This window comes from Aythya marila (genome assembly GCF_965140915.1).
Source record: "Aythya marila genome assembly, chromosome: 2".
In the NCBI taxonomy this organism is placed as follows: Eukaryota; Metazoa; Chordata; class Aves; order Anseriformes; family Anatidae; genus Aythya; species Aythya marila.
In genome coordinates this window covers 123,095,675-123,384,032 of record NC_139043.1, presented here as the reverse complement: position 1 = coordinate 123,384,032, position 288,358 = coordinate 123,095,675, and the positions used below count along the sequence as shown (strand labels likewise).

The 288,358-nt window shown below is 37.3% G+C and overlaps 1 protein-coding gene across 1 annotated transcript; it reads left to right on the top strand.

Annotated features, from left to right (window-relative positions):
- Positions 1-79,442: 79,442 nt before the first annotated feature.
- EYA1 (EYA transcriptional coactivator and phosphatase 1) lies at positions 79,443-243,041 on the top strand. The gene is made up of 19 exons (XM_082753848.1): positions 79,443-79,552; positions 91,905-92,008; positions 158,458-158,507; positions 159,959-160,086; positions 172,501-172,581; positions 174,513-174,582; positions 174,976-175,121; positions 179,275-179,412; positions 185,946-186,028; positions 186,446-186,632; positions 198,207-198,349; positions 199,538-199,621; positions 205,720-205,809; positions 229,466-229,524; positions 229,707-229,867; positions 230,077-230,191; positions 230,510-230,631; positions 232,645-232,745; positions 240,818-243,041. Exons 2-19 carry the CDS (start codon positions 91,976-91,978, stop codon positions 240,896-240,898), a joined length of 1,872 nt encoding a protein of 623 aa, XP_082609974.1. The 5' UTR covers positions 79,443-79,552; positions 91,905-91,975; the 3' UTR covers positions 240,899-243,041.
- Positions 243,042-288,358: the final 45,317 nt, after the last annotated feature.

Below are 288,358 nucleotides of genomic sequence, written 5' to 3'. Positions count from 1 at the left end.
ACTCTGTACCTTTCAGTCTTTCCTTCTTACAGATTCAGAGAGTACTCAAATCTTACCAACCAATGGATAATTATGAAAGTAAATTTGAGGTAATGGTTTTAACAGTTTGGTTTCTAAATATTAAACCCCTCAGCTTCTTTAAGATACTATATTTGTTGAGCACACATCAGATTATTAGCATCAAGGGTAATGACATCTACTGAGAGGTCAAAGTAACCTGGGGGGGTGGGGGGTGGGAATACAAAAACATAATATCCTGGATAATCCTAAAGGAAAATATTATTATTATTAATAATAATAATAATAATAATAATAATAATAATAATAATAATAATAATAATAATAATAATAATAATAATAATAATAATGTGCCAGACTTTGGTAGCTTCTGGAATAGCAACTTTTTTAAAACTTTCTTCCTTCTGAAAACTGTAATAGAGACTTTCCTCATAGTGTCCTTCTGCCCAATATCTGAATTAAGGCTTTGACAGGATTTATTCATGTATATGTCACATGAATCTGTGCATCTCTGACCATAACCATTGCCAATACATTTACATATCTTCTCACAAGATTATTGTGAGAATACTGTACACAAGAAATTGGAGTATTGTCATTTCTATAAAAAGTGGCTTGGGAATATTTTTTAAGAGACATTGGGAAGAAATGGCTCTAAAAAGACATCTGTTATAACATCCCACAAGGTCTATGAATCTGTACGATAGTAAACTGTATCAAGTTATCTCCTTTCGATAGACAATCAGTATACCTGAGAGCCAGCCTTTTCTGACAGAGCCATTTCATCTGATAGAGTATCAAATGGCTTGTTGATTATTCTGACTTCAAAGGCCAACAGTGCTGATATCTTCAAGGTGGTCTGTAATGCCTGAGTGATGAGGCCACCTGTCAATGTGACTGCAAAATTAAAGAGAATCTGTTGGGAAATGGAGGGTGAACTTCCTCTCCCTCAGATTAGCCTGATTAGCCTTGAACAATTTAACTTCTACAAATCAGTTTTGTAGAAGTATGGGAAAATTATTTATCAGTGGCTACTTGTTTTCTGTTGGTCTGGTGAATCGGTCTGTAAAATGTGCTCAGCTACTTCAGAACCAGCTTTCCATGTACTGGGTAACAAAATAAGCAGAATTTCCCCTCAGACAACATTTGAAATGATTAATTTGTTTTGAGTGGTAAAAATAACTGTTCCTTAGCTGCCTTGTTCTTTTTACTTGTTTTAATGACAATGCTCTGCAATGTCAGGGAATAAGTAAGGCAAAAAGGGTTGGTTTCTTGAATAATTATCTTGTGATGAGCAAGAATTTCTCAACTAACAGTAACTACTTTAATCGTTCTGACAGAAAGGGGTACTACGTCTTGTGTTTGAGGAAGAGAAAGAGGGAACAGTAGGCTAACCTTCACTTTTGTCATTGAAATAGTGAAGAAGAAGCTATTAAGAATATCCAAGATATATATAAAAGTGTGGATTATGTGTTGTTGCATGTTTTTTGTTTGTTTGTTTGTTTTCATGTTATCATAAGTAAAGCAGGAGAAGATTGCGAGGTGAACCTTACTGTTAACAGATTAATGGAACTTGATATTTAGGCTGTTCCATAGCCAGCTCACAGCAACCCCTCTCACAAGAAGCCTGTGACCAGGAGTGCACCCACCCCATGCCAAAAAGGAAGTATCTTTGTCACCTTACAAGTACGTCTCCAGGAACTTTTTTTTTTTTGGAGTGAGGCTGCACATCAGGGCATGTGATGAGATTGCCTAAATGTTGTTTTAATAACAGTCACATGTTAGGAAAAGGGACTACAGTGTTTGGATTTCCAGTGTCCCCTCTGCAGTCTACCATTTGGGGGAGTTTAGGCAGATCTGCTGTTAAGTCTTAAGACAGCAAGAAAAACACCATGCAACCACTCAGCAAAATGCCGTATAAACTTGTGCTCTCTTGCACAAATTTATTTGTACAGTGTGGCTTCAGGAGCTTGGGGAAGAGTCCTAGGAGTGGTAACTAATCTGCAGACCAGCTAGTTATACACCATTGGCTGTTCTATTTGACCTCTTTGAATTTAAAGTACATCCTAGGTCAGCTAAGTTAAAGACCAACCCAATACACACACACAGAGCTATACAGCTATAAACTGACATAGTAAACATGTGAGCTTGGGGTCCTTGGTGGATTAGAAACACCACCGTAGAATTATTTGATGCAATTTTTGTCATAAATATAGGTTCATCTGTTCATAGCTGTTAACTGCAGCTGAAATATAGAGAAAACAACTGTAGAGAAGACTAAGGAGTGCAAAGCCTGCCATAATAAATGAAGAATTCAGTAGCCTAATTTGGTTCCCACCAGGCTAACACTGCAAACTGAGGGAAGAAGATGATGCTGGACCCAGGCATGGTGAAGGAAGGTGAAAGAAAGGTAAAGAAAGGTGAAGAAAGCTAATACAACCATGATCAGAAGATGCTATACCAATCTATCAAGTCCTGCTGAGATGCACAGAGTGGTATGTCTGTGCTGTGTGGTGTACCATGGATGTCCTGATTCATGCCTTTTCTAGCTCTGTATCTCTGAATCCTAATCCCTCACAAGTGTGTAGATAATCATAAAGGACCCTGTCTTGTCTAGCTTTAGAAGGGCTGAGAGGAGGCAAAACAGAGAAAAAATTTTGGCACAAAAATAATTTGCACAAACTGGTCTTTAGTATATTTTAGCTGAAAATGTGTAGGGTTATTTTAGAATGTTGCCCACGTAGTTTCTGAAGGCGATTACATCGGTAGGTTGCCTCCAGCAGTGGCATGGCCCTGCGCTGTTCAGCCAGCCTTGGAGACAGAGCGTGCACCCAAGCATGCAGCAGTGGTGGAGTCATGCTGAGTACTGATCTCCCTTCTGCACTGGCAGAGTCAGTCCAATGTGTAAGCCTGGCTGCTTGTGTGCAGATCAAGTGTATCCTGGCAGCTGTCTATCAATGACCTTTGAGCTGAGCTTCTTCCTTGAGATGGTACCAAGGCCATGCAGTACTTGTGGATTTGATGATCTAAGAGGTTCCTGCCAGCCCTATGTTCCAGTAACACCATGAGGTTTTCTGTATTGCAGAACTAAAAATGTCCAGGTTCAGAAGAGGATTTTCTGTAATTCTTCATGATTGAGCTGAGATTTATGCACCTTGATAAAGATGTGTTAGTGACTTTATATAGTGGCTGTTTATTTCATGAATGACCTTTATTATGTTATGTGTTTGGGCCTGCCCCACCTTTGACTTTTATCATCAAAACAATCAATATATCAACTCATACAGTCCTCTTCACTCCTCAGTAGTGAGTTTTGTCTGAGCTGAGAGACTTTCTGTACTGTCAACTTATTCTCATGCCTAGCTTTGAAATACGTAAAGAAAGTGGATATGAAGAACAGCAGCACACCATTAACAGTGTGCACTTGTGGCCTAAAGAGGGAGATTTATGCTTCTTCATTTAGACCTGATAGGGAAATAGATCCAAAATTGCAGCAGACATATCGTGCTGTTAGAACAAGTAGTTTCCTTGTACCAGGGCTAATGAGGCTTATTTTCTTCTAGATTTTGATTGACTTGGTGACTAAGAAATCTGATAGACATGTTTATGAGATCTCTGTCTTATGTTTATTCTCTTGTGACTGATGAGCTATGCTTCAAACTCTCCCTCACTTCAGGCAATTGTCACGTCTTTCTTCTCTACCTGCATGTAATATCTGCAGTAACTTAATTTTCAGAAGACTTCACTTGCCAGTCTTGACTGAAATCAGACAGCAGGTGCAGAAGCTGCTGTGTGAGAAGGAGACAGAAATACAGCTATAAACACACATTCACATAGACATGTGGTGGTTGCGTAAGACTGACTCCCATAGGAAATCAGCCTAAAATTATGATTTTTTTTTTTTTAATCACTAGAAAATGCTACAAGAAAGAGAAAGATGAAACTAAACTAGCAGTAGTCTGGCATAGCTACTGACATAGTAGGTCAGGAACAAAAATAAGAGACATGCTCCTTTTTTTGACCTTTGATATTCCCTTTCTTATGAGCAGGGCTCCAATGCCCATCATATTTGGCTCATAGTAATAACCGTCTTGTCATAGGACAGTGTGCCCTGCTCACTCTGAAAACTTACCTGACTGAGGTTCTCCTGAAAAGTTAATTAATTAAGTCTATCAATTGTCTCTCTGGAAATGGAACTGTTAGCAAGGATTTCATAATGTGCTACCTAGCAGACTCTCTAGCTGTCATCTGTAAGAGACAAGACTTCTACTGGTCTGGAACACAAATAAATACATGCAGGACCACAAACATGAAAACGTGCAAAAAATAAGGTATAAGATACTGATAGTTCAGTAAGGGCACCAAGACAGCTGATTTTCTGCTTCCAGCAGTGGGCAGAGGAAGGCATAGAGTTTCTTTTTAATCCTCTATAACAGGACTCCCAGAGGAGGTGACCTTCCCACATAAATTAAAGCTACTGGAAATAACTCTGTACAGACCACCTCAAACTGTCCTCAAGCTGGTCCTGCAGCACATTGTGTGTTTCATATTGAACATACTTGATTTAATTTTATTCTTTAGTTTTGCCCTTCTAGCATGTGATATCAAATTCTTTTGCCTTTTTTTAATTAGTCTTGGAAACATTATTTTCACTTTTGTCATTGAACAAAATTTCCGTAAGACATCAGAAAGCTGTGAAGGGTTTACAGATAGCATTTTGATTCCTGCTGTCAACTGTCACTCTCTGTTGAAAATGTCTGCAGACATTTGATGTCAAAATAGCATCTGGATTAACTGAATAAAAGTACAAACTAGTTTAATCTATAATGTTGAATGACCCATAACATGAAAGGATACATTTCCTTGTATGTGAGAATGTTAATTGGTAATGTCTGAATGTTGGCCTTACTTCCTGAAGACCTTCTGTCTTCAAAAATGTCATCTCATGCTCAAAACTACCAAAACTGCCACTTTTCCTGATGGAGAAGAATTGCTATTTTTCTTTTCCTTTCTACTGGTTCCAGGAAAAGAAAATTTCTGTTTTCTTCATGTGTCTATTTTTCTTCTCGATTTTACTAAACAACTTTTAAAAATAGCTTTATAAAATTGGGAGGTGATGTCACTATTTGCATGAATAGTATATTAAGCTCACTATTTTTCATCTGCTGGCCTTTAATTATTTTTCATTCTTCAAATTTTAGAAGGACTACATTACTTTCTAGTTATTGTTAGTTTTAATTCTGATGTCCTACTTCCTTTCACTTTCCAAACAAAATAGCCGTAGCATGTTTAATCTTTCCTCATATTGAGGTCTCTCTAGTTCCCATGACTTTAATTATTTTTGTTATTTTTCCTTTGGATATAATCTGCATATTAGGCTTAACTTTTAAAAAAATCAGTTACTGCCTCACTAACCTCTACTGAGTTTCCAATCCTACTGTAGATGTTTTCTCACACTTCATTAGCCCAAATCTGGAAGAAAAAAATTCAGAGCAAGATTTTCCAAGCACAGCTTTTCTCTTTATTGTATTAGCCTTTTTCTTTTTTTTCTTTTTTAACGCAGATGAGCAAAGTACTCCAACCTTATGTATCTGTTCTTCCAACCCACTCAGTTCCCTTTACCTTTACAGTCCACTTTTTGCTCAGCAATGTACAGGCAGCATTACTATTTTTAGCTTCTGAACACATCACTTAACATTTGCTCACACTGAAACCCATCAACAATTTCTTCAGTCATTCCCTTAATGTGTTTAAATGTCACAGAGAACAATCTATACCACTTAAAGTATTAATGTTATTTAAGATTTTGCTTTCATCAGCAAAGTTTTTCAGTGTATAGAAAGATCATTAGGACCAGCTGCTGACACCTCTTCCCTGACTTAATCCAGAAGTGGTGGTCTCAGATTTATATTGACTAACAGTTAATAAGAGATATATGATGTAAATAAAGAAAGAACAATTAGCTTAATTGGGAAAAACAAATACATCTGAAAATTATTATAACCACAGAAGAAAGCTGTAGATACTTCCAGTTTTGTCTAGTTTAACATAATTACACCCAGTAGAGTTTCCTGGCAGGTTATTAAGATAGAAGCAGAAGCGACTCTTGTTTGTTGGTTGGCCAAGAGGAGTAAAGCTGTATCCAGCTATGTGTGAAGCAGGAAGCTTAAGTAACAAATGTTCTGTAGGAGAAATTTGAAGTTAAAGGATGGAATGCATATACATATCTACACGCACTCTTTTTTTTTTTTTCTATCTTAGTATTTCATTATATATGGCTAACTGGAGAGACTATTCTCTCATTTGTTTGATGTAGTGCAGATGCTTGCAAAGAGCACACACAAATACAGCTATCTCCTTGCAGCATTACATGTATGTGTCCTTCTTAGAAGTAGATGCACAATGTCACATAGGCAATACAGTACTGAATGCATTGTGCTTGCTCCCAGGCACCTGCTCCCAGATGTGTTCCAACTGTTGTGTTTCTTAATTTTCAGAGGAGACAAAAAATCTTGAAGACAAAAATTAAGATAGACCTGATTCTGAGAAAGCACCAAATTAGAGAAAGTGTTGGTAGAAAGGGTCATCTTAAATCACGTCCTCTTCCAACATTTTTTGCTCTCTACTTGGGAGGCTGATGTAAAATCTTTTCCTGAAGGTGAAAATTTGATATTTTTAAACTCAAACAGAATAGAAAAAATATTTTGAAAATGAGTAGATGGGAAAATTGAGTTGTCTACCACTTTCAATTTATACTGTAGGTACTGAAGCCATTGTGCTTGACAAGAGTGATCCAGACATCCAGATTCACTCTCACCTCCCTGAAGAGTGTCCAGGACCAGCAGACTTTCTGGAGCTCACATTCTCTTCTTCTTCTGTTCACTGCATAAGAAACATGTTTCTGATGGTACCAAAACAAACTTGTGTAAGAGAAAAAGTGCATAATTACCTAAGAGAAGAAGGTGACACTGAATTTCAGACTTTTTGTGAGGTTAGCTTTTTTCCAATGGAGATTTAACATAAAACACAGAAATAATCCCCAAAGAATTGTAAGGGAAGGTGGACCCAGAAGAAGGTCTTCTTCATGCTCTGACTGCCCAGACCACTAAGCTGTGAGGTCATGCAGATCAGAAAGTTTTAATGGAAGAGGAACAGCTGTGCTTGATTTCCTACAGTACATGCAATGACTTCATATTTAGGGTTTCTTCTGAGGAAGTTTGGATTCTTTCATCATTGAAGATTACAGAGGTTGGGTGACTGATCTGGCCTTTAAGAATTTAACCAAAAACAAACAAACAAACAAACAAACAAACAAAATCACATCTCTCACAGTTAACCTGTTAAAACAAACAAACAGTAACTGCTACTCCACAATAATACATTATGTGAAACTTTCATTCATTAAATGTACTCAGAAAATCCATACTGGCTTGACTTCCTGAAGGGAGTTAAGAAGATAAGCCCCTTGTTTATGAATATCTATGAATTGTCAGTAAGTAATTGAGTCGTGATAACTGAGGAGGTTTTGAGCAAGAGTGAGAACATGGAGAACATGAGGTGCCTGCAGAGCTGGAGGGTCAATAGTGAGAGCCTTTTATGGTAGAGCCACAGCTGAGCAGTTATTTTCAAGCCTACAGTTTTGATCTCATGTGACTACATATTGCACAAATCTTTCTTTAGGTACCTATACATTTTTCTCAGCCAACCCTTAGTAAAAATAAAAGTGGTTGTAACTGAATAATTTCTGATGTTTTCAGGTGAAATTTATATATATATATTTTTTTTTTTTTTTTTCCTTTTGCAAATGCCATTAAATTGTTTGCCACCTTCAACCTGCCAACCAGATTTAACTTCATCACAGTTCAAAAGATTACTGAAAGTACTTCTACTGCATTAACTTTACATTAATAAATACAAATCAGTTTTCCAAAACCCAAAACAAATTACCAAACTTTCCCATGCAATTCAGAGTTGGATTCAGTACAGGGTATTGTGAATTGATTAGCAGACTCTTAATGACTGTTTAGTTATGAACATGGCACATATTAATTTTTTTTAAAGTTTGAATTTTTAAGTCTGTATGCATGAAAACAAATACAGTATACCATGATGCAGAAATGCATGGCAATTAATAATGTGACCTAAGAGAGAAAAATCTACCTTGAAATAGCCAAACACATAAACGCTACTAAATCAAGGCCTTTATTTTCCTGCCTTTGTCCTTCCAATGTTTAGTTTCACAGTAAATGAAAGGGGCTATTTGAAGTGAGGGAGAGAAGAAGACAGGTCTGTGACCTCTGGATAGACTGTGGAGATCAAAGGCAGTCTCCATATGTGTTAGATATTATCTTTTTGAGGCAAGTGGGCATGATGTTTTGTGATGCAGCAGTGTGGAAACACACAAATAATCTGGTTAGTGACCGCTGAGAGAAGAATGATTGACATTGTGCTGGAGAAGTAGTAGTAAAAGCATGAAGAAGAAATTTAGTTTAAGTTTACAGAAGAGTCCTTCAAAGTTCTATGGTGCTCAACTACTGGTTTTGTAGAAAAATTCTGAGTTCACATAAATATTGTGACTTACATACGCAAAAGAATAGGCTGTTGAAACTGACAACATATGAAAGTCAATATTTGTTAGTTTAAGATTTCTATGGAACTACTGTTTCAACACATATATCCTTTTGTGGGTTCATTTATTTTCCCCTGTAAACACATGTAAGATTTAGGATGTCTGTTCCTTTTGGTGCCGTTTACTCATCCCATTACAGAAAGAACATTTTTAGTAGGAGATGATGTAACCACTGTGAAAAAAAATACCATTTTGTGGTCAGAACAGTGGTCTGATGCAGCAAAGCGTCTTCTCTGTTACTGTAAACACAGCTAAGCATTTTATCGGGAGTGTCATGTTAGGCATGTGTGCCCCATTGCATATACACGTGTGTACGATACTTTACTTGAATGAGGCTCTAGCTCAAGTAAACAGCCAACATGTTTAACTTGTCTCTCTCAACTTTTTCTCTCTATGTAGGGATGTATAGTAGTATTATTCTCTCAGAAAGACCATGAAATTTCCTTTGTGTAAACTTCCAAGTCAGGAATGAAAGGAGTGAAGTAAAAGTGAAGAGGATTACTGTTCAAGCCAACACATGCAACCTGTCTGCAACTTGTGGATGGTTATGGCAGATTCTATTAAAATAAGAATGCCAACATTTTCCCAGGAAGCTGTGCTGAGAGAAAAATAAAAATAAAAATAAAATGCTGTGGGGGTGGTGGGAGGGTGTGAGAGGGGGTGGGGAGGAGGGCAAAAAAAGCTCCACAACCTTCTTTGTTTTTGTTATGATTGCAAAGTATGTTAATAGGAGAATGTTGTCAAATAGCTGAATATCATCAAAATCAACTCAAGGAAGCTTTAATGCCTCTCTGTCTGCACAACGTCAGTCACCAGTCTGCTCTTTTGAAGTTTCCCCATTCAAGAGCAAACATAACCAAGGGTGAATATGGTTACAGATCTAATGTTGAACTTGACCTTTAAGTAACTCTTTTGCTTTCCCCACTTTCCTTTCCAATTTATTATTCACTTGGCAAAGCTGGAAAATACATTTGGTCCTTTTATTATTGTACCTTTTTTTTTCTTTTACGGTACTTTTTGCTGGTATTCTATTCTCAACTTGCATTTTTATCTTCATGTTTTTATTTAAAATTACATATATATTTAACCTCATTCTGGACACCAGACATATTTAGTTTATTATCCAGTTTATTATATTCTTGGGTACAGTCAGGCTGCCCAAGCACCTGCAAATTCCTTCATTGTAGTCACAGAGAATCCTGAGGTACTTTTTATAATATATTGTAATAGCTGGAATGTATATTTCTTTTTAGTATTTCTGAAAATGAACACTGAGGTCCTCTTAATAACTTACAGTGAGATGGAAAATACAGAACTCTGAAACCATGACATATGTGGAATGCAACACACATTCTTTAGGAAACCCAAATATGACTGAGAATCTTTTACACTGAGACGTGACCAGTAATTTGTTATTTTTGATGAGCTTTGAGAAATAGCTGTATCCCTATATTTTGCTGCATTCGGACAGGATTTATGCATAGGACATGCCTACAGAATATGCTTGTCTATATATACACCAAATCTGATTTCCATACCTGTTCTAAGTTTTGGCCCAGGTCAGGACCATCTGCAAGCAAAAGTCATGTGCCTGTACACACCTGCCTAACCAACAGAGAGGATGTGGGTTGCCTCTTTTACGACTGCATGGATGGAAAATAATGGAGTGAGACACACGGAAACTCAGGCTGTAGTTGATGTTCATTTGCAAAAGAGCAGTAGTGTTTTAAGAGGTTACTGCTGCTCATCAGTTCATTATAATTCTTCACCTGAGATGAAGTACATGTCCCTGTGACAGCTCTTCATCTATGTCAACACAGAATAGAAAGATTAGGTTAATTCATTGCTGAAAGAGATTTAAGCTGACTGATGTTATTTGCGCTAAAAAAAAGGCAGGCAACAGTGTGTACTATGTCTTCGCTGTAATAGTGTTAATTAACAACTAAAGGATGCAAAAGTCTTGATCTGACATGCCTTCAGTATAGAAATTCTGACTTCTCATCTTCTTGGGTTCCCTGAGAGGGGACGGTAGCAATGTGCGAAATGAAAGGGCTCAGATAATTCCTTGAGGAACCAAGGGTTTCCTCTGGGAGATTTTCAAATAAAAATATTAACAGACTATGGAAAGTCAGGCATTCGTACCAGTCCAAAGTTTAAACAGCAGTGAAGAAATGACCACAGTTGCATATTCTGTCTTGAAAATATTTGACAGAAAGAATGGATTTGAAAGAAGATTTGCCACATACACCAGCACCAAGCATTGTATCTAATCATAGGAAATTGTCTTTCTGCCAGATGTTTGCTAGAGGCACGGATGTTTCTAGCTTACGTTGTCCAACAGCATTATCTCCAGTTGATTAATGAGATGCAGCAATGAATTCCCACAGGAGTTCAACTAGCTCTTAGCAACTGCAAGGATGATTGTCACAATACACTTAAAAACAGAGATAAACCATCCTCCCCTCAGCGAGATACTTTCTTTCTATAGAATATACCCACTTTGGCATTGCTGTTCATTCTAGGCTTTCATCTTTCTCAAGCATGGATAGAAAACAAAGCAGTTAAATTTAATGTCATAAAAGGACTATTATACCTTCTGTGAAAATATTTACGCTATAACCATTCAAACTCTCTACATGCAGCAATAAATAGCTCACATAGCCACAGCATGTGAATAAACACATCAGTTAGTCTTCAGACTTGGGAAACAGACTCTTTGGAGTTAGTTGTATAGAAAAGAATACATAAATTAAAACCAGTTTCTAGGTGCTGCAAAGTTTCACATTTCATCAGAAAAACAAACAAACAAACAAACAAACAAACAAAAAAGCTACTAATTTTCTAACCAGGAACATAATGTTTGAAATTCAGTCATAGAATTGGTTTTGCACTTAACGACCTATTAATGTGGTATATGGCCTATTAGTGAGGAAATAGACAGTTTGTAAAGAACATCTTGGCATATGCAGAAATAATCTACTCTTTAACCAGTATGTTACAGTCTAACAGAATGACAGCCATGTTCCAAAACTGAATTTAAACACATTTAGGTATCCTGTTTACTCAGGACAAACTCTGTTTCACTGACATAATTCCAGAGTTACTGCACTGAAGTCAGTGTTGGCTTTTTGTTTGTTTGTTTGTTTGTTTTTCATATTTATAATTAGGTAAGAGGGAATACTCATTGGTTCCTAGCATATCTGGACAAGATGTCTTTGACGGTAGACTTTATTAGCAGAAGATGTTTAGATTGAGGCAAACAAAGGAATAGATACTCCCCAACTTAATAAAGCACCCAGGTAAATGTTGATAAAGGCATTGGTAGAAATGGAGAATACGAAAAATCCCAAGCCATGTAAGTAAGCAGTTTAAGAACAAGACAATGATATGAATGAGTTCTACATTCTACAATTTAGCATAAATCTTGAAATAAAACTTGAAGGAAAACGTGGGCAGATAAATTAAAAAAATAGTAAGAGAGTGTCTCAAGTTTCCACACTGCCACCTGAATTAGGCACCACTGCTTAATAATTCAGTGTGGTCATCCCTCCAATTATATTGTCCATATTTTGCTCCTTCCTTCGGCACTTTTGCACTTGTAGTTGTTTCAGGGAGCCTGTGCAGGGCAATTCCAACATCTTATAAACTGTCTCTAAGCCTAACTGCTACCTGGGGTTGTGTCCTTAGCCCTCTACTGACCCAGGTTTAGTGACCCTCTGACCCCTGCCAAGAGCAGGGAGTTGGAAGCTGGCTGCACTCATTGTAGACTAAGGCACTCAAAGTCAACAGTCCTCATATTCCCATCCTACATTTCATAGCAGCACTAACAAGTGTGACTCACCCTTGTTCTGTAGCACTCTGGAAATTAAAATAACCAAATAATTATAATCCTTTCTATGCAAACAATTGAATGTAAACAAAGTATTTAAAAGATGACAACACATTCCTGCAGATAATCCTTATAGCTGTAATACACTTCCCCTCCTCCTTTGCACCTCATTTCCCTTGTGTCTCTATTTTTTAATACTCTGGTCACCCTGGAAAACATGTCTTTTTCTCTTTGCTAGTGAGGCTCATTAAAGGTTTGTTTTTGGTGTTATTATTATTATTATTATTATTATTAGTTTGGTTTTTTTTTGTTTGTTTGTTTGTTTTTAATATAAATGTGGGGAGGAATTTAATCTCTCCAGAAAAAATGTTATTTACCAAAGTAGGTTTGATAGTCCTCTCACACTCCTCCTAAGGTATCTCAGTAGTTTATAAACAATGTAAACATGCCCAGGGCATCAAAATATAGAGTGAGAAATCTGCTCTAACCACAATAAACTATTACTTGTAAATAGCTTCTCTCTCCAAGTCTTCTTTCACAGATGCTCTCCTATGAAAACACTGCAGTTTGGTAAACCTACATTCTTAGACAAGCCCTTAATTAACAGAGAGTTAGGCATGTCCTTTCCCAAAGCCAGGAATGCAGTATTATTGGCCTGCTGCACAAAATAGCCACATAACTTAATGAGCCATTGGCACTTTAATTTTATAACACGCTTCCCCAATTAAGCTCTCTAGACCCCAGACTTAAACAGCTGTCCACAGCTGTTGGAAAGTGATTTATCACTGTCAGGCTTCGCAGCCAAAACATTCAAAGGTGCAAGTTTTCCATATCACTCAACAGATAAACATTTGTCTGTTTTCATCTGTTTTAATAAACATAAGTGTTGCAGGTGTCAATTTTTATAGCTTTTCATAGTTTCTATAACATGTAGATTCATGGAAAATCTGCATTCTCTTGAAGTTTGCTCAGTGGACTGGTCTGGGAGTATGGAAAGATGTACACCAAGAAGTACATCATAGTTTTTCTGTTCCTTTGAAAAATGTAAAAGTGAATACAAGTCCTCCCAACTTTATGTGTGGTTGCTCATACTAAGGAATGCACTATTATACATATGTTAAGAGCAAATATTTAGACTCCAAAAATATGCAAATGAACTTATGCTTTATGGCATGTTCAGCTGACCTTTAAGGTAATCTTCTAGCTGTGTGATACAATCTTATAAAACATACAATAAGAAACTTTTGAAGAACAAACCTAGACCTAAGAATGTCAATATTCAGGATTCACAGCCAAAGCATTAAAAGGGGCAGGTTTTCTGTGTAGCTGATTAGTCAAACACTCTACTCATCTTATTCAATAATGTTTTGATAAACAGAAATATTATATGTTTGTTTTTGTTTTTGTTTTTTCCATACCTATCCTTCTTTTTCAAGTTTAAAAATGATATGCTTTACTTGGCATACTATGCTTCCAACTGAAGTTGGAGTACCTTTGGTTGGAGTAAAAGATAATTAAAAGATGTTATTTTATCTGACTGTCTGAGACTAAGAAAAACAGAAAATAGTCTGCTATGGATTTTAGCAGGGAAAAAAAAATCCATAACTTGACTATACAATACAGACACCAGTTCCTCGATATTATGATAAGTCATATTATCTTAGAATATTCTGTATATGTCTCTTTTTTTTAAATGAATTCAAATTTAGAAACAACAAAATCTTGCAGAGATGGGTGATTCTCACACTCAGCACCACCAATACAGTTGAAAGGCTCCGAGTTGGTGAGTTAAAAAGAGTTGGTGCAGTGATGCAAAATAACACAGAGGAAAATCTAGTGTAGCAATAACATTTTATTTCTCAAAACAAAACAAAACAAAACAAAACCTACAGGACAGCCCAGTCAGAACTTATACCTCCAGATTTCACCAGGCTGAGCTGTCACAAAGACATTATTGCCTTTTGGGAAGAGTGGGCATGAGAAGGTGGGTGGTGATTTTCTTATTCCTATTTTCTTATTCCCCATCAACTTTTCAAAAGAGAAATGCAGTCAGAGGCCTTCCTTTCTTCTCCTCAATAATTCTTTGTCATTATTAGGACGCTTTACATTACAGATGATCTCAAACATACTTATTGCTATAAGAAGTTTCAGTCAAGGCTTGTTACTTCAAGGATGGATAATTTAATCCATCTATGAACACAAAAAAATTGAGATTTTGTTTAAAATAGCTGTCAGTGCTACTCTTTAGATTGAGAACTGAGCAACACGAACATCTCCCTTCATTTGCTTTTGCTTACAGACACTTCTCTGCTAACTTATAGGTGCATGCCAGGTCTAGGGGAATAATTCATTAATTACATGTACAACTAAATACAGAACTTTAGAATGCAACTTTCAACCAAAATTAACTGTTATAAGCACTTCAGGCTCATTTTTTAATATTCAGAGTGCCTTTCTAATGAAACAAAACAAAACAAAACAAAACAAAAAACAAACAAACAAAAAAAAAAAAAAAAAAAAAAAAACAAGACACATCAAGAAAAATGACCAATCAGAAGTTTTAAAACCTCAAAAATAAATTTTTTAAAAAAAAGGTGGTTTTTTTTTGTTTTGTTTTTGTTGTTTTTTGTTTGTTTGTTTGTTTGTCTGTTTTTTTTGTATTTAATTCAATTACCTCAGGATATAGTATCAAAAGTATGAATTGTTCAGTAAGTAAATGGAACAAATATATGTAACAAAAGTCTGCCAACAGCTATGGACTACAGTATAGATCCATCTTCCAACTCAACAGCATCGCAAGCAGTAAATTGCCAGAAGCCGTAGAAGAGAGAGAAATATGATGTGAAATAACACGTTATACCCATACCTTCCTAAGCATTCATCAGTGGACATTCCCCAGGAAGCTAAATGACGCAGTAGCTATAGCCACTAGCAAATTTATCATATCTTTGGTCTGACCCAATACAGACATTAAGTTCCCAGAGAGCATCCAGGAAAATGCAGATTCTTATGACTTTAAATGCCCAGCAACACATCTTTAAGATTTTGAGTGGGCTTATTTCCCCACTTCTCAGTACAGCTGTACCTCATAACTATATAACTTCTTTCATAACTGTAAAACTCATCTACAAGGAAAGAATTCCTTCCAAGACTACAAAATAACGTCCTGTACTTATCGTACCCCCTTACCTCCATTGGAAGTTCTTTCTACCTTGCCACCACTAACATCAGACAGACACAGTCTTGTGCATATTGAAATAAATAAAACCATAAAAAATAAAAAAATAATAAATAAATAAAAAAAACACTGAGCTTACAGTTCTCTTCCTGGGATAAAGTTGAAAAAGCAAAGTAAGCATAACAGACATTGGTCAAGAGAAACAACACACTGCTGGGAACCAATTTACTTGCTGCTGTAATGACCTGAACAGAGTGAAATTTGTTATGATCATGGTTGTGTTCCAAGTAGAAAAAAAAAAAAAAGGGTTTGAGCAAGGTGTGCTGTCCTGCCTCCAAGAAAGTTATTACCCAGAGTACAGCAACTGGCCTGAGGAAGCATTGTTCTCAATTATTTATTCTGGGAGAAGGTTTCAAAAGACAACACAGACAGCATTTAATAACATAAGGATCATGATCTTGTGTAATAGTGAGAATCCTAGCAATAGGAGCAGATGCAGTGCAGTGTTCTTCTAAAATGGGTATGGCTTTAAATACACATTGGAATAAAACAAAAACTGTTAGCATGAGGGTTAGACTTAGGTGCCTTATCAGTATGCTTCATGGCAAAGTTATAATGAAATATATGGATCTTGGTAGACAAAACTAAAATCAATCTGCTATGTTTATCACAGTTTTAAAAACAGTCTTTTCAACAAAATTTTGCTCCACTGTAGAGTGAAAAGGAATCATAGAAACTTTTCATCATACATATTTCTTTGCACATAAAATTTCAGAATCCACTGAGAGTAGCAGAATAATATCAAAATTTAATTTTCAGTTCTAGTCTGTGTTTTATGAGATGTTATCCTTTCTCTTCTTTAGTCAACTGGCACCTCTGAATGACATTTTCCCACTGAGATATTTTTAGCTGAAGCAAAATCAATATTAGTTTGAAAGACTGGGAAAGGAAAAAAAGAGTTCAGCATTTTCAGTTAGCAGATGTTGGAGAGATAGGGGGGAAAGTTTCTTGCTAACAAAGTGTTTCTCAAGGATAAACAATGATTTAATAACATCTTGATCTAAAGCATATTTTGCAGAAGAATTTACAGTATCTTTAACACACCTATTTAAGTTACACATGGCTGAGGTGAGGCACTCTGAGGCCAAGAAGTACTTGCGAATATCTGAACAGGAGGAAGCCCACTGTAATCCTGTATTCAAAGTTATCTACAGCTTTTCTATGGAGAGAAAAATTCAAAGATCTCAGTGGTGACCAAGTGGATAAAAGAATGAAGTAACAGAGTAGCTGATAATCTTGCCTTGAGCCTGAGACGATCACCCAGGTAGATATTAGCAAAATATCCAAGCCCTTACGTAGTCTTTAATCTAACAAAATGCCTTCCCCTGAAGAGGCTACTCCAGATTTAATGTCTTGTGCATTTATTTTCACATGGAGGGAAGAATGTGATAGAAGGATCTAATGATTTCTGTTCAGTTACAAAGAGTATACAAAATCATTTATCTTTTTATACAAGAATCAAAGACCAATCAGCACATAACTAAAAAATTAATACTTCAAATTTCTCAGTAAGTCACTTTGAGGGAATATTCTAGATATCTGTCCTGGGATAGTTTCTTTATAGTTATTAGTTTCTGACACACACAAAAATGCCAACAAACTTATAGTCATACCCTATATCCTCTCTGTTTTACTCAGAATTCAGTGAAACTATTGGCTTGGAACCCTGGCTGGACTTTCTGACAGGAGGAAAGAAAGAGGCAGCAAAGAAAGCTATTTTCTGCCCCAGTCTCCTGGAAGTTCTTTCTGGATCTGGAGTCAGGTCTCCTGGGCTGGTGCCCCAATTCCTGTACATCCCACTTTACATCATGTTCTTTACAGCCCCTCTGCTAAATGAGAACTGCATCTTTCCCTCCCAAGAACAAGCCAAATACAGTGGCAAGACACAGGGCAACATGCGGCTGACCTAGTCCCAGGGCTTCCTGATGCTTCTGTGCAGTGCTGCACAACCACAATGCATCATTTAGCTCTGCCTGCAAGCTTTATGTTTGAGCTATACCCTTACCCTCTAGCTGTTCTCTAGAGGATTTCTATTTTAAACCTATGGATGATGTTACAAAAACTTAAACAAATTGGTACTTTAATGAGCTACTTTCATATAATTAATTCCATCTCATTTTCATCAATATAAAAATGTGCTTTAGTTGTTGTTGCAGTTGTTTACACATTTGTAGGGAAGTATGGGAAGGAGTACTGCAGTAGTTAGACTGCTGGTAATATGGTATTCATCTAAATCAGAAATTCATTAACTTGAAATTCTGTATACTGAATTGAGACTGGAACAGCTCAAAATTTCTTACCGTCTGATGTAAAGGGAAAAAATGAAAAAGACATTCTGAACCATTGTGAATTGCCCCAAACTCAGGACTGTCATATCAAATCCATTACAGTTTTAATAAAATTCTTCTGTGTTGACCATAGAATTAATAAACATTAAACTATGCTTGATTAAATTAAATATTTTAGTATATAAAGTATTGCAACATGTGAGACATCCTCCTTTCTTGGTTTGCAGAGTAGTGTGTAGAAGCATGTGAGTAACTTCATGTGTGTGAGTACAACACGGTTATATTTCTCTGCATAAATACTTACTTGTGTGAACATTTGTGGTATTTGAGCTTTTCCTTGTAGATTTTGGCTCTTCATGAAAATCCATAAACTGGGATTCCAATAATGCAAACACTTGCATATCTGAGTTAACACTGTGCATATGAATAGTCTAATTGAACTCACATGCACAAAATTATTCACATATGTTTGTAGGATCATGGCCAAAAGAATATTGATTACTATGACATATATTTATTCATTTCACTTCATTTAAGATGAGGCTGAGCCACAAAGTGCTGGCCTAATGCTGCATGTTCTGAAAGTGTGGGGGTGTTCTCAACAAGATCTTGGTTCCAGTCCATTTCTAGCTCAATTAACATTTTATATATTTCATTTGTTTGTCTATTCTTATTTCATTCAACAGAATAAAATGTATGACTCTAATCACTGAACAATACCTGGATTATTCATCTCATCTCTCTATGGTTAAAGAAAACATGAATGTACATACCCCAGTATAATAGGAAGCTCAATTTAGTAACTTACTACCTTAATGTAATGACCCTTTTCCTCTGAGAACTGATTTTGACTCCAACCCAAACTAAGGCAGAGGAAACTCATTTTGACTGTAATGGCTACAAGTATAATGAGATTAGGCTGACAAAATCCTGTTCTCTCCTTGCAGTCTAGAGGTATTCAGTTCAAAATCTCCTTCTTCACTTATAGGAGGAAGGTGCTAACATCGGACTCACTGGTCACTTACCAACTTACCTATTTTCCTCTTCCAAACTGATTTTTGTGATGAAATATACCGTACAAAACATGATATCTAATGTTAAAACTCCAGACAAAGTTTTTTCATTATGCAATAATCTCTGCTAGGCATTCTAGTATTAAACCACAAACAGCATTGTGTTGTATGGTATATGAAATTAGGTCCATAATCTTTAATTTCCTGGTGTTAATGTATGTTTAACTAATTCATTAATATGGTAGCTTCTATCTACCCCAGCTAACAAGTAAAAAAGAACAAGAAGAAAAGATTTTTACTTTAGGTTCGAGTGAATACCAGCTTTTCAAATAAACCACCAGAAGCAGCATGTAAAATTTTAAGCTTCTGCAAGCTGGAAATGGAGTAGTAGAGATGCTGATATGTACAGCAGCCAGATACTTTGCTGACACACAAGGTAAAACTCTTCTACTCTGTCTCTTTTTGCTGACACAAAAGGTAAAACTCTTCTACTCTGTCTCTTTTTAATCTTTTTTTTTTTTTTTTTTAGTCTAAAAAGCAATCCATTTTCAGTCAAAAAGGCTCATTTAGGTAATTTAACTCTACTTCTTTAACATAATTATTTCTGCACCAAGACCATTATTCTAGTTTCATTTGTAGCTTCACTTTGTGAAAGATATCTTATCTCTTGATTTAAACTCCAGTATTGATGCTTTAGTAAAGGTTGTTACAATTCTTCCACTTTGAAAAATACTTTCCATCTTCCTAACTCAACAATTAGAAATCATTGTGCCTCTTTTGCTTGATTAAATAGCTATCTGCAGGATAAACCTTTTTCATTACAATATTTGCAAGTTGTTGTCAAGTTACTGCCTGTAAAGATCTGTCAACTGGCATGGTATTGCAGTCTGCATGCCATCATTCTGGGGACAACGGCAGACAGTCACACAGTGTCATTGGAAAGGACATTTCAGCATCAACAACATCTAGTTCACCAGATTGCCACTACACCCCTTTTAGCATTTTACCTTTTTTTTTTTTTTTTTTTTTTTTTTATTATTATTATTACATTATTTAAAGAATGATCTGCAGAGAAACAAGTATACCTTCTCCATGAAAAATGCTTTGCTATTTTTGGTGGAGAGCAGAACATTACTATGATCTTAAAACAGCAACTATATATTTTTTGAAGTAAAAAAAAAAAAAAAATCAAAGGACAACAAATTTCCATAATTTCTTTCATGAAGAAAGAAGCACAGTGCTTATTTAATCAGTCAGTTCCTGTTTGAAATAAATAGGAGTGTTGTTCCACATAGAAATTATCCAAGCACTAAATCCATCAGACTTAGAGCTTATTATTCACAGGTTCAGATTTAACATGTCATGAATCTCCTTATACTTCCTAACATTCTTGTTTCTGATCTCCTGTGATCAGCACTGCTTATTAACATGGCCTGTGGTGCACCACAGACACCATTACAAACCTGCTGTTAAATCAATCACTGGGTGGCACCCAAGAGCCAGCTAAGAGATGTATTGAATTGCAGACACTCTCTAATACACATATTTTAACAATTTCCTCCGTCTTCAGTGAAATTATGCTAATATTTTAGTTGAGTTTCCTTAAGTCTGGAACTCAAATTAAGTCTGTCTGTTTCGTTTTTATGATAGTGCTTGAAATCACTTGCAGACAAGGGGTTGTTGGACCATGAGATTTATAGTGGCAATGCCACAAAGGTGAAACACATCCTGAGGAAGAGGAAAGCAATCTGTATAGCCAGTGTTTTCACTGCAGTAAAGTTTATAGCAGTATTAAGGGAATAGTTACAAATCAGTTTGATGGTGTTGATTTCATTGAGAATAAGTATATTTACACTTGCAAGCTTTCTCTTAATAATTTTCAGTATGTTTTACACAATGGGGTTAGTGAAGGTTGAATCCAAGCATATTTTGGGAGTGACAAAATCTGTTTTTCTTTTTCCCACCCATCCTTCTTCTTTGCTCCACAAAATGGTTTTATAACAGCTCCTAAGGGGCTGAGTCAAGGTTCAGCAATTTTACTGAGGCTTGCTGATGTTTCTGAAGATGCTGCACAATCTTTTATGTTCAGATGCTTTTGGTTATGATGTAAATATGCATGGAAAGTGAAATACTTAAAGTACTAGAGTACCAAAAGCCATCCACTTTCTCTACTGGATCCATAGTACCAATTAATTACCTGGAAAGATAGGTTCAAGTATATGATTTCCAAATATAAAGCTTTATAAGGCATGCAGGTTATAATAATTTTTCTCCCCTGCTGGCAATTAAACTGTTCGCACCTCATTCTGCCACTGTAGTATGGAAACTCTTTGTCACCTACAGAATATCTCAAAATTCAGACAGTTTGAAAAAAAAAATCCAGATATGCCAGTGTACTTGGAGACAAGTATATTAGGTAAGGGCAATAAACCATCTGTCTTCTTTGGATAATATTTTAGTTCAGAAATCCTATTTTTTGAAGGGCACTTGGATCTGAAAACACTTCCAGAGGGAACAGATCATTAGCAGTAGCAAAACCAGAACCAGTGAGAAAGAGAAGAAAAGACTGGCACTTGAGCAGTTGTAATAGCTGTTTATGGCAAAGGCAAGAGAAGGGCACATAACAGTGAGTGATTCCAGTGCAAAGGACCAGCTGGTGAGTACCCATTGCACAGGCCAGTATACCAGCCAGCAGGCAGTGGAAAGGCAACAGAGAGGTCTATGGAATACCTGTTTCAAAGGTATGTTACTTAAAAAAGCAACAAAGGGTTTAAACTTGTTCTCCCTGAACCCTGATGAGTATAAGCCCATCCTCTCCCTCATTTCCTCTTCAAATCTATCTATCCAGTGCAAATGAATTAGCCAGCATCCACATGTTTTACACTGTCATCCCTTCAGAAGGTTTGCTAAATATTGTTGTGTTGTCCCAGCACATCATATTCAAAGTCTGCCCTCACCAGAGCCCTGAATAGCAAAGACATTACGCTCAAAAATTACTGGCAATCTGCCTACTCTCACTGGCTTTCCCCTTCGCTTTTCCTTTTGCTTCCTTTGTATATTCACAATTTCTGTGTCTTTCCTTTTCTCACTAAAACAGGCTTCCAATTAATGTTTGCCTTAGGATGGTGTACCCTCCACAGTGTGCAGCAAGGCAGGGTCACAGACCTCACTTCCTTCCTTAAACTAAGTAAGTGCAATTGTGCGGGCCACACAAAGAGGACTGTCCTTGTTCCTCCCTGCTTTTGTTCATCCACTTCTGTGTAAACTCCTACAATCCAGCTCCAAGGTAGTAAGGAGAGTCCTAGCTATACAGCTGAAATTATGACAAACTCATCTTTAACACCAGTGACGGCTCTGCTTTGAGGTATAGACATCAAACGTGTTCCTAACATTTGTTCCCAGATAATGCATAAGAAAATTAGCATGCCTATTCAGACATACTTTTTGAGTATATGAAACAGAGTATCAACAGCTTGAGAAATGAGAGTTCTCTAAAGATAAGTATTTTCACATAACAATATTAAGCTCCTATATAATTCTTAATTTTTTATTTTATTTATTTATTTATTTTATTTCTAGGGGTAGGAAAATTGTCTAATTTTCTCATTTAAAATATTTTAAATGAAATCTTTGCAATGATATCCTCTACAATGGAAAGTTATTTTGCTTTCATAGACAGTAACAAGTAGCTATGATAGTTGTTATTTCCTTCTCATTTTAAAGAACAACAGAACTGTTAAAGAAATGTGTTTTTGTTCTTTTTATTGAGTAATTTAAAATTTCTAGATTACAGTTTCCTCAATATAATGTTTGTTCATTCTTTGGAGCAGGAAATTAATATAAATCACATTCTAGTAGCAAAATTTGGGGTATTTTTTCCTTTTTTTTTTTTTTCTTTTTTTTTTTTTTTTAACAGCAGAGCAATCATAATATAATGTCTTTATATTCAGAAGATTTCTCTTTGTCTCAATTCTTACAAAAATATAATTCATAATGGTGTGAAATAAAACATAACCTTCTATAACTCCAATGCCTTTATGCAATGTATATCTGAGGATGGTTTTGTATTGGCAAAACTGGATGGAAACAGGAAAAATGCAAGATAGTTCATTTCTGGAAAACAGTTTTAAATTGCAAGGACATTAATGTCAAGGTGCATATCCGTCTGAGGAAAAGTAGCCTTGTTCTTAACCCCACAGAACTGTGTATGACTGGGTTTGGGTTTATTTCAGATTTAAACTCTCTTGAGCGAGAACAGAACTGATGTAAGTTAATGACTTTAGAAGGGAATTATTGTAGCAGAGTGCTATCATATTGTACTAGTTCTCTATCACTTCTGTGGTGTGTGTAAAGGTGTAGGTGTACATGTAACCTGTTCCTTCCCATTCAAATCATGAATACATCCACACATATTGTATCCACATATATTTCCCATCTATACACCATTTAATGAACTTCTTACTCTTGTTGAAGTTGTTTCTAAGTAATCCACATAAATATGCAAAAAGTTCTCTTACAGGTTTTTGTTTATTTTTGTTGTTGTTGTTTTGTTGTTGCTTGGCATACTGCAAAAAATTCCTTTTAGAGTAACGGTAATTCTGTGTAGGACCATGGCTTGGGAATAATCTGATGAACTACATGGTTCTGGAAGCCAATTACTTCTAGAGGTTCAGAGACATGAGGAACCATCATAATTCAAATGTTTATCTTGGGCATGCAAATACCATATGCCAAATATATATATTTATATTTATATATATATATATTTAAATTATCAAGAAGTATCATAATGCCTGACTTGCTTACATTTGGTCTTCCCAGATACAAGATAAATACAAATACATTTTTTCTACACCATCAGCTTCAAATTCAAATGTGGACTGAATTTAAAAGTCTTTACTGCCAGATCACAAGAATGTATCACTAATTCAGATACCCTAATATAACATTATCTGCCAAAGAAAAACTGGCCTATTTCCCAAAAATACACACTTGCAACTTGTCAATAAGTGAGTAGTGAATAATTCATAAATTATTTTAAAGGATGGCATTGAATCTTGTATTGTTTTAATTAAGCTTTTGATAGCCATTGGTCAAAAGTTACCTTTTTTTCTAAGTTCTTCACTTGAAACAACTGTTGTGATGACTTAAAGAGATGGAAGTCAAATGGACAAAATGCAAGTATTATTTCCTTGAAAACTTACCAGAACACTCTAACTTGGCTTTAAAGCTGTATAAATATTCCTAAAAGTAGTAGTTTTGATGATTTTGCTTTGGACTAAATACAGGATCTCTCTTTCTTCCTTTGCTAAGCGTAGAGGAACCACATCACGGAAGTGATCTCAGTTTGGAGTCAAAGCATGCTGTGCCTGGACATACAGCAGAACAGGAAATCTGCGTGGAGAGGGCTCTTTACTTTAACACAGCAGCTGCTTCTGTCCAAATTGTTAGTTCAGATCCAGCCAGGACAGGGAATTTGAGAGGTTGTGTCTTACCATGGTAACTGAAGTCTAATGACATATTCAAATTCCTCTCCAAAACTATTTGGTCTTGAATAAAAGCATTAGTTATCTCTTTTTACAACACATTGTCTTTGACCTAATGGCTTTCAATCTCTTCATTTTATTTCTCCACTGCTTCCCCATCTTTTTTCTCCTTGTCCTTTCTTATCTTCTGAAGAATATTTTTACTTGTGACTTCTCTTCATCAATAACTGATTCATTTCTTTCATGAAGAAGTTAAGCTTGACCCATCTATTTAGTTTTCTCATGTTTCACAGATGTCTTGCAGCATGAGCAGATTTCCCAGTGACCAAAACAAATTGAAATCCACATTCATAGTCCCAGTTGCCTTTTCATCATGTTTAGATGAACTGTCTTCTCTTCATATATGCTTTCATTCTGCCTTAAATATAGTATTAGTTTTGATCTTTTCATTAAGTAGGTATACATTCTTCTTATCTCTCTTCCATCTATTAGAAGAGTTTAGCAGAGACACAACAGTCTTTTCTCCCTTAGGAAGCCTAATCCATAAACTCACCACTCATCTCTATGCATATCCTCTGTACATCTTTAGTCTAAATTGAAGCTGTGGAATCTTTTACTGTCTGCTAGCATATACATGTCTACCCCTAGGTCAGTTATGTGGAGAAGTTCCATGCCTACCAAAATGGTTCAAATACTAAATGTCAAATAACAGGCCAATAGTACCCAACTAGTAGTGTCTAAAGAAAATGTTGTACCTCTTCTAAGTGAGCAGTGTAATATACCTATCCTGCTCAGAAAGTCCACTTCCCACCCTGTAGAGTTGTTCTTCCCTCAGTGCTCCTGTGTAGGCTGAAAAAATTTAAACCTCTGCTCCCAGGTATCAGAATGCATTTTTGCTGATTTACATCACCTGCATGTATCTTAGCAAGCTGTTTTGGTTTTGTTTTGTATTTCTTTTTCTGGATTCTTAAAAGGAACCATATGCTTCACTTTATCAGTCAGTCAGGTTCAATAAAGTTAAGGGAAATACTTCACTACCCTTTGATTGCTTTAGAGGCTACTGCTCCTTAACTTAAGATGTTACCATTTCTACTGGAGACTTTCTCTCAAGCTCATAGCTGATCTTACTGCTTTTTGTTTACTTGCTTGCTTTTAAGGTCTTATGACCTTTCTAATTTATCTGGACAACTAAAAATCCTTCAAACTTTCTCTTTGCTTCAATTTTCCCTTCTCTAGCCTGGACTAATAGCCCTTAATACTATAACTTCTGGATATACTTTGTTGTGATAATCTGCTTATTTTATACCCTCAAGTTCATCAGATCCTCTATGACACACCTCACTTCCATTTTATATATCTGAAAATAATAATAATAATAATGACCTTTACTTTCAAAGCCACCATAATCTACTTCCAGCCTACCTATAATTCTTATTCACCAATAAGTTCAGTCACTGAGAAGTATGTACTTACATTATCATCTGATAGTGACATTCTGAAAGAAGTAATTCTGTGATTTCTGAGAGCAACAGAAAAGCTTTTTCCTCCTGCTCCCCATAAAAGTATCTCAGCCTTTCTTCAAAGTCCTCCTTTGCTGGGGAAGCTCCAGGAGTGAGCTGAGTAGCTGGATTTCACTCATTTAATCTTGTCTTGCCATTGAACTATGAGATCTTTGGGACACAAACTGCATTTCAGGAGCAGGGAAGAAGGTGAGGACTCTTCTATAAGTGCAGTCGTGGTCAGTGATTGTTTCTAACTGTTTTGATAACACAAATACTTATTCATAGTAACAGCTGCAACAGCAGTAAAGAGTTACAGCTGTCTAATTTAACTAACAAGTTAAAGACAAGGAGCTTTCAGTAAGGCTTTTCCAGTTGTGGAATTTATCATTACTCACCACATCATGAGCCTCTTGCCTTTCTGGTCACACAACAAAACCATTTGATCTGCTGGGTTTTAGAAAGTCAGATATGTTGATAGGATAGCTTTATACTTGGGTTGCTTGCCAGAGTTTGGAAAATCATTTTCTTTTGCAAATTTTTATCTTAAATGTTTGAAACATTCATAAAGGGCTCAATGATCAGTCATTTTGAATATTAAAGGGAAACAGATTTTTTGAAATGGAAATAAAGACTTATTTTTTTTCACAAAGATACAATGAATGTCATATATGATGCCTCAAACATTTTATAAAAACTCATATGGAAGTGTTTAAAGGTTTAGAAGATTAAAAAATCTACCCTGAAGAATAAATGTATTAGATATGGAGCTGCACTAGTTTTGTATGTTGACCTCAGATCTCTAAAACTGACTCTCCATTGCTAGTGTAGACATTTCCATAATAAATTTTATATAGAAATTTGAAAAGGTTCTACATTGAAATACTAAATTATTATATAGTATAGAAATATGAATTTGACTTTACATCTTTTCTTACAATGTAGATGTAATTTAAGGTTCTTTTCTCACCACTGGAGCTTTCAATTTTACATTAGAATAAAAAAATCTAAGCATTTTTTCCTCAGTATTATTAAAATTATGTGTTTCTGAAAGGTTCTTAAGGTTCATATAACCTGCTGGGGAAAAAAAGAAGGGGGGGAGGGCACAAAGAAATTCAGTGGTGTTGAAGCTACACAATGTCAGTGGGAACTTCTGAGACAAAGTATGGGGTGGCTTTCAGGAGGCTAGCAGTACAGTCTCTCTTCTCAGACCAGTCACTCTTCAACCTTTTTCACTTTGTAAGGTTGCTGAGACCTACCTCTGTAATGTCTTATCCCATGTTGGACATTGCAAATGAAGGTGGTGCTAAAGTCCCACATCTCTCTGAAGGCAGCTCCCTCTTCCTACAGGACTTGCGGTTCCTCACTGACCCCACACATGAGAATTACTGGAAGCAGCGATTCTCCACTATTTGATTTGAGGAGTGAATTAAGAAAAATAAAATCCAACCTGTGAGCTCTGATTTATTTCAATAAAGTTGTAGTAAAAGCCACAGGCTAGGTATGTCTGTAAGCTATCATCCCAAGAGCAACACTGAATTCCACCAAACCTACCACTCCAAATTCAAGGAAAGAGCGTTGCTCCCTAAAAAATGAATTCTTCTTTGCTCAAAGCTAATATATCACCTGCTTCATATGTCCTCTAGGGACTCGCAGTGCAACAAGCTTAGGAAAGCAACTGTGAATGGTGCTCACAAAGGCTAAGCAGACTGAGGCCTCCTTCTCACAGTTGCATCTGTTGTTGTGAAGAATATCTGTCACGGTTCTTTTGGGCATCTCAAATTTACAGGAAATCTGTGGATACAAATACTGAATATGTATGCTGTGAATGAGTAGTTTCTTATTGCTTAGGCAGAAGACTGGTGCCTGACAGTACTTCATGTCAGTAAGTTATATTTTACATTGCATTCCTACTCATTTTGGAAATTAAGGAGCAGTCTGAAAAGTAACAATTAAAGCAACAACATGATGAAAAATATTACCCACTTTAGATCTACTTAAAGTTGTCACATTCAGTAAACATAGTGTAGAAAGAAGAGCTAAGAAATGTAAATAGTTCTGCAGTAAATTTATATTAGTCCAAACAGCTATTTGGAATGAGGTCAGTAGGGCGTATTTTCCATTTAAGAGAATGATCCAGACTTAACAGAAGGTACTATACACACACTGGATCTTTCAAAGAACAAAACATTGTTGGCAGACAATTTAAACAAACACTAGATTGTCAGTTAATCCTTATAACTGCATGTCAGATATTTATTGTAAACTAGGGATCACTCTAGTTCACATTGTTTATACCTTATTTGATATTAATGTTTTTAATACCCAAGTAGCACTGGAACACAGACTGAAGAGTATATGTAGTACTTATCTACATAAGCATCTGTGTCAATTTTTGGACTAGGAAATATACCACTACTTCAATTCTGCCATGAACAGTTGGTGGTATTAATGCATTTAAAATTAAATCGTTAAACTGGCTTTAACTTAAGTGGCTAAAAATCACTAATAAACATGTAAAGTCAAGATATTGGTGTAAATTTGGAATAGCTCCAGTTGGTTTAAGTGTATGGCTCAGGTTTACATAACTAGAAATGGAAGCTGAATGTTGCTCTGGTCTTATCATAAGTGAATGAAGAATCTGTTATTTGCCTTCTCTCTACAATAAAGTATTCCCAAATTATACCTCCCCAGATAAAAAATTAAAGTTTAAACTGTCAAGTCTCCTCTCACATCTGGGTAATATGCTGCCACTGTCTCCTCCTCTGTGACCTCCAGAGGCCTGTAGGCAGTGAGAATAACATTATTAAGCAATGTAAAGTGGAATGAAAAATGGAGAACTAGGTGATCACCTCTGGTGTGGCAGAGTAGGAGAACAGGAGCCAAAGCAGATGTGCAGGAAGAATTGCACTCTTTGTATTTGGGGAAGTGTGTTCTTCTTCTCTGTCTAATCCCCATGCAGCGTGTGTTGTGAGGAGGAAGCGCATGAGGCACAGGGCTGCATGAGAGACTGGGGAACAGCAGGGCCATGTCCTGGGGCTGAGTACTGGAGTTTCCAGACTCTGGACACCCAAAGAATACATGGAAGTGCAGGAAGTTAAAAGTAATGGATTTTAGTGCATACAGCTCATAGGTGCAGAGAGGTACATTCACAAATCTGTCCCCTGGAGCTCTGCAGAGCATTCTTCTGTAGGGGCAGCTGCAAACCAACTGCTGCTTCTTCTCTATCATTCTACAGCATCCACTGAGTGTCTTTATATCTGAATTGTGTTTCTACAGGAGTTCCCACAGTGAAATAATGAACATTGCTGCATAGCTGTCTTTTCGTGCTTTTTAACAGATGTTTTATGTTCTATAAATATCACCTCATACTCTGTCCCTTTTCTATAATGCCACTAGTTTATTGGGAAATCTAAAGCCCCATCAGTCCTTTAACTCCCTTTTTACTCCAAATCCAAAGTAAATAGCATTGCATTGAGAAAGATTGTTTGAAAGATTAGGTTACTCAATTAGAGGGATTTATTCTACCTTACTAACTTCCTTATAAACATTTTCATTTGGATTTTCTCGGACAGAAGTCCATTCTCATAACAGGCATGAGCCAAGCTTCACATACAAAATTGAAAGCTTCTTTTTATCAAGTCAAGAGCTATCATCAACATTAATGTAGACCATCATGGAAAGCCCAGACAACCTAGATCTCTGTCAACACATTTACACATCTACTTGGACTCCAGTAATTATGTGCTCTACATATATGTAAATGTGAAGAGTAGGTGCTGCTGCTGTCTGGAGAGGGAACAGATCAATATTGCTACCCAGATTTAAGATAAACAAATTCAGTCTGAAAAACAGTGACATGGGCATCACAAGGTTGGTTATTAAAATTCTTCTTGTGTGATGGCCATCATGCCCTGGAAACCAGTGTTCAAAGATCAAGACAGCTCTGACCTGAACAATATTGTGCAGAGCTCCCTGAACTAGCTAAGATTCCTAATGATGTCTGTATGTCTTTCTTTATAGTTATCATAGATTTATAGATTTCAAGGTCAAAAGGAAGCACTGTGGTAGAATCATCTGACTTCCTTTGCAACATATGCTACAGTGCTTCCCTGTACTAATTAATTGTAGTAGATGGCAGTAACTTAATCTCTGTTTGCACAGTTAGCAGTCAATAAATAACAAAATGTAATGCCTACAGTAGATGAGGAGAGAAAGAGTCTCCTGCCTGAAGCATGACTGTAGGAGCCAGCAGTCCTGAGCTTTATTCCACTCCCAGCTGCTAAGAACTTCCTACATGTCCTTCGCAGCCTTTGTTTCTCTCTCTGCAACAAGTCCCTGAAAAGCTTCTCCAGACCACAGGGCTCTTGCAGCCTTTCAAAGTACATTTTAGACTTCAGAAAGAAGGTGCCAGGAAAGTGCAGGGCACTCATTTTCAGACAGTGTGCCTTTCAGAATAAACTAACATCATTCAAGAGGCTTCCAGTTAAAAGAAATCTGAAACATTTGATTTAAATGATGACACTTTTTAGACACTTGTATGTAACTGGAACATGAAGTATCTAGAGTATCCAAGAGTATTCTGTAATATAGTATACCAATACTATCCAAGAGTATTCTTCTTATTCAAATAAGTGTTTAGGTTTAGCTTTTTTTTTTTTTTTTTTTTTTTTTTTTTTACCTAATAACACTAATTCACTGCCCTTTATATTTTGACAATGTACATCATATCTAGCTGGCAGGCCATTAAAAAGGTCTGAGAAATATTTTACAGAGTAGTGACAGAGTATTTACTAAGGTGTCAGTGTCAGTTTTCAGTGTGAATTGAGCTGTCCTTTGCTCAGAAGTTTCCATCCTTGTAAGAATTAACGACAGAAGAGGTTCTATGAAATATACCGGTATTCTGTATTGTATGCCAAAGAGGCTGAATAGATCCAAGCAAGGAAATGTCTTGAATAGCCACATTTTCCGGCAGTTTACTACCAAGGGTGGCAAGAATCATTGGGAGTCTTGTTTCCTCTTAGGCTCTTCTGTGATCCAGAGATCTTAAGCTGCATGGATTTGTTATGGTACATGTGGTAAAGAAAAGTCAGAGAAAGAGATAGAAGAGACAGGCAAGGAGAAATGGAAAATAAAAGAAAATCCTTTTGCATTGCCAGCCAGCCTAACAGCTAAACAATACTTGCCTTTGCATCTCCTCAAAACAAGAGGATTTGTTTTACCAATCAAGTAAATTACACAATTTGGGTTAACCCTAGTCTGGTGTTGATACAGTGTCATTGCTCCTGTATTAAATGTCCTGGCATTGCTATTTTTTTTTATTTATTTTTAATTTTGGTTGGAAAGATTTGTGGTAGATTCCTTAACCATCAAAAGAGTGTTGAATAATGACCATCTATGTGTGATGTGTCCACTTTACTGAACTCTGAACCCAGTGGACATCATATCAACAGAAGAGAAAAAAGATACATGGCTCTCAAGGGAGCACTCACATGCTTGAAGGTAAGCATGTGTATAATGTTTGCATAGTCAGGAGCTTACACAGTAAAAACAATTGTTTTAGAGTTAAGATAGGTCATCCATTCAAGGTTTAATTAACCTGTCATGGGGAGAAGCCAAATTTGCATGTAATTTTTGGGATAGCAAGGTTCTCCATAATAGCAAGCCCATTTTGACTTATTTCCAAAATTTTTTCTTAAAAAATTGTAGTTGGCTTTGCATTTTCAGCTTATGAAAAGTAGTTTCTTCTGCTCATTCTTACACTCCCATCACCCACTCAAAAACATAGGACTTTCCATATTGTTTGTAACAAAGATCTGCTAACTCAGCAGTGTCTTTAATAGTGTCAGTTGCAAATACTTGAGGAAGAGTATATAGAGTACAGTCACTGGAAACAATCCACCCATGAGTATATTTTCATAGTTCACAGGAATTAAAAATTTAGAGTTTTCTGATTCTATGTTTCAATATAAACTATTATATTGATTGACTTATCTCCCTAGGAACTTGTCTGGTCCCTTTGTGAGCCAGTTCAGGCCTTTGGCTTTCTCAACATCCTGTACCAATGAGCTCCATAATTTAACTACACTGTAGGTAAAAACATTCCTTCTCTGATTTGTTGCAAACATCAAGCCCAATAATTCCATTAAGTGCATTGGTATGATAGAAAACTATCATCCTTCAATTTTTGATGGGATGCCAGGAAGCAGAGAGTATTCAAAAGATGGGAGCATAGAGGATTTGGCATAACTGGGTTCTCTGCTTCTAATTCTTTCTCCACAATTAGTAGCATTGTATGGCATTAATACCAGTCCTCAACACTAAGTTGTTTTATTCATCCGTCAAATAGTTACTCCCAGACTTTTCTCTTGACTGCTCAAAGCTAGTTTAGAGCTTTTGTATGTACCATTCAGGTTGTCTATTTGAATATGGACAGCCTTTGCAATGTTGATTATATCTGCCATGTTTCCAGGTGTGACTATGATTAAGGTTTGCAGCCTTATCCCTGTAGGAATTGGGGCCACAACTCAGGGACGGAAGAAAGAAGAATCATTTGTCTACACCAGAAGGCATATATGATAGTTGCCTGTCTGACCTGCTATTTCACGGGTCTAGGACAAAACATCGTTTTGAAGATATTTTGAGATATCAGAATGTGTCTAATTTTTATGGCTATCATAGTTAGTGTTCTCTGACATGCTGTACTGTTGGGACTTTTTCCTGTAAAGACCTTAGCTTTGGGTAGCCAAATGCTTTTTGTTGATCTTTGGGGCATGCTACAAGCCTACTTTTTTTCTTGGGCATTTGTGGTTTTCTGAGAAGCTGCAAGCAGTTAGAATGAGAGGAATGAGAACTATTAGTGGGTTGCCTGCTCTATTTTGTAATGTGGATCTTGGTTACTTCAATCTGTATTTTTGTTATTTTTTGCTGTTCATATGGGGTGATATTGAAAATGCCCAAATTACTTGGAACATTACAGTGGCAACTCTTTCAGTCTGAACAAGTAAGGATAAACAAATAAACAGAACCTGGCCTACTACTTTCTGTGCTTCCTTGACATCTGGGGTTGGAGTTAGCAGGCAGCACACCAAGGGCTGGCCACACTGACCACCCCACCTTCACCAGAGCTGGGAAGTTGTCCCAGGGCCAGAGCTAGCAGGGTTGGCATTGGACACCATTCCTCATTTCTGTTCAGCCATGTCCCTGAGGGCCGTGTAATAATCTCCAAGAGCACACTACTTTGGAAATAGATTGGCATGGCAATGGATCTTAAGGCTTTCTTTGCTTGAACACTTACACTATTATTGAAAAGCTCCATGTTAAAAAGAAATATTTGTCTTGAAGGAAAAACATTTTACCGTTCCTCATCTGTTTTTACAAATGTACACTTACTCTGGCAAAGATATCCACTGTCATTTTAAATGAAAACTGACTGAACGTTACATCAGTTTAAAATTAACTCATACTGCAGTTAGAATTTATTGTAAGGCAGCTGGTTTTTATTCTTATTTTTTGAAGAGAACATATGGATTATGACAGAACCTATTAAATATCTCTGGAGTGTATCGAGGAAGCTGTGTCACTTTACTCTCAGCTCTATCGTTGAATTTCTGTCTGAACATCTCAGTCTCCTGTAGGCTCCCATCAAGTCACAAGAAGATAGAAACCAGAAAACCCTCACTTCAGCATGCTTGAGAATATGGGTGGGTGAATGGCAGAGTTTCCTTTTTCATTTTTTGTCTTACTTGCATAGGCAACATTTGAAATTAGTCCAGGCTGTTCTTCTTCTTGCCTCAATTAATCCAGATGACATGTGCACAGTAAGATGTGTGAACTGGGGATCATCAACTTTTCACCTCACCTTTGTGTTATCTCGTGCAGTGGATAACCTACTACACGGGGCTATCTTTTGTAGAGATTAATGGCCTGGTTTACAAATGCTTTTATTAGATTGCTTGCTGTTCCTAAAGTTTATGGCAAATATATTTCTGTCACTTAGTTCATTTTATTGTGTTATGGTAGCAGTGTTTTCATATTCAGCAAAGCAAAGAGCACTAAGACAGAACACAGCTGTCATCCTGCAGTTGGAACACCCTTGAACAGTTTCAGTGAAGGGGGGGAGTGAAAATAGCTCAGTCAGTTGAAGCTGGATGGGAGATTAGGCAGGCTGAGGGCAATTACCTGGTGAGGAATTTGTTGAGGAAGCTGCGGTTAGTGCCCCTCCTCTTCTGAAAAGCACACAGGGTCTTTAGCAACCACAGTGGTCAAGATTTCAGGTTTTGCTTTAATTACCAGGAGTTGTTCTGCACCTTTACAGCATGGGGGGAAGGTGAAGTAGAGCTCAGTTTGTATGTTGTGTGTGTTTTAAATGCCATTCAATAGGCTTTAAAAATCTGTGCTGGAGCAGCTCAGATGCTTCCTTGTTCAGAAAAAGTGGGAAGCAGAAATTGTGTTGAAAGAAAATTTACTGGAATACATTAAAATCTTTCATTTATTAACAGCTGACATTATGAATATTACTAATTTTTACACAGAAGGAAATTCAATCTTTCTTTTTAAATTGCAGAATTAGAGCATTAGTCTTACTTGCTGCACTATTAAAATATACTAAACTCTTTCACTATGTTTTATTTTATGGTATGCTTTCCATTACTCTCTGGTATTGAAGACACTGGGTCTATAAACACAACCTTCACAACCTTTTTTCCTGTGAGTTTCTACTGCATTTTTTAGTGTGCAATTTTAACACAATACTTAGTAATACTAAAGACTAAATACTAAATTCTTTAATTATGAACTATGATTATGAAAATTTTTCATTTTTAACAGTGTATAGAGTCCTCAATGGGGGAGGAGGGAAAGGGGGGGTAAGCACAACTTGATTGCTATGTTCCAAGTTATCCAAGTTATTTGCAAAATAGGCAATAAAAATCACTTTCAGATTTAACAACATGCACACTCTTGTTCTGTGTGTTTCTGAAATTAATAATAATAATAAAAAGATATTTCTGAAAGAGAAAACAATTTTCTAGTGCTGACTTTTAGGACAGTGGTAGTAGAACAAATCATCGGTTCGTGGAAAAAGAGATGATTAGAGAAGTAGGAAGCAGTCAGAAGGAAATTAGTGACAATCTGAATATATGAAGTTTCTCTGAAAATGAAGCATTAGTGAAAGATTTCATCACACTGGCCTGTCAACCACCACTTTTAGCACTGATTACATGTTTGTGATTTGAACTGGAGACATAAATCAGACTACTGCTGACAAATTCAATTAATTTTGTGATCACAGAAAAGCAGCATGCCTTTCTGGCACAATTTGGAAATGCAAACAGAAAGGCAGAGAGAACCAGCATGTCTGGAAACTTACTTTTGCAAATTGAATGTACTTCTGAAGACCTACAAAGAGGAAATAGTTCTTAAATTTGCATGAAGAATAGCAGCAGACGAAGGATTTTTTTTTTTTTTTTCTTAAGGAAAAATATAAAGCCATCTTAGAAATGATAGTCTAGGAAACTGGTGTGTTAAAAAAGAATTAAGGGTCCTATATACTAACCTATATGCGGTTAATGGAAATTTTACTGTGGGATGAAATCTCTGAATAACACTATTCACATTTGAGGTAATACTGTTCAGAATACTGTTCATATTGTATCAGTGTTTAAATGTGGTGAAAATAACTTTTTTGTTTGTTTGTTATGCCTCTGTAAGAAGCTCATTTTCTGCAGAGATTTCAAAAGTCAGTTTTATCCTTAAAATATTTCCTACTGTCTTTTACTGATATCAGTGGTCCAGAGTTTCAATGAAGGCCCAACAGACCAAGGTTTACATGAATGCAACAGTTGGTTATCCCCTCCTCATGATCAGGTGATGGAAAAGCATCAGGGAATTTATAATGATAAATCTTATGCTCTCTTTAGAGAAGCAAGGGTACCACTGCACAAGATACAGAATGATGAAATGAGGTGTTTTGCATTTTGCAGTACTGCAAATACATTCAGTTACCTAGAGTACAACATCTGCTCTCCCACCACCTTCTTCAATACCAGACCACCTTCCTAGTCCACCTGTAAGGGAAAGAGAAAACTTCTTGTATTCCAAAAAGCAACAAAATTTTGGATGTTTTTTATAGATCCAAAAATTGAAAATATTTTAATACAACCCTATCAAGTAATCCAAGCACCAAACACATTCCCAGTCCAAGATCACTCAGTGTTTTTCAGTCACAGCTCTTTGTTCCCTCTTCTATGAGCAAAGCATTCTCTACTAAGTGAGGGTGAAGACAACTTCAGAAACAAAGAAAAAAAGACATCATCGCTCTCTTGAGCTGTCTTTGGACCAGTGAGAAATAGGGGGTTTGAAAACCTCTCTTGCTTCGTCCAAAGTTACATATAAGTATCCATAACCTTCCCCATTCTTTGTAGCTTGCCTTTTGTAAGGCAGTTTATAAGGATGCAGCAATAGAAATAGAACAAAATTGGATGAAGAAAGCAATTGGGGTGTGGATAAAGGAGCATTTTCATTCCTCAGTAAAATTAAATTACTCTTCAAATTGCTTCAGTTCATTACATCATACTTTTTTTTTAATTAATTAATTTATTTTTTTTTTGGCAATTGGTATTGATGTATAGAAATATTTAAATTTTTGTTTGTTTGATAGTGAGATGATTGTGCAAAACAAACAGGCACATATGTGAGATGATAATTTTCTGAAATTGCTTTTAATCTTCTCCCTAATAAAACATTCTCTAAGAGAAATACAGAATGAAATTCAGCTTTGGCACGCCAACTGGAGTTACACCAGTGCCAAAATGAGCAACTTAATCTGTGGGTCTTAATTCCATTCTAGCTGTTCTCCAAGTGGCTTTCCATGCCACAATATGTGAGCGGACAACATAAGTAGAATGGGATAACAAGTCTTAATCTCTCCTCACTTACAGTATGAATTTCTATTGCTTTCCTTGTGGGCTCTTATGTGTCTACTGAATTTGTTAGTCCCTTCCCACTGCAGCTGTAGGGATATAGACAAGACCTAACTGAATTGTGTGTTTATTAGATGCAGTTCGTCTCCCAGGCTGTCTTTCTGACACATACTTCACTGTGGATCTTAGGAAAGGCTCTGTATCGTGGATGGGGAAAACAGACTGTTACACATATTCTTTTTTTTTTCCTCTCTCTCTTTTTCTCTCTCTTAGACACAGTGGACATTTAAAAATTGTATCAATAGGCCTCTTAGGAGTTTTTGTCTCAATCCAAAACTAAGCCTAGCTGTTGTACTTGCTAATTCTCAGGGCAAAATCTCATTTGTTCCACAAGACTCTTTTTCTTGTTTGACATGTGTTTTCCAGTGGGAATTCTATCACCCTTTGATTTAATTCTTCCAGATGTTTCATGCATCCTATTATGAGCCTCTTCAAAGAAGGAATAGTCACTGGTCTAGAAAGCAATTTCATTTTCATTGTTCCAGGGAAGGTAATAATTTTATGTTAGGAAACAGAAGCAAAAAGTGTAGAAGGTAGTTGAACATATATGTGTCTATATGTATATATATAAATCAGTAATAAAGAACTCCCTAAAATCTTGTCAGTTAAACCCAATGGAATTATACTACATTTAAGCAGTAAATACATACATAAAAAATACATTCTAACTGAAGGTAACTCTATCCTTGGGAATGGAAGATTTAAGGCTTTTAACTTCTCCCCTTTCCACATAATGATTTGCTTTGTGTTTATAAAGGGGTGTTGTTACAAAAAGGGGTAGTTTATTGCACCTGAAAGCCGTAATGCCCTCATGAAAGACTGTAACAAAATAGACATTTGTAGAACAGATTTTAAATTTCAGCATTTAAAGTGTTATTACACTTCAAATAAAAAAGTCAAAAGCACAGCTGAATTTTTGTGCTCATTTAGAACTTAAAAAGTAATGAATTTTGAATGTTTCCATAATGGCTATTTGTATCTCCTACTGTCAGCAAATTCAGTATCCATATCATTCCTCTCCTACCACAAAGCTTACCATCTTCACTATGTATCTAATGCTTGGGGATCATTACCTCTTTCTAATTCATTCATGACCTCTAGGTTTGGGAGGAAGGGTTAATTAGCTACTTTTTCAAGGATTTTTTGACAACATGTTATGCCTTGCCTGTTCTTTCAAATAGAAATCACAACCTCGTTTCTTGTCCTAAATGTATTTTGAGTACATTCAGCTCATGACCCCTCATAATTCACTGGACCACACAGGTTCAGATCATTGGTCTATTTATTAATTATTTTGAGGATCATCTTCAACTCAAGTTTCTATTCCTCTAGGGAATCCTGGAAAGACACAAATGTTCTCTGTAAACACCAAAATTTCTGGTAATAATTTATATCATACAAACTGTCTGAAAATAAAATTTTTCTTCTGCTGTTTTCAAATAATAATAATAATAATAATAATAATAATAATAATAATAATAATAATAATAATAAATAGGGTAGATATTCATTACTGTAAGTTATGTTACCCTGTCCTCTCTCTTTCCAAATTCAACAATATTCTTCCAATAACACTGTCTCAAGAGTATAACAGGGCAGATGTTGTTGTCCAGGAGTTTCACCTGCAAAGCAGTTCAAATTGTACTGGATACATGAAATTATGGTTAGATTTTTGTTCAGAATCCCTTATAACCTGATGACTTTACAAGCAGAAAATGTATCCTTCATTTTTATGTTTTGCTGTAAAAGGTGCCAAACTTGTAGTAACTGTGGAAAAGATATGCTGGAACAATTGCATTCAGCCTCCATCTCACTATCTACAGGACACCCTGATCCTGTCCTCTGGGGTACAAGGAGGACCCACCTTTCAATCAGCACTATGAGAAAGGCAAAACTGCTGAAAACCACAAGTCTAAATATAACATAATACACAATTACACAAACTTTGTTATTTTAGTGCTGCAGTTCTACTGAAAATGGAACATGAATGTTTTTGGCTATCTGGCATTTACTGATGTAAGCTTCATGCTATGCATATCGATCTTCCTGAAAGGTGGTATACATGCCAGACATATAATTGTTCCCATAGAAATATATCAGAAAGAAGAAACATTTTTATTTAACTAACCTGAAAAAAATGTCTATAGAACAGCAGCTGGACACAGAATCTCTAGATAGCCATGTCTAAAATAATGTGCCCAGGGTCTCACAGAAGGTTCAGCATCAATTAACTGTTTAAGTATCAGCATTATTCTGTCTGTAAAAATTTGAAAGTAAAAAAAAAAAAAAAAAAAAAAAAGTTCTTTGTCCTCACAAACTATTTTGTAGCAGAATAAATAAATAAATAAATAAATAAACCTTTTAGAAATCCTAAGTGAGTACACACTGTGTCCCAGCAATAAGTCAAGGTTGTGGTTTGACAATTATTGACTTAGATAAGGGAGGAGATGACTGAAACCTTCCATGTGTAACTGGCAGCTAGATTGTTATGGATTATTAGGTTCACAAAAACAACTAGATCACAATCTGTAATTACTTACACGTGGCAATAGGGACCTCTTTGGTCTCTAAAACTAGGACATAATATAAATATAAAATGGCTACAGGTGGGACTAAAATTACTTTTTAAGTGTGTAATTGCTCCCTGAAGCAGAATAAGGAATATGGTCTTTGTCACATGAAGCCTTTCAGCTGAACATCGTTCTTCTTCAGTCACAAGTTACTGAGTTTGATAATGTTCATTTATATGAGTGCTGATCTAATCACTGTCAATAAGGGTGACACAAGGGAGAGCAATTCTTTACCAGAAAAGAATGAAATCCTGTCTTCTGGAAGGAGCTGCCAACTAGACTGCTCAACACATTCGTCCCTTCTGAACCTGAAATTTATGTATGTAACCCATATTCACATTGACTTATCTGAAACCAATTTTACCACCAAAATCTTTAAAAATACATTTTATATTCGCTGTATATGTCTGTTTATATGTATGTATTTACATACCCTAGTTATGGGGGGGGGGGGGGGGATAGGGGAGATACTGCATTAGAGAACTAAACACTCTTTAGTTCAAATTCTTTTATAATGTAATATTAGTTCCAAAATGTGAATGTTGATATATTAGTGATTAGTTGTGGTGTAACTGTGATGATCTAACTTCTCCTCACTAACCTTGCTTCACATTTGCCATTCTCTTCTTGCCACTAACAATACTTTTATTGTTTAACTTATAGAAAATTAATGTGATGTACCTAGTTTTGGTTTGATATTCAATATCATGTATTTCTTCTTTTGGTAATAGTTGCATATTTCCTTTGTCTTGTTTTGCTTTCTTTGCAGAAAGAGACTTTTTTTCCCAGAACGCCAGAATAATTAGAAATGCTATCACTTACAGCTTAGAGTCTAAACATGTTGGGGTTCCATTTTGCAAAAACAGAAATCTTTTTGTAGAGGGCCGATGGACTAAATATTGAGTGGGCATAACATGTGCTGGTAAAGTGAGAAGAAAGAGGCATGTCACATAAGTGGATGGTTGCTTTCTTGAGAAGGACAAGCAGATATGTACCAGCAATCCCTAGTTGTCACTTGTCTCATGTGTATTCAAGCCAGTGACTCTTTTTTGATCCCTCTGTGTTAGAAGAGGTTTACTGGGGCACAGAAAGAGATGGGATGACCTAGTGTGAAGTGAGTAGGGGGTAAAATGAGTGACACAAGGATTCAGCAGTAATTCTGCATTTCCTTGATTTTGTCAGTTTAAAGTTAACCTCTTAACATTAATGTAGATTTTGTCATTTATTTTTTATGCCCAGTGTACCTACCTTAATACAGGGACAACAGTTCATGCTGAGTGTTTTATACATAATTTATATCCAGTACTAAAACACTTTGTACTGTTTTAAGGGGTTATAAATTCACTGCAGCCTAGCGGATACGTTAATGCAAAACTGAAAACTGGCCTGCACATTTTACTTGAAGTGAATTGTCTATGATTTTCCACCCTAGACATTTTGACAGCAATATATATATATAAAAGTTACAGAATATATCCATGAGCAATAATAAAGACCTCCTTCCTGCGAATATTCGCTTCTCTAATAATTATTATCCAGCAACGTTTGGATCAGATATTCGTTGTTCACATTTTTTATTATCCATGAAGAAGCGCTGTTTCCAAGACTTGTACAACATCCAAAGATGAGGTTATAGAGAAGGGTAACAACACTATATCCAATTTTATTATTCCATCATACCAAGCTAACATCATGAGAGTTCTGTTATATTTTGTCTTGTTTGTTTACACTTTGGTTATGATGAGATAAATATGCTATTATGATACACTAAAGGCAGTGTATGAGTATTCTATTGGATTCTGTGAAATTGGAGCTAGAAAATACATCCACTATATCTTCACTGCCCTATTTATTATTGGCCTTCCTATCTTCATTCAAAGACATCAGTGGTTAAGATACTTTCTAGATGTGAGAAGCACAGCCCTTTCCCGCAAGATCTTGTACTTCTAGGGCATGATTCTACAGACTGTGCCCTTGATGTACACTGGTTTTCGGAAGTTTTCAAGACTAAATCTTAAATTATGACAAAGTATTAAAAAGAAAAATAAGAAAAAGCATGTGTAGAGCCAAGGTGAAGCTATGCATACTATCTAAAGGAGTTGCAGTTGTGCACTGAGAGTTCTGGAGAAGATACTGGCACACATCAACATGCATGTATTGAAAGTATCATTTCTGTCACAGAGACACGTAATCACATGTCAGACCTGGTGTGGATGTAGGGAGGTAAAGTGGTTTTAAATGGAGGCTGGAAAAACAACAATGAAAGATGTGGGAAACGAAGCTGTGTTGCATGTAACCATTTTGGTTGTGTTAGGATACTCCTTTTGTAGCAAGACCTCCTGGTGCTCTAGCTCCTGCTGAAGTTAGACAGAAGAGATCAGAGTGCTGTTATCCAATCTCTGTGGCTACCTGTTTCCCTTTCCTCCTTGAGCTGTTTGACACTGCATAGGATCACAGCCTGCCTCTGTCCTTGGGGACAGCTTGGTCCCCCCCAACAACCCAGCTGCTTCTCCTAGAGAGGGAAAATAATGAATCCAAGAAAGTTGCAAGGGAAACTCAGGAAGCCAAAGCAACATTACTGATGTTATAGTTTCTTATGAAAGGCTGCAAGGGATCTTTAAGGTTTAAAACAAGCTGTCAGAGCTTCAGTTTTACATTCAAATAAAATAAAACAAAAATGAAATGAAAAGGGGATTTCCTTATGGACACAGCTTCTCTTGAAACCACACATGAGCTTTGATCAAACGCAGTCTGGAGAAAGTATGCTGTGCTGTGGACATTTCTAATAGGCCCCAAACTTTCCTTGGCAGTCTCTCCTCCAGGTGCTTACCAACGCAAAAACACTTCCGTTGTGTCTCCCAAGCTCCCAGTTGATCATACCAAGGGTACAGACCTTTAAGAAATATATAAATCTGATGGGTAGGTGGTACAGAAACATGTCCAATCTTCCAATGTTCTGTGTTCTGTGAGTTGTAGTAACATGTGTACAGAAAAGCAGTCATTGAGCACAGGGTTAAAATAATATTGCTTTTTATTGCCAGGGAAATTGTTTGTTTTTCTGAAGGGCAGCACAATCGTGAAGGCTGTTGTAAACTGAATCAAAATAGATTTCAACAGAGTTATATTTCATTGAATCATTTGTGACTGCTTTGATTAATCACAGATGTGCTAATCAGATTTTTTCAATTTCTTATTAACTACAGTACCTTTTTTGGGACCTGATTTTTCTTTTTTGCTGGTGATAATGTAAACCTGACCTGAAGGCTGGCTGTGTTCCAGTCTTGGCAGTTTGCAGTAACTGCACACAGGAACAGGTAGCCTCTGGGTCTTTGTTTGTTTTAAAGTTTTTGTGATGATTGCAATCTGGCAATAAGAAGGCAGATCCAGGTCTCATTTTATACAACTGCTATAACACAGGGAAATTTTGTAAAATCCCTTGAAGCCAGTGATGAAACAGGATGAACTTCCTCTGTCATTACACCTCACCAAACACCAGAGAAGATCAGAATCTGTCCTGTGTGTTTAGGAAGAACTCCCCCTGAAAATTAATTAAGACCTAGGGTTTTAAAATGTCACCAAAATATATATATTCAAGAGATAAAAGGAAAAAATGACTTTGAGGTTACAGTCAACACTTAAGTTAATTTAAGTCAATTCTGTTTATTTTACTTACAGGCAGTGAGGTGTATCAGATTTCAACACATCACACACCTGCATCTTCAGGGTTTGTTTGCTTTCTATCCCATGACTGCATTCAGTAGACAATAGTAACAGTCAGTAAGAGTACAGTATTTTCTAAGCTGAAATGAATGAAAATCCACATCTTAGTTTCTAGAGTTTAAATAAACATTAGAGACCATGGGGGAAATTTAGGATATTGCAAACACCTCGTAGTTATGCCCTCAGGTTGCGCTGAAACCACATTAGTTAACACCAAGTCATGATCAGTAAGCACTGATGTTCACCATTGGGCTGATGATGAAAGTCAAGTTGTCACCTTTAGGTTTCTGTAATCCTGCTTTAAAATGGAATTAAAGGAAATTTCATTTTTTTTTTCAGGTCAGAAAAAAAAAAAAAAAAGTCAGCAAGTACTAATAGGTTTTTGTTTCTTTTCCCTCAAATTGCTTTTGTATGAGGCTTGATCTCCTGAAGCCAGTAATAGAACTTTTTTTTTTAATAAAGCTTTGAATCTGCCCACATGAGCTGCTGAACAAGAGGATACAGCACAAAAGTTCACAAGTGCAGGCATTGCCATGACCAGGAGAGCTTGTGTGTGTGCACATGCAGTTGGAAGATGTTCTTGGCCTTCATTTGCATTTTTGTTTTTATTTTTTTTTTCCTTAAATGAGAAGGAGTTCTGCATTTCAGTCTGAATGTTATTCCTCAACGTAGCTTTAAGACAAGTAATATAAACAGTAATGAAACTTAAATAAAAAATTGTAAACTGTTCAAATCATTTCTGACTATTTGTAAAGAACTGAGGTCTGTTAGGAGGAGACTTCCACATATTTATCTATCCTTTTTAACTTTAAGTTAAGCTGCTTTCCAAGCAGTCCCTCTTCATCTCAGAGACATCTTGGATAGTACCACTGAGTTTCTATGGCATGCAACAGCAACTGACCACTACATGTTACAGCTGTTTAATGCAAGTACCTGTACATTCCCTTTTTGTTTCTACTTTTTTTTTTTTTTTTCACCCATAAAGTAGTTGAAAAATGTGGGAAACAGCTAAAAATAGAATGTGGAAGTAATTTCAAAAGTCTGACTTTAAGATTATAAAGGGTTCCCTGGCCATTACAAGAGTTTCCAGAAAGATACATGGGAAGCTTCCCCTGTTGGGAGTTCATTTTTAATGTCTTTAAGCTGAAAATTTTATGAGTGTCTCTTTAGAAGGAAAAGGTTTGTTTTCTTGGCAGGAAGGGCAGGAGAGCAAATCCTCTAACACCCATGAAGCTGAAGGATCAATAGGGCAAAGCAGCTCAAAAAGCAGCCTCCACATGAAGAACTGCTTGACTCTGGACTCCTCTGACTGCTGGCATCAGAGTTTTCCTTGGAGACGTGCTGCCACCAGCAGATAATGGCTTGGAAAAGGAGCTAAAATTCCTGTAAGGGTCTGAGAGATGTTGTCTGAGTCTCCTGCTACTCGTCATATAACATATTTCCTCCTCTATGTGCTTCGTGGAGCTGCCAAAAGCATCGAGGAAGAAGGCACAGCATCTCCTCCTGTGATGGGTGCTCAGAGCTTTCCCTTTCTTCTAGCTATCATGTATTCATCAGTCCAAGACTATAGGGCCCAAAGAGAGAATACAATTACACAGAAATGAACTTCAAAAGCAAAATTGTTTAACCATTTTTTTTCTGTATGAACTTGCCATGACTTGTATGCAAGATATTTTCATTTCCTAAAATGTAGAACAAAGAAGACAAAAGGAACGGTTGTAGTGGAAACATGCAGTTCATTTTCTTAAATTTTAGTTTAAAAACAGACCAGAAAGGAAAGAGTTACATAGGAAACAGTCATTTCTCAATCTTATCACCAAAGCCAAAGAATATTGCATTGCTCTGAAATTTACTGGAGGGTTTGGTTTGTTTGTTTCCAAACAGCAAATAGAGATGTTTACATTTGAAGAATTTAGTCATTAAAAAGATGAACAGAATTGTGAGTACCTGTGTCTGACTTTCTGCAAAACAGAATTTTTTGAGAGACAGATTCTTCTGCCTCTCTTTTCCTCTCTCTCAAATCTCTCTCTGATTCTGTTTGCCTAATTCCCTTTACTTCATTTTATTTTTTTGCAACTACATGGATGGAATTTAGCATTTCTTTTCCAGACAATCTTTGATATTTTCTATAGGAAGCACACCTTTTCTCTTTCTCATTTTGTCATGACAAAACATCTTACATGATCTCAGACCTGTCTCTTTCTTGCTAACACAAGCTATTGTTACCAAGAAAACTGAGTTTCCAGGTGAGAAGTGACAGATTTCAGCAATGTGTTTTAGACAGTGGATCTAGTACACGTTAGACCCAGATAAGGATATTTTGTTGAAGATTATCACAATGGAAGTCTGAAGAGGACTATTATCTAAACAGGAAATATTTACAATATTCATAACCAAGGCTTGATTTCAGCCACTTCTACTTGAAAGATTTGGGTTTTATGTTGGCAATAAAAAGAATATGGTCGTTATTTTAATTCTCTTATTGAACATTGGAAATTTTATTTATGGGAGACAAAAAAATATATCTGAACTTTTCCTCACCTGTACCTGTTCCACAGTTACTTAAATTCCTCACTTTAGAAGTAAGCTGATAGTCTTGTACAAATATGTAAAAAGAATAAGAAGAATATGGATACTGGAGGATGCTAAGATATTCAGATGTATATAGACTTTTGATTATCAATCGATTATCCATCTTTTATTTTTATCCCTAGATTACCTCAAAGTTTTAGTACCATCAATGATGGATGATATTTTTCTGAATCTCTTTTACCTCTGCTATGCAGTAAAGTTCAGCCAATCTGCACAAAGGTTAGACCCAGTTAAAACAGCCGGTTAATTATTTATGAGACAGCAAGAAGACCAATGGGACTTTCACTTGTCCTTCTGGAGAAATAATGACACCATTACAACCTATTTAACACCATGAAAAACAATATCCACAGGTGACCTTCCAGAATCATTGCCAAGTTGGATTTATGGCCATCATGCACTGTCATCAAGTAAGCACATCAAAGATGAGGCTTAAAGTTAAATCGGCACTTCAAATGCCAACAGTACCTAGAGGTTTGATAATATTAAAATTTATTAATTTTCCATTAGTATATATAAGTGAGTAAATGTCTCTCACAGACCAGATCTGATAACCAGCATTGTTTTTTTTTTCAGTTCTGGGAACCTATCATATGCTTTCAGTAAGTGCTCTGATACAACAGAATGATAGTGGCTGAGATATAGCTATGTCTGTTAAAATGGTCAAAACTTCTGTACTTCAAGAAAAACTTCAGCACTCCATTACTTCAAACATACAGTCTCCCTGTTCAGTCCCTGGAAGTAATGCTGGATCTTGAAAAATTGAAAGCTTTTTTACTAGTACTTAGGTCACTGGTGTATAAAAAATAAAATATCATTGTCATCTTCAAGGAATGTTAACTTAAAAATTACTATACTTCAAGCTTTCTGTTTAATGAGTGACTAATTCAAAGGAAAAATATGGTTTGCCTGTGCTTAATGGTAGTAGATTATACCGAGGTAGATATAATCTCAGTCCCTAGGTGGGTTTGAAAAGACATGTACATATATCAGAATGGTGACTATAGGAAGAAATAATAACTTAATCTAAATGTTGTTGCTGAACAAAAGAGCAGCATGTAGGACACATGCAGCTGTGAAACTGCAGATGGTATAACATGGAAACAGGAGCTAACTGTGTATCTTGAAACAGATGTGAAGCAGAGGGGGCATGCTCCAAATAACTGAATAATAATAATAATAATTATTAATAATAATAATAATAATAATAATAATAATAATAATAATAATAATAATAATAATAATAATAATAATAATAATGCATTGAACTAATATAATTGATTACTCACTTTTTAAAACATACAATAATTACTGACACAGAATTTCAAGAGGTAGACATAGTTCTGGTCTAAATGACTGCACAACAGCATAGGTGCAACTTCTTCATACGATAAAAGAGAATGAACTACTCATGCTAGAGTAAGGGAAGCCAGACTGGCATTGAAGGAAAGCTGAGTGCAGGCAGAAGGCCCATGGGTAACTATATGATTATTCACAAGCATCTCAGTCATAGGATTTTCTTGGCCAAAGTAGTACTGTCTTCACCTTCTCCCTTATCTATCCCTTTCTTCTCCACCAAAGTGGTAACAGTAATTTTCTCTTCCCTCACAGCAAGGGAACAGTGAGAGAAGTTTCTTCATTATAAACTTCTGGTTATAAGAATTATTTCTCCTTTGATGTCAGAAGCCACTTCTTTGTGTTGTCTTAGACTTCGGATATCGTCAGCACAAACCCTTGGAGCCTCCTCCTTTGTGTTTTAAATAAGCCATCTGCCTATGCAGTTGGACTGCTTCAGCTGTCACTGTTGATGTTAGCTGTTGTGTTCCGGACTTGTCTTCTTAACCCTACCTGTAACACCACCCACCTAGGCCTTTGGTCAGTCCCATTCAGCCCATCAGAAAGGCTTGTACCCATGATTGGTGTATTATCTATAAATAATGATACAGAATTTCCAAAACTTAAACTGCTACATGTCAATAGGCTCAGAGGAATTTTTTTGTGCCTTTTTTGCTACTGAGCACTTTCAAAACCATCACACCTTCTGGAAGTGAGGTGTTTATTGAATTCCTAGCCAGAAAGTGCTTCACAAAGAATGTTCTGAGAATAGAATTACCAGATTTTGCTTTCAGGCAACAGAACCTGTATTCCTGTTTGCCCTTCAGAGTTCAGAAGCTAGAACAACTGTATATCCTCCCATAACTCATTAGCAGTAAGGAAATTGTAAAATATTTTATGACCTTCTCCTTGCTCTACTTTTAAAATCTTTGAATTCTGCATTCTGGATTATTTTTTTATTTTTTTTATTTTTAATACGACAGTAAATGAACTGGAGACTGCACACAAATCAAATATTAAATACACTAATATCCAAGATCACCTAACTCCTGAGAACAATGTTGGCTGCTTTCCAACTAAAGAGCACACAGTATGTGCATTTTTTCCAGTTCCCTTTCAGAGCTCTGTTAAATTCAGTGTATTCTGGTGGTCTTATACAATTCAATTTTTCAAGTAGTCAGCATATATTTTAGAAAAAAACGTGAAGCAGAGAGATGCTTATTTGTTTCCTGTCACAAGCACTGTATTTGTGAACTGCTCTTGAAGCCCTCCCACATTCATCCTCTCTCTTCCACCCTCCTGAAGAATCTGATACACCATGTCAAAAGCAGAGCCAATGTTTGAGGAATAGTGTATCTGTCTAAATGGTTTCATCTGAGTTATCACTTTTGGTATGTAGAGTACCTGCTGACAGGGAGCAGATTCCTCATTTCCTGCTGTTCAACATACAACTGGATCGTAAATGAAGCTCTTGACATTGCCTCTAAAATCTGGCTGCATCCTCCCATCAAGTGATGTCTTCCTCAAGTCCTCATTTATCACTTTGATATTTCACTTTGAAAGAAACCAAACTTCCAGGGACCAAAGGACCAGAAGGGAACCATTAGGGGAGGATGTTTGGGGAGCAAATTATCCACACAGACCATCAAGTTTCGTCTATTCATTTTTATAGGTTCAAGACAAACCTTGATCAAAGAGACCCTCCCCACCCCCACCACCCCAAACTACAACAGAAGCAATTTATAAGGAGAAACTGATTTTTTGAAGGAATTTTGCTTGTTTATTTTAGAGGGACCACCACAAAATAGAAGTTCTTCAGAGGCCCCTCCAGTTTCTGCTTTGCTTATTCAAACCAGTGTTCTCACCAAAATCAACTACTATGTATTTTTGATCTGCCAGAATTTTCTCCTAAAGAACAGGGAGCTGTTCTGTCTGAGCAGGAGCAGCCACCCTTTCTTTCTAAGTAGTAGATACATGCTTTCAGTAATTGAATGCAGCTGCTTTCCTTTCTGTCTCTTTTTTAGCTTTTGAAGGAAATCCTGTTCAGAGAGATATCAGTGCCTTCAGCAGGGATGAGAGAAGGCCAACTGGAAGACCTGCCTTTGCCTTCCAGGGCCAGATACTGTATGACACATTCTTAAATCACAGCAGAGAATGTAGGTATGATATTACAGGAAAATATGATTTCACTGCCTGTCTTTTAGAGTCTATATAGATAGCTGGGTTTTCTTTAGAAGATGGTCTTCCCCAATCTTCTGTTTTCTCGCATGGAGATATAATAACTTTTGCTAGTAGGATAATGTATCTGAAAAAAAAAAAAAGACTTCTATAGGCGTGGCATTATCCCAATATGTGTTTTTGCTGTTAAACACCTTGTTTTTTGTCTTTATAAAGATTTCCAGGGACTAGAAGTGAGGGAATTTTCAATGGTTGAACCTTGAATCTATGTCCTCTCGGGTGAGCAACCAAATACAGCCAGAAAAGGAAAGAACAAGAATGAACTATAAAACTTACTGTGAATATAATTTCATGTTTATAGTTTTATATTTAGATGACACTTTAATGTGAGCCTTGGGCTTTCATATATATTTCAACATTGTAAATTTTGGGAACATGCTTTTAGAACAAAAGATAGATTTCCCATAAAAACAAATGAATATATTGTAGCAGATAATGGAAAGTGCAAAATTAATACAGAGAATTAAGTCTCAGGGAAGTTAATAACAATAGCAAGGCTTCAATGAATAAATAGCTGTACTCAAATTGTGCGATTCTTCACAGATATGCTAATGCAAGCATGAGTGACAAGGACAGTGGAAGTGCTATAACTTCTTAAAATGGATCTTAAATTAAATACATAGATAGTTTCATTCTCTCAGGCTACAGACACAGGATCCAGTAGATAATGTTCAAAGCATAAACGCAGATCAAATCTCACTGCAGCAGCAGTATACAAAGGAGCAGAGAATAAGCAATGAAAAGCATGCTGACCATGCATTGAAGAGACGGCACTTGAAAGCCCCTGTTTACCTTTGTTTCAGACAGGGGTACAGTTCTCAGTGTATGGGTGATGCAGAAATAACTCTGTAGGATTGCATCAAGCCTCCATCCACAGAATTTTAAATAAAGATGAGCTGACGTGCAGAAGTTTGTAAGATTGTAAGCACTGTAACCATGTGTGCAGTGCTCAGTGGAGTGAAGAACAGGGGAGAAAAAAAAAAAAAAAAAGAAGAAAAAGGCAGGGAAAAAAAGTTATAACTTTAACAAAAAGACACATCACCAGTCCAGTGAATCTGGATACCCAGAATTTCACATTGCTGAGGTAGGTCTGGCTTAGGCATCACACTACACAGGCTATAGCTGCTCAGTGTGTGCAGCATGTGTCTTTAGTCCTAAAGGAAAATTCTTCCACAGGTAGTCACTGATAGTTTTACTGGGTCAAAATGAGCCAGGGTGCCTGCACATCACTGCTGAAAGAATTTTGCCCCTGAATCTAAAAGCCAAATCTTCTGTAATTAGAAATCCAGGAAGAATTAGGGCAGTCTCTGAAGAATGAGGAACTTTCATGGCAGCTGCCCTCAAGGTTTTACGGACATCAGGGAGACTGCACAGCCCTAGGTGAGGAAAGATCACAGCTCTTGAAAACTTATTTATGGGAATAGAGGGAGAATCTGTGAATATAACAGCAGTACTTGGCCTCCGCTAGCACAAATGTTCTAAATGGCTGAGAACGATGCCAAATCACAGAAGCCAGAAGTTCTTGAAGGGAAATAAACATTTTTCCACTGTCTTTTTTTTTTTTTTTTTTTTTAACAACCTTTGAGAATCTTTTGGCTGTGGCAGCAAAACTGCAGGGGAAAAAATTTACTAATTCCTTCTGTTTAAACTTTGGCATAAACTTTTTAAACCTTGACTGTCTTTATTACATTCTGAATTAAAGTATTTCTGCTGAATGTAGTGATTTATTTATATTTTTGTTGTTTCTGTTGGCATTTTATGTTCAGACATTTTTTGAAGTACTTAATATAAAATAAACTCACATGCAGATAACTTTGGAGCAGTGCAGTATTTTAAAAACCACATGTTTACAATAAAACAGTGAGAGCTTTGAAATCAAAGTTAAGCTCAGGATGAAACTCTGGGGAAAAAAAAAAAAAAATGTTTCTGTATTCATGAGTTTGATTCTGCTCAAGTTGAGCCAAAATTCTTCTCTCATCAAAAATGACTTAAATCTGGACTTTCCCCAGTAAGTCAATGGAGATACTTCATGTACGCTCGTCTCAAGAAAAGCAGAATCAGGGCCTCTGTTTCCACTTCTGCTTTATGCAATGAAAAATGCCAAAATCTGAAGAAATTGGGCCCGCATGGATCAAAGATAGCCATCTGAGACTGAAGGTTTTAATCTATTCACTCAAAATGTTTTCACTGCCTCTATTCTTGATTTCTGGATGCTTTGACTTTCTATACTTTTTGTATGTGAGAGGAGACTTTAAATAACATATCATCCTGGCTGCATGCAAAATAGGAAGTAAATGGTATTAGATCAACTCTGAGCTGATAAAGAACATTTTTTCCCCTTACATTTCTGACAAATTTATATTGTGTTTTAAAGCTGAGAAAATTACTGAAAAATGGTAAAGAAAAAAAAAAAAATCTTTTATCAAGCCAGATCTTTCCTGGAAGATACAAACTAAACTAGTGTTCTCTGAAGATTTCATCTTGCTTCAAAATCTTAACTATATTTTAGCTGCTTAGTTTGAGAAAGATGAGAAAAGTTAGGTAGATATCAGCTCAAAGATGCCTCACATTTTTAAAATGAATTGAATAATTAATGAAAGGCATATTGAGCATGCAGTTCTCCTAATTTTCAGTTACCACCACCTCCTTCATACAATTTAAAGCTTGGCCTGTGTTCTCTGTTCTGGCCACTTGAGGGAATCAGTCTGTAGCTGTGGTCCATAATTTTTGCTTCTACATTAAGGGAGTAAGAAAAATTATATTTGTTGCAGAAAGTTTTCCAACTTTACTTCAACATTAAAGACATCACAAAGCACCGGCTCAGAAATAAATTACTCCCTACATACTAAATATCCAGGAAGAGAAAAAAAAATGTTGATAAATGAGAGTCTTGGGAGTTGCTAAGTGAGGTCCCGGCACACAATTTATGATCATGCACTCTTGGACTTCAGAATGATTAATACAGCTAATTCTCAGTAGAATAAGAGCTGTTTTAGCCCAGGAGAGAACTGTACGTTATTGTTTATAGAAGCAGATAACATCAAAGTAGCCCACTGCTTGTGTTAAGCAAATACAGAATTCTGGGTCAGTGCAAATTAATCCTAAAGGAGTAAGAAAAAGTTCTTAATGACTACTAGATCAGTGTGTTATCACTTTTCATACAACTGAAAATGGTGGAACTGTTGATGAGAGTTACAAATGGCCTTGCTCACCACAGCATGCTGGCAGCTGTCTGTTAGCACGGTCACCATTAAACACACTGGTAACCTGTGCACATGAAATTTGCTAATGAAGTATAGAAAACGTACATAATTTTCTGAGATAGAGCTTTTTCAAAATCATCTTTTGCAACAAACATGCAAAGTGTTTTATGCTACAGTTAGCTAGGAAGACTGAGAGCCCTAAAATTGTTATCTGCTATTCATGAAACAGGTAAAAAAAATTTAAAATATGGTTTATAGATACAAATAAATTGAATTTACATGAAATCACTGTGGGAAAAAAATGTTGTTGATTTATTAACAAGTATCTATTAACCTGTCTTTTCTAGCTGAAAAACATAGAAAGCACATGGTTTAGCTTTCTTTAGAATGAATAGGATACATTTCACGGACTGTAGTTAACTTTGCAGTACTGTCACATTGCCTTAGAAACATTACTTGGTTCCCTAAAGGTATAGTTTAATAGCTAGACCACAAGCAGGTCTAGAAAATAAACTTCCTTTATTTCTTTCTGGGAGGTTGTTGGAGTTTTATAGGAAATGATCTGCGCACCTCTGACCATATCCCAGGACACTGTAATTCTGTGCCAGCTGTGACCTACACCCCACACCATAGGCTGGGGCAGAGCTGTTGGCAGGGAAGGAGGGTGAGCAGGCTGTAAGGTGCCACATCCTTGAAGCTGTGGGCTCTCAGCTCTGCTGACCTCATGGAACAGCAAAAGTCTCCTCACTCTCTGTTGGTAGGTCTGAGTCTGCCTACAAGTCATTACTGACTATGAATACACACTCTGTAGGCAATTTAACTATCATAGTCATTGTGCAATTATTTGTCTGTGACGTTTGTTTTCAAATAATTTGTCTTGTTTCATGAAGGACCATCACACTAACAAACATTTTCAGTTAATTATTAGGTCCTCAGCTATATTGTCCTCTGACACAGTTGTCACTTGTCGTGGTTTAATAATAAAGTTCATGCACACATTTCAGTGCTTCTCTGAATAGTTGACTATAAAAACAAATTATTTTCAAATGCTGTGACAGAAAGAAATGTGTTCCCCTTTTGACTTGTGGCTTCCTTTTCTACTACTTCATATCTGGGGTGCATATGGAGACATACACTGATATAAGCCAAAGATGTGAAATTCCCCTGTGCAAAGGGAAAATATTTGTCCTTCACAGGACACCAAATCTTATTTTTGCCCCCATGACAGTGCTACATGGGAGAACTCTTTGCTTGGGTGATGAGACAGAGCTGTAGCAGCCTTGTTTTGTTCTAGTATCAAACTTTCCTGAAGATCCCCAAGATCTCTTTGTACATACCTGGGTGAAGGAGGACCCGGGTCCCTACGTATGCTATGAAGTGAGTCTGCTTGGGTAACCTAGCCAACCCTTTGGCAACACACAGATGGGTTCCAGGCCTTTGTCAAAAACTATGGTTGGTGGGAAAAGCTGCTGACTTCTGAAATTAATAGCCTCCCAAATCAGAGTTTATTAACAAGGAAAGAAAGAAGGAAAAATATATATATATATATCTTTTCTCCTCCTTAGCCTTCTCTCATGGTTTCTTTTAAGGAAAGTAACCAGCTTTCCCCATAGTACTAGGTGTACTGGGTAACATGGTCACTTGGCTGGGAATGCAGGCTGCCTGGAGGTGCATTGCTCAAAATTGCACAGCCTACAGTCTTTGTTCTACCTCATTCTGCAGGAAAGTGTCTGTAGGTGGCTCATTGCCCCATCATTGCTTAACCAAACCACTTGTATTTCATTTTTTAGTCTTCTCAGAGGAGTCTGTCCCTCCTCCCCTTTAATCATCCTTGATGCTTCTGTCTGAACTCCCTCCAGTATGTCTACACTTTTTGCTGGTATGTATCAGGAGCTAAACACAGTGTAATGAGTGCAGAACAGAGCTACAATGTAATGGGTATTCAAAATAAATAAATAAATCTGGATTTTGGTAACTACTGTGTAGCAGAGTTAATTTACAAAGTTTGTCTGAAAAAAGCAAAATATGCTATTTTTCATTTGCAGATAATCTTCTGAAACCTTCCACCTCTAATTCCTAGAAAATAGAAGAACAAAAGGAAACTAGTGTGAGCCACTGTTTCTATTTCAGTTCCACGGGGTCACATCTACCTGTCAGGACTATGCACAGACCTGTTAAAATGCTCTGCGGAGTTTCTTGATGCCTGGCTTATCCAGCTCACCCTTTCTAACATCATGCTACTATTGTGCTGTGCAACTGGCCACTCTGACAGCTTTCATGATGCCGAAGTTTATGGCAACTGTAAATCTATTAAGCCACAATTTGCACTTAATAAAATGAAACAGCAAGCAGTTAAATGAAAGCTCGATCCTAAACTGGAGAACATTTTTCAGGAAAAGTCACTGGGGCTGCTGCTGCTACTGCTGCCTGCCTTTGAGAAATTCAATCGTGCTGATTGAGGAAACCTGGAGGGAGCTGGCTATTCCTTCCTTCAGTTCGTAATTGCCCCGTAGACCATTTAATCATCTGCGGATGAAACAAAGGCTGCGCTGTGGAGTGCCGGATGCCAAGGTATGTGCTTATCAAACCCTTCCTACCCACAGAGCAGGGTGCGGGGCTCATCTCCATGTTTCAGAGCAGTCCTGCTGTCAAAGCAGAAAGCTGAAAGCAGACTGGCTCTTCCTGCTGACACTACAGTGGCCTTCCTGAGCGTCTTTGTTTTAATACAGTAAAGCCTGCACAAGCTCTCAGGAGCTGAGCTCAGAGCAGAGAATGAAGGTCTTCCTGCTGGGGACTGCAGCCAGGCACTGAGGCACCTGCCAGGAGAAACCTCTGGACGCTGCCTTGACAAGAAGAGATAAGCACTGGGAGTTAAAGGAGAGGAACGTGGATTTGCTGGCTTCTGTAAAACAAATTTCTCTGTCAATGTTAAAAATGACATTTTTCATATCCCTGTCCTTGTCTTCATTCCATACTGAGGTATTTCTGGGTGACCATGTGGATGGCCCTGGTTCATAGATGAATGTCTAACATAGATAACATAGATGAAGGTCAGAAACACTATGCCTGGTTTCATTAATTAAACAAAAGCAAAAACCAACAAACAAACAAGCAAACAAAAACCCGGGGAGGCACTGAGAGCTCGAAAACCTGATCCAGCATACTAATTGGTTTGGAATATTAGCCTTTAGTTGAAATTTGAAATTCATTTCCTCCTGAATATAAGCAATTTGCCTGACAGTTCAGGCACTACATGTAAGTTTGACATGACACCCTTCATCCCTAGATCATGTTTTCCGGAATACACATTCAAAATAGTTACAAGAGCTGGTTATTCCTGGGAGGGTGCCTCTGTCCCCTTCTTATAAGTATTCCTCCTGACAAAAGTTTTAGGATTCGTAATTCACAAAAACTGCTCGCTGCTAACTAATGCATGCCAATTAAGTTCGCCCCTTGAATCAACAGTTTCCTGTTACCTGTTCCTTCAGGTAGAACAGCGGCTGATACCCCTGCCCTTTCCCAGGCTTCTGTGCAGGGACCTTTCCTGCCCGAAAACAGTGGGGACACCTGTTTTCTGAGCATGGAAGGCCAGTACCTGAAATCTTAGGAATGGGCCTGCTATTGAAAACAGGGGGCTTGATAAGGCAGCCACTGTGATAGGCAGCGGAAATTTGATGATGAAAGGAGATGCCTAATAGATTAATCTGGTGTGATTTGCCAAAACACAGGGTTTTCTGGAAGATTATCCACACTCGCAATAGGAAGCCCTTTGTTTTGTGAAAGTCCCCACTTATCATGGTATTCTTTATCTCAACAAGAAACATAATGGTTTACTTGTTTACATGCATGGCAGATATATTCAGAGCTGGGCTTAGGAACTGTGAACTCCTTTTCATTTGAAACGTTTCCAGCAGGCAGGTTATTAGCTGAGGGGGAACAAGCAGTTGGACACACATAAAATTTAAATCTGCCTTGCTTAGATTGGCAAAAATGAATGTTATTTCATCCACTGGGAAAATGTTTTACTTCCTGCTCAAATACTTTTGGAAGAAAATCACAAGCTCATTTGTAGCCATCATATATGTATGTATATATTTTCTTAGAGTTAAGTGTTATGTCTACAGAAATGTATTTGTTACTGTATACCGATTATTTTCCACTAATATTAATTATTTTATTAGCTTGTCTTTACTTCTTCAATTTTACTTTGCTTACTATAAAATGTGACTGATGGCTTTACATTATTTATACTGAATGTGTGGCTGGAATCTAGCCCTTGATGTACCTTGGATAGAACTTCTTTGGTTTCTGGAATTGATTTTTAAATACCTTACACATCCGGGACTGCAGAACTACCAAAGCACTGTGTTCTTGAACTCTGAAAATAAACAAAAACTACCATGTTAGAAAACAGTTTTATTAAAGCCCTTTTTAGCAACCTTGTACCAAAAAAATTTTCAGAGTGCAGTATTAAGCTTGCTAGATACACAGTGTGCATGCTATACAAAAGTGTGCACAGCAAGAAGATGCATTGTGTTAACAGAGCTGGGGCGCTCAAAGTACAGGAGTCTGACAAGGTTATTTTTCTGCAGTCCTACGCAGTAGCATATTGTCTGTACCATACAGGATATAAATTTTCTGCAGAGGCAGCCAGTTTCCACACTGGGATAAGTAAGTGGTGGAGGGTCACTTCAAACAAGGCTGAAAGAAAGGGAAGACCAAAAAAAAAAAAAAAAAAAAGCTACTAGCCCTGGTGCCACAGAATTAGTTATGTGGCCCTACCTAGGTATTTTGCTGCAGCCAGCACAAAAGCAAGGTAGGAACTGAAATTAAAAAGAAGGGGGGAATAGGGCTGGAAATCTGATAAATCCATCAAAAAGAATAGATCTCCAAAGATTTGTCTGTCTAGACCAGTGGACGGCTACAAATAAGAGTTAGTGGCTCATGCAAATGGATACAGTGTAATGAAAAATTACTGTGGAGTAATACTTGGCATAGACAAAGGATTTTATTTTACTTGTAGGACATATTTTATGGTTTATGAAGACATTGGAAATCTACTTTCTGTTTTCTTCTTCCATATTCATAGTTTACATTACTTATTTTACAATGTGTTCAGGCACACATCGTACTTTTTGCTGTCTGCTCTATACCTTCCTATAGTTCAAACAGTACTTAAAGCCAAGTCTTGCAATTCAGAGTAGTCAACATACAGCTGAAACTGAGAAGTGTGGAGAAAGCCTTCAGAATTTTGTTGGAATTAGTGTAAATTCATTACAATATTTTCAAAGTTTCTTCTTCACACTCGCAGGAGCTCCAGAACAGTGTCCACAACATCTCTAATGTGAACGCACCAGACAGAATCAAATATGACCCAAAATAATGATAAAGTAATAATAATGCTTTATAACGTAGTTTCCTCTTGTCAAGTTTGACACCAATTTTACACAAGTGTCTGTATGCTGGAAAATAACAGCATCTTCTGGCAACGATCGATGGGACTACTTTCAGAAGGAAGACCTTAGCAAAGCAAGAGTGACAGCTTTACTATTAACCATAGCAGTCCTGACAAAAAGTAATTTCTTAATCTATTTCTTGGTTCATACCCGTGTTTCTAATTCCATTATCTTGAAAATATTACCACAGGCTTCTAAAAGTGTCATTGATTGATTTATTTTTATTTTTTTTTTGGGGGGGGGAAGGGAAGGGAGAAAGATGGGAGAGGGAAGACATAGGATTTTTTAGATTTTTTTACACCCAATTTTTGTTTGTTTGTTTTTTAGAAACTTATGATTCCATCACCAAACCTTAACAATAGGATATTTCATTTTGAATTGTGCTCCAGGACTGTACTCGATGCACTCCAACAGCTAACAGATAGCTAACAGTTTCCGGAACCAGACAGCACGAAGAGATTTGCTCCACCAATCTGCTCCAGGTGATAGACCTGATACTGTGTGCACAGGTTCTGAGACCAGTGCTGGTTTTGCCATACAGGAGGAAGTTTACGTGAGTAGAAACACAGTGGCAGATTTCAGATCAGTTGAAAGTTTCCTGGCTCATGAAGAAGCATTGTATGTTGAGTGGATGGTTTGTTGAGAAGTGAAGTTTCAGTTGAAGGAAAAAAAAAAAAAAAGTGTCATTTTCTTGTGAACTTCCTTCATGGGGAAATACCTATTAAAAATGCATGGAAAGAATTAATGGAAAAAAAAAAATAATAAAGAAAAGATATGTATAATGACAAAGTAGCAAGCAATGTCTCTAGATAGTGACACAGGACCTTCAGCATTTCTGGTTTTCAATCAATGAAGCACCAAGCAGACCTTTGTTCCTGGAAGCTCCTGGGTTGCTTTTGTGTTTTGTTGCTCCAGTTATGTCTAGTGAAAGACACTACCTCTCCTTACAAGCCTTGACTTGGTTGTAAACTTAGATCATCCAAGCTACAACAACAGGACAAACTCTGCATAGTGCAAATGTAATTTGCAGGGTCAGCATGAAACTGATCCTAGATCTTGGATGAAAAGTGAGCTATATAAGTTTTGTCACATCCATGGAGCTGCCGGCACCTGCTAAGAACCTTCAACATGAACTGAAGCCAAAGTGAGCTGAGGTCACGCTTCAGGCACTCCAGCATGCATGAAGTCATTGTGTTCAGCAACCCTGGCTAAATGTAGTGGCAGTGTGTACATGTACATATTGCAAAACCATGGTCCTCTGTCCATCCTTTGTTCCTGTTGCCCTTGGGTCTGCTTCACATAGGATGTGCAGAAAGGTAGACTTTGAGCTATACAAAACAACCACAAAATCAAATTCTATGTTGTTGCGTTAGGTGCAGAATTCCTAAGCCAGAATTTAGCCCATCACATATTTCGAGATTTTGCAGAAGACAATAAATATGCCTAATATTCATCTTTGAAACAAAACTATGAAGCATGTCTTATGTTTTCAGTTTTACTGACCTCCCTAGTGGAAGACAAACATTGCAGAAATCCTTGCTGAAAAGAAAGGAAGACTTTGGCATGTCAACTCTCCACCAGTGGATCTGCGGCAACAGAACATTTATCGTTTTCAATTCTCTGCGATTTTTAATAGAAAATCTTGGATTTTTGGCAATTGAAAATAAGAGCTTTCAATTCAGACAAAAGAAGTGTTGTTTCTGGTATTAGTCCAAAGAATTAATACAACATAAAAAGTAATATACTTCTGTCTGTACCTTAATGACAATAAAGTGGGTACTCTAATTTTTTCCTCTTCCTCCTGTTCATATGTGGCTGGATTTGTCATCATTTGTGTCTTTGGTCTTCTTCCCTGCACCACAAGCAGGCCTGGTGTGTGGCATCCCAGCACTCTCTCATTTGGCTATACACATCCAGAAATTGATACTGTAGCAAAAGGTCAGCAGACCTATAAATTAGTATGATCTTTGTGTAGAAACTCATACTCTTTCACATTAGAAGGACAGCTTCCATTATCTAGTTCGGTGTCCAGCATACCATAGAAATAAATGCAGCTGATTCATTTTGGAGCCAGTAGACAGTTCCCAGCAGCAGCAGCAAAGACAATTTGATCCATGATATCTGCTTGTACCCTCCAAGTGTCTCTCCTTTTTCCTGACACTGACCTATCCATCTTGTCTATGTCCCATCACTATCTATGAAACTAGATGGAATTATTCTCAGTTATTCTCTGGAGAGGAGTCACCTTCCTGATTTCAATCTTGTATATCTCTTCATTTAGAGACAGGTTACCACTGATAAATTGTTGGGGTTTTTTATTTGTTTTGTTTTTGTTTTGTTTTGTTTTTGTTATTATTATTTATTTTTTTTACCTCTCTATTCTATCCTGTGCAATACTGAAGGCAGAAGGATCTTGATTGTCTTCTGCCAGTTCAAACAAAGGCTGTCTGGGTGGAATGAGCATTCCTGTTGCCATCCTTCCCTCCCACACAAATGATGATCATTTATAGCAATTTACAATAATACAGCTTTGGAAAATATATATTGGAAGAGAAAGTGTTGTTTTAAGAACTATGTGGAATTTTCAACATAAAACTAAGAAAAGCACAGGCAATTTTTAGTGGTAAAATATTTAAATCCCTGCATATTTGACAGATTATTCCATGTGAATGATAATGATTTGTTGTAAATGTCACCATAGCAGCTACATATAAATATATTCAGTCTAGTCTGCACTTCAGGATAAAGCCAGGTTTATCTTTATTACCTGTTATGCCACCAGAAATAGAAACATCCCCCTCATATTCTTGAGAAAGGAGAACCAAGGTATGTCTTTTTTTTCTTCTTCTTCTTTCATTTGAATAGTGAGAAAACTGTAAAGAGACCTAGCCAGAAAATGTTGGCAACTGCACACTGGATTAACTTGAGGGGTGAAATCTGAGAATCCCAGAGGCAAAAAAGGACATTGTCAGAAACAGAAACTTAAACTTGGTAGCCACCCTCACAAAGATGGTAAAGAAAAAAAAAAAAAAGAAAAAAAAAAAAAAGCCACAAGAAGGAGCTAGTTGGCCAAGGGATGAGATGGAAAAGCAGAAAGAGAACAATGAAAGAAGAAAGCCTTAAGAAGACTATGAAAGCTCTGAAAGGCAGAGAGAGGAAACACAATAAAAGGAGCAGAAAATGTAGGAAAGAAAGTACAGGGCAGCTCCAGAAGCATTAAGAGGTCAGAGGTGGAACTAATTCAGTTGTCCAAAAAAAACAAGTGAACACAGAAGAGAATTTATGGAGAAGCAGCAAGAGAAATCCTCTTGGAGAAAGTGGTGATTGCCTTCATGAAAGCACTGCAGTAAAGCTGATTCAGGGAAAGACCAGCCAAAGGCTAGTCCCTGAATCAGGCAGCAAAGAGACAGAAAATGACAGAGACCTTGGTGGAATCACTCTGTCTGCTCTGCAAGTGGTCATTCCACCTCTGCCCCTCTGGCATGGGCTCCACAGAGAAGCGATGCTATAGTGCTCAGCTGTTGTGCAGCTGAATGTCCTAACCATGTTCTTTAAGAGAGAAATTAAAATTATTTTGGTCCTCCTTGTGGGGAAAAAAACTCTTCTTACATTGTTGTGGTTGTTGATCGAGTGCTAAGGATGCTCTGAACAAGCTTCTTCATCACTTAAGCTATTTACACCATCCATCTGAAGGCATTTGAATGTAGTGTCTGAGTAGAGCTTTGGTCTCTCCAGTTTCGCACAGTCAGCAAAACAAGACAGATTGCTCTAGACAGCAGTTCAAGGCTCTGAACACAAGATCCTTTCCTTGGCCTTTGGAAGACACTTTTTCTCTCCTTAGTTTACAGAGGGGACCTAAGGTGTCCAACCTCCCAACAGGGTGGTGCTCCACCACCACGTCTCCCAGAACAGTTCTAGATTTCTTATGCTGAAAGCAAAAGCTACAAGTAAAGACATGTTAAAAGCTTAACCCTGTATGTCTATTGGGATACTTTTCCTTTTTTTTCTCTATTTACTTTTTTTTTTTTAATGGGTTATTTTCTAAAAATTTTTCATTCTAATTAAAAAGGTGTACATACCAAGAGGTTCTTAATTTGAACAATGAATAATAACACAGGCAAAATAGTAGAAAGAGTTGTAACAATAACACATGCACTCTGCAGTAAAAGATGTTTTTAAACATAAGTTTAATGTTTTGCCCTTAAAAAGAAGCTGATATATGTATTGGTGTGGAAATACCACAGATTCTGTTTCAATTAAATGCCTTCATTGAAAGAACCATAGCATAAAGATTGACTACTACTATTTATTGAAAGTAATAAATTATCCAAGGATTATAGCTCATAAACATGAGACTCAACATGTAAAAAAATGTAATAACTATATTTAAAAAACACAAGCTGTTCTGTGAGTAACTAACAGAGCCTGATCCCTATGCATGTTTGTCTCATAAGCTCTATACATTACTGCTGCATTAACCCTATCCATCTCTCACATTCCTACCTTATAATCCCTTTTGGCAAGAGGGAACATAGCCTGAGGTCAACCCAAAGCTATGGGCTTACTGATTAGCTGGACAATACGTGTCAAGGAGCATTCATTGTGCATCTGGCCACTGCCAAGCAAAAGCAAATCTGACTGAACAAGGGCCAGGTTACCTGGAGGAACAAATATGTTTCTTCTCCTCCATCCAACTACAGATTTTCATGGCAGTTTTTGGAACTTAACAATGTTTGGGAATTCTCCTCCTCTCAAATGTGGTTGAAATTGGCTCTTTTTTTTTTTTTTTTTTTTTTCTTTGTGGGGCAGAAGAGCTGGGGGAGAGAGTGAGAGAGAAAACAGGGCTAAAAATACCATTTGGATTTTTCCAGACCCCTCATCCTGGAATATTAGAAAATTCAATATGTAAAATAATAACATTTTGTCGTTGTTGTTCAATAAAGACACAGAGTAGCAGACATAAATTGGTTGTTTTTTATTTTGATCCAGTAAACTCTTTCATACATGCTGACAGCTGCATTTTCTTCAATTCAGAATGCACACACTTTCAGCTCTGCATTTTTTGATCTCCCAGAAGGACAGATAACACACTAGGGAGTCATTTGGCCAGTGGGGGGTAAGAAAACTTTCCAGAGTGTAGATTACTATGGAGATAAATCCACAGCTGTGTGAGGAGTACATCAGTAGAATTACATCTGTTTACATCAGCTGAGGATCTATCACTTATCAGCAGTAGTATGTTTCCCAAGACAGCTTAACTGATTTGGACTTAATTCTTGATTACATGGTTATTTTGAGAACTCTGCAATAGCCCATAAGAGAAATCCTACTGTCTTCAGTAGTCTTATCTAATTTATATTCTAGGTCCAACAACTATTACTGATACTATGTGTTAACAAACTAAAGGGAATGTTTTGAATAGTCTGTGCCGTTGGCTTCACACTGTTCATCGGTAAGGATGTTTATAATTTTGAGGAGTTAACAAACTTTATTTGAAGTAACTGGACTCAGAAGACTGGTCCACAGGAATAACTGACAGTACTCAGGGGGTGGAAAGAAATTTGAGTCCTACATGCCAATGCCAAAATCAAGATACAGTAGGTCCAGGACAGCCCCTGGACTGCTTACTGCTTTTGGTAACCTGATGTCATGAATAAATACCAGTTATTATTTTCAAGTTCATATTTTCATACCAGTTTCAATTTGGATGACTGCATCTTAATTACAAATCTCAATTACAAATGGTTTCCATGCCTATCTCCATGGAATCCGATCAAATGCTACTGAGGGTGCAAGACACCAGATCAGTAGTGGCTGAGATGCAGATGCACCTTGCAAAGGCTTTGCTGTTATTTATGTTGCAATGTATAGTTTTCATCAAGTGTCACTCAAAGGAAGTATGTTTATACACAGACACATTTATCTCTGCTTTTCCTCTTGTCCCTCTCCCCTCCTCTCTCCCCCCCCCCCTTTCCCCATTTTCTTTTCTTTGTCTGTTTGGTATATCTCTTCTGTTCTTCTCTTCTTGTTTCCTTAAAGAATGGCACCATTTTATATGTTTAGACGTGTATGGAGAAAGAAAGCAAAAGAAAATTGGTTGGTATAAACATTGCCTTTGTAGAGTACTGTAATGGGTAATGGCCAGGGAAATTCATCTACAAAGTCACTGAAAAAGCCAAAACTCAAAATTCTATGCCTCCAACTCACATCAGCCTAATGTTCACTTCATCAGAGAAAATATGGATAACTTAGAAGTCCAATTATATTGACCTTTGGGGTGATTTTTATTTTCTGTCACTCCAAAGCCAGCAATAAAAAATCTCCAGATATGATCTTAGTGCCTATAGTCCCTTGTTCTTATTTTTAAAAATTAATGATAGTGTTTCTGTCAATAATCCAGATCGCAAGATGCCAAATTTTTCTTCTTTTTTGTTCCCACAGGAATGTGAGTGGATGCATGGATTGGGCTGAGAGTTTTGTTCAGATCAGTTTTTTACATATACAGTTTCACATTCAAAAAACAATTAAGAATCATATGTGTAGAGAATGAACAACTTCATAGTGAAATAACTGTTTTGTCTGTTCTTAATTTATTATATATTCAATTGCTTTCTGAATATATCATATGTGCTGTTGTACTCCAAATACACTTTGTAGACATCTACCAACACAATAATCAGCTTTGCTTACATTACAATCAGACTTAAGTCATGCCTGTAAAGTCATCACATTTTATGTATTTACACACAGACTTTCTCCCCGCTCTTTCCCTCAACAGACCACATAAAATGTAAGGAATGGTGTCACAAGTCCTGAAGTCAAATCTGCAAAAGTTACAAAACAGGGTAAGGCTGCTGCCTGAGCTAGAAGAAATGATAGTCGGCATTAGAAGGTGGTCATCCAGGGACTGGCTCTGGAGGAAGAGCTGGGGTGCTCTGCCATGGCCTTGTCACACTGGTAGTAGACAACAAAGAAAATCAGGTGGTGACCCTCAGGAGCTCTAAGTCTCATCCCAGGCTGTTGACCAGGCTAGGAAAATTGTTTTTTTCAATTGCTATAAATGCCAAAATAAACAAAGTTTCCACTGTTGTTATATTTTACATAGACAATGTGTTAAAATCTCTGCCAATGAACATAAGGCTTGAACATGCAGCATCGGGAGCAGAGGTTCTGCTACCTGTATTCCAAATATCTGTCAGCTGAGTTTCAACACATTTACAACTGCAGCTCCTGCTATATGTGAACATGTTTGCTTTTGCAAGTCTTTTAAAGGTAAAAATTTATGAACAGGAATTTTTCATGAAATTTGGATAAAGTACCATTTGGATAATATAATAATAATAATAATAATAATAATAATAATAATAATAATAATAATAATAATAAAAAAGATCAAAAAGGCAAACTGAATGAAAATAATATAAATAAATAAATAAATAGATTCCCTGAGGTACAGAGAGCAGACAAGACACTTGACATCTGTGTCCCTAGTCCTGCTACAGTACCCTGTGTAGCTGATGTGGAGGAACTGATATTTTTTTTTTACACAGCTCTACAACAGTGTTATTTGGTGACTTAAAAAATGGGGAAAACATGTCACTTCCTCAAACACTTCTCCATCTATCAAGAAGTCTAAGAAATTTGACTCACTGTTCAGCAGCATACTAAAGATCCTGTGCCTTTTTAAACACAAGTGATCCCACTAATTTGTTTCAAAGCAAGAGGGAGAAAAAAATCAAACAGGCAAAGACAGTAAGAGTTCACAGGATTGTGAATTCAGTGGAAGTTATGTAGAGATTGAATTTAATTGGCAAAAACTACATAGTTTTTTCATGTTTAATTGTGCCTCATCATGCTAAAAATATAAATGCAATAGTATAGTAAAAATAAATAAATAAATAAAAATAAAAATATTAAAAACCATCAACAACAATAACTAAACAAACAAATATAATAATAATAATAATAATGATAATAACAACACCAACAAACTGCAGTCGGGAAAAACAACACCAAGACCTCCCAAGGAGATATCTGGCAGGAATGTGCTAAAAGAAACACTTTGCCAAATACTTGTTGGCAAGGACAAATGTTGTTTTCACCCAAGTCTATAAAATGAAAAAAAAAAAATCATTCCAGGACATATTATTTGTAGCTGTGTTTCCTCTGCAAACTTTGTCAGTATGTAAGACATCATCACTTTGTTGATTATCATTTTAAATTGGTGAAGTCTGGATTTTCTTCCATTCTGCTATGAACTGATGCTGGAGAACACTCGATGATTTTTGTCTGTGACAGAAAGACTTTTGATGAAAAGTAAGCATAAAGAGTTTAAGAACACAAACATCACAAAATGATAATTAATCTATGTAAAAAGCCACACTAGAAACACATCATAAAATTTTAGTGCTGTGGTGAACATATTTTTAAAAAATTAACACTTACAGCAGTTATCATTTTTTTTTGTGTTCTCTAAATGTTCTCATTTAAAATTTCAAAATGCTTTCCTATGTCAATGACAATCTTAATAGAGTCCAATTAGTTCCACAAGGCACTTTCTGATGCACAAGCCTCTGGCTTGATTGCGGTGAATGGTGGGTATTTCCTGTGTTTAAGTCCACATATGGATTGAGTAAGGCAGTGGCAGAGAGACTACTGTTTTCCTTCACTACATCTTCATTTCTTTTTCACAGGCTAAGCCTTTTTTGTTTTTCCTGGCTCTGTTGTCAAAACATTGACCAGAGTTTTGGCTCATGGTCTTGGAATACGAGGCCAAAACAATCCTCTGGAAACCAGTGTGGCAAAATGTATTTTAAATCTATACATTCACCATTCAACCATGTGAGTAACCACGCCCACTGCCCCACTCTGTGGTTTAAAAACAACATGGGTTTGCCCCCAGAATGGTTTGATTTATTTGACAAGCTTTTTCAAGCTGGGTATATCAACATTTAAACTGTTCTGAGGCTTGGCTTCTTACGTCACTTGTACAGCAAGTATTAAAACACACTCTAATCATTTTCTGCCTCTATTAAACCAGACAAGGTGAATGCATTGTGCATTCTTCAGGATTGCTTTGAATGTCTCCAAAGACAGACGAGGTACAGTGATTCTTTTATTTTTCCCTCAATGCCATAGAATTAGGACCTTTTAAATATTATCTTTGTTACGACCTCTTTGGAAAATGCATCTTTATATGCAGCTTCCTCTTGTTCCCAACCTACAAAAATCCACTGCAAAACAGTAAGAGATGACAGATTTTAAAGGTTTCTTCCAAAAATGTAGCATAATGCACAACCACGTGGTGATAGTGCAACTTATTTACCTTCATTGTCAGGTTCACGAATGGACAGTCATTTCTCAGGGCTAACTGAGAACACAAACTGAAACTCAGCTGTAAAACTGAAATCAGGACCAAATTTATTCACGGAATCAGGAAAATTAAAGTACAGGGATGGTGTGTGGTAGATTAAATATTCTATCCAAACATAATCTAATAATTTAAGTACTGGGATGTCATTCCCCCAAACCAAGAATTCCTGTATGATTTATTTCCAAATTTTTCATTCCATTTGTTGTGTATTATGTACCGCAGCATTGAGCCGGGCCTCTTTCAGTGTCGGTTGCATGGATGAGACCTACAGAACTATATGCGTAAGCCTAAATTTGGGGGAAAGGATCTGCTTCTACCTTGACCAACCTATAAATTATGTATGTGACACTTGAACCAGATTTAAATATCCCACCTGGATTTCCTCCCAAACTGCACAGCAGGAACCAAACAGCAGGCCAGAAAACGGCTTTCGGCATTCAATAAAACTTAAACTTCTCAGCCAACCCTGCTTCACTGTGCAGAAGGGGAAAGAAAAAAAAAAAAAAAAAAAAATCTGTAGATGTGGGGACCCGTTGCACCGTTGCCCTTTTACCCCTCACAGCACAGGACTTCTCTGCCCCATTTTCACCCCGGTGCGTGCTGGGGGAGCAGGAAAGTGCGCAGGCACTAATTGGGAGAAAAGCCACAGCAATTAGTGAGGGGGCGGGAGACGCTGGATGGGCTGCTGTTGATGGATCGCCCCTGGAGGTCGCGCCCAGCCTCTGCCCCGGCCATACCTCGGGCCCCAGAGCTGGTCGCATCCTCCGCACACGCGGTGCCCGCCCAGGGTACTCACCCTCACCACCTCCAGCATCCTCGCCGCCTTTTTTTTTTAATTCCCGTGCTTTTGAACGTGGTCCCGTCGGCCTGCATCATGAAAAGTGTAAAACCCCATCGCTCTTTTTTTCTGGAAGAAAAAAAAAAAAAAAAAAAAAAAAAAAAAAAAAAAAAAACACGGAGGTTGGGGAGTGTAAGAGTAACATAAGGCAGCGCTTCAGCAAACCCTATAAACTCGAGATGCAAGAGCTAGAGAAAAGGGGGAGGGGGAAAGGAAGAGGAGAAGCTTGAAAGTATCCGCGCAACTAGCAAATAGCTCCCTTTTGAGTCCCAGACACCATAACTTGTTTTACGATTAGCGATCTGTTTAAAGATTTGTCCTGGAAGTACTTGCTATTGGGTTACAAAAGGTGACGTTAATTGCATTAAGCCATAATGACCCGTGAAGAATTGCAAAGATTTAGAGAAAAACACGCTTTTTCTTAAAATAACAGTTAATTAATTAATTATTAATAATTATTATTATTAATAATAATAATAAAGAGAGAGCGCATCACAAGAACGGGTTGGCCGGGGATCCCCGGAGGAGGGAGTGAAGGAGCGGGGGGAAGCAGCCCCCCGGCCCCGACCCCGCTGGATGCTCTCGGCTGCTTCCTGGCCGCACCGCACCGCTCCGCACTGCACCGCACATCACCGCGCCGGCAGGACGCGTGCCAACTCCGGCAGCCGCCGGCGATGCGGTGCGGAATTAAATGTGTCTGCTCATAATCTATAGTCTCCCTCGCCGTGGCAGAGCAGGCAAACAAAATTGTCATTCCAAATGAAAAGAAAACACTATTTCTTAGAAGTGTTTAGGAGGGTGCACAGCGGGGCATATTTTCTTTCTTACTGGCAAGAGTTTGTAACTGGATCCTTTAACATTACTGAGAACATGAAAACATGAAACAAAAGTATTGATCCAAGAATTCGCAGAAGAAAAGTATCCAAATACACACTGGTTTGTTTGATTTTATTTTTTTTTAGGTTACATCAGATGTTTACTGGGTGAAGCTGAAGCTTGCGATATAGCCCTTGCATGAGCCATTCAAGCATACGTGGAGGAAAGTGTTATTTGTGTTGTTAAATTTACATTATGTTCACTTTAATTGCATCAGCTGCTAGATAGACCTAGGAATAATGGCATTTAAGAGGGAAATAGCAATCATCTTCAGAAGACTGCAGCATAATGGAGGAACCTAATTAATTTAACCTTGCAGTCTTCCATAATGGCTGTACTTTATCATTTCCACAGATGGAGCTTGAAGGAATTAACAATATTGTTTATCCCAGCAGACATCTCTGACTGTGGTTAGCCCATGGCAGATTTCCCACTTAAAGATGCATTTCTTCACTTGAGGGAAACCTATTCGAGTACTGGCAATAGCTGTCGAAACTTGCTAGTGTTATATGTGTGTGGCATATTGGAAAACTCTGAGAAAATGCACAATATCGGTCTCTTTATGGTCTCATCAAGTGACGCTGGAAGAAGATAGAGTGTTTCCTTGCCTACCAGAGCCAAGACTTTTCCAACATCATTTCAATTTCTCTTCCTTTACTTTTCCCCTTCACTATATTTTTCTTTAACGGCGTGTTCTTCAATTCTTTTTTATTATTATTATTAAAAAAAAAAAAAAAAAAAAAAAAGCAGTACGTGTCTATTTCTAGATTTTCAGAATTCAACCCAATACTTCATGAAGATGATTTGCAATGTTTACAGACTTGTTATACTTGGGAAACCTGAGTAGACCTGAGGTAAGCACTCCTCCACCCACAAAAGACAGCAAAAGCCGGATTATTTGAACAAGATGATTGTTTACTCTTTCAGGAAATAATGCATTTTCCACATCGTCGTATCCTATGGTGCACACGCATGCACACACTCAAGACTTACGTGGGTGTCACCAGAGTCGGGAAGGGAGAAATCCACCGCTTTGCATATTCTGGCCGTCAGAATCCTTGATACTAAACTGGGCATAAACTATAGGAGTAATATGTTCTGTACTTTTATTTGCATAGCTGAGAGAGTGTCGTTTGGCAATTTTGAGATGGGTATTTGTTACCTCACATGTGAAGAGTTAGCCATAGAAGCGAACAAGCATATCAGACAAGCACAGTCTCAGCACATTTCTCTCTCCCCGCTTTCGTATTTTATTCAGAAAAGTTTGTTGGTGCCTGGAGGATAGTTCAACTTTCTATGTACAATAACAGTGCTTCTGTGTTCTAAGATAGATCTTAAACTATTTTTTTTAAGGTTTATTGGTATCTGCTGTTTATTGTTGCTGTTGCCTTTTTGCTTTGTTTTTGGTTTGGTTTGGTTTGTTGGGGTTTGGGGCTTGTTTGGTTAGGGTATTTTGTTGTTACTTTGATTGTTGCTGGGTTTGAATTTCTTTGCGCGCTTCTGAGTGTCTGGCAAGCAAAACCCCCTTCCCTGAACATGGTCCTTGCCGCAAATGATAACTTGAAACCATTCTAACACCCTAACACAGAAACTGCCTTTTCTATTCTTCCTTTGTACGAAGCATAATGCAATAGAAAACAACGTACGCGCGGAAGAATGGGGTCTGCTCTTAAAATTCTTCCTATTATTTACTATAAAACGATAAAGGTGAATCTCAGCCGAGGAGCCACCCTGTCTGCTTGCGAACCGCCACCTTAGGGCGGCTTTCGATCCAAACCCCTCTTTGCTCATCCTGCATGTCTCTCCGCAACCAGCCATCGGTATGACATTAAATATCTACACCGGATTAAACACTCCGGTGCGGCTTAGGTTCTCTCGCTGGCGGGCTAAGAAAGCCGGCAGCTTCCTTAGGGGAGCAGCGCGGCGAGAGTGAGAACGCAGTGATTTGGACTGATGACGTGAGCTGTGACGCTGCCAGCTAATGGGGAACTAATGATGCCGCTTCGTTAAACAAAGGAGGCTACCCGCTTCGAAACCCTGTTCATTGGCCGCCTGGAAAGAAGCGTGTGCGGCTGTGTGTATAAATTCCCCGTGGAAAATGGGATACGAGAAGGAACCAGCCTGGAGAGCAGCGCAGAGGAATTCAGGCTGCGAGAGGTGCGCTGCTGAAGGCAACACGCGGGGCAAAGTGTAAGGCAATGGACCGCTCTCTGTGGAGCACGGAAATCAGTTAAATCATCCCCAAATGCCCGGAAAAATAAATAAATAAATAAATAAATAACACGGCCGGTGAAGCCCGCGCAGTCACACCGACACAGTAGCTCCTGGGAGCCGGGAACACCTGCTTGCCCCGCCGACCCCCTGCGCGCCCTCTCGGGCGAGCCAGCCCCGCGCAGCCCCGCACAAGCCCGCGAAGCCCGGAGCGCTGCTTGCAGAGGAACCCCTGGGTGCAGCCACGCACTGTCTGTGCCCGCACGGGGCTGGGGGGAGCCCTACACAGGGCAGGGAGTCCCGCCATACCCCTATGACGAGGTCGCTCGGGGATTTTAGGTTTTGCTTCGGGACTTAGGCGGAAGCGCCTTGCGAGAATGTGCTCAGCTGCAAAGCCAGCCCTTGTGAACGCGGCTTTTCAGCCCCCCAAAATTAGTGTATTTACAATTATAGTTTCTTTTTTTTTTTTTTTTTCCAGAAAACAAATATAAAAAGCGCACAGTGTCATTAACAAAAAGACAGAACACAACCCCCAGGGGGAAGCCTCATGTTGCCAGACCCCCCTCCGAGGAGGGGAAGGACCGCTGGGCTCCTCACCGCGGATGTTCCCCACGACCTCCGCGCCCCGCGGTGGCTGCGCGCTCGGCAAGGGCTGGGGTTTGGGGGCAGCCGGAGGGAGCTGTGCTCCAGGGCCCGGGCTGAACGGTGCTGTTGGCAGGGAGGCTGCAAAAAGGTCGCCCCGAGAGCTCCCCGTCGGCTCCGCTGCTCCCTCCGAGGGCGAGCTCCGCCGCAGCGCCCGCTTGTAGCACCGAGATCCCGTAAACCTTCAAATCTCCTATGAAAATTAATAAAAACATACGAAATCCTAGACGGTCCATAGCAACTGATTTTTATCTACCGTTTTACGCGCTTCATTATCAACCTAAATATAAAACTCCCGCGATTTAATGTAGTTTAAGGAGACCACAGGCATTTTTGGCTTTCCTTCGCCTTTTCATTCTAGCGCTGGCAATGGGCTGCCTGCAGACTTCTCTCGGGAGCCGAGTGGGATGAGACCAACGAGGGAGAAAACGACTGCCCCCACTGTACTTAATGCCTCTCCAAATCTACCCGGGGACCCCCAGGCGCATCAAATGCTACTCTACTGCGCATCTCCCCGGGCGCTCGCTCCCTGCCACCGTTGCGCCCCGGCAAGGAGTTTTTCTGGAAGCTGAAGACCTTGGCCGGGCTCGGGGGAAGGCGGGGGTTGGCTTTAATCAGCATCGTCAGAGAAACAGAATCAGGTGTGGATTTGTTTCAGGCCATGTTTACATCAATCAGTATTTTCGTTACAATCTTGTCAACGGTTTTAATTCAAAGCGTATGCTAGAGCAGGAGAAATTAAACGGTACAAGGGAGAGCGTTATTTCTAGAAAAATGCAATTAAGCACACTGGCGTGGCCGAAATATGTTGATTGCACCAGCGGAGAACATACACATATATATATATACATATACATATTTATTTATTTATTTATTTATTTATTTTATTTTATTTTATTTTATTTTCCCTAGTTTTATCAGCAAGGAGACGGCTCCATCCAGTGCCCCAGTTTTGGCGAGCTGCGGCCGTGGCCTGGCGATGCGGCGCAGCAAACGGTCTCCTCCTCGGCGGTTCTCCGCTTGTCTTAAATTACGCGCAAACACAGACCTGGGTTTTCAGCAGGCTCTGACAGAGGCACAGGAGGAGTGCAGGCAGGAGGGATGCTTCCAGCACCCTCTGCCCGCCCGGAGCCGCGCAGCCCCTTGCGCGCCTTGCGCTGGCTGCGCAGCACCCGCGCAGCACCCTGCGGTACGCCAGGGAGCGGCCGAACAAGGCGCGGAGAGATGCGCGGAGATGCGCGGAGCCGGCTCTCCGCCCTGCCACTCCTCCAGGAAGGCTCAATTCACCAGACGAAAGGCTAACCCGCCCCAGATGCGTTCCTACCTGCGCTGTATTTTTGGTTTAGCTACTTGCAAGGGGCGCAGATCGTCCGGCGGTGCGGGCGCCCTGCGTGCGTCCCGGCGGCTCTTTTCGCTCCCGCTCTCCGCCATCCCCGGCTCACTTTTCACATCAAATAGGCCATTAACTTTTGATCCTCGCTGTTACATTCCAGGTTTCCCAGTGATGTTTCCTGCACACCGAGCCCCCCCGCCCCCGCCGTTGTCCCACCTCGCATTTAAACACGGTCCGGTGGATCTTAATTTCTGCCGAAAATGTAATTTTGAACACATGCACTCATTTCGTCTCTCCGCACTTGGCCTCACGTTGAATTGCCTCTCGGAGGACGGACCTAACGTTTTAGATGCCCCAGAAGAGCGCTGAATTTTTGGCTTTTCTAAATCCTGCAGCAAGCGAGCCAGAATGAGAGCTATTAAAATACCGACTAATGCCTGCGAAGACAATTTCCATAACTTCAAAGCCCGAACGCTCCCATTGGCAATCGCTGCAAACAGTGAATCAGGGATCAGGGGCACATTAGATACTCGTGTCTGGGATATTACTGAGCAGGAGCAATGACTCAGTTTCCAGCCGAAAAGGTGGTTTTGTGTTTTTTTATTTTGTTTGCTTTTTTGTTTGTTTTCCCTATTTCATCTCCTAGTTTTCTCTGTGGAGTAAGAAGCCACTGATTGTAGTGCTCCAGTAGCAGCCCCCCCAAGGTGCTACCGGACATTACCTCTGCCAGACCACGGGATCGGCCCGGGTTGTGTGAAAACGGATAATTTCCCGGAGTGCCTGGTTGCCACCCCCAGCTCTGCCGCCCAGTCCGGCTCCGCGGCCGGGGTGAGGTGGAGGAGCCCCTGGGCTAGAGGCAGGGAGGTGGTGGCCGTCCCCAGCACATCCCTCCGGCCTCCCGCCCCGTCCTCGTGTCCGGTGCGCCAAAAAAAAAAAAAAAAAAAAAAAACCACCCCCCAGCCCACCCCCAAACAAATAAAACAAACGAAAAACACAAGAGAACTCTGCCGGAAGCTCTTTTGCCCAGCACAGATTTTTTTTCCCTGTTCCCTAGTTTGTTCCTAGCGCACTTGCAGGCTCCAGTTGGATCATGGGATCATTAACTTGGATCATTGACTTTTAAAAATTCACCGTTTCGTTAAATTTCTTCACTATTAATTCGCTTTCTGGAATAATTCCAGAAGTGCGCCGAGAAGAGACCTGAACAAATTCTGAAAAGGTAATCTTAAATTCAAACATTTTCCCCCAGACACCTGAGGATGTGTGTTGTTTTCCTTTTTTTTCCTATTAATCTGTCAGAAATGTGCTGCAATGACTTCATATCCTTTCATTTATTAAGATTACACTGTTCTTTTATTTTCTGATCATTACTAGAAATACTTCCATTGTAAATTTATGTTTTCAAGGAGTTTGCATGGAAAAATGATAAAACCATTTGAACACACTTTTATAAACACAATTTTCTCGAATATACCATGCAATTTTCTTCCTGAGGGTATATATAATCTTTCTGAGGATACAGTAATGACAGATAAGCAAGACTTAAATCGTAAACAAGATGATTAAATTATACAGCCCAGCCTCTTGGACTGTTAGGAGTTAAATGGAGACATAATGTTCTGAAGAAAATGAGGTACATTAAACACAAAGAAGTTTTCCAAGATTCCAGATAAGGCACCTTTGATTGAAATCCTGTGTTTGGTAAACTGCCGTTCCAAATTTGCCTTAGTCACTGTGCTAGACTGCTTCCATGAGTAGTCTCACACAAAACTGATGTACAAGTCCATGTTTGCAGAATATGACCTTAAACAAGTGGCTTGTCACTCTGAACAGTTCAGCTTTCCATCAGTATCTTTGTTACATACACAGACTTCTAATTTCAGGCCTTTACTGCTGAAGAACTTTGACTGTGATCACATTCTTAAAGGGAGGAAAGCTAAGGGTATTATTCCATTTCACATGCAGTAGTCAGCTTGAAGATCTTAATGAACATCAGGAAGAGCAAAGACACAATAAAAATCAGCAGAAATTTTAAAATATAAAAGGCAATAGAATAGGATTTCATTGATAATCTACTCTATAACATGGTTTTAGACAGTTATTTCATGGAAGGAACTTCTGTAAATCTATGTACTCAGAACTAGGTCCATAAACTGTTTCACTAAAATTACAAACACAAGTGTTTACAATGTTGAGTCTTAGAAAGCAGATGAATTTACAGACACTGAAAAAAAAAAAAAATGTGCTCAAAATTCACCAGAACTCAGAGGAAGTAACAACTGCCTCAGAAAGCCTCAGAAAGGTTCCCATGTTTCATTAGAAACTCTCTCTTTGAATCCTGTATTTCTTCTATTAATAAAAATTCCATGTGTTGGACTTAGCTTTTAGTTGCATCTAGGTGTAGCTGAAGACGACATCTGAATGCAACTGTTTGGTTTTACTAGTCTACTGACTTGCATTGGTCATCATGTTTACACTCATGGCAATACTTTTGTTCATAATGACCATGCTGGGACAACGTCTAGCTCATTCTCATACATTGTGCAGGGGGCTAGGGGCAAAAGAATGAAAATTTCCGTTCTATTTCGGAAAGAAACCAAAAGGACTCTGAGGCAGGCAATAAAACACTTACTAAGGAGGTTCCATTTTTATACTCCCTTTCCAGCATGAAAGTTCACTTAAGTAAAACAATGAGTATTTTAGAAACTGAGTGTATGCTCAAGTTGCTTCTAGAAAGTTAAACCGCATGATGGGCTGAGTGCTGTTGTTTTTACTGTTCAGGGCAAGGCAAGCAGCATGCTACAGAAGATCTGACACAGAAGGAAAAACATACAGATAGGCACAATAATGTCTATGGTAATGAACTCAAATCCTCAAGTCTGTAAAACCACATTGTGTTCCTGAGTGATGAATTTTGTATTTGGATCACTAACTTAGTTGAAAGAAGTGTAAAGACAGCTCCCTACTGGCAAAGTATCTGAGGAGGTTACAGAATGCTGTTTATTCCAGCTAGTGTCTGGAATAAATTATGTTCAAGAAATTGGCTCCTGATACTCCTATTTCAGATGAGAATTTGTACAGTGTGCTAAGTCCTAACACTTCTAGCCAAACCAGATCCCTCATTAGGATTTGCCGTTCATCATACCTGCCAGGAGCTCTCAGATCTGGAGAGGTGCTTGTTTTGAGGAGTGAAAGAATAACAGAAAAGGAACCGTTTACATTGGAGCTCCTGTCAGCTCTCAAAGGCACTGGTATTCTGATCTGCAGGACTCTGAATTGTCAGTCTGAATAAATTTTCTCACTATTCCTACTTAAATTCTTTAGCTGTATAAGAAAGCCCCAAATTGTTTTTAGATAAACTATAGGTTGTAGTAACCACTTAACATTTCAAAGGTATCTACTACAGATAAGGGGGCGAATTGCAGCAGGTTACATGACAGCTCCTGGAAAGGGAAGGAGCATAACTTGTTTTTATTCCAGTGGATACAGCAGATGCTTGACAACTCCTGAGGCTGGACTCTAGGAAGTAGGAGGGCAATATGAGTGCTATTTTAAACAAAATTTAAACATTTTGATCTATAAGACATGTTTATCAATCAACCAGTGTGAATGATATTTATGCTGATTTTTAACTTAATGCTTAAAAATTATATAGGTTTCACTTGATTCTTCTTACAACATGAACGACTGTCAAACCTGTAGAAGGGGAGGGCTAACAGAAATACTGTAAAGTCAAACCTAAGGAGATCCAAAACACTTGCCACCACATTGTCCAGGGCAACAGAAAGGAGGTCTACAATTTCACTTTGATAAGCAGTCTCACACCTCTCAAGAGAGCATAGTCCTCCCTGGGGCTGTGTTTCCAACATCCTCACAGGTCTATGTAACACTTATACTTCACTCTGGAGCTCATGCTCATTTTTTATTCCTAGGTTTCCCACACTAAAGTAAGTGCATCCCATGGGGTCTTAGATGTGCTCTGGCAAAGACTTTCTTATGTATTTTGGACACGTGTAGGGTTGTTGCATATTCTACTACTTCATCAAAATTAGTAAATGGAAGCTGAATCTCTGAGTTTGTAGCAGCTAAGACTTCTAGGTGAAAAAGGAGAGAATTTGGACTGATGTCCTACACCTGACTGTGAGGAAAGGCTGTATCACTGAGTGGATATTCAACCATCTGCTCAGTCAAACGTTGTGAATTTCTGAAGAAATTTCTCCATACAATGTAGAATTTAGGTTGCAGACATCTATACCACGAGTCCAGAAGATAGGATGTTACAGAAGTCCTGTTGTCCTTCTTGCTTCCAGAGCTTTTTATAGGCCCATATGTACTCTTTTCCTTTTCATGTTCCGCTAGAAGGGAGAAGGTAGACATATCATGTCACCTTCTCTTAAGTGTGGCTATAGACCACAATTTTTACAACCTGTAGATCACATTCTCCCCCCAGGTATGTTAGAACAATTTGTTCTGCTTCCCTGCAGTATAAAAATGCTCACCAAAGGTAGGGTGATCTTTTATTTCTTAGCATGATCCCATTGTCATGGATCAATGTGACTGCAACTACCGGATTTAACATGAATTAGAGTAAGCTCAGTTTAATATCTTAAAATTGTGTTGAACTAGATATAGTTTAATGAAAAATAAATATATATACACATAAAAATATCCAGTATCTAATAAGTCAAAAGTATGGCCTAATGTATTCATTTATTAAAAAAAAAAAACCAAAAAAAAACCTGCACTTTGTCTCAGCTTGTCAGTGTGCTTGTACATGGCCCCATACTTGTCATTTTACTTCACCCTCACCCTTTAGTTGACAGGATGGCTATACTAGAGAAGAAACAAGTGGGGGAAATCCCATAAAATCATTAAGAAGGAAGAATAGATTCCAATTGATTGGTATCCTTTAAGAAAAACAGCTAGATATTCTATTGATTTGAAAGATGTTGCTTGTGTACCAGTGGTTAAGGTACACATTATAAATGTTTGTGGGGACAAGATCTCACTTTCTCTATAGTCAGAGAGATGTTTTGTACTTTCTGAAATTGTCATAGAAATGGACTGTGAAGATCTAGAAAAGGAAAATAGCTGAGGAGTATGTACTGAAGACAAGGAAATGCTTCAAATATGTGGAAGAGCTTGAAGCAATGGCAACTTTATTATTATTATTATTATTATTATTATTATTATTATTATTATTATTATTATTATTATTATTATTATTATTATTATTATTATTTTGCTTGTCTAGGGAAGCACACCTTTCACTTCAGGAAAGAAGAAAGGCAGAATGAGGCCTGGACTGCAGTGCTGGTCTTTAATAGTACATGTTAAAAAATCACCAGCTGTGTTCATTCCTCAGGGACCAACCTGCCGAATGGAAGAGGGCACTCATTAACTTTAGACTCAGATGCCAGTGCTTCATGCTGAGCTTAAGTTCATACCCCCTGCAAGGACAAGCAAAAAGAATGTTTCACCACTTCTTTGCACTGACTTTGTACCTGAAGTACAAGACCCAGAGAATCAACCCCATACTTTCTCTCTTCGCAGGTACTGAGCAGAGGATGCTGCACACCAGCTCTGAACTTGGGGATAACCCGAGGGGTCAGGTGCCACGTTCATCACAACACAGCTTCCTACACTCTTCCCATGCTGTCCTTGCTCCCCGGACTCACTCTTCTCCTCCATCAGGGACAATCTTTCCCAAGAGCGGTGCATCCCCACCGGCCGGGGATGCTGCGGGTACCGCGGCGGGGCTGCACCCACGGCACTGCGGGAAGCCGGGATCCTCCGGTGCCCATCCTTCCCTTCCTCCGCACTACCTTCCCTTTCAAAACACCACTCATAACAATAAAAAAAAAAAAAAAAAAAAAAAAGAAAAAAAGCGGCTGACTATTTGCAGCCTCGGGAACGGAAAGCGGCGGCAGCGCGGCGCGGCCGGGCAGGCGCGGTGCTGCCGCCGGGCGAGGCGGCGGCGGCGGCGGGAGGAGGAGGAGGAGGAGGAGGAGGAGGAAGAGAAGGAGGAGGAAGAACAGGAGGCGGGCAGTCGAGCTGCACCGCTCCGCTCGGCTCCGGGGAAGTTTCCTCGGCGAAACCCCTCCCCGCCCAGCACGGCTCCTCGCCACTTACCGCGCCTGGGGAGCCGCCGGGCCCGAGCCTCCACCCGGGAGGCCCCGCGGAGTAAGTGCGTGCCGAGCCATGCCGAGCCGTGCCGAGCCGTGCCGAGCCGTGCCGAGCTGTGCCGGGGGCTGCGGGGGGCTCCGCGGGTGCGCAGCGCTGCAATACTGGAGGCGGGGAGGGGCGCGGCTGCGGGAGCCCCGGTGGGAAGGGGAGGACGAGTTGGGGGTCCGGGGGGACCCGGGGGGCTTGGCTTCTCTGAACGCGGGTTTGCGGGCAAAAAAATCTGCGGGGGCTTCGGTGCGGTTCGCACGGCCGCCTTGCGCGCTGTCCCCCGGCCTGCCGGCTCGGAGCGCGGCGAGTGCCAGGGGAGGTGTCCACGGCTCCTCCTCCTCCTCTTCCTCCTCCTCCTCCTCCGACGGACCGGGAGAGGCGGCCGGTGCCGGGCCACGACGGCCGAGCGCCGCGGCACGGTCCCCGGGGGCTCGGGCGGCCGCTGACGGCGCCCAGGTGGGCCGGGGGAGGAAGGGGGCGAGGAGGGGTGAGGGGGCTCCCCCAGTTCGCTGCCCTCCCCGCTTTGCCCAGAGGCTCGTTCAGGGGCAGAGGAGGTAGGGACGGGGGCTGCACCGCGGGCATCCCCCTCCTCTGCTCCCCTGCGGAAAGGTGCTTGGATGCGGCTGGCTGCGGGGTGCTTTCTGGCTGTTCTTAGTTCCAGGAGTCGAGGATTACTTTTGCTGGAAATACTTTAGAATTTCTTCGATTATTAAAATATAACATTGTTTTGGTTAACATTAGTTTGGTGGGTTTTATTTTTATTTATTTATTTATTAAGGCTCTGAGGAACATAGTGATGCATTTAAATTGCAAAGGGAAGAGTAGTACACATTTGCTTCTCGCAGCAAAATACTTTCATGGCCTCACATGCTCTAACAAAATGCATTAGAATCACATAACCATAGAATTATTCAGGTTAGAAAAGACCTCCAAGATCATCTCGTCCAACCTTTAACCTAGCACTGACATTACAAATGGCAGCATTGCAGTCTCTGCCTTTGAATACTCACACTTTCCATAGTGTTTTTAAATAAATGAAAAAGGCTATAAGGAGAGAAATCAGTCATTCAGTGTTGCGAGGACTATGATTTCCCTCTTTTTTTAAACAGAGAATGTGGTGTGTGGAAAGTCCCTACGAAACAATTTCCAGATTAGAGCTGTTCATTCTCTGCCAAGAGCTGTGTAAGCATGAACCACAATGAGTGCAGTTGTAGGATCACAGAGCAGCCATGGAGCAGGTTGTCTGCACCAGAAAATAGGAGGCAGAAGGACAGTATTTATGGAAATGTCCCTAACTGAGGACTACAACTCATAGACAGAGCTGGCCTATTTAAGATTAGTCAGGACACCCCCCAGACCTTTGTGCTAGTCTGGAAACATCTTATTCTGCTATGGATTTGAGTGTAAAGTAAACTGCAGGTATCTGTGCCCTTGAGCAAACTTTCAAAATGTATAGATTAGTCTTAATGAATGGTTCAGCATCTTCAGCTCCCAGGCAGTACCCTTAAGCAGAATTTGTAATAGAATCACTAAAAATGTTTACAAGCCCTCTAAGCAAAAACTAAGTCACTGGTAACTGACAGCTCTGTTATTTCTTCCAGGCCTGACATTTCATTTCTAATTTCCTTCAGTATCTGCATGTAAACTGTGTCATAAAAAAGTAGAAAGAAAAAGGAGGAAGCAGGCCACTCTTTCTTGTTGATGGGTCTACCCTGCTTGTGCTGCAACTCCTGTTGCTTGGTGCTGGGTGAGGGGTGGGCTCCTGTGGCAGGAGAATTTTTAAATCTTTGAAGGTCATTGGAAAAGTTCTTCAAGTCAGACAGAAATTGGGGCCTCCTGCATCCTGTGCATTTAGAGAATTTGAGGCTATTTTCTCTGTTTCTTTCATTCAATTACCTAATTACAGAATCCATAAATATTAATGCTCAAAATAACCTTTCCTTCTAGATTTAGAGAGGGAAAGTGATATAAAATTAAGGGATTAAATTGGAGTAAGAGGCTAGAGTTTTTCCTTCCTTTCATCTCTATTCTTTTTATCTTTCAGTGTTTAACCTAATATATCAAACATCACTTGATAATGATTTCTCAAATGTCTAGACGCTTTTAATGCCATTTTACATTTTTTAACCTCTTTATGACACAGCATCACTTCTCACTCTGTCTCCAAGTGCTAATCATACCACACAACCATGGAAACAGTAGCAATGAGTTTACCATTAATTTCTATGAATCAGGCCAAGATATCACCATCTCATAAAGAAGGCTTCAGACCAATGTTTGACCAGATCTGGAGATGTGACAGCAAGCTCTTGAGCTGTCCTGTGGCATGTGGGACGATTCCTGTGGCAGCCCAGGGGGTCTATGGGCAGTGGGGCCCTGTCGTGTCAGGCATCCCAGAAAAATCACTGGGGTGAGCTCCCAGCCTGGGAGGTGGGTCTGCATTTTTGCAGCTACCCTTATAATGAAGTGAGCTGTGAGAAAGCTCTTTATTCACATGAACGGAAATTGTGTGAAAAGTCCTTAAAATCAAACAAGCCACAACTGGGTACTTCATATGCTTTTTAAAACTTTTCCAACTCTAAGTTGTTTCTCTGTCCTTCCTATGTTGTTTCCATAGCAAGTCACACCTACTGACACTTAGGGCAATTGGCCTAATTCCTGAAGTTTCTGACTTGCAATTACTCAGGCTTGAGTTCTTTGTCATTTAAATATTGAGGAGGATTGCATGGTATCGTGTAGATAAATTTATTATTTTGAGTTTCTATACAGTTCTCAAAGGAAAAAGAAACATTATGCTCAGGATTTTAATGCAATACATTCTTTACTTTCTCCTTTATTACAAAATACTATTTTATATAATTTATTTCTAACATTATTTGATAAATGAAGCAGTAATATTTTATAACAAATTGTACATCTAATATCATATTGACTAAAGCTATCCATCACCTGCTATGTTTTTCATTTGTAGTGTGTTACTTTAGCCAGTGATATATAACAATAACTGCAGTTTTATCATGAACTGTGATGGTAGAAAAGATTACAAGAGTATTAGGATAAGCAAACTTGTTATAAGTGTGGCTGTTGCTAGAGGAGAGGTTGATTTTAATGGCTTGAAGAACTTCAGTTGTGTTTCTCAATTTGTCATTTTTTCACGTGTGTACGTAAAAGTAATTTGCGTTGACCAAAACAGTTTTGAAATGTGGAGAGTGGGAACTATATACTGCCGTTTGACTAACCTGGTATATTTTGTGCTAACCAAAAACACAAAATACATCATTGTGTAGTTATGTAAGTAGAACCTATTTAGCAAGGTTCCTAACTCTTAAGTTTTCAGTTTTTATTATGTTAAAAATGATGATTTATTGAATTCATTTGCATGAAAACAGAATTTGGCAGAAATCAGAGGAGCAGAACGTCATCTGTCAAGCAAGAAATATGACAAAGTTGTACAAACCATCATTTATAAATATTTTTAAGCATTGTTTCCCAAGGAACTGGGAGTCCTACAAATGCTCTCACAATCACTTCCTTCTCCTCCCCTCTAATATTCACACCAATTGTCCAAATTTGGCAAAGATTTATTAGTGAGGTTTTAGTTTCATAAGAAATGACTGCTGGCCAGGGAAGAGAGCTCCCAGACGGTGCCTCCACCCTGTACCCACTCAGAGCAGGGCAGCCCCACAGGCAGCTCCTTCGTGGCTCTGGACAAGGGACAACGGTCACTGCCACTGCCTGGGCAGCCCAGATGGGACTGCAGAGATGTGATGCGGATGGAGCAGGGCTCTGGGATTGCCTGCTGAGAGGCGAGATCCAAAAGTCTTAGCAGGAGGATCTGAAGGACAGCTTGCATTGCCGTTAGGTAAATATAACATCACCAATGTTTTAAAGATAACTTTTTAGTTAGTGGATTGTTGGTATTTCTGGTCACCATGGGTCAGGCTTCCAAAGGTATTTAGGTAAGTAAAGGCACAGCTGGGTGCTTAATGTTATTCATAAGGGTTCTTGCAGTGCAAATAAATAAATAGGGATAAATGGCCATGGATGTTTAACTTCCCAAGGTGCCTTTAAATATCCCACTGGACTTCATGTTGACAACTTTGACAGTTCAGTGATACAGCCTTCTGGTTTTCACAGGCTTAGGGCTGTTCATTCACTTTCAATTGGACTTTCACAGAGATTGAAAGAGAAAAAATAATAATAATAAAATAGAAAAAATGTCTTCCTTTTTCCATTTTCATAGGTGGGTCCAAATGGAGAAAATAGGCTTCTTCCACCTACTAGTGAAACTCACACCCACTGTAAATAAAGATAGAACTTTACTGCATGATATAAAGTAGAAATATCTGTAGTTGAAAGCATAAATTCTAGCATTTGATCTGTTACATAGATTGCAGATAAGATGCTTTTTGCGGTACATGAAAGTTGTGATTTAGCCATGAACATTTGTCTTGACCTTGAGAGACAGTGAACATTTCTCATCATACAGAGCATGTAGGAAGGTAAACAAAACAGCAGCATCCTCAGCCTTACTCATGAATATGTAAGGAAGGCCACTGGTGCTTATGTTCACCTGAATCTCAGTTGTTGGTTGGTCCAGGGTGGATGCTGGAAGTGGCGTGCATGGGGGGACACCTGTGTTAATCCCATGGGGAGGCAGCTGGGGTTTGGGTAGGCTAGGTAGCCCATGTGCATACATCTATGCTGCTCCCAATGCCTGAGTGAGCCCCGAAGCAATATGGCTCCAGTCCAGTGCTTGGGTCCCATGTGCTGGGACATGCAGTGACTGGGGCACAGCCACCTCGCCTGTGAGTTTTCTGGTTGAGTGTTAGCTTTCCATAACCAGCATGACTCACTAAAACACGTTTTCTCTAACCCATCCTATTTATATTTCTCTCTATATATACATATATATATGTATATTTCTCTACCTATTTGGGTATATTTTTCTGCTTTCTGGGTATATTTCTTCTGCTGTGGCTTTCACTGCTGAAAATAATGCTGATAGTGTTCCTTACTTAAATGCTTTAATTAGAATGGTGGAAGCTTGGGCTTTAATGTAGGTTATTGTGATTTCAAATCCAAATCCATCTGATTTATTTTAAAAAATGAATAGAAGTTAAAAATATATCTATATTATTATTAAAAAAAATAAGGAAAGAGAATTACATTTAATTGCTCTGTGTAAGCCTTACAACTTTTACATGTGACTTGTGTTAATTATAATTAGCAAATCCTTACTTGTTTGTACTGTGATGTGCAGTAGTGGTACAGTTGTTTGTTGTTAGGCCACAAACTTTTATAGACTTGCATATATTTTACAAACTACTTTAAAAGCATGTGTAAAATAAGTAATGCCCTACCTTTAATCTAAATTTTTAATAGGTGTAGAAAGGCTTCCTAAAGTACATATATAATTATTACTTATTAGAAACACTGCACAGAACCACACAAGTTGAAAGTAAACTTTGTATGTGAAGCATCTTGCACTTCTTTCCTTAGCTAAGCAAGTATTCCAGTTGCATATTGTGGTTCGTAGCTCAACATTTAGCATGTGTGTATTTCATATTCTTAATTAGCCATGATACTTAGTCTAATAGTTAGTGATAATCTGTGGATCTACTGGCTTTTTTAGTATATTTGATACATAAAATGCAGAAAAAGATTCAATTGCTCAAAAACCTCACAAGCTAAGTAATTGGCTATTACATTCTCTTTTTGTTCTCTTTATTAGTAATACATTGAAAAATCCAGGAAAAGTAGGGGCTCTTGTCATTTTTGGTAAGATCCCATGGATGCTTAGAGCAAAGTTATTTAATCCTTGTTTGAGGGACAGAATTTGGGTTGTAAATGGCGATTTTAACAATTTTTAAAAGCATAAGTGTCCCTTATGTTTTCATCTAAAAAGAATATTCTTTATTTCTCACTCTAAACTGTTATTGTTTTTCTTTGCTGAACAGTTTCAAACTACATTTCAGATACAAATAAAGTCGATCCAACTGGGTAGTATAAACATCATATTAATTTTGTAAGTCGTTAAAAAGAAATCTGGCAAGCAAGTTGCCAGTATAATTTTAACATTGTTTCACAGTTAGACTTTCATATGTATTCAGTGTTCAATGAAAAATATGATCTTTTGCTATGTTTGGAGAGCTCTACTTTTAGAATAACATTATTGCTTTAAAATTATATATGTATGTGTCTCTCTCACTTTGGCTCTTTGTGGAGCTTCTTAACACAGCCTGCCTGTTTGGTGCCTCTTCCAAGGAGATGCACGAGGCAGTTCTGCCATCGTTGGCACACATTTTGATACCTGATGCACATATTCACTAGGACCTCATTCCTCTTGGCAATTTAAACCATTCCTGGCCATTGTAGATGAAGCAATCAGCACTAAAACTTTATCAAGACATTTGCTGAACCAGTTGTATTTCAGTTGTAGAACTTGTAAAAAGAGTGGTAAAATAATAACCTCACTTTTGGAATTTTGCCCCACATTTTGCCCCTCTCTGATGTTCTGGCAGTTTTTGTCACTATTTTGGGGGTGTTTCTTTCTCTTCCTCAGGAGCAGTTTCTTTGTGTTTGACTAAGTCTTTTCCAACTTTAGGAGACCAGAGAGCTTTCATGAGCTTGCTGAAATTAGCAGTCAGAATTCCATTCTGTGATAAACATGCCATCTTGTCTGCTTATTTCTTCTGAAATAGAAGAAATTTCTTCTAGAAATTTTACACTATTCTAATTCCAGTTTCTTCAAATAGCTTAGTTTGAATAAGTGCGCTAATCAAGCACAATCATTTTTTTTTTTTCTGGGTCTTTTCCACTTGAATGGAAGATATTTCAGGTTATCAATTTAAATCAGCAAATTATTCCTAAGCAACTGAAGTGAATAACAGTGAGAGCAGACTGTGAAGAACTATGCAAGGACATTATGAGACAAGTCACTAGCAAATACAAAGACAAATAAAATTATGTGTAAATTACAGAAATGTAAGCTGCTAGACCTTGAGCCAACAGCTGTAGATGTACATGAAAAATGATGTGTACTGAGTTGACCCTCACCATTCAGGAATGTGATCTAAGCACCAAAGATAGTTACAAGAAAAGAAGATTGGTGCTCAGAAATGCTCCTGTTCCCTGTTCCCCAAGAGTGAATGTTCAGATTTGTTAGGAATCCAAAAAGTTTACATGGGATCAAGAGGAAGACAGACGAGAGAGCTCTGTCAAGGGTGTCAGGACAGATAACTACATCAGGCTCAGTAAGTTCTCTGAGCTGAAATAGCAAGAAGATGGGAAAATATATGGGAAATGACATATGCTTGTTCTGTTCTTGATCTTCTGTGCTCATTGCCAGAGAGGGGACCAGAAGGATTTTTGGTCTGAACCAGTATCTTGGTCCTTGTATTCTCAAAGCAAGCTTGTTAGACATAATGGGAGACATGTAACACTAGGTCTATTGTCAAATGTTTTCAAGATATCCTTAGGGTACTGTATTCTAACAATTTTGTAAATATAACCTAGATTTGAAATGTAGTACAGTTATATTTCCCAGTCTGTCACTAATATAATTTGCCTGGGTTGCATTCCTTGTTTTCATAGTGCTCCTTTCCCATTTTCTTTCTTCCTGGTCCTCTGTCTATTATTTTGACCCAGTAACACAAGCTGTATAGGTTGATGAGACCTCATGTGTCTTCAGAAGTAATGTTTGTTTTTGTTGAGATTAAAAACATTAAGAAAACACCATAATTTTGGGGTTTAATTGAAAATTTCTCTTTATTTTAAAGTTAAAAGGGATTCACCCAGATAGAAAAAAAATATCTAGATGTCTAATTTATAGTACTGACTCACAAAGAATGAGATTGTTTTGCTACAGACCCAGATATTGCAGCAAGTGTTATTGCCATGGGATTAACACATGCCTGACCAGAGCACTGGAAATGTTTATTCTTTGTTTAGAAAGGAAAGCTTACCAATAAACCAATAACATTCTATTTTCTCAGCATTCTTCTGTCGAAGTTTATGCCAGCCATGAATGCATTTCATGCATTTCTGGTCAGGGTTACTGGAACAAAGGTGAATTGAGATGGACGTGGATGTTTATGGGCATGCAAAAGCAGTGACCTACCTCATGTGCTGTTGTAGGGTGTTACCTGCAGGCTGCATGTCCATAGAGAGTTTTGAAGCTGGCCCAGAGTCTGCACTTAGGTCAACATCAGCATTGCAGATGGTGCGGGATGTCTTCCAGCAGATGTGCGTGTTATGTCCTGCACATCTGGGCACCTCTCTGTTTTACTGTAGTCCCTGAGGCTCACTGGAAGGGAGGATGCTGTATTGCATCTGCAGGAGTTCCAGGCTGAATCAAAGGTGGTCTTCAGTCCAAGCACTGGATTTAATTGTTTATAAAGCTGCTGAAATGTCTCTAATTTATTTTTTATTTATTTATTTATTTTTATAATATCTTTCCCTCTTCCTCTTTATTTCCTTTCTCTCTCTCACACACTTTTTTTTTTTTTTTTTTTGGTTTTTAGCTGTTACACTTGGCAAGTTACTTTCCTTGCATTTGGAAATAATTGTTTTCTAAATACTACGCAGTATATCTGCCAAATTTAACACCTTAAAAGGAAGCGGGAGCAAGAGACCTACCTGGGAATGTAGTAAATGTAGTGATCCTTTACCAAGTGCTAAAAAGGAAACTTCCCAAATATAGCACCTAAAATCAAAACCATCAAGTTCCCAACATTAACCATAAAATATCACAGGCTATCACCTAAGTAGTTAAAAATAAAAACTAAAAAAAAAATCACATTTCACTCAGCCTTATAACTTCCTTCTTTCTTTCTACACACAATGATAAAACATGTGTGGCTATTACTTTATTATTCTCTTTTAGCAAATGAGTATGGTTTGGGAACATGCAATTTTTATGTAGTCAGTAGTAGAAAAACCTACCAGTTCATGAGAAAGCATGATTAGTTTGGCAATTTAGAGAGAAAAAAAAAAAAAAAAAAAAAAAAAAAAGGAAGCAAAACGAAAAAAAGAGCACAGCTAATACTAAAAGTGACCTCATCTTGGAGAGTTTTGCGATGGCATGACTAGCCAGGAGGTTCTGCATCAGAGCAGCTCTACCGCTGTCACAGGAAAAGGGAGGAATATTTAATCTCTCCTTCAGGCATTCTTGGAGATGGGAATCGGAAGGTGGCTCAAGGTATCGTTGTGTTCCTGCTGTTTCTGATTGCAGTTAGTTTCCGTAGAGGCTCACTGCAGCTGAATGTGTGTTATGGCAGCCCTGAGACAGCTCTGAGATGCATATGTTAATGGGAGAGTAAGGCTTGCATGGGAAATGCAAAGCTTTTATGGAGAACAGCTCGGCAAGCATAAGAAATCGTGTTAAGTATCCCTAAACATCAGCATTGGTAAGTGCTGGGAGTAAGCCATGGCAAGATACTTTTTGGTAAAACCCTTACTTTTATTGACATCTCTGCAAGACATCATCTCCACCGTCATTGCCCAGTCCTCAGAGATTATTTCAGTGTGTCCGGAGTGTGCTTAATATTTGGTCAGATGTGCTTGGTTTGGTCAGATTTCCAGGTAGGTGATTAGCACACAGCAGAGGAGTGGGGACAGGGACAGCCGTTATGGGACAAGGAGCTCAGTGAAGCTGCTGGCCCACCTTGGCAGCCTGGCCAGGGAGCCTTGGGCAACCTCACTGTGCCTGACTGCAAAGGCAGGCATTATGATCTGTGCATGCAGAGACAATCGTGCGGTGTTGGATAGCGTTTCGGAAAGAAGGGAATAAAACCCACAGTGAGCCGCTTTGTGTGCTTCTTTGCTCTCTGTTTTTATTCCCCTTAAAAATGGTAATAGCTGCTTGGAAAAGGGGGATGCTGGTTATCGCGCCTGGTGCATGAGTGTTCCTTTATCTGGTTGGACTCCAACTGCTATCTTCATGTATTTAATAATAATATTTAACCAAGCAAATGATTTCAAAAGTAGTAGAGAAAAATAAAAGGGGATATATATGTTCATGACTTCCCTTCAATTTAGATCTTGTCTTTCTCAATAATTTGAGGTATTTTCCCTCATATTCAATGGCATATTTTGCATATAACAACTTCTCTGTAATAGATACTCTATGTAATTTAGATGTAATTTTTGATACATTAACAACCCAAGGGAATTTAATTAGTTTTCATAAAGCTTTACTAAGAGTTAAGAATAACCCAAAATGACAATTATAATAGGGATAACAAAGTTGCTCTTGTTTAAGTTTAAAAGTTGATTTTTTTTTTTAATCAAAATTACTTAATTACTTTGTAAATCAGCTGTCCTGCATTAACGTCTAAACCCTCATGTTAATGCTATCTTGATTCTGCTGCCAGAGGTCTCTAGTATCTGCCGAGGAAGACAAGTCTTTGCCCATAAAATGGGGAGGGAATATGTAGGACCATTTCTTAAATCTCCTTTGTAATGACTTGGAGGGGCAAAATATGCCAGAGAAATAGTGGACTCTTTTGATGCTGATATGTTATAGGAACCTCTCCCAGAGAGAGATAATGCTCCCCCAGCAGCTTCTGCAAGTTACGTTGTCTAATTACAATTGAACTACAGTATACACTAAAGAATATATGCTTTTTCCTTATGGGCTTTAATAGTAAATGCATTTTAAATGCAGACGATTACCAGTCTTGGTAAAGTTTTCTTTCCATTAGTAAAGAGAGCATTGCTGATCTGAAAATCTGTCAGGTCATCCACATACCAGCATTACATCAATTGACTTTTGAATATTTTTCCATTAGAAAAGGCTCCATTTTATTCCCTCGCTGAAGTGGCAGACTTTCAGCTAGTGCGGTTTTTCCATTTATTGAATTTTGCAATAAAAGAGTTTTTGAAACAGATGTCAGTCATTGCTTAGGAGTGAGGCATTGTCAGAGATCTGTTTTCTTCTCCTCTTTGCTATTTATTTATTTTTTAAGTTAAAAGAAATTCTTCTCTTCTCCCCCCATAATTTTAATTGTCACTTTTCAAAGCCCTGAATCATTTTCTAACCTATTATCTGTTGTCAGAACAAATATGAGCACCAAATCCTGATCTCACTGAAATATTTCAGATTAGCCATTGTTCTCAGCAGGAGCAGGACTGGATTAGTCTCTCAATTGTAAACCAGAAATAAGGGAGTGGACGTGTTACAGAAACATGTTTCATATTAACATCTTCCTTAGGGTGTGGATTGGACCTGTTAACACTTTCTTAATGTTTAAATTTTATAAAAGTAGCTGAATTTGTGCAAAGAATAGCGTCTGGTATAAATTTATAGTGCACAGAACAACTTGTCCTGAAGGGATTTTTCTTTCTTGCAAAAAATCCCATTCAGGAAGAAAGATGTAGAATAGCATTATGGATCCTGATCCTGAAACATACATGTATCTTTAATATGTAAGGACAAACTGAATATCTGCAGGCTATCAGATCGTCCATTGTCATAGATGAATAAAATGCTATAATCAAATCTCTGAGTACACAAGATTAAAAAAATAATAATAAAATAAAATAAAAAGCTTTACATTTTGATTATCCTTTAGCAGACTTAATTACCCCTATTAAAAAGTGACATTTTGTCTAAAGAATATTTTCGTTAGATTTGATTGATTTATTTGAATGATTAGTTCTAAATTTTAGGAAGGTCACCTTGTATTATTCTAAAGAAAATTGTCTCTGTAAGGAAACTGTATTCTGAGCTGATGTCTGTTGAGGGGAATAAGCATTTATTAATTTACTTTAGTACTTCACTGTTATTTTTAACATCAAAGAACATGGTTTCCAAAGGTGGGAGAACACAAAGCATCCGGTATTTATAATTTACGGGGTTAGGACTATAACCTAATGTAAACTTGAAGAGATTTAGTATAATAATATCCTTTGCTTGAGGGTAACGTTTTGAAAACTTCATGGATTTTTTCTTTTATCCTGGCTCAATCTACAATCATATTTCTTTGATATTATTTCCTCTTAGCATTATAGTACAATTGACATTTATAGATAATATGGAGAAGCTGAACTTCACAGAAAGAGGAAAAAATAAGCCTTCGTGTATCATTGGCACAGAAACAATGGCCATGGAGGAGTTTCTGGCTGACTTTTATTTGTCTGCTGACAGCAAGCGCAACAGAGCTCTTGCTGACTGCTTTTGGCTCCTGTAGATCTGTAATAAACAGCTCAAGCGTATATATTTATTCTATAGATTAATCCAATTCGTTGAAGAATTGGATTGCTCCTAACTTATGAATATGTGCTAGTTAATGGAAATTTTTAGATGGAATTAATGCCAATTAATTAATACAGCTGTGTGGTACTGTCTTTTCCCCAGGTGTGGAAGGTGACAGTTTGAACCTCACTGTAACTAATAGTCCGTATGTAATTTGGAAGAAGAAATCTTCAATGGAAGATCCCCAGGGAATAAATGGGAAGTCTGTAAGTAAACAGCGTGTCAGTCCTAAGAAAAAAGTGATTGCTTTTAAATTAGTAATTATTTTTGTTGCAACCAAGTCACTGAAAGGCTTTAGAAAGCTGCATGCACTTTTAATGATTGGAAGCAGTGGATGACAAAATTATTTCAGTGGTGGAGGCCTATGTGAAAGCTACATTGCTTAAGAAAATATGTATAGATTTAAAAATATTTTTCTTCAATAGTTCACATTACAAGGTGATGATTATTGCTTTCTCTAAGAAATATTCAGGTTGCTGCATTTATATAATTGTTAACATTTCGATCTGTTAGGGTTTTCACTCCCTTATCTGAAGTTATTTCATTTTGCCTATGTGAACTCTTAGCTGCAGTCTTGTGTACCATGGCAATTTTTTTTTATCATTAAAAGAATATATATCTTTAGCATCTTTGTTTTTTTCATGTCAATGCCTGTTTAGAAAGTCGCAATGGTAATAATTTTTGAAAACTATCAGACATGGTTAATACCATTTTAAAATAATACTTCATGCACAGTCAAATGATTAGTGTATGTTATGGATTTGTTAGTTTAGTTTGTGATATCATTCTTGGCACTCGGTGAACATTATAATGCCATATAGATGGTTTTATGCTGGATTGTTTTAACAGAAACAGTACACATTAAAACTGCCCTATTTTTATGAGTTGTAAAATAACTCCAACAACTACTATTTGGTAAATTTGATTAGACTTATTTCTTGCATTTTTTCTGGCTTATTTTCTGCATTTGACAGTATTTTCTGTCATCTCTCACTGTTTCCCTTGTATAACCAGTTTCCCCAATGCTTGTGTTAGTTTTTCACATAGCAACAGAGTAGAAAGAAATCAGCCACCTAATAACAAGCCTGCTGTGTTGTGTTTTTGTTGCACTTCTCGTCTAGTGTCATTTTTACTGTCTGAAGCAATATGGTTTTGATTATTTTCCAATGTTCATTTATTCCACAGTCTGTCTCTATGTGTACATTTGGGTATTTATCCATCGCTGCTACAGCAATGTGTGAAAGGGACCAATTCAGCCCTAGAGAAAGGAGTGGCCATGGTTACTGAGTAGTGCTAAACAGGGATGGTCCTTGCTGAAGTTGCAGGCATGGAGCTTTCAGCACCACCCAAGCCCAGTCCTTGTTGTATCCCAGATCAGGGTTTTCTGTGTGCATGAGAAGCCTTTTCCTGAAGCCAACAGGGTTTACTGCAGCTCCCACTGCAGTTCTGTCCCTCTGGATGGCCAGCAGAGCCTGTGCTCCTGGTGCTGACGTGGGCTTGGGTCTAGTAATCATCTGCTGGAGCCATACGTAATGACAAATGTAACTGTCACTCTGTCACTTAACATAACGGGAGTATTAAGGGAAATATTTGTTCATGGTTTGGCACTACCAGCACTCCTGTTGGGGTTATTCATTCCATTCCTTCTTTTCACCACTTAGTCCAGAGAGCCTGTAAAACACTTCATCTGCTCAGAGTTTCCCCTCACATTACCCAAGTGGGTGGTAGTCATGAATGCTATCAGGATTATCAAAATCTAAAACAGTAACTGCTGAATAGACTTGCTGCATCAAAAAGCACTTAGGCTTTCGTAACTGCAAGAACCAGACAGCCCAAAGGTATATGACCCAGGGCAGGATTACCACTGTGGTATTTTGCCTATGGGCCACTGTGACTTTTCTTACTGCCTAGTCATTAGATAGGCTTAAAATTGGGGTAGTACACTGGTGGATCAAATCCTGCAATCAGGTCTCTCTTTAATTCATTCCTAATTGGACAGGCTGCTACTTTTGCAACAGTCAGTAGGTAAATGTGGAGATTTCTTAAAATTGGTAGTCAGAAGTGAGAATAGTTTCTGTGAAAATGAAGACAATGGTGTGAACATTGTTTTTGTTTATTTTGCTCTTTGTGTGTGTATACACAAAATACAGAAAAAGACTGGGAGAGATAAACACTCTGCAATTACAATACACAAACCAAAAGCTGTTTGTGGCTTTAGATCCCTAACACATATAGCCACTCCTAAAGCTTCTTGGTAGTCTACATGAAAAGAGGAAATCTTTTCTGTGAGTGCCATTTGAAAGATACTTTGATTATGGAACTTGCAAATACAAACTTCCAATGCAAATTTTGCCATGGAAGCAATTTCAGGTACACATAAGTAAGGGAGGAGCTTTATTCAACAACTGAGAACTGAAAGTATGTAATGTTTTAGGAAACCAGAGCTAGATGGACAATGGGGGAAGTAGAAGAAGATGGAAAAAGAAAAGGAAAAGGAAAGAAGTTTATCTGGCAACACTGTGAAAGAATAGATGAGTAGATATTATGACAGTTTCTTTGACCAAGATCTCTCTGTTAGGTACAAGACAGGATGGTGTTTCACCTGGGAATGCAGACTGTTAGTACTAATGAGCACAAGAGGATACCGCACACAGTAAGTCCAGTAGGCTAGATTCTGCTCCCTGTTATATTCATACAGCTGAGAGGGTATTTTAGTATCTAAGCAACGCTCTCATCACCTGAAGAAGTGGTCCTAATGGTACTGTAATGCATTTGGTTCATGTTCTGTAGGAAGTGCCTGGCTAGTGCATCATAATGTGCTTGTAAACTTGAGTGCTGCATCTGCTGCTGCCTTTCTCTTACTAGGTGCCTGAGAAGGAAGCCCAATGCAGATTTGACGTTGCCTAGACAGAGGATATCAGTGTATTATCCTGCCTGAAAAGGTCACCGATGTTCAGTTGCTTTCTTTCCAAGAAAGAAAAGGCTTTGAAACAAAACCTTTAGTTACTCTCATGGAAGGAAAGAGTGTTCTCTTCATGTTTTTGCCCTTGGTCCATGCTGTTACTGTGTAAGGCAAAAGGTAACAGCAAAACAAGAAGTTCTGAAACATTTCTGTCAATATACGTAGTTTATATCCAAATGATTGATTAGTAATAAAAGAGGTACACAAGGAGTATAGTCTTAAGTCTACATCTTATTGACTGGAATTGGATATGAAAGTAGAAGCTCTACAGCTCATGCTTTAGCTGTACCTGTTCTTCCTGAGAGCTCCTCTGGAGAAACACTGCTACTGGAACATGCAAGCGAGATCAGGTTTATTGTTCAGCTAGATGGTCTTGTTGCCTGTGTCTGATATATGAAGGATAGGTTCTCTTAGGGCTTTGTCAATGGAGGGAAGGTTGTTTGCTGATTATATATGCATCTATTAAGGGTGTTCCATTCATGTTTTATCAAGCAAGAACTCTCAAATCTTTATTCAAGAACTCTTGAATCTTTAAAGTTTTCTATGGGTTATTTTTTTATTTGCGTCTCTGTATTAATAAACTGGTCATTAATTTCAACCCATTTTTTCAGCAAAGCAGAGATCTCAGTGACAACTAATGTCTTGAAAATTACTACAGTGGGGCTGCTTCAATGACTGGGCTGTTTGATCTCAAAAAATGTCAAAGTGCTTTGCTGTTCACTTTGCTGATCTTTCTGTGGATCCACCTCTCCAGATGATTGAATCTGTAGCAAACATTAACAAAATAACATAATTTAGCTTGGTACTGAAATCTGCAAGTATTATACATAGTCAACATGGTTAAACCTTGAAGTTCCATGCATAGGGTTGAATCCCATGACAGATTTGCTGTACTAGTGCTTCAGACTCTGAGTTTGCAAACATTGCTCTTCACGGTGGCTCATCCCTGATCCTGCCAGTTACTTGCATTAAGTCCCATTGCTCATACATACCTAAGAAGAAAAAAAATCACACATCCTGTTTAAAAGTTTTTGTGATGAAAATTTCCGTTTTGGTGTTAGACAAATTCTGAATGTAAGGAAACTGAAAATGGGTCATTGCATACTAAATTGATTTCAAAAAATTGATTTAAAATTATTGTGGCTTACAATTGTGGTAGACTAAATCTCTACCAGTCCCAAATTTGGCATTGCTATGAATACTTTGCTCTAGAAACCCTAGAAGCCTAAGACACGTGACAAACACTGACAATCCTAAGATTCTGTTTTGATATGCTTGAGATAGACATATACCTGTATTAGAGGTACCTTGTTAACAGCCTTTTAAAAACTTGCAAAAGGGCGTTGTGGAAGTAAGGAGGCATTTTAAGTCATTTGATTTGTCTAGTGTTTTTTTTTTTGTTTCGTTTTGTTTTGTTTTTTAAATGCTTATTTTTCACGCAGTTGTAAGATTCAACACAAGGAAGTTTTCACAAGTAAATATTAGCATGTTTTCAGAAATTACTAGACCCTGTGGGGATATTTTAGAGCGTACTTCTTCCCTGTCAGTTGTCTTTGGTAGCAATGTTAGGTTATTATATGTAACATACAATACCTTTCATTCCTACCTATCCTGTCCAGGCTCAGAGTTGAAAATACTCATTGCAAAATTGTACTTCAAGAAGTATTTTCAGTGTTGAGTATTTCTGATGATCAACTTTGCCCATCTGGAAAACAAAGCGAAGACTCTGAGGCCCTCAGCAGTCAGGTTAGATCCCAACAGCGTGCACCCAATGAGCCAAGAAAGGAGATGCTCGTAGTCTGCTTCAGCAGTTAGTCTTCTCCAGTTCCCTCTGCAGCCCCCAAACCTCAGCTTTCAGTCGTCACTCTGGGCAGCCTGACTGCATACTTCCAACTTCTGGCTTCTCCTAGACACTGCTCTCCTGGTTGCCCCAGGCTGCGCAGCGGTGCCATGTATCGCGGAACGGCGCTTGCATGGCAAATTCACTTCATTGCTCTGCTAATGGAAAGATGCAGAGCAAGTAGCTGGTTTCAGCAAGAAAAAGGAGAAGAGAAAAACAAAACAAAACCAACATCCAGCACCTGGCTGCAGCAAAATAATGAATTTTGCAGCAAAGTTGCGAGATTCTATGGAATCTTGGAACAACGCCAGACTCCACAACCACAGAAATGCTGAGTCTATGGGGCCCAGAGAGAGATGGCTGGGGCAGTTCACATCTCTCTGTCTTTGTTTCAAGCTCTTTGCAGTCTTTCAGAGGCATCAGATTACACTCCCTTCACATTTTCAAGGTTATCTTTGCTACTAAGAGGGCTAGAAAGTTCATTTTGTTTGGAGGTGAGCTGAGGTTGGGAAGGGAGGCTTTCTAGGGCTCCGCTAGGGAGCAGTTGCAGAGGCCACTGTCGCAGTGGTGGGTGACAGCCAGACACGGCCCAGCTTTGAACAACACCTTTAACAGCACACATACTCCTGTTACCTGTTTGGCACCTTGGGGGACAATGTCTACTAGGAAAACAAGTGAAAATACAAGTATTTTAACTTCAGTTGAAAACTTGTAGCATTGTCTCCAGCAAAGATTATGTACATGTATGTTCATCCTACCTGAGTTTGTCCCCAAGTATGACACAACACTGTGTCCTCTTCTGCCTTTCCTTGCTATTCTGAAGAAATATAACATGCTTCCTTTTTGGAAAGATCTTCAGGGCAGTAACCAACAAGCACCATACAATTGCAATCTGTAACTGAGACTATAAAAATGTAACTGCCTTCACCCTTCCCATTCCCCTTCGCCTTGCTATCTGAAATTGGTCGGATATTGGAGACACAAGCCACAAAACCAACTTCTAACACTCAGTAAGTGTCAAAAATAACGAACAGCCAGAACTAGCTGATGTATACAAGTTTTAGAAATTGAAACGAGCAGCTGTTAGGCAGCCTGTGGTAGCTGTTCAATCAGGAACAATCATCAGAATTTTTTTCTTCAGAAATATTTTAGTGAAAATGTTCATGAAAACTGTAATTCTTTGTGGACAGTTTGTAGACAGAGAAGTATATCTTATTCATTGCAAACTATGCTGGGGTTTGGGATAACACCACAGAGGAATTCTTGTTACTTAAGACATGCTTTCCCTTATCTGTGGCACAAGTCCTGCAGTGCTGTAAGCAGCAATGCTTGTGTCACTGAAAAGTGTAGTTCTACTTACAGTTCGTAGTGTCATGCATACTCGTAAGTCATTGTGGGAGCAGAGCAGAAACACAGCATTCATCATACCTCTTATTCTTGTGTTTTTCTGCTAATAATAATTCTTAATAATAATTCTAGTTAATTCTTAGTGCACGCACATCAGTGCTGACTTTACGGTCACAGCTTTAGGAGGGAGATAGAGGCCTTGCAGGGGTTTGGTTGGGGTCAGTAAACACATATCATCGCTGGTTTTAGATGTACCTACTCAGAGAGATGCATCTTTGTCTTTTTTATGGTGCGAGGCATTTTTAGATTGCTTTATTAAAAATTGATATATATATATGTATGGTATATAATGGTACATATAACTAAAAGTATAGAGCTCATCTGATTCTTTCCAGCTGCTATATATGCACTATATATATGTGTGAAGTCTCCCCTTGAAAATCTTGATGAAGCTGTAGCTTAGCCCTTACCAGTAAAAAGCAAACTGCCAGTGAAGTTTATTTTCTTTTTTACTAAGTTTTCTGGACCATTGTTCCGCTCGAGGAGCCATGTTTGTTAGTTTTGGCTCTCTGACTTTTCTTCCTTAAGGATAAACTCTCCTTAGGCAGTTGTACAACTATGCATTAAAAGACTGCATAACAGTTTATTCACAGCCTAAGTTCCAGCAGAATTCAACTGTGTGACTTCCTGGCTTGAGCAGGGGTGCATCTGTAATGTAAATACCTACTTGATTTTGTGGAAAACCAGGACAATTTTTGTTTGTTCTTGTAAAAGATTCCTGCTGGAAGCTTAACTTTAAAGTTGGCATTCAGCCTTCTGTGCTGTGACTCGGATACTGATCTGATTTTGTGCTTTCATGGACATTTTTATATTTTAAAATTTTTAATTCAACATTAGCTTTGCTTACAAGCTACAGAGCAGAATAAAATCGCATTACAAACATTGTAGTATTAGATTTTATCACCATTTATTTCTTCTCGTCTGCCCAGGGATTTCTACATGTTCAGTAGAACTAATTTGCAGTCAGACACTGAGGTCTTCTAGAAGGCCAGCAGGCTCCACAAACTAATTTATCCAAATAACCAATCCCTCATAGGCCAACCATAGAAGGACACCAAAATGGCCTAAGCAGGCAAAGCCCCCTTTTGAAGTCTGGAATGTTTTGACTGACTTGAAACAGGCGGCAGGAATGAAGGGATAATTTTCAGTGACCCATGGGACTTTTTTGCCATTTTCAAATATTAGGTAAAACAAAGAGAAATTGCTTGTTCTAATTTAGAAAGACTTAGCAACCCGGAAGGTAACCAGACTCAGAATGGAGTACTGAGGTATACAGCTGAAGTTTACTCGGTGCATCAGGAGCTTGTGTCTAGCTGTATAGTATTTACACATGAAAGCACATGCACATGGCTCTACTTATTCATACACACATGTAAACTCATTTTTGAATTTCATTTTTATAACAAAAATTTGTAAGGCGTATGTCTGTAGTAGTGAGAGAACTGCCTATGCCTATGTACTGTTTTTCTTGAAAGGATCGTTTTTAATTAGAAGGACATGTTGCTTCTTATAAGGCTGGGATCTTCATTCAGCAGCAAATACTTCTGTGCCATACCTGTTTTCTCATACACCCTCTCCTAGTGCCATTCAAATAAGCACAAAATTTATGTTAAATTTTAAGTAAGATTCCTAGTCTGAAGTAGTCTCACAGACAGAAAGGGGAAGCATTTTGATGTGTATGTAAGAACATAATTCTTTACGGACAGTTCTAGGGTGAGAAAGATAATATGAATATTCAAAAACAAAGTTAAAACATTACAGATAAGTACTTCATGTCTATCTATTTAAAGGTACATGTTGAAGAAGGTGTGGGGCAATTTCAGCAACTTCACAGATTTCAGCTGCTTTTTTAGAGGCACACTCCTAGAAATTTTTTATTAAATTTGCCATGGAGATTTAAGTGATAGGTCCAATTCTGTATTTAGCAACACTAATGGCTCAGACTGACTACAGCTTTGAGCTTTGTCCCCATGACATTGATTCATAGATGAGATGGGGCTTCCTGGTGAAAAGAGTGTTGTCTATACAGAGGAATCACTAAGCCATTAATCAGGTTTCTCTACCCATGCTTAATAGAAATATGTTTCCTTAAAACAGTATTTTGACAAGAATACTGGTCACCAGTTCACTCTTGTCCTTCAGATATCTTTTGTGGCTCTTGGGAGCCATACGGAATATAACACTCATGGGTAAGGCAGATGCTGAACACCGTTCCCTATGTACTCATACTGATACTGCAGGCTTAGGGGTCTGCAAAACATCACTGTGGGGCACTTGTGTATGTCCTGATAACTTTACAGGTAGCAATTTTAATCTGGCAGTTTACAGTTGGGACTCTATGTTGCTTGATTGAAATATAGCTGATATCTCTCCTACATGCACAACAAGCTCGTAGTTTTAGTTTGTGAGTTATTTTACAAGGCATATTCATATATAAGTCCCCCCTGGTTCCAGATTTCTCTAAAATGTTTGTGCTTAGTGTTGTGCCAGGGTAACAGACAAATGTGGTAGAATGACAGAGAAATCCTGTTTAAATGCAGCTTTCCATCTTATATATACTGTCCTCAGATTAGTGGATTTCAGAAACATGATGTTTAAATTAATGTTATTTGGTGTGAGTGTATATATGTGTGTCTGTGTGCATGGAATGTATTAGATTAAATTAGGTTATGTTCCAGCTTTTACTTGAGGAATATAATTTTGTTAGTAGTTAATAACGTTAATGCCAAGATTTTCTTGTATTATGTTTACATATGTGGCTAAAGTAAAATCAAATTATATTTGCTGGGGGTAAGATTATTCAGTCAAGAACCTGTTTACAACAGGAGAAATTAAAAATACAGGGGTTGTAGGAAAGAGATGCTTCTCTATTTCTTTCTACTTTGCTTTAACTGTGTTGTCTAGACTGTCCTGGAAGTTTTAGACTCACCGGTCTTGTGGTCTGTGCACATAGCACAACAGCAGCGTCTGGCAGGGAGCAGGGAGGCTTCTCAGGGATTTCTCGTTAATCACGTAGAATTTGTCACCATGACATTTTGGTATTCAAAGCCTTATATTTTGCCAACAGCATTCATTCACACAGAGTGAACTTTCCATTATACCAACAATGCACCTATACAACCATGAAGCACAGCAGATGGGAAAAGACTTCTTTCCAGGTTCTGTGATGATCAGCTCATAGCCTGAAGCATGGGATTTGATTATTCTGATTATAATTTACAGAGCTATAAATGTTGTTAATAGTCATGAGTCAATGAATGAAATTGCTTGAAGACAAAAGTTGCTTATTTTTTCTCAATCTGTTTTAAAGGGAGTGAGTAGGAAAGTAAGTCATTTCAGACATGCTTTCATGTTACTTTCATGCTGCAGAATTATTTTTAAATATAATCTGTTATATTTGGGCAAAATGAATGGGGATGAAAAAATAGAGAACTTCCAAATAAGCACTACCTGCGTACTTGTAGATTCAGGCATTTGCTTTTGCTGAAAGTGGGTTTAGTACTTTAGATATTTTTAGGAAAGTAAGCATGATCTATATTTTATTTTATTTTTATTCTTAATATTGGACATATTTTTCATGTTTGACCACCCTTTTAGACCTGTAAATAATTTAAAAGATCTAAAAGTATCTCTGTATTCAGAATCAACTAGTTAAATGCTTATATGCCTTGCTTTCACCTTCTGTTATTTGTACATGGAAAAAGAACCTAAATTTAAGGCCTGTCTCACTTCTATTTTTCTGCTCTAGTCTGAAGCATAATTTTTATTTGAACAAAGAATATTTAGTGGCAGGCTGATAGGTGCATCAGATTTGTGTGATTTGCAACAACATTTTGGAAAGGGAGAAAGTGTAAGATTTATGTTTTATTTTTTCTCTGTTTTTAGCAAGACATTGTAAAAGCTAAGTGGCACATCAGGCCAGTTTATTTAGTGCACACACTGCATAAATCCTCTGTGCAGTCCCTGGAAGGGCTGTGTACTGCCATTATGCTTTCTATAAACAGAAGACAAGCACACTGCCAAATCTTTGCAGCACTGGACACCAGCTCATTCTGTTCTTAGCTTGTCTTGTTTATTGTTGCTCATAGACTATCTTCTATCTGCCAGTATTGTATCCGCTTTTGATCATGAGGAATAATGAGTGTCTTGCAGTTTTGATAGCTGGGCTCTCCATCTTCTCAATCTCTTCTCTATCTGCAATTATGTATAAACTGATTGCATCTGATTAATTTGACAGTATTTTGGTCTAACTAAAGACAGTTAAGTAGCTACTCAGAAGCAAACTCTTCTGGGGCTGGACAAGAAAAGAGAAGCCCTGTAGCTTGAAGAACACTCAGTTTTGGACTGGCAGAGAAGACCAAGAGGTATGTAAGTGCCACTATGTTGAATTAGACAAGATAAATCAGCTTGCTGTTCTGTATCTAACAGGGACCAGCAGCAGAAATTTAATGAGAGTAGGAGAAATAAAAGAAATCCTACTTTTGATATCACATGCTTCCTGGGAATGGGCATTTAGGGGAGTTGGTGGATGGGAGTTACATCCAAACCATTGCATCTAATGCAGTCCTTCATGAAATTGTTTTTATCTGAACATGCTTATACTTCAAGATTCTGTAGCAATGAGTTCCACAAGTTAGTTACACATTTTCTAAGAAAGCATTTTTCACAGTTTTTTGTTGTTTAAAGCTTGCTGCCTAGTAACTGCAGAAAAGATATGGGAGTGTTAAGCGCCTATGAGATGAGAAATATTGAATTTTCAACTTCTGCTCACTTCCTACAGAACCAGTCCTTATTCTATAGACTTCTGTTGTATCAGCAATGCTGAGCTCTCTCTCTCAAGCTGAAGAGCCTAGGATTTTCCTGAGGCTGGTGATGAGCTTTGTATGAGAGACGCTAGATGTGAGCACTCTGACCTTATGTTTTCTGTTTTACTCTGTTTCGTTGCTTCCATAAATATATGCATTATAACCTTGCTGTTTGCCATTTTTTTCCAGGGCATTTATGGATATGTTTAATAGAGCAGGTCATTTTGGAATTCCACTGGTAACTTTGTGAAAACTACACGCTTATTCTATCACATCTTTTAAATAGTAATTCAAGACAGACCTTTTATTTTACCTTTTGACAAATTGTTTAAGAGCTTTTGGCTTGTGGGAGCTTTCCAGAAATCTAAATATACTACATTAACCAAATCATCCTTATCCAAATAATCATTAACTCCTTACAGAAATGTTAGTAATCTTGAAGCTATGACTTCCCTTTACAAAGCAATGCTTTCTCTTCCCCATTACATCATGTTCCCATGTGCCAACCAATTCTCTTGTTTATTATACCAGCTGATTTGATCATGCTTCCATTGTTTTAGACCTCTTGGGTGAACTCTTGCGTCTGGGTGTTTTGTGCCTCTTCATTTTATCAATCTGCATCAAAGCTTCCTCTGCTAATACCTTGGTTTAGAGCTGTTAAGATCTTCTCTTTTTACTTAGTGAGTACTATGCAAATAATTCATTTAGCTTTCTTGCAGTGACTGTGTCTTGACTGAAAATTTCTGTATTACTACATGCAAATGTTGGCTTTTAACACATTTTTGATGATTTTTCTTTTTTTAACATTTATCTGTGCCCATAGTGAGTGGTTATTCAGTGATGGTTTTGTTGTTTTTTACTTTGACCTGTTTGTCCTGGCTTTGCATTTAAATCTACAAAGTTAAAGTCCTTTTCCTGTTTCAGATATTTAGCTGAAATGTATAGCACTCAACCTATATAACCCTCAGAATCTTATCCAGGGAAGCCTAGGTCTCTGTGCAGGTCACCCAACCCTGTGCAGGTGTTTAGGTTGTGTAAAATAGCACTAGAAGCCTTGTTCGGGCATCAAAATTGTTTCCAGTGTATTTTTATTTTATTAGTCTTTTATCCCACAATTCAGTCTTCTTGTAGTCTTGTAATCTTTAGAGCATATAGAGAGAATGTACTGTTGTAATGTTGATCATTCACCTCTTACAAATGTTGTTCACTATTTTGTATATATAAATCCTTGGGTTAGCAAGATCTATGGATCACATGCATTTTGTATAAAAATGCAAAACCAGAAAACGGGTGGATTAATTGCATCTTGACTTCCAGGATATGCAGTTGTGACTTACGGGCCACCCTCCTGAAATTATATATCTAAAGTGTTCCTACCATGTCAATTGCCAGTACTTTGAGTATGTCTCATAGCATAGCCAAATGCATGCTTGCACCTTTGGTGCCTCTTCTTATTTCTTAGGAGATGAAGAAATATTCCGGGCAATGAAATATAATACTTGGTTATTAACTTTTGCTGGTTTATACGCTATGGGAGTCCTGGTATTCAAAGCTCTGCTATTGGAACTATTGGTCTGATTCTTTGTTTGTTGTTTAATTATGTGTTTCAGAAAGTCATCTCCCATACAGTCTAGCCAAACTTTTAACTAGAAATCTACAAGTATCTTTAGATGGTCTAATACACTCTTTGAAATATTTTAGTGATTTGCTTCCTATAGGTGGGCAGCCATAGTTTTGCCCATGTCTAAGGTAGAAGGGGGTGGCAGTTTCTTGCACTCTGCCAAGGTGTTCTCAGGGCTGGCAAGCTCTTCTAAACTAAAAACAGAGAATTGGGTCATGCAGGCAATGACACTTTTCTTTCTCTCAAAGCTAAAACAACAAGAAAAACAACAAGATGTTTTGTATTTTGACATCCATGAAGCATTTTTAAAATCCCAGAGTGAATAGTTTTTGAATTTCATCCTCCTGCCTTTTTTTTTTTTTTTTTAATTCAGGGAGAATTAAATCACAAAACTCTAGTATGTAGACAGCATTTTTGAGACCATTTTCTTACAGCATAAATAACCATTGAAGTGTAGCTGCAAAGCAAGCAAAGTATACTTTTTGTTATTTGAGGCAACTGGCTCTCTTTATGAATCTCCTGTTTATGTGTGAGATTTTCCAAGTTTTTTTTTGTTGTTGTTTCTCAGAAGTGTTCTGCATGAGACAAGAGTGCCCTTTGACGATGTGTAAAGCTTTTGTATTATGTGCCAATGACTTAGAACAGAACTTACTATCCCCCAGCAACTTCTACAGTGGGAGGTTTTATAATCTTTGCAGATGTGATGGTACAGCAGTCCTGTCAGATCTGTGCAAATCCTTTTGTTGTTGTTAGAAAGCATTGTTTGAACATGTAAGCTGAATCACCAAACATTTAACCTGAATCACCACTAAGCTGTCACCAAAAGAGATCCCTTCTGCAGCTGACAACTGAGGTGACTGAGGTTTTCACATGATACAAAACATATTTGATACACGAACTGAACAATAGAGCTCATTATAGTAGATAATATGAGTGTTGTTATAGCTGTGATGAACTAAAGAGGTAATAGAGATTTGCAGGAAAAAGTCATGTAATTTTCTAAAACGATGGAATAAGAGGGAGGAAAAATAAAATTGATTTTAGGTGCAAAACCATTCAGAATCTTTTTCACTGAATGTATTCAGTTTAAAAAACAGCTTTGAAATGGAAGCTTTCTGAATTTGTGTTGAAATGGCATTAGCAGTTTTAACTAAAAGCCAGGATCCTGGGGTGCTGGCATCAGTAGCAAGTTGTGAAGATGTCATTCCCCTGGCTTTTCACTCTGTTCCCTGGTAATGGTGCCGTGGGATGCATGGTCATGACTGATGGCTTGGGTCAGAGCAAGGAGATGAACCTCATGCTTGCTCTAGGCAGGCAGAAGTAGGGTTTAAAATCTGTTTTGCATTCTTTGGATTATAGAATATCTAGGGTGGTAAGAAACACCATCTCTAACCACCTGTCCCTCCTTTCTTCTGTGATACCATCTTTTTGTCAAAGATATGATGAAAGAGTAAATATTACCAATGTGAGCCCATCTACTCAAGAAGCAGCTACTGAGAGCTGAATTACTTAATTTTTTGAAAAAATATTTACTGTTTTTATGAAAAATAAATATAATCAATATTAAGAAGTAAATCAGTGACTATTTTTGTTTTTCTTTTCACTGAACCGATGCAGTAATTGAAGATTGGCTCTAATACAGGGCTTTGTTCCAGTTGTTGAGCATCACTAGTCAGTGACATTTATTGACCCTCAGGCCTCAAGTAGTTCAGCCACCTTGGCTTCAGTGCACTGTGTGTCTTTGGAGATGGAGCGTGCTGCAATGTCACTGGTTAAATCTTAGAGCTCGGGACAGTCTTTCTGGGGCAGAAAATAGAATCTTCATCACCACCCCTATCCTCTGTGGCCAAATACCAAGCAAGTCTCTTGGAGTTCAAGATGTGGGGTTCTACTCTTAACTTAGCAACTGCTTTTCCTTCCTTGCCTTTATTCCTCATCTTTCCTATCTCTGACCTTATTTTCAAGAAGAACCTGTACTAAGTAACCAACATGATTTCTTTAGCAAATCGTTGTAAGTCCTTGAGTGGCAAAGCTGCTAAAAAACAATCATTTCATTGTCTGTTACCAGCACAGTTTGGTCAGTCTGAGAACAGCTGGTAAGGTTATGAGCTCAATGCCCCTCGTTCAACAAACTAGAATTAAAAGTGTGCAGGAGACACAGGAGTTATGTTTTTATCTTAACTGTGCTTCCCTCCCCTTCTGTATTTGCTTTGTTTAAACTTCAAGAATGGAAGATTGGACACCAGCTATGCAGCACTTCTGAATCTTTTTTTTATTTCTACCCCTTCCTTGGTCATCTTCTGGGGAAGAGTTAATCCAACAACATCTGGATGACAATGACACCACATAAAGTTTTTACCCCACTCAGGACATTCCCCCTTAAATAGTAGAATGTACATGTGTACATGTACATGTAAGTAGAAAGAGAATAAGAAGTGTTATCACAAGGAAAGCAGTATGTAATACCTCAATATTTTGAAAACATTAACTCTTCTTCCATTTTTATTTTTATTTTTATTTTTATTTTTATTTTTATTTTTATTTTTATTTTTATTTTTATTTTTATTTTTATTTATTTTATTTTATTTTATTTTATTTTATTTTATTTTATTTTATTTTTATTTTATTTTATTTTATTTTTATTTTATTAAAAATTACAGACTGTCTGCATGGGGATCATTTCCATGGTGGTATGATGGTTTGTCTGTACTTACAGTGCCAAGCTGTATTGACTGCTTGTCACTGTGTAATTGAGAAGGATCAGGCTAATGCCTTTGACTCCCTGGTCCTCTTTGTCCACCTTCATTTTTAATAAATGACGTGATTTCAAGAAACCTCCTATACAGAACACACCCATTCTTCTGTGTTTTACAGCTGTTGTCTGCATGTCCAGAGTCTTGAGCAGGGGGAGGCGGTGCTGAGCACGGTAAAGGTGGGAACTACCCTGTGTACATGAGTAGGTCGTGAAATGCTGTGGAAAATGTAAGGAAGGCAAGTAAGTTTGGAATAAAAGGACAAGTCATTTGATCCCTCCTTTTACTTCCAGATGAAAGTGTTCCTCCATCCAGCTCCCCTTCCTAGCCTTTGCCTTCTCTTCTTTGTTTTCACATTTCACAGCACAGTGCCGTCATTTTATTAGTTGAGGTTAACACATGACCAAGGAACATAAGTCATGCCTGAAAAATGATTTGTGCCTCTGAGCTCTCAGGTCTTATATGACCTGTCATAAAATGAGAAATACTTGTTAAACATTCTCCCAGAAAAAAAAATAAAAATTGAGAGGTATTCATTATATACCTATCTTCTGCTGATAAGCTTTGTGACTATTTGCTTACTTCACACTAATGTCAGATTTAAACTGATGGTTTTTAGGTCACCCTGAGTCCTTTCCTTCAGTGCTGGTACAGCTTTGGCTTTCCTCCCATTCATCATGCTAATAATAATCTGTGGATTTCAGCTGGTTTTGAAAAAAGGCCAATGCTCTTCTTTGGAAGAGCATTGAGATTTGAAAGAGACTTTCTTTCTTTTTTTCCAGCACTCATCATCTTCAGCCACTGATATTTTCTGCCACTCTAGTTTCTTGTTGTCAGTGGCTAAGTAGATAAATGTTATTTCCTCCAATCTCTGCAGGGGGCACATGGCATTAGAGGCAACTGCTAGAAATAGAACTCGTGTCCTTGGTTTTGCTGAGCAGTTGTTGATTGTGTCAAACTGACTCCTAAGTGCAAGACTTTATGTAGTTGTTACTGCTGTTACCTAGAAAAGATTATAAACTCTTGCTGTGGTCTCTATTACAGATGGGATGTACTGTTGCGGAGTTCTTTTCTTAGTATTATTTCTTTTTAATTCTTAATATGGGGTTATTTGGCAAATGTTCCATGCTTAAATACCTTTAAGCACAAATCCTAGAGAGATAACTTGTTTAGTGTGTTTTATTACTTTGTCTGCAAGCATTTTTACCCCAGTGAGGAACTGTGAGTTATCTTTGTAAGGCAAAGAGAATCATCAGAAACAAGTGGCACTGAAAAACCTGCTGTATTTTATAATGTAATGTTTGCTTTCTCTAAGCCATTTGTTGGTATAAAAGTAAGTGAATTAAGTGCTAAGAAGTGTTGCACAGGACATGTGCAGGTCTGCCAACAAAAATAAACATGTGATGAAGTGTGTGATGCTCTTAGGGGTATGCTAAACAAGAACTGTCAGGATCACAAACAAGCTGACTGTGTAGAATACATGTGCTGGGCTTCTGAACCAGGGATTATTTTCTTTCAGCACAGACATTCAGTTTAATGTTCACAAAGGAGTTTTAAAACTTTATTATTTTTAATAGCCCTGAATCTGTCAAAACGGAAGGACTGGGTTAACTGGCTGTTACATCCGATGTGTTTCATACAAAATCTTTCTGTTATCCTACTGTGCCCAAGATTTCACTAGAGATATCATGATTATTCTGGTGATGCTTTTTAAAGATTTGAGACTTCAGTGAAGAAGAAATTAACTTTATTTGCTTTGAGATGTCCTTGTCTGACTGAATGTAATGTTTAGGTACAAGGAGGGTTTTGTGGTTAAGACGCAAACTTATTTGGGAGATTTGGGATATATGAATCCATGTCTGTCCCGCAAACTCTTTCCAATAGTGACACCATGCCACCTGTCTCTGCCTATTCTTTGTCTGAAAAATGGGGTAGTGATGCTTTCTCTCCTGTCAGATTAGTCTAACTCATTTAGGTTAGTTGTGGTGAGGTTGTTATGTATACAAGTTGCGCTAAGCACTGTCTTCCAATCCTGAGTATTGAAATTGTGTTCCCTTTTGAAAGCTGTGTGAGAGAGTGCCAACACCAGTGCTGAACTTCTCTATGCTTTTGCTTTCAGTAATAAAGATGAAGAAACTCAAAATATTATTCTTGTGGACATTTCTGTGTAGATGCTCATAGCAGCTATATTGCAGTGGACAAATCCAAAACACACAAGGAGTAACCCTATGCTTTGCAGTGATAAATATCTGAAGTCTAGATTTGGACACTATAGTCTGTCCCTGTGGGGGGAGTGGGAGTTATGTGTACATGGTTAAAACTGTGAATTTGATCCAGATTTCCTATACTCTCAAAACTCAGTAATTTTCCCTTAAAACATATTCTTGTGTATTATTTCTTCCTCTTTGTAAGTACATACACATTTTACCTTAAGACTGTTTTATAGTCTCCAGACTACTTGTGAACTATTTGATTTTTAGAACAATTACTTTCTATAACAGACTTTGACAATTTTAAAAACTGAGCACATATTTAATACACACTGTTCAATTCTTACACGTCTTTATTCTTATCTGGTCAGAAAGTTGTATGGGAATATTTTCTGATAACCCAACATTGTAGAATGTGTTTGGTAGTTTTTTAGTCTATTGAGTAGTTTGCTTAATACAAAGTGGTGCTGACAGATGAATGAAGGAAATGTCAGGATAAATAAAGCAAAATTTAAGCTTGATCTTCAGCTCTTTCTAAAATAAGACACAGTTTACTTTGTCTTACTTTAGTCATCTGTTGTTGCTTCTATGTGCAATAATACTACCTGACCAAAAGTATATGTGATACAATTTTAATAGTGACAAGAATCTATTATCTTGTAACTTGATGGCTTTTTCAACAATGCAAATTTTAGAACAAATATTTTTAAAATGATAAATATAAAACTGTTTGCCACATGTATTTCTTATATTTATCTTATATTTGTCTTATATATAGCTGTTTTTCCTCTATTAATCTATGTTTCAAACATTAAATGCCTTCCTCGTGGCAGCTGTCTATTCAGTTGTACTATAACTACTGGCATGTTAAATTCAAAGTGGAATGTCATGGAGAACGCAGATAATATATTTAGTTCCTGTCACCAGACAGCATAAGGCACCAGTACGTCTCGTTCTCAGAGGGGCATGCCAGCTACTTTCACTGCAATGTTCCCCTTCAGTTAATATATATATATATATATATGTTTTTTTTTTAGAGGAAGCATTAGTCAAGACTATCAGCATGATTTTTACTGCAATCTTGATAGTTATGAGTACCTGAAATAAATGTTTTAAACAAAATATTTTTAAAGCAATGTCAGAAAGGATATTTAGAAGAATATATGTTTGTTTTTCTAATGCTGTGATATGTGCAGTCTTTATGCATGTTTTAAAAAAAAAATGAGTTGTAGCTGGAGTGGATATAGTAGGACTCGGTCTGAATGATCAGAAGGAAGCCATCTGAAAACAAATTATAGAAGCTTATGGAAGGGAAAACTTTCCCAAGAGCATAGTGTAAAGCTTAATCCATATTTCTAGAAAATTGCAGCTGTCAAGCTTTCTTTTATTACCCTAGCAAAATGCTGTGTCAGGTGTTACGAAGAAGTATGGCCATGCATTTAGAAAATTAATAGCTTCCTTACATCAGATGTGTTAAATAGAAACATGTCTGGCTGCATAGCCAGTTGTCATATTTTGATGTTCCCATTGAAAGTTATTTCTTTTACTATATGATTTATGTTCTGTAATTAAGCTGAGAAGAAAGAGATATTTTGTTGGGACAGTGATCTTCATGCACATAAAAAAAAAACATTTATAGGATGAGACCAACATTTGCTGTGCCAGTCTTTCTATATGTATTGCAGGTATTCCTGAGAGCAGTTGTTATTCCAACACAGTGAATTCTAGTGTGAAACAATAAAGAATTGCCAATTTGCCATAAAGAAATTGGCATTGACATTAATTTGTATCACTGATAAATTGTGTTCAGTTTGTCAAAAGATCAAAGTGTCAGTCCATAGAAATATCTTATACTGATGCTCTGATTTTTGATACGTTTTTCATCTTTTTTCAAAATTTTCAATTCTTTCAACTAACTGTAGATTACTACTGGCATGAACAGCTTAAACATCAGATTTTATGGAGTTGCTTTCTTCGTTCTGTGACACAATTAGTGTACTGAAAATTGGTGCTGCACTGGCTCTTGATAAACAAGGAAGAAAAATTGGACATTCTCTGAGAATGACTGAACTGAAGCAGTCTCTCATGTGGGGGAAGAATGAAAGCAAGTGGATTTACGTTGTTACCTCTCAAAGCAGGGGAAAGAATGATCACTGTTGCATGGATACTTTCACCAGTCAACTGTTGAATCATGGGATAATTTAGGTTTAAAGGGACCGCTGGAGTTAATCTGGTCTGCCCAGAGTGAGTCCAGCTACACCAAGTAGCTCAAGGCCTTTTCTGGTTAAGTTGGAATATCTCTGAAGATTGAATTCATGCAGCTTATCTGGTCAAAATAGAGGGGAAAAATAGTGGGGATCATGTCCTCTGATCTGTTGCCTGCATTTTTGTTAATACAGTCACATATACTTTTGGCCTTCTTTGCTACTGCTGGCTCATGTTCTAGTTCTCTATCAGGTTCTCCTATCCTTTTCTGTAAATCTACTTTCTATCCAGCTGGCCCCTGGCTTTGACTGTCACATTAAACTTGGCTTTTCCTTTTGTTGAACTTCACGAGGTTCCTCTAGGCCTATTTCTCCAGCCTATCAAGGTCCCTGTGGTGAATAGCAATTCTTCCCTACCGATCTGGGAGGGCAGGGTTGCAAACCTGAGAACTTCACAATCTGTGAACTTGTTGATAGTGCACTCCATCCTGTCTTCTTGGTTATTAGTGGACACTAAACAGTACTGGACATAGTATGAATACCCAGGAGATGCCACTGACAGCTAGCTGCCAGCTGCCCTTTGTATTGCTGATCAAAACATCATAAGTTTCAGCCAATTTTCCACCCATCTTATCATCTACTTATTTACCTGAAAATATACTGTGTGAGACTTGTAAATTGTTGTCCCCAGAACCAGTCATTTCATTGTAAAGATGGTCAGGCTGGTTAAGCACAGGTCTCCTTTGGTAAATCCATGATGGCTATTCCCAGTTATGTGTCCATTATGTGCCTGGAAATGTTTCCTGAGAGGATTTGTTCCATAATCTTCCTTGGAGACTGAAGTTAGGCTGACTGGACTTTACTTTCCTGCCATCTCTTATTCTTGAAGATGGTGTGACATTTGCCTTTTTTGAGTCTTTAGGAATCTCTTCTGATCATTATGATCTCTCAAAGATGATCAGTGGTGTTGGTTTTCCAATTCCACCTCTGTGCTCTCAGACCATCTCTCTATACTCCTTATGAATAGCCTGCCACTGCCTCTACCTGTCATGTACTTAATTTTTGTGTTTGAGGTCAACCAAGATTATCCTGTTCAGCCATTCAGGCTTCCTGCCCTGCCTGCTCAGCTTCATGCTCATTGGGAAGGACAATGGTAGGGTTATGACTGAGAGTCAACCAGCTTTTCTGGGCCCCATGGGATCCTGCTAAGTATGTCCCTGAACAAGCCAACAGCTACTCTTCTGAATGATAATATTAAATATATGTGAGACTAGGTCTGAGCCATAATCTGTAGGAAGTAATGTTTGGTTGGCTCTGTGGTTTTACCTCCATGGCTTAGGTCAGATGAGAAGGGGGAGACTGTAGGTGTGGTCTTCAAGCTGGCATCACTGTGAGGGAACATGGAGAGGAAGAAATGAAGGTATGCAACTTCCACTGAGGACTATTACTGTTGACATTGGAGCTGCTGATGGCACTAGCTGATGGCATTAGCAAGTTTGATTTTCAAGCTCTGATTTAGGCAATCCAAAAATGGAGAAGATCGTTGCTACAAAGAGCATATAGGATTTGTTATGTTTTGGAAATAATATCCAAATATTGTTTGGATCGAAGAATCCTCATATTTAAGAAAGGTAGAAATGAAAGATCTGCCAAAAGTGTTTCCCCTTTTTCCTCATAAGAAAGGTGATTTTATAATGCACTGTAAATGTGTTAATGTAAAAGGTTGTTGCTAAACTCTGTACAGCTAAGAGGTAATTGCATATTATATAATAATACCTATTTTTCTATCACTACGTTAATTTCCTTATACATTGATGGCATACCTGCCCCCAACATCAGTTAATATTTCTAGAATACCAATAAATATCAGACATTACAAAGCCCACTGAAAATCAAACCAGAAGAGTAGCTAGATCTTATAATGCTTGTTTTATCAATGTTTCTGGAACAATAGATAGGCAATTTTTGCTCGTTAAATGTGATGCTGAATCCAAATTCATGCACCTCTTTTTTACAGACTTAAGATAGGATGGAAAACTCTAAGCCTTACAAAGAAAAAGGACCTCACATAGTTTTTAATTTATTGCTTGAGTCAGGAGACATTTTAAACCTTAGAAAGTAATTGATTCGTTTCTCTCAGTTTTTCAGAAAAATCAGTTTATTTAATGTAAACTGACTAGAAAAATGTATCACAGAAGAAACTTGATGACAAGAAAACTAAAAACACTGGAGTTTGTGTTTTAATTATTGCTTAAACTAAGCAATAATAAATTAAATTAATTAAATTATATTAATTATTAAATCAAAAAGGAAAAAAGTGTTTACAAACACTATTTATGTTTGATTATAATATTATGAAGTACAAAAAAAAAAGTCCATATTCACTTTTTAATCTGCAGGTTTAGTGCATGCATAAGGCTTGATAGAACTTGTAAATGTGCAGCTTTTCGTTCAGTGGACGATGTCCTTGCTGAGGTCCTTTGTTCCTAGCTGAGGAAAAAAAAAAAAAAAAAAAAAGCAGTCTACAGGCTGTATTTTTAATAAGTGATCACACCTTCTCAGTGTTAGGATAAATGTAGATTTACTGGCACCAGGCAGATTTTATTAGAAAATAGTCATTGAGGTGCTTTTGAAGTGATATAGCAAACTGGAGCAGCTCCAGAGAGCAGCATGCACTGATCTGCCAGGGAGGTATGACTGGAGCAGGTGGGTGGCACTGTGATTTGGAGGGGCTGGGGGACCCTGATGAGCCAATGACAGAACAGTGAGATGCAGAACATCTGAACAATCACAGGAGAAGTGCTGTGGCTTTGCTGTATCTTCCATAACCGTGTTGTACCCATCGATAACTCATCCAAGGCCATGCTGCATTTGAACTGGAAGGATGCTCCCTATGACAGCTTTATCCCTGCCATGCTAATGGATTTGAGACAAACTCTTTTATCTCAAGTTGAAGGAAGAGTTTTTTCATGTCCATTTTTATCCATAAGCTTCAAAGGAAATTGCTTTAAATAAGTGAGCATTTGCCTAGAATTGGCAAAACTTTAAGCTGGCTGAATGCCTGTTTAAATGAAAAAAGAAATAAAATAGTAAAACATGAGTGCAGATTGTAGATGTAAACCATGGTTTATTAGCTTGAAAGAGGAAATTGATTTATGTGGGTTCTTGTTTTTTGTTGTTGTTGTTGTTGTTTTCCTTTACAAAAGAATGCAAAGTAATTATTATATTTTGAATTACTATTTTTTCTGTGTGATGTTTATGGCATAAACAGAGTCCTCAACTTCTGAGAGCCTGATAGAATTTTATAAATTCCTGGGGGAAGTTCTTGCTTTTGAATGACCAGTAATTTCTACATCATTTCATCTATGTGTTAATATTTATGCTCATACAGTGTACAAAAGAGTAAACCACTCTTGTGGCAACCTTTAAAAGCTGAAGCTAGGTTACAAAATTTGATAACCACAAAAGCTATTTAATGCAGCTAAACTCCAGGGCCCAAATATTTTTCCATTATGCAATGCAGAAAACAAATTCAATAGCCACAACATTAAAAAAAATAATAAAAAATAATAAATAAAAAAAAAAAACACTGTTCTTATTTTGAAGATTGTTGTAACTGCTCCATTTATTGTCTTCAGAGAAAGACAATAATCAATAAATGAGTAAATTTACTGACAAGATGACAGAAAATAGTAACTCTTCAGTTACTGTCAGTAGACATTTTTATGCACACATTGTGAGATAAGGTATGATCAGAAATACAGTACTGAATTCATGATGATATGGGAAGAGGCTGAATTGTTGAAGAGATTGAGTCATATAAATATGTATGCTAAAATGTTAGTAATTGCTTTGTGTCTTGCACCTTAGCCAGGCTATGTTACTGAATGCTAGAGGCAACACATTTAATTTAGAAATTGCTGAGGAAACTTCAAGAACAATTACCAAAATCTAGTTTAAATTCTGTAGTCCTTTCCTACTTGCTGTCAGGTTTCCAGCAAGTAAACTGCTGCCCTGCTGACCTTAAACCTGGGGATATCCTTAACACAAAATGCTATTTGTACTAAATTATGAAAACTTAGTTTTATAATGTAGCTTGCATCTAGGAATAAACTAGGACCATCACAGTTGCTTCTTCTAAAGTCCTATATTTGTTGAACCTAGAACTTACCAAAATAACTTTTTTTATTTTCTATTTATTTTCTAAAATTTGCACAAAGTTAGAAAAAAAAATATGAAAAGGACTTGAAGTTTCTTCTCTTTTTGATCCTTTAGCAGTAGGAGGTAGACTTTCCCAGTCTGTGAAATAGTCACAGTAGTTGAAACTCTGTTGAGCAACACAAATACCTTAATAAAAGGGCAGGTTTTTAAGACACAAGTGGGTGTTACTGAGGCTGCTTTTTGAAACAAATATTTCTATGCTAAAAGCATTTTTACATCCCATACAGCTATGATTTTTTTATTAATAAGATTTATACAAGTATTCAAAAAGGGGAAAGGGAGGCATAGGTAAATATTAGTGCAGTTTTGAGCTGTGGGTAATATCTGTGATGATGTGATTGATTTTAAAATTTTCATGCTAGGAAATTTTATTTTTCTGTACAACATACCTGAGTAAAAACATGGGCGTTTTGTAAATATACATATAGATATGTTATACGTGGGTTAAGTGAATTGGGAGGATGTGTCAAACAAATTTCAATTATACTGAAAGTATAACTATCATCTGTTGTGAATGGATCTCAAATTTACATACATGGAAATAGAACTATTAAAGTAATTTTTATTCTAAATGCTATCTAAATTTTAGAACTCTTTATACTGAATCCCTTGTTTTCATTCCTGTTGTATTTATCTTTGCAGGAGCAAAGTACTACAATCACTAAAAATCTCAAAAGTCTTGATTTGGCAGATTGCATATCCCAGAAGAAGGGTACTTGTAAGAGGGAATTTATACTTAACCTTTCTAGGTATCTGATTGAACGAAAATTACTGAGAAAACTCTGTGGGTACCAAGACTCCTTTTTAAGGTGACTGACATGTTTGAAATATGGACAAGGTGATGATGAGGCAGGTCATTCATCATACTGTTTTCCAGAGTTGAATGATTTGTTTTTTGAACTTTAAAGTTTATGGAGAAGATCTTCAGTATAAAGTGAGTGTACGTGGAACATTTCAGTGGTACTATAATTAGTATTACCACCAAATAGTGCTTTTGCAAACCTTCTGTTTCTATATTTATGAAGTATTATTAGTTTGTTGTAATACTAGCAATGTATAAATGGTTCACTGTAATGTCTAGAAGCCTCATCACAAACAATGTAGGTGAATGATGAGATAGGTAGTTATTTTTAATGATTGGACCTAATACAAAGATCATGAGAGAAATTGTGACCACATTGAAGTGTGGATCTTCAGAAGAGGATCACTAGTGAATTCAGAGGGGCCAAGCTCCCATTTTTCCATTTTTTTGCAATCATCATTTTTTCTTAATTGAAATAATTCCATGACCCAAATACTTTTTTAATAAATAATAATAATAAATTAATTTAAAAAAAAAACAAAAAACTGTCAGAGTGTTACTGTACAGCATGCCAGTTTCTACCATTAGTCTAGAGTGGATTAGTTTATTAGTCTACTGTGCATTTCAAAGACTATTATTTTGACTTACATCTGATCAAATGTAGACCTTTGAATGTTAATGTTATCAAGCTCAATCTTCAGTAGCTGTCTCCTGTGAGAATTTTCTAGTATCTAAAATCTGACTGAGGTTATGAGGTAGCCTTTGGCTCTATAAGGAAGAGCTAATCAGAACCACTCTTCTAGTTTGGGTTCTCTTTCCCTTATCACCAGAGAAGCAGCACTCTGTCTGCCAGGTTGAGGTGTTACCAAGCAAAGAATGAGATTCATGGCCTTTGAAATGCTTAGTATTTTTCTTTTCATGTGAGATCAGATTTAAACATATCTTCACCATTATCAAATGTATATAGAAAATATAACTAACAGGTAAGTCATTACTAACAGGTAAATCATTCAACTTCATCCTGTGCTGAAATGTACTTTTTAGTGAAAGAAAGCAGATGTCATGTAGTACTCCATAGGATCCTTTTAAAATTCAGATTTTTTAAAATCTAAAATAAGAGTTCAGATCTTTCACAGAGTTTGGTCATAAAACTGATAACCTGGATACCATGTTTCAAGGAAGCAAAATTAAATACTTTCCAGCATTTATGATGCTGGAAGATGCGAGATGGGAAGCATGGAGGAGCTTAACAGGGAAGTGGAACCTCAACTGTTTGACTTCTGTGTCCTATATGTTTTAGTAAGAATGCATGTAATTGTCTTATGGGTACCATGTCATCCCTCTGAATTGAATTACTTATGTAATATCTAGTCTTAATAGTAGGTGGAATTTCTTGGTGTTTAATGACTGAACAGAGACTAAGAGCAGGATGATTCATAATTAAAAACAACAACAACAACAAAAACAGTTCCTAGCCAACACAAAAATGATACAGGTCCATAAAACTTTGGATATGTCTTTTAATATTTATTTATTTCTATTTTTGTTATATTAAACAGCATTAATAGACCAACAGACTTTTAAAAGTCATCTTCAACTATCTATAACTCTCAGAAAATTAAAAGTGATCACACCTCATCCAGAGACTTGTGGGCCATATTCTTGCTTGTATGTTTCCATGTTTCATCACATACATCTCTGTAAAGGAGCATATATCTTGACTGATTTTATTTATGTTCTTTTAAAAACAGTTGATGTATATGTAAATGGCAATGCAAAGTGCAGAACGTTTGGATGAGTCTTCCAGAAAGATAGTTATAACCATCCTATTTCAAATGAATCAGAGGGGACAGGCTGCCTGTCTTGAGGACCAGAAAAAGTTGCACTAGTCAAGACATGGAAATTTAGAGGGATCAGTGACCTAATTAAAGAACAAGAATTCTTCTAGTGTTGATGCCTAAAGTTCAGATGTTCTTTTTATACAGGAAACTCGCCTGCCTGGCTGCTACACAAATATTAAAACAACTCTGTGTGAGACAAGTTTTTTCAGCATCTGGTCTGCAGCACCATGAGACAGTAGCTAAATCTTAGCTATGCAAGGCCTCCTTGTCAATCTTGAGCCTAAACATAGTAGCCAGTGTAATAAGATGTTTATTAGGGGAAACAAATAATTCATGTCTTGAGATAAACTCCTAACACTGACCGCATTCCTCCTGAAAGTTACAGTAAAATGATTACTGTGTTTTCTTCCTAACTACATTCCTTTCAGGAAGAGACACTGCATGCCTGCTAAAGTCATTTGTAGCCTTGTCCTCCATATAAATGAATGTCAAGGTTGAATAAGATAACTAATGAGTTGGACTACCTCATACTTGAACACCAGAAAAGATGTAGCTCCAAGTTTCCTTCCTTTAATCCTTGGTGGGTTGCTCTGATTCTTATAACTTTTTCTCCCAACAAAATTCTTACTGTGTGTTTCTGGAACAAAATACCTTATCTAGGGCTTATCCAAATCCCATCTACTTCATTACCACATTCACCTTGGGACAAAAGCCGTTAATGCAAGACAGGTAAAATGTGAAAACAATGCTTTCCAACTTTTCTAACTCTACATTTATAAATCTAAATATTTTAGTATCAGAAATGTCACGAATGGATTGAGAGCTTTCAAAATCACAACCAGGAAGTATGTTGTACCCTGTAGCGCATGTTTTAAAAAGGAAATGACTGAATAAATTAAAACATTGGAAGACAATCTGAGTTACATAATAGTTATATGTATTAAATCATTCAGGAGAAGTTGCAGCTGAACTAACACTGTAAAAATGAAATCTCTGTGGTAGACTCTTCACTCACTGAACTTATTTAAAGTGTAACAGTGAGGAGTGAATGGTTTGACAAGATGGAAAATTGCTGCCATGGAAGAGATACATTCAGTTATTCCTTACAGAGGAGAAGATGATGATTCAGTTACATGCTAGAGAGAAGCAATTAACTACATCAGTTTAAAACTGATGCTTATTTGAAATGATGCTTAACCCAGAACCAGCTCTGTCCCTCTTATCTGAATGCTCATCTATAAAAGGAAGAAAGTATGACCTATTCATAGTGAAGACATAGATGCTATTACAAATTGTTTACAGTCTGTGTGAACATCAGGTCTAAATGTTTTCCCCATAAATGCTCACGTAAGCACCTCATTGATCATTTTTCTCTCAATATGTTCTTCCTGTTTTCAGTTCAAGTATATGACATAACTACAGGCCTCTTAAAATTAAATTCTTAATAGCCAAATATGCAATCCTTTATAAGGGAGGCCACGTAGACCAACAGACTATTTGAATCCAGATCTTACTCTGTTATCTAAATTAGGAGCCAATGGCTTGGAAAACTATTTAATTTTATGATGAACTGGAAATATTTCAGTAAGTATTCATACCAGACTGCTACAACACACAATCTTAGAAGGGTCTTTTATAGGTTGTATGTATGTTAAATATTTTAAAGAACAGAAGTTATTTGTTATCAGTAAATCTAGAAATGTTTTTGGTCTTTCAGCAGGGTACCTTTTCCATTTTTAAATAACTGAATTTGAAAAATACTTTGCTATATGTCAGACCAAAGTATTGTACTTGGTGTCCTGAAAAACAGTTATTTCACTTTCTTATACTTGTTTTTCAAAAAGGTGACTTGACAGAGTTGTCTTCTAATGATCTTCCTGTTGTAGCCATTGTGAAAATATCAGGTTTCCTTCTGGTAGATACAGAAGCATAAACATACATTCTCCTATACTCATATGCTAAAAGCATTATAATTTCATTCTTGCACCTAGAACTTACCAGTTCAAGGTATTGTCCACTTGTGCATTCTGAAGAAAGAGTGAACTCCCTCATCAAGATGCATGCCATCATTTTTATCATTTTATCATTATACAATGCATTATCATTGTATAATGATAAAATTTTTGCTACCATAAAAATAATAATAAAAAAAAAATACAGAAAAAAATATTAATTGATAGGATTCCATTATATTTTCTGTTGTGCTTTCTATTCAGTGATCTAAATAAAAGCAAAGGTCTTGTACTGAGATCTCAGGGGAAGAATTTTACTGGTGCATTTCATTCCACAGGACTGCAGATTTTAGACCAGAGGTGGACAAACTTTTTCATTGTTGGAGCCCCATTCAAAAATCCTTCCAAATAAAAAGCTGCATGATGTTCATGGCATACTTAGAAAAATAAAGGCTAGAAGGACTGTGATTTCCAAACAAGTAATGGAGGAGTCCCAGTGCTCAACAGGGCTGACCTATCTTGCTTCTGAGTTGCAAAGCAGTTGAGAAATGTCAGCTTCTGCAAGCTGAACCTTGCTAGCAATACAGATTACCTGGCAGCTCGATTAAAACCTTGCAGCTGGCCTTTCTATTTAGCTTCACAATAGGGAAATCCCTTTGAACTACTCTGAATATCCACTTCTGTCTAGCACCAGATTTTTGCCAGCCTTATCTGATTGCTTTAAGAATCTGAATCAGTTTAAGCATTAACCTCAGGAGTAAATGGTCTCATTATAATCAGTGCAGCTACCAACATGCTAAACTTACTATTCATGATTTAGGGCCCTCCATTAATAGATGAATAGAATGGATTCTAGTGGTTCCATATGTCCACTCTTCTTTCATTTATTGGGAGGTGCTGCACTAGCCACAATTCAGACCAAGCTGCTTTACAAAATATTATTATAATCTGTCGGAGGTAAGAATATGCAGTGAGGTAAGACACAGAGCTTTGTTCTTTTAGAATGATATGCTCCATGTAACACTGAAGTGAAAACATGTTTATTTGAAACTCTTGCATCCTCCCTTCAAGGATTGCAGTTTAATTCCTTCCCTAAATTTCCGAGAGTTTATGCTATTAAAACCAGTGCTTGAAGCTGGGAATTGTTATTTTTAGAGCTATAGAAAAGTGTTTTTCAGAGACTTTTGTCAGGAGTGGGACTTCTTTTTGTAAAAATACAAGGAAGATAAAGTTCATTTTCAGCTGATACTGTAGTCTAAGTGGTAATACTAATAATGATACAGGACAACTCCTAATCTTGTTATTGATAGTTTTACCATTAATCTAAAAAGGACATTTTTAAAATAAATGTAGAGACCCAATTGAGAATAATTTTCAATGATATATGAATAGGAATGAAATCAGCCTTTTAAAACTTTTAATGGACTTTTTCTTTCCTAATGATGTTTTTACTACATTAAATATTGACATAATATTTTAAATATGCTGACTGTAAATTGAACAATATTAATAGAAACAAAAATGTGAGAGAACTTCAGTGGATCATTTTGGTTATCACCATCTCTGAAGAAGGACTGAATACCTTAATTACCTTTGTACCAGTGGATGCTCATCTAACACACCCTTTGAAAACTGTGATTCTGGAGTTTTTTCCATTCCCAGTGCACATGGCAATTCTCTGCCCTGTTTGTGATAGACTTTTAGAAACTCGTAGAGATTTATCATATCTGTCAGTACACATTAAATTTAGAGCAATACCTCAACTAGAGCGGTCAGTCTACATTTTAAATGGTTTTTAAATCCTACATATCTTTTTTGATGTCAGAGTCCTGTAACTAAAATATTATCAATCCTTTTTTATTATATTTTTAGTGGAAATCTTGGAAAGACATTAATTTTTACTAATAAATTCTGTAATTTAATTAGCATTTTTATGTCAGATGCTAAGACATGAACTGCTGGCTTTGGAGATGTCCCATAGCACTGCTTTCCTAGACCATGTTATTGCAGACATACATTTGCAGGTAACTAATATGGTTAAAGTCAAGGTGACTGATTGCAGCACATACATTTAAATGTGTTTATATCTTTTGAGTATTAAGTCTTTATTTTTAGGCCTTCAGGGAAGCAATTTAGTCTACTTTCCTCCCTGGAGAGTGTCTAATGCACAGTAATAATAAATAATAAGTAGAATAGGTGCATTTGCTTATTCCAGCATTCTGCTGTACACAGAGAAAACTAGGGTCTTCCAAATTTTCAGGTGCCCACAGATTTCTTTAGCAAATACTTTTGTTGCCTGATGACCTTTACCTCATTAGTATGAATTTCCCTTCAAGGCAGGCATTTTTCAATCAACGGTAATTTGCATATAATTTATCAAGAGAAAAGGAAAGCAAAATAATTTTATTTAAAGATTTGCCTTTGTTTTAAGTGTCATTAGCAGTTCTGACTAATCAAATTTTTACAATCTCATCAGGCGCTTTTAGAAAATCTCTATGAACTCATCTGGAGGATGCATTTATTCCTAAGTGTCCTGTATTGCATTACAGCACAGTAACGAGTCACCAACTGCTACAGATGTTTATGTGAAATGCAATTAACACTCTGCCAATTTAGTTTTTATAGGGACACAATCAATTTTTATTCATTTTAAAGCTAGAATGCTTTATTTTATTGTGTGCTGCCTCTCTGCTGATTATATAGCTAAACAAATTATTCTTCTGTTTGTAGTAAATGGGAGTGTTGAGCCAGACATATCACATGGATCACTTGTAGGATAGAAAAGAAATATTTGGATTGTGTAGAATTTGTAAGAACTAAATGCTTATTTAAAGTATGTATTTAAGTTTGGTTTATTTTAAAAATATCACATGGAAAAGTGAGTGCTGGGATTTGTGGATATTTGTTTAATCATGAGCTTGGTTCTGTGATGTGCTTACTGTCCACAGATGCCATGGCTTTTGTTAGGGGAAGAGAAAACTCAGCCTGTTCACGGTCTCCTTTGACAATTATGTTTTCTTGGATATTTGACTTAGTTAAGCTAATTGTAAAGAAAAATATTAAATTAATATATGCTATTTTTTGCTATGTAAGGAGATCTTAAATGGTGCATTCAGTAAACATAGGGACATTGTTGTAGGCAAGGGACTACAACAAAGTAATAGTAGTCATTCTCAAGTCAAAGACTTGAGAAGAATGGAGATTTCTGGATTGTCCCTGTTTAGTAATACTTTTTGGATATTAAGGATATGTCAGTTCAAATAAACAGCAGAAAAAAAAAAAAGGAAGACTGTAGGTGGTGTGAATATAAATTCCTATAAACAAATATGCTTAGAATAACCACCTTCTATACTTAGCAAAATTATTGATAACATTTTCTTATGTTGATGCAGAAGCCTTTTATCTTCAAGAAATAGTCCTACCTTAAATAAGTACCTGTTATCCTAACTTTAGTAATCACATGCAGAATCTGTAAATAAGGCTTCTGTTCATTGATCTTCTCTTTAGACGCATGCCTGTATCATTTCCTATCCCATCCTATGTGTCTGTTTGTTTTTCTTCCTTGACTTTTTATCTGCTTTAGTAACAGCTTATCAAAGAGTTGCTCCCTGCCCACACTTAGTGTATATAGCTGTGTCATTGGGCTGGCCAGAACATTTGAATGTGAATGCATATCTGCCATTTGCTTGCACCTGTTGTTGGGGACAGCCATGGTCATCCCCCAAGCTATTCCCATTGGCATCCCCAGTATTTTGTACACCAGTGGTCTCAGCACCTTCCTGAAGACAATATGAAGGCTTCTTGTTTCACTTCTTGAGATTTATTAGTATTCTAGTCCAGTGAAGCCCAGATGAGTAATTGTAGAAAATAAACACCCCTAGGAAGTATGAAAAAGTGAACTATAGAAGCTGCTCTTACACTTAATGCAGAAATGAGATGAGGATCACATTTGGTTCTCTTTCTTGTTTCTCTTGCTCTTTTCAAAGGAAATGGTACAATGACAATGACCATTTTTAGTAACATGCTGAAATTGCCACAATGTTAGGAGACAAACCATTGTGAAGCAGGGAAAAAAAAATGCTGAAAATGACCGGTAAGGACACTTTAATGAACACTTGAATGCACCTCAAATGAAAAGCAGAGGTTCTGTGTTAAATTCAGTAGTAAGTCTTCTGTTCAGGTTGAGGAAACTGTACCTTCATCAAGGACAAGAGAACAAGGATAGCTCTTCCCCAAAACAATGTGTTTGGTTTTTTTTTTTGTATGTTTAATAGATAATACTGTGCAGGTATGTTTTTGTACCTTTCTGAACTGTTATGGCATGTTTAATATCACTGATATAAATAACGCATGGAACCATAATTTTACTGTTTGAATAGTAAAGTTCTTTATTTAAGAAAACTCTGAAACACAATTTGCTTGGTAAATGGAAAATACTTCTGCAAAATAACTACTGAAGAACTACAAAAGAAAAAAAAAAAAAAAGTTATTTCCTTACCTTTCACTACACCAGAAGGAATACTGCAAATAAAGTGATACTGTAAATATAATTTGATTTTCAGCATACTTTTGATTTAATAGAGCATAAATACCTTTTTTAGCTATCCATTCTTCAAGTTCTAATGGGACTACCTAGGTCTGGCAAAACAACCACTGACAGGAAACTAAAAATTCCTAGAAGAATTGGTTGTGGTATTTATATGCATATGTGTATCTGTATAAATACATACGCAGACATACAGAGCATTGGATATAAAATATAGACCTTAAAATCATTATGGCTTGTAGAAGACCTACAGCAGCTAAGTCAGGTACTAGATGATCCAGTTACCCTTGCAGTCCTACTGTAAGTACAACTTCACACACACTGTTGGAGTGTAACAGCGATGAATTGTATATTCAGAACTTAGGGAAAAGTTTTGATCAAAAACATTCAGAAATTATACCGGAGAGCTATAACATTTTGCTTTAGCACTGATTTCTCCAGCTCTTCAGGCAGTTTTGCAGTACATAGTGTATGGCCTGCTAAATCCTTGATAGATAGTGAGAATCCCTGTGCTGCCTTGGAAAGAATACAAATAGTTTTTTTATATCATTCTTGTTAGAAGAAGTGGAACTTAAGGTAAAGACATGGTAGAGCTAACTTTTCTATATTTTATCATTCGATGGACTGTATATACTGTTGGGAGAGTACAAGTGAGCTCCTGTTTTTTTGTTAGCTGGAGGTCAAGAAGTTGGAGGAAAAGCCAACTTGTTGTAGTTGTACCTCTCCACTGTCTGAACAAAAATTTTGGATTACATATATCGTATTATTTCATAAAACGCTAATGTCATATGAATTATTATAACTTGCTCTATCAAGGCCCACTGAAAGAGTATGTAATGTATCGTGCCACAATCTACATAGTGACATTATAATTTATGGATTGTCAACTAAAAAATTGTGATAGTTTTCTTCTGAGCTTTTAATATATGTTGTGTTAGGGTTGATGAAGGCTCTTGTTCTGTTATAAGGGAAGTACCAGATCTGAAAGACTACCATGCAGTGACTAATACCACGCGATATAGTCCATATACAAGTTCTTGCTTGTGTATGAATTCTCTAACTAATATTCAATTATTGAACCATTATCTGTTCAGATTGTTAATAATTTAGGATGTTAAGTTTATAGGAAAATTCAGTTTAGAATGCACCCCAGGAGGTCTCTAGTCTGACCTCCTGCTCAGAGCAGAATCAGACCAGGTTGCTCAGGGCTGTATCTAGCCAGGTCTTTAAAATCTCCAAGGTTTTCATTTCTGGGTGAAAAAGGGTTTCCTGTTATCCACTCTGAGACTCTTCAGTTTCAGCTTATACCTGTTGTCCCTCATCACCCCACCATGCTTCACTCTAAAAAACCTGGATCTTGTCTTCTTGATGATGTCTTTATAAGTATTGGAAAGCTGCTATTAGTGCACCTTAAGCCTGCTAAACTTGGTAGAGTTTACCTGATTTAATGGACTGGCCAAGCCTCATGTTATTTTGAGGATTAAAGACTATTTTTTCCCTCTTTAAACAGCTCCCAACAATTCACTTTTAGCACATGTTCAGGTCCTTCAGACTTTTTGCCCTCATTGTTTGTTAACGCAGTGCCTCTGCTCTGTTTGAGTGTTGGATTGAAATCAGTGAGAGGTTGTGAGCATTGTGCCCAGAGGTTCAATGTGGAGTGAACTAAAATGGTAGGGTTTTCTCTCTCTCTCTCTCTCTCTCTCTTTTTTTTTTTTTTTTTTTTTTTTTTTTTTTTTTAGGTTGTGGACACTCGGTGTCTCTGTTTCCTGCCAGAAGGGTTTTGGTTTCGAGTGCCTCTTCACATAATAGGAGTAATCTGCTATTTACATTAGTCACGCAAGGTTCCTCCAAAGGTCAGTGGATTGCTCCTTTCTTGTGTTGTTTCCACTTAATCTGTTCAGGAGGACATCCTCTCTTTTTTATATCCTTCTTGTTTTCTGCCCTTTTGTGGTGATTTTAAACTCTCAAATAGGCTTTAAGTTTAGAAATTGAGGGTGAAAAACTGAGTCCACAGAGATCCACAAAGGTACTGGGAATAAAGTTCATCTTCAGAGAACTTCTCTTTAGTTCATCTTCACCAGACTTTACCACTTGCTTAGTTAGTAGTTTTTATGGAACACTTAGCTCTGCTCTTCTTCTCTTACATTCTTACCTAGTTTGCTCTGCCATTTAATTTTTACAATTAGGTGTCTGAAAATGTTCATACTATAAAAAGTGATTCATCTGTCGTTGAATCACTTTTTAGTGATAAGAAGAGTTCCTAAGCATGCTTAAAGGTAAAAGTGAAGATCTACTATTTACTGGCCAGCAGTTCAAAAACACGGAACCAATTTGCTCAGCTTTGTTAACAAGTTTGCATAAAGCAGTTACAGTACACCAAAAATGAATGTGTGTAAAATGTTGGAAAAAACAGATTTATAGATATTTTCAGAACCTTGCTCGTCTATCATGACTTTATCCTTCCATGTCAGTGTTTTTATCCATGCAGGGGAACTGTGGACTTGTAGCTGGGTTTCATGAAACTGAAGCTTTCATAAAGCCCTAGTGAAGTATATCCAACAGCTCGTTTGTAGTATCAGCAGTTGGCAAGAAACATGAATTCCTAGAGATTCTCTGGCAGTTTCATTCGTGGTATTTAGAGATTTTTTTTTTTATTATTTTTTTATTTTTTTCACCACAATATGTATTATTCCTCCTGTAAAGACCCATTTTACTTTGGATAGAAGTGGAGGTAGAAAGCTTTTCTCTTTGCTTTCTGCATTTATGGGAATGTATGGCAGTTTAGTGTTTCATACTCACCCTCAGAAAACTCACAGGGCATTCAGTGCTTTGGGAGTCTGAAGAGAGTTGTACTAGGTGGATGGATAGAAAAACATGGGAAGGTAGGAGAGCAAGCAGATCACCAGCTCCTTCTGAATAGCAGAAATCAAAATCATTTAGATTTAGTTACTGATAAACAGTATCTACATAAACATAGATGGACAGTTAGCTCTTTGAACATATTTGCTATCTTCTGTTTGACAGTACCCCAGTAGTACATTGGGAAAGTTTTAGTTAGCAGAATGCACCCAGTCCAAGTTCTATAGGTTCTGACCAATTCCATTCAGAACATCCCTCCCAGGCTGTAAGCAGGAAAAATATTAGTGTTTTGGTTTCTTTCTATTTTAAGTAGACTTTGTCTCCAGTGTAACTGAAGTTCTTTTGTTCATTATGCCAGCTAGTATGTCTCATAGAGAACTGAGGTCATGGAAATCAGCTGAGGAAGGATTTCACATCAGCAGGAAGGAGTCCAGAAATGGACAGTAAAACTATGTTTTTTCATTAGTTATTGAGGTCTGTTAAAGTTATGTTTAGGTGAGAACACTTACAAGATATGAATTGGTACACTGAGAAAAATAAAATTATTTTGGGATCCTTCCTGTATTTCAAGCTTTAGCAATTAAATGTGTAAATTCCTGTGCTGTTGCTTGTTGTTTTATATAAAAGCCAGTCTGGGATACTGATTCATGTAATTTTTGGAAATAATAAAATACCCGCTCATCTGGGAAGTCATTCTCAAGTTTAATTTTTATATTTTGAATAGGTCACCCAAAGTATATCCCAATGTCATCGTAAAATAGACTCAATCCTGCTTTAAGTGATAGTAGTGCAATAATTATGCTTACAAAGGTAGATTCTAAAAGAAATTAAAAGAAAAATTAGATAAACCAAATATGCCCCAAATGCACAATAACTTAGATGCAAATGCAGTTTTCAGATTGTTTTGGAATACATTTAACAGGAAGAATATTTCACATGTTTCTTCTGTTTCCTCCTAGTGCCTGTGTGTTGAGCTTCAGTAGTGCATGTATGTAAAAAGCAGAGTTTTATGAAAGCATTTATTGGCATACTCATTAGTGCCAGACACCAACTCTTTACTAGAAGACAGTGACGTATAGAATCACTAGTTAGAACAAAGTGGACTTGCAAGCTGAAGTTACGATATTTCCATACTGTGCTGTGGTTATTTTATTGTTTTAGAATAGATGGAGCCGCTATTCAGCCACATAGCAATGTTAAATCTTGAATATATAGGAGTGTTGCATGAAACCTCTGACCACCAAAGTTTGGAGTTTAAAGTGGCTGATGGGAATTTTAATAAGGAGCAGAAACCATGAAAAAGGGAATTATACTGCGTAGATATAGTTAGAGTTTTATTTCCCACTAAAATTTCTCCATGTTATTTTCTTATTTCTCATTTTCCCTTTCATGACTCACTGGAATTTTGTTGTACTGTCTGGGAAGCATTGTAGTGGAGTAAAAATCACAGATTATAATTTAAATCTATTTTATGATAGTTGTTGAAACATTGGACATAGCTATCTGCTTAGGTTTCAGTATAAGAGTACCTGGGAGGGGTGGGGTGAGAGAAGGGGGCAAATAATTTTTTACTTAATAGAAAAAATAAAAAGAAGGTGCCACTCTTAAACAGACGAAATACTTGCAGCCCTAACCCTTTAAAGTTTGAACATCATTCACAGCAATTCAGAATTAAGGTTATACTCCAAGAGGTAATTGTGGATTGCAATCTATAAAAGGAAGAAATAAACATCTTTTTTATTGGTACTGCATTTTATATAAAGCAAGGGAAAAAAAAATCTCCATTTTATAATGCTTCATGTATTTTCAACTTGGTTTACTGGAGGTCTTCTTAGAGAAGCAGAGAAGTAGATGGAGAAGTTCATTAATTCTTGGAGGATGAGACAGATTATTGAATAATCAGCTGAGATTTTACCTCCCAGCTCTTCGAATTAAATAAGCTGTAAATGTACACAAATCCTCCCAGAGCCTTACACAGACAGTGCTTGAGGAAGTTGAATTACAGAAAAGAATATCTTAATTTCGATCCACTGCCTCTGAAACTCATTTCATAGTTACTGAGAATATTGAATTTATACAAATCAAGCTACTAGGCTTGATTTGAATCAAGAATTCTGGGCACCCAAGTCAGCAAAAGTAGTCCCCTGATATTGTCCCAAGACACATGTAAATATTTTTTTACATGAAGAGAAACAGATGGATGAGGCTATCTTATAAATAACAAAAAATAATTTGTGATATTTTTTCTTAGGAACCTTTTGCTAATTCCCACTAAAATAAAATAAAATAAAATTAAAAAATCCAATTATTCATTTCATAAAAGCTGAAGTGTTATTCAGTGAGGCTATTAAACTGGAAGAGACTAAATTAGTAGTTGAGAAGAAAAGAGGCATTATACCTCTATAGTGACTCAAGAATGATTCGTATATGTTTGTGTAAAATTGAACACCTACTTTTTCTATAAAGTTGAGGAACCACTGCATTTACAATGGTAAAGGAGGTGCTAAACTAACTAACTAACAAGCAACTGTATTACTTGTATTTGCTCAGCTTAAGAAGGGGTTAGTTAAAAAATGAGAAACAATACTGGAAAGCACTGAGCTATGCTTTTGTTTGAGGTAAGCAGAGACTATAGGAGTGTAAATCCTTGAAGAACATATGAGAGATACAATATGACTTCTGCATTCTTCATGTGTGTCACTGAGAAGGTGAACAAAAAACAGATACAGTATATTTGGATTTGTGAAAAGGCTTTACATTCTCACAGGAAGTAATTCAAGAAGCACATTAATGATGAACTTCTGTGTGGACTGCAAAGTGGCAGAGAGAATAGAGAACAAATAGAAACAGGAGATTGATATTCGTCATGCAGACCCCTCAGCTATAAGTATGCTATAAATATTTTGATAAATATGTTTATTAATCAGTTAAAAATAAGTTGAGAAAAGAGGAGGAAAAAATAAGACAGGCTTAGTTAAGTGAAGAAGATTAGGAAAGACTGAAGAACTCCTATGGGACCTGATACAACTGGCAAATATAATGTAAACTATTTGGATGAAATGTGTGAGCTACAGCAGTCAGAGCTCCTAGAGGGATTCAGGCATATTTTTGTGTAGCTTATTGTCACTCCTACTTAGAGCATATCAGTTGAAAATTAAAATGGTTGCATTGATACTAGCAATTGTGTTCTTTCAAGTAATAAGCCTGTGTTTCCCATAGAAGAAAAATTCAGAAGGATTTAAAAGGATATTGACAAAATAATACCGATCATATGAACAAAATACGATTTTTTTTTTGATGTTACTTAACTCTCATGTTGCAGATGATAAATCTATGATCAATTGTATCCCTGTTGTTGTTCCAGAAGAGTGATTTTCATCTCTCTGGTAAAAGTGGTCAGTACTGTCAGATGAGTGAGACCCTCTAGAATGGACAGACCACAAGACTGAAGGCAATGTGTTCAGAGTTCACTAAGATAAAAGTTTCTAAATGAGAAAATCCTTGTGCATGTGCAGGTCATTAGTAAACGGAAGTTCAGATTGCAAACCCACTCCATTTAGCTTTTGGGTCTTGCACTTTTACTGTGTGCAAGATGACACTTGTCTTATCTGAAAAGATATAACCTTCACCATTCATATTAATTCATAACTGATCACCTGCAAATGAGCTAACTACTTAGACTTGTATGGTTTTAGTATCCTAGCCTAGCTAAGTGCTTCTGGAGACTTAAAGCTCAAAACTCAGCCCACTCAAAAAGCTTGTTAATGGGTCCCACATGACACAGCTATCAATTTTTTAGTATCAGATATACATGCTGTATCCATTATAACTTTCACTTAGGGGCAGACTTGCCCTAACTGTACAGTAGCTTGTAAGGTTTGCTGTTATTTTTGATATAAAGGAAGGAAAAAATTAACAATGTTAGATGAAAGTGAAAATGTGTAGTACAAAAGAAAATGCTCGCTATTTGTCTACCAGAGTGGTGCCAGATGGCAGAAAGTTTCAAAGAGTTGCAAAATTCTGCCTGTGTTTTTAACATTTCCCAGGTTGTTTAAATGTGCATTGTAAGCAATGATAAAATGACAAGTTATCATTGATCTGTCCTTTCCTCCATCTCAGAGGGATTCATTAAATAATGCATGCACCCATGTGAATTACCCTTCTTCACTATACTATCCCTAGACCATTAGCCAAATATAGCAACAGCAGCATCTTTCAACCCCTAGAAACCCTTTGGCTTTCATTTAATTAAATTATCCCATTATGAAAACTCTTATAATGAGATTAAATTTAATTATTTATTAGACACTTATTTGCACTAGGGAACCTATCAATTATGCATGGTTGTGCTAAACATTTTTCAATCCATCACCTTTTCTTTTCATGGAAGGTGCAATTTATTAAGTGCATCTGAAGTCCTGTAACAGAGGAGATCTAGTAGAAATGTGTATGCTATCCTACTTCATTTAATTACAAATGTGATAGGAAAACAGAGATATGAACATTTATTCTATCTCCTTTTGAAATACAGTACACTGACAGAATTGCACATTTTGCAATTATTTGGTGCAACTTGCATTTTACATCCTACCTCGTAAAATTGATGGACTTTTTTTTTTTATTATTTACATTTTCTGATGTATTTTATATGTTAATAGCTTCCAATTACACAAAAATTTGGATGTAATTCCTAATTAGAATAGTTCAAAGAAATATATGTAGCACAATGTAGCTTGTAGCTATGTACATACAAAAAGTTCTTATGAATTTATAGAAGATTCTAATATTCTTTTAATGTACATTAGTAATTTTAATAAGGATTAAAATTTATGAATATTGCTACTGTACATAGCCATAAAAACATTATCAGTTGCATATGTTCTTGCTAAGAATTTGGATATGAATTCAAAAACCTTAAAGATACCAGTAATTGTTTTAAGCAGAATGACATTTTCTGATAAATGTTAAGAAGATGTAAATGTCAATATAGCTCTGAGCTTTTCTTTTATAAGACCTTGTCAATATGTAATTAATTATTCAGCTGGAGTTCTGTGTGGCTCAAGGCAGGATTTCAAAGACCTTTCTCTTGCAAACTGCAAAGTCATCATAAGATTGTTTCTACCTTTTTTCTTTCCCTTTATTTTCATCACATTTTGAAATAGTGCATGTATAAAAGCTCACAGACACCTGCTAGGTGAGATATGCAGTGAAGTAATAAAGTTAGGGGCAGGAGGTTTTTTAGGAGCAGTAGGCTTTAGCAGATGCTTTTAATACATTGCAAAATTCTACCTTGCTTTGAGAGTGCTCATGTTTCATGTTCAGATGTGAATGAGGGTCAAACAGAAAGATTTATGTCCTTTTTTCCCTCTCTTATGTATGTAAGAGGATGTTTGCTTCATTAACTTTGAAATTTGCTGGCCAAATAGACAGCATATTTTAAAGGATTTAAGTAAATGTGCCCTAAAGTTCAGACAAATTTCTATAGAGCATTTCAGTCGTCATCTTGAAGGAATGAGACACGATGTGTCTGTTTAAAAAAAAAAAAAAAAAAAAAAGTGTAGTGCCTGCATTTGGCGAAACAGTTATTTCTTGTAATTGTGAATTTATCAGCATCACTATTTCTTATTATTTGGCACTTTCTGCCTGAGAGTCAAGACTGTTAATTAAATCTCAGTGTACCCCAGCATGCTTGGTAGAATTCCTGCGAATTTTTTCTCGCAGTTTTATTCCTGCGAGAGAGATTACATTCATCATGATAGGTCTCCAGATGATACTCAGAACTGAAGTTTACTTTTTGGTGTGCTGCTTGTGCCTGCTGAGGATCTAGCTCTGACTTGCCAGAATATTTCCCACCTTGCATTTGAATTGATATGCTCATTTGTAAAGCCAGATTTTGCACATATGAACAGATTGGTAAGTACTCACACACAATTATCTTTCTTCTGTCAAAGTCCCAAGATCATACATGTAGTGAGTTGCGGTGACATAAATAGTAATTTTGGTCACTGACAATTTTTCCACAGAACCAAATCTCTGTGTGAAGCTAAAAAATAAAAATAAAATAAAATAAAATAAAAATAGGAACTAGAGCAAAACTTTTGCAACATTACACTGCAATGAGATTACCAGCTGCAAGCACTTGGATGGTGAAAAGATGAGTTACATTTGACATCTTCTCAGATTCAAAGCAGTATTTTAATATATTTTTCAGGAAGTTGATAGTAAGCCAGTCTGAGAATACACAGACAGCTGAGAATGAAAGACTGATTGGAATAAGAGAAAAAGAGTGGTTGTAGGGAATCATTGCCGCAGACATCATTTAAAATATTTATAAGCTAAGGATAGAGTAGAATAAAAATCTAGTTTGCTAAAGAGCCCAGAGCATAGCAAGAAAGTGCAGGTGGTATTAGAGGCCAGTAATGGCTGGTGGCTTTCTTCTGTAGCTTGTGTAGGCAGCATTTATATGGCATGAGTATTTGTATTGTTAACACTTAAATTAAAGCACTGTACTTTGTGAAGATAAGCAAAGCTAACTATTAATTTGGATATAAAGTTTAATGATAATATTGGAGACAAGGAGTTTCCATATTTGTTGCTTGTTGATCACCTTCTCCTTCTATAGCTGCTTAACTAGAAATTTGATTCTGCAGAGGAGTTAACACATGAGTAAAAATAGTATTGTATCATGGAAATTATGTTAAAAAAGAAAAAAAAATAACTTGGAGGGGAACACAGATTTTCAGAAAATTACAGAATACAAAAAAAAGAAATTGTAGGATGGTTTAAATGAAAAGAGCCTTCCTTTTGTTTGTTTGTTTGTTTGTTTTAAAACATTAGAGCATTTAAAATATTTTTAGACAAGTGAGCCTTTGTTTAGCTCAGGTGGAAAAGCTTTGGAAATTTGGAATTCATTTGTTTCAGGAAAAGATTCCTTTTCAGCAGAACATAGATAATTTTCCCAATACAAATAACCATAATGCAAAATCATGAAGACATTGGGTTATTAAGACAGAAAGAAAGACTCTTCCTCCCACTATCCCTGATGCTGAGCTTCTTTGCGCCCATTTTAGGCTCTCAGGTTGACAACAATCTTTCCATTTTCCTTGAAACAATCTGATAATGTACGACTTCCCAGCAGGTTTTGTAATGAAGCCCTTTCAAGACCTATTTGATATAAAATCAGATTCATAATGAGCTCATACATGGTGTCAGTTCTTGTGGCTTTTACTTCCTTTCCAGTGATCTCATGCCTCACTATTACCCCTGTGCTGCCTTTTGTTTTATTTTCTATTATTCTTTGAAGTAGGCTGAAACAATGAGTAAAAAGGGAAGATCTTAACTGATGTCACTCTTACTTAGGACTGACTGCTAGGTGGTGAGGAAGAGAAGGTCAGGCTGGCCAACACATAAGGCAGGACACTCCAGCTGTGTACAGCTTCAAGGCTGAGATGCTGACTTAAAAAGAAAGCCCAAATGATAACACAATGTGAAGAAGTGACTTCTTGATTGCAGCCATAGCTGCAAGAACCCAACCAAACTGAGAAATTATTTTGTTTTCCTTCCTTCAGCAGGTCTACAGAATGAACCTGATTTCTTAAGGTAACACTCTGCTTATATGGGTAGGGTCTGAAAGGATTTCCTGTGACAACTGACAGATCTTACCCTCTGGGGAACTGTCCTTCTAAGTAAAACAAAGTTGCTCTGTCAGCAAACTGAAAAAGTTCATTAAAATAACTGAACAGAACTGTAAATGGAGGTCAGGCAGTTTCTTGTTACAACTTGGTTATCTAAGGAAAAGCTTTTGCAACCACATTCTTTGTATGTGTCTGCCTAGCTGTACGTCCTCCAATGATAACGTCTCAATTCATTGGGAAATCTCAACCCAATCTGATGGAGATCTGACAGTCTCAAAAACATCACACTCTTTCAAGTTTTTTAAACAGGCAGATAGGTTGTAGTTTAAACTGGCAGATGGGTTGTGGAGGATGTGAATAGATGTCCTTGGCTGGTGGTAGGTTAAAGACAAATGTATCTTTCAGTAGGCATCTGTAAATCCATAGGGAAAGGCAACCCCATACTGACCACAGAAAAGCTGGAGGCATGCGGGTCTTCAGTTGAGCTAGGGTTTTGTTAAGAGATGTGTGGCAGAATTCATTTCTGTCAACCCTAAGCCATATGCCCTCAGTGCTTTTCAGCCCAGATATTGCACTTCTAAACAACTTGCATCCCAGAATACTAACCCTCTCCCCTTAGGGGTTACAGCATCCTCATCAACAAACCTTCCCATCTTCTCTCTCCTGATTCCCCTCATTTAAGTCCATCCATAATCTTCTCTCCAATTTTCTCACTATGGTGCCTTCAAACCTATTGCAGCTGCTTCACCACCTCCCTTCAGCCTGTTTCAAGGTTCTCTTTTGAGCCCTCTGTGCTCCTGCTGGCTGTCCATAGTGAACACCACTGTCTCCCTTGCTGCCAAACCTTTCAAGGTTCTCTGTGCATGGAAAAAAGAAATCCTCCCTTCACCTATTCTTGGTTTCCAGGAGATGTATAAAAGTTGCTTAGAAGCAATAACTGTGAAAACTGAAGCCTACAAGCTGTAAAAATGTGGGAATCTCTGGCAAGACACTGTAAGTAACTCTAAGGCTGTAATTCTGTCTACTCACAGCCTTGCTCTAAAATACCCTGGCTGACCTTCCTGGCACATTTTGAGGAAAGCTCAAATATAGTCAAATGACAAAAATCTTTCATTTATAACTCTCTGTCATTAGCTTTTTAGGGAGGAGTGTTAAAGCATGGTTTCTGGGACTGTATGATGGGTTACCAGGTTGATTATATCTTATTCTGGTTTTAGTGATGCTTTTGTTCATACTTTTTTTGGCATTTGTACTTGTAATTACGTCAGAGGTTCCCAGGATATTAATTTTCAATGTATCTAAATAAGCATTTCAGCAAATAAATTAATGGAAATGTCTGTAGAGATGAGGATTAGGAGCAGCAGGAGTTTTGTAACTCTGATTAGGCTGGGGACTTTTCCTCTGGGTATAAAATGGCACCAAGGCATCCTGAAGAATCTGTATGAAAAGACTGCTTGTCCCTTGTGTATTTATAAACAGTAGATAGGGAGATGCAGACAGTACATACTTAGACTTATACCATTATTTTAAATAGTGGAAAGCAGGGGTGAAATTTTCAAATTAGAGTGTGAGAACATAACCATGTGACTGTTATTAAAATTAATAGGAACTGCATAGTTCAGTCTCTCTTCACCACTAAATATCCTTAGGTGTTTCTCTATGAATATTTATGCAATCAGAAATAAAATGCAGACTATGAAGCAAATGCCAGTGTAAATACAAAGTGATCACATAATTTACATGTTTTTAATTATTGATATAAACTCCACTTTTGTCCAGTAATAAAGAATGCATGTGACAAAGTGCTTAAACACAAAAGAAAAAAAGAAAAAAAAAAAAAGCAATTATTGAAAAAAATTAATACTTCTCTGGTTTAGTTTATAAACAAGTCACTGAACCTGCTTGCATTTTTAACAAATGTATTTTTAAGTTAAATAAGTATTTTAACTTACGTTTAAAAAAAAAAAAAAAGATGATGGAGGTGATGATGTCAGTTCAATCACCAGATATCAAACAGCCTTTTGGTAGTGTACTGATCTCAAGGTTGTGTTAAATGAGTTCTTTGTATTCAGAAGACTGTACTGAAGGCCTATATTAGAAAGGTGCAAGAGGTAAAAGGAAAGGGGTATGCACTTGTTTAAGAACCTGCACATTTACAGTGTTCTCTGAACAGCTGCTACTGGCTTACTAAAATAAATAGGCGGGTGATATTTATTTGAGTCATGAATGGTGTTAATTTGATTATGCTTTCATTCAGCATCATAAATCCAAAGGAAGGTAACTATCAAGGTGCCTGGTTCCTGATTACCAGGTCAATTCAGGAAAAGAACAAAAGATGAAGCAGTTATGTTTGAAAAAATAATATATATATATATATATATATATACACACATATATAGTGTGTGCTGTCTGCACTCCAGACAAAACTCAAAATCCCCAGAACAGCTGAATTGTACCACTGCTTTCCCAGGATGGGTATAGCTGGGTAAAAGAATAGTAATGCCTGAATAATGAGAATATTTCTAAATCAATATAATCTTTTTTTTTAAAAAAAAAAGTAAGGAAAATAGATATTCTGCAGCTTTCTTTGTGCTTGCATTTCCAAATGGTTTCTACATTTTGAAGTTCTGTCAAACCAGGTAGCACTTTTCTGCAAAATAATTTCATCACCAATTAGTCTGTCATAGACTTTGTCAGTTTATCTTCACTTCTCTGCCCTATGGACTGAATACTAGGTACCAAACAAAGATCAAGAGAAAAGAAATGTTATGCTTTCTCTCTGGAAAACACAGCCTTAACCCAAACATCCTCCTCCCCTGAAGCTGTGAAGCAGTGAAATTCTTCCCAAAAACCTCAAGTTGAAAAAGGAAACAGTCACATCTCCAATGGGACCAAGCTGCTCAAACCCTAGCAAGATAGCATAGGAGTGATTAAAAGGCAGAGGAGAAACATATAATAAATATAATAATATATATACTCCATATATAATATATTGTTATATTTATATTTTCTATATACAATAAATATCATATTTACTATAGCAGTACAATATGTAATAAGTATAGCAGTACTAAACATAAAAATGATAGAGAGTGATCCCTTATGTATCACAAGCAAAATATTAGCTCCCTCTTTATTCTGTGGAAAATCTAAGAGAACACATTGCCTTGGGAAATATGTTTGGTTCTTCTTTGTAAGAAAGATTAACCAGTTTATATAAAGACAAATTGTGAAAATTAATTAACCAAAGGATAAATTGAAGGAAGGCTGAAAAATCATGACAGATAAGTATGGGTATCATTAGCCTTTCACAGTGGCTCATAAACAGCTGGATAATAGAACTTGGTATGGAAAAACATTCTTGATCAACTATTGTCAAAGGATTGTGTCCACTGTGAATATAATTCAGGATATCTGCAATTCGTACTTTGGTGATCCAGATCAAGACAGCTGAAAGCATAAACACAAAAGAGATCTAATTGTCTTTTCCACTCCCTTCTCTCATCTTCATAATTAAGAGAAGGGAAATAAACTTCCAACACACAATAAGACAGTCACCCCTGCATGTGAAGACTGACACCTCAGAAACTATTTATAATTTGGTTAGGGGCTAGGCACCATCAAGTTGAATGACGCATTGACCTTTCTGATTAACACTTTCTGAAAAGTAATTTCTGGAGCTAACAAGGAATTATGTAAACAGAAAAGTAATCAGAAAAGGTGATCAAGACTGAAGAAATTAAGAACTCTTTCAGGTTGCAATTATGAGAAGATGATGGGGATGCGTTTAGCAGGCTTCAGTAATGAAGTCACAGCTGTGACTGTAGGCAGGTGAGGAAAATGAAGAAATTTAAACAGTAAGTTTTTGTTTATGTTTTCTATTTTTTATAGACTTTAATGAAGACAATGTTTCATATGTTTCAGTCCAAATGGTTTTAAAAATATTACAGTAAAAATTGAAAATGAGCTTTCATGAATAGCTCTTTTGTTTGTGTGTGTGTTTTTAACTAAAATTATACTTTCTCACTTTCACCATCATCTCACCCAATGACTGATATACATGCAAAACATTCTAGTAAACGCATTACTAACATTCATATTGATAAAGTCTTGTAGGCACATTTGTGAAAATGGCAGGTGAGAAAAACATTGATTTGATCAGAATCTTTTTTTTTTTTTTTTTTTTTTTCAGAAAATGCTTCCTCTGTAGCAATAGATTAGCCAAGTTTATTAAAAGCTAGACTAAAGGCAGGTTCTACCAGTCAAAGGAAAGATGCAGAAATTCTTCTTGGGACTGATTCTACACTCCTCCTCTCACCCACCCAATCTCAGAAGTGCACTTGCACTAAGGAGATAATGTGGAGTTGCAGGTTTCTGCTGCCATATGGAAATCTGAGAGCTGCAGCTTCACCTCTCCATGAAGTGAGCTTCAGATTTGAACCCAAATCCTCCCTGTAGGTGCCTGCATGCTGCTGCTGCTGCTTCTCCTACAACTGAGTCATTAAAGTGCCATCTAGGAAGTGAGAGTGTCATCTAGGAAGCGAGGCACATGGGAAACAAGGAGGTGATTCGTGACATCCAACATGGTTTTAGTAAGGGCAGATTGTGCCTGACAAATCTGGTGGTCTTCTGTGATAGGGTTACAACATTGGTGGATAGGGGAAGAGTAATTTACTATCTACCTGGACTTCTGAAAATATTTTGACACTGTCTCACACAATATCCTTGTCTCCAAGTTGTTGGCATAAATTTGATGAATGGACCACTCAGTGGGTAGGGAATTGGCAGGATGGTCACTCTCAAAGAGTTGCGTTCGATGGCTCAATGTCCAGGTAGAGATCAGTAACAAATGGTGTTTTTCAGGGGCCAGTACTGGGTCCGGCATTGTTTAACATCTTTGCTGGTGACATGGACAGTGGGATAAAGTGCATCCTCAGCAAGTTTTCCAGTGACGCCAAGCTCTATGGTGCAGTAGACATGCTAGAGGGAAGGTTTGCCATTCAGAGGGACCTGGACAGGCTTGAGAGGGGGGCCCGTGCAAACTTCATGAGGTTCAACAAGGCCAAGTGTAAGGTCCTGCATCTGGGCTGGAACAATCCAAAGCACAAATACAGGCTGTGTGGAGAATGGATTGAGAGCAGCCTTGAGAAGAAGAACCTGGGTGTTTTGGTTACATGAACCAGCATTGTGTGCTTGCAGACCAAAGTCAACCATATCCTGGGCTGCATCAAAAGTGTGACCAGCAGAGCAAGGGAGATGATTGTCCCCCTCCACTCTGCTCTTGTGTGACCTCACCTATAGTACTGCATTCAGCTCTGGGGTCCCCAGAACAAGGATATGGACCTATTAGAATATTAGAATGAGTCCAGAGGAGGGCCACAAAGATGATCGGGGGCTCTCCTATGAAGGCAGGCTGAAGGAGTTGGGATTTTTTAGCCTGGAGAAGGGAAGGCTCCAGGGACATGCCTTCCAAGGCGGGGCTACAGGAAAACTGGGGGGGGACTCTTTGTCAGGGAGTATAGTGATAAGACAAAGGGGAATGGCTTTAAACTAAAAAATAAAATAAAATAATAATAAAATAAAATAAAATAAAATAAAATAAAATAAAATAAAATAAAATAAAATAAAATAAAATAAAATAAAATAGTAGATTTGTATTAGATATCAGGAAAAAAATCTTCACTCAGGCTGGTGAGGCACTTGCACAGGTTGCCCAGAGAAGCTGTGGATGCCCCATCCCTGGAAGTCATAGAATCACAGAATGGTTGAGGTTGGAGGGGACCTATGAAGATCACCCAGTCCAACCCCCCCACCAATCAGGCTCACCTAGAGCACATTGCATAGGATGCATCCTGGTGGGTTCTGAATATCTCCAGAGAAGGAGACTCAACAACCTCCCTGGACAACCTGTCCCATTGCTCTGTCACCCTCACAGTAAGGGAGTGAAATGTTCAAGGCCAGGTTAGGTGGGGCTTTGGGAAACCTGGTCTACTGGGAGATGTTCTTGCCCGTGGCAGGGAATTGGAACTAGATGGTCTTTAAAGTCTCTTCCACCCCAAACCATTATATGATTCTATGATTCTAAGTGAGATACAGGGGCTAGATAGCAAGAGCTGGGGTTTGAGGGCTGCTCAGCTACCTGCAAGTAGGTCCTGAGACACAGGAGGGACCACTAACCACCACTCTGCCCCACATTCCATTTCAGGGTCTTCTCCACCAGTCCTTGTCCTAGCAGACTGTATTTCTTTGAAGATCTGAATGCCGTGATGTCTTCTGAATCTCATTAGGCTTCATAAAGCAGCAAATGGTAGCCTAAGTGCAGTGCATATCTCTGCAAAGGGAGAAAAGTCACTCAGTATATACAGTAGTACAAGTTAAGCACCAGAAAGAGTTCCTATCTGACATCATTAATTCTTTCATTTTTCTTAGGTTATGTCCAATACCATTATTTGGGTTGTGTTGTAAGTTAGATTGAAACCTTGGACAATTTATGGAGTCGAGAGCAGTTTGGAGGCATTTATTTTTTTCCTGGAAGACAAGAAAAAAATATTCCTTTAACTTTATTGACTCAATTTGTAACTATCCAGTATAATCGCTCAAAATTTTAATAGCATATCATAATTTATTTATTGCAGTTTTTAATCAACAAACATTAATAAGATGTAAACCTTCACTTGGTATTCAGGTATTATAAATGTTTTAGTTCATGTTCAGTTTTAAAGACTGAGCTTCAATTTGAACACTTCAAAACATAGTTGTTTTTTTCTATCAAGCCTTTAGAAAAAGGTGGTTTAAAATTTCTTACATTGTGTTGTTTTTGTTGTTGTTTTAAATTTTGTAAATCCATTGGCACATCTCAGAAAGCAAGCAGTTAAGGGGTAAAGCAGTTCTTTGGATTTTTCAAATCATGGAGCTAATCCACAGTCCATTCAAGAGAACAAATTTTGGGGTTTACTTCTGTTTTCAGTAGACTACACCCTATGGAGATGTTAATTTGGGCATTGTCACATTTGGTGTTATGGAAGGATGCTTTGGCTTATTCTAGGCTGGGAACAAAGAAACATTTTTTCATATGACAGAGGAGATATTAAATGAATTTCCTTAAGCAAATGACACCTACGTGCTTATGTCATGTTGATGTGTAGAAATCTTGCAAAGTCTACATGTTGCCATTTTTATTATTTATTAGGTTATCATGTTCCCATTGATGTCTGCACATGTACTTTCATGTTTGTTTACAGTTAAATGATATCACTGCTTTCTAATTGCTAATAGCTCTCATTACATTTAGTTCTCTGGTATTTGATGGAAGGTTATTGGTATTATACATGGATCTTTCTAGCAAGAGAAAAGCTATTATGTGCTTAAACAGAGCTAAAGTTTGAAATTTGGCATGTATCTTTAAACCATACAGTAAAGTTTTATTAAAACAAAGACACTTATGTCTTACAAAGTTACAAGCAAGCTTAGGTGAGCATAAAGATTTAGCAAATCAGTGTCTTAAACCAATCTCTTAAATCACTGTGATTTATGCTTTTTTTATACATAGTCATGAATTTCTAAACCAAAAGTAAACAGCAGCATTCAAACCTCTTATTCAGTGTCTCTGAAGTCCAGTTATCTTACTAAATTAATGGGAGACATTTTTATTGCATATTAACTTCCAACTATTTTTTCATTGATGTTCATGTCAAGGCATTTTATGGTACCCATTCAAATTTTGAGGAACCAGTGTTTGGTGGACTTCAGTGCATGCAGACATGAAGAGATAGATAGGACCTGAATCCTGCAACCTGAGCTGTGGGGGTAGGCTTTGAAACCCTTTTGAGATCAAAAAGATATTAATGGGTACCAGAGTCCAAATTTTGGATCAGGCTAGGGGTGGTCTAAGCTGAAGGACTGTTAAAGACTCCAACACTAGCTGACAGGAGCTTCCCAATGTAGGGCCTGCTGAAACGTATTTCATCCTGAACATTCAGCAGATGTTAAAAAGAATTTTAGGCATCCCTATCTTAGATTACAGTTAACAATATTTGATCTGCCAGTTGTTACTTTATGATGCATACTGTATAACTATTTTTTTATTTACTTACTGACCAGAGAAAAACAAAAGCCAAGTCCTGGAACTCATCATCTAATAGAGAAAGATTTGTATAAAGCTCCTGCTGTGCTTGGTATACCACATATGCTTGAGGCCAATCCCATAAAAAGACTCAACATAACATCAATCCTATTTTAACTCAGGCTTTAAGATGCACGCATGATATTTTATAGTATTATGGAGGTGAAAATATTGATGGTGTTTTTTATTTAATGAAGGTTTACAACTATAAATAATAATTAGAATTTTATGAGAGGGAAGAAACTTGCAGGAAAATTAATGCATTGTAGGGGTGTCAGTGCTGGTTTGCAGCAGCTCTTTCAGGTCTTAAAGAGGGATGAGAGCTTTATGGTGCCTGAGCTGTACCCAGCTGCAGTGCTGGATCCTTTTGATTTCCCCCTTCCAAACTGCAGGCACCACGTGGTTCCTGAGATGCTTACTGAATTCAAAACCCTTTCTGATGTGGATTAAAGTTCTGGAGGGGGAGCTTTCTTTCTGTACACTTGTTTTTCTTCTCAGTGAGGGGCAGGGAAGCAATTCATCAGTGGCTGCTGGGGATGGTGATGCTCTCCCGTATGGCTGCAGCCCTCTGGGGCTTGGTGGAGCAGGCATCTGTGGCTGACACAAGAACAGCACCAGCGGTGTCCTCACCCAGGGCAATGGAGCCATTGTTTGTGTCCCAGGCACCAGGAAGCATCACTTGAACCATTCAGTCTCTAGCAGGATAATTGTGACATTATTTAAGTAAGTAGTCATCTGAAGTGGAATACATTGGTGGATAACACTTCAGGCTACTGATTTTTAGGCTGCTAAATCTACTACATTTTCCTGGGTGTATCTAACTTAGGTTTTGCTGCTTTGAAGAAGAGCTATTAAAAATCAACCCATATATACAAAGGTGCCCTGCTTACAAATATGAAGAAAACACCATCAGATGCACTAAGATAAATAAGCATTTTTGAGTTGTACTCAACACATTCCATATAGTGTTAATGCTAATTAATATGGTTTAGAATCAAGTTGTGACAGGTAAAAAATATTTATCTCTGCTTATCCAGCTTTGCTTCACATTCATACAGTTTTGTTCTGTTGTGGGTATCATTGTGTCTTCTTGATTTTCTTATTGCATTATTCTGGCATTACTATTGAAAAAGTGTTCTGCATTGTGTCTTTCAACATATAAATTGGCATCCAGAGAAAGGTGTTTTTTCATTTGTCTGTGTCTGTCTGAAATTGCAGTTTATCAATACTATTTAGTGAAGTGCCTTGTGTACAGAAATTCCAGTACTGTAAAAAGCAAGACATCCTTGAAGACAGGCTCTCAGAACTTCATCAGTTGAATCTCCAAGGCAGATAAGACTGCTTTAGCCTTTTGTGCATGCAATTGTGGTACAAGACAGAGGTGCAAGATACATTATTTTTTTTATCTATTTATTTATTTTTTTTTAGATATTGAAATCAAACTGTCTCTTCTTCTTAATTCTTGAGAAACCATCTTGAAATCTTTTTTTTTAGTCTGTTTCCTCTAAATTAATGTTGGGTCTGCAGAGACAAACATACTGACTGCCTTTTGTGTTCTTCTTTTCTGAGCCTAAGTCTGAAAGGGATCTGTCATTTTATGTTCATGGACTTAAAACACAGGTGTAATTATGAATAATTGGTTTAGGAACCAAATACTTCTTTGGAATGGTAGATTTTCAAGCAGGAAATACGTGTAGAAAATCTGTATAATGCATTTAATTTTTAAAAAAAATCAAAAAAAAAAAAAAAAATCTGCATTAGCAGCCTGGAAGTATCCATGCAGTAAAAGGAGTTTAAGCTTTGTTTACATTTTGGCTGCAGGAGGTGCCTCTCTTTAAGTATTTAGATAAACAAACCAAAGCTGCTGTTTTCATTAGCATGTAACACAGAGCCCAATTTCCTTACCTCAGAGAACATTAAACTAAAATTCAGTGGCAAAAAGCAATTTGATCTCTTGCAAATACAAATCTTGATAAACCTTACAGTATGAGGAAAAAAAAAAAAAAAAAAAAAAAAAAAGCACTTTCAGATTTCGTACCTATTGACATTGCTTAATAAAAACATCTCGAGTGCTGGTGCTTCTGGGTGTGTTTCCAATAGCAATGTCATTGCAGGGCTCTGTGGATAAAGTTACCAATCCTTTGAATTCTGACCTTCAGTCTAAAACAGCTTTAGAGGTTACTCTTTTTCCGATTTGTGAGATTGCAGAGAAAAAGTTAATGCTGCTGGAAGGAAGCGGGGGAGGGCAGTGGGCTTGTCGATGAGAACTGGAACTTTGAAGCCATCTGAGAAGTTTTCCCCTGGCCTTGATTTGTAACAACAAATACTGGCAGTCTGACGCTAAGTAATTATATGAAGTTTCAAAACAGAGTATGCAGCAATTGAAATTTCTGTGAACACAATTATTATTGAGACCCAGTTGATTTTAAGAGAAACTGTACAAAGCCTGGAATCTTAGGGAACCCATAGCCATCCAAACCTGAAATCTAGCTTCAGGTGATCATCTATGTCTATAGGGAGAGGAAATTTCAAAATTGGGAGCCTCCCTAGACACATCAACTGGAACTATCTGTCTGTCTGTCTCCACCAAAGATAAGGGTTGGGATGACCATCTTAAGATCTTCATTTTAGGTGGTTACAGTTAGGCAAGAGGAATCTAACCCGTGCTGAACAAATGAGGGTCATGGCATAATTACTGTCAAGTTCAAAACAATTTATTACGGTAAATTTCATATAAACAGTTTAATAGAAAAGCAATTGATGAGAGTGTAAAATAAATTGTCCTTGTAATGATTATTTTAACTTAGACTTCCACTTTTTCCTTTTCATTACAAGGCCTAAAATGTGGAATATTTATGAACTTCACTTTTAGAAGAGACTTCATCATTCCCGATCATCGTAAGAAAAATATTGTGACTGAGTGTTTCAAGGTTAAGGATGTTCATATTTACTGTATTCAGCTAACACAAGGTTTGTAATTTTATGCATGTGTGTTTATGAATCTTGTCTATTAAGCTATAAATGCAGGATTTTCTTAACCATTTACCAGAGTGAGCTTGGATTCTTGTTCTGTTTTCTTCATAGTTCTAAATTATTTAATTAACAATTTCTTTATCTCTTTTTGTATTTGCTTGTCCAGTCTTACATGTCAGCAGCTGAAAAATTATGCAATAATTGACACAGATAAGTAAAATACAGTAACAATCTACTGCTCCATCTACTGTTGAATGGTGACATGCATAATGCTTCAGGAAAAAAATACGGAATGCATTTAGGAAATAACAGCAAAATGGAATTTACAACAAATAAACCTATTGTTTCTGTGGTTAGTGAACAAACATGTTTTTCTTGCAAAATTAAGAATTCTGAATACCACTTTAAATCAGATCTGAAAAACAGAGGAACTTTCCATTTCCCTTTTCACCTTATAAGAGGTGCTGACAAAACTGGTTTTGTTCATGTTAATGGAAAATAGTTGGAGAAAAGACAGTCTAGAATTACTGAGCTGACTCTTGTTATACAGTGAGTTGTATTTATACCACTGGCAAAATATAAGTTATTGCTAAAAAAAAAAAAAAAAAAAAAAAAAAAAAAAAAACTTGCAATGATTTGTGAATTCTAACTTTTTTTTAGAAGCACTAAATGAAAGATGAGGAAGGCTTAAATAGTTGCGGGAATTTGAAGTATGGAAAAATTGCATCTGTGTGAAATGATATGTTTTATAGTCTTTACAGAACAACGGTGCTTGATTATTTTGTCAGCTTATTGGTAACCTCTCCTTTGTACTGCATTCTTCATACAACAGTCTTCTGAGGAACTACAGAGTATGTTTTTTATTGCCCATTAGAGTGATAGCAAGCTACTTCGCATCATCACTGGTGTATTTGATTTTGCTTGTTTATTTTTGTAAGAAAATTATTATTCACATATCACAGTGAAGGATGATTATTTTCAATTTTTAGGCAATTATTTTCCATGCTAAGCTGGCATAAAATGTTTATGTAAATGAGAAAAATTAGCTCTCTCCCTAGGATGCTCACAGGTTGCAATTTACTCCTTTCATTTCATAACCTCTCTTGCAAAACTGCTTATTCTCCATATAAAAATAATTACACAGCCAGCCTTCACCAGGACTACTTTCATAAAGAGTTGCTAACATATTTATGTATCTTTCAAGCTGAGGTTTTTGTGCAAAGAAGTGACATTCTCACTGATTCTTAGGTGCCACAGTGTTAAAAATATCCCTGTAAGGCTACTGAACTTTATTGGAAAACAGAAACTAATTTTCAGTAGTTCAATTTAATAGATAAGACACTGCCTAAATTAAGACTGTTGTAGTTAGAGCTACAACATTACTCTTAAATCAGGAGCAGATCTCAAAACACTGCCTCCAGAGTGTTGTGGACTCTGATTTCCCCCATCTTTGGGGAAAAGCAATGCCATCACTTTTGGGTAGAGTATCTACTTCAGATGTTCTGGGGACCAAAAGTAATCAGTGTCTTTGTGTGGTACCCATACGTATAATTACCTTGATGAGATTTCTAAAAGAAAAGTGGTGTGAGAGATGTATGTATTGGAAACATTTAAATCTTACCTTCACATAGAAAACCTTCCCCTTCACCTGCTAAAATATTTAATTTTCAGTAATTTTTATTGTGTATATTTATAGTTTACACTGGTTGTGTCTATAAACTTGTATATGCTATATATTTTTCCCTGTTACATAATGGTTTTAAGATGCAAACAATTAAACAAAACCAAAAACCAAAACAAAAAACCAAAACAAAAAAAAGAGCAAAACTCAAAAACACCACCACCTACAACAACACCAACAACAAAATGCATGCATACCGAGATCTTGGAAAGTGAAAAATTGAGGAAGATCAGTGTATTTGCTCTCAACATTGAGTCTGACCACTTGTGAGGAAAATCTCCACATTTTTTTATATCACAGTTGTCAAGAATAATTTCAGAATTGTGTTAAGTCATGAATTCATTAAAAAAAAAGCTAAAGCAATAGCTACTCCACATTAATAAAGATTACTGTTTCCTATTTTAAATTATACAAAATGATCTTGCCATTCATATTGACTTTGCTGACTTAAAATAAGTCTAATTCCATGCAAACTAGCAAAGGTGTCATTTTGGCTAGCCGCTCATGCACACTTCAAGTAATCTAAGCAGCAATGAATTACTCTTGGACTTTAATTCATTATTAATTTTATTTTGTGTATCTTGAAATAATCTAATTAAATTGTCCTTAATCACACTGTTGGTTTCTGGACAGAACAGCTAAAATGGTTCAATTCTAACACTCTTTTTGTTTGTTTGTTTCGTTTGCAATTACCAAGGTCTTCCTACTTATTGACCACATGAGTAGCGTGAGACAATAAGGGCTCCTGTCAAATGCTGCAAAATTCTGCTCCAGCCAGGGACGTCTCTAGGCAACAGCTGCTATGTGTAAGATAAAACTTGTATGGAGACATAGGACAGATATTGCCTGTGTCAGAGGCTTCTGACGTTGCATTGCAGTTGTTACAGGAAGAGCTGCACGGAACCTTCCAGGAGCAACAGGATGCACCTTTTGCTTTACAGTGGTCTTTCTGTATGTATTTATAACGTTAAATATTTCAGCAGCATCTCCTACTTAGAGACAAACCTTCAAACACTGTTCCATATCCATCTTATATATATTTTGTTCTTAATTATTAGTACATCTGTAATTCTGGCATCTAAGCAGCAGTCAATATTGCATCAGAATGTACCCATTTCACTGGTGCTAAAGTGAGTGTGTGACACTGCGTATGGAGTTAAAACCATATTGTGTGAGTAATAGTTGTAAAAATATACCCAACAGCTCATTGTACACTTGATGTTATGTAATAGCCCCCGTTCTTCTTATTACTCTTGAGATGCCAGCTAAATCAACAGGAATGCAGAATCAGGGCAAATTCATGCTTGATGTAAACAGATACAAATCCCACTGAAATCTCTATTCCAAACCCAGTGTTAGTGTAATTGTGATTTAAAATTTATGTGGGGTGACGGTGATCAACAACCCAGTCTGCACTGATTTGGTATGCAGTTAGTTGGAAGAAGAAAGCAAAAAGAAGCCAGGTAAACAAACTTTTGCTTTATATGTGACAAGCATATAACCTGGTTTCAAATAGGTGAAGTTGAAATAATAATGATAATGATAATGATAATAATAAGCAATAATAAACACTGACTTAAAACAAATGAGGATCTGTTCCATAGTATCAGCTGTATGGTAAGTTCATAGGTTAGACCATGCCATGGGGTAATGATATACACCAATCTGAAGTCTGATCTTCAGACATCAGATAAAGACCTTTAAGGTACTGTTTGATGGTTGTATAAACACAGAGGACCTCACTTTATCTTATATCTCTTCTCTATAAGTCTCATTTATATGACTTCAGTTCCCATACAATCTATGTGTGATACTACAGAAGAGATTAAAAAATTCAAAGCCAATTCTTTTCTTGCCATTGTCAACACCCTTTTTCAGTTCATCTTAGCCCCTGTGTAATTTATCCCAAGTTTATCATCACATCATCACTGTATGTGTTGGGGGGATGTCTCCTATTTTAATTAAATACAGAGACTGGGCACACTCCTAAAGTTATTACTTAGACAAAATTCCCATTAGGGACTGCAGTTTCCATCAGTAAACCTTTTTCAGTAAGCTTTACTTTCACAATAGTAAAATTTATTCATATATTTGTGATATTTATTTGTCGCTGTTAAGGTAACATGCAAAAATTCTCATGCAACAGTGGAAGGTACATTCGTTTTTTACTTATTTTTTCATCATTTCTGGATTTCTACAGCATCATTTAAATATCGTTATTTTGGAGAGAGGGTGTTAGGTTACATTTTCCAGTGTCAGATAGTACCTCGCAGCAACAATACCATATTTTTTTGTGATTTTTTCAGAAAAAAATAAGCTTCTGCTTCCTGACAACATGTCCCTGACCTTCTTCATTTAATGGTTAGAGGCAGGGAAACAAGACTTTAACTCTATACAGGATGGAGTAGATTTTTATTTTAAATGGTCTTATTTACACTTGTAAATGCTTCAGCAGCAAGTATTTTCCAGAGGATTTGGAACAATAGTTCAGAATGACTGCATTTCCTTGAATTTGATTATTTCAGTGAATTTTACCTGACAAAACTGCCTGTCTCCATAATGAGTAATTTGTAGTTCTTTCACAGTTTAATATAGAACATCGTGGATAGTTTTCTTGGCATGAGATCTGTTTTGTGAATATAAAGAAGTAAATGGATTCTGTTTGTGCTGGCTACCCGGACGGGCCCAATAGAAATCTGCTTATTTTGACATGAGCTCCCATATATGGTATGGGACTATACCGAGATCCCTTTTCTGCACTAAACAAAATGAAATCTTAGGTGCCTTTTCAGCTAGAGGTTGACTTGTAGCCTTGCAAAACGATCTGCTTTCCTGAAGTATTCCCAATGTACTTTCTACAAAATAATGTATCGCTTACTCGGATGTAGTAGCCAGAAGATATTTCTCCTCTAGAAGTATTGCTTTCATTCGCAGATTAGTTAATTGAAGGTAAGGATATACTAGCAGTGAATAACCAAAGATTATTTCTTTTTTTTAAGAAAAAAGATGTTTGAATCTATTTATACAAACTAGCATTGTTGGTTTGTTTCATTATTTATTTATTTATTTTATTTCATTTTATTTAGTACTTTAGACCTGTCATAGCATGAAGACCTTTTTTTTTTTTTTTTTGGTACTGCAAATCATTAGGCTGTTTTCCTCATCATATTTGGACTACGTGTACTGAAAAACTGTAGAAAAATAAGTTACATGAATTGCAAGATACTCTCTACAAAGTGGAAATGCTCCAGAGAGCCCTGGACAAATGTAGTTATTGTGTACGTTATAGTGGTTTTTAACATAACGTATGTATTTTTAAAACAGTTCCTTTTGAATTAGGAGCAACTAAAAGTGCTGTAATAGAAATGTATCATAAAGCCATTTCAGTTTAATGGCTTACTAATTAAGTTATTTAATTACTTATTGATTGGTAAAAGCTAAGCTCTAAAGAGTTACTGTTACTTAATGCTCAAATTTAACTCTATGCAACCATCTCTCTCCTCTATGGAAATATTTCTAAGGTCTACGGAAAAGGCCTTTGCACAGTTCTAAATATTAAAACTTTAGTAGTAACAATTTAAAATACAAATTTGACTGTATTTACGATCGTCTTTAGAAATACAGATATTTCATGTATCTGCATGGCTTAAACTGTTTAAAAAGTTCCAGACACTTTATTTAATAAATACCTTCAAATTGGAGAAGGCTGGCTTAAATAGTTTTAGCAGACCCTTTCTTTACAAGGTTGCAAGAATCTCAGATATTTGAGAACAAATCTGTTACATATCCAATCAAAACGGCATGTCCGGACGTGCATGCTGCTTGTGTGCTTAAGAGCCTCTGTGAGTATCCTTATTTAGCTTCTCTCATTGATATAATGTTGTTTTAATTCCAGTTATTCTATTAGGATGGCTTTTGTTTAAAGCCGGCTTACTAGAGGGGACGAAGCGACACACAATTAAGCTATTTAAATGAGGAGGGAGACGAAGGGGGGGGGGTGAAGGGAGGATGGGGGGGAGTCCCATTACTTGCTCGGGGCGAGGTGCGGGTGGCGGCCAGGGGCGCGCAGCCTCCGCGGAGCGGGAGCCTCCGGTGCACCTCGCCCGGGCGGGGAGGCTGCCTTCAGGGCCGCGTAAGCCTCGCCGCATTTTAAACCAATAAGGCCGGGACAAGAGAATAGCTGCGGTTTGCCTTACAAAAACAAAAACAAAACCCAAAGAGGGGGGATAAAAAAAAAAAAAAAAAAAAAAAAGAGAGAGAAGAAAAAGGGGAGTGAGGAGGCTGAGCGGGAGCGGCAGCGTGCCTCCAGGCACTGCCTGGGCAGACCTACGCGGCTGAGCAAACAGGCGGCGGGGCCGGAGGCAGCCTCCGCCGAGGCTTTGTCTGGCTGTTTTGCGCTGCTTTTTGCGCTGCTTTGCGCGCCCCGCTGCGCCATGGCGGGAGCCGCGCGCTGAGCCCGCCGGCGCGGAAGCAACGCGCCGCCCCGCAGCGGAGACTGCGCGCCCCCCCCGGCAGCACCGTGAGTACCAGGCGGGAGGTGTGGAAGCGGCAGGAGGGGGAGGAAAAGACCGAGGGGAAAAAAAAAAAAAAAAAAAAAAAAAAAAAAAAAAAAAAAAGAGAGAGAGGAAAAAAAAGAAAAAAAAAAAAAAAAAGAGAGAGAGAAAAAAGAAAAAAGGGGAGAAATTGAAAAAAAAAACAAAAAAAAAAAAAAAAAAAGGAGGAGGGGGAAGGAGGGAATAAAAGTAAAATAAAGAGAAAGAAAACAGCCTAATTGCGGATCAGCCCACACTCCTTCAGCGGCGGCGATTAACCTGGCGTGAAGGTGCAGGGGTGCTTTCTTTCTGCCGCTGCCGGTGAGAGCGATCCTCGCTTATAAATCACTAGGTACGGCACTTAATTTTGGCCGTGTTTCAGGCTGGGGTTTGCAGGCTTGCCACAAAGCAGATGTTAACGTGGGTCTATTTATTGTGTTCAGCCAGGTTTGGGGATTCTCCTGTTTGATTTCCTCGAGTGCTAATGGTTCGTTAAATGTAAAGCCCATGATGGCGAGACGTTACATGCCGGGGAAGGCAAGTAACACAGGGAGGGAATCTGCAGATCTTTCTAAAAGAGACACGAGAGCGTGAGAAAAATAATAAAAAAAAAAAAAAATGGAGGGAAGAATGCATGACAGAGATTTTGACAGCACTTTCTGAAGCAGGAAATCCTTTTGCTTAATGTGTTTAAATTTTCCAAACACCAAGGAAAACACACAGATCCCCACAGGAGAACTTTTCAAGATGACAGAATAAACATCTACACAAGTGGAATATTTGACATTTATTGACATTTTAGGTGGCTTTTTTAGAACTACGGGCTCAGAACGAGGAAGTTATGTGGCTTTTGAAGTTTCATGAAACTTACTTCTCAATCCTGAGATTGAGAGACCCAAAACATCCCCAAGTCTGTCTTTCTATAGGTATTTTGGACAAACACCAATAAGAAAGATGACTGTCTTTTGCAGTGAAACATTTATTCTGGAAAAGTAAAGGTGCATTTTCAAGTGTTTCTCAGAAGGTTGGAGGGTTTTTTGGTGTTGTTTTTATTTATTTATTTATTTATTTATTTTAACAAGAATTTAAGAATAATGCACAAGCAGAAGAGTTAATAGCTTTCAGAGTGAAAAAAAAAAAAAAAAATAGTACATTTCCGGTAGTTTGTTTAAATTTAAACTGATCACAGAGAGAAAATTTGGGAAAGAAATGGAAACATTCAGTGCATCCCTGGAAGTTTTGAACATTAGATACCACAGATAAGGAATTTTATTTTCCATCCCATACTGAGACAGTTTGCAAAGCATCTGCCAGGACACAGGCTACTGGTTTGACATGTAAAATAAATAATGCCTATATGTCTGCATACATGTGTGTGTGTACATCGTGTGCAATGTGTGTATATAACACATTATATACTTTTTAAATATACATAGGCACTTATGCATGCCTCATTTTATATGTTGCTCGCAAGTGCATGCAGCGCAGTGGTCAGCCAAGCACCTTTAAGCTGCAGTTTTCCCAAGGCCTGGTAAATGAGCAGCCGTCCCCTCAGAGGAGCCCAGCGCAGTGACAGACTGCTTGAGTCACGGTTTGCCTTTGGAGTGAGCAGGGAAAAAAAAAAAAAAAAAAAAAAAAAGAAAAAGAAAAATGAGTAATCATTTTGTTTGAATTTCAATAAGGATGAAATATTTCTTGGGAGCCAAGAAAATCTTGGAGAAGCAGAGAGGCATTCTTAAATGTCTGGTCATAATGGGAGCATTGTCACACTGAGCACTTCTTTCTTAAAAGGGAGACATTGCTTGTGTTTCCAAACGTTTCATTCATAAGTGTGTGAACTCAGTATGCAGGAAAGCACTCTCAGAAGAATTTAAACTAGTAATTAAAAATTAAATAGCTGTAATTATCTGCTTCTGTTTTAAGAAGTGCAATTTGTCTTTGAAGTATCTAGCAAAAGAGTTTTGCCTCTTCACTTATAGTCTAGCGATACAATTATTTAAAGAGTGAAAGTATGATGAAGTTGCATGTGTTGTCAGCAAGGTGCCTTTTTGTAGCCAATTTGTATTTTGGTTTTGGAACGTTTGGGCTGCTGAAACCATTATGTCTGTAGATACTGATTGTGTAGCACTTGTAAGGAAGAAAAGAAGGCAGCTTGAGGAAAAAGTCTCTTTCCCTTCACTCCCTGTTAAAAATGACAGATTTTTTTTTTCCCCTAAGGAGGAATACTGATTTCAAAATTGCTATTGTCTATAAAATTTGTTTCCTTAAGTAGAAATGCATTTTAAGAGAAAGCTCGTGTTCTGGCTATAGTTTTCTGGGCTAACTTCTTATTTTCACTTAGAAAATTTCTTTTCAGCTGGAAAAATGTTTTAAATTATGGCTATTTAAAAAAATTGCTTCTAGCAAGCAAAAATACTGTGGAAAACCTGTAATTTAGACAAGTACCTACATTTTATTTGCTCTGTGCTGCTGAAATTTAGAATCCCTTCCCATTTACAGTTTACTTTTCACAGAACATTATTAACTTTTTGGCTTCATACATGATCTTCTGTCAGATGCTTTTGATTTGTAATTTAGCAAAGTATAATAAACAGTGCAAAAGTCATGAATTTTCCTCCGCATCCTGAGCTCTGTGGTAGGGAAAATGTGATAAAATGTGTACCTTGAGTCTTGTTTGATGATCTCTCAAAGCAAGTTTGCCTTCTGGAAATAATTTCTGGGGTTGAAGAGCATGGTATTAACAGATTTAATGTGGCTATTCAATGGATTGGTGGAGTACTATGTGAGGTTTAACAAAATGAGAGAGACAAATTGAACATCAACAAAACCTACATCTGTGAAGAATTATAAATTTAATTAGAAAAAAAGGCAAACTTAAAAGACCTCATTAACTAATCAGAATTTGATGTTACTGATTTAAGATTCTTAAATGGATGAATTTTAAGTAGCCTTGCTATCATTCTTTTTTTTTTTTTTTTTTTTCGCATCATGTGCCCATGTAGTGCGATCCACTCTAAACAGAAAGATGTTAATGTTACTCACCACAATCAAATTATATGCGGTAATATTTTTCATGTATTAAGGAGAATGTGCATGTCATTTATCATATATGGCATTTTTACTTTAAGCAGAGTGCAGAGAATAAATGGTGAGTGACAGCTTTTCTGATTTTTTTTTTTTTTTTTTTAATGTGCCCCTTTGACTGGACGGGTTAGGCCATTGCATTTTTTTTTCCAGTTTTTGTTTGATATGTGAGTTATGTTGCAGAACTTCAATTACCCAGAAATCTGTTGGCAAAATGGGAGAATATACAAGAGCAAGCACACGCCACCCAGAAATGTTTTTATTCTATGAACTAGTCATCATAAGTGTGGTTCCTTACTACATTGTAATTTTGTACTACACATAAAAAACTGAAAGCATGTGAAGTGTAGCATTTTGTAAACTGTAACTAATTTCACTCACATCTGTGTCTAATTGTTGTCTGCATTCGCATTCTTGAGAGTAGATTTATTTTTCCTGGACCACTATGTGGATTCAGCTGACCAGCCTAAGTGAGGATTAGTTGTTTTAAAGTTATTTTGATTAAAGAGTCATTTTTAAATATGGTAACGTGCAACACATGGTTTAAATAATTCTTGAGACACAAAGGAATATATCTAAAGTATGTCTAATGAAAATGAAGATTGTGGATATGAACTTTCACAAATCATAGAGTGTAAGAGGACATATAAGGTATATATTTAATTCTCTGTGAATGAGTTGTTTTTTTTTTTAACTTCTCCCATGAAACCTCAAATGAAATGTCTCACTGTAAACACACATGCATATTGATGTGTATATTTATAAGTGTACTGAAGTTAATATTTTTTTTTAATTTAAGAAATAAAATAGTGAGGATTAAATGTATATTAGAGTTCAGTGAAGTATGAATAATACTGTAGGGTACGTCTGAAAATATCAGTTAATTGAAACATCTATTTTTAAGGGGAATTATTTTCTATTATAAAAGATACATTTTAAAGTATTCTGTGCAAGAGGGAGTGAAGATAGCTCTGTAAGCAAACTTAGTTCTCACCTATAATTTTTTCCAGGTGTTTAGAAGTAACAGCAGAAACATATCCTAAGGCACTCTGCTGCAGTTTTGAGGGTAAAGGATTGAAAAAAAAACATTAAAACAAAATGCTCAGTTTTGAATGTAGCTGCTCATCTAGTTTGATTTGGCATGCTCTGATGTATTGAAAAGCACGTTATGCAGTACTTTAAGTGCCCAGTTATAAAAAGATTGATGTTTTTCAGCGTGCATTATTACATGCTTCTTGACATCATTTGTAACGTTATGCATTGCCTGGCTGCCCCTAGCAGTTGTTTACTCTTGCTAGTAGTAATTCTGTCGGTGATTAAAAATAACAAAAAAAAACTACAAACACATAAGTAGGATTTGCTTGGATGATTTTTATGGCACTTAAAATGCCTCATCTCTCTTGCCTTTGCTCTGTGATCACTTAAGAGATGTCAGTTCAGGTTGAATGGAAATGCACATGAAAGATTCTCAATGCAGACATTAGGATGATACATACCTTTCCCGGATAAGCTTTTGTGTACTTTTAGGCTAACAGTATCTAGCAGCATATCTTCACCTGAACTTTATCACCTGCTGACAATCCTTACTGGCCGCAGAGAAGGGTCTGTTAGCAGAGCAGCAATGTTTTCCTAATAGGATATGAAAATCTATTACTCACCTGAGTTATAAAAGGAGTCATTTTATTAAACTGGAAAATTATTGCTGGGCTTCCCAGTGGAACCAGATTCCTTTTTCGATGAGGGAGCTCAAGAGGTAAATGCTGCAGCTTCCTAACATATAGTTAGCCAAAAGTGTTCTTTTAAGTCATTTTATCAGAAATTTCATTAGCAACTGGAATTTTTATGAGTAAGACCTTGTGCAATAACATGTGCTTTATTTTAATTCGCTGCACTTGGTGATGGGCTCATTTTGGAGATGGTTGTGTAACAATGTAGTTCGTATATTGGAGATCTTCACAGTAGGCAGACCTCCCTCTTATTCTCCCTTCCCCCCCTCACACCTCTCCAAAAAAAATAATAATAATAATAATAATAATTGTGTCAGCCTTGCTCTGCCCCTCATTTTTGGAGTGCGGTTACTTGTGGGGTCCCCAGAGGAAGCAGGGCTGGATGGCAAAGAGCAGAGGAAGAGGACGGCCAAGGTGATGAGGGCAAGAAGCTGTCAAGAGCTAAGGGGATGGGAGCAAGACAGAATTCGGGCAGCAGGAACAAAAGGGGAGCTTTAGAGCTGCGGAGGATGCTGGGGGGCTCGGCGCAGAGAGGCTCCCTCCCGCCGCCCTTGGGGGGCTTGCCCTCGCTGGGGTGCGCAGCGTCGGTGCTGGGGGAGGAGTGAGCCCCTCTGCAGCTGTCACGGCCCCTGATGAATCACTGTCCCGGCACTTGGCCGCCGTCCCCAGCGCGGGGAGGAGGGAGAGGGACCTGCCGACGAAACAACAGGCGAGCCTTCAATTTAAAGACAATATGCCTTTCACCGGCGCCGTGCCCTCCTCCTCTCCTTTTTGGTTTAAAGGACAGAATTGTCATCTGCGGTGATGGTCTTTGTTTAAATTAAGGCCTCGTATGAGAGCGGAGTAATAGAGGCTTCTGTTTGTCTCCCTGGTTTACAGGTGCAGAAGTCCCAAACTGGTTCAGATGTTGCTGTTTCCTCCAGTTGCAGGTAAGAATATGATTGAAAATTGCTATTTTTCTGCAACTTTTTTTTTTTTTCTTTACCTTCAGGTGATATGTTAAGGTGATAAGTAAATGTTTATTCTTGTTTTCCACATGGAGCAGATCAATAAGCGCAGGATCTGCTCTTGTATGTGTGTGCAACAAAGTCTGTCAGCTGTGAGCAAGTACTGGTTTTCACTAAATTGTTTTACTTTGTGCTAGGTATTTTCTTTTTTAACTAACTGTGGAACCATTTTCTTTTTTTTTTTTTTTTTTTTTTTTTTTAATCTGCACATTAGTTTAAGCAACAAAATACAAAATGAGGGGTTTGTGTTTAGAACTTGCAATAAACTCTCAGTCAAAATATGAAAACTTCATAGGTGAAATTACACTTATGTTTAAGGATATTTATACCACTACAGTGGAAGGATTTTTTTATATATAATTTTAATAAGTCTCTAAAAGAGCCTAAGCATTTCTTTTAAACAGAAAATGTGTGGGTTCAAATGCCTCGGAGGCACTGTAACCTGTGAAATTTCTACTTGGAGCAATTAAAATAAGTATAGCAAAAACATTATGAAAAGTGTTAGCTATACACAAATGAATATGTGGCACTTCATTTATAAGTTTCTCCAACATAAATGAGGGGATATGTCATAGTGGTGAGGTCTATTGTTTTTTTTTTATACGAGGCTATTCACAACACAAATCAGACGTACTCAGCTGCTTGTGTGCTGTGTAAATGTTTAATTTTTGCATTGAATCTGAATTGCTCTCTTATTATTTTGACTAAACGACAGCTGCTGAGATACTGCAGAGTGCTAAGGCATACTAACGCCTATATGGATTCACTGTATGTTGGTCATATCCCTTTTCAATTGGGCACAGTTTATGTAATCCACAAAGCAAACAAGTGAGCAGACATAATAATGTTTTAATGCTGCGTTCGTTTCAACGGAAACAGAGGAACAATTAAGTAGTTTGCCAGAGTAAACACATACATCAGGAATATCTCATTCCCTGTCAGTAGATGACAGGTTTCAACAATTGCTTCAAGGGTTTTATTTGGTTTAGAGGCCCATTATATTGCCACTGAATGGTAAATCTTGAAAGCACAGTGTTAATTTGTTGTTAAGAGAATATATGGATTCATATAGTGGTGATTCCATCTTTGTGCATATCTTAAAAAAAGAAGGTGTCATGAATGTTTAAAGTACGGTACGTTGTATCTATATTTTATTCTGTTAGAAACTGCAGAAGTAATTGCCCTCGATGATCAGTTGTGTGTGGCACAACAAAGTGAGTTTAACGTTAGAAAAAATCACATTGGGAGAAGCGGATCATTTTTTACTAAATGTGTTGAGGATGCCAATTAAGAGCAGGCTGCATGTCATACTGGTAATTCCTCTGTAATCCAGATTGAACATGCCACTAAAACTAGACGCATCTTGTTTTTAGGTCTATGGAAATGCAGGATCTAGCCAGCCCACATAGCCGACTAAGTGGTAGTAGTGAATCCCCCAGTGGTCCAAAACTTGATAACTCTCATATAAATAATAATTCCATGACACCCAATGGCACAGAAGGTGAGCTACCTTTTTTTTTTTTTTTTTTAGTGTTTTGTAGTTTGTGTGTTCTCCTTGCTGCATCACTGCTCTTGCAGTCAGTAAACTATGTAGAGAAAAATGTTTTACTATTTAAGGTACTACTTGTTTATGTAATGTGGTTTATAAAACTGATGTTCAGTGTTTATCAACAGTTACTATTATCAAGTTTCAACAATAGCTTTCATTCCTGTTATATGTTCCTTTCACATAGTTTGAATGGACTGAGCAGGTAGTATGTGCAGAACTTAAAAAAAAAAAAAAATCCATAAAACCTGAAAGGCTGGTTTAGTGATGAGGAGAAAGGAAGTGTTTACATTTGTTGTACTGCAAAATGCAGTCTTTCAGTCTTTTTCCCTATATCAGTGTTTTTTTTCATGTTCACACTTTTAGCAAGCTCCTAAGGCTATGAAAGTTTTGTCAAATAGGCTAATAAAACTGAGTGTTGAAATTTCCTAGGGCTAGCTTGCTGCTCTGATGGAGTGGCCAAAATTCAAACAGGTGTAGTAATTCAATGGGGTAAACTGATACCTATTTTTCAAGCAGCAGTCAGCCAGTTGATAAGTTATGTTTGTTCTCAGTAGAATACTAACAGCAGAACAACTGAACTGCTTTGTCAGTAATGACATATAATGAAATACAGAAGGATTTATATAATAAGCAGTGAAAATACTCTTTCCTGTAACGTTTCTATGGCTATAGTAGGAATGATCATACATGATGTTTGGCTAGCTTTGTGGACGGTGTTTTTAATGCATTACTTGAAATTTTTAAATAAAACTTTTCAATATAAATTTAGAGTTAAAATATTGTTGTAGCAGAGAAATGCCTTTTTTTCCCCTTTAAAAACTGTGTCATGTTAGTGCTGTCAGACTGTTGAGGATTGTGGACATGCATTACATTCTTCCAGGAAAGGCACATGTCAATCAAACAGATGTCGTCCCCCCTCAATTCCCCAAACATCTCTGTTATTCATTCTAATTGGAGTCCTCTGTAGTGGGGAGGGTTTATGGGTTATCAGATTAACAGACTTTTGTGCCAGGGTTGTGTATAATTTACTTTTTATTATTGCTGTAAAACTACTGCTGCAATAAATATTTTAGTAATTAAAAAACAATATTTTTTTAATTTTGTTTTAAGAATAAAGAATGAAATTGTTAATGTAGTTTAAGAAGAAAAATATTTCATGTCCACAGATGAGTCATCTTTGTTTTTAATGCCAATTTTATTTTTGTATCATATTATGAGGTGTATACCAGTTTTGGTACAGGATAAAATTGGTCAGCACTTTAAAATCTCTCTTACTTGCAAAAGCCTTTGCAGTAAACCTCACTAGCTTTTGTACCTTATATGTAGCTTGAATGTAGCTTTAGCACAAAAATATGACGTGTTCCTTGAAACACAGAAAGACACCCACCATATGGCCAGACTTCTTAATAGCTGTTTTGTGTGGGCTTACATTCTGAAAAATTGGGAGCTTAATATTACTTTGTCAGGAAATTAGTTAGATTATCTATTCATAAACTCATGTAGCAAATAATTCTGGAAATTATATCCCAACTTCTCAGTAGGTATTGGAGTTTATATAAGTTTAAAAAAAAAAAAAAAGTAAATTAAAACAGAGTAACTTATTTTTAGTAACTGTTTTTAGAATTTTAAAGTGTAGGTTTATTGGTTTTGGATGAATTCTACCAAGAAAGATAAAGCGTGAAATACGTGTTTAACTTCTGAGATGAAGCCAAATGGTTTTCTTTTGTTTGCAATTTTCCCTCAGGTGACATGACTCTCCTCAGCACTGCAGACTGGTTACTAAGTGCTAGCACACAGACCGCTGCAGGTTTGTGGAGCTGTGGTGGACACACTAGAAGTGTGCAGTCAGCATGCGTTGTAAGATGTTGTCCAGAAAGTATCTTGAGAAATAGTTTGTGCTCGGTGATTCTGGTCAAAACATTCAAAATTTCCAAAGCTTTTCATTATGTGCCATGTAAGAACAATCAGAGACAGGAATTTGAAAGAAACATAATTGAATAATTTATTTCTGAATTAGATGTGTTCCAAGAGACAAAATTTGTGAGCCTAAGAATCCAGAGATGGGATTTGGCTGATAATCTGTTTTATGTTGACAAAATGTTTCTTTTGGGTTCCTTGAGCTGCTACACAGGCTTAAGAAAAAAGCGAGTGTCATCAGCAAGAGTTTATACTTTTTTTTTTTTTTTAAATGAAGGAGGCTTTTTTCTTTTTCTTTTTTTTTTTTTTTTTTTGAGATTCTTTAAGTAGAACCCTGCAGAAACGCAAATGACAGACTGTAAGGATGCTGCCATATGGCTTGCCAAGCACTTTTCTTACACCGCTGCACCTTGACTTGCTTGTTTGTTGCACGTGGAGTGGAGATGTGGGTTGCTGAACATTCACATGTTAAATATAATATGTGAAACCAATTTCTGATCTACTATGCACTCGTTCTCACTAGCATGAAAGAGCCTTCCTTTTCTGGCATAAAGGACCTCCATGCGAGTGAGAAACAGGGCCTCCAGCTATTTGCATGTTATAAATGTGTTGTAAAGATATGTTAAATTTGATTTGACTATGGGCGTGATTTAGGCAAGTTTCCATACCCCAAAGTGCAGGATATGTTCACTAGATTAGGAAAAAGAAAAAAGAAAAAAAAACTGTCCCAAAGTGAAATGGCCCTGTTTCAAACAAATGTACATTAATTCCTTTAAGGCACATTTTCAGACTTGTCTCTTATTGATGTTGTTCTACAAGAGGATGTGGTTGGAAGATAGCTCGCTATCATTAGCTAATATTTTTAGCTTCACACTTAGTGGTAAGTTTTCAAAGCACTGAATGGGGATCTACGTGTGTGATTGAGTCTGAGTGTGCAGCTTTGAATCTCTGTGTGCAGCTTTGATATAATAACTCTTTGTGTGCTTAATTTCCTCTTGGTAGAACAAAATTGCTGTGGTGTAGAACTGACCAGGTAGTGGTGGCCAAGGAACACAGCTGAAGATTTTTTTATTTTTTTTTTTAGGTAACTGTTATGTAGTTCCTTCTCTCTAAAGATTTTTAAACAAGGTGGATTTGCAACTTTGCTTTTCAGGTAGCAATTCCTCATTGGGTTTCTTTTAGGACATAGTGATTTCTGTAAATCAAACACTGTTCATTTAAGTTTGTTGCAAACCATGAGATGGTCTTCATAGCTCTGGATACATGCATGGTGAGGAGAAAATAAATCTCCTTAATATCTTGAGTAGAAAAGTCATAACCAAGAATAAGTAATTACATTGCTTGGTGGTTAACTCCTTTTCTCTGGGCCAGTTCAGGCGGCATGGTCTTCAAACCAGTAATGGGGAAGCAACAGGGAAATTACAGATCTTGATCAGTCAGAAATTTCTCAGGAACAAATACAGGAGAGTAACACTAAAATGTTTGGCTAACGACGCTCAGCAAAAGCAGTCCTGGCATGCCACCATGGAGTCTGATGATATAAGTAATGTACTGTTTGAGTTTTCCATGATCTCTTTAAGTGTTTTTCCACAAAATACCCTCTGTTGTAGGCAACAGCAGATGCTCAACACTATTAAAATTTTGGTCTTGTATGACTTGCCTAAGAAAATCTGTAATAGAGTAGAGAATTGAAGTAAGGTTCAAAACATTCACAGTTGTGTCTTACCTCTAAATCTCCTTTGTCAGCAAATTGCAGTGGTAGGTTGATACTAAAGGACTCCAAGAAACAATAACAACAGAAGCTAAAACTTGACTTTTTATTTTTTATTTTTTTTAATAAGACAGCTAGTGGCTACTCCAACAATGGAGTTGTGGACACTACCAAGTGTCCACTTGGGTAGAAATGTATTAAGAGGAGAAAGGCTGAGAGTAATGTTTAAAAAAAAAAAAAAAAAAAAAACTATTTTCAGCTGAAAAGCTGTTTTTCACAGTGGACAGTCATATTCACTTTGTACCTACAGTGATCTTTACTTTTATCTTAAGAATGTAAATCAGTTCTGATGGATTACATACAGGAAGAAATATCATGAAGATGTTTTGTTCAACTGGAATGGAAAAGAATAAATGAAGATTGGGAGAAGGAGACTTTATTCCAAGCAACTACCAATCATTTGCATTAAGAGTATGGAGATGCATCTACCCTTGTTTCTTAGTGTTCAGAAGGATGAAGAGAAGGAATTTTCATATCAAGTGGGAAGGGAAAATGGATAACAAATTGAAGATCAGATTTTCAAAGATACATAGGAAGGAAGATTTCAAAGAGAGTTGGACATCAAAATTCTTTTGGAAAAAAAAAAAAGGCTCTTGCTCTTAAGTACCTGCTGCAACATGAGAATCAGATCCCACACAAAGGCATTCAAAGTTCCCCACTGTGTGAAGAGGGCTGGCCATTAGAAAGGTTGTCTTAAGTCTAATGAATAGAAATCCATCTTAAGGGTTTCAGAAGCACTGGGTAGTATTTTTGCTGGCTTGTTTCTGTATTATAGAATTCGGAAGAATTATTTCACCATTTTCTGAAGTTATGGTGTAGTAAAAGATTAAAGAATAGAGTGGGTATGTCCTGGTAGTTGTTATGGAACACACTGACGTAGCTTTCTGAAAGTAAACAATATGTTGAATATTCAATGTAATTTTAATGATACTTTGTAGCACTCAAAATAGTCTTTCAGTATTGCAGTCAAGCTTTCACATTGGCAGTGAATTTCTTCTTTTTAATTTTTAGTAAGTAATAGTTATTTATTGTATGCTGTAGAGTGTAAAGTTTTAGTGATGACAATCAGACAAAATGTTCCTCCTTTGGGAGGTGCTTGGCTTTTGATATCTTTTTGTTGCTCATTTATGGAGTTTTTGCCAATCATATATGCTGACATTTCTATACATGTGTTTGTTATAAAGAGCTTGATGGTATGAAAATTGTAATTGATGCAGTGGTACCTCCACATTTGGACACCATAAAGTAATAGACCTATAAGGGTGAATCTAATATTTGCATTTCTAGAGTGTTAGTATCATGAACAATGGATGATAACTTCTTTACTTTGCACTGGAAGATCACAAGAAGATAGTTCTGTGTCTGGAGGAAAGACTGCAGTAGTCCTAGGCTAACCAGACTGGTAAAAGTAATCTGGATGTCTGTAGGAACTGGTAATATTCTTCAACCTGCTGCCACTTACAGAGGATAAAAATGAGATACACATCACTCTGTTTATGTGAAGGCAATGGGATAACTTGGACTACCTTTTTCTCCCTGCTCTTTACTTTTTTTTTTTTTTTTCCCTGCTGTATTACATTGGCTTCCTTCCAGACTCTTTGTCTTATCTGTGCTTTTGTTCTCCAGCTTCACCAAGAGTCCTTCTGTCTCTTCTGAGCACTTGTAGAATAATGCTCTATTATTCCACTTTCCTAGCATTTTGGCCAGGGAAAAAACCTTTCTACTCACTTGCTGGCTCAGGCCAGCAATTCCCATTGCAAGGTCTTGAGTGAGGAGGAGACTAGCATAAATTCATGCATTTATTGTTTTTTCATCATGTATGTGCGTCTGGTTTTGGAGGTTTCACCATTTTCCCCCATCACATTTCCCTGAAATAAAGGACTTTTTTTAAATGAAAAGTCTGTCACAAGACTGGTTGCCAGATCCCTTTGAGGGGCAAAATATTCTGCCCCACACTCCTCAGTCCTGCCCCACTCTCCCCTCTCCCGAAAAGAAGGAAAAAAAAAAAAAAAAAAAAGAGAGAGAGAGAGAATCTTTAACATAATTTATTTACACAAGCTTCTCATAAAGACATCTGCAACACCTGCCATTCCTAACTGTGGATGGAGCACGGTAGTATGAGAACACCCTCTGAGTGTGCCTGAGGGGTCCCAGAGCCCTGCTGGCACAATGGCCGCACAGGCCACAGGATGTCAAGAGCTGCAGGATGTTAAGAACCCATCAAGTTCACTGCTTCACTAAAAACTGTAACACATCCACAATTGCACAGTGTAAGATAGAAATATCATACATATGAGCAGTAATGCAGAAGAAAAGGAAATCCAGTCCATTCTTTTGGTATGCATTCCAGGGAACAGGACTAAGGCATTTAAGTCTAGACTAAGATCACATCTTAATAAGGTGATATCTGAAAAGCCTTAACAACTTCAGGGACTTGTGACACTTAAGATGATTTAGCACTTACATTTGTATCTTGTAGTCTTCTGAGGAGTTTTGCTTATCATAGGGGAAAAATAAGCATGAAACTTGGTCACACTTCAGCGTTAGCCATCATCTGGCCCCTGGCCAGTGAGTGCAGAAACTTGGAGAGAGGTTCCTGAGCCACCTGCTTTGATTAGACAAGCTAGGAAGTTTCCTGCTACTGCTGAGTAGAGGGGAACACAGACTGGTGCTATCCTTCTTTGTCTGGATGAATTTGGCTTTAAGTCTGATAGTCCTGGAGTTCAGACCCTGGCCAAATGTTATGGATATTATTTCCTACTTATGAAAGGCCCCATGTACTTTGTCATTTGCCTTCTGCTTTTGTGTCTCAGTCATATGTCTTGTACACCTAAATGACACAGCAGCCTTGACTTCTCTTGATGTTCTGTCTCCTATGGAGGCACTCTTTAACCAAAGAAAGATGTAATGACCACACAACTATATTGTTGTGTGGTCATTACATCTTTCTTTGGTTAAAGAGTCCAGATATTTTATGCACACAGCACATAATATTACACACATGTAGGGAAGTTTCAATGGCCAGATTCCCAATGGAGAATTTAGGAAGGAGAAAAATAAAAATAAAAAATAAAACAATCCATAACTCTAAAAGGGTTGTTTCTGGGTATATGTCATCTCTGTTTGGAAAGGATGGGTGATACAATCATTTGGTATAAATTGACATGTGAGTGTCATGGGGTAAGAATATTAGATCTAGTCTTATCTCCTAACTGTAATGAATGGAACCATGTTAACCCATGGGTGTGCTCCTCAGATTAAATCTTGATTAGCAGCTACAAATACTGTCACCATATGAAAGTTAACAAAAGCAAGTGCTGGATTCTGCACCTGGAATGAGGTAATCCTGCATACACATATAGAGTGGGTAATAAGAGGTTGGAGAGCAGCCTCATGGAAAGGGATCTATGAGTTTTGGTTAATGGCAAGTTGAGTATGAGCCAGAAGTGTGCCTAGGCAGCCAAAAGGGCCAACCATTCCCTGGGGTGCATCAAGCATGTCATTGCTAGCCAGTCGAGGGAAGGGATTGTCCTGCTCTGCTCTGCACTGGTGCAGCCTCACCTCAAGCACTGTGTGCTATTTTGGGTGCCACAGTATAAGAAGGACATAAAACTGTTAGAAAACATCAAAAGGAGGGCTACGAAGATGGTGAAGGGTCTAGAGGGCAAGACATATGAGGAGCTGCTGAGGTCCCTGGGTTTGCTCAGCCCAGAGCAGAGGAGGCTGAGGGGAGTTTCCTCACAAGGGGTGGCGAAGGGGCAGGCGCTGAGCTCTGCTCTCTGGTGACAGCAACAGGACCCCAGGGAACAGCATGGAGCTGGGACAGGGGAGGGTCAGGCTGGGTGTCAGGAAAAGGTTCTTCATCAAGAGGGTGATCAGGCACTGGAACAAACTCATCAGGGTAGTGGTCATGGCATTGAGCCTGCTGGAGTTCAGGAAACCTTTGGACAATACTCTCAGACATATGGTCTGGTTTTTGGGTGGTCCTGTGTGGAGCCAGGAGTTGAACTTGATGATCCTTGTGGGTACCTTCTGACTCAGCATATTCCATCCTCCTGTGACGAAGACCTGTTTCCACCCAGATGGTTTTGATTTTGTTTTTTTTTTTTCTAGTACTATGATTGTGCTGCCATTTCTTTACAAATCCAGCATTTTTACTGCTAGATGAGCAGGTACAATGAAACTCAATTTATTTTGGTTGCAAATCACAACCAAAAGAGAGGGAGACAAGGCTCTTGGGGAGCCATTCATGCAGTGAAAGCTGGGTGTTAGCCATAGCCAGAATACCACACAAGACTTCTGACATCAGAAGACAGTAGAGCAGGAAACAGTCTGGGCTTGAAATAGAATGTGCTTCTTTGAGCAGGGACTTTCTTTGAAAACTGAACATAAATTTAGGCTGGAAATTACCTTGTAGTAATTATCTTCTGGTAATTTCCAGACAAATGAGTTTCAGGAAGAGTTTCCCAGTTTGAGAAGCAGCAGCAAAGTGTATTTATTAGGCTTCATGGTCAGGAGCTGATGATTTGATACCCTGTGACAAACAGAGAATAATGTCCTGGATAGGTATAAGTGTAATTTAGTAGACTCTTTATAAGTAACCCGTAGTCTTTAGTAACCTCTTTATAATCACTATATTCTTAAGTACAAACAGTTTAAACTTTGAATAAAGTAACGGAAAATATTATCAGCTTCAAATTCAAGGTAGAATTTTTGTACTGCTGTTAGTGACTAATAATTATCTTTGAGCTTTATGCTTGTATTGGGTACAGAAAGAGGATGGCACCAAACAAAATAATATATGAATATTAATGGCTAAATGAAGTATTTAAGATATAGGAGGGCAGTAACTGTAGTGAAAATGCATATCAACATAGTGTTTAGATACTAACTTTATTTGAAGATGTCACCTTGAGAGAAAACCAAATAGAGCTAGATATTGCATTTTTACATATGTCTGTAAGTAAACTGACAGACTCACTTCGATGAGATTTGTACCTCATGAGCACTGAGAACTGCCAGCCAGGAACTATTTCATTTTGCCCACTTATTCATATAATACAAAGAATATAACATTATAGTATTAATTCAGCTATGTTTACAGTATTTTTATTCTGGTGTAAGATATATAGCATAGCAGTTAACAAACTAAGACTAATTTAGTAAAGCATGATTTATATGTAAAGCCATGATTGCATGTATTTTAGATAATCAATATATTTTTAAGAAATATATTTGTGTTGTTTTCTTAAATGGTTTCTTCTTAAATCTGGATTTTAGAATCTCATAAATGACTAGAAAAGGAAAAGAAGGAGGGAAAATATCTCTCCATTGACATAGCTTCTTGGTGTAAAACCAAGTCTATATCAGTGATTCAAATAACCATTGATTCCTTTTTTAAATCAGATTGGGAATACATTAGATTTATCCTTGAACTTCTTGTTGATCATCTGTTAGATGAGTGATTCTACTTGCATTAAATCTTAGTGATATATTTCTAAATGAAAATCGGTCTCTATAATGCAAGTCTGATTATTCTGCACCACTGGAAAGTTCTGTTTTGATAATGGAGCAGCAGGGAAGGGAACTCTTCTGTTTCTTTCTCAATTCTTTCTCAGTGGTCTCTGCCATTATTGAGCTTATTGTTGGAAACTCCTGGAAAATTTGTTAAGTGTTCCAGGTAAATGAGGCAATGTTCTGGCTGACTGTCCCTCTTCCCCCCCTCCCACCCACAGTGTCATCCTGCAAAAGCATAGGATACGTAGAAATGTTATGGTCATGGAAAACATGGGACAGCTGAAGTCCAGACCTGTCCCTTTCCAGAGCCGTGCTTCCTTGGACAGCTCCATTCGTCCCTCCTGACAGACACATATCACTGCCAGGACAGAGTGGCAGACTTGTAAAATCCTTTTGCATCTCTCTTTCCCTGTGATTTTGGGGAAACTGTATTCTATTGCACATTAAATTTTGTCTTCAGCAAATGAGCAAACTTCTTTTGCAATGAGAATCCATGCAGTAAAAATTTCTAACTGGTAAAACCATGGCTGTTTTTTTCTCCATGTATTTCTTTCTATAGCAAAGCTTTCAACCTCTTGAAAAGGTTTTTTGTTCAGACAGAAAGAAATACACAGATATTTACTGGCATTTTGAAAAAAATGCTTGCAGAATTGTTTTTTTTTTCAAGTTGTTATTCATCTTTATTAAACTCCCAACTCCAGCACAAAGGTCTGTTAAGGTCATGGTTGTTCTTAAAAAAAAAAAAAAGGCATTATAGTGCTTATTTACTATGACCCTACAAATAGGTATCCAGATCAGGAGCAATGTGTACAGTTTTGTTATCTCCTTTTTCATACATTCAGGAGAGGAGACACATGGAACAGTTATGTAAATATTGATAGCACCTCAGTCAGAAGATAGAATATGCCACCATGAAGAAGGCACTGCAGAGAATTTCATTTTTTTTTTTCCTGTATCTTCAAAAGCAATATGTTTAATAAATGGTATTCAGTTTCAATCTTCTTCACACTGAAGTATCTCTTGTGAGTCAGAGATCCCATTTTGATGATTTTTTTTTCCAAAATTGGTATTTCTGAGATCCAGAAAGGTAGAAAACAATGCACATGATGTAGGTTTTTAAACCAATGGCAAAAGAGGCATTTACATCCACTTAGAAATTATCCTAAAAAAAATATCTAGAACAAAGGGTGCTAAATATGTGTCTCAGAATAGTTCTTGGAGTGGTAGTTTGCAGTGAGCCAAACTTACTCTAAATAATTATATTTTGTTTTATAATGAATAGAAGAATTGTTTCTCCAGCAGAGAAGAGGGAGAGAGTTTGGAGAAAGCAGATATTGAAGTCTTCCATCCTGTAGCCCAAGTTAGGTTGATCTCTCTCATAATCCTTTCTTTTCCTCCCCCACAGCTATCAGCAATAGAGAAAAGCATCTTCTATTGTTATTTCCAAATGCATAATTGCATTATGGAAATTAGAGTAAGAACACTTGCAAAGTTTTGGGAAAGCTGAAGTAATCTGTGGGGAAAGTATTAGATGTAAAATGTAGTTGTGATAAACTTAGAGGGAAAAGCAGGAGATAATGCAGATGCAGTTCTTGATATCTAAATAACAAACTGTACAGAACTTGCTGTATATATCTTGACCTATCATGAAGCCTAGACCTAGTACAAAGCAATCCCCCCCCCCAAAAAAAAACAAAAAACAACACACCTAACTTAGGGATACTGGCCCCTCTGCTCCAACTGTTTTAGTCCATGAAACTTTTCTTACTGGGCTGCATTGCTTACTAATGTAGATACAGCAGGGTTTTGTGTGAAGCTCATTTTGATCATTGCATGTAAAGCCCTTGGCTGAGATCAGGTGCATGAAACAGGCATGCAGAAATAAGAATTTGTATTGGCAAGTAAAGGAAAGGTCCTTTGTCAGAGAGGAGAGTTCCACTTCCCTCAGCCTTTGCAAACCTGGCACCAAAAGGGCATCTGCTAATGATGGCTGCAATTTTGAGAGAGAGAGATGTGCACACAGACAGGGCTTTATGTGCCAAACAGGGCACAGTTTACCTCACTTTTCTTGGATTCATTTTCTGCAGTGTTATTGAACTGCCTCTCTGAAAGGTCAGATACACACCAGCTCTGGTGCGTGGGAAGCAGTGACTGTGCGTCAACGGGAGCAAAAGCAGTGAGATGTTGATAGTAAGATCAGCTCTGTTGTTTTGTGAAACACCATCCTCAGTTGCTCTTGGTGTGCTGTAACTCCAAAGGCTAGATATGTAAAAATGGATTTGAGAGATTGTGGTGCTGATCTGATAGCTTCCTGGGAGTGGGGATGGTGCCTGTCTGTGTCTGCACCAGGTCAGCCCTGTCTTTGGTCTGTGGATCAGAATGTTGTTACTGAGATGGCACTGAAGCAGCACAGAGTGAAAATTGCTTATTTACCTGAGGGTTTGTTGAAAGACATTAATCTATAATTAATTATGAAGTAGCATAAGCCAGTAGAGAATCTCTCTTATTTTTTTCTTATTCTCTGACAGATGTGTAGGTTCACGGGTGCAAAGGAAATAAAATGTAAAAGCATTCTTTGAAGTACCTGGCTGAGGACTGTGTGTCCTTTGCATATTCAGGGTTGCTGAGTGTTATGTTAATTTGGAAAAATCCACCCTAAGGAAATTTTTACTTTATTAGAAGTTTTCAATTTTCCTCTGAAAAATTATTTGGATGGAAGGAAAAAAAAAAAAAAAAAAAAACATTTCTCAGAGAACCCCATTTAAAAATTATCTCCCTTTTTGTCTTATTCAAATTGTTGTCTTTCAAGCCTGTAAAATGACTATGTGACCTGATCTAAATGTGGACCCTTATTGTTGGGTCTGCAGGATTTAGAGGAGACAGGACAGGTGCAGAGAGTTGCATGGGGACTTAGTGGCTCTTATTCCTTGGGGACAGAAATAACCCTTGTGATCATTTTATATGTATGTGCAAATCATAGCTACCAGTACTTTGCATTGTTTGTATACACAAATTCACAAAATGCAAAATATTGATAACCATGATTTAAAATATTTTTGGCAGATTTCTGTTTTGTTGAATTTGTGACTGTAATGAGTGTGTGCATGCGTGTGCAAGAATATTAGGTGCATATAGAATATATTTTATTTATATTTCTATAGTTAAAACAGAACCAATGAGCAGCAGTGAGATTGCTACTACTACTACCACAGACGGGTCTTTAGACAATTTCTCAGGATCAGGTAAGGACTAAACAAAGGTTTTAAGCTCAGCAATTTTCCATTTACTATTTTCTTTTCCCATGTGGTCTAAACCTGTGCACAGCTGCTGAAAAGTTTTGTGCATTTTGCAGCTTATGCCTATTTCTGTTCATCTTACTCAGATAGTGTAAGGCAACAGGAGCATTCCCTGAGTAACAAGCATTAGAGCATTGGGATTATTGATGTCCACTGGTGTCTTTACTGGGGAACTGGGGAGTATTCTGGCCCAAAGGATTTACTCTTTTTAGTTTTTTTCTCTGTGTAAATATTACCTGCCTCTGTGCCTTGTGTTGTAATTGAGGAGTAATTGAGGTCTTCCTCATTTTTTAAAATTTGTTATTAGTGAGGTAGTCTTTTGTCAGTCTTTTTGTCTTTCTTGGAGCCAAACACATCTTAGCTGTTAACACACAGGAGACAAATACTGTGAGAAAATCCTAAAATGTTTGCACAGTTTTGCATAGCTGTGGATTAACTGTGGTATTTCTAGCACATCATTTTTATGGTACAAATCAAATGAAAAAGTGTAATATATCATGGAGTTTCATTGCCAAAGTAGCAAAATCTGTAATCTCACAACCAGTTAGGCTCTAAGTAGCCAACCCTTTTCTGATCTCATGACAGACTCCATTTTCTGTGCATGCTGCAGAGTATGAAAGTATCAAAGTTTAAAGGCAAAAAAAAAGTTTTCTAGAGTAAGTTAAATTTATGAAGTTAGGAAAGGTAGCATGTTTAATCATAACTACGTTTATCTGTGGTGATCTGACTAAGGTGGGACTGTAATATTTGACATATCTGCAGTCTCCCTGGCCACAGAAAAGCAAAATATCAGGTGTGGAAGCAACAGAAAGCAATTAACTGCCTTGCTCCACACTTCACAAGCATTCTGAGAGTGTAAAGATGATGGATTTTCCCTGTAGTTGGCCAAGAAAGGGGTAGCTGGCAAAGGGTAATTATCCATGCCTTGTTTATTTCCAAGTACTTAGCAATAGGGTCTGTTGTTTCTCTGGCTGTCTGTTTTTACAGTAGTCTCATAACCTGCAGCTGACCTCTTCCTGGCAAAGGCTTCAAAATTGACCTTGGGACGTAGAGAAGAGATGGCACCCAAATGGTAACCAGAGAGGGAGGCACTATCTGCATGGCGCTCCTGCAAAGAACGCCAAGAGCAGAGCACATGGGTGCATCCAAGACAACCTCGGCAGCACCCAAAAATACTGAAATAAATTCATGTTTGCAAAAATGTCTGTATTAGCAGTGATTGGTCTGGGGAACCCTTAAGTTGCGGGAGGAGAAGCTCAGTTAGGTTTAAGTGTTTCCCTAAGTAAATTTGCACATTGATCATGACATCTTTATGGAATACTGGGTGTTTTAAAGGTGTGAGAGCATTTTAGAAAGCAGGTAACACGGGGCAAAAGAGAAGGAGGTGTAATATGGTAACACATCCTTACGCATTATGGAATTATTTTTAAAAGGCACGTGTTCTGAAGCTGACCATGTGTTTTCAATACAGGAATGTATAAAGCTCCTTCATAAAATGTAGGTCTTAAAAATTCTAAAAGTTAATAAAATGTTGCACTTGAGATAGCAATAATCCTTTAAAAATATGAAGAAAAATGTTTCCAATAGGATATAGAATGTTTGCATTAAAAATGTTGTCTGTGTGCAAGCAAAGAATAAACTATTGCTCAGGAGTTGTACAAAAGGGCAATTTAGTACTTGAAAGCTGTAATCAAGATTTTAATGTTAAGCATTCATGTATAGTTGCTAATAAAATATTATTTTCTACCTAAAGCACCAATGATATTTGAATTTAATTAAAATCTTGTTAATATTCTGAAATTCTATTAGGAAAAATAATATTTATCTTAGGTGTGTATATTTACACTTCTGTGTGCTTTCTTTTCTCCTTGGTGCAGCAATTGGAAGCAGTGGTTTCAGCCCAAGACAAACACACCAGTTCTCCCCACCACAGATTTACCCTTCCAAGTATGATATCTTTTAAAAATAATACTACTAATAGTAATAATAATAACTGAAATAGGCAGATTTTAACCTCATTTAAAATAATAATTGGGTCCATCTGTTAAGTCATAATTTAAACCACAGCAGCTTCAAGGAAAAAAAAAAAAAATTTATATATATATATATATATTTAATGCTAAGAATGTATTTGAAAAATATTTGAAAAGTTATTATTTTACTTATTCTTTTATTATTAATTTATTATTTTTTTTGTCTCTATCTTACAATTTCTGTTGTCTAGCACATCTATGATTATTTGTTAATGAAGTAATAGACTTATAATAAGGCTAAAAATAAATCCACACTTGTCTGTCTAATGCAGTGTCTGTCCTATTTTCTGTCATTTGTAATCAATAGCAGACCATACCCACATATTCTTCCTACCCCGTCTTCACAAACGATGGCTGCATATGGGCAGACACAGTTTACAACAGGGATGCAACAAGCTACAGCTTATGCCACCTACCCGCAGCCTGGACAGCCCTATGGAATCCCTTCGTATGGTAAGAAACCACATCCCTATGTTTTAATTCTCAAGGCAAATGATTCTTTTTTGAACAAGATTACATGACCTTGTGTCAGTGCTTAGTGGGACAGCTCTTGAGCATTTCTCGTGGAAGAGTGGTTATTTCCCTATTGGAATGAGTGCAGTTTAATTTATGTATTAAAGAGCTAAGAAGCTATTCAAGAGGATGTCTTTGTTCTGGGATGAAGGAGTAAGATTCATTAGGCTTTTAGTGGTGATTTAAAAAAAACAAAAAACAAACAAAAAAAAACACTGAAGCACTGAAACAGGGAAAGAGATCTAGGGACTTCCATTAAACAGGCACAGCTCCTGGTAACTTGCCGAGGAGTTGTGCTTTCCAGCAACGTAATAGGGGAAGTTGGCAAATAAAGGCTGATACACATTACTGGAACCTGAGTGTGTCAGTGAAGCTACAGTGATTTCCATCAGGTAAAGGATTAATTCAAAAAGACCCTCACTGGAAAACTCTCTTTTGGTGTTTCAGAACTCCACATAGATGAAAATTTAAAAACAATCTGTTGTGGGTGAGACCATTTTGTTGCCAGACTGTCTGCTGGTAGTGCACACAGCAGTCCAGCAGCAAAGATACATTATTAGAAAATAGGTTTTATGTTTCTCTAGGGCAATATATTGAAAATGTATGTTCTACATGCTTTTAGCATGTTTTTAGTATGTTCTGTAACATATATTCAAGTAATACAGGTTTTCATACCAAGAAAAGAGAACTCATAGTATAAATAGTGTCCCTTAAAATTATTAAAACTTTTAAGTGCAATGCTGGTGAATCTTTCGTCATGAAATCTGCAAGCTGAAACCCACAGGATCTCAAGTAAATCCCCCAGAAGATTGCTGTAGACAATAGGAGTAAATGTATTATTATTTCCCTTAAAAAAAAAAAAAAAAAAAAAAAAGTTAATGATTATGATCCAAGGAAATTTTCTTCCTGTGGCTACAGTCTTGATTACATACTGCCAAAAATGTTTATAAACATGAGCTGGATGTTTCTGTTTCAGTTACACATATTTTAAACTTACACAAACAATATATATATATATATATAAGTGTTTTTAAGTCTTTAAAAGAGTCTTTAAAAGTCTTTAAGGAGATGGGGAATCTTCCTCTTGTAAAGAAGAAAAAAAAAAAAAAAAAAGAAAAAATTATGTTCCTGATGCAAGCTTGCGAGCTTGTCTGCCATTTCCAGCTGGATCACGTGGTGTGATAACAGATGACCCCTTTTCCCACTGCTCTTTTGTTGACATATTTTTCCATTTCTCCTGTGACACTTCATACTGCTTGTCTGTCTGTGGTGGTGTGGGCAGCCCAAACACTGATTTTTTTGTTTTTGCACCATTCCTCTGGAAGAAATCTTGACCCTACTAAAGTCAACTATAAAACTCTTACCAACTTCAGCAAGACCCTGATTTCACGACTTGAGTTGAGCTGTCTCGCTGTTGTCGGAGCTATAATTGAGAGTTGCTTTTCTTGGCAGCTGCTTGCTAGGGGTTAACGTGCCTGCCTGCTCTTTTGTTTTGTTTTCCCACTCCATCCCCTGCACCTAGGACATCAGATATTTATTTTTTGCCTTAACGTTTTACGTTGCAAGAAGAGTGTTTTGTTCTCAATGTTTTATGTTATTCTTTCAGCCAGCGCCCCCTGATTGGGGTAAAGCTGCTTTTTGTTGATGTACTTTATCACCTAGCAGTAATATTTGAAAGCAAATAACTTGCACAAAGTTTTGGGAGCTAAGACCATAGCTTTGCATATTTAAGGTTCATCATATAATCCTAGTTCCCAAAATAAATTACATGGGGACCCCAGGGATGCTGATTTGCAACAGGCTGATTTGCAACTGAAACCTTGTTTAGAACCCAAATTCTCTTGGCTCTGCAGCATAGATCTCATGTATCATATACTTTGCCTTTCTCTCTTTCAGGCAGAGAGTTTGCAACAGGTATAAAGAGAGGAGACTTATGACGTATGAAAAAAAATGGGGGTTGTAGAGGGGAGAATTCTTTGGTTTTGTTACCGGGGAAAAAATAAAAATAAAAAATGTGCATAAATACACATACCAATTCCCCTCAACTTTTCTCTTTAGTGCAGAATTTGTGAAGGTGCTGCCTTGAATGCACCTCTATCTGGGCATTTTTGCACTCCCACACCTCCACTGTGGTGCAGCCCAGACGGCAGGAAGGGGGGTGGAGGGGAATGCCAGTGTCAGCTGCCTCCTGCCGTTCCTGGCTCTGGTTCATCTGCAAAGCCACTGAGGAGGCTGGAGAATTTCCTGAAGTTCCCTCCTTCTGCCTGCCCTGGTACCAGCATCTAGCAAACAATTTGCTTACCCAAAGTTCCTTCTGTTTCCTCACTGTCCCTTCACACTCTCTTGCATATATCAAACTTGGGAGGAGAAAGGAGCACCAGGTTTAGTGAGTGCTCCTTATGGATGAGAGCAGGTGGGAAGAGTAGGTCCCAGAAGATGAAAGGCTCTTCACAGTGTGGAGGTTTGCAAAAGGACACTTCAGTGCCAACTTGTCTTCACTCAAGTGTCATCCTTCAGCCACTGACTTTGATACTGCTTCATCTGAGATTGGGAGTTGAATCAGGCTGCTAGAGTAGGAAGTATAGATATATAATGCTTGAGTTAGTTAAACTTTCTCTACACAATATTTAATCAGCATTCCAGAAGTCCTTAAGCATAGAGATCGTTGATACCAAAGCATCCATAGCAGGAATTTCCCATTGAAACGAGGTGTCAGATTCATCATTGTGATTGTTTATTTGTAATGTGAAACAGAAGAAGCAAGCATCAGGGGAAAACAAGCAAACAGGGTTAGACTGGCAGCTAGTGAGTGTGGCAGATGGAATTAGGGATAATTAATGACACCAGCTAAAAAATAATGATTTCAATGACTAATTAAAGAAAATAAAAATTGAGAAAATATCCCACCATTTGTATGTAGGGAGATACTGAAGTTATACTGAAGTTTTGAAAACACGGTAGCTTCTCAGTCCTCTCATACCTTCAAACATCATTGAATATTATTTAAAAGGAAAAAAAAAAAAAAAAAAAGTTAGTTCCAACCAGGCAATGGGCTTAGATTAACAGACATTTTCAAAGAAATGTTACTAATTCACACTTAGTTAATTCAGTTCAAATAACTGTGGCTTTTGAACAATGAGGTATCAATGAATGCCATAGAGAAATGTAAGAGTATTGTATTACTTTTCCATTGCTTTGGCTATAATTATTTTTAAATGTTAGTTCATGTTGGGACAACCTTATAATTAAAACTAAGAGACAGAAGCTGAATTGTGTGCATTTCCTAAGTATTTCATTTGCTGATATTTCCTTGTTTATTGCCTTACAAATTGGTGTAAGAATCACTAAAGTAGGGAGGTAAGTCATTCATTTAATTGGACTTCTCATTCTTTTATTAATAAATTTGGAAATGAGAAGGTAATGTAATGGACTTCCTTGTCAGTACAGATTAATGACTCTCTGCTGTGTTTTTCCTGGTTTGGGAGATTGGTTCAGCAATATTTCCTGTCTATTAGGTGTTTATTTGTTAAAAGACTAAATGCATTTTGTAGCATTTAATTAGCTTTGAAAATCCACGTTGTACTTTATGCTGCTAGCTCTCTATCCTCTTTTAAAGAGGTGCTTAATTCCTTAGAATGCCATCGCACTTGGAGCCATGTAGTTTTCTTGTAGAAATATTATACAATGTAAATCTCAGTTATGTCATTAAAGGGTGGATGGTAGGAGAGCTTGGCTATGCTATGCTTCATTAAAATCATATAAAGTTGCTAATCTACCTCTGTGAAATGTCATGAATATATGGAAAAGTTAGCCTCTGGCAGGAAAGGAAAAAAGGAATAATGCAACTTCCTGTTCATGTATAAATTTCTTTTGCAGTTATTGGAAACACAGTTTTGAATTTAACCTCTCCCTGGTGAACTTCAGTTTTATGTGTTCTTTTAGACTGCCCTTATCCCATTCATTTGTGCATACTCGGTATTCTTTTTCTCATGCATGCAATAGTATGTGTTAAAAGTGCTACTAATTAAGCAATTTTATTTTCCATCCCTGTTTGAATATGAACAAATAGATTTGCTGTCACTAACTGATTTAGGTGCATTGTGGGCAGGCATCAAGACAGAAGGTGGATTGGCACAGTCACAGTCACCTGGACAGACAGGATTTCTAAGCTACGGTGCCAGCTTTAGCACACCTCAACCTGGACAGGCTCCCTATAGCTACCAGATGCAAGGTCTGTATATATAGATGTTACCATTAATTAGATAGAGTTAATGCTGCATTTTGTTTTTCCTTTTTTTTTTTCTTTTTTCTTTTTCTTTTTTTTTTTTTTTTTCCCTTGTTTCTTTACATTCCTGGGATAAAAATGAAAGTTTGCTTGAGCACTTACCTCTGATGTTATTTCAGTTGGAGCTGAAATGATGATTGCCTTTGCTGAGAGCAGCAATGGGCCAGCTCTCAGCAGTTTGGAAGATCCCTCACTTAGTGACTTCATTAATTCTTACATAGTGAAGTGTTGTAGTGTTACTACAGTAAAAATGTTATCTCCAAATAGCAATAGTTAAAGAAATAGTGAATGTGACGAAGTGAGTCCTGGAAAACGTGTCAGGATTATGAATTTAGGAAGTGCCAAATATAATTTGACACCTGAGTGTATTCAGGGAGGGAAAAGAAGATAAAAATACCTACTGCAGCTGTGGAGGTAGCTAAGTAATGATTGAAGTCTGTTTCTTTGAAGTCTATTTAAAAGCTGTAAGTCTTTGTATGTGTGAGCTATTATTATCAATTATATTTTGTAGCTCTACTTGCCTGTTTAGTCTACTTAATATCTCTCCAACCTGTTCCTCTGATTCATTTTCCCCCTTCTGTACTGGGAAGCCCCTGGGTGTGCCTGGTTCTGAATTTTCACCATGCGTTTTTTAAATACTAGTAGTTATTTTTGGAAGTTTTCTCCCCTAAATTTGATGGTTGAAATTAGCTGCATTGCAGATTTTAGCATTGCTGAAATAAGCAATTTGTAGAGCACTCACAGAGTTGGACCATGTTTTTTAAGTCCAGCAACTCTATTGTTGTGCACCATTCAAACTGCCTGCTGTCATATTAGCACTCTCTGAAATGACTTGACGTAGACGTGCATTCAAAGGCAAAGTGAATGAGGTTTTGCTTTTGTACCATGGTTTTAAGGGTATACTGATCTAGTCCTTTGCTTGGATACAAGAGAGTGTTTTGTTTTGATTTGTTTTGTTTTTGTTTTTAAGTCCTCTTTTGAACTGTGTATCGAGTAGCTCAGTGGGGCAGAAGTGACCATCTGACATCTGAAGTATTTCTTACTTGTAGTGTGCTCTGTCAAGGAAAAGGAAGGTGGAGTAAGACCAGCATGCTAACTTTTCTCTACACATCAATTAGGGGTGAACTTCTACTCATTTGAGTAAATATATCCATAACTAGTTCACTAGTTTTGCTTCCTGCAGATAGCCACAGCATTTTAAAACAAAACAAAACACCAGTCTGTAAGAGACCTCAAGGTACTTGACAGCAGCTATGGGGAACTCCTGGATAGACATTCGAGCTTTTAAGGAACTGATAATTCATGGCAATACAGATATTGAATAATCATGTCTGTGTTCCCTATAATATTTGTTGCAGTAGTGCCTTCCTGCCACAGTTATGTATTGGGATCCTGTTATGCTAACCTTATATAGAAAAATGAAAAAATAGTCCCCATATAAGTCAGAGGCTAATGTAAAACACTCAGGCTAGCAGGGCATAATGTAACAATAAAGCTGACACTGCTTAGGCAAAATAAATAGTCGTCACCACATATTGGTTATCTAACAACTCTAAAGGTTTATTTTGTAAGATACAGAGCAGAGGGATGTCAATAAAAAGGGATTTTAGGGAGGATAATGAAGTGGTTTTGCAGATGTCTATGGGAAGCTCATTTGCTGGAGGAAGGAAAGGGGGAGCAGCATAGAATAATGTGAGGGAGTGCTTGTTGGAAAATCTTAAGAGTAAGCAGTGAATTCTGGCACTAGTAAAGCAAAGCTAGGATTTGGTCAATTGACTAGTTAAGAGATCTGTCATAGGTGTTGCTTTGCTTTATGCAGCATGCAAGATGTGTTTAAGAACATAATTATCAAGGCCATGAAAGGGTGGCAGTTGTCAAGAGACTGAACAGTAAGATCTTGGAAAGCATTTCAGTTATACAGATTGAAACGCCAGGATCTAAAAATATTCTGCAAAAGAAATGTATTAAAGATGACCTTCTTTTTGAAGCTCTAAAGGGAGGAGGGACACAGGCATTGATTTTGTGATAGTATTGTTCCCAGGGTTGAGGGAGGAGGTGGTCTGAGTCTGGGTCCTTCTCCAGCCAGGCTGTTCTTGGGCTGAGAACTGCACGTAGGAGGCAACAGATAGCCAGGTGTTTGATTTGGGCAGAAGATACACAGGTAGCAGTGGGAGAGCCTGGAGTCCTTGTGGTGCATGTATCAGTTCTGTCATGCTCATGAACGGTAACCACAGTGTATGGACAGGAAAAAACTAGTCTCCTGCAGAAACCTTGCAGAGCGTAAGAATGGAAATAAGGAGAATGTTTCCAATGAAATATTGGTAGAGTTATTACAAGCTAAGGAAGAAAACAATCTCATTGCTAACCAGGTTTTTCTTGCTGCTAAATGTTGACAGTATAATATTTATACTATATATTTGAATATATGCTTTTAATGGTTTTATATTTTTAATGGTTTCATTAGTCTGACTTTTGTATTTCAAATGACTTAATTCTTCCTTTTGATTGACCAGACGTTAAAAGTAAACAGGAGCTTTTGTTTCCCTTTCCTGGTTTAATTTTGGAAGAAGAAACCATTCATAGTTTTGACTATTATTTAGGGATACGATTGATTCTCTTGACAGAAGACTGGGGTAGTGCTACTGCTGTTTGGTTGTTTGTGCAGAAACCTCCCGAGAGTGAAATGAGTTTATTCTCCCTTTCCCTCAAGCAGTGTACGGGCAGGCAGCAGCCTCAGCCTTGTCATAGTCTGCCATAGCCGTTCTTCATCTCCTGCGTGTGGCTGCTGAGCTGCTAAATGAAGATAATGGATCCCACAACCTTCTTCATAAACAAGTGCTACATGCCAGTGCACTTGGGGCCCTGTTGGCACCCTTGTCTACAGCAAATGGGATTTCCTAGAGGCCTAGCAATTGCTCTGTTTATATTCCCTGATTCGGGTTACCTTGTATTGAAAAGCCTTGGAGGTATTCTAGCTCTTCTCCCTGAGGTGAATGTCTCTCTGAAACACCACAACACGGCATCGCGGTGCGTGTGCAGTCAATTAAACCCAGTGCGTTTCCTGACCCTGCTAAAATTACAGCATGATTAGTCACTGAACAATAGCAGAGGGAGAGGCTGCCAACTTCTGAAAATGATGAGGAAAATCACTGTGTACAACTCCTTGCTGAAGTTATTCTGGTAATTGGATTTTTGTTTGTTGGGAATTTATTATCCCTGTAATGGGGGGTGAGGAGAGGAGAGGATGGGAAGAGCACCTACACAGTTTTGCTTGCCTCTCTCTGCTCCTGCCCTTGCTTTAATGAGTTTGTTCCCTAAGCTTTTTTTCATATAAGTTGCTTCATAGATGTTGAAAGACCACTTACATGACTAATGACTGTGGGAATGGGCTGCTGTTCCTATATTGGCATGGTTACAAGGATTGCTCAGTAAGGATAAATGAAGTGGGGAAGCACTGGGGGAAAAGGCCAAGGAGAGGGCTCCATTTGCAACTGTCTTCTTGAGTATCCCCTTTGCTGTGATAAAAACGTAACTTTTACTGTGCACTGGGGTAGCCTACTGCTGGAAGGGTGCTAAACCTGTGATGAACACCAAAATTGTTTTAGTTACAATGACTGTGATGTTTCAGAATATACTAACCAACTGGCTTGGGAATTCATCCTTAAAAACTAAATGTTAAGGTAACCAGTTATTATTATACAGTATAAAAATATTGTGCTAAATGGCTAAGCAGTTACTAGGACAACAAGGGGGAGTTTGCCAAAGATTTTTAAACACTGTAAGCAAATGGAAGAAACCTTGAGCTTAAATAGCCCATCTGGCCGTCCTCAGCTTTCCCAAGAGAGCTGCACTAAACTTCTGCCACATATATTGTGCCCTGATGATAGACGTAGCCCATGGCAAGGAGACTGAGCTAGGAAAGCAAATGGGCTTCTGTGGAAAATACACAGGGGAGGACTGCATCCTGCCCATGGTGGCAGCGCGGGGGCGAGGCCTGCTCCGAGAGCTGCTGCGCTGGGCCCAGCAGGGCCCGGCAGCCTTCCGATGCTGGCTGGGCTTCCCAGCTTTCATGTGGGCTCTTGCTCTTTGCCAAATAGACCTTTGACCTGAAGTTGACAGCTTTTATCACATTTTAAAGCTGCATAGTTGGCCAACTTGCCACAGTAAATCTTGTGCGTTTTGTGGTTCTTATTTTTGTGTTTGTTCAGCTAATGCAGAGACAGCAGCTCTATGCCACACTGCATCTGGTTATTCAAAAAACAAATGGCAAAACCTTTTTTTTAAAAAATATTTTAAAAGCAACTTTAGGCCAGTAGTTCTGGGTGGCCCACAGAGCCGTTTCTGAAAAACCTGCTTCGTGTTTGTTACGGTCTAGGAGACCCCCACCCCTCCTCCATAGGAGCCAGAACTGACCATAAGATGAAAGGGAGAGATCTGTGTGTTAGTATGTGTGTGTCTTTGTCTGAGGGCAGAGATGCTGGCTGCCATGTAATTACTTTTCTCATTTGCTCCTGCAAATTATTTGCCAAACGTTCTGTGGAAAGATAATGTATTCATTCAAGAAAAGTTTTGTGGGTTGTAGTTGTGTTTTTTCTTCCTTATGACTGTGAGAGGCATTTCATATCTTTTCAGAATGGTTCAAACCACGCACCTATAAAACTGGTGTTTGAATGTATTACTGCATCACTCAGAAATAACTGCAGAAATAAAAAAGACACAGTAACTTACATTCTTCCATCCAAAGCACTCTTAGAAATAAAATAGCATTTCAAAGTTTTGCAATTTAAAATATTTTTCAGCTGTATTTTGGCTCTGGGTTTTGTTATAATAAAAAATAACATCTGTTTTCCAATTTTAAATTAAATTTAAAACATGTTTTTCTCATTAGTACTGTTTATCTGTACTATCTGCTAAACTTGGATGTCAACTCTTCTGCTGAAGTAATCTGATTTTAGTTCACAGGATTAGTAGCATCTATCAACAACCACAGAGCTTTAGTGCTAATAGCAAATACAAGAAAAATGTTTACAGTCATTATCACACATTAAGTTTAAACTTCATTTTTTCACTCCTACTGCTGTCGGACATACTTCACATCTCTTACTCTGAGGCTTAAGTGGTGTGCTTTTTTAGTAACTTTTGCAATTGAAGCATTTAAATATTTTTCCTTCTGACATGTTATAGCTAGGAATTTTTTTTTTTTTTTTGGTTTGTTTAAAAAACTTATATAGCTCACAAATGCCCTATAAGGGCTGTGCTAAGCATGCAGTCCTGCCTGCATTACTTGCTGTTTGGATTTGCAAGAACTGTCACTTTTCCCAATGAGTTGTGTAAGATGTGGTTGTTGAGTTGTGTTGGGCACACCAGAATATTGGTGAATCTGTATCACCTGGCCCCCTGTTGGCTTTCATCCTTCCTTGCCTCTTTTGCTCATCTGCATCTTTTTCTTCCAAGATCTCAGTGCTAAGCAGGTTTCAGTGGCAAGGGAGGCTGCAAACAGCTCGTGTGCTTTGATGCGAGTTCCTTGCTCACTGGTGCTCTCCTGCTGTATGAGTTCAATAGGTTGCCTCATTACAGACTTTCTGGTGGCTTACAGAGCTTCACCCTGTGTATCCATATGTCTCAGCTGGTGGCTGTGTCAATCCTGGGTTATAACCAGCAAGGGCAAAACAGCTGAAAGGGGGTTGCTGCCCTTTTAGTGGAACGGCTTCTCAGGTTAGATATTAAACAAGAGACCCATCTGTCTATTTTTGGTGGCTCATGAGGGGGATGTGAGAGGAGAGAGAGGTGAAGGCAGTAATTCAGTCTCTGGGCTAAATTCAATCTTCAGTCTCTCTTCTAAGAGAGGTACTTTTTTCCCTTGTGTCATGCCTGATAGACTCTATCAAAAAAGTAGTTTTACGGCCCAAGGCTGTCTATGATCGATTAGTGAATCCTAATGGCTTCACAGGAAGGCTAAGCATTTTTGAAAAGAGTGTTATGGCTTTTTTTTATTATTATTATTGTTTTGTTGAGGCACTGAGGTTCAGGGATAAGAGGTCGAAGATAAGAGGACAATGCTTGAAGGCAGCAGGAGAAACGGAGCCCATGGGTTCAGTGAGGGGAGATATCATCTCTCAGGACAAGGCTCAAAGTTACTGTTTGACAAAAAAATGAAAGGGAAGAAACCCTGATTGCTATCTGATCCTAGGTGTCTGCAGATTCCTGTCTAACTTTTAAGTTTCTGTCAAAGCAGGGTGTTTTTTTTGTTTGTTTGTTTGTTTGTTTTGTTTTGTTTTGTTTTTCAGTAATGAAACATGGGGCATAGGAACGATGAATTATCACTTTCCCTGTATTAACATATTGCAGAGCTGATGACAACCAGATCATTCAGCATATGGGAAATATTACCAATATGCCATATCCTTATGATATAATCGCATGATGGAAGTTATTCTCTGATACTGTGTTTTAGTAATTCACATAATTTTTCATTTCAGGCAGCAGTTTTACAACATCATCAGGAATATATGCGGGAAATAATTCACTCACAAATTCTACTGGATTTAATAGTTCACAGCAGGTAAATTTGTACATATGACTGGAGGAAACTTTGACAAACTTAGAATTCTCATCCACTGAAAAAACATAGCTCTTAAATAGCTTTCTGGAAAGCTATTTTCTCAAGTTAAATTAATGTTTATAAATGTTTTTCTTCAAAATGTCAACTTACAGTATAGAACTAATTATCTGGGTTTGATGTCCTTATTCACACATCTTCAGTAGTTTGTCTAATAAGCTATTTGTATGAGAAGACATACTAAATTATTTGTAATTTAGATATAGTTTTACTGCTTTGCAGTTTTAGGTCCTATAGCATCCAGTCTAGGAAGCATACGTGCTGAAAGCCTGACATGTGTTTGTAGTTATATTTTGGAATTTATACTAAAAAGTAGCAAAACTTTGATAGACTATTCAGTTGCGTATTTTTGTCTTGCAGGAATATCCCTCTTATCCCAGTTTTGGCCAGGGTCAATATGCACAGTATTATAATAGCTCACCGTATCCCTCGCATTACATGACAAACAGCAACACCAGCCCGACAACACCCTCCACAAATGCAACATACCAGCTACAAGAACCACCATCTGGCATCACCAGTCAAGCGGTTACAGATCCTGCAGCAGGTAATTACACGGATTTTATGGTCCCTATGAGGCACATTTTTGTAAGTTGAAAGGGGGTTGAATTGGATTTTTTTTTCTGTATAGTCATAGTCGGCTTTTTTTTGTTGTTGTTGTTATTATTTCTTAATCCTCAGCCTGTGACACATCTTGCACAGATTCTAACAGAACACAGACTAAAGAGAAATGGGGATCAGTAAAAGTTTAAGTCTTTTACAAAATACAAGTTTTTATATCTATTTGTAAAATGTTTGTGTTAAAAAAATTGCAGGATATAGGAAAGACTTTACACTAAACCAGAACCTGCTGCTTTTAAGCTCTGTATTCATTAAGATAAAATCCTTTGATTTTCCCAAAGACTGAAATTGAGAGGCCTTCAGACCACAGCCTGAGTGTCCACTTGAAAGGGAGCTTTTGTATTTTTCACTTTCAGAGGACATAATAATGCTTGTAATAGGTAGTTGAAATTGCACAAGTGTTTCCATTTTAAGTAAAGATTTTCAGTGGCTTGTCCCTTTTCCCAGTTGTTTTACCTTTCTTGACAGAATTTGGCAGTCGTTTACTGGTGGAGGCATTTTTTGAACATGTATGCCAAACTGCTCCAGCTGTTTTTGGAAATGAGAGGTGAAAAATACTTTTCCCATTATTTAAAAAAAAAAAATACATTTTTTAACAGTTCAAGCACGTCAGTAGTTAGTAGATGGCAGTAGTTTCAAATCTGTCACAGAGAAGGTCCAAGTTTGCAGATGTATTTCTCAGTAATGTGGTGTGTTTCTCAGCTGTGGAAAAGCACCTATGATTTGGCAATGCTACCAAGAGCTTTTATTTTGGAGGTTTTGTGGGGAATATTGTTTTCAGTTTTCTTGATCTACTTTATAAGACCAGTCTTGCATGTGCAATGTCAGCTTCAATATAATTTCCTTTAGTTTTTCTGTATGGGTGTGTATGTGAAGAAAATGCATGCAGTGTTGTACCTTTTCTCACATTTTCTGAAAATAAGTAGGGAAGAAAATACAGTCAGGGCACACAAGATCCCACATGTGTGCATCAACATATTTGAGAAGGGAATCTTTTTAAATATATGAAAGCATATTGGTGTCTGTAGCTTTCAAATATACAGATGTATAGTGGAATCTGCATAATGATTCTGGTTTTCACTTTGCTTTTAAGTATTTAGATTTGTTTTCTTGTGGTTTTATTTGTTGTTTTCTTTTTTTTTTTTTTTTTTTTCTTTTTAACTTGGAAGCAATAAATTTTTCTTACCTTGAAAAATAAACATGATTAAGCTTTAGCTTTTATCAAGATACTTCTATTGAATCATTGCATTATCTGGGTTGGGGTTCTTGCAAGATCTTCAACTTTAAAAAACAAGCAAACAAACAAACAAAAAACTATTTGATATTTCCTAAAAGCAGATATGTATGGAGAGAGGAGGTGTATTATTCCCAAGCTCAAATTTAGTGGTTTAGTCAAAGTCTTTCTATTAGTTTTCTGTGCTCCATACTCCTAGACAGGATTTTTCTATCACTTTCCTTTTCGAAAGGCTTTCTTTTCTGCCTCAGGTCTGCTACATTGCTTTTAAGGAGGTTTTGTCTGAAAATTTGGAAGAAGATGATGGGTTTTACCATGGATGTATCAAGCTTATGGTTCCACGTGCATTCATGGGATGTCCTGTCACTGCTCTGCTTAGACATAGCCATTGCTTAGTCATGTGCACATCTACTCTGATATTGCTGGGAATGCCTTCTCTTTCCTTTTATATTACTGATGCAATAATTCCCAAAACGAAGTTCCTTCAAATGGTTTGCAAGTAACAAGTCTTAAAGTAACTGATTTATCCATTGTCTTTATGTATTTTGCTGAGGCATTTAAGTTACTCAGGGGAGAGACATCAGCACCTCTAGAGAAATATTTAAAGATTTGTTTAACTATAATCTTCATCCAGAGGCACCAAAGTCTCTCCAATGGTATGAGAGCAGCTTAGAGTGGCTGACCCTAATATAGCTTAGTGCTGGTTTCCTATATTAAAATTAGGTAGGATCATTTCACTGTCTCACAAACCCTGAACCCTGGTAGAAGCAGCGACCAGTCAGTGTATCTAGTGTTGTGTCTGACATCTTCCCTTGGATAATATTAATTTTTACTTTCTTCTTGCTTAGGCTTATCACACAGCCTCTGCTGAGCTCATACAGAGTATGTCTGGGAGATAAAACGACGAAGTGAAAGTGAAGAGGGAACAGCATGGGAGAAGGGAATTCTAGTTGAGTGGCACAAGTGAAAGGCATATTAGAAAGAAAAAAAAAATCACAGAACAAATGAGCAAAATAACCAAATTTAATATAAATAAATAAATGAAATGGACAAATATATTACAATTAGTCATTTTTCTGTAGAATATTTTACATCTGGTCAAGTTGGACTGCTGCGTTTCTGCTGTGATTGGAGTGCCATATGTAAGGGATAGTAGGGAGCAGTGCAGAGCCATCGTGTTAGGCTGCTATACCCCTTATTAGGATGGGCAGCAGCTGCTGAATTGCAGCTGTTCTTTGTGGATGTTGACAGCCCTAGACATCTTGTGTATTAAATATACATATATATGTAATCTGTGCAGTTCTGAAATATGCCAGGACAAGCACAGAACAGCCTTCAGACTTCACAGAAGCAACAGAATCATTTGACAGACATAGGGGTTTCCCATGAATTTTCACCAGTAAGTGAAACACAGTAGTTTGGTAACAAACAATGTGAAAAGAGAAATTATGAGCTCTAGACATTTTTAATAGAGTTTTGCAGACTCAGAAAGCACCGATATTTTGACTTAAAATGTATTTAATTCTTTTTTCAAATATAAAATAATCATTTTATGGTTTTCCATAGTCCTTAGTTAAATATGCAGTTTTTCTCATTCGATCCAGGACATCCAGGGATGCTTGCAAAAAAATAAGAGATTTGTCATGCTCGGTATTTCTTCTTTCTCTTCCCTTTGTGGATCTGAAAAAATTCTTGTACATCAGTCACTAAACCTCTTGATTACACAAAGGTTGATAGTTCCTGTCTCTGTAAATCATACATATAAATTAATGTTATTTTATTGGGAACTTGGGAAAGCTGTAATTTTGCTAGTGAAATAATCAGAAAATTATTAAACAAAACAATAAAGTTTATTATGCTATTTAACATTTTTAATATATATTTCAGATTTCATTGGAAATTTTATTTTAATTCAAAAGTAAGAATCTTTAAAGGTTTGTGGCTTTCTTCACTTGTAAAATTCTAACTTTCACTTTACAGTAGAAAATGCTTTTCATCAGAGTAACAGTAGAATATTAAGTTCATTCAGGGAGGAGTTTTAAATCCCTATGTGAAGAAATTATCCCAGGTATGAACTGCAAATTGCTAGCACATAAAAGAAGTAATAATAACTGAAATTATAAAAATAGTACAAGTACAATGAGCAATAATTCACTATCCCTTCCAGTACTCAAATTCATTAAAGTAGGTTCAGAGCAAACAAAAGGAAGTATTTCTTTGTCCTGCATATAGGTAAGCTGTGCAGCTCCTTCCTGCAGGATATTCTTGATGTGAAAATTTTATGCTGGCTCAAGCATTGTCAATCTTAGAAAAGCCCGAAGATTAGACACAGATACCAACTTTGTTTCAGGAGATTCTTGACAGAAAAAAATGTCTGTAGACAGTGGATGAGGGCATGTGTCTGGCCTTTTTACATTCTCTTAACTGGATTCTTGATATTGAAATTTATCCTGGACTAGTAGGCATTTTGCACCAATCCATGATGCCTGACCCAATGTTTTCAAATTTGTTTCCTCTCAAAGAGGAATGACCAAAGAGGAATGTGTATTTATAACAGTTAATGTAAAAATTGCCTACTTTTTCTAAAGCTTTAATAATTTTCTCTTGCAGTATTTCAACTCCATCACCGTAGCTGGTAACAGAAATTTCTTGACTTGTGCAAATTTTGGTTTAGAGATGCAGACAACAAATCTGATTTTATCCTTTTGTTTCATAAGAAGCTGTATTTATGATTTATTACATAATATTTCTTATTTCTCACTAAGAGAGGGCTGCACTGTTCTTTAGATCTGATCTCTCAGTTTTCTTGGTTTCTGCAATATCTGCAATAAGTCTGTTTACAATATTACTGGAAGGTGGAAGGTTTTGTGCTGTTTTGTTTTGTTTTGTTTTGTTTTGTTTTGGTGTGTGGTGGTTTTTTTGTTGTTATTGGTTTTGGTTTTGGTTTTGGTTTTGGAGGTGAGGGGGAGGAGGGAGAGAGGGATCCAGATTATTCATGTACTTCGTGTACATGAATTCATGTATTCATGTACAGATTGAAAACCCCACAATTTCTTTGCTAATCAAAAATTGTTCTTAGCCATGGGTCACGATTTTGCTTTAAGGGCCAAACTTCTTTTTCCTTGAACTCTATATCCCAAAAGAATATAGTGCATATAGTATTGTGAAAGGGAAAGTACCTTTACAGTTTCTCCTAAGTTTCATAACAATAAATTAAAGATAAGAAAATGGAACAGAGCAAAGATACTTTACAAGCAACTTTTCACTACTATCTGTGCAGAAATATATAGTACTTATTCACAGTATATTACTGGTGTTCTATTTACACTTTTTCATAAATAAAAGTAAAGAGTAAATCTGGAGTATATATTTACATAGGAAGGAAACAATGAAACTTCTGTAAAAACTGAAATGAGATTGGATACAGTAATAAATAGTAAAGTACAACACTGGTTTTGCTTTTCTGATATTGGTTGTTCTGTTTTTTACATTGACAATTTATAACTTTTAACTCTTGCATTGCATTCAACAGTATATAACCTGACTAATCATCACAATATAAAAACTTAATGCACCTTTCAGTATATATTTCTAATAGATAAATAGGATTATTATTTTTTTTTTTTTGGTAGGATTAAAAGTAATAATTATTTCAAATCATTTAAAACCATACATAATGACTAAGGAAGAAATTGAGAGAGGTACTACCTGCCCATTATAGGCGTCTTTTCTTTCCTTCAGCACTGTAAATTGGAGAGAAAGCTCCAGACCACTGCAGGGGTTGTTAAGACAGTTGTTATTGCACATAGTCATACATAATGCCTACTGCTATTTATACTAAATACTGTTATTATTTTTTTTAATTATTTTGAATAATTTTGAGGCTTGGCTACCCAAGCCTCAGAATAAATAGTCCTTTTTGCCTATAGGTCTAATAGCTTTTTTATCAACAGACTATTTAGGATTTCTGTCAAACTTATAATAGTATGCTAATAGTCTTCAATAGACAAACTAGATTCATTTTTCACATGGAGAAGATTTTGGCTTTTGGTCAAAACAGCATTAGAGATTCTTCGTGTAATATCATTAGCAGGCATTGTTGTATTTATTGCAATACCTTCTTAGTGCTTTTACTTACAACTAATGTAGTAGTCATATTTATATAGAAAGTAAATAAAATAAAATAAAATAAAATAAAATAAAATAAAATAAAATAAAATAAAATAAAATAAATGCATTGTTCAGTTTTTGTTTGGTTTTATGTAAGAGCGTAAAGGAAGAACTTGATATAGTGCTTATGAAATCTTTTTTAGCTTTATAGAAAAGTCAGAAAATCATAGCATGAGACTGACACTGAAACAATCTGTATCTTATATTTTTATTTTAGTATGCAGGAGTTGAAATAATGCTTGCCTGAGAATTTAAGATATTTATTCAAAATTAAATATAAAATTTGAGGGAAATCTGGACGTAATGTAAATGGAAAATATTTACATATACCTACTTGCAGAGACATTTGGCTATACTAGCTATCCTAGACCCATCTTGTTTGTATAATTTACATTGTGACATGAGATAGGATTACTTTGATAATGGGGACTTACTCATTTTTGCATACTCTTGAAGTGTAGTAGGGAAAGTCTGATGAAATTTGCAATGCTTTTGTCAATAAATCTACCTACAGACTCACCAGTGAGAAATACTTAAATAAGTACTTTAGAGTAATTATGAGATTTTGAGATTTCTGGGACAGATAGTTTTCCCCAGATTTGTCATTTGATATTATTCCTGTTTAGTGAAATCAATAGTAAGAAAATACAGCAATTACTTATGGGGAATTTCTGTAACAAATGAAAAGAAGCACAAAATAGTGTGTTGCAAATGTGACTCTGTGACTCTATAGTCTATTAATAAGTAATGGAAGCATTCTAATTTATGGGGTGATGGGAAATATTCTTGTGTGACATAAAACCATCAAAATTGCATACAGTGCTGTGTGGCACGGAAGTATACGCTTGTGACACTGCATGTCAAGTTGCAATAATATGGTTCCTTGTGGCGTAGTTGATATTCTACTGTAGTATGATTCATGTATTTCAGGTAGAGCAGAATGAAAATATATTTTATTTTTCAGAGTTATGTGTTGTTTTTGTCTTGCTTGGGAAAGGAGATAGACACTTACAGAATCTGCGTTTATGACGTTAGTTGTTTTCTTTTTGTTGTGTTTTGTTTGTTCATTTGGTTTTTTACTGTATAGAGAAGTCAAGATTGAGTCTTTTACACTTGGTCAAAGTCAAAGTTTGGGGAGAGAATTCAGAGTGTGGGAAGCAGGAACAAGCTGTAACACTGGTACAGAAAACCTGGAACAGAGTGCAGAGAGATCTAAAATTATATGTGTCAATTAATGGGTGCAGAATAACTGTTGATACCATATCAAAATAATGTTTTGAAGGTGTATGTAGCACACAGAATGTAGTCATTGAGACAGTTGGATCAACCGTCCCTGTACCCTACCTGCCACAGTGGCTGTAAGCAGACAGCCTGAGAGCCATGAGGACAGACAAAGTTTGTATAGGTTTTATCCTCAGCGCTTTTCTAGCTTCCAGATATTTTTCATCTCAGGGGATTTCCAAAACTGCCATTATTTGTATGTTTAGGATGTGACTACATTAGCATTTTAATTTGGAGCAGGAGTCTTTTCTGAAGAGAAGAGCTTTGGCTTAGCAGAGCAGTCCTGGCACTGCACCAGACAAAACTGACCTGAATGTTGTCCTGCATCACTTAAATCCTCCATCCCCTAACGAGGGTCCTCAGGGCACCGGGCTGGGCCTAGCCTGGAATGATGTCCCAGAAACAGACTGTGTGGCCTCAGGGTTGCTGTCACCACCCATTTGGTCCCACAGACCCAACTGCACTACCTGCTAATGCAGGCATGGCTGTAGCACCCCTCCATGTGTCTCTTCCAAGGGTATCTCCAGGCTCCTCCTGAACCCTTGTAGTCTTTTGGGAGCAAGGCATTTTCTGGGAAAAGGTGCCACAAATCTCCTAGCTGTGGTCTGAACTCCTCCTTCTTTTGTTTAACCTGATTTCTAACAGCTCCCTTTGGTGACCTTGTACTCTGAATTTTGGGGCAGGCAGTGAAGAGCAGATCCTCTCCCACTCACGGTTCTATAGGGCTCTGGGTTTTCTCCTGCACCTCCCTGTGTTTGTGGTGCCCAAGAACAGGATAAAATTAAATTAAGTGCTTTAAAAACATAGTAATTTCCCTTAGCTAATATTACAATATGTTACTATGTAGTCAGCTGAGGCTGAACAAATTAAATACTCATATCAGGGAATGTAGAATAATAGGCATAACAGTAATATGTACTGTGGCTATACAGCTTGATTTCAGTAAGGCTTTCACTGCCCTGACAACTAGACCTTTTCACTTAACAATCTTAAAAGCAAACTAGGATAAAGCAATCTAGCCAAAACTACAGCAGAATGATATAAAGCTGTTTAGGAAACCATGTCAAGAGAGAAGCCAGTAAGAGCTCGCTGTTAAAATAGAAGGATGGCTACAGCAGCATTCCTCAGTGTCTGTGTTGGGCCCAGTACCAGACCGCATTTTCATTAATCATTTAGATGACGGAACAGAATGTGTTTGCCTATTAAATATGTAGATGACACCATGCTGAGAGGGGCTGTGAGTTCTTTGGAGACAGGAGGAGAACTCAAAAAATGGAGATGTGATCTGAATAGGAGCAGGTGTGAGGTATACATTTAGGCAGGAATGATGAACTGCACAAATGTGGGATAGGGAATGTTGGCAGCTCCTTCCAGGCCCTACCTTTCCCCACAGACCGCTCTCAGTACTCCAAATACTAGTGGCACACTGAGTACCCTCAGCCGCTGTTGTTTTTCTTGCTCCAGAATTTGTCAGGGCTTGGCCTCGTCAAGGCTCAGAGCTCAGCTGGATACTGAATTCTCTAATTGGCTTTCCTTATGAGGACCTGCAAGTGACCATTGGCCAGTGAGCTGGTAACCCAGCCACGCAAACTGAGGCTGCATAGTCAACTAGCCTTAATCCAAAGAATACATGCTATGGTTTCCCTTTACATACATGAGCAACTTTCTCACACACACTGTCACGTTTTCACCCATTGGTTACTGCCATCTGTCGCGCTGCTGTAGCAGAATGGTTGCAGTGGCTGTCTCATAAGTAGGTGCATAAGTGGGTGATTATTAGCAGTGTTGTGTGTTCAGTTCATGTGTAGTATTTGGCCAAATCTTCGAGAAATAACCAGTTAAGTGTCACAGAAGTTGATCTGAGGATGGTGAAATTAACATTTATTAAAAATATCACAGGAAATGTAAACTGTCCCCTGTTAAGTAGAGTCCAGGAAAGGGTAGCCTGTGAGACACAGAAGCACAACTTTGCTCTACTTTTCTTTGGATTGCTGTGTCCACTCTGGAGAGATAATAGAACAATAATTAGAGACTAGAAAAGAGGACCATCAGGGAACAACAAAGGGGATATGGGAACAATGTTCAAATACACACAGATTCAATAAAGGAAAGAGTTTTTCTCTGTTTTCCCAGAGGTTCAATTGCTGTAAAGGAATGCTAAAGTTATATTATTTGTCATGGCATGGCTATCAAAACAGCAGAGCAGATTGCCTGGAGAGATCTGTAAGAACAAGAGAAGCACATCTCTGTTGGGAACAATGCAGGTACAGTAGGTCCAAAAAAAGGCGGGCTACTGGTTGGTATCCTACCAACCTTAGGATACCCAGGTGGGGTTGGGAGCCTTTCTGTCAGGTTAGGATCTGGCCCTTTCAGACAAATGCCTTGCATCTGTAAAGGGAACATGAAAATGAATCTTCACCCAAAATTGCAGCCAAGTGTTTGAAATCTTGAATGCAGTATACACACATGAATATGTTTCTGTGAAAGTGGAAAGCTGTAAGGCTCCTATAGATAGACTACCTCCCCTGCACTCACTGTGCTCTGCTCTGCACATTTTTTCACTAGTTTTTATTTGTCATGAAGTTTTGTTTATAATTTTTCCATGCTACCCATTCCTTTTTTTTATCTAATATTATTATCACTATCCCAAGTTTAATAATTTGAATTTTTTAGGCATATCATGTATGTGAGAAGAATTTAATAAACTGGGATCTAAAGTTACACTCCTAAAAATATTGTTAGAGGCCAAGAGCATCCCTAATTTTAATTACTCAATAGGAAATGCAATTTCTCATTACATCTGAACTTTAGAGCACATATATAAAGTATTACTGGGCAATATACCTGTTGAACAAATTCTATTCTTTTTGTTTGTTTGTTTGTTTTTAAATTATCAAAAGCCTTAAGGAAAAAGAAAAGCAAAAGAAAGAAAACAATGCAAAAAAAAAAGCTTTGAAATAAGTTATAACCCAGAAAAATAATGTATAGCAGACAAAAAACTCACTTAAGTTTAAAATGTTGGGAAATTTTCTTCTAGTTGAATTATTTTGATTTCTTATTCATGTCTTAGTACAGTAGGTGAGAGCAATCAACACTCAATATATTAATCTAAATAATTTTGAAGTGTTCATTTTCATGGAAAAAAAAATAATTATTGGAATGTACATGGTATTCTAAGATTCAGTTTCTGCTTTTAAATATGTAGACAGCTGTGTCAACTTTTTTGTCATTAAGCACATACATAGAATCACTCTTCAGTATAGGTTGAGTGTCTTTTGAAGACTTTTATCTTGTGTTGAATACTAAGTTGTTACTCAGCTTTGTTTAACATAGTCTGAGAGACTTAATTAAAAATATAATACAAAATAGGTAATATATATGAATTTTAGTTAAGTGTAGTTTTGAAGGTTGAACATGAGAACTTCGAGACCTCTTTCCGTAATTGAGCACAAGCAAACATTATTATTTTGAGTAATTGTGAGTATGTGGTGTTACACAGATGTCCAGAGTCTCCTCCTTAATCTAACCTTTGACCTCAACAGGATGTTTTTTTTAGGAAAAAGGATCACTTGTGTGAGAATTATACCTGTCTGTTCAAAGTAGAATGCCATGGCTTAGGTTGATTGAAAAGTAAATAATATTAACAAACAAATATACACTTCTACTGAACTCTGAATAGTAGTTAATGCTGAGAAATCAAAATTTTAAATATATCATATGTTGAAAATTCTAACTACCTTCACAGAAATATATTTTTATTTTCATTTTGAAAAAAAAAAAAAAGCCATCAAAATAAAATAAAGTTTTTCTGAATTTAAGGATGCAAAACAAAGTTATGAAAAAGAGATTTTAAAATGTGTTGTTGCTTTTCTGAGAGGCATTATATGAGAAAGGAAGGATAATTTAGGTTGTCTGATTTCTTAATGTTCAAGCACTTCACTGTTTCTGTCTCTGTGGATGTTAAGAATAGCAAAACATCTTACAATTGGCATGTTTTCAGGAAAATATTTTTCTTCTAACATAAGTAAATCATTGTTATTTTCTTACCTGTTAAATGACAGTAAACATTTTCTGAAGCATAGTGTACAATAAGGTTCTTGAATATACTCATTGAAAAAGTACAGTATTGATAAGCCTTTGAAGACTACTTGAAATTTTATCTCCATGGTTTATGCATGTTTTCATTGAACATGCCCTAAGAAAATAATAAAATTGCATGCTATATTTAGAAATAATTCTATTCATAAGATTCAAATATAGTCATCTAAAGCTAAAGTGACAAGCAATTTAAAATATTTTTAAACATTTACATTTCACTTTTTACATGTTAATTCTTTTAGACATGCACTTTTTTTTTTCTACCAGTCATCATGATGATCATCTTAAAGCATGTTTGAAAACTTAGAATTGAATTAATATGAAGCTATATGATATATACATATATAATATGAAGCCTTAAAATTATTATTATTTTAGAGCATGATCTTCTGTAAAGAAGAATGGTCTTCTTTTATGATTTGAAGGAATTAAAATTTTTTGGACTTACTCTTTTTATTTGTTTACTGAAATAAATTATTCTCTCTTTATTCTTATATATAACCTGTATTTGATCAAATTAATTTATGTAGTACTGCCATTTGCAGTTGTAATCGTTTTAATGAGTCCTAACTAAAATGATTACAACTGCAAATGGCAGTACTACATAAATTAGTTAGAACTCTTGCGAACATCTTGGTTTTAGTGTCACATCTCTAAAGCAAGTTGAACATTTTGAAGTTTAAACTAAAAGGTAAAAAGTTTGTTTCTTTAATACAGCAGAATACAGTACAATCCATAGTCCATCAACACCTATTAAAGATTCGGATTCAGATAGATTGCGTCGTAGTTCAGATGGAAAATCACGTGGACGTGGCAGAAGAAACAATAATCCTTCACCACCACCAGATTCTGACCTAGAGGTATATTTTATTATATATTTTTGACGTTATATCTTTTTTATCATTATTTTGCAGAGTTTGCAGAGAGAAATACCATTTACAAATGAAAAATAAAGTGGCAGTGGAGCCCTTATTTTCTTTCCTTTTTTTTTTTCCCCCAATACTTTTGTAGTTTTTATTCTAAATAAATTTCTTCATGAAGAGCATCTACTTTCTCTGAAAAATATTGGGCTTTTCTTTTTCCTTTTGATTAAATAATAATAATAATAATTAAGAAGAAGAAGAAGAAATAATAATAAGAAAGCTTCTCCCATGTCAATGCTTCTCTTTGGGCAGGAGACACTTTTAGCACAATAGCGGTTTTTATTCTTTCATGCTATGTTCACATTCCCTTCAGTGGCCATACTTTATGTTGAGAACACATCTCCAATGACACACCACAGCTATGAGTGTCCACACTGCATTACTTATCCCTTCCAAAAGCTTAACCCATTTGTCATCATGGGAAATACAATCTCACTAAGACTTTAAATACTTGTATTTGAACACTTTATTTTTCATTAAAACATCATTTTGTGTGTGGTCAGAGGACAGATTTAAAGCACATATTTTCCACTGGCTGTAAGCAAAATAATTATTTACTGATGCCTCAAATTCTTACGCATGCAACATCTGAATTCACAATTTTTATTCTTCAGGTGCATAAATTCCATTAAAAATGAAAGTAGATTAAGGGGATGTAACTGCTTAGCAACAATTTACTAGTTTACTTTCATGTTAGACAACATTTTCAAGAGTAGTTATATGAACTTTGCTTTGTAAGACTTACAGAAATACAGAATTCAAATGTAAAAGATTTAATTTTCAGAGGCTTCTCTTCACTTATTTCAGTTTCTATCTCACATCTGGCTTTAAAACAATATATTGTACAATCTCATTTTCTGTGTGTATTTGACAATGACTATAATTTTATTCTAATGGAATAATTTGATATAATAGCAATTGTAGTAAAAAGCTAACAGATTGTATTACCCTTCTCTGGAAAAAAGATGCTAGCTCTGAAAATAAATGGCAAGGAAACCATGGTTTTAATATATAACCATTTCAATACAATTTTCTCATTTGTGCGCTTACTGATTCAAATTTTAACTTTCCATTTCAAGTATCAGCTTCACAGAGGAACACATTGATTTGATTCTCTTTTTACAGAGAGTATTCATTTGGGATTTGGATGAGACAATCATCATTTTCCATTCCTTGCTTACAGGGTCCTATGCTAACAGATATGGAAGGGTAAGTGTCAAGAAACTAATGGAAATTTTCAGTAATATTTACTGTTATGGTTGGTATGCAGAAAGCACAAGAACATTCGTTTACTTTTCAGGGACAAACCACTACTGGTGTTTAAAGATGTAAAAATTCAAGGAGTAAATTTATTTCAAGGAGTAATTTTTCTTTCATACTTTGCATTTACTCAGGTTTTATCTTCATCAAAAAAATTAAACAGCATTCTTTTAATTTGTACTTTAATTGTACTTTGACCACTTTAGGTTTTGTTTGTAGGTATGGAGTTTGAGAAACCTGTTGATATCTTCCAAATCTGCAAAGAGTTAATTCCTCCGAGATAGTGAAGAACTTCCACAAGTGAGCTCTAAAATAACATTTTAACCAGAGGAAGAATACTTCTGGATACAGATGGATTAGTCTAAAATATTTTAACTCAGCTTTTTTTTTTTTTTTTTTTTTTTTTTTAATTTTAATCTATGTATTGACTGATGTTTTTGAAAGTCTGCTTATGAGTCAAATCTTTCTATTATGCACAGTCTATAAATCATACCTGAACTTATGAATATGCCTGCAGACTGTGGGTTTCCTAGGTAATTCTCAGAAGAGAAACATGGTCTTAGGTGAATAAGAACAATTTATGACGGAATGCCCTAGTGAGATCAGACTTCGTTTTTCCAGGATTGTATTGAAAGCTAATGTCTCAGCTTGTGCTAGAATCTGTTTTATGCCCTTTCATGCTCACCTCAAGTGAGGTATAACAAGAATGAGTTTTTTTCTTTTTCTTTTTTTTTTTCTTGGTTATTTTTTTTGTTAATCTTCAAAAATTATCATATGAAGAATAACTGGTCTGGCTTTGTGTAATCACATTGTCTTCTTGTAAAACTTGTATTTGTCATTAAAAGGTTTTATTCTATAGATACCTGAGTGAAGGACAAAGCTACTTCTGATTCAGTCCAGTCTCTCTCTGGTTTGGGTTCTTAATTCCTTCTAATAGCTTTTTGCATTATGAAAATCTAAAGCAGTATTTCTTTGTAAGCCTTTTTGCTTGTTCAGGTGGTGTGGTATATTTTCAGAAGTGTTATCTGTAATAGCAGCCTGCCTGCTTGAGGAAAATAATTAATTTTTTTTCATTATGTACATTAAAAGCACTCTTCGTTTCTTGGGTTTCTTAGGTTAGTTAAAAAGACACTAGAACTTAAGATCTTTTGAAAATTATTCTATCAATACATGTAAACAGAAGTATTATAGACTATTAAACATTTACAAAAAGTTGTTTTCCATTCCTCAGCCTTTCTATGAGTGTATGTCAAACTCCTTCTAAAACCAGCTTTTGTATGGCACTGCAAAATCACCAAATCTGTGACAGTTCAAAAAGAGAACAAATCCCAGTGTTCTCAAAATAAATAAATAAATAAATAAATAAATACATGCTGAAAAAGGCTAAATACTCCTTGCTGAGAAGTACTTGTGTGAGCATATTTTTCCTATTTCTTTCATTAATTGGATCATGAACATAAACACCTTTTTTGCTGGATACTTGAGGCTGAGGAAAGCTTTTGGTATTTAGCTGTAAGGACACATAGATATGCATGCTGCAAAGAGAGGGGTGCCTTCTGATGGCAGTTCTGTCACTGTTGACACTGTTTTCTTGAGATGTAGCCATTACGTGGCCACCTCTCGCTGCATGGTGTATGGCAGAATAGTAGTTACACATCTCTAAAAGACAGCTGTCTTTTTGCTGTACTTCTTGCTATACTACAGCACATATATACACATAACAAGGAACTACAGGATATCATCTCTGCTAAAAACAGAAACAAAGTTTGATGTTTAGAAGGTTTATGGCATTAGTGTTTATGCTAAGAATTAATGCATTATGCACTGTGGATAAACATTATAACTTTTTGGTGAAGGGCAGCCATGTGCATGTCCTTGACTTCTAGAGATAGTTATGCAAGCTTCATTTTTATGTTGCTTTATTTTCTTAAAGTTTCATTCATATCATGGCTTCTCTTGGCTTACTGACTGTCATATAAGAGTTAAAGTTAATTTGCAGCAGTGTGAGGTGCACATTTTTAGAGCGTTTCCTACTGATTTCTGGCCCTTAAAATCAAAACTCCAGGGAAAAAATTTAATGTTTTCACAATTTAACCTCACCCCTTAAATGTTTCTGCACTGTGGTGAGGGCTAGAAATGCTCTTTTAAAAATTAAATCTAAGCTTCTCACATAATTATTAAAATACAAAAGCTGGAACTTCAAACAAACAAAAATATCCTAATTAAATAGGGGATTTGGCAGCTTGGCACTCAGCTCTTCTCATAATGCCTGAGTGAGTTTCATGGTGAATGACTATGAATGATGAGCAGCCCAGTTGCTGAAGGGATAGGTTTTCTTTTCCTTATTCTCTTCCTCATTCCTCATAACATCTTGGTTATGCCACCCTTTTCTCTATATAGCCTTTTTCATCTCTATTTATCACCTGCTCTCCTTCTGCTGCTATTGTGCTCTGATTTCTCCCTGCCTTTGTCCTTCAGCATTGGAACAAAATAATACATTTCTTTTTTGGTGTTGCGCAGCAGTATAAACTGCTACGTTTTTATTTAAAGTTGTTTAGAATTTTTTTGGTTTCACAGATATGTATAAAACTAGCAGAGGAAAATGAAGTCCAGAAGAGAAGAAAAAAAAAAATCAGTTTGCTTTTGGATATTTCTTTATGTATATATGCATATATCTGCATACATATATATATATCTGTATACATATCTGTATGTATATTCGATCTGTTGATCGAATGTCATGTTATCAGTTACTTTACTTGACTTTAGGGCTTTCAACACCTACAAACTTAGTTTTGAGCCAGATGTAAACTTATGAAATTTTGGAATTTGGGAAAAAGTTGGAACCATTCTTTAGCATCTTGAAGCAGGTGGAAATTCTGCTATGCATTGGCACTAGAATGTTGTGGTCTTTACATTTCCATTTTCAGTGAAAGCATATATATATTCAGATGCTTTAAAGGAATTCTCCTTTAATTTTTAAGCTATTTTAATGTGGTTTATTATATTTTAGAGATTGAGAAAAACAAAGCCTGGTTTCACTTAACCCTTCATTTGTGACCTGTAGGCTTAAGTGGAAAATAAGCCTTGTACCCAAAGTGAACTTTCCTGTTTTTCAGCTTCTTGTTTCTCCGCAAAACAAAGAAATCAAGTGGGTAGAATTTAGAAATGACATACAGACAATGTTTTGGCTCCAATACCAGTATTCAAAACAAGAGGCCTGCTTAAGCAGTTTGACATTGGTATTTCTTTTCTTTAGCTAAACAGTACCTCCCCCAGAGATTTGTACCTGATTTTGACCATACCTGAAAAGACACTCAGATTGAACCTGCAAATCCCGATAAACAAGAACAGATTGATGGCTTTCCTCCTCATTGTGTGACACCTCACAATAATTAGTTAGCAATTAGTGGCTTAAAACTGCAAAAGAAGGCTTGGTATGGGATTTATTTTATTTTTTTAAATCTTATTCTAGCCTTGTCTTCTTTAGTTTTCAGCCTTCACTGTAATGACTGGCAGCAGAGTATAATCTACTGCAGTGCCTTAAACCAAGGCTCTTGTGCTTTTTACAAGAGCAGTTGCAAGATTGTAACTACACAGATAATTAAAACACAGATAAAGCTTTTGCATCTGTTAAATATGTGGTATCCAGAGCTGCAGCTTAACTATTTTTTTTATGCTAGTTGGAACTTTCTATAGAACAAGATTGAGTTTAACTAAGGAATTAGGACTTCTTTGAAAAGAAACCTGCTTTGTTTCTTCTCTTCATTTTTATGGTATTTAATCTGACATTTTCAGTAGGTGCCGATGATTTTCTTATTTGTTTTTCTTCTAATTAAATTAGCCTAGTAAATGACATTGTTTTAATATTACTTTAGAGAAATCCACATTCTTTTTTGTCAACCATTTAAAAATACCTTTAAGTGACATGGTCTACAATTTAAAAAAAAAAAAAAAAAAAAAACTTTTTCAGACTCAAATATGTGATAAAAAAATTAACAGAAAATTTTACTGTAAGTAAGGCACAAGTTGAAATTAGCATATATATTCACAGCTACTCATTTAAAATTAATTCTATGGGTTCATAGCCAATGTTCTGCTGTGTCTGCTGATTTATCCTGCTTTTCAAAATGATGTTCCTATTTACAAATGTAAACCAAAAATGGGTGTCATTGTACAATGTTGTGTTATCACTTGATGATCAAGATGTAGATCGAGATTGTCATTTGCATGTTAGACACTTAGTCCTGGATCTAACTCCTGTTAACTAGAACAGAGCATTCTGCAGTGTGAATTCTATTAGTGCTTAGGGAAAATAGAAATCCTTATTTGGTTTAATAAAAATGGTTAAGGAGCTATGAAGAATGGCAGAGTTATAGCCAGTCTCAAAGATAGGCAGGAATGTGACAGGGAAGCAACCTCAGGCCTATACAGGGAGAAAACATCACCTGCTTTCCACCTCACATGCCTACAAAAGTAACATAAAGGAAGACAAATAGGGGGATACGAAAATAGAGGGGCAGAATAATTTTGCTCATATTTTAAAGTATTTCTATTTGAATTAGGAAGCCTTTTTTTTTTTTTTTTTTGGTGTGGGGGGGGAGGGGGAAAGGGGGAGACTTAAATAGAAGGCTTATTTTTAAGAACTGTGTCATTATAGTGGCATGGATTTTTTCTGTCCCATTTATGAGGGTTATTTTTTGATACTAGAAAACTTACTCTTAGTGTGTGTGAGTTCAAAAATAGTTGTTTTGTCTGTTCCATACAGCTTTGTTGCTAAATGCTTCTTTCCAAAATTCTTTTCTCTGGTTAATTTTACTTGGGTTTTGGCATTTCTAGAAGGTAAACAGGCTGCCAGATTGCCATTCTTTTTCAGCTGCTTGCTACTGATATAACTTACCTTTTGACCAGCAGTTATAGAAAAATGTTTGAAAGTTCAGAGATCATGTTGAAACACCTATTAATTTGATTGAGAGGTGGAAAAGGAAAGTACAGACTGCATCTTTTGGTTTTAAATCTGAGTTGTCATCAGTTTTAGAATATTAACTTATTTTAAGTAAAGTATGGGTTGTCACTTCTGCAGTTGTATTTAAAATATAACTCCTAACAAACTAACATTGGTAATAGATGGTGTCATGAGATAATACAGCATGTTCTTTCAAACTCATGCTTCTTTGTGGTTGGATATACTTGGTATTATAAATGAGAAACTGTATATCAAATGTATATATTAGGTTTTCTTTTCAATTTTTTCAGATTGAAAATACATAAAACACATACAAAAAATATCAAAACAAGACAAACATCTGCAATACATTTGGTAACCACAATGCTGAACATGCTTTTTGAGTTTATTAGCTCAGTAAGGAATAAGTTGTTATGGTAATTTTTGTAGAGAAGTTAAAGTGTGTTATATATTAATAACAAACAATAGATTTGTTCACTCTGCATGGGTGGGCCCAACTGAAAGCATAATTAAAATATGGTTTTGTGTAGAATCAAGGAGTGGTTTTAAATATAATTGCTATTTGCAAATGAAATATTAATGGTGAATTTCTTTAAAGTCCCTAGGTATTCACAGGGCCAAATCACTTGTGGCCAGTGAGAGTTTATTTTCAGTACTGATAGTATTGTCATGCCTCCAGTTACCATAAAACTTGTAAACAGTTGTAAAATCTGGCTAAGTTTTGGGTGAAATGAATTTGCTGCTGGTAGAATCCTTCCCTTTCTCATTCTGCCCTTTTTCAGAGGGCAGTAATTCTGTACATGGACTCACAAGCATGACCACAGAAGGTTGTATCAACACAAGTGTGACCACAGAGGTCCCTCTGTAGAATCATGGTACTAGTTGGGCTGGTCATATTTTTTAGGTTTATTTTAACATGATTAGAAGACTAAAGAGTAGCTGAAATGGTAACGAACATGTGGATGTTACTTTTCATATATCTGGTAATTTCTCTTGAAAAACAGTTCCTGTCCTTTGTATTCTAGTATGTACATGTATGTTTACATAAAGTATTGATGGTATACTCTCTTAATTTCTTAAGGATCCACCGACCTCAGTGTCTCTTGGACTCCGAATGGAAGAGATGATTTTCAATTTGGCAGACACTCATCTATTCTTTAATGATTTAGAAGTAAGTGTTTGTTATTTCAAAATAGAGTTTAACATTTGTTTCTTTTTATGTATTATTAGAAGGTTTGACAATTATTTTTGGTTTCACAGTTTTAATATGAAAATGTTTAGAAAATATCTGTATAATATTGTCATTTAAATATACAATAACATCTACACTAAATGTGTTGGCATTCAAAGGTTACAATAGTTGAAATGATAGTGTTGTTTTTTTTTTTCTCACGGGTCTTTGTGTTTATGACCACAGTAGACAAGTTTTAGAAGTGGATACACCAAAAGCTATAAAATATCTATTTTATAGAAATAAATACTAGAATGCAACAGTCTGCACAGACCATTAAATATTAAACTTTGGCTTCTATAAACAGTTAATGTCTGGGTACAGATTTCTCACATCCCACTATGGGGAAGTATTACCTTAAACCCAAGGGAAATCATTAATGTCATATATACTGTCCTTCTCCATGGCCTTCTGGGTCTCTGCCTTCCCCAGTGGCAGGTACAATTTGTTATGTAGTAGGGTTTCTCTGCCACTCATGCCTCTCGCTTGTGGCATGCTGTGAGGAGTCGGTGTCGGCATGCCAAAGGCTTTTTCAGCCTATGTAGACTATGGTTTGGCGGTTCTTGCGAGATTGTTCTAAAACTATCCGAACTGCTGAAAGAGACTGTCACCATAATGCCTGGGTGTTTCATCTTAAAAGGGAAAAAGCAATTTCTGATCATATTTTAATAACAAGAAAACATGAAAACGGTCAGTTTTTTTTTCCCATCATAATGAAGACAGCTGTTTATTTAAAATCCAGCTGTTAAGCAAGCTTGTGGTGGTGCTGCCAACACACATTAATCATCAAGTTGTTGTTTTGCTAGATTTTAGAATAGTGTGTTATTCCAGACAGGCAAAAGAATCTAAAAGATTCAAATGCAACTTTTGCTGATCAAAGTTAATTGGCAGCAATTGGCCTTTAAATATTTCCTGATGTTTCCCTTTTCAAAATCAAGCAAAATACACCTTATTTAATAGATGAGCCAAAATCATTTGAAAAATGCCAGTGTGTGATAGACCTCAAATGTGGTTTGTCCAACATCTGTCCTATATTTTGATTTCTTTTCATCTAAAAAGAAACCACTCACAGATGATTTGGCATCTTTCAATGTAATGAAATTATTTAAATGTGCTTTATTTTTTATTCCATTCCATAGCGGAGTATTTTATATATATATATATATATGCTTTCAGTAAAATAGATGATTTCTTTAAATTTTATAGTAATATTTTCTTTATTTTTCATCAAGGTAGCTATATTTAACAATGATACTTTTTGTATATAAGAAATGCCATTAGTGAGTTACATGTATAGGACTGATTTTTCAGGTCTGTTGAAGAATATAATAATGCTAGTTATTTTCCAAATCTGTTTCTGATTCCTGGTAATATTTCATTTTATCCAGCACAGAAAGAGAAAGTGCTAATATACCTTACCAGCATATTTAATAAATTTCAATGTATTTTCATTTGATGTGCATGACCAAATGCATAGTACACTGATAGCTACTTCTTGACACATGAATGTTAATGTCAGTGATTGTAATGGAAGTTAATCAACCACAGCTTGGGGATAGTAGATTATTTATATGTCTTAACAGTAAGTAAGTGAGTAATCTTAGCAGGTTATTCACTGCAGAACTTTGAAGTATGGAAAAAACTACTGATCCAAATTGTTCATAGAAGCAAGAAGCTCAGAGGATAAACTTGGTTCTTTGCATTTGCCCCATAGCAAGCCACTTTATCTCATGTCTCCCAACACATTGTAACTGTCCATACGGTAGTCTATCTTCATACATGAGAGAGCAGTTGTGCTTATAATGGGTGGTACATCAAGGCAAAGTGCTGGAGCCTTCCCTGGGTGTGCTGCAGAGAGGCCCCAGAATAGGATCCTTCCTGTGCTGGTCTGCGGGGCATTGTAGCAACAAGCTTCCCCTGCTCCTCCTACTCTTAGAACCTTTACCACAGGAGTGTTCAGATCTGAACTGGGATCTCCACACAACTAGACAACAGATCATGAGCACTGAGAAGGGGAAAGCTGGTGTTTCTTCCTGGTTTGCCACACAATTCCAGCAATGATTCAGTGCTCCTAAGACACAGAGAACATAGTTCCTGTCCTTATTTCTAAGGAACTTGAGCTCTAAACTGAAAGATTGTGTCATGTCCAAGGGAGGGGAGGGCATGTCAGAGCAGAGTGGCTCTGTGCTTGTGGATCACTATAGCTCTTCAGAGAAGTATGTAGGGAGGGGAAAAAAGAGAAAGAAGAGAGCCTGAATTTCATGTAAGGATGAGACCTGGCCAAAAATTGAGGCTTTCAGTTCAGCGGTTGTTTTTTTTTTTGTTGTTTTTTTTTTTTGGTATGCCACAGACACATGTTGTTTTTGAAAGAACATGGCCTCCTGGACCTGCAGTTTGTCATTCATTTGGGCATCACGATTATTAGCAGGGCCTGCCTGGCTCCCAAGGTCTGTGGCTTCAGAGCAGGTTCCGCCCATCCATCCCAGAAACTCAAAGTTCTGGTTTGGTGGTTTGGAAGTTTAGGCTGCCCAGCATCTTGACGAGCTTCCACCAAAACTGTGGGCAATTTGGCTTGGCTATGCCTCAGGCTCAAAACATCTGCTCTTGCTGACGAAGGACTGAGTCTGGAAGATCTCCTGGTGACCCTGGTCAGGCCTAAGGATTGTCATGTACGTGACAGTCTGGATCAGGCTATTATGGATCAAGAGGTTAGTAGGCAATTGCTCCAGTGAGCTGCAGAGCTTGGACATTCTTGCCCAGAAATAGTATGAAGACAGGCAAATATGAATCTGGAACATCTGACCTGCGTGTAGAAACACGTCTTTGGGTTTAGGCATAATCCAAAGTGGGAACCTGAAAACTGATGCTCTCCTTACCCAGACTCAGAGGGAACCCTTCCTGACATATAGAGAGACTGGGTTTACAGGCAGGCAATCATCTATCATAACTTTGGCCTATGATGCACATTTTTCCAGATACCACAAGTTAATGTTTTTTAATCTTCTTTTTATCCAATGCTTTCCAGAAAGCTCTAATCAGAACAGTTCTCTTGTCATCCAAGTTAGAGGGAAAGTATTTTGTCTTCTTATAAACTGCTGAAGGCTTGATTTACATTTTGAATACAAAAGGCACAGTTACAGTTGTGATCTCCAAATGATCACTTGCTTTGTGTATTACCTAATTGGGTTTTCAAATCTCAACCTAGAGACATACTTATTTTTTTTAGGTTAAACTCTAAACTTAGGCAGACATACTTTTAGTTTGTATAAAGTGAACAAATGCAAACGCATACCAGTAGCTCTTAGAACTTCATTTTACCCATCCTAACTTAATACAGGACATAGACAGGTAAACGAATCAGCTAATTTCCTATATGTTTTTCTTTATGTAATAATAGCAATAATAATGATGATGTTACTGGTATTTTTAAAACTCATTGAAAAAGTTCAGTCTGATTTCATGTCTAGCTCTGAAGTCAATATTCTGCTTATGAATGGGTGAGTTGCACTTAGATTTACAATCAGTTATTGAACCCTGATTTTGTAGTTGTCCATAAACTGAAGAAAAAAAAAAAAAAAAAAAAAGTAAGAGATGATCTGTTTGCTTCACTTTGGACAAATTTATTTGTAGTAATTGATTCCAAATTGATATAATATCAGACAATTTGAAATCTTGAAGGAGCAATTATAAATTCTTACATAGAGTGTTAAAGATATATGACAAGTATTTTAACACACTGAAAAGAAAATATTGTTTACTAGTGTACAATATGATTTAAGTGCCATCATAATCAATGATTTATTGAGTTAATAGTAATTTCACAATGGAATTATAGCACTACACTAGGCCAAGCATTAGAAAATAAGTACAGTATTTCCAAAAATTAGATTCTGAAGTGTGCTTTTGGCTGCAAGATAAGAAGTTTAGGTTTTCTGTATCGAAAATCATGATTTAAATGTCATACTCTGTTCTGTAGTAGAATTTTAATTATGCACAGGAGGGAATAAATACATGTATATTGATGTAGAGTCCTCGAGAGAACCAGAATTATCTCATCAGGGAAGAATGTCTGAGTTTTACATGCTGATTATGTTGTGATAGGGATAATAAGGTATAATATTTTAATGGCATGTATGGAGCAATTACACATATTAGGTATTTTAGAATGTATGCTCAAGTGTTTTAGGGAAATTAGCAAGCCGATGATAGGACTTAAATGTGACATCTACCTATTGCATCTATAAAGATTGTATATATTTATGTATGTATACTGATCCTCTTAAAAGATTAGCTTTTTTATTTCCTTGGCATACCAGGTGCCCATTATAACTAGGTATGCTGAAGGAAGAATTGCTGTTGTGACTGTTTATGAACACCTTTTTTTAAAAAGTGAGTTCAGTGCTTTGTAAACTTCGTTCCAAGATGATACCGTCTTGCTAGATCTGTACCTTTAGAGACTTAGAATTTTACTTACTGCAGCTGGAAATGCCAATTTATTCATTTTCCAGGCACACAAAGCCTTTATTTTTTAACCTTACCTAACACTTCTTATGACTGAGATATATTTTTTAAGTGTTTAATTTTATAAAAGTAATTAAATTCCAATTAGTCTGTAGGTTTTTGTCCGGCTTATTTGTTTTTATTTTTTTAATTTTTTTATTGGATTTTTATTTCTGTATTTTGTTGTTGTTGTTGTTCTTGTTTTTTTCATTTCAGGTTTTGTGGAAGGGCTCAAAGTAAGATTTTATGTATTACAAAACTACTAAAAATTAATTTCACCACCAATGAAATGAAACCATTCATAAGGGCACGGTAACAGTGATTGGCACTCGTTTTCTTCCATCAGTGAAGAATACGTAACACATGCTCACAGCTTCACAATTCACTTTTGTTTGTGAAAGCTTTATATGCAAAACGTTATATGTGTATGGGAGTCATTTGTGATGATTGGCAGTATGGTATGAGATTTAAGCTACTTTAGGTATTTCTCTTAATGGCAAAAGGAAAGAATGATAGCAGGCAGTACTGTAATACAATGATTTTGGTTCTTCAGGAAAATAAAAGAAAAATAATCAATGTTAAAGTTCTAATAAGTGGGATTACTGTTGTTGTTGTTGTTTTGTTTTGTTTTGTTTTTCTTTCTTTCTTTCTTTCTTTTTACACTTGCCACTTTAACAATAAAAAGAAAGAAGAAATAAGGACCAAGGAGCAGGCGTTACAACAGGGATCTATGTTAATTTCTTTTAAGGTTCTTACTTAAAATCCACCTGGATGCTCTTTATAGAATCACAGAGTATCCCATGTTGGAGGGGACCCATGAGGATCATCAAGCTCAACTCCTGGCACCACACAGGTCTACCCAAAAGTTTAGACCACGTGACTAAGTGCACAGTCCAATCACTTCTTAAATTCAGACAGGCTCGGTGAAGTGACTACTTCACTGGGGAGCCTCTTTGTCTACCTGATGGATGTTTAGATCATAGTCCTTTATGTGTGGTGAAAAGAGCTGCATAAACTTTATGGTTAAGTTTTTCACTATTTCAGATTACTGAACCTTTAAGGCATTGCATGAGCATATTACTACGTGGCAACCCCTCTGGAAAGTTGCCTGCCTTAGTTTTGCATGCGATTCCCATGATGTCCATCCTTCTGTTGCATGTGGAGCCAAGGCAGGCTGGACCCTGAGACGGGGCAGGCAGGGGCCAAAGTGCTGGCTTCCCACTCCCGGCTGCTTTGCTGCCCACCAGACTCTCCTCCACTGCACCTTGGGCTCAGAGAGCCCTCCCCACCCCAACCCCCCACCTCCCACCCCAAGAGGCTCTGCCTGGGAGGCTTAATAAAGTTGGATTCATATGGGAACATTTTACAAATCCTACACTTTATATGCAATGTACCCTTATCTCATGAAGCAGTGAGACGCTGACTTACATCAATGCTACTTTTCACAGTTTGAAGCAAAGAATAAACAGTGTTTGCATCTTTGCACTCCCATAGTCATTGTTTGGTCTTAAATCTCCTCTTTCCACTCATGTGGCAATAAATCCTTCCAGGATTCCTGCATATCTCTAACTGCTAGCTTGGATTTACTCAGATCTGGAAATTGATAGGGAGCAAATAATAGTCAGGTATTTTTTATGAAAACTGCACTTCGTGGGTTGTTTCCTGCATAATTTACTATGTGGTTATGTCTGCTGTCTTTGTAGCTCCCTGTCACCGGGCTATCAGTATTATCAGCACTACCACTCCCTCTTATTCCTTTACAAGCTGAAGGCAGTTAGGAGGTCATTTTTTTACTGCTTTAAATGCAACTGAGATGTCTGACACCCAGACACTTGTCTGACACTCCAAGCACTTCTGTTCACTTAAGAAATGTAAAGGACCTCTAAGGCCCACATTGCAGTAGCTGGACCCAAAAGCAGAGTCTTCAGGCACTGAAGCAGGAGGTGATACTGTTTGTGGTGACACCAAGCAGTGCAGGATTGCCCCAAGAAGAGATGCTACAGGGAGATGTGTAGAGAGAGCTCAGGCTTAAGAAAGAGAGCAGCTAAAACTCAGCATGGAAACCATGAAGTCTGATCCCAGAGCAAAACTTCTACAAAATTAATCCCTCTTTGTCCTTTGCCTTCAATTCTTACAGGTGAAACTAGGCTGACTCCCTGCTGTTGAAAGCATATGCACCATATAAATCACTTCTAGGCATCAAGGAGACCTTTTTTTTTCATGACAGGGACATATATTCTTCTTTTCTTCAGTCTGAGAATTTTCTCCTTTGTAGGTCTCTCAGTAACACCACAGGAGACTAAGTGACTTTCCTCCCAGGTCCTTCAGTGACCATGCACACAGATATGTCCCTCGTGTACCATGCAGTGCCCTGCAGGAATGCCTTTGAAGCAATAATGCCATATGTTCTGGTTCTTTAATCTGAAGGAGAAAGGGAAACTACTTCCTCTCAGATCTGATACTTTAATATACCACAGACTCAGGCTGGTAACTTAGCACAGTAGCACTCTGAAGCATGATTTGGGATTGCAGGCATTATGATAATACACATTATTGAATAATAACATTCAGCAGACTTATTGTGTGCAGGTTACTGCACATCTCAAAGAACCATGACCACTGTAGGGTAAAACACTGTGTTTTTTCTCAAGGCATTTTAGCACATCTGGTCCTAGAATCAAGTAATCTAACAATTGAACTGCTTGGATGCAAGCCAGCCCTTAAGTGCAGACTTTAAGCAAGCTCCAGAGCAAGCTGGGAAATCAGGTTGTCTGCTATTAGCAGTTTGGAAGTCCATCATTTTTTCTCTCACACCTTGTGGCAATGTCATAGAGCCAGCTTCAGGCAGGTGTGTCAGGTCTGTTGATGTCTAGATTTAAGCGTAACTAAGTTGGGTGGAGGTGCACAGTCAGTAATGGGAATTGGCAGAGCTGCACAGACATAGCCAGGCAGGCTGAGGAAGTGGAGAAGGAGGAGCACGAAAACATGATCACCAGAGGGAAAAACTTTCTCAGCTTCTCTGCATAGAAAAAAACAAATCAAGACAAAACTGTTTTGTGTCTGAGGCTATGCTCCAGACTCTGCACATATACAGGGTAAGCCTCTGCTGACTTTATTTACTAAACAGTTGTCTAGTGCACATATTTTGCATACATATGTGTGTAGAATGTAGTGACATGAGGTCCTCTTTTTGCTGACCACTTCTTTGTAATGCCTGATCAGTCTTTCCTCCTTTACGCCTTAATCCCCTTATCTGTAGATAAGGACAATGATGTGGAGAATGGTATCTACAGATAAAAGGATGATAATTCCATCAGAAAGTACTCAAGAGGGAAAGGAGACAGGAAAATAGGGCATCAGACTGGTGGATACAGTGGTTGTTACTATATGCAGTTGTAGGCTCTCTAACAATGCTACAACTTGGTAACGTGCGTATGTGCACATTTGTGCACAACTTGGTAATGTGCATATATGAATGATACCAGACAATGTTTTAAAAATTCTTGTATAATATAATTCTTGTATAATATGTATAAAAAAATAAATAATGAAACAAAGTAATTGCAACTTGTTTAAGGCTTGGTGGAAATTTCCATGCTTTTGTTGTCAATCCGTTAGCAGATGGCAAAACACTGACTTGCTAAATTGTTGATCTACATAAACTGCTGCCCATAATGAATTCTTATACTTGAGGGGTTGCAGCATCCCATATAACATGCCACAGAGCTCTTCAGCTGGTGCAGATCATAGCATAAGTACAAATGTGATAGGAGCAAACATTGCTTGATGGTTCAGCACGTTAGTTACAAAACCAGGTAATAATCCTTCAGGGATTCATCTAGAAGGCCTCTTAGTGCCAGAATTGTCATTTCAGATTTGAATAGGAGCTTTTTATTGTTTAACTTATCCCAGAAGTCTGAAGTAATAGAACAGTGATACCAAATGAATGAATAAATAGTTGTTACTAATGGTGAAAGTAGTTAATATTGCTATTAATTAATTTGCTTTTCATGTATTGTTAGATAGAGAGGCTTCTCTTTGGCTTTTAATATTTCAGGGATCTGATTTGAACAAAATGTTTTCTACATATCCCCAAACATTATGAGTATCATTGGAACAAAAGCTTGTCTGCTACTATAGATATAAATGCACTAGTTATGACTAATTCTATATAATGCATTCATAGGTTTCTGAAGTAATCCATTATTGATTTATGATCTAAAAGTCTAAAAATGTTTCACAAGTTAAAGCAACATTCCTGACCAATAGATCTTGTGTTTGGGTTTCTGATTTAGCTGACAGATTTGTAAAATCTCATACAGCCAGTTTTCTCCCTTGTGAAGCTGCAAATACTGAAAAGTGCAAGTTATTCCAGCTTGGATCAATATTAATTTACACTCAGATGTCTTTGCCAACCCCCCTCCCCCTTCTGTTCATGTAACACAGCTAATTTGTGCTTATTCCACCACTTACAAACAAATCTTCCCCCTCGACCCCCCAATAATTAGACTTTTCCAATGCAAGAAGATAAATTGAAGAAAGAACATAATAGCTCCTTTCAAAAAATTCTCTGCTTCTTTGACACCATTTACAAGAGCAAACCTCAAGTTTGCATTATTCAGATTGGTGCTTTAAGTTTCTTAGTCTCTGACAATTTTGTACCTTTTATTTTAGAAAAGCTATCCTTACTTATCATTTTGTAGGCTGAAAGCATATTAGACAATCCTCATATAAGTACAAAGATTTGAAACCACAAAGTTAGCATCTCAGCAGTGTGCATGGTAGGTAGTTTCAATCAACAACAGTGTAGTTTTAGCATGAATTTGCAATGTAACTAGTGCAGTTTTCTAGTATCTCAAGAGCTATCATGCAGTTTGTGCTGCTGTGGCAATTTTATGACTGCTAGAACTGTAATTTAAATTATAAGAAAATATGCACACACTTGTATTTTAAGTAGATTTGTTTATGCCTTTTCAGCAGAGGGAGAAGGGGGGGAAGAGGGTCATATTAAAATATTGCTACAGGAATAAAAATTAATAAATGTCTTTCATTCATTTTCTTTTAAAAACACAAAAGGAGTGCTTGAAGTTGGTTCCCAAAATGTTTGAGTTTCATGGTCTCAGGAGATTTCTACTGTTTCAGTGTGGTTACAATAAGGCCTCTATCTGAATTTCATCCAGTTCAATGGTCTAATGAAACTTTAAAGAAAGGGGGGAGGGGATTATTCCCGTTACTCATTGCAGTATCACTTTTATTTTTCTGTGTTTTAAAGAAAAATTTGATTGTTATAAATTGCGTTTCAAAAGTTTGTCTTTATATGTGGTCAGGAAGCTGGGTGATTCTAACTAGCAAACTAATGCAATCTTAATGCGTGTTGTTCAAGTGTGAGTATTTAAAGAGGAATTTAAAAATGTAAGTGGAAAGCTTGTAAAAGAAACAATGAGTTATTGAAGTAACAAAGTATTTGCTTTATTTTTTTCCAAGATCCTTGTTCAGTCAGACCAGGGCAGTCCAGGCAGAGACACTGCACCCTTTCTGAAAGTTACCTGAAGTCCTATGCAGATATGAGATTATAGTTCCTAAATGTTCAGTGACAGCAGAATACAGACAGATGACATGAATAATAAGCTGAGCTGATACATTGTTGCCACAAGAAAGATCAGATATATCTAAGCAAAAGATCCTTTCTGAACCATAGAAAATCATTGTAATCAGTTGAAGGATCTCCTCTTTTTCTTCTACATATTTTACATATCCACCATATCCACATTGTGAATGTGAAGTATGGATACACAAGGGAATAACTTGCTCTATAACATTGGTAAGAATGGAAGAGAGACAATTGTAACAGCAATTATAACTCAACAGATTTTCTAAGATATTTTTTTTCTGACTGAAAAGTTTAACAATACCAGTCAAATACCAGTCAAATATTCTGATACTCACTTATTTGGGAAAAAAAATAAAATAAAATAAAATATGTATATATTTTATATATATACATATATATATGTGTACATACATATATATATACACACACACATATATATAAATGTATATAAAGTGTATATCAGTGTATATATTTCTTAAAAGTATGTATATAAATCCAAAACTCCCATTATGGACTTCTTCAAATGAATAAAGCATAAATTAAGCCCTAATTAGCTACAAATGAGGGTTGACAAACAGAACAAAAAAGGAAATGAAAACATATACCAACTTTTTTGCTCCATCACTTTAATAAATTCAGACATAAATTTGAATAGAAACAACCTCTGACTCCCAAAGTATCAAGAGGAGTAACAAAAGTAATGTCTCTTTCCTGAGTTTAATCTAGACTAGTTTGGTACAGATTTGCTTTTAACAAAGCAAATATAATGCGTAACAGAATAATCACACACACGCTCACCAGTGATTTTGTTTTAATTGTTCCATTATATTGTAAATAAATGCATCTATTCTCTTACCACACGAAGGTAGAAAAATAGAAAAAATAGAAAAAGGTTTGTATGAACACACACCTTTAGATTATCATCAGAAATGCACCCAGGAGTCTATGCTAATGTATTATTTCAGGTACTGGGAAAGAATCTATAAATGTAAATACAACTTAGTAAATTAAGAGAAAAGTCCTGAATGCTTCTTGGTTGATTCCACATTAGTCTTTTTTTCTTTTCTTTTTTTTTTTTTTTTGTCCTTTTTTAATTTATTTATTTTTTTAAATAAAAGAAAAGGTACCATGAAAGTGTTATTTTAAAAACTTGCCAACAGCAAAAATGCCTGGCCTAAAGCATTAAATCAGTAGTGTGCTAATATAGATTTTATATATAAACTTCATATAGTCATGTGAAGGGTAAAGCTATGTGATTTCAGGATAAAAGGTTTCCTGAGTTGACTATTATTCCTATGGTCTGCCAACAACTTTGCAATAAATGGAATGATTTTTATGGGAATGTGGTTATTCACAGCAAGACTACAGTTGGTGTCAGTATGAAAAATTCTTCTTTAGTAGATTCTCTCAGCAGGGATAACAGATCTGAAAGAAAGGCAAAAAGTAGTTACAGAGAACTCTGGCTGGTGTTGGTGACAAATTATGTTTATAAAATGATGGGGTAACCCATTAAAAAGAAGAAATCAGAACAACAGTAAATCAGAGCCTTGCTCCTCTAAGTACTTCTGTTCCAAAGCAAGTTACTTGTGATAGCATGTGTGTATTGTTTAATAGCTCCTATTTCTCCTGTCCATAAAGCAAGTGAGACTTCTAGCTTTTCAGTTGCAGGGATATAAAATAATTCTTCCAAAATCTGTAAAATTACTGTAAATTTATACCACTGTCTTTGAGATAACATACAATATATTTGTATATATGATTTAAAATAATTAGTAGAAAATGTTTTTTTTTCTTTTCACTAGATGTTTAATATTATTTTGTAGTTATAATATTTCTATATTTTTATTATTTTTTATTATTTTAGTTATAATATTTATATTTTAATTATTTGGGTTATAATATTTATAAATATTGATCATAATTATTATTTCTCATTATCACTTTAACTTGATTTTTGAAATAATATTTTTAGGAGGAAAGTGTAACAGATGATGCATTAATATATTAATTAACTTAGGTGCCATTAACAGTTTAGGTATGTAGGTACTGTTTTTGATAAGCTTGCAGAATGCTCTGAAGATTAAACCAATGATTTGGTCTGCAGCACCTCTATTAGAGCTGGTATTATCACTCATTCAAGATGAGTTGTAAAGTTGTATAGAACTAATGAGTCTCTTAAAACCATGTAGCAACTCTATGAGTTTTAATCATTCAATCATTCATAAAGAAAGCTGTTGAAAGATGGCAGGGGATGTTACTATTTTGGTTAGGATGTTGTTTTTTTCAGCAATGGGTAGCAGCTGCTTAAGGGGTAAACATGACTTGGAGTGCTTCCTGCTCTTTGTTTCTCTTATGCACAATTACCCCAGTTCTATTTAAAACATTTCACTTGCTAACTGGTCTCTGAACATTACAAGAACTCAGTGTAGCATTATGGTATGAATTTTCTTTGTTGTGCTGAGATCACCAATGATGTACCAGCAAAGAAAATCAACCTAGCTGTGTTGATGTCAGTAAAAATATATATATTTTCAGTACAGAGGAACAGAGCTGTTGATGACTAGACATTATCTCCTCTTGAGGTAAACAGGAGACTGACCCAAAAGTAAATATTGACAAAGATGATGCCAAAGTAAATGTATTTCTTAAGGACATTATATGTTCTCATATTCTCTAACACTAGAAAAAAAATAGCATGTGCATTCTTGCATAATGTGAATGTCTTTCTTAAAAATATGTAAATACCAGTCTATGAAAGAAATATATTTTGTATGAAAGTACATTCCATAGAGCCTGAGATGCAGATAAAAACGGAATGAGCTCTTTATGATTGTTGAATGTAATCATTCACGTTGATCATATGAATAATGATTGCTAAAAATACAAAAGTTGAGAATATAATAGTCCAGCCTGTAAGAAAGTGATGGGTTTTGCTGAATGAGCTTCATTTAGCAATGAAGAAAAGGACAGAAGTTAATATTAAGGCCACTAGGTCTGGTTCTACAGCTATGAGGCATCTATCTGATTTTCACAAAGTTAGCCTGATTTGACTGGTATTGGAAGATGGACCTAGCAAGTGTTGGTGGACATTTGGCCTTTTACTTCTTAAGTGGTTACGTGGATGATGAATAAGAAACAGCTTTAGTCAGGTGTTACAAAAACAGGTAGGAAGGTATGTAAAGCATGGTTAAAATAGATTTCTGGGCCATCAAATTCAGAAATAGACAAATACAAGACAGGTTGATGAAAAAGCTTTTTTTTTTGCCAGTGAAATATAGTGGATGGTTGCAGAGAGAGGATAACTTCAGATAGAACTGGCTGAATTATCTCCTTCCAATCCCCAAATACTGTAAGGACAGCAGCTGAACTTTTCTGGTCATCCAGAGTAGTCAGAGTCACTCAGGGCCTCCAAAGGAACATCTGTTTAGAAAGGGGATGAAACTTGGGCTGAAATAAGAGTGCACCTCCTCTTGATGTCTGTGCTGTCTGCAATGGGAACTTCCAACTTCCTGACCAGGCTGTGGCTAGGTATGTTCAATGAGGATCCCATGATTTGCATTCAGTAATAGAGAATTCTAGGAAAATAGAATATGATTATTTCAAAAACTTCAGTAAAGGTTTGTTTGTTTGTTTGTTTGCTTGTTTTACAGCACTATATTTATTTTTAGATGTAAACCTAATTTTTAAGGTACTTTAAGTCCTACAAAAGTTAGGAGATTTTGCTTTCTAATGAACCAATGATTGTGAACTCTATTCCAGCAGGCACTGCAGTAGAGTTATCTTAGCAGAATGCCCATCTATTTGCATTTGGTTTTTCACAGTAGCAATCCAAAAACAGCTCAGTTTCACTGCAGGAAGTAAAGAAAAAAAAGGAAATACAAATCAGGGTAAGGAGTTTTCCCTGATAGGTATACGAAGGAGTGACTAGAAACAGTTTATCATCTATGTGACATTACAACCATGGGTGACTTGCAGAAAGCTCATGAAGTTCCTCTTCATGAATGTGGAACTAAATTAGACTGTATATGTAGCTGTAGGTAAATGAACAGAAAAACAAGACAAAGTATTTATTTGTAGGCAGAACTGTGGCTTTGCTGGTATGTGCAAAACCCAGCTAAAAGTTTTGACCCATCTGAAATGTATGATGCCTGGCTGTTGTGGAACATGTTGCTGTGCTTCATGAGTATGAGTTACAAAGAATAACAAATACCTCCATAGTTCACTTGAGAAAATCATTCCTATAGGCTTATACAATTATTAATCACATAAATTATTTCATATTACCACTGATGAGTACCTTCAAACTAGGTGTCACTGAAGATAAGCCTTGTATGATTTCCTTTCTCAAGAAAATCAGATGGAGTGGTCTTTACACCCATACAACTCAGCTGAATTACCAAGTCTACCAAGCTCATAACATCACTTTATCACTTAATTTACATTCCTGTTCCTTCCCCTTTTTATAAATGTAAGGCTGTAAGGTGACACTAAAGCTGCCAACTAACATTTCCAGAGATTTGGCAAAGCAGATAGTCATCCTCTGCCCCAGATGGACAAGGCAGTTTTGCCTCAGCTGACTCCCTGCTTCTGCCACAGAACATCTCCCCAACAACATCTGGGGAGGGAGAAGAAAGGAAGGGAGAAAAATGCAAAGTTTTGTGCAAAGCTCTTTAGGTTGCCTATAGAGCAAAATGTTTAGCTGCCTGTACTGAAAAAAAAAAAAAAAAAAAAAAAAAAGAAAAAAAAATTGAGAGAATTTTAATCCCAGTCTTTGTCCCACTAGCTTTTTTAAATGAATTGATCACACAGAAATGAGAGAGGTCACATCTTCTTGTGAAAAGTTTCTATGTAAACTAAAAGAGCATTCTCATTTCCTGAGATATGAGACATTGTTTTAAGGCTTCTATGGAAAGTTCAGTCATTGCATAAGTTTAATTTTGAAATTGTTTGAAACTTAAATGTATTTGAAAAACCTTAGTATATAGTTTCAATAAAATGTATGTATTCCTAAAGTATAAAGTATACTTTCAAGTTAATACATTTGGGAATAATTCAGGACATTCTGACCAGGTTCATGACTTTTGTTAGTTCTTTAAACACATTTTTATTTTATTTTCACTAGCTTTCATTAGTCATAGGTGGTTTTAGTCATAGGTTTTGTTTTGTTTTGTTTTGTTTTCAAAACTATATATCTGTAGATAACATGAATCATGTCGTAAAGAAGGTATTTACAATGTGAAGTGCTGAACTTTTAAAATAAAGTGGATTTGACATTTTGAACTTAACACTGCCCTTCCCAGGAGTTACACAGGCTCTTTAAAAAGATAAACTTGAGTAGTATTTAGCCTTTTCTGTCAATTGTGTGGTTTTGTGGTTTTTTTTGTTTGTTTGTTTGTTTGTTTGTTTGTGTTTTTTTCTCTGATACCATCCTCTTGCTTTGTCTTATCCTGCAAAATGTATGGAAATAGAATGGCAAATTTTTCTATTGGAGTTCTAGCAAGAGTCTGTTGTTGGCCTGGAACTCTGCACCCTAGTGCAAGTGAGAAAGCTCTGGTTTTTAGAGGACTACACTTTCTGCAATTGTCCTGAGCTCTGCTGACCCTTTGACCAAGTATGATTTTACATTTTGATCTACCTTTCCAACAGAAAATGGAAAGATCCTAATGTATTGCTGTCAGTTCTTGAAATACATGCTTCATTACACTTGTAAGGCAAAGCAAACTAGCAAAATAGTGTTTTCTTTTGCTGTGGGAACATAACTGGCACATAATAGTTGTTATATAGATATTTCTTAAATCATAGTTTATTTTAAGTTGAATTCTTCTAGTTACAAGGTGCAGCTGAAAAGAAAATGTAAACCTTGATTTTAGTGTAGCTACTGCAATAAACACAAATTGCAGAATGAGATCTGTATTTATTTTGGAACAAACACTGTTTACTTTGGGAGTACTGCATTTAATCCAACTGCACTTGTTCATGTGAGCAAGCAGAATAGGATTTAAATCACTTTTTCTATTAGAAAATAATGGACTCTGTTGTGTATTTTACAGCAGTTAAATGTCCAGTGCATTAGAGAACTTCTGAGTTTCAACAATGAGTTTGTTAAATAATTTGAGTTCTTAGTCCCCCATGCTTATTATTTTTCCATCTTTTTATAGCTAATAACCTAACTTTATCTTTGTTTTGATTTGACATTTTAACCATGAAACATGTTTTTTTTATTGTGTTTTGCTTTGTTTGTTTTTGTTTTCTTTTTTTCTTTTTGCTTGTTTGTTTTTTTTTACACTTTAGGTTTCTTTTTATAGTCTTAAGTTTAATATGGGAGTGTTTTTAAAGTCTTCACTGCCTGATTTAGTTCCTTGACTGTTCATCCACAAATTGTCAGACAGAATGAAGTGGATTTCAAGAACTCTCTTTGTTCTTCATATCCTGTGCCTGACCCACAGGTAATCTGCACCTTTTTTCTTCAGTGACGAATAATTGTGGTGGGAAAGAAGAGAAAATGTTAGGGTCACAAAGTGCAGGCTAGACAGAGATGACAGGTCCTGCCAATTGAGTGCCAGTATTGAGAACCTGCGAACCGTAGTCTCTGCTTTTTCACATGGATTTATGTTGTATGTTAGCAGGCATTCCAGGATGATGGGTTAGGAAGTTCAGCACTTAAGCCTTTATTGCCTCAGCTTGAAAGGAAGTGTGGAGTTCTTTTGTATGCTTAGCAAGTACAGTAGAGGTTCATTTGCTACAGGCTGTGCATATATACAGGTTACAGATGTGGTGTTGTTTTACTTTATATTGATTTTCTAACCTGCACACGTACTAAAGAGTTTGCTGTCCTTCCAGTCAAGAAAAAAATGGAATTTACTTTTTGAATTTAATTACTGTAATTAAATAACATTGGGATCCTTGCGTGCCATTTTTCTAAAATTAGAATAGAGGTTAGTTGGAGTAATCAGCTATAACTAAAAAGATGGAGAAAGCAAATGATTTGTAATAAAATAAAATAAAATAAAATAAAATAAAAGTCATTCACAATTTAGCAAACTGTCTTTGGAATTTGTATGCACCTTTGTCTCCCAAAGACACACACTGTGATGGTTTATAGAAGTTCCAAATATTTGTGGAGCAGGTATAAAAACCTAAGACCTAAAAAGGGATATTTCTGACTTCTAGATGAGACATACACGGAGATATTCCTGTTGTAAAAAAAGTACATAACACATAGCAGCATACATGAGGATTTTATTTTTTTTTTAATTAAGGGTTTTCAGATGCACCGCATTTATAAAGGATTGCAGCTTTAACTTGTTATGCCAGATCTGTTCTCACATGTACATGACCACATTTCTCTACCGTTCAGTAGGGAAAATGCAGCAGTGGATATAATTGCGTAATGACAGATATGAGAGGAACAGAGAATCCCAGCAATCATTTCCTGTGAGTTGGCCAGCTTCCAGGTTGTCTCAATGGACACGCTGATGTAAAGGCAAAATGAAAATAGCTTGTTCTAAAATTTTGGGGTTGTTGGATTTTTTTTTCCTCTTTTTTTTTTTTTTTTTGTTTTGTTTTCTTTTCCTGTCATTTTACTTTGCAGACTAAGGTATTGAAACAGTTAGTTGACAGCATGGTGTTAGTTTTCTCACGGTAAATTAGGAAGATTAAGCAAATGTGGAAATGTATTCTAGCTATAGTCAGCAGATTTGGGATGGTAATACTGTGGCATCCTCTGAGGTTACGTTCATAACATTATTCACATTATTCCTTTTCATAGTGTGCAAAGCTGTCCAGTTATCTTACACTCAATATTTATTCAAAGGCAGAAAACTTAATAGATTTATTTTGTTAGTTTTGTAACACTGAAATGTAGATCAGCATGCTAGCCATTACGTCACTCCACTTGGCATGTGGTATTGGCACAGATAAGAGGAACTCCTGTAGCAGCCTTAATCTCTTTTTTTTATTGTTATTATTATTAATTTTCCTACAGTCAATTGAGTAGTAAGGCATATTTTACATAATTATGGCAAAAGTGCACAACTTGACGGGTGGTAGTGAAGGAACAAAGTAATATAAATATTTGCAGAACATTTCTGCCATAACTTAATGCTTTGCATATGAATCTTTATAAAAATCCGAAGTTAGTTTAAAGGAACAATTCCAGAAGGTTACATAGGTTCAGACATTTTAAGAGCTGTGAATGATGACTGGAGCATCTCTGGGAGTTTTTGGCTCATCATACAAAAACAGAAAAGAGAAGGAAGAAAAGTGAGCAGGAAGGAGTTAGCAAATGCTCTGGGAATGGAGGAGAGAGAAGACAGAAGCTTTCCATGTACAAGGCTTAGGGTAGACTCATCTAGTCATTCATTTTCAGTTGTTTTTCTTTGGCTTAGTGCATTTCACTGGAGACATTTTTTGACTTAGCAAACAACTGCAGCAATTTTAAGGAGCTCCTGCAAGCATATATCTGTCGTTGGTCCCAGCTCCAAAGCAGAGCTGATGGAAGGGAATGCAGTAACAAGCCTTGATTACTATGTGCAACATCTGTTGGTTTAACTTAGCTGCTGCAGGAGATGTGTTTCAAGCTAAGCTACCAGTTGTGGCATTGGAAGGTCTGAGGGATACAAAGTTCATATTCCCCTAGGCTATATGATAAATCCTAGTACCATCACTAATGATATATCTATACGCACGCTTTCAGCATGCTTTAAGCATGTTAATAGAGTCCTCCCTCACCCACACTTGGACTTTAAAAGTATTTGGAAAATACATTCTTTCTCTCCACAATTGCTTATTTGGGGTTCTAAAGGCTTTTAAATCTTCCTGTATTTCACAACTTGCTCTCTTTCATGGTGCCATTTCTGTAATAAAATGCCCTGCTCTCTTTCTTTACAGAAGATGAATTAAATGCAAATGCAATAAAATACAATTTTTCCATGAGTCCTTTTGAACAAACCTCCCCAGCTCCCAGGCAGTGCTTCCTTGAGACAGCTCCGGGCTGCTGCGCTGAGCACAGTCTGGCTGCTATCCTGAGCACCAGTCCTGCTCCTGCCATCCTGCCACACTCCTGCCTGTCCCTATCACAGCCATCAAGTCAGTGTGCTGGCCTCTCAGAAAACTGACCAAGGAAAAGCACCAGCTTGGGTGTGACCCTCTGATTTCTGGCCTTGGCTGTAGGGGAAGGGGGAAATGCATGTGCAGGGCAGCAACTTGCTGTTCCCAGCCTGTGCAGCTTGGCTCTGCTCCCTGCACACCATCTCATGCTTATCTCTCTAAAGGGCAGCATACCTCCTCCTTGTGGAGCATGTTTTCAACACTGAGCAAATGTTATGGCAATAGCCTTCTTGACTGTCTAGGAAGTTATTAACTAATGCCACGTTTTCAGCAAATGTTGCTGGCTCCTCTGGCTTGTACTACCGTAGCTGCAGGGGAGTAAATCTCCCCTGGGTGGGAGATTTGAGATCAGGGTTTCCACTTGAGCTGTCTGAGTCACTCTGAACAATTCTGTCTCCCCTGACTGGAGGGGAGTCAGAACAGAGTCACTTAAGTAGCCTAAATTGCTTTTTGAGAATACCTGTCCTGTCCTGTACCTGCTTCTCACGCAGTGAAGTTGCATATGGCACTATGCATAGTGTCTTTTATAATTTCTGTACATTTTATTCACTCAAATCTTTTTTTCAAAGGTGAGTTAAGTGCTTTGGCAGTGGCTTTATTAAAATCAGTGTAATTTAGGTGGACCTATGCGAGAATAGGATTTAGGTGTCTTAAGATGCTTTGCACTTCTGAACATATTATCCCTGAACTATACCAAGTGCATTTAGCTTTCCAGAGAGATCTCCCAAAGCACAGAGCTGCATCTCAGCCTGCCTGCCTGAAATCTAAACCTTCAGTGCAAACATGTCATCACTTGTAGTCCCTCATGAAGATTTCAAACTGGATACACTGAAGTTGCAAGGTCAATACCTTTAGGAGCAAAACACAGCTTGCTGCATAATCTTTATACATAAACCACAGGATACTTTGCTCCTCACTTGCCAATTCAGGCTATTTTAAAAGAGAATCCAACAATTTTAATGTTCTACTTTGGAGCTGACTACTATACTGATTCTATCATAATAAAATACATCTGCATAAATAACATGTATTTGTAGTGTTTCTACAGGGACTTTCAATATTAATTTCAAATATTACTTCACCAGAGAAATTAGAGGGACAACACTAGTACTGTATTTCCTACAAAAGTGTTACAAAAAGTTTTAAATATATTCTGTAAATGTTTAAAATGATAAACCTACAAACAAGCCATTTTGTTTTGTTTTGTTTTCTGCATTGTTGTTTAGCCCTAAGCTGGTTCCCACCACAAAAGCTATTTTGGGAAGTAATTGAGGAATTTATGAGTCTTTAGATTTTCATTATCTTATATGTAAAATGTTATATCTTTGCAAAAAAGTAGTAATTGGAAATGCATACTTTATCTGTTGATCAATGTAAAACTTCATTTTAGTATAGCCCTGGTTATGATGAATATTGAGTGAACTGCTATTTTAAAGTGTTGAACATGTGGGTACTTGCTTATACCTAGTCAGGGAACTGGACAGTGTCTCAAGTGATTGTCTTTGCTCAAGAGCAAAATGCTCCACAAAAAGAAATCAGATGAAAACAAACACCAGGTGTTCAAAAAGAAAGTTGGACCAAATCAATTAACAGTGGGCAAGTAATTGGCTTATTTGAAGAGCTATTGCTAAATAACTTCACTCGTAAAAGAGCAATTGGTAAATGAGTGTTTTTCCTTCCTATGTTCAGGGTTTGAAAAATGCACCCCATCAGTCATTACCACAAAGTCCAAGTCAGCTAGACAGCATGAAAAAATACCTGGCACTCCGATCTCACATTTAGCCTGAAAGCAGTGCCCTGCCACTCAAGAGGAACAAAACAGTTGTGCACTGTTTGTGACCTTCCTTTACTTGTAATGTAGTGTCAATCACATTTGTCTTCAGTCCTTTCCAAATTATAACATGTATTACTTGTGCTTTAAATTTTGCCAACTTGACTTTTTTCTTCTCACAAATGAGGATGCTCTCCATTATATGCAGTATTTCACCTGAAATTTGTGAGGTTTATGACCTTTTCTTCACTTTACTTGCTTTCTCGACACGGTTTCTCAGCCTTTATATCACCAATTTCAGTCTTTATTTGTTGTTGATGTTGTTTGTTTTGTTTTGGTTTGTTTTGTTTTCGCTCCAAAATCTCTTTCTTTCAATACTGTGATTTATATCATTTGTATAATTTCAGTTCTCACTTTCTGCCTACCAAAGAGCAGAAGAAAAGAAATAAGATCTGACATATCCCAGGGCTTGTGATGGTCCCAAGACCTTGCACTTCAATATAAAGGTCCACATCCTCTCTAACCGTGGGATCTAAGGTGTAATGGTCTCATCCGTCATGCTTCTGATTTACATCTGAGTGAAATTCAGAAGTTTGTAAACTTATTCATTCTTTCAACCTCTCCTTTAAGATGATCTTGTACTCCTTCTTTTAGTTTTATGCTTGCTAAAAAAAAAAAAAAAAAAAAAAAAAAAAAAAAAAAAGTCACTTTCTCCAAAATTTTTGTTTTGAATCTTTTTCTCCAGCAACTTTTTCCAGTTGTCATTCATCATTTCCAAGCTGGCAGAGGAGGCTCTTGACTTGATAATTTTCACTGCTACATTGGCAATTCAAGCTTAAGTTTTTGATCCATGGAGACCCAGATAGAATACACTGAGCGCAATGGAAGAAAAACTAAAATGGGTAACTTTGGAGGGTGTCCTTTCTACAGCTTATACTCAGTGCACATTCAGTTGTTAACTTCACAGGCATTTGGACAGAAAGTTACTTTTGGTTTTAAAAAACAACAGCACAACTTATTTTATTTGAATTTGACACTTTGCTGAAGAAGCTTCTGAATTTTTTTAGTCTAGTTGCGTTTCAAAGCTTTGCAACACATGTTCACACTTGTAGTTTCAGCTGTGTCCGTACATCTAATACATTTGGTCTGCCTTTGGAGGAGATTTACTGTATGGTGGTTAAATATGAGCAACTGTACTGTCGTCTTTCCTGTGCTGGTTATCATTTTGCCTCTATTATGTTACTACTGTATATAAAATATACAAGAGTGTGTATTAGAAGAATTCCATGTTGTAGAAGTGCAAAAGACCACACATTACTCTTCTAAATCATTTGAAAAGTTTCTGGGGTATTTTTTATAGACCCATGTTTCTAAAAATCTAAAATTCACAGCCATCATGTGAGGCCAAATAGATTTCTTCAGCTCTTTTCTTATCTGAGGTTGTTGACCTCAGGAGAGGAGGAGAAGGTTACAGGGTCAAAGTCTTTTCCTCCTTGGAGCTTGCTGCTTGCTGGGAGAGGGTTGGCTGGAAAATAGATGTTTTAGAAAAAGGGTTGAGGGTCATGATTTTAATTCTGTTAGGGAACAGCTGGTTTGAGTTTCTTTCCACTTCTATCTTCCCTCCCTTCCTCAGAAATCCATGGAGAGAGAAAAATTTGTTCAGAGGAAAGCAGTAACACAAAAATAAAGGACTGAAATATTTTCATATTTAAAATAGATCATGTTTGTTATAGGATTTCACATTAAGTGAGAAAAGAGGAAATTATTAAAATAACTCAAATCCATTATGTTCCAGTCACTGAATTGAGATTGATCTACAGTGCCAGAGGTCTATTTGTTTTCCTGCCAAAAGTTAAATTGTTAATAGTAATGTTTTAACGTTTTTAGTGGATAAAAAATATGCATTATGATTTTAAATCTAGTGATGGACAAAGCTAATTATAAATATGCTGTGTTAGTTTGCATGCAAGTTGCTGAAGAAAGATGGTTTCATCTGGCTATTTCTGTTCGGATTTTCTTCATCATTGCATGCTGCTTTCATGCACTAAGACCAAAGAGAGAGAAGGAAACTCACAACTCTCAAATGAATGGCAAACTAGGAACAGATTTTTCGTCTGCAGTCCTCTGAAACACTGGCCTCAGGCTGTGTTGGTGTGTGGCTCAACAGCAATCAGAGGTCATAATTTCATTGGCGGTTAGCATCAGGTTTAATTTTTCTAATATGTTACATTTACCAAAATGTCTGGTTTCAGTTACACTTATGCACTGACTGAATCAGCTTTGAGCAGCCTGATGTTTTAAGGTACCTGAAAGGCTACAAGAACATTTATGGAACACATATGCTAATTGTTTTTAACCACTTTCCTTTCTAAACACAAAAATGTGTTTTTGGAAAGCCATTTAACAGTAGTAGCTAATCATGGTGTGCATTTATTCTAAGAAATGAGTACAAGGAATAGGTAAAATAGTTGTTTTAACAAGACTGCCATCTACTGATTTCCACAATTAAAAATATCCCTGATGAGTAGATTGCTCATGGCTTTTTATAGTTTTATTTTTAAGATTTGCAAGATCAAGAAAATCCTAAAGTCTTTCTTTCACCTTAGGAATGCGACCAGGTTCACATTGATGACGTGTCTTCAGATGACAACGGTCAAGATTTAAGGTACAAGAGAACTGACAGAGATAAAATGTTGCTTTGCAAGTTTATCCCTGGGAAAGTAATGCTTACAGTAGCCCATTGTCTTTTTAGCTGTTTTAGCCTTTGCAAGCCAGCAGTGAGTAGCTGATGGTTGAATATAGCCTTTTGCACTCAGTTAACTTTGGGGTTTTCTTATCTCTAAATAGCACCTATAACTTTGGAACGGATGGCTTTCCTGCAGCCGCCACCAGTGCTAATTTGTGCCTCGCAACGGGGGTGCGTGGAGGAGTCGACTGGATGAGAAAATTGGCTTTCCGTTACAGACGAGTAAAAGAAATATACAATACCTACAAAAACAATGTTGGAGGCAAGTGACTATGAAGTATATAACAAATATAAATGAGAAGCAACAAAAAGGAAAGATTTTTGTTTTATGTTACTTTTTTAACATCGTAATATTTAATTAGCTGTTTAGTTTGCACTGTGTGGAAACTTGTATCTGAACTAATGAAAACAAAGGAAAATGACAGAATGTCACTTAATTTTGGTGCAGACATGCCCTTATCTACTCCGCAGGTCTTCTTGGTCCAGCAAAAAGAGAAGCATGGTTACAACTAAGAGCAGAAATTGAAGCTTTGACGGATTCTTGGTTAACACTTGCACTGAAAGCACTCACCCTTATTCATTCAAGGTGAGTATGAAGAGCATGGAGCAGTTAAAAAACATTAGGATGTCTGCTGGTGATTTAGAAGAGGCTGCCTGGTCTGGTGGACAAAACACTGACCTGGGGGACCTTCTCATTCCTTGTTCTGGTCTGACCCTGATGTTCTATACTTTGCTCTCCCATAAGGTGGAGAAAAATAACTTTCTTCACAAAGTGAGTGACAATAATAATGATGAAGGTTTCTGATGGGAGGGATAAACTTTTATTTGGTTTGGTTTGATTTGATGTTTTGTTTCATTTTGTTAAAAAAAAATAAAAAAAAAAATTGTGTTTTCTGTTCCACAGGACAAATTGTGTGAATATTCTTGTAACAACTACTCAACTAATTCCAGCTCTGGCAAAAGTCTTGTTGTATGGATTAGGGGTCGTATTTCCCATAGAGAATATTTACAGCGCAACTAAAATAGGTGAGCTATTTTTATAACGTTGTGCTATATGTGTAGCTGTGATTCTAAATAAAAAGCTGCTGTAGTCTCTATTTATTTTTTCTTAATACATATTTAGAAGTATACAGATTAATAATTGATCTCATGAAATACGTTTCATGCTAAGGCACTTTAAAAGTGCTTATTTATGTATGTCATGATCCAGCACAGAAAACTTTATTAATCTCTATAAACACTGATACAGTCTCTGTTAGGAGGAAATATAGTAACTTTTTTTGTGTGTTTTCTCAAAATTGTGAATGCATATTGCTGCTTAGGTGGCTTTTTGGTAGGTTGTCGGTAGAGACCACTGCAGTCATCTCAGATTAACAGAAGAAATTCTGTGAAGGTAAGCCTTGGCTGCATTCATTTTCATGTGCTCTGGAGCAAATTTTGGTAAACAATTTACCAGAAGCAAGAATGTTTTGTTGCAGAATGTAATTATTTAAGTTCATTCATACTGACTGTAATAAGCTTCAGCCGGGCAAATGTTTATTTCTGTTTTCTGGTTCAATATAAAAGATGTTATTATGAGCATATAGAGGTACATGGTACCAGATGGCAATAGTGCTTGTAGTTTTTAACATGATTATGACGTATCTGTTCTGTCTCAGATTCCCTCAAAATTGTGGGCTACATGAAAACATTTTTAATGTGTTTTTAAGTATCTATAATACAGGAAGCTCAAATGGCCAAGAAAAAATGGTGGGTTACTTTTGTTTGGTTTTGTTTTTTAAAAAACTTGGTTGAGAATTCTGTATAGAAACTAGATAGCACTGCCGTAAAAGATTTAAAACCAATTCCTGGGTAAAAATGTAACTGTACCTGTCTGTAGAATCTTTAAGGTGAATTAGGACATTGAATCATAATATTTTAAATACACATTTCAATTAAAACTTCATAGTAAATATTCACTTATAACTTTAAGTATACAGGATGGTGGGTACTTTTGGAATACCGTGTCCAGTCTCTGACTGTCACAGAAAATCATGAGATTTTTGTAACATGACACAACTCATAATTTTCAAGAATGTTTTACCTAGTTAGTGTTGCAGGTTTTTTATGCCTAGCGCTACTGTTAAAGGGTGTCAGTGAATGGTTTGGTTTCTATTGTCCTATAGCTGAAATAACTATTTTGAAAATTACAATTCTTCCTGTCAGTTGCTCTAGACACCCAGCAGACACACAAGTAAGCATGCATTATGACCAGACTGAAGGGATCTTTCAGAATGGGAGCATTTAAGAAAATTTGACTGTAAGCATTCACTTACATTCTGGCTTCCCAGTATTGGTACCTTGTATGTACAGAATTGGGATCATTTCCCTAGGTCTATGCAGTGAACTAATGAGCCAAGTTAATGGATCCCATTGCAGGATCAAGGATCTTACCTATATATTGGATTAGAGGCATTTAAATCCAAATCTTTTTGGCGACCTCCTATGTCAGGATACTACTGTTCCAGGAGCTGTGATTAATGCTGTCACAGGTTGCAGAGACAAAGCTAGAATTTCTACTCAGATTCAATCAATTTACTCTGTTGAGGACACTGGCTGTACACAGCTGGTAGAGACTTCTCCTGGTGGGGAAATCCCCACTGAAACTTGTCTCAGGTTAGTGCAGGAGACAAGAAAGGTGATATTGCAGACCTCTGGTATGCTACATCTACCATGTCATACACATTTAAGGACCTTTCAGGGTAGATTTGAATGCCGCCTGTCAGTTGCTCTGGCAGAAGCAAAGCTTCAGTGGGTTTTGGACCACCAGGAGAGGTGCCATCCTGCAGGAGAGGCTCTTCTCCCTTTTCTCGCAGTAATTGTAATTATGTATTCAAAATTTCGGGGGGTCCAAGCTAAAATAATAGCAGGTGATTTCATGATATCCTGTGACCACCTATCCTGAATAGTCTGTTTTGTTTTGTGTTGTGTTTTTGTTTTTTTTTTTTTTTTGTTTTGTTTTTTTTTGTTTTGTTTTGTTTTTTTTTTGTTTTCTTCCAGGAAAGGAAAGTTGTTTTGAGCGAATAATTCAGAGATTTGGAAGGAAAGTAGTGTATGTGGTTATAGGGGATGGTGTTGAAGAAGAACAAGGCGCAAAGAAGGTAATGGCTCTTTTTCAAGATTTCAGTGGTCTGAAAGTAAAATTGTCCTTTTGTTATATGTGAAACAGTGTGCACTGGCATTTGATTTTTGTATCTTTGATTTATGAATTATAATGTTTTGATCATATCTGGTAGAAAGCTGCATAAAACTGTAGATAATGATGTGTCCTGCTGTTCTCCAAAAGACACATTATGCTGGCTATGCATGTTTGGTGTATTTCAAAAAGGATCCAGAAAATGGGTCCTGGCTTCTGTGCCAAGAACTAATAGTTCTGTTTTCATTGGCATCCCAAAATACCACATCGTGTGTTATGAATGTAAGCAAAAAATGGTGAATCTCACTGATCAAAAGCAGTGTGCTATTTGACCATATGAAATACATATATGTCACACCTTGAATAGGTATGTAGGGCTGGAGCACTTATACATAAATTTCAGTTTTCTTGTGGGTCCATAATTTTAATTCAGGTAAATACTCATGGCTTTCTCTGGGAGAAAGGGAAAAAAATCACATTTTCCCCAGTGTGGAGTAAGCTCCATAAAGAGCAATACTTCCTGCTGGCAAATAATAAGCAGTATTACTAGCCTCACTCTGTTATCAAAGAGAAGCAGAAATGGAGTCTTCACTTGAAGGAATGAGGCATAATTTTGACTATTGGAACAATAAGAGAACAAATATGAAAATGGGCATTTTTATTATTCCTTCCTTTTACAGGTAAATTGTTTTTACACAACTTTTACCAAAAAAAAAATCTCTGTGATACTTCTATATCTGTTTCCACTGTAACTTTCTAAATTGGCAGAGTAAAACAAATTAGCCTAGATGGCATTTTACCAGATGCACCAATGACTGGTTTTGCTTCATGAAATCTGGGTTTTGTGCCCCTGGAGCATTTCAGGCAGGTTCCCGGCTTGTCCCGGCACTTTGCAGAGCATCAGTTTCATATATCCCTTTGGCGGACGGACGGGAACAGTTTGCTCCTTTCTCCTTCAGAAATGCCTTTCATCTTTGTAGAGAAATGTTTTCCCGCTGTAAATGATTACATTTTAAAAGCTGCATTTAAAATCAGTAGAAAAAAAATCTTCTTTGTTCCTTTTCTGTTGCTCGGTGAAATAGTGTTGTATATGATAATGGCAGGAGTAGTCCTTTTGGTAACATTATCTAATTCACTGCTTTTTTCAACAGGAAACATGATTCAGAAAAGCATAAGAAAAAGCCTTTCCAGTTGCTAAGAGGTGTAGCAGCATAGAAAGTTCCTTTGTGCCATTGCTTCTGTATATTCTTTCTTGGTGGAAGGAATTTTCAGATTTAAAGCATGTTAGACGCTCTGGATTAAATTATCTCTTACAGCAATGCCAGAGAAGTAAATAAGTGTACCAGCAGCCCAGCCTTTCTGCAGAAACTATTAATTTGATTAAGGGAAATGCTTCTTGGGTTGTTGTCCTGCTCCACCTAAAAACAATTCACCATTGCAAGTTGTGACGGCAGGGTTTGCCCTCCGATGCATCAAGAGAAAGAGCCACGTGGTGCCTTGCTGTACTGGAAGCTGCTCCCAATTCATATGATGCCTTATTGATTATCTGCTCCTCAGATTGTTTTTAGCATTATAAGGAGGAGCAGGCATGGGAATGCACCCTAAAGTATGCTTAAGGTTAAGACATATGCCCTGCCTAATGAATAAATGGTATTGCTGTATTAGAAAAATTGTAAAAGCCTAGATCTTCTCCAGTGAGTGTGGAAACAAACGAGTATCTACCCCCACAGAAAATGCGAAGCCCATCAACCCAAACTGACATGACTGTCTCCATTACCTTTCTTATCCCCCTCACACTGTAGCTGCTTCCTTCCCATCAGCATATTGGATTTTGAGATATTCTAAAGGCAGGGACAGATTTTATGTTATTCCTTTGTACTGTGCTTTGCTGAAGGGCTTTAGCCTGTGGGGAAACCCTTAGTATATGTGCATTTCTTTACATGGGACACAGAGAGTAGGTCCTTCCTACTTTAATGCTAGAATGGCCCTTCACTGATTGCTCTAGTGAGTATTTTTAAGTGAGCATATAAATTCAAATCTATTTAATATGAAAGATTTTTATTCTGTTTCTTTAGTGAAAAGATCTGAACTTCAAGCTTAGGAGGTGATAAAGATAAGGTTTTTTTTTATTAAAAAATAGTTCACCAATAATTTAGTTGATTGCTTAGTCATGAAACGAGGTTTTTCATTTTTGTCCTTTATTTAATCTAAATATTGAGTTAATACAAAAGAAAAAATGCATTTAAAATCTTTTTATTATTGCCTTTGTTGTAAAAATTCAATAGTACATACTTTTTAATACAGGTGAAAAGGTCATTGCTGTTTTGAAAAAAAAGAATTAGGACAGACATTTTTAGTAAATTGCCTCCTTTGATCGATGAAAATAAATACAACACACTGAGGAAACTGCATACCCTTACATTTCATGCAGCATGGGACAAGCCATGGTATCAACACCTTGGCTGAGCTGTCACTTCCTGCAAAATATTTTATAAGACAATTAAAATCCTCAGGACGTTTGCATTACAGGCTGAGGAGAAATCTTACCCTTCTGGATCAGTTCAGCAAGCAGTCAGGGCAGCTGTAACTCCAGGGTTCACGTGGAGGTTGCTACCTTTGGATCTGCTTCCCCAGGAGAAGAGGGAGAGGAGGGAAGAGAGAAGAGGGGGGAAAGGCAAGGGGTGCATGGGGACAAGGGGTACAGTGTGGGGACATGTGCCCATGTGCCCGCAGCAAGCACAGGCGTGGGGCTGCCTTCTTGCCCTGTGTACATCTGCATGCCACTGCAGTGACATAAGTTTCTAGGTTTCCCTGCCAGAGACTCTGATGTCCTGATTTCGTTTTTTTTTTTTTGTTTTTTTTTTTTTTTTTTTTGAGCTCTTCTTTTGCATTTGCATTTAGAGACACAGTTGGGAAGTATCCATAAGGCAGAAAGAAGTCCTGTATTTTCCTACTTAGGAGAATCCTCCAAAGGGTTTCTCATTTGCGAGATGAGACAAAGGAGGAGGATCTCTCCATGGAGGAGCTGGATTTTAAATCAGGTGATTTGGGAGAGCCTAGGCAAATCAGTTTCTCCCTTTGTCTCTGAAATGGTTGCATTGCTTTGGAGGAAAATTGAGAGGAAAAATCATAAATCTTCGTGGAGCAATAAATAGAATATAAATGGGTATCCAATCTGCCACTACTTTAAAGCTTGCAGTCACACTGTGCTGCTCAGGTTTGGGGTAGGAAGTAAAGACGACTGCTTAGCAAAATCTGGCAGAAACACAACAAAAATACTGTTAAAGATGACAGAAACTTATGAGTTTTCTATTAAAATGTGTCACAAATCTCAGGAGTAAGGTTTTTTTAGAAATATGTATTCATTTCAGGGAAGGAGGATAGTCTGCACTTTTCAGTATTGCCATCAAAAAACGTCTTTGTTTTGTGCATGTGTTGAATTGAAACACTTTCATTTATTTTGTTGAATAAAATAGTTGCAGATTGGTTCTTTTAGTAAATATGTGCTGAAAAATAATACTGTTTCTGTTTCAGAAATTAATTACCTTAATATTTTTAGGTTATTGAATGACTCTATAAAAATTAGATTTGCTAAGTTAATTTAATTTTTCATGTTTTTACCAAACTAACACAAAGTCAAACTTTCACCACCACATTTCATTTCAAAATATCATTAAAACAGTCGTAAATATATTTATTATCAAGTATATGTTATTAAATATCTTTGAAATGATTCATGCCTTTTAGTAGAAAAAAGCTTCATATATACTTTGAAGATACTGAAACAGTAAACAAAATCCTTGCTTACTACCAGTCTAGTCATATGTTCCTCCAACAAGCAATAAGAACAGCTTTCTCATAGTTTCATTAGCATCCAGTTACACTGCTTGTTTATTAGTGGTTAGCATTTGTCATCCGTTCTCGCACAGTAGTAAATGAGATATTAGCATTTTTTCATGTGCCCAGAATAGAAGACACGTGTTGTGCATGACATGTGTGGTAAGTGTTGGCAGAGACGCTTTCTAAAGGCAATATGTAGTAAATATATATCCAAAGAAACTCTTGTCTGCTCATTTAGTAAGAAAAAAATGGGTCTCTGCCTCATGGCTGTGTTGCCACTGTTGACAATAGTTGTAGATATGTGGGGCATGGTAATACAGGAATAATGTTCAAGGTTTTGTAAGATCGTTTTGTTACTTCAAGCATTTTTCTTTTGTACAGTCATTTGCTTTCTTAGATAAAGTGAAAATTATTGTATATACCTAGTAAACACACATGCACATATATGGACACGTGTACGAGATTGCATATACACACACAGGCACATGCATGTAGCTATATATAGATCTGTATCAGATTTGTTTCCCCTTCTCTTAGCTAGAAGTCTCAGAAGTCTGTGCTGTAGGGTCAAATTGACAGAGATCTGAATCAGCCACATTCAACCCCTGCACAGAGCGCCCATGCAGATTCCAGTCCCTGTGCAGCCGCTGCGTTCGTTGCATGTTTCATTTCTTGGGAGTATACTGCCAGTCCTTTGACCTATATGCAGAAGAACTGAAAATAATTATAATCCTGAGATTTACACAACTTCTTTGTTTTCACGGGACTCTCCAGGCTCTCATTCCACACCTCACTCATAACTGAATGGTATAAATGGAGGTATACTCCTTTCGCAGACAGATATAAATAAAGCAGAGGACACTTAAGTGAATTTCATTCACAAAGATATAGCCAAAATAATGACCACTTAAAGTTTTGGTTTAAAATCTGACCATAAACAGCTGAGGGTAATCGAAAACTCAATATTGCATATGGGCATCATAGCAAGAATCACTGTGATTTGATTTAGCAGAAACTAAAGCTTCTGTTAAAACAATCAGGATCTTTAACTGCCCTAGACGCCTGGTGTGTGTACACTCTGTGATGCTGAGGTTGTTACTAGGGAAGCAGTATAATGCTGGAACTGCATGAGGTGGGAGCTGGAAGCCAAGAATTTATTACTACAATTCTCCCTATTCATTAGTTTGCTATATGACCTTGGAGGGCTTCCATGTCATTGACTCTTGGCTTCTGCATAGACACTATTCAAAGGCAGATGTCCACCAAACCCCTCACCACACGACAGCTTTGGTATGCAATTTACACCCTTCTGACCCAGCAGCTGAGGCACAAGTGGTGCCAAGCTGACAGCGAGAGCTGGGAGACCAGGTACATGCTGCCTTGCAGCTTGTGAGTGGAGAGGAAAACTGCAGCAATTCAAGAAAAGGAGGTAGCACTGCTGAGTGCCCCCAGTTGGCAAACATGGCTCAGATCAGCTGCAAACACAGACTTGTACCTGTTTGTCATTGATGTAATGCCCCTATCAGATGTTATAAGTTCTACCAGGAAGTTCTTGCAGCCTCAATAAGTGATAGACAGACAGAAGCTTTTGGAGATCCTGGAGAACAGTATGATGAGGAATTTTTATTTCTCTTTGCTATTGTTCATTCATTTCCTGAGCATGATGCAATAAATGAATCTGTAGGAAAGATTTGAGCTGGAAAACAGTGGTGCCTGACCTGACAGTGAAGAAGACAGACTGTCTATGTGGTGTAACAGGAAAGACACTGGGAGCTGTAACTCAATGAGATAATTGCATCTAGTTTCTGTCACTGGTGGAGCATAGAAGCAAATCAATAGAAGACTAGATTAAAGATGCTGAAATAGTAGATGTCTTGTTTAATGCTTCCTTCTTATGGACAAGAGTAATGTGTAAAAGTGTTTTGAAAATAATCTAAGAATTTGTTCCAACAACACTTGTCTCTGAATTATTATTTTTCCCCCCAAAGCAGCTGTGGCTCACTTATTTATCTTCAAGCTGAGACGTAGTTCTTTCTTAAGTCTTTGTGATAATCCAGAGTAAAACAAAGTAAAAGAGGAATTGTTCCAGTGGTGCTTTCTTGTCAGTCATTTTATTTTCTTCCTGTAGAATTTTTGTTATTGTAAAAGGACATATTGTATATGTCCTCTGCATGAGGACACATGTTGACACATCCATATGACATTTTATTCTAGATCATGAGTGTCATACTGAAAAAGATCATCCTCTTCACTGTACTTTTACTAACATTCTGGAGGGTTTTTTTAAGGAACAAAAAAAAAAAAAATATTTTGAGCAGAGCTAAACAAGAGCTAAACAAGAGCTAAACAAGAGCTAAACACCAAATGCTCTCCAGCTGTTAGTGGGCATCTTTTCCATGGTAGAAAACCAGAGTTATTCTGAAATAAAAACCTTGAAACACGGACACTGGGTGCTCAGTCCCACATTTATCACTCTGCAGTCCCTCCTATTTTGCAATTCTACTTGCTAATACCTTTCCTTAACTTGGTGCATGCTTTCCAGATTCCTTAGAGTGCTCCTTTGCTGGTCATGCACCACTCTTTACCAAAGTCTTGCTGATTAATATTAATTAATCCAGCATTATCTCCTCCATCTTTCACAAAAGCAACTGATGATTATTCCTTAGCAATTGCCATTTGATTTCAGAGAGACTTGCCAATACTCACTTAATTAAGTTTCTTTTAAGAATCTCTGCTTTATTCCATAAGTTGAACCCAATTCATCATCACATTGATATCTGGATTGAAGCATTATCCTCCTAAAAATAATTCATGTTTATATCATGACAGATGTTTACCTGAACTCTAAAGACAAATTTATCATAAGCTGTGTGCTAAAGTGTTTGATTGATGGGGGAGGTTTAGAGCAAATATGCAGGGTTCACATTAAACATGCGCCTGGAAACAGTGTGTTTCACATCGCGCTTTTATGCTGTTTTCAAAATTGTTCTCTATTCAAAACTTGAGAATGAAAACCTGAATTAAAGAGGAGGTCAGCATAGAAGTGATGATCAGAAGAGATGGAGTTTTGCTGCTGATTTAAATAGAATTAGGAATTTCCTCAGGAATTGCTGGGGGAGGATGAAGAAACCTTTTCTGAGAAATTGTCAATAAAGTGACTGGGGACCTCAGAAGCTATTGTGATAGCAAACCGCTTGTGGTTTGCCTCCTAAAGATGCTGGACACAAGCTGACCCACTGAAATGGTGAATATGGCCCTGTGCAACCTTAAGAATATTATTGCATGGAAACTATTTTCCCGTGGGATTGATAGAAATTTTCCCAAAGAAAGCTGATGGTTATTATTATTATTATTATTATTTATTTATGCAAAAGTTCTTGCTGACAGTATAATCCTTGTTTTACAGTTTAAAGATAATAAAGATAATAAGTATTCTTTATCAGATTTTTCCCTTCATGGATGAAGTAATGTGTGCTTTTTCCTGGTATTTGTTTTTGGTTTCTTCAGGTTCTTTGTGAACATAGGTGTGCTCCAGAGTGAGATCTTATTACAGTTAATAGGAAAAAAATATGTATTTATTTTTCAATTGTCCCATATGGAAAATGTGTTTTAAGATCAGTGCTAACAATGACCGAAATTGTAAAAAAACACCAAGATAAAATTCCCTTCAAAGTGATGTGAGCAACATATGAACTATTCTGAATCATCTCTGCTATGTTCATAACTCACCTGCCAGGGATAGTTTCCCAAAGAATAAATATGTTTTGATAGTAAATATTACTATCACTTCCTTTCTTTTTTTTTTTTTTTAATTTTATTTTATTGAAGTCCTGTTCCCTTCCTCAAATTACCCACTTGCTTGATGTACAACATAGTTTTCCTATTTTTTTCCTAGAAACAGCATTTTCTTCTGTAATATATCATAATTTGATTTTCTTAAAAAGAAATGAGAAATCCCTCCCTTCCTTTAACATCTCATGACATTGTTATTTGTGTTGGCAAATAGATGCGCTGTTATTGATAATTTATGCTGGGGGTCAGAGAAACCAGAAATAAATGTGAAAGGCTTGGGGGTTTAAGAACTCTGACTCTTGCTTTTTCCTTGCTGTGTTACAATGTTCTTGCAAAAGACAATGGGTGGGTCTAAATACCAGAATGCTTTGGGTTATTTTTACATGTTGTCTGTGCTGTTCACAGCATGCTATGCCATTTTGGAGGATCTCGAGCCACTCTGACCTTATGGCCCTTCACCATGCCTTGGAACTGGAGTACTTGTAGCAGCTCAGCAGCACTTTGAAACCCCAGAGCCTCCTTCTGCCCGTGGATGGTATGCCTGTGTCTTGTGTCAGCATTGGACTACAGAACTTTGTGATTTCAACATGTTGACGTACAGCTGCAATTGGTCTTAACCCTTGCCCTTTCAGTAAATGGAGGAGCATGTCTCTTTCTTCAGAACAGCTGTGGACTCTGGTACTGCAAGTCCAATGAAAATAAGCCATGTGAATGTTTTAACAACTCATCTTTACCGTATTTGCTACCAAAAAGAAATGGAAAAGGAAAAAAAAAAATAAAAGAAATAAAAGGTTCGTACCTGTGAAGAAAAAAAGGACCTGCACGTGCTTTGTTGTTTTTAGACTCTTCAATGTGACACACACCGTTTCTTCAACACAGCGAACTTGATTGCACAATGAAGACTGAGATTTTTCAAAATACCAGTGGAGTAATTTTCTTGTAAAGAAGGTTTACTTTTTGGTTTCTCATACCCAGGGTACTCTGTACATCTTTACTTATTTATGAACAGACTATATTTTGACATCGTATAACTGAGGATATGTATAATAGGAATAAAGGCTATTATAAGCCTTTGCCTTATGGTACAGCAACTACTTTTGATTTTAGCACATTACAGAGTAGTTTAAAATATGTCTAATTTAAGCAAATAGGTACATCACTGAGACAATCATGTACAGGAAGAATTTTTTGTGTAAATTTGTAATAATGAATGATTCTTTTACATATTGTTAAGGTAAATGCTATTGAAAGATAGTAATGCCTTGTTGGTAAAGAATGAGGCCACATGTGCACAAACTGTTGTGCAGTGCCTTATCAATGCGTTGGTTATAAATATGTAGATAATGGATTTTTTTAGATAAATTTGTCAAGACCAAAAGCATGGATGTCAAGTGTCAATAGGAATTGGGTTTTGTTCTTTTCAGCTACTTCTCTACCTTTTTCCTCACTCACCTACTCTGATTATGAAAAGATAAATTTTGTTTCCCCCACTAAGGAAATATACATAATACACAACCAAAGAGGAATGCATTGCTGTCTTCGGTTTCCTCTTTTAATGTCAACATATTAACCCTTTTTTAGAGTATTGAAAAATGAATTAACAGATTCATTCCATAAAGAAATAAGAGAGAGAACACAAATATATTGTAAGACATGACTTAAACTGGCATCTAGGTACCAAATAGTTTTTGTCTTGTCCAAAAATAAAGGAAATTATCATCATTATTTTTAGAAATTAGAAATGGGAATATTTTGGAGAAACTGAACAAGGATACTCATATACATTTAAGTTTTTTAATCCTCTTCCACCAGGAGTCAGATTTTCCTAAGATATAACATCCATTGCCGGCAATGGAAACACTGAAATATCATCAAGAAGCTAAAATTTGCTTTTGTCTATATCCGCTTACAGGACAAACCTAGACTGTGTCTGTCTGTGACTTGTGACTTTTCTAATCTTGAAGGCCATGAGCTACTTGGTCAGATAAACTGTCAGTCTGACTTTTTGGCTTGAATTGTACCAATTCCCTTTGCCTGATTTAAATCTCTTCATTTAAAAAAAAAAAAAAAAAAAAAAAAAAAAAAAAAAAAATCAGCTTTGTTGGTTCATTCTCCAGCTTTTCTTCTTGTTTTCTTTTGCTAAAAACACCAGCCTTGAAACAGCTACCTGCAAAGCTACAAAGCACCAATGTAGCTGCAAAGCAACGCCCTTCTCTATTGGAGGAATCATATTGCTGCTAGAATTCAATGTTTGTGGATTGCTTTATTACCAACAAAGAGGTTTTTACTCTACCAAGACTTGCACATGTGCTTTACTTTACCTGGTATGAGTACTGGAATTCACATGGTACTCACATACATACATAAAGCACGTTGTGGGTAGTTTTTAGAATTGAGACTATAATTAGCCTTTTTTTTTTTTTTCTTCAAGCAAATTAGACAGTGATGGGGAGTTGGTTGTATTTTTTTTTTCTTGGTCTCTTTTCAATTTTTAGTCACTTGCCGACTGAAAAATAAACAGTTTATCTGGGCCTTATTGTACAAAAAGTGTGTTGTGTCCACAATTGTGTACAGAATTTTTCTTCATTAATTTTGTTTTAAATTAATAAATTTGATTTGTGAACATATTAAACAATCCTCTTGTATGCAAGTCTATGATATTTTTGCTCTCTAGGTTTGGAATGGGGAGACATCTTTCTTTTCTGTCCCAAGGCAAAAGTTGTTCACCTGCTTATGCCCTGCTGAGGTGTTAAATAGGATAACAATATTTGCACCTAGTTTACAAAAGGCTCAGTTAGATGGGTTGTTTTGCTTATCTGGGGGACCTAGAGAAGATCAGTGCAGAAATGCACTGATGCACAGTGTCCTGGAAATCTGTGTCTAAGTGACTTACAAAAAGTGCCTAAATGTTAGGTACTGTGGTGCCTCGGCTGGTTACCCCCAGTGCGAACATGTCCTGAATGGATTAACCCCATCGCTCAGACATCTCACTCTGGGCTATGGCAAGTCTGCAAACCTCTGATGATCTACAGGCCCAGGCATCTCTGGGAGTTAAAGATTTGCATTTGTCTTTTACAAGCATGGAGCAGGATCACCCTTTAAATCAGGGAAGAAGTGGTAATGCCATCTTTTTAAAGCAGACCCAGGTTGGTTTACCATAGACCAATGAAGAGTTGACTCAGGAGGTGGGTTTGATTCTCTCTCTTAGTGATGGTGAGGGGTATGCCCAAACCCACATCTAGCCTTCCAGAAGTTCATGTGAATTAATGGCTTTTAGACTAATCTGCCCAAGAAATACTGTATTCCTACTGGTACTGCCATGCCACCTGCACAGAGGTTAGTCAAGCTGAAGACTGTAGAAAAGTAAATGAGGAGAAACTCTGCTATCAACCATGTATGATTTTTTGCACTGGCTGGTGTAGAGCACTCTCTGCTCCTCCAACAACACACCATGACAGGAAGCTTTCTGGACTAGTGAGATCCAAGTTTTGTTGCTGCATCATAGCATGGCTTCAAAGGAGAGAGGGACAGTGCTACAAGGTGGGAAGTGTGAGGCTTAGTTAAAAGTGAGTTTGTGTCTTCTCAGGGTAAAAGGGAATTAAGTCTACAAAACTTCCTTTTTGAACTAATTGCCTGATTACAACAGCAGTGACCAAAAGGAGTGCATTGCAGCCATTCCCAGCATGCTGTAGAATTAACTGATGTCTGACACGTTATCTGGGACATTTGATCCTACTGGTGTCTGAGGTGCTGGAATTGCCTGGCAAGTGAGGGCATTAGAAGATTTATGAGAAGAAATGTCTACTTTCCAGCTCCCTTCTGGCCCTGTGAATAATCTGGGAACCAAGAGTGGATATATCTAAAGAGATCAGACAGCTAAATACAGGGAACTCCAACTCTGAAAACTGTTTTATTTATATCCCATATCTCTGCTGGAAAATGAAAGTAAAGGGCTTTTTATTTTGCAAACCATTTACAGTAAAGTTGTTGGGACAGCAGGCTCAGTCAAATCATCCATCTTTACAACTGTTTATCATCATTTCATTCTGTGTTACTGCAAATAAACTTTCAAGTTCTGATACACTAGGGAAAAATATATTTTTCATTTTATACTAATAATCTACATTGCCATCTCTAGTTTTTAAATGGCTATTAGTTCTTGTTAATGGTGCTAGAATAACAGCAGAAGGAAAATAGAAGTACTGGATTTAACCAAAGGGAAAGTATGTATCTGTCAGCTCCCATGGAAGCCACCTGATGTTGCCAGCTAACACCTTGCAGAAGTCAGCCCAATGCATGAGTGAATATGTTATTTGTGACCTGCCTTTTCCTTTGCTTCATCACTGCTGGCAGTTACTATGCTAGGAAGAGGTATTTGTGGCTTGGTCATTGTTTCTTACCCACACTTTGAAATCTTCTGCATTGGATCCTGACAACTACTCCCTGGTGCACTGGTTTTTTCCAGTCTTATGCATAGATGCAGCATTAATTTTCCAAAGTGGGGATTGAAACATATGCAAAGGAAGCCCCCGACTGCTTCATTTTTTCATTACCAACTCATGTCAGATCTAACATAGAAGTGAAATGAGAGCTAGAGATCGCACTGAGCTGAGTGGGTGAGACTGCAGAGACAGGAGATAAAATGCAGAGGAGGTGGAGAGCAGTTAGAAAGAGAACATGTAATGTGATTTAAAAATGTGAAATAATAAATCTGGGAAAAAAAACAATCCAAAGCAAGGAACAGGAAGAATGAAGAGTTGTCCAACATGGAGTGAATTAGCTTTTGGTTAAGAAAAGCAAGTTTCATTTCCTGGCTCTACCACAGAACAACCCAGGCACATCATTAGGTCTCTGGCCCAAAAAATGCCTCATGCTCAGCAATGCTAAATGTCGCTGTGGGTGGCCACCCAAGGGGCACCCCCCCGTTTCACCTGGGCAGGTGTATTCTCCATGGAGAGGTCTGGAAGCCTCGGCAAGGAACCACTGAGGTCCTTCCCAAGTACTCAGGTACCACATCTCATAGTTCAGGTATCTTGTCTCAATGTCCTGACAGCCCTTTCTCAAAGGAAGCTGCCCACTTGTTTTCTGACTTTCTACTCTTTCTATCCAGCTCTTGGGAGACTGCCAATATTAGAGAATCAGAGAATTTTTATGGAAGTGGTTTAATACCGATAAGTACTACCACACTACCGTCTCTCTCCCACTCCTCAACAGAAGGGGGGGGGGGGGGGGGAAACACTTTGTTGCAGGGGGACAGCCTGCTCCACCAAGGGCCTCTCCACAGGCCACAGGGAAACTGCTGCTGTGTGCCCAGAGCACCTCCTGCCCTCCTGCTGCACTACCCTGGGGGCTGCAGGGCTGCTTCTCCCCCTTCTCTCAGCTGCTGTTGCATAGCAGTTGCTTTTGTTGTTGTTGTTTGTTTGCTTGTTTGTTTCCTCCTTCCTTCAATCTGCCCTCCCAGAGGCACAAGCAGCATCACTCCCTGGCTCAGCTCTGGACAGTGGTAGGTCCCTTTGGAGCCGGTTGGAGCTGGCTTTGGTCTGACATGGGTCAGCTACTGGGCTCTGCTCACAGAGGCCACTCCTGAAGCCCCCCTGCTACCAAAACCTTGCCGTGTAAGCCCAATACAGAGTGGCAGCTGGTACTTGACTCAAGGCTTCTGCCTCTGCAATATGTGCTCATGACACTGAATTATAATTGTGCCCATTGCTCTCCTCAGAAAAATCCACTGAACAAACTTAAACAGATGCAGCAGTAACAATACATATTTTCCTTCCTCTCCAGAGTACATAAATGCAAATTTCTTTACAAAGATGAGCAACTGAATTGAAAAACAAAATAATAAAATAAAATAAAATAAAATCATGTAATTCCCTTTTACCTCAGTAAATGTTGTAATTCTAGAAGGGATTAATAACTTTGCGCTAAATTCATGTTCAAGCTCTTAAATCTAACTATGAAGTCATTACCTATATGTTACTCACTTATCAATCAGTATAGCATCTGTGTCACAGTTTCAGAAATATACTTACATACCACTTTGAACCTACTTCAGGGTCACAAGAAGTTAGTCCAGTCATATCTCTGCTACACAGCAGGTAAATCTTCTAGGACTGCTTCTGCTATCTTCTTATGAAACAGGAGTTTAAAATTCTACTAAAAAGACCTATATTCACCCCCAATAATAGAGAAGAATTTGAATAGCAATTGAAAAAAAGTCCTATTATATTCTTAATTCTCTAGAAGACAATGAAAAATAAAATGAAAAACAAAGCAAATATAAATGAATTTGCAAATTAAAATGGAAACAGATGCACTTAAGGTTGCAATATTTCTTTTAAATATCAATTGTATGGGAAAGAGATAAGCTCTTCTGAATGTTTGCAATGCTTTTTTGTGCTCTTACAATCCAGCTGAAATCCAGCCTTCTATAGCTCCTTGGTCTAGCTCTTTATCCAATTTCATTCTTTTTTATCTGATATATCTAAGATATTTCATCCTCTGCAGCCTGATTTCTATCCCCATTGCACCAGTTGCTCTGTGAAGTAGCAGGTCTGAGGATATTGCTGAGGATCTTTGGATATTTCCTTTCAGTAGACCCAAGTCTACTACCCAAGTGGATGTCCAGGACAGTTGACGGACCCAATGTCAGTATCTTCTTAGGAGCAAAGGTGGTTATTGCCATAGTCTGTTCTTGCTTAACCTAGGAAACGGGCTAATTGCTAAATGACAACTGAGAAGTTTTGACAGCCTTGATAGTTCTTGAACTATTTTTGGTATTATTTTTTTCTTACAGGTAAACAGAACTGGAATTCATTTATGGTGCCTAAAATTTACTTCCATTAAATCCAAAGACTAAATTTCCATCAAAACTTAAACTTAAATTGACTATGACAAATACTACATACTAGGATACTCGTTAGTGTCTGCAAAAGTTAGGGGAATCTGTGCAGATCTGTAACAATATATTGTCATTTGATTGACATTTTCCTAAATAATTGCTCTTTTGTTTTTCGACTACAAATAATAACTATATAAACCTGACCGTTGCTATAGCATCCCTGAACCAGAGCTTTTCTGAAGACTTTTACTTGGTTCTTGAACCTTATTTTGCTTGAGAACATGGTTTGATGTTATTTCCTCCTTCCTGCTGAGCAGTCCAAGTCCTGAGCTGGGCCACTGAGTGATGAGAGAAGATACTGACTTCAGGCTACTTTTTTTTTTTTTTTTATCATTTTTTCTCCTACAATGTTTTTTTGTTTGTTTGTTTGTTTGGTATGAAGAACTGACTTCTCTGATACTGTTCTTGCCATTTGAATGTCTTCCTACTGGGTGCAATGTCTTCCTCCATATTCTTTGATACCCCAATGTTTTAAACATTGACATCTGAGACAGAAGCTATTTAATACTTCCAAAATAGTGTATAATACATTTCCTTCTGCTATGAGATTGAGAATATTGTACCTGAAATGTGCAGAAGAAGTTAAAGCTCAGATACTAATATTTTCCACAGGCTTCTAATTGCTCTTTCATCTGTACCAAATATAGACTGATGTTCAAACCTTGTGTAGGTCTCTGGCAGGACTTTGAACACTTATGTTGTCTCTGGTCAGGTTTCTAAAACCATTCTAGTAATTTTGAAAACATGCTGGCAAAAGGAGTCTGTTCCACAAGACACCGGTTTAATTCTTAGACAGTGGCTTTCTGCTGAATATTTGTGGTATTGTTCTAAAGCATGGAAGTACATGGGATTTCTAAAGCCTCAGCTTCCTGGTGGGAATAGTTCTGGACAGATGGTTTTGCTATTCAGATGACAAACTAATTGCCAATAATTTTATAGAAATAAAAATTTTATTTGAAATTACCTAATTGTTTTGTAAAAGAAGAATAGACTATTGTAAATGCTTCATTATGTAACATAAATCTGAAGGTGAACTATGAATGCTGCTTTCAAATCAGCCTGTTAATTAGGTTTTATTAGACCCAGAGGTGAGATTCAGAGGTTCGTGTTCTAATTCAGTGGCATAAAATGTAGGGAGATTTTGGCTCTCATAGATGGAAAAAAAATATATATTTTAATCCATTCCTTTCTAACTAGAAATGGAAAGTAGAGCCCCTTCAGTCATATTTAGAATCAAAAATGGACAGCTGCAATCTGATATTCAGTCCAACTATTCCCACAGTTGAGCATAAAATTGAGATTTGGATTTTGGCCCTTTGATTTACTAATCGACCTAAATAACCAAATGACATTGCTTTTAATCTACAAGGGGAAAACTAAGTGAGAAAATGGCTGAACTGGTATACAAATATGTCTAAACATATCTAGCAATTATGCTTTAGGTCTCTAAACAATGTTTCTGTTCCTAGTCACTTGGATTTCACTTCCACCATCAGTTGCACAGGGAGTATCAGTGTGGGCATGAGGAGTTCCCAAATGGACCTGTGGCCACAATGTGTCTTTCCCACCCATCCTCAGATAAACTCAGTTGTGAACCTACCAAGATTGTGAAGCCACCAATCACCTTCTTCTGTTTTGTTAGTTGTGTGCCATGATGATTCAGGAAGCAAAGGCAGCAGTGTATAGACCCATGCCCATGTTACTCATTAAAACTCTCAACATCTTATATGCTTATATGAACCTGCCACAGCTAGGTTCAAGCTATTGCATGTACTGCCCTAGTTCATATATCTGCAGGACATATTCCTCAGTTCCTTTGGCTCCAACCTTTTGGTATTACACAATACTAATTGCATATGTTCACACTCACTGTAGCAATGCTGCAAGAATGTGAAAAGAGGAATAACAAATCCACATCTTGTTGTCATGGCACATTGACTCTTCTGTGCAAGTTGGTTCCTGTTTATTAAATTCAAGTCAAGTTACTCACTCACTTGTCAGATCCTCATGTCTCATCCATTTTATATCTTTGCTTGAAGGAGAATTTTCAGTTTCTTCCTCCTACTCAGTGTATGCCAAAGGCGGCCTGGGGTAAAATAAACAAAATATCATGTATTTATATCTATGGCTAGAAGAAAGGCTATGTTTCAAACTCATTATAACACTTGTTAACAACAGTGTACAAAATTTAAACCTGTCTAAACAATGACAGGAGGAAACAATTGCATTAATTATATAAATAAAATTAATCATTGGTTCTCCAAAACATACATTAAACATGCTGTTAGTGATATAGCCCATGAAAAATAAACTATACAGTCCTAGCGGTCAGGCTATAACCAACTCTGACATCCCTATATTTTCCTGCAAACCTGCAGTGGTTTGTAGTTTTCTTTGCTGCTTGGAAGAAGGCAAACAAATATAAATTGAAAGGCACTGCTATGATTTGAAATTACTCAGCCAAAAGTTGAACCCATACAACTGTCATCTTATTTATCCATCAGCACAGATATTTTGTTCTGCCAGAATTCCCCAAATCCTCAGTTCTGTAGTGCAGACAGTAAATCCTAAGGAACCATATTTTAGTAACACTAATTGGCAGAGCTGTTGAAAAAGACCAAAGACCTAAAAAAAAACAAATAGGATAATGGTAAAAGCCTCTGCCCACAAACCTAGCTTGTGGTCTCTGTGACTTTGCCACGGCACTTCAGCTTGCCAGATGCTGACTGCATCAGTCTGCAAATATTCTACTATTCCTTCTTTTAAGAGTTGTCGAGGTTGCTGGGTAGATAAGTATTCTGGACCTTTAAAAATAAAATAAAAGTATAGGAAGGGAAAGGATTAAAAGCAGCAAAATAAATAAATGGTTTTGGTTGAATAACACAACTTTTGAAAAGGCAGCAATCATTACTTATCTCCCAGAAACTAAATGGTGGTCAGCAGCCTGGGAGAAAGGATTGGCCAGGCTAGGAGAAATGACTTGGCTTAAAGAGCATCTTGTTTGCCATGCCAGCACCTGTGGTTAATTTTAAAGTCCACGTTAGCTGAAATATCTTGTAATAATTTGGCTGGGGCTTAACCCATCTATCTCCAGAGTTGGAAGGAGAGCAGGCAGTGCGCCACGGCCAGACCAGCTATCAGGCCGCAGTGTGGCTATGCATGGCCCTCTCCGGAAACCAGGATCTCCACTCCACTTCTGCTGTACTTGCAGGGACACCTGAACACCATCAGAGCTAGAGCTAAATATACTAAACACTGTGCAGATTTGAACAGCTTGCACATGTCCTGGATACTGTCCTAGGGCCCATAGGGAGGCAAAGCATGAACATGGCCAGCAGCCACAAGTCTCTGCCCTTATTGCCTGCTCTTCCTCAAACCAATGCACATCATGAAAAAAACAGTTTCCAGACAGAGCTGATATCTTGTGTGTGAGTGAGCAGTAGTGTATTGGAAGGCAAACGGTTGCTGTTGGAGCTCCGGGATCCAGGATGGCTGGGAAGGCTGGGCTGTGTGCTCTGATCCCATGTCATACTAAATGACCTAACAGCTCCATCTGAAGTCTGTTACTTCTTAGTAACATCATACACAAAATGGCTCTTGTGGCATTGGCATGATTGCAGTTGTGAGGCACTATGAGCTTCTTGAACCTATAATAAAAGGCCGAAAGTTATCAATGGTATCAGTATTTTATTATACATACATTTATATTTTAAATTCAATCTTATTTCTTTTTAAATTGTTTTTCTTTACTCCCCACACTTCCCATTAGGTCAGCCAGATGCTACGTTGGGTTGGTTTTATTATTTATTTTTTTCTTGGGAGAAAAGAAAATTTTCTTCTCCTTCTTCTCCTGCTGAATATCCTTGTCCCTTGAGAGGGTTTCCTTGTGTCCCAGCTCCGTCTCCTTCTCATGCACAGGTTGCGGTACATAGTAGAGAAAATAGTTATCCTTGGTGACTGCATAGCAAAAGCATACAGAGATGGCACTACTCATTTCCCACCCCTCTAAATTCAAGGTTGGTGGTTCTGCAGGTAGGAACATCATCTCCTGTGAAATGTGGTAAGGTATTCAGAGGAGAAATGCTTCTACAAGCAATGCTTGTACCTCCACCTCTGCCCCTGGACATGGCTCCCACATTGGATACCCTCAAGGTGTGTGCCAGATAATTACAGCCCAGCAGCCTTTCATGGGTCATGAAATTTGAACTGGAATTGAATCCTAGAGCTACTGTGCCAGCTGAATGGTAATGGTGTTATGAAAGGTTTTCTTTTGTCTAAACAGTACAATCTGAGTGTGAGAGAGGGAGGAAGAAATCCTTATACAGAAAAGACTGCTTCATTTCCAGTGTTATTAAAACTGCTTTGAGGTCACTTTTGTCACTCCCTTACCAAAAATAATGCTAAACTCTTCATTAATCTCTTGTTCTTCCTCATATTTTCATGTGTGATTCACTACCAAATAATTAGGATGGATAAGGAAGGAGTGGGGGATCTGTTTTTTTTCTCCCTTGGTATTTATTGAAAAAAAAAAACTGTGAGAAAAATGTAAATGAAGCTTTGACAATAAAAGCATGCGATTGAGAAAGTGTTAATGGTAATACGTAAACGGTTTTCAGCAAAATTTGTATTAAAATACATATCTAGCAAGTCAGCTACACTGAAAGATGTAAGTGGATCATAGTGATTTATCTCAGTGACAGCTAGTGCTTTTGCAGGTTCTACTGAAGAATGAAAATTTGTTTCATAGAGATTTATCCATTAAAGAAATGTGGACCTCTAAATGCCTGTCAGGTCCTGGCAGAGGTTGCAAGACCCATGAGCAGTCAGGAAGACGTGACCCATCTCCATGTGTCAAAGTAGATGCCGCTGCACAAGTGGTGTCTAAGGAAAAGATTTAGCTCCGAAATCCTACCTTGTCTCTCTTTGTTTTATTGTCAGCTCCTTTTGTAGACACCACAGGCTGGGTCTTTGAAGGAGGTTGGGATGAGAACACCTGTCTCACTCAGGATGATGTCATTTCTGCCTTAATTCACGATAATACAAAGAAGCCCAAATGCAGTGAGCCAAGAAGAATATTCTTGGGCTGTAATCCAAAAATAGTGATTGTTTTTTTCCCTTGCTGAGAAGCAAATGAGGAGCAGAACTGGAATGTGAAAGAATGTCTCTAGATTTTCTGAGATTTCTGGATTTATCCAATTGTCTAATGATTGTTCATATAGCATAGAATGGTTGGGGTTGGAAGGAATCTTCAGAGTTCATCTAGTCCATACTCCTGCTGCGGGCTATCTGGTTCCTAACCTTTTTGGTTTAAATTCCTCTTTACATTTGATTTGGTTATATATAATGTCCTATCAATATTGCTGTGTATTTTTTGTTTCCTCACTTACTATCAGTCCAGGCTCTTCTGCTTGCAGTAGATATTAATTCTACTGATATCTACACTTCTCAGCTGAGGGACACAAAACGTCTCTTACACCAGGTGCGATTTTGCATTCCCATCTGCCCACCTGCTCTACAGTCACTGCCCACTGCACCATACCCATCCCTCTCCTCTCCACAGAAGCCGTCAGCCAGCTCAGGGGCTGCTCTCATGCCTTCCGCCAGAGCACTCCCAGGGAGCTGCAGGGGTAAGGTTCTTGGTCTGCTCCTTTTGCCTGAGGCAGGATATCAAGAATGCACTTTTGGGCTTGGAAAGCATTGAGTCAAGCAAAGTCATGTCAGTTATTTTCTCTCATACTCAAAAAATTGATGATTTTTAGAAGGAAAGGATATAAATCAGGTGGAAGTTACTGGAAATGTTTTATTCTTATCAGCATGGAGTAGGAAAATTTGTGGCCTGATATTGACAGAACATGGCTTTTCTGGGTTAAAATATACATTTACTTCTGCTACTGGTTTAGAAATGCTTTAGGAATACACAAAGGATTTTTTTAAAAATAAAAGCATGGTGCCTCAGGGAGTACCGCTAGTTTAAATAACACATGAAAAGTATTTATGAGCCTTTTTTTATGAGGTGGTCAAAGCAAAGACCATCCAGCATGTAACATAAGACTGGCTGAAGAAGAAAGGTTTTTCAAAACCACACTGGAGAGTTAAGCATGAATGGAATTTTATTTCAGTCTCTATTGCTTATTTAAATTAATGATGTTTTCAGATGGAGTCTAAATGATAATACAGAGGAAGGTGAGTTTTGCCAGGGAGCTGGACACTAGTCTATTATTCAAAGAATGTTACTGACTAATGTTGAAATAATCCTAAATAGATAATAGGTTTAGTGAAAGAGAATTTTTAAATAGGACTTTCAAACATTTTCTAATGCACCTGAATGGTGTAGACACATTCTTTAGCAATGGAGTTTAATATTCAGGCCCAGGTACCATAGTGACATTTCTCCCAGTATTTATCCAGTGTGTCCAACCACAGCAAAGTGCAGAGTAAAGGTCCTTGCCTCTTGTTTAGTTAGGCAGTACCTGCTCAGTAGTTCCTGCTGTGCTGTTGTAGAGTTAATGAAGTTATCACCACTACAGGAAGAATGTCCAGTCCATCTCCATGTCAGGGAATATATCACCTCTAGGTCTAATTCCTGAGGTCATCAAGTCCTGGCCCCTTTCCTTGGAAGGGTTTCAAGAGCTACCACTCCAAACAGGTATCACCATATAGCTTCCTTCCACTTTATACACACTCGTTCACACTTTAGTTCCAACTCCTCTCTTCCTTCCCCTAAGTCTCTTATCTCCACACAGGTCTCTGAGTTAGAAGACAGATTATGGAGACTTGCAGTCCTATGGACTGCTATCAGTATGACCTCCTCAGACTTGCTACTGCTTCCATTTCCTGCCATCCTGACTTCCACAGCCAACTTTTTCAGTAAAAGTATGTGTGGTTTAGACAGCCTGCCTTTTTGAGGTGCTTCGAGTCCAAATGTACCTACTGGCCTAATACATCATTCTCAGTGAAGTGAGCTTTGTACTTCTTGAACTATGCCTCACTTCCCACAGCGATAGCACAGACTTCGAGTTTTAAGCTTCACTGCAACCGTATAAGTACTTAAAAGGTTTGCAGAAGCACAGGTCGAGGAAGAAAGCTTGTGAATTAACATTGTTTTGTTTATGTCTTAATAATTCATGTGCATATGGCACTAATTAGGACATTCATTAGAAATTATTTTTGCAATTAGTAGGCTAGTAAGTAAGGCAGAATTGAACCTGATTAATTACATGACCACCCTTAACCACTTAAAGTTAAATATAGACATAAAACCTCAATATATTCAGAATAAACATAATTTGGAAAGAGAGAGAGAGAGAGGTTCTAGCATGCTAGCAATTATTTGTGCTGCTTCACTGGGAATAAAATTGGAGGACTGATCTGGCCAAAAAATCACTTTGAAAAAAAAAATAATAATAAAAGCTGTTTTATATTTTGTTCTGTTTGTTGTTGTGTTGTGTTGTTTTGTTTTTAAGTGAGGAAGTTTCTTTCAAGCTGCTATTGCTAGTGACCATTTAGAAACATCAAACCACAGCCTCACACAGGAAATGTAAATAAATCCTGCCAAGGGTGGCATGGAACTTCAATAACTTTAAACCATTTTACACCTAAATGAGAGCATCTGTGAAAGGGATTAGCATGCTGTAATTTATGTGCAGTGACTTCCCTCCTCAAACTGGTTTGCCTGAACTTTCCCACGTGTCCCTAGACAGATAAGCAGACATGGAAAGAGTCTGAGCTGTGCTGGTTTAGTCACTTCATGGACTGATTCCATGGATCTGGGTGTTTGAAATTGATACTGCACAGAGACTCCTTGATTTTGGTGTAGGAGCTTCACTGAATGAACTCACATCACTCACAGCAATGTTCTAACCATGTAGATTGTTCCGCAATTTATTGTTAGTAATGATGGCAGTGTGTCTGTCTTGGTAACCATTGTCATTCAAGAACATGCTGTTGGCTTTGCTTGTGGAGATTAAAAGCATCTTAAAATGAAACAGCTGCAATCTCAGTTGTTATTCATTAACATTTCATTGTTCAATCTGTTTTATTGATTTTCATAGTGCATAAAATATACAAAACATGCAGCAAATCCAATACCAAATGAAAGAGCAATGTGTAGAGGGAATCATGCAGGCCAAGCAAGGGCTACACTGAATGAAGCAAGCAGTCTGAAATAGGCTGGGCATGAGTTCACCAAGGGAAGTGGACTAAGCTGCCCCCCTGCATTTAAAAACACTGGGAAAAAACATTAAGCACCATTGTAGAAGTGTATAGCTCAAATAATAACAGCCTCTCAACCCAGAGCACAAACCAATGGTTCCACTCAAAGGAATGTAAGAATGTAAGATTCTTCTCAGAAACTTAAATACACAATTTGGGCAGTGGGTCTTCAGCCCTATATTGAGTACATTAACTACTATGTATTTGGACATGTGTATATATGTTTGTGAGTGTTTGTGCGTGTTTCTTGTACAAAAGGCTGTGCAAATGTAGTGACAGAAAAGCTCAAAGGAGGGAGGAAGCTGAAGAATGGCCTAATTCAGTAGTGATCATGAGGAAAAAGATCTTTTGTGGGATCCCTCCCTCAGTATTACCTGTATTCAAGAATGCAGGGCTCGTAGCCAGGGAGAACTGCCTACAAGCTACCTGACTCCATCATTAATTTCTCTTCTTAAGGAGAACAGCCTTCAAGCCCCCAGTTTTCTGTCAAGGCTGATCAAGTTGAAAGGGTAACACTATCATCTGCGTGAACTGTGCCTGCATGCATTGTCAGGGAGCCAAACTGGCATCATCCAAATCCCAGGGAGGCCAATGGGATGATTCTGATTTCACCCCAAAGGGTATTCAGTAGCATTTTTATCACCTAAATATATATTGCAGGATAATTGTTTTTTTAATTTTAAATGGTTACAAAACAGCAACACTAATAGGAAAGATGTTAGCCCTGTCACTCTGCTGCTAGTTAAACGTGGAGAAGAGACTTTGCTTCAATGAAGCCCTTCATCCTGCTGAAGACCACTCCTGCTTCACACAGTAAGAGTAGCTCCAGTGCTGCATCTGCCCCTGCCAGGGGTCAAAGCCATGCATGTATGCAGCTGCTACATGTTCTGATGGGGACAAAAACATCTAAGGCCTCTGGGCAAAACTCAAGAAGTTCCATAATGTGATTCCCAGGCCACTTTGGACACTCTCTTCCTGTAGACTTCATGCACAACAAAGCTGAGATGGGATTCACAGTGTGCTTGGGCTCAGTGCCATATGAATAGCAGCTGTATCCTGGCAGAGGAACAGTCCAGCCCTGGGCATTGATTTCCTGTGCTTTGGTAATATCTCAGGTCTGGCACCTCTATGTAATTGGTCAGAGAATGGCATTTGGCTGTGTCACCTGTGCTGAACACATTAATTAACATTCTTCTTGAAGCACTGTAGCCATGCAAAGTTAGTTTGCGCTGTCAGTTCTCTTCCATGGGAGCCAAATTCTGACCTTCTTCTATTTCATTCTCCTAGAACCTCTTTTCCTGTCATTTTCATTTACATTGCTAAGCAGTCTAAGCATACTTAGACTACTATTTATCTGTCTCTAGAATACAACAGGCACTTATCTGGCACAATAAACATAATAATGATAATAACAGAGCTGTCTCTTAGTGTTTATTTGCATGCACCTGGTAAACTCAGGGGAAAGACTGAGTGCAGTGATGTATTTTAGTCATTAAAAGACAACTGATGTTTTATTTAACTAAATAATTAAAAGTTTTACAAAGATCACCAAAGGGGGCTTTTATAATAGCTCAGTTTCAGCTGAATGCCCAAGTCAACAGGTATGGTAATTGTTCAAGAGAATAATTTTAATATAAGCAGCAAAGGTTTTTAAAGATTCAAATATATTTCCCTCAAGAAAATGAAAAGTGTTTCCGTAGAGATTATGATGACTGCATAATTAGTCCACCATTCCTCTGTGCACAAACTACACCAGGATCCCAAAAGATTTGAGTAGATAATTTCTTGCAGCAGGTCATTGATGGTATGGAGCTATAAAATGATGGTACTCAGCTGGTTTAGCTGCCATTCAGAGATGATTTGTGCCTATAGGAAGGACAGTATTTTGCTTAAAGTTGAACATGTGAATAAGAAACATACAGTCCCTGCACAGTGATAAGAATGCTCTTCTTTAAAAAATAAATAAATAAACAAATAAATAAATAAAGTTATTTTCTCTGAACTGAGGATTTTTGGGGGGCACACAAGAAAAGCAGTTGGCAAGGCAATGTCTCAGGAGTAGTTAATTAGTGAGAATATGATATGAAAAGAGGGACTAAACTCTCCCTTTCACTTGACAAAATGGATACTAACTCCTGCATGGTCCATTCCTAGCTTGGTAGAGAAGCTTGACAGTTCTTCTAATATATTCAGTGCTATAAATGTGTTCTTAAGCTGCTACTCCAACTACCAGCATTAACTTTTCCCTTTTCTTCTCCTCCTAGTATTTGCCTTTTTACTCCTCCCTCATATTGTCTTCTAGAGGAAATAGCTTTCTATGCTTTTTGTGAGAAATCACTTCTCACTTTTGTGTCCCTGGGGTAAGAGCCAGTGTCATTGTCATTGGGCTCATTTCTCATATGCATGACACATTTACCTTGCAAACCTTGTGGTGCCAGAAGATGTTACTCAACTTATGCCAACACAGCCTCCACTTTAGGAATGGTTTGTGTTTTCTAGTCTTCTTCAGCACAGGGTTAGAGGATTGTCTCAATCCATTTTGATGAGTTTTGAAGTTTATCTGGCTGTGTTGACCTTAAGCAGCCTGCATAATATGAACCTGAGGGCTGGAGAAGGACCAGAGTAACGGCAGTGTGTAAATGGGGACAGTAGGTCTTCAAGTACTCTAGTGGGATCTTACCAACATACCCTGATCCCTTATGCCTTGCCTCTTAGATGCTTAAATAGGAAAGAGTAATATTTGCAAGGCAAGGACTCCATGAAAGTACATGGGCTCCACCTGGTATCTGTCGGTTATACAAGTATTGAGCAGCTAAGAGTTTGGCCCTTGGTGTTTTAGATGTGTGTATAATGCCATAAGTAACTGCTTGAGCACTGCAGTGCAAAGAACAATTATAATCTTAGTAAAGTATAAGCATAAATTGTTATACAATTACCATAATTATGTTTATATTACTAAATGTACTACATGGTACATTATAAATGGTACCATGAGGCTGATTAAAGCTAAAGAGCTACTTTCCTGCTCACTGATTACAATTAGCTCTTCACTGAATTGCTTGCCAAATGACTCCATTAAACTACAGTCAATTGACCTTACATGTTGTATTTTTGGTATGCATAATAGGAACAGTTAAATTTTTTCACACAGAGAACTCTGCCATGGGTATATTAAGGTGAATGGAAAAATGTACCTTCAACAGAAGGAAAAGCTGGGGCTTTTTACGTACTGCTACATTACACATTTGCAAGCTCTCATAAGCTTTTAAAAGTCCAAATCTATCAGCTCTCTCTCTAACTTGTGGGTAAGTCCCCATCAGTCTTCTCTTTCATTTTGGTATGTCATGAGATTGCATTTCAGGAGCTCAAGGGAAGGGAATAATTTCTGTATCCCTAAGGGCCACCAATTGAAAATGTGATCTGGGTGTTCACTTTCCCAGAGTGCATACACTACTCATGCTAAGTTTTAAGACACTGTTCCTGAATTTGATCGGTCCTTATTTTCAGCATAACAGCAGAGCCTTTCACCTCACAAATCTCACTTTCTCCATTTCTTTCCTCCAAACAAAAACTCCTCCCCCCTTCTGGTAACAACCACAATCCCTGATACTATGGTTGATATACAGCCAGCTCTGTACTTTGCTGGTATCTGCTTTTACTTTTGTAGCTCAGCAGGGTCTTTTGCTTCCTCCAAGCCCCACCTAAATTTAACATAGATTTTCATGCCCTCCTCTTTGTTTTCATGTTTGACACCCTCCCGGTCTTCTTCCTTGTTGATTTCCTTAAAGCTGATTTTGATCTCACTGTGAATCTAACCAAATAAGATTGGTATTAACAAAAAAAAAAAAAAAAAAAAAGACTTTTAGAAACAAAGCTCTGAAGACTAAATGTAATCATGCTCATTCTGAGAGCTGCAGTCATTTGTCCTTGGCTCGTTTTTCCCAGAAATGACTGGCACGGAAATTTTTTTTCATAAGGGTACTTGGCTCTGCTCTCACTTGGCTGGTCTTGGGAGATTATTTCAGTTACAGTTTCATCTGCCAAGTCCCATATTCCCTTGTGACCTAGTTTGGATTTTAGATTTCTAGCTAGACCACCTGCCTGGTGTTAATTAGTTATGGTTTCCTTTTTATATGCAAAATTGCTTTAACTTCATGCGCTGGCACAGATTTTCCTGGGCTTCCCTCTTGGTTCTACTGTACAACCAGCACTGCCTGCCTAGACCTGTCATCTGCAGTACAAAATCAGCCAACCTCAATCAGATATGACAAATTGGTCAAGGGGAAGGGGTGGGAGAAGAGAAGTTGCAATTAACTTTCATGTTTCCCACTTTGAGACTGTTGTGCTCTGTGGACCTGGAAAATCATTTTATCTGACTGAGCTGCTGGACTTCTTTCTAAAAAGTCACTGTATGTTAGTCCTCAGTAAAAGGAGAGGTAAAATGTCTTTAATAAGTACTAGAAGTCCATGTGCCCGTCTATTTATAATCGAGATATACAGCTCTGTCAGGGCTGTTCTTTCACACCCAGACTGTTTGCTGTCTACTTGTTACTATATCAGGCTGGACTGATTATCCTGTTACTCTAATAGGCGCTGTCTGTAACCTCTGTACATCCTGCTTGTTCTGTTCCTCTTGTAACTGGTGCTTTGGGAACCCTTGCAAAAACACCATGGCAGAACACCTCCAGCCAAGCTGAAGGTCATCCTCACCAGGATGTTAGTTCACATCTTCCTGGGCTATCTCTGATCTGAATAAACAGTCAATCTCCTCTTTTATTAGCTGCTATCCTATCTTGGCTACAGTTCACTTTTGGGGGGAGAAGGGGTTGTCATTGTTGATAAATGATGATAAAGGTGGTAAGTAAATGTTTATGTTTTCTAATCCTCCATCAACTTTAGCAGATGCCCTTCTGATCCATTCTAACAGAATATTCTTATTTCTTGGTCAGGATTGTATAGCTTGGTTACTGCAGTGAGTGTTTGGCTACACTCTGTCTGACGGAGTTGTCACCATATCCAGAGTTTCATATAAATAAGTGATCACCAAAGCTCAGTTGTCTCCATAGGAATTCTTTTGTGTTATAACAATGTTTCTGCTGATAATTCTTGCAGAAGACAAGGGCAAACAGGCCCCACATTAAAACTAAAGTTGTTATTTTGACTGCTTGGCACAAAAATTGTACAATATAAAATGATGCCATGTCAAGACTGATGTCAAGTATATGTCTTTGGATTCTGGTAGACACAAGAATGAAAAGCCATCTATGTTTATACTATGCTTGCTTATATGGCTTGCTTGTTTCATTCAATGCATGCCATCTCTGCAAAATTTCATTGACCAGTAGCTTTGAAACCCAGAGGTACCATGAAATTCCTCTAATATGAACACAGCCCACACAATTTAACTGAACAACTCCAGGCCCATTATTTCTATTTGAAACAAAATATATTTTTTAGAAAGATATACAAATACTCATATAAAGATTTAGATTATAATTCACTTCTCACTATGTAAAAGGTGCCAAGTGTTCAACAACCTCTTTCAGAAGCCACCCAGTTTAAGACCACCATTTGAGGTACCAAAATTTCCCTTCGGAGCAGTTTCTCCCTCAAAAGAAACATGTCAGGTTAGATCAGAGATCTAGCTTTCACATGGTTAAAATTAAGCTTTCTCTCTTTCCATCAAAGTGACAAATGCACCAAATTCTCTGTTTGACAATTTAAAACATGAATGACACCTGACAGTTTTGAGTCAGCCATGTTGGTCTCCATCATTTGGCCTTGTCCAAAGCTGTGCAATTATGAAGATGCAAATTTGTATGACAACACAGGTCCTGTGATCAGTCTGCTGATACAAGAGACATGAGGTATCACTGATGCCTTTGCAGTTTCTATACTGTGCAAGTTAGATCTAGAGTAACAGTATCAGTGGCCACAAGCTGAATATGTCAGAACAGATAAAGAGAGTGGATTCACTAAAAAAAAAAATAATAATAATAATAATAATAATTTCTGAATTTGGGCTGAGTTTCTCCTTAGATACTTTTCATGATGTAACAAAAGACTGCCCTTAGAACACCCAAGTTCAGTGAGGCCAGACAGCTCAAAATTACATACTTTAGGTTCCAGCCCAGAGATGTCACAAGGATGGAGCTAACCTCAAGTGTATGATTTACACTGCTGACTGTCACAGGAGTACTTACTTGGTTAAGTATCATGGTACATCAAAGTTCCTGTGAGTCCATTAGCAGGTCCTTTGAAATGAGAGGGATATTTTATAGATCCTTCATGTATCAAAGTCATAGACTAAATTAAATGTCCTTAGAAAACCACTCTCTGGCAACTGGTACTTGCACTCACACTTTCACACTCTTGCCCTTCAAATCAGGGTCCCTGCATTCAGGTTGCCCACTCAGAAGAGTTTCTACCCCTTGCTAGCCCTCAGACCATGCTTGAGTATTGTCTGGGTGAGTGCTGTTTGACATGAGCCAAAGCCATCCCTGGGACCTCTTTAAAAATTTAGCAGCACAGGCAATTGAAGCCCTGTGCCTGGGAACATTCCTTGCCACTTTTTAATTTAGTAGAATAGTTGTAGCCTCGGAGACTGAACATTCATCTCAGGTTACTTACACAAGCACGCACAGAGGCAGGAGAAAATTGAGAGGCAGATAGTCAGGGAATCACTTTGTGCTTTCTACAAAGCCACATATACTTAACTGTGATAATCTGGACAAAAGAAAATGGACTTTCACCAATGTGTTGAAATGCAGGAACATTTCGGACCATGGCATTATTTGTGTACCAAATTAAAATCTATCCAAGTACTTAGAAGTTACATATATCCTAAAAATAATAATTATAAAAATATTTTTTATAAAATTAAAAATTGCACTTAAAATGGTTCATTTAAAAATGACTGGACCATGTTTTGTAAACTAACATGTTTTGTTAAATTAAAAAAAAAATAATTAAAAAAAAAAAGGCAAAACAAAACAGTCCCTTAGATGTCTAATCCAATTTGAAAGGTGACCCTTTAAGGAAAATAATAGTAATACAAAAGGAGAAAATTCTTAGGCAGCCTTAAGAGCTTGCTAGGTATCCCTTCCCCAAAACTGTGGCAGTCTTCTCCACAATGCTTTCATTGCACTTTCAGATAGTGTAAAGTATATGCTGATGTGCAAGCTTCAAATGCAGCCCTGCTACTGTAGGCACTGAAGTCACTGCCTAAATTTGCCTTCTTTCCTATTGATTTATGTACACTTTTGTGAAACTAGATACACTCATCTTCACATACTTTTAAAATATCCGTTCTTTTGAAAACTGTTCAGAAAAGACACCGGAGGTAATGTACCTTACAGTATATGACTCTACTGAGAATAAATGAGGGGGGAGTGAACTGAAAGGAGGGACAGAGGATAGCTGAGAGTCTCAGCAATAGCACAGAACAGGCAGGAAGTGGCTAATGAAACTGAATCCGACAGCAGCTGGGCTGTGTTGCATACGGTGTCTAGCAGAGATTTCACTGGACTGTCCAGAGGATAACAGGAGGATGTGCAGCCTCACAGGTTTTTTTCAGTTTACAACTGAAAAATAATTAGAGTTTTTGCATACTAATATATATATAATGATAATTTATTTGAAGTAGAGAGAATAATATTGCCTGCTTCATAATTTTTCTTCCAAAAGCATGTGGCATTTGTCAGTTCAGCAGCACTAGTAAACTTGCGTACAGTCCTTTACCCAATGCCTCTGGCTTTAGCTCAGGTGGATGCTAAATCAGAAGTCTCCACTGTGTAATGTATACATACCCTGTTTCTATCTGAGTTATGATGGTGCCTTTTCAGAAGGTACAAGTGTCCACTGAAATCTGTGTCTTATCTGAATGGGAAGGCCATTATACTTCAATGAGTGAACACAGGCATAGAAATTTTAAGACAAACAAGCCTGTTTGGAAAAAAATAATAATAATATAAATGTAGATATCTGTATATGCAATTTGTGTAATTTCCTGGGCATTTTCAATAAAAATTTTGTCAGGATGATTTGCCCTTTGCAGAATTCATACTGACATGAATGTTCAGCTTGTCCATCTGAATTATTAGAAAATAAGTTACATTGTTTTACCAGCTAAAATCAAGTAAGTTATCTCTGCAGTTCCAGCAGTGGTGCAAAATGAAAACAACCTGAATGGCCCTGAGATATGCTTCAGGAATTGAAAGTGGGGAACAGTGTCACTTTTTAAATTCACCAGTTCTTGAAGAACTACCAAACTATCACATGAACAGGACAGGCTTTGAAATGCTTTCCAGGTCTGTAGGTTGAAAGGGAGGAATTTCTCACAAAGAAGAGTAAAATGAAACCTGTAGAGTGGGGAGGAACCACACCATTTTCTAATTCATCACAGATAAAAGCCAAGCACCAAGCCACAAATTGAGCTGGGATTACTGTGGGTCTTTTAATAAATGATACCCTTTCTAGGTCAGAATCATTAAAGAGAATCTGGAGCCTCATTTGAGGGCTGACGGGGAGTAGGATCATGCACATTTCATTACTTTCATTTTGTTACTTGTGTATTGCAGTCTTAGTTTTTGTGTAGCTGCTGGATAGTGCCATGGATGCAGCCCTGCTTAGAAGGAGTGCTGGCATCTGCTGGCATTGGTATTTGATACAGTTTTGGTAAGGGCAGGTTTGGCAGCCTGGGCTCAGCTCCCTACTGCTGTAGCTACTTAGTAATGTTCTCTGATCTAACTGGTCGGCAAAAACAAGTATAGGCAAGTTTATAACCAGCGTGGCCATGCCTATGCCATTTTTAACCTTTTAAAATGCAACTGATTTCCCTATATTTTAATCATCTGAGATCAGAAAGATAGTCAATTCTGGCCACTTGGGATAGAGCAACTTTACTCTAAACAGAAATTATTGTAGTAATAACAATGAAAAGTGTGTTCAGTGGCATGGGAGGGACAGAAAGTCTCCCGTCCCAGTGCAGGTCTGAAATGAATAAGGATTTCTAAGACCCATATCAATGAGGAAGACACACCCTAGATGAATCCGTTTCAGGGTATTCACTGGTTTTCACTCTTCACTATTCAGTGTTACTGAAATCTGGACAAGATATTGTCGTGAAAAATTTATTGGGTCCCTGGATGTCCAAGGCAAATCCATATAGCCTGGTTGCTAACCTGTGCTTTCACCAGCATCTAGGGTGATCTGACAGTCAGATGAGTTGTTCTGAAAGCACATAAGACACATACTTAAGATGTGAAATTCCATCTCGTGGTTCCTGCCTCCTTCCTAGACACCAAAGGGGTATTAGCTCATGAGCTAGGACAAGCTCCTAACTTTTAACTAAATCAATGTTAAGTGAAACAACTCCAGTGTAGCTGAAGCCTTCCAGGTCAGTGTTGCCATTAGCTAAAGATAGCTATGGTAGGCAAATGAAATCAACTGCAAGCAATGCCCAGCTGCTTGCTCCTACCCACCTCCCCCAGGCCATTGCCTCCTCAGTTCTGCTGGCTGAATTAGTTGTCAGTGCACTTTGGGTTTGTGAAAGAACCCTTGGGAAAAACATTAATGGATAATGGAGGTTTTCCCAACTAGGGTCTTAGAATGAGCTGCTGGAGTTGGGGTGGAAAACCCCAAACATGAGTCAGCAGCAGCTGGACTGCATCAGTCAAACATGACTGAAGTTTCTGGTTTTTGGGTTTGAGCCTCAGCCCTGCACTACCAAGTATTTTGTATGTTATAAAAGTCTTCTTCTCTAAGAGTGTCTCTCCCCTGTACGTTATGGGTTAGCGCAGGAGAGGAGCAGAGAAAGCACGTGGTGGTTTCAGAGGCAGACACAGTGCAGCAACGACCCAACCAGGGCTCCGCAATGGGAAACCTGAGAAACCAGCAGTGTGACCATGCTGACGACTCAGTGCCATGGGTAATAAAGGGGTGGGTTAAACCATCTCAGCAGTGAGACCCTTCCAGTTAGTTATACTGTGATGGATTTCCACAAATGCCTTCATATCATCCTCAGAGAAAAGTGGTAGGTCAGAAAGAAAATAAATATTTGGGCATATTCATTTCCGGCTGAATGGTTTATTTTTTCAAAAAGTTTCTCTATATACATGATGCTACAAATAGCATTCAGATGACATTATGTAGCCCCTCGTCCCTTGAATCCCTGGTGGCTTGAGAGCTGCAAGCTCTGTGTGTGCTCACATCCCTTGGAAGGACTACAGTAATATGCAAATGGCACATGTCATCACTAATTCCTGGGAATGAGAGAGAAAATATACAAAAAGTTTAATGAACGGAAGAAGAAAGGAAAGTGGTAACTGACATTTCTAGCTAGGGAATATGACAATCAACAGCAGGGCTACCAGCCAAATCCTCTTATAGGCCCAAAAATGCTAAGAGCTTTAGCTGAGTGTAAACAAATGCCATGTTCTGAGGAAAGCAGTCTTTGGGGACAGATCTGTTAACCATCAGCGGGCATGTTTCATCTCACCGCTCATTTTGAGGAAGTTAAAGGGAGCTTTGTGTACCTGCTTACAGACAGAAGCTGTGAGTCCATGATGCAGGAAACCATTGCCTTCCCCTCAGGCCTAAAAGTGGAGACTATAGCTGCTGCCTATATATATAAAATATAATATAGACCATTTATAAACACCAAGTTCTTCAAATGCCTTCCCTTAGGCTACCACTTTGCAATTTATACACAAAGAGAGTAAGGGAAATGTCAAGTTCAGGTGAAAACTGAGGACAGATTTATTTTTTAATTTGGCATAAAAAGTGAACATGTCGTGTTATATCAGCCTGCAATAGTATGAAGTATTGCTTAATGCTTAAGGAAAATTAACCATATCTTTGAAATCATGCCTTAAAAATATATGCAAGGTAAAGCACAAAGCCAGGAGAGCATTTAACTGTTCATTTAACCCTCAGCTCAAGAAAAGTCCCACCAGAGGCAATGGCAATGCTCATGTGCTTGATGTCCTGCCCAAGCTCTGATGTACCTCTGCCTCAGGTCTCAGTAGCCTTCCTCCATGAAAGGAGAAAATCTCCTGTGAACCTTCAAAGAAAATTGACAAGAAGCTAAAGCAATGCTGAAAATTCTTCTGTCTGAGGAATTGCTCTGATTGTGTTTGCTCTGCTAGGATGTCTCCTTCCTGCAGGAATAGCTTGCTGTCATCAGACATGGCACCTCACTGCATCGGTGGGGATCTGTGGACTTGAAGAGGCCACAAGTGCCTGGTATTACTCCATCACAGTGAGGGAGCACCCCAGCTGCAAGCTGGTTTCAGTGACGGCACAGCCCCTCACCCACTGAAATTTGGTGGGTTTGCTTTATTTTCCTATAGCAGCAATAAATCTGTGGTTAACCTAGTGTCAGCTCGTGGCTTTTGATGTTAAAATAATTACAATTTGATAAACAAACTCCTGAAGGAATGTCCTTGGCAAGAAAAAGATATGTTTGAAAAATAACACAAGCCATGGAGTCAGGTCAAACAAATTTAATTTTATGGGTCTGTTTGGCAACGTTAAAATGGTGCAGTCAGTCGCAAAGTCTCTTTGCTTATTTTTTTACATTGTAATTAGAACATAGCCCTCTGGTAGTTGTGATCATTTTCATCCCACAAGTGCTTTTGGGATAGCTCACCTACAAATTAAGAATATTAACAGGTAGCTGTCTTTTTTTTTTTTTTTTTTTTTCCTGTGTCCAGGATCCTTGACCTTGCTGCTGGCTGGAGCTGTGCCATCAGCTGCATCCCGGACTGTGCCCCAGTCTGGGCAGGTGTGGCCTTCCACCTTCCCACCTTCCTCCCCACCTCTCCTGCCCTTCCTTGGGCTTCCCAGGCAGTAGCTGTGCCAGCCATCACTCCTACAGGCACTTGCTTATGTGGATGCCAAGAATTTGCACTCCCTCACTGTCTGTCAGGTCTCTAGAGAAAGGATGAATGTGTTTGCTTTACAAATAAAGTCTACCTGCATAAGCAGTGATTCTGTTTTAAGGTGTTATAAATATAGACTGGTTTTAAAAAGTCATAGACCTACCTCAGGATTAAAGTAAAGTTTGAATCAGTTATTACCTGGGTTATAGCCACTAATCCATCTTTCCTAAAACTCATTCTAAGGGCTGGAACAGCTCTGAGCAGTCTCAAACAAACGTTTTCATGTACAAGAATTATTAGGTGACAGAAAGTATCATAGAATCATTAAGGTCATAAAAGACCTCCAAGATCATCTGGTCCAACCATCCCCTTACTAGCAATATCACCCACTAAACCAGATCCCTAAGCACCATGTCCAACCTTTCCTTAAATACCCCCAAGGATGGTGACTCCACCACCTCCCTGGGCAACACATTCCAATGTTCCCACATAGCAGGACAGGAAAATGCCCTCTTGCCCCACTGAACCTCTGATGTAATGCTTCACACAGGACTTCATGCACTTGTATGTGGCATATTCTGCAATGAGAGGGAGGAAGCAGGATGTAAGGACTTTCCCAAACCAGTGAAATTTTGATTTGTCCATAAAATCACACAAAATACCTTCTGTCTTCTGTTTCTTACTTCAAATGTTTGTGAAGACACAGTCCAGTGACTCACATTCAAGAATAATCATTAAGTCAATTAAAAAAAAAAACAAACAAAAAAAAAACACAGGCTCGGAAATGATACTAGTGTCACATTGCCCATCAATTTTTTTTTCTTGTCACTGGTAATCTTCCTTTAGGAGTCCTACCTGTATCAAAGAGAAAACAAGTCACATCATAGTAAAATATCTTCCTAAATTAATTGTAAACATAATTACGTTACCATAAGCTTTTTTTTTTTAATTCCCTCTGTCTGGGAAGGGGACTTTTTTCAATGGCTTCTGTTGATCTTGTATTCCTGTTACCATTTTTAGGTGTATCAGCTGTATGATTTTTGTTTCAAGTTTTCTTTCCTGTATAAAAGCTTAGGAGCTATAGAACCTTAATATAAATTGAATTTCATTAGAATAATTACTAGAGAGTATAGCACAGTATTGATACAAACACTTCCTACCTGCTCTATGAATAGAAAATCAGCAAGGTACAAGACCAAAAGTGTTTGGAATATGGTCATGAACTCTGATATTTGATTAGGCTTTTTCTTATTGTAGGTGCAGAACTTGAATAGGACAGAAATGATATCTGAAGCTCAGGTTACTGTAGTCCAAATGATGAGGTAACCTTAAAAAGAAATGTTTATTTCAGGAAAGCTCTACTTTAAAAAGCTGCAGAAGTAAGGAATAGGTCAAGGAAAATGTGGGATGTGCTGGCAAATGGTCATGAAATGTGTACAAGTATGTGTTGGCTTTGCTCTGCAGACTTTCCAAGTACCTGAAGCCATAAGTGATTGTTCTTGGAATGCATTATTAAATTGTAAATACATAGTTAACAAACAGAATAAGTATTTGTGGATGTCAGTCATAAGTGTAAGGAAATATCCAGGACAGCATAGCCAGAAGGAAAGTGCCTGCCATTGTAGAGTAATGCATGTGTGTGGTATTCAAAATATATTATTGAGGTAACACAATACCATACAGCATATGACTAGCAAAACCATAGACTTACGCTGCTACTGATCTGGCTGAAAATATATTTATCAGAGATCTAGAACGTTAAATAAATGAAATTTTGGATCTTAAGCCAGTGAATCAATTCAGCATCTTCCATTCCAAGAATGTATCAAATAGGAAAATAAAATCACTGTCTAAACAATAATTAATTTTATTGTAGAATACTCTAACTGAAAAAAAAAAAAAAAAAAAAAAAAAAAAAAAAAAAGGTTTCATTTTCATGTCTAAAAACTGACATCTTTCCATGAATAAGATTTATAGGATTTCAAGGAAAAAAAGTTCATATTAGTAGTACAGAGAATAAGCACAATAAAATACAACTCTCCCTTCCTATACATTAATTCTTAGCTTTGGTGAATTTTGAAAAAGGTAGCAAAAGATTTTGGAACAGAGGGAGGCATGATCTTCCTCTGAATCTGGTCTCCTATGAAGTGCCCAAAGATGTTTCTGAAGTGCATGGAACTACAAGGTAACATTTTAACATTTCATTCAGTTAGAGGAAAAAAATGATGAGGAGTCCCAGAGGGCAGGGTAGGTGATTGTGGCTTTTACAGAGGATAATGGAGAAGCACGAGGACTAAACTTTTGGTGAAATAATTGGGATTTCATATTGCAGAATTTGCAAAATTAGAAAAGAAGTACCATTAACACATCAGAAAAGGCAGTTTTTAAGAAGCTGCCCAAAATAAGTTTGGGGCAGTCCTGCTGTAGGAATTTTTATTGTAGAAACAATCAAGCAAAGACAGCTTCTACTTATCATATTTAGCTTCTACTTATCATATTTGGGATGTCACTACAGCCTTTGAGAAATGTGGTGGGTCTTCTGATTTCAGAGAAACAAGAAAACTGCTGTTTTGACCCATCCCGTTTCCTCACCTCCAACTCTTTTTTCCTAAAGAACGAAACAGGGTTCAACCAACAGGTAGCAGCAGCAAAAAGACTTCCTTGTACAAGGGAGCAGTGGGGAATGTGCACCAGTGCTGCCTGCTCCTGTGCAGGTACTGAAGGCTTACATTTTCTTAGCAATTGGCACGTGCAATTTATTCCCTCTGTATTATAGTGTTTTAGCAACCAGAACAGTAATTGATACAAAAACCTCAGTGCTTTCCATGGAAGCCCTGTGAACTGAGGGCTCCTGGGCCATTGGCAAGTGGGATATTTCGATCAGATTACCTGAAAGGGTACTGGGAGCATGATAAATGAGGGTAATCAGTCACTGTCCGTGCAGCCCTGCCTGCTCTGTAAAGCACGAGGCAATGCTGCTCCTGCATGGGAAATCACAGAGAATCCCAGCTCCTTGTTAACTAGGTGTTTAACACATCATGTCCAAAATAAAATACCTTCAGCACAACATGGAGAAAGGAAGGAATGGGGTAGGTGAAAAGAAGCCTTTTAATGCTTTAGAAGAAGCCTTGAGGCTTTTTCCTTATTTATAAAAGCAGACAAACTTTTGACACAAGTGATTCAGCCTCAGGTCCCTGATTTCATAGTTATGGTTTTCTATTATAATTATTCTGTTGGCATTAAAGGTAGCCTTCAATTTTAAACACTAGATTGTAAGTGCTACTATAGAAGTGGGTGTTTCTGTCTTTTACTAAATTATCATGTCGCGTTTTTTTGTTGTTGTCTTGTTTGTTTTTTTCCTGAGTAACACCTACCCATGCCTTTGATTTTTGTGTACTGCACACACGGATGCAGTTGTGGCTGGAAATGGGCCTGACCTGTTGGTTCAGGTTGAGGATTGGACCCCTCAGCGATTGGTAGCATGCAGACTGTGCCCGCTGCTAATTGCTGTGTGATTAAAAAGGGACTTCTAAAGCCAATGCTGATTTAAGGCACATATCCATGTAGTAATAAATTTACAGATAAAGGAGCACTTCCCATCGATTGTGTTAAAGCAAGAATTGTAGGTACATTTCTCTATATTTAAATTCCAACTAACTAGGAGGTGAGAGTAAGTAGTAATCACTCCAGCTGGCCAGCTGGCCCTTTATGGCTATCGAGCTGTAAAGTTCTCACTGAGAAAAAGTGTCAGCATGCCTAGAGACAGCAAATCACATAGAGGCATTGAAGAAGGTGAAGATTTACTGCAGATGTATGCAGCCAGGAATTAATTTGGCTGGAAGTAGCTGATGCCATTGAAGGAGAAAGGGTTTGCTCATCTCATGGGCTGTGGTATTTTACACATTTTCCAGTGTTCTTCAGAGCAGAAAACCATATGTAAATCTCTTCAAAAACACGGTAAACATAATTGCAGCTAAATCCATTTTAGCTTGTAAAGGGCCGGTCACAGGCAAATCTCTTGCCTGTGATTTTAATTGGGACCAAGTTTGTAGACTCAGGGCAAATCCTGAGTTCTTCCTTCTCTGTCCCTGGGAAAGAAGGTACCCTGGATCCAGAGGACCTGTGTTTGGCCAGGGAGGAAAAAAAAATCTCTTAACTGGCTGGCAACTCTCCCCTGCAAGTTTCTGTGTTTTCGCAGCCTGTTCCTTGCAAGGGCATCCTGCACTGCACTGTGCAGGAAAAATAAATAAATAAAATAAAATAAAATAAAATAAAATAAAATAAAATAAAATAAAATAAAATAAAATAAAATAAAATAAATAAAGCTGTCTCTTATCTGCAGTTAATAATTTACCACTGCAAATGGCTACCAAATGATCAAATTAGGACAGCAAAGTGTTTTATGATCCACACAACTGCCTCTCCATCACTGTGTGCATGTCTCAGAGGTGAAGGAGAGCTGTCAAGGAGGATGCTGGCTGCTTGCACAACCACTGCAATCAGTTGGTGTGGAGCTGAGAGGTGAAGATTTTGTCCAGAAATATACAGGCATTTATTCCTGGAGAGATTCCTATGCCTGATATAATGTGTGCTTTACAGGATCAAGATCACTGGAAGCCCTCTCAGCCTGGCCATAGTACACGCAGATTCAGACATCTCTTAACAGAGAATTTGGTGGGGTCAGCTCTGTTATGCACAGGTCTGATTTTAAGATCCTCTATTTTATCCTCTCATTTTGCTTTTGCTCCCACCTACAAATAGAAAAAAGTCCTTTATTTATGTTATGACTTTGGCCCATAGATGTACCATTTCAGGTGGTGTACCATTAAAGTGGGTCTACAGGCATTGTTGTACTAATGCACAAAAGGATGTTTACAAACTGAGTACGGTAGGAACTGACTGGGACTTGCTTCCTTGATCTCACCACTGAGCTGCATGGGTGCTATAGAAAAAGCAGAATATGAGAACACAATTTATATTATTTATTTTTTAATCAACTGAACACTTACCACTGTAGCTTTGGATTCTCTCTCATAAGAGGTGACACAGTGTACATTTGGCTCAAAGAAATTCACAGTGCCTATTGCTTTTTCCTCTCAATATTTTTAGGCGTTAACATCCTTGACACATTTTTTTGCATTTCTCTAATGTCACTATTTTATTAAACCCCTTATGTAAAACCACATCAGTAGTACTGAGGGAAAATAATACCCCTACCAATTTAGATATAGTCAAATCAAAACCATTTTCACAAATGACTGGCATATTTTTGCATTTGGTTTACATGCTTGAGTACATTTGTTTTTAGTACTTACTTGTTTTTAACGAGTAAATTTGTTTACACTACAGAGAACTTAAATAATTGTAAATAGTATCTGGATGTTTTTTTAAGAGGACTCAAAGACTTTTCAGAATGTTTTGACTTACAATGATCATAGCAGCCTTTATTTTTTCTCTACAGGCTCCAACATGTCATATATACCGTATGTTTTTGTTGTTGTTGTTGTTTGTTTGTTTGTTTTTGTTTTGTAAGTGCCACCCCCCAGGACTTTTCTGCAGAAGTTCCTGCTGAGGATAAGGGATATGGGTGGAATATCTGGGAGAAACCCTGACCCACCATTCCAGCCTCCAGTGCAGCCTGGACACAGACACTCAGAGCTCCTTTCAACATAATCCTGAGACCACTCAGTTTCACAAGGGGTTTCAACCAATTGCAGATATGAAGTTGTCTTGGCCTGGTCCTGTTTTTCCATCTTGCAATGAATGTAGCTTCATAAGACTGAATCTAATTTGTTTGCCACAATAAAATTATCACACACACAAAAACTGTCAGACTTAAGTTTTGAAATCTTTACTCAGATTTAATTAGGCAAAAGTCCTGGCTTTAATTAGAAAAAAAATATCTTATACTCCCAATTCATCTGCAATACTTCACACAAAACACAATTATGTTCTGCAGTGGAAACAAATTTTAGTCTTCTACCACAAATAATAATAATAAAATAAAAATAAAAAGCATGTGAAAAGTGATATGTTGAAATGAAGAGCTCTTCAAATGATTTGAGTTCTAAACTAACAAAAATATTCTTAATATTAGATTTTATGTAAGAAGTAAAACTTCTAAACCATTTAACTAACATCAGATGCCTGAGAATTCTTGTGGTTATACACCATATTTCTGATGCTTGTCCTATACATCAGGTTTCCCCTTAACTTCATTGGAACCAGGATTTCCCTGGCAGTACCCTTTGTGGTACATAGCAGTTTCCCTTGGTTCCTTTCCCAGTTTTGCAGCTATGTCACATTCATTCACAACAAATGTAACAAAAACATAAAGTCTCAATTTTTCCTTATATTTACCCACATGGGCATGAATAATAAGCTCACAAAAATGATCTCATTGAAATTAATTGAACTGCTCATATGAGTAAAAATTTTGCCTTCTGATTTGTATCAGATGTACAGAAGATGGTCTCAACATTTCATCACTCTTGAAATTGAATAAAAAATTCTATATGCTGAAGAGAAAAGGCTGAATACAAGAGATTCCTCTGCCAGACTGGTGAAAGCTTAGAGCAAGTGTACAGATTTAAGATGAAGAAACACACAGGCACTTGTGCCATGCTTCAGTTCATCTGGTATGTGCAAGGAACCATAATTACAAACACAGGAATGTCTGACATGTACTTGCCCACATAGCACTGTTGTGTCTCTGCCAGAGCAGGCAGTAAATATATCACTGTAGAGTTACAGTACAGATAATATGAAAACAATTATCATGGGTAACTTCAGGCACTTCTGCAAGGCAGTCAAGTTTGCTGGCCCCTGTGTAGTCTTCCCCAAATTCCAGCCAACTTGAACACGATGGGTTTGAAAGTTCAGCTTAAACTCAAAAATTATCCCTCTTTTATAACTCTTCAGTTGCCAGGGAGTGATTAAAAGGACAGAGAGAAGAAAAACAGAAGGGATAGTAAAGACAGTTGATCAGAAATTTGCTATAAATTAGGCTGTAAGTCAACTTCAACAAACTGAAAACTATGTTTACAACAGTGCTAAGCTCTACCACAAGAAAAATGATCTAGACAGTCATTGTACAGCCACTATAGATGTAGTTCTTACTGGTTTGTGTGAGCTCACCTGTGGTTTTTTGTTTGTATCATCATGTAAGCTTGACTTGACTTACCTTAATAATCACCATTCATACACACAAAAATTAATGTTAAGAATATTCACCAAAGCAAATCTAAATGAGAAAGCTACTGAATATTTGCAGCTGTCTCTCAAAATATATAAACATTTTCTTATGCATCTATAGAATCATATTCAATCCTCACCGCAATAACCAGTGGGGAAAATGTGGGGAAGGGGAGATATTTTTCTCTTTTTACTAAATTACAAAGTGCTAATTTATAATTTACTATACCCTTAATACAGACACTGGTTCTGCAGCATGTGAGATATTCGGAGAATGATTGAAAAATATGCACATCTGTGATTTGTACAGGTGTTACAGGTATTAAAACTTCCTATATGGAACTTTTTAGGACTATTTACTGCCATAGCCAAACTCTGCTGTCAGTACCCTGGTCTGCCTTTCAGCATGTGACTACAAAAAAAAAAAGAGTTTTATGCAGGAGCCCAAATACTTATGTGCCTTGTACTGAAAAGAAATGTGGTGAAGGCAACTCTGAAATCATGGTGCAGGGAATTCTCTTCTGAATCTAATAAAATGAGCCTTAAGGCTTGTTGGGCTTATCATCAGGTGGGGTGGGTCATGTTGCAGGACCTCCAGCTACACAGCATCACCTGTTCATGGTCAGCCCAAGAGAATACAGCCCCAGCAGGACTCTGCGGCCCTGGGCTGCCCCAACAGCTGTGACAGGCTGGGGGGCATGGGGCAGTCACCTCTCCCAGCAGGGAGGTGCTGGCCTGACAGCCAGGCACTCAGCTGGCCTGAAATTTGGCTTGAAGTCATTCTTCCCAATATTGCTATTTAATTTTCTGTTTGAAGCTTGTTGCTAAACAGGTGGAAGAACACCCACTGAGACCCAAGTTTTCCAGTGTTTCTGTATCTGATGTTGGGGCTAGATTTGGGTTCAGACACCAAGTTCTTACAAATCCTCAAAATATCCTACAGCCCTACCATATTTTGTTTACATCTAATCTGTAACAGGAACTCAGCACACAACACACCATCCTCTACCAGACATTCAAAATGGAAATAGCTTTTTTGAAAAAGTTCCCCCAGTGGATAGGAGGATGGGAGAAGGAGGTAGGCATACTATGTTCAAGAATTTGCCATCAAGAAATATATAAGTATGGACTGTGAAGTGTTATGTAAAGAACCATAGTGTCCTAAATTTGTATCAGATCCTCCACACGTTTACTATACACATAGTCCGTGAACATGTGTAGTAGGTCTAATGTGACACAAGTATTCGATTTACTGTGCACGTGCTGTAAAGCTGACCTGTGTGCATGTAGTGGAAATATTTGGCATCTGAGGAGCAGAACTTGGATAAACAGGAACATACAGTCCTCCTTATGTGTCAAACCCTTGAAAAGTTTTACCACTGTGATCCAAATGGCACAAAATACCCACTGAAAATCTGAATACTGGGTAGAAAATATTGTGCTTGCTTGCAAACAGAAGCTACCTAGCAATGGGGCAGTCATTCCAAGCAAGAAGATTGTTAAAAGCTTTTAGAAAGTAATACAACACCTTAATAGCACCTCCCATACTTAAAGATATATTACTACCAGAATGATTAAACACTCCCAAGGTTGACAGTAACAGTTGACATCTCTGTTGAAACTAACACGGATTGTGTTTATGGCATAGACATGTCTTTTCACACTGGAAATGGCTTTTCCACTTCCTTTGCCTTTATTTAGAAAAAAAAAAAAAAAAATAGCATACTTCAAGATTGGGATATCTGAGCATTGATCCTGAAATCTAAGCCGTCTTGGTATGGATACAGGGTTGCAGTTAGTGCAGAGCCTTGTTGGTTTTCAGGATTTGTACACAAATATCTGATTTGAGCTGTGGGGCCTTTTGTTACAAGTTCACACAGAAATATTCTGCTGGGAAAAATCATAACAAGTGCTAGCAAATAGTTGTATGTGGAGAAAAAGGCTCTCATTTTGAGAGTTTTTATCAGCTGCTGTCCAGATTATAACACTCTGACTGATGTACAGCATGCCAGGGGAAAAAAAAAAAAAAAAAAGTCTGACTTTCAGGGGAATTATCTTACCTTCTGTTGCTGTCTTTTGTACTGGGAATCACTTACAGTCTCCTCCAAGATACTGTAATTCAAGAAAGAGAAATCAGGAGGGTACACACATAAACCATCTAGTTTACAAGCAATTAAGTCTATTTGTTTTCGCTTACAAATCCATATACTGTGCTAAACTGCTCCATGATCTATGAAGAACTGTGCACCACGTGTTCATGTATGGTTACATTTTTTTATTAGACGATGGTCTTTCTACGGGTTATGAACTCTAGAGGAGAAACTGTTTCAGTTCATAAATACTTTGTGACTCTTTGGATTAACTGTATTTAAAAAACTGATATTTGTCAATATAGTTTTATGCAATCTGGTACAGTGAGGGCTAGTGGATTTCTGTGGCTCACATGACTCATCTGGACTAAGATGAAAACATGCAAGAGGTTATGCTGGGTGCAGGTTGAGACCTCCCTCCTCGGAGCTGGAAAGGCCAAGTGAGAAAGGCTACTAATCTGAGTACTATTTTGTGTTTGATCCCTCAGACTCATAAAGAGTTCAGAGATCAAGACAATGAAACCAATTTGTCCCATTGGCTGCTGAGTGAACATGAAGAACATCTGAACACAGAGATGTTCACACAGATCAGATACTTGTTTAGGAATTCAGAACAAAATGGAACTGTAAACTCATAAAAAGTTAACCCACAAACAATTGTGGTTTGGTTTTGAATTAGCGAATCTCATAGGAAAAAAAACAATGCACAAGCTGAAACATCAGACTAATTTTTGCCTTCATGACAGACTTGTTTGCTAGTCAACTGGAAGTTTAGCAAAAGATGTGGGGCTATGTAAAACAAAACCCTCTACAAATCATTTTGCTCAAAGCTATTAAGTTTGTGCCTGGGGCATCACAGTCAAATGGAGATTTTCCATCAATTAAGCAGCCATTGGAGACAACTCTTTCTTTTTAAGACAATGTTTATACAATTTCTATTCATCTGACATCCAACAGCATCATTCCTACACACAATTTTGTCTTGAGTACTATGGCAGTACAAAGTAGAATGAAATTGAGAAATTCAGGATGGGTTTGGGGACGATTATGAAAATGCTAAACGACTAATGTAAGATACATTGTGGTTACAGGGAGAGGGTCTCTATGAAGGTGCCTGTTCAGTGGTCTGTGCTCTGAATTGATAAATAATTTTGAATACTCAAAACATAGTGAAATTATACTTTTCTTTCTAATTGAAAACTTTATTTCTCATAAGGGAAACTTCTTTAGAAGGAAGCTTCTAAAGTAGACTTCATGACTTCTTATTTTCTTTAAGTAGTGGGAGGCACAGAATTGAAAAACACTCAACATGGAAATAAAAGTGGAAGGGAAGAATGGGAAAAAGGAAGTAAAGGTCTCATTGTAAAGCAATTCTATTCGTTATCCAACCATGCCTGAGCTGTGTCTTAAAAAAGGGAGCTGAACCAAAGCCATCTGTTTGGATTATTATTAACCCTCTAGTGCCAAAAGTCACAGCAGAAATTTAACAATCTTGCACAAGGCTTGGCCAAAACCTTCCCTTCCTTACACCTTAGGTCTCACAACACACTGATGGCATGTTTCTGCTCATAGGTGAAGTTTCTGCTCCTACCAGTGCACCTGCTTGAGTAGAACCAGTTTTTTGAATCAGGGCTGAGATTCAGGATATGGCACATGCAGCAGTGCAAATTCCTGCAACCATTGTTCTTCACACTGACACACTTCTAGAGCTGCCTTTGTACCTTTGCAAATCCCTTCTGAAAATGTCTCCTTCACCTCTGAACATGTAAATGCTCTTCTTCCATCATATCTTTTTCTAGGTCTACCCATTGCTAATTTGTTTCTGGCTTGCATTAGATATTTCTAGATTTCTGTGCCCTTCAGCCACTTTCCCTGGCATTTAACTGGAAGTCAGATATAAACAAAATGTAGTGAAGGCATTCAAGGCATTTGCATTATCCTTGGCACCCAATTTCTTTTTGAAATCAACACATGCTCTTTCCTTCTGTTCACAAAGCTGATTCAGAATAGCAGATCAAAAAGGCTGACAGTGAGACAAAGAACTGGCCCACAAAATCCAGCAGCTTAAATGAACTTTCCACCTTTCCATAATAAAGCATTCATAAGCATGGTAGCTAGATACTCACATCATTAATGATTCACTTGCAGCATATTCATTAATAATAAGCACCAGTGTCATGTCAATAGTGCATCTAAATTGAGCTAATTACATTACTCGATGCCTCATATTTTATGAGTATAATTTATTCCCCATGGGAAAAATCCTTGACATCCCTCCAAAGTCAGGCAAACAGGGCTGGCACTTTATTCTCCATCACAGAATGCCCGTCATCATCCATGGCCTGCAGTTTGCAGTAGCTGTTTCCCAGTTTTTCCTGTACACAAGATGGTGCATGGTGGTGCTTCTACTTCACCTTTGCTTTGCATCCTCACTCCTTAGCCTCAGTCCCCTTGGCAGCTGCCAACCATGTCATCTTTATGCTCACAGGAGATGGGCCACCACTGGCCACACCACAGATGCTTCTGGGAAGGAGCTGGTCTTGTTCTTGCTCAGTCTTCTGTGTTGCATTAGGATTGCCCTAACTCCCTGTGAGTTGCTGTGACCTTTTCAGTACATTCAAAATCCATTAAACCTTCTGAGGCATTGTCCTACATTGGGTAAATTCTAAGCACTATTCACGTTATACTTGGATTGTTTTCAAGTTCCTCCACAGACTGATATGTGGCCAGGGACACCACAATATGAACGGATGGAGAAATATTGTAAAGTGCCCAACCTGGTTCACTGAGGGGATGGCTTCCACTGTGGGACACAAGCATTGCATTCACTGAGGGAGCAGGCCACTGTGGAACACAAGCTCTGCTCTTCCATGTCTCAAACCTCTGGATAAAAGCAACTTTTTGTCATGAGTAAATCAAAAGAGGTAAAACTTCAAGAAGAAATATCCTTCTCTATGAGCACAAAGAAATTATTCCCAGGAGGGCAAGTCTTCAAAACAACAGAGTTTTTATTAAAAATAAGGATATGTTCTTTTGTAAATATTTTGGATTTTTTTTCCACTCTGGCTAGATGTGGTTGCTAATGTCTTTGCATCCTCAGCTGATGGTTGCCCACCTTTAGAAGTCTAACCCTAAGATAAAAGAGCTAGGCAAAAGAGACATTTACACTAAGTTCAGGAACCTCGTTTCAGTGAATAATTTATCCCAGACAATTAGCCTGGATTTTTTTCTCTAGTCAGTGGAAAAAGATACTTCCAGGCATATAGTCAAATCACTTCACTTATATTCCTAAGGTGACATATCAGATGCAACCTTCCATTTATTTGCATTTGGGGAGGGTGATTTGCTTTCATAGGAAAATTCAGAAAGCTTATGTACACAAATAGCCTTATGCATAGTTCATCATCTCTCTTTTTAGGGTGCCTTGATAGGTGTAAGTATAAGCAGAGTGTTCTTTGGCCATCATTAGAAAGGGTCCACTGACTGTATTTAAATTAAAATGATGGACTTCTGAAAACATGTCACATTATTTCCCTCAGGCAGACATACACACTCTGTAGAGGGCAATGTGACAACAGCAAGGATTTCAGGATCAGCCATGTAACTGGTACATAATGTAGGGTTTATGTGCCTTCTGCCAACATAGATTTTAAAAAGATCTCGTATGAAACAACATGTCCATGCAGACTTATAGTTGCCTTTGTCTAAGGGCTTCATTCTCTCCACCTATTTCCTCAGATCTCCTCCTAACTACATGACAAAGACATGTATGTTATTAATCATCTGTCCTGGTTTTCCACACCTGTACTGAATCTTTGCTGGTGAAATCCTCCTGGGGCTCTGAGTAGGACTTCCTGCTCTCCTGAACTAGCAAGAACTCTGTGAGGGAAAAAATCCTAATCAAGCCATGGGGATGAGCCTTCCCCTAGATACTTGGATATTCAGCTGCACCAGGAGTGAACCCTGAGGACTATGGTACATATTGTGCACTACAAATATCCAAATATTTTATGAAGGTTCAAGAAGTGGTTAGTAGAATGGTTTGTGGTTAAAAAAAAAAAAAAAAAAAAAAGAATCAGTTTCAGTGGTGGAAAGAAAAGCAAAGGTCAGATTTACACCATAGCTGCCAGCTGCCTGCTATACCTTGCTGAAGATCATGATGTTTGGGACCCCCCAAAAAAAAGGGCTTTTGGCATTGCTGGCATAGGGGCCAAGATTTTTTTTTTATTATTTTTTTTTTTTTGTGAGGCTCCTCTCCTCTCAAGCTCTGTTTCTCAAAGCACTGGAAACAAAGGAACAAAGTGCTTAAAGTCACTCGAAACACAAGAGAGATTCAAGACAGGTTAGAAAGAAAAACCATTCATCAGGGAGTCTACAGAAAAATTTGAAGGAAGCCTCGACATAAAACAAATCCAATACCTATCCCTACCAGAGATTCATATTACAGTTGTACTGACTGACATATTATAGCTGGTGGAGACTAATACTACTGTAAAAAACCTGTGATGCTAGTTTGACTGTTCAAATACTCATGAAAATCATTTTAGAAATATCTTTCCCTGAAAATTTGGCTACAAACACAATATAATTATGTTAGTATTATTATATAAATATATATATATATTTTATTATTATTATTATTTTTTACTTAAAAATGTTAGCACCATTCTGGAAGTGGGTAAATGATTGTTTCCCTTTAATTGAAATAATATGAAAATACCATAAACTGAGGAATAAAAGAATATTGTTCTACAGAAACATCTTTCAACGTAATTTTATTGTGTCTATTTTGCTGTCAGTTTAGCAACATTTGAGACCTCATAATAAAAATATTTTATTTGATTTATCCATTCTACTTGAGACCATGAATCTTGAATTAATGTTGCAAGGTCAGGGAAGTTTAGGAATCCAATAGTCTCAAATGAATGTCAGTTAGCTAAGAGGTGCTCGAGGAGGGCCTATTAATAATGAAAGCCCCAGGCAAATGTATAATGCAAACCCTTCAGATCTCAACACAGAGTTCATGTTCTCTTGAGAGTCATCTGATGAAGAGACATTTTGTTATAATGAAGAGAATATAATATACAGTAACATAAAAATAAGTATATTGTTCATTCTATATGTGTGATTTTGTGTGGCAGTACAGCTATTGCTGCATATGTAATAGTAAAAGAGATCAGTGGCAGAAGAGATAATGAAGACTTCCATAGTAAAACCATTTTCTTACCTAGATATTTTAATATTTTAAAGTAATTAAATTAAATTAAAATACATTTCAAATAATTAATTTTACATTAGTATTTTAAAATAATTAAATTAAGAAATAGAGTGTATTAAAATGTATATAAAGTCTGAGTAGACACTACTGTATGTTTGGTGATAACCTAAATACAGAAAAAAAAAAAAATTGTTAGTGACCAGTCCTTCATCTGAGTTAGCAACAAAACTGACTCCCAAGAGAGGCACAAAAATGTGCTTAATCACTAGTATTTAATATGTTCAAATCAATTTATAAACCTTAAAATATAGTCCCTGTGATTTTACTAACTAGGATTTTTTTTCTGTATTTTATGAGGAGAGTGTGTCACATTTTTCTGTATTTTATGAGGAGAGTGAGTCACATAGCAAATTAATAGGATAGTAGAATTAAAGTACAGAGTTTGCTGGTTCCTTAACCACCAGTCAGAACTCGTGTTAGAATACAATTTTAATTTAGGATGGATAGCGAGAGATGTAGAAGGGCAGAAGTTACGCTCATGTTCTTTTGTAAGGACACATAACACTCTCCTGAAGACATGTACAGGACCCCTGTGTTTTCCAGCGCCATGTGTGGGTCATCTTGCTGCTTGACTGGACTGAGCTACCTACAGGCACAGATACAGAACAAATTCAGCCAGAGTTGTATACAGGCATAGCTCTTTGGTTTGAGGACATGGCACGAGGTGTGTTGATGCTGAAGAAGGACTATGCTCTTCCCTCTTTGCACACAAGTTAGGTGATGCAGGCGTGCAGCGCTGTTGGTGCCCACAGGCTTGTCCATGTGGTCAGGGCTGCCAGACTCAGGTGGGATCAGCACTGATGGAAGCAGATTTAGGCTGCCAAGGTTTGGATGGGCTTACTGAGGGATTTACATAGTGTGGATGAATGGATGTGGGATGCTGGCAGACACATCAGCTTACACATTTTATGCATCCAGCTCGCACATCTGGCCCTTATTTCCATCAGCTACATCTGGTGTGTGGGCTTCAGGCACAGGAGGCTGGCTGCAGCACTCAGCTGCAGCCCAGGACTGTGTATGTCCTTTTGGCCATGGCCCAGCAACCGAGCTGGGGCAGCGTGCCTGTTTCTTGTGACCCAGCACGATGGGGATATCCACACCTGTGCCACGTGAGAAAATTGCAGCAGTCCACTGCCACCTCCTGTCACCTTCCCAGGTCACTTTGGTCTGGGGGTCATGTCAGGGTTTCATCATCTTCACCAGTGACAAACTGAGCCCATGTGAAATATTTTCTGGTGCCAAGGAGAGGTGTAAAGATCAGTTTTGAGAATGACTGCTGAGTTCAGCTGTTTGTGTCTCAACATAATGGGTTGGCTTTTTTTTGTTTCTCTTTACTGACTTTGAAGAAGGCAAAGAGGTACTTCAGGCAAAGAGCTGGTGGTGCTCAAACACTTGAGGACATGTTGGACCCAGCCATTTGGGCATTTTTTCAGGACTGTTTCTTATGAATCTTCACCATTTTCTTTCTCCAAAGATAAGAAAAATTAAGACCATATTTTAAGCATTAAGCAACAAATAAGTTAATAATAATGCTACAGTCACATCAATCTCATAAATACATTTTGCATAAGGTATAGTAGGCATCACCTGTTGTGTAAGTGTAACTCTAGTGGCTGCAAGTCAGCAGCACTATCTTGCTATGTAACTATAGACTAGCATTACATTTTTTTTCTTTTCTATTCCTTGATGGTAGATTATGACATGGGCAGTATTGTACATAATCCTTTGGCAATGGCCAATCTTCCACCTTATTTTATTGCCTTACTGACCAATTTCTTATTGCTCCTTTTTTAATAGCAGTCCACAAGATAAAAGAATGAAAGTTACTAGGGATGCAGTTTATCAAAGTGAGTTATATTCAGTCAGCCTGAATTACTTTAGTCTTGCTGCAATTCTTGCCCTGCACAGCATTTACTTGGGCAACTGCTAAAACTTCCTATGTGTTTCATTCCTTCAACCTCCTGTTTTATCAGTCTGCCCTTGTTAAGACAGAGAAAATCAGAGATATATCATTTAAGATAGTTAATTTTCCTAACAGCTTCTAGTCCTCTACAGGAAAGGATGCTGCGAGGCTGTATTTGCCAAAGTACATAAAAGGTCACCTTCTTGAGTCCCATGTGGTTGTCTTCTGGCTGGTCTTTAAAGAGAGGTTCCTATCATAGTTTGGGGAAACAGAAGGAGTTTCTCTCTTGGGATTTAGTAAGAGGTTTACAATACGTTTATGTCATAGGGATCAGAACAAAGCAAAGAACAAATGTTTTTAGCTGGGATCAAATGCTTGGGAAATGTCCAGAATGGTGAGATATCTGAGAAAGACTGCTTAGAAAGCTATATCTTTCCCTTTACCAGCTTGTGAAAGAAAGCCAAGCACTTGTCATCTATCTTTATGTGATGTTTTAAGATTTTTGTGCTGTTAGTTATTAAAGTTGGTCCTAACATGAACTTGTGAGATAGGACTTCATCGAGGTATGTCAGCTGGAGAATGTGCCTGCCAGCTTACATCTGCAGTCACAGAAACCATGGTTACTATAAAAGTAAAAAAAAAAAAAAAAAAAACCAAAGCAACCATAATCCTATTCAACGGTCTATGTAAATGCACAACATCCAACACAGACTACTTACATAGACAAGAGTTGTATGTAAACATCCAGAATGGTGAGGTTTTCACAGCACGTGGTAACACATGTACTTTATTAAGAGTAGGGACCATGTCAGCCAGACCCCTGCACTAAATCCTGAGAATCAAGTGGGTTACAGCCCTCAAACTACTGAGTACTGATAAACAAATGAACTGGTTTTAGCATTTCATGTTGGTTCTGAGGTAACTTATTAAATTGGCATCTCATGGCATTTTGGAATTTAATTTACAAACTCCATACTTCATTGCGAAATTCTGGAAGCTTTCACCTACTTGTGGAATACCTTGTGTAGACTTTGCATCTGATGTCACACACATAAGAGATGGTGTGTTTTTTGTTTTGTTTTGTTTTGTTAGCTGTTGTTTGTTTGTTTTGTTGTTGTTGTTGTTTAATGTTTCTGTTGCAGTTGATTAACACTTTTAAATGCTGTGCTTCGATTATGATCACCCAAGGGGACACGAAGTGCACTTCCATGGTCTGAAGGTTTTGGACTGCATGATACAAATCCATTTCAGAGCAGACTTTAGTCTTCTTCCCATGGCCTATTTTTCACAGTTGCTGAGCCCAGAAGGGTTCGCTATCACTTTCCAACATGTGCTCTCCTCTGAATGCAGTCACCACTGGGGCCATGATTAAGGAATGTGCCACAGAGTGTCTCTTCCTCATAGACTAGACCAGACTTTCAAAACATCCTAAAACATGGGTTTATAAAGACAACTGACTTTTTTCCCTAGGGGCATAGATAAGACAATTCAGAACTCATTGAAGCAAACTGACAGGATGTTTAACAAAAAAAAAAAAAAAAAACCATTCATTGTGGGGAGACAATCTGTCACATGCCACCACAGGCATGTCATTTAAATTGTATAAGGAAGTTCTTCATCACTTTTAATGGGGGAAAAAAAAAGGCAATTTGCCCACATTTTCCCCACTCTCATCTGACCGCTAGTTCAGAGAGAGATTGGATCTAGGAACCAAGACTTTATTTACATATGGCACAATAAAACCCACATAGCAATTGATACTGGACATGTTTTTCTTGACCATATTCCTCTACTTGGTCTAAAAAAGTAAAGTCTTTAATAATTAAATAATTAATGTCAAGCTAAAGCTTCATATAAAAGCTTCCCTAAAGATCTTTACTGAAAATTCCTTGCTGCTTTTGCCTTTGGCTATATTATAGCCATTGCTTTTCTTTCAGAGTTTGAATGTCCTTGGTCTGAAAAATGTTGCTGACAGGACAACTTAAATGTAACAAATGTAATACAAAGAAGTCTGACTTTGTCATGGTCATTGTCTTGTTTCCACTGTGACTTGAAATTAGAAATGAGAAGGAGGTTTATGCTGGGGTTTAGTGAGAGATTTTTCACTTAAAAACATAAGTAGGATATTGAAAAGTCTAACAAAAGATGAAGATTCAAATAGCATGGAGTTGAACAGCAGTGAGCAGAGAGCACACTGGGGCATGGCTAATGAATAGCAGTCCAAAGAAAAAGGATGGATTAGAAAGACCAATAGTTCTCTTCATACTAATTTCCCAAATTTCTGTATATTCTTTAGAAATAGGATTATTATTAATTAGGGTCTTGCTGCTCTTTTTTTAACTTTTTGTCATTAACTTGGCTAAGAAATGCTGTAATTAAACATGTTATGAGAAATGTAACATTATTCAAGTTACTATAGGCTATGGCTGCACATGTATAACTATACTGAAGTCCTTAAGAAAAATAAATTATATATATAAAAAAAAAAGTAATTGAATATTTATTGTAACCTTTCCATTAAATTATTAGAACTCCAGTTTTCCCAGTTAAATACTTTCTGGGGACGGAGAGAGACAGCCACGTAACTGGCACTGCAAACCAAATGCTCTCAAGCTGAAGTTGTAAAGGTGAGAGTACCATTGATCGATGCGGGTTAGGATCAATGCTGGAGCAGAACAGAGCAGTAGTAGTTCTCCACCCATATTTCTCTGTTAGCAACCCATGGTGTCCATCTGTGCAAATGCCTCAGGCCTCTAATAGATGTTCATGCCATGTTCATTGGGTCTTCTTCTCTACTTCCTGAATTCCTAAACAAAACAAATAAACAATAAAAGAAAGAGGGAGTTAAATGTGTATGGAAAAGAGACAAACTCCCAAGTATGTTGTGAGTCTGGTCACCTTTCTCTTCACCCTGATATGGATCAGCTTTCTCAACTGGTAATGGCCTTAAATAAGGAGACCTTTGCCTTCTCTCCCATACCATGACCAGGCCTGCATGGGTCCAACACCCAAGGAGACTGCAGTAGCCTTGCTCTGGGGTAGGGATTAGTTTTACATTAATCAGACTCAGATCTTTACAGAGGTTTGTTCAAACAGTACCTGATTCTTCACTGAAGTTATGGTCTCATTTTAATCTCTAGTTTTCATATTCAATAAAAATCAGTGGATTTATTTTAAAAGTTTCTTATTACATCAGAATAACTGAAAGATCAGATCAGAATATCAATCACTGAATATGTACTGTTGTTCTTTTTTGCTCCTGTAACCCACTCAAAGGGTGGAATAAAAGACTTCCTGAGGCTGGAATGCAGCATTTAAATCTTTACTGGTATGAAACATTTAGTTCTAGACAAGATAGTGGGTCACTTCAAAAAATTGTAGCTATCATAAATGTTTAAATTCTGCAGTTAAAAATATTTCATAGGTAAATGTCTAAACAGAACACCTAACACTTCAGAATTAGCTGCAGATATTCAAAATTATTCAACAATCACATTTATTTAGACATCAAAATCTAGACTATAGGAGCCCAAATTTATTCACTCATGTTTTAGTATTTGTAGATGGAAATTCAACATATTTAGAAAAGAAAAATAAATCCAAAAACTTGTGCCAAATCAAATTCATTTAGAATTTTCTCACATCTTCTCTTATTAACAGATGGGTGGATAATTGGAATGAGATACCAAAGCAGAGGATAAGAAAATGATTCAGAAACAAGTGTGAGAAATTAAGTACAAAGAAGAGAGAGAAAGGTTGAAGACAAAGGAAACAAGATGAAATGGGATATGGTCTGGGAGAGAAATCTTTTCTGGCCAGACCTGTGGAAACTGAAGGCATGGTGATTGTAATTTCATTTGTAGATTGTTTCTGAACCACTGCCAATATCAGATAATTTAGCAATGGTAGGAGTTTAGGAATGACTTACCTTTTTCCTCTGTGGAAGGAAAATCACTTTGCATTACATTTTTGTAGTGTTATAGAGCCTTTCATTGGATTCAGGTTGTAGTTGAAGCTCACGCCTAACAATAGCAGAAATCTGTTCTTGGGATCTGGCCACAACACAAACAAATCAAAAGAATTAGCAGAACAATATATATCTTCAGAAGACTAATGCACACTCATGAAAATATAAAGATACCACTTATATAACCAGGGAACAGAAAAACCTGATGTTTTAAACATACCAATATTTGAAGAAGAGGAATCAAGCATAATGAGTGAAACAAGGAAACAAAAAGCTTAATTATGCAAAATGAGTAGGACTGCTGGACTATTTTGACAACTCTTTTGGAAAGAAAAGGATAACCCCTGTAAATTGAAGAGTAAAACAGGAGTTGTTTATGTAGTTGTTTAATGTAGGGGTTGTTAAGTTAGCTGCATTAGCAGTCATCATGTTCCATGGCAAATGGAAAAGCTGACTTTACCTGAGAGTAGGAAAAGCTTCATGCCTCAGAGTATAGATGAGATCCAATTGGGTCCTGCGG

Excerpts from the sequence above, each read along its gene's own strand:
- EYA1 (XM_082753848.1), top strand. The coding sequence starts at position 91,976 with ATGGAAGATCCCCAGGGAATAAATGGGAAGTCT. Across the intron at positions 198,350-199,537 it reads CACCAGATTCTGACCTAGAG|AGAGTATTCATTTGGGATTT; the intron begins GTATATTTTATT and ends CTCTTTTTACAG. Across the intron at positions 229,868-230,076 it reads CTACAAAAACAATGTTGGAG|GTCTTCTTGGTCCAGCAAAA; the intron begins GCAAGTGACTAT and ends TCTACTCCGCAG.